The sequence below is a fragment of the Sus scrofa genome, chromosome 1 (assembly GCF_054392235.1).
Source record: "Sus scrofa isolate SSC_HxYL_T2T_F1_AM1 chromosome 1, Sscrofa_HxYL_maternal_Yorkshire_Landrace_v2.0, whole genome shotgun sequence".
Taxonomy (NCBI): domain Eukaryota; kingdom Metazoa; phylum Chordata; class Mammalia; order Artiodactyla; family Suidae; genus Sus; species Sus scrofa.
In genome coordinates this window covers 274,631,819-274,880,619 of record NC_139383.1, presented here as the reverse complement: position 1 = coordinate 274,880,619, position 248,801 = coordinate 274,631,819, and the positions used below count along the sequence as shown (strand labels likewise).

At 38.2% G+C, this 248,801-nt stretch overlaps 6 protein-coding genes and 9 pseudogenes across 9 annotated transcripts; 11 read left to right on the top strand and 4 right to left on the bottom strand.

The window, feature by feature from the left end:
- Positions 1 to 5,784: 5,784 nt before the first annotated feature.
- LOC110258956 (olfactory receptor 1J4-like) lies at positions 5,785 to 6,713 on the top strand (annotated as a pseudogene).
- Positions 6,714 to 15,562: 8,849 nt separating this feature from the next.
- On the top strand, positions 15,563 to 220,447 carry LOC146407216 (olfactory receptor 1N2-like). 4 transcript variants are annotated; one of them, XM_085019405.1, is made up of 4 exons: positions 16,446 to 16,601; positions 182,192 to 182,248; positions 203,524 to 203,709; positions 203,786 to 206,800. In XM_085019405.1, the coding sequence occupies exon 4, from the start codon at positions 205,241 to 205,243 to the stop codon at positions 206,207 to 206,209; it is 969 nt and encodes a 322-aa protein (XP_084875531.1). In that variant the 5' UTR covers positions 16,446 to 16,601; positions 182,192 to 182,248; positions 203,524 to 203,709; positions 203,786 to 205,240; the 3' UTR covers positions 206,210 to 206,800. The 4 variants fall into 4 exon arrangements, 2 of the variants coding, with proteins under 2 accessions (XP_084875531.1, XP_084875527.1); XM_085019401.1 differs by lacking the exon at positions 182,192 to 182,248 and adding an exon at positions 120,327 to 120,527; XR_014842046.1 differs by lacking the exons at positions 182,192 to 182,248; positions 203,524 to 203,709; positions 203,786 to 206,800 and adding exons at positions 15,563 to 15,700; positions 220,263 to 220,447 and having other exon boundaries at positions 16,441 to 16,601.
- Positions 18,691 to 39,047, bottom strand: LOC100152473 (olfactory receptor 1N1-like; annotated as a pseudogene).
- On the top strand, positions 60,808 to 62,389 carry LOC110258945 (olfactory receptor 1J4-like). The gene has a single exon (XM_085012598.1). The coding sequence runs from the start codon at positions 61,262 to 61,264 to the stop codon at positions 62,201 to 62,203; it is 942 nt and encodes a 313-aa protein (XP_084868724.1). The 5' UTR covers positions 60,808 to 61,261; the 3' UTR covers positions 62,204 to 62,389.
- LOC110258943 (olfactory receptor 1J4-like) lies at positions 87,056 to 88,065 on the top strand (annotated as a pseudogene).
- Positions 93,255 to 96,097, top strand: LOC146407220 (olfactory receptor 1J4-like; annotated as a pseudogene).
- LOC110258942 (olfactory receptor 1J4-like) lies at positions 97,137 to 98,698 on the top strand (annotated as a pseudogene).
- LOC146407219 (olfactory receptor 1J4-like) lies at positions 121,414 to 122,607 on the top strand (annotated as a pseudogene).
- Positions 128,424 to 131,969, top strand: LOC146407218 (olfactory receptor 1J4-like; annotated as a pseudogene).
- LOC110258976 (olfactory receptor 1J21-like) lies at positions 135,600 to 152,066 on the top strand. Its single transcript, XM_085019378.1, has one exon. It carries the CDS (start codon positions 147,574 to 147,576, stop codon positions 148,510 to 148,512), a length of 939 nt encoding a protein of 312 aa, XP_084875504.1. The 5' UTR covers positions 135,600 to 147,573; the 3' UTR covers positions 148,513 to 152,066.
- LOC146407217 (olfactory receptor 1J4-like) lies at positions 166,453 to 168,120 on the top strand (annotated as a pseudogene).
- Positions 175,042 to 176,251, top strand: LOC110258972 (olfactory receptor 1J4-like). Its single transcript, XM_085019386.1, has one exon. It carries the CDS (start codon positions 175,142 to 175,144, stop codon positions 176,249 to 176,251), a length of 1,110 nt encoding a protein of 369 aa, XP_084875512.1. The 5' UTR covers positions 175,042 to 175,141.
- LOC110258940 (olfactory receptor 1J4-like) lies at positions 215,951 to 216,613 on the bottom strand. The gene has a single exon (XM_085014436.1). The coding sequence runs from the start codon at positions 216,611 to 216,613 to the stop codon at positions 215,951 to 215,953; it is 663 nt and encodes a 220-aa protein (XP_084870562.1).
- Positions 220,448 to 224,329: 3,882 nt separating the features above from the next.
- On the bottom strand, positions 224,330 to 225,268 carry LOC100739679 (olfactory receptor 1J2-like). The gene has a single exon (XM_021082231.2). It carries the CDS (start codon positions 225,266 to 225,268, stop codon positions 224,330 to 224,332), a length of 939 nt encoding a protein of 312 aa, XP_020937890.2.
- Positions 225,269 to 248,577: 23,309 nt separating this feature from the next.
- Positions 248,578 to 248,801, bottom strand: part of LOC146407215 (olfactory receptor 1J4-like) — a 1,037-nt pseudogene continuing 813 nt past the window's right edge.

Sequence of the window (248,801 nt, the reverse complement as noted above, 5' to 3'; positions counted from 1 at the left end):
TAAGAAAGTTTATATATATATATATATATATATATATATATATATATATCCACACACACACACAGAATGTGTCACTTTGCTATACTACAGAAATTGGTACAGAATTGTAAATCAACTGTATTTTAATTTTAAATGCAGTTAAAAAATTACACCATTTAACCAAGTAACATATGTTTTGACATATATACACACCCATGAAATTATCACCACAGTCATCTAGATCAGCAATTTCCCTGATGTCTACTCTCCTGCCCTCTCTTTGCTCCTTCCAATGTCCTTAGTGGAACCACTATTCTGTTTCTGTCACATGGATTATTTTGCATGTCCTAGAAGCTTATTTCAATGGAATCATACAGTGTGTATTCTTTTATTGCTGTCTTCTTTCACTGAATGTAACATTTTGAGATGCATTCATGTTCTACTGTGTTCCAGTAGTTCATTCTTCATATTGCTGAGTAGTATTCCATTGTATGGATTTACCGGGGCTGTTGCATCCACATACATTAATTTTTTTTTAATTTTTTGTGTGTTTTTGCCTTTTCTAGGGCCGCTCCAATGGCATATGGAGGTTCCCAGGCTAGGGGTCTAATCGGAGCTGTAGCCACCAGCCTATGCCAGAGCCACAGCAATGCAGCATCTGAGCTGTGCCTGCGACCTACACCACAGCTCACAGCAAAACTGGATCCTTAACCCACTGAGCAAGGAATGGGATTGAACCCACAACCTCATGGTTCCTAGCTGGATTCATTAACCACTGAGCCACGGCGGTAACTCATTTTAAAATTTTTAATTATTTCATTTTTGTTTCTGTTTAACTTTTTAAAACTTTCATTAGACTTTATTTTTAATAAAAGTGTAGTTCAATTACAATGTTGTGTTAGTTTCAAATATACAACAGAGTGATACAGTTATGCACGCACACATGCATATACTTCTCAGATTCTTTTCCCTGATAGGTCATTACACTATTGAGTATAGTTTCCTGTGCTACATAGCAAGTCCATTCACTACTAAGAATAAATTCATTGGCAAATATTTGGTGTGTTTCCAACTTCTGGCTATTAAATACATTTCTTATGAACATTCTTGTATAAACCTAAGTATAATAATTTAAACTTTTACCTTAGAGAAATACTTACTCGCATGTTAGGAATATGCTTAACTTTTTTCAATTGTTCAAGATGTTTTGTATTCCCATGAGCATTGTATGAGTGTTGCAGTTGCATCACATCTTCAGTGACACTGAGAGTAATATTCTTTTCAATTTTAGCCAGTCTAATAGGTGAATAATGGTGCAAACTCATTTATATACCTGGAGCCAATTGATTGAAGTGGTATCTGTGATTCTTTGGAGAAGAATCCTATAGCCCTTGAGTATTTTTTTAACTCTTTCATTCTCCCCAGCACCATGCATGATTCTTATCATTCTGAAGCACACATCCCAATTTACCTGCCATTCATTTTGCCTTAATTTCTTTTCTGCATCACCTACCACTTGTATGTGTGTTGTGAGGGATTTCTGATTTTAGTATGTTTTATCTCTAGAAAATATATCAGTAGTACATTTGTGAGGCCTTAATGATTATTTCAGTCAATGAGTGAATAAATGAACAGATGAATACATTCAACATTTACCAAACACAATTGCATCTTGGGAGCCGTAGCTGATCTCTAGTGATACAAAGACATTGACAATAAACCTTAATATTTAGTAAGCTTTCATTGGGCTCTCATTTAATCATTCTTCCAATTCACACAGACTATGATTAGTATTTCCACTTTATAGAAATTGAGTCACAGTGGCCTTGGATAAATTGCTCAAGTATGCTCACTTAGTAGGGGATGAATACAGCACCTTTTTTCCAGAGTTTTATATTCAATCCCCCTTCTCCTGAACAAGGCATAGACAGTGCCCTACAACACCTTCCAGGGAAGTGGGGATATACGTACATTTTAAGGGGTTTTGTGTTCTAATAAAAGTCCTTGTAGGTGTTCGGAACCTGCACAAGCCCTTGCACTGCTGTTGGGAGAAGCTGTCCTCATTAGACAGAGGCCATAGCAAACTCCTCCTGCTTCTCATCTGGAGACCTGTCCAGAAGCCCAGAATACTACTGATATCAAGGACACTTTTTCCTGTGAATCATGGTGCAACTCAGCACTTGTGGTCCTTAATCATTCTGCTTCCCCAGGAGGTAGAAGAAGTTGGTCAGTTGTCCCAGTTGACTGCCTCTCTAGTTGGGGACTGGGATGGATCCCCTCCAGGGTCTCTTTAGGATAGAGAAAAGGAGATCTCTTTGTGCATCATTTTTAAGCTGGAGAACCAACATGAGATTCTGTAAGGTGCTCAGGCCACCAAGGTTTGCTTGTGTTCTTTGGATTCTGGGTCTTATTGATAGAAAGCGAGGATTCAGGTAACAGAATGAAGCAGAGGGTGTTTGAACTCATAGCACAGGTGTGGCTCAAAAGGAGCCCAGAAACCTCCATAGCTGTGCATGTGTGTCTGTGCATAAATCTGTGTGTGACCATCAGAGAAGTTATGTGTATTTTTGTGTGTGTGCGTTGTGTTGTTCAAGTCTATGTGTGTATGTATAACTGACAAAAACACTGAATGACAGACACTAGGATATACGGAGGTCAGAGAATCCTAGAAATTTCCCCAGTGTGTTCTTATTCTTCTTGAACCTGCTGCTGGTGTGCTATGTGTAAGACCTTGTGCATTGCTCATGATTCAAATATGAATTTCTTGTGTCAACAATGCCTCTGGCCTAGGATGTTTGACAATTCTGTGTGCATAACGGTGTTGTGCATGTGTATTTTCTTTGAGAACTTGTCATAGATTTGTGTGAAGCTGACTCACACCCTGACTGTATTTATCTACTGAAAGTATAAGCCAGATAAATCCATAAATAATTCTATAAATATATAAGTAAATCTATAAATATATAAATAAATCTCCACTTGACCATTCTGTGAAGACTTTTGTATAAATAACCCACATCTTGACTTCTTCACACCAAATATATAAGCATCTGTGTGTGTGAGATATTCTCATATTTTTACTCTTCACCTGCCTGAGACCAGAATCCACACAGGTAGCTCCACAGGAAATGTACTTTGTGGAGGTATTGGCATCCATTTTTCTTTGTTTGGATGACTCCTAAAGAGCCCAGTATTTTGAAACTCTGCTTCAATTTTCGTCAGTTTATTTAGAAATGAAATGCTCATTTCTGGAATCACATCCTTCGACACTCAGATATTTACCATTTCCCCACTTACTGTCTTGGTGGCCTTGGGTTTGGCAGTGCTGAGTCTCAGAATCCAGTGCTTTTACATGGAATCGTGCCTTTGCTGTAAGATCTTATCTGCAAGGTTCTTAGGAAGCTAGGCACATTTCAAGCACCTAGCAAATTGAAATCTGGTGGAGACCCAAACCCCTGACTCTCCGTGTCCTGATTGTGCAAGGGACGGTATTTGTTTTAAGAAAGGAAAATCAGCCCCATCCATACTCTCTCTCTCTCTTTCACTCCCAGAAGTCACACACTGTCTCCTCTTCACTACTGAGCAATTCCACAGCCACCTCTTTGCACACAGTGTTGATGGAACCAAGTTTTCCTGTCTGTATTCACTTCTTTTCACATTGCTGTTCCTGGGTGTCATTAGAAGCTATGGTTCTCCTGCAGGAGATCTGTGAGATCCTGGGCTAAGTCTGACCCAACAGCTTGCAGTAAGAAGCCTGTGTTTGGCAGGAGGGCCAAGTGCCTGGTCCCTCCTTGTGACCTGTGAACTGAGACAGTTATTAACTCTGAGAAACTCCCTGGTCTGGAGCCAGCATCTACTGACAGATTCTTACCCAGGGTTAATGTCATGTTCCTCCCCCAGGCATATTTTAACATTTACCTTTTCACTTTTAACATTCCCCCTTAACTTTTCCAGCCCCCTTAAAATGAGACGGGTGGATTCTCTGTAGTGAAACATGATCAGCAAATCAACATCTGAGACCAGGTTCCATTATGCAATATCTATGTGAGATTGTTAAGTAATTTCACTACTCCTGTTGGTAAAGTGCAGGAAAAAAACACATCATTCTCTGCTTCCCAGAAGGAAATAAAGGATGTTGGACTGAAGGATATTGAAGGTATATGAAAGCCATTGTCAAACTCAAGGGCTGCAGGAATATGAGTGTGGACAATTATCTGTACAGGAGGACTCCTTCAAATCCCAAAATATTTATTCTTAACTTATTGCCTATTCATCTAACTAAAGAGAGGGAGGAACAGTAGAGTCATAGAAGCAAAGATTGCAGCATATATTTAAAAGCTTGGGAGAGTAATGTGACTAGAGCTGTTACTAACTTTATGATCGTGTTCATTTCCTACTCCAAGTATGTTGATGGTGCAGTTGTATATTTTTTTCAATTTTTATTTTTTTAGATCTGTGCCTGCAACATATGGTAGTTCCCAGACTAGGGATCAAATCTGAGCTGCAGCTGCTGGCCTACACCACAGCCACAGCAATGCCAGACCTGAGTTCTGTCTTCAGCCTGCATTTCAGTTCTTGGCTATGCTGGATCCTTAACCAACTGAGTGAGGCCAGAGTTCAAACTGGTATCCTCATGGATAGTAGTTGGGTTCTTAACCTGCTGAGCTGCAATGGCAACTCCCAAAAGGGAAGTTTTAATTGCATCCCTCCTAGGACTAAGGAAAACTTTCAGTGAGGCAATGATGGAAAAATGTATTTGTCTGACATTGTGTTCATTAACTGCCAGTTATTATCAGTATGAAGATCAGTATTGGAGATAGTGCTGGTCAATAAGGAAACTGAATTCTAAGAGACACCCCAATCCTACAGTATCTCACAACTCTCAGACCTCATCTCAGATCTCAAGTATCTTCCTAATGATGAATATCCAGACCGGTGCAAACTTGGAGCATCAGATGGAGATGGAGATAGATTGAGGTCCATGCACTGAAGTAAGGTTTATTTCTTGGCAAGAAGATAAATATGCATTAAGACAAGTTCCAGAAAGGAACTTACCCCAGTGATAGGATATGAACTCAGAAACTCACCTGAAGAGTGTGAGAACTAAGATAAGTTAGTATATATTTTAGGTCAGCTTCTTTTTGCTTTATGGTGACCACCTCATAATAATGTTGTATTAAATTCTTAAACTTGATACTTTTGTGGGTTGTATACAGATATTCTATTAAAATAATATATGCAAATTTTGGTGTTTATTTTATGCAGGAAAATGTTCTTAGATATTAATGCCTAATGGATTAGAATCTTTTCTTTTTAAATCTTTGAAAGTGTGATATTGGTATCTTCACATTTTAGAGCGATAACATGAGGCCAAAGGAGAATTAGCATCCCAAGTCCTAGAGCAAGAAAGTGGTGGGAAGAAAATCAAACATAGCAAATTTGGCTTCAGTTCCTAACTTAGATAATCCATGGTCAGGTGTGCCCTTGAGGGTTAGTCTCCTGAGGGGAGAGGCTCTATATATCATATTTATTCTTCTATATCCAATTAGTAGCTTAGTGTCAGAAACATGGTTAAAAATAAGAAAAAAAATGAATTGAGTAGTTTTCATCCAAAGGGATCATGCTGAGTGTTGACAGTGTGTCAGTTGCTTTGGCAAAACTATGAAATAAAAAAATGCAGGCAGTTATTCTTTTCCCCATGACAAGATAAGAGACCTAGTGTGATGGCCACAATCATGAAAATTGTGACTTCAATATCAATGACATTTCCCACTCACCTCCTTCCCCAGCAGACAGGAGAGGAGCATGAGGTGGGAGAATCAGAGCAGCATGTCCAAGTTCCTCTTTCTGGGACTCGCCATCCAGCAAGGGCATTTTCCTTGCCCTGTTCCTGGACATGTACCTGACCATGGTGCTGGCCACCTGCTCATCATCCTGCTCATCAGGCTGGACCCTCACCTCCACACTCCCATGTACTTCTTCCTCAGCCTTTTGGCCCTCACATACATCTTCTTTTCATCTGTCATGGTCCCTAAAATCCTGTTGAACATGCAGACACAGGATCAATCCATTCCCTATGTGGGGTGTGTGACACAGATATATTTTTCATATTTTTGCTGGCCTTGATAACCTTCTTCTTGCAGTGATGGCCTATGACAGATATGCGGCCATTTGTCACCCTCTACACTACACCATCATCATGAGGGAGGAGCTGTGTCTATGTCTGTTGTCTGTATCCTGGCTCTTATCCTGTGCCTATGCCCTGACCCACACTGTCCTTCTGACTCAGGTGTCTTTCTGTGATGACAACATCATCCCCCACTTCTTCTGTGACCTTTCTGCCCTGCTAAAGCTGTCCTGCTCAGACACCTCTCTCAATGAGCTGGTCATATTCACTACAGGGGCTGCAGTTGTCATTTTTCCACTGAGTGACATCCATCTCTCTTATGGCCGCATTGGTGTCTCCATCCTGAGGGTCCCCTCTACTAAAGGGATCTGCAAAACCTTGTCCACCTGTGGCTCCCACCTCTCTGTGGTGTCTCTATTCTATGGGACAATGACGGCAGTGTACTTTTACTCCTCATCAGGGAGTCCCATGACAAAACATCATTGCTTCTGTGATGTACACAATGGACACCCCCATGCTGAACGCTTTCATCTACAGCCTGAGAAACAGACACATGACTTTGTCTCCTGGGGGTCTTTTCAGAAACAGTAAACTTTTAGCCAAGTGAGAATCACCTAAACTTGTGCTTATTTCACTCACTGACCTTGTTTGAAAATCCTTAAAAAGTTGAGTTTTGGTCAGCCATATCTGTAGCACTTTCCTGTCATTTAAATTATCATTTTTATTGGATTAATCTCTTTCCCTTTATTCCTATCTCTTGCCCATTTATTCCTCCATAACCCTAAATATAACTTTTCCCACAACACACATTGAATTTGTTGTCTTCAAAGCGTCAAACTTTTTTTGTGTTATATATATATATGTGTGGTTAAATTTTTTCAGTGTGTTATATTATCATTACATTTGCCTTTTTATATATTTATATATATATATATGTATGTATATTTGGTCTCCTTATGGTCACCTATTGGGCATTATTTTTTCAATTTTTAATTTAATTATTAATTTGAAGTATAGTTGAATTACAATATTGTTATAATTGCAGGTGTAGAGCAATGCAATTCATTTTTAACATATCATATAATATATATGTTTTTAAGGGTGTTTTCCTTTAAATATTATTACAAAATATTGGGTATATTTCCACGTTCTTTACAATTGGTTTGTGTTAGTTATCTATTTTATTTATAGCAGTGTGTATATTTTAACTCTAAATCCTAATTTTCACCTCCACCTTTCCCTTTTTCGTAACCACAATTTTGTTTTCTGTGTCTATGTGTCTGTTTCTGTTTTATGTTCAAGCTCATTTGTATCATTCTTTTTAGATACCATTTATAAGTTATATAATATGAGGTAAGTATTTTTCTATCTGGTTTACTTCATTTAGTAAGCTAATATCCAGCTCCATCCATGTTGTTACGCATGGCATATTTCTTTCTTTATATGGCTGAGTACCATTCTCTGAAATACATATACTATAACTTCTTTATCATTCATCCATTGATGGACACTTTGATTGCCACCATGTCTTTGCTCTGTGCCTTTCAGTGCTACAAACTTTCACTTAAGATTCTAATGTATACTTTTAGTAAAGTCTTAAATGCTTATCTTTTCAAGGTAGTGTCTGCTTTATAAAGTACTTTTGATGGTTTGCTATGTTGTGATTCTATCTGTTGCACTTAATTGTCTGTATCTTTGCATATTTAAATAATGTATACATTTGTCTTCTTATGGTTAAAATGTGTGAAAGAATATTTATTTGAGTAGTTCCCATCATGGCTCAGTGGTTATGGAGTTCCATTTGTGGTTCAATGGTTAACAAATATGACTAGTTTCCGTGAAGATCAGTGTTCAATCTCTGGCCCTGTTCAATAGGTTAGGGATGTGGCTTGCCATGAGCTGTGGTGTGGGTTGCAGATGTGACACGGATCCCACATTGCTCTGGCTGTGGTATAGGCTGGCAGCTGCAGCTCCAATTCAACCTCTAGCCTTGGAATCTCTTAAGCCACTGGTGTGGCCCTAAGAAGAAAAAACACATATACACAAAAAAGAATATTTATTTGGGCCAGTGTGAAGATTTAATTTGAAAGTGTCTATAAAAACCTTAGAACAGTGCCTGGAAACATTTAAGCTGGTTTCAAAGCTTGGATTGGACATTTTGAGTAACAGGGGATTTTAAATGATTAAAAACAGGTAGGGTGTAGAACACTGTACTGAAAGCCCATGATATAGTTTCAGTACATAGTTTGAGCAACTCTCTTAAAATGTAAGGAGTTTCACATCCATTTTAAGAGGAAAGGAAGGATCACTAACTCTTACCTGGTGCCTTTTCCCATTTGACATTTGGGCCAATAGCTGAGGAATAGCAGGCATCCAACAGAGAGAGGTTGCCCAGGAAGAGGTACATGGTTGTGTGGACCTGGGTGTCCATGCAGATCAGCAGCACCATCCCCATGTTTCCCAGAGGCTCACCACGTAGATGGGGCAGGAATACCAGGAAGGGAGTGACACTCATGTCCCAGTGATCTGTGATGCCCAGAAGGTTGAATTTCAGCAGGGGCCCCCTGGCCCAGGTGAAGTTCTCTGGCCTCATACTAAAGAACAGAAAGTGAGGAGGGAAAAAGCAAAAGGAGGTAAGGGAAAGGTCATGACCACCATGGGGGACAAAGCACTTTGTCTAGATATCAGGACTTGGGTGTTAGTCCTATTTGGTAACAAAATTGCTGTGTGATCTTGGACAAGCCATATCACCTCTCAAAATTGTTGTTTCCAATGTTGAGAAATCTCTGCCATTTAACATCATGAGGGAGGAAATCTTGCCTGTTTTAATCAATTTTGTATCCACAGTACTGAGAACATAGCCTGGTACATAGTAAGTACTCAATTGTTTTATTGCACTTTGTTGTATTAAATTTGCTTTATAATGCTTTATAGGTAGTGCATTTTTTTAGTAATTAAATGTTTGTGACACAATCTTTTTATATTTAAATAGTTTTTTAAAAGGTTTTATTGAAGTATAGGGAATTTCTGCTACACAACAAAGTGATTCAGTTGGACATATACACATATCCATTACTTTTCAGATTCTTTTCCCATATAGATTATCACAGAATACTGGGTAGAGTTCCCTGTGCTGTATAGGTCCCCATTGGCATGACACCATTGTTCCAAGAGCACTTGCTTACTTTGAGTCTCCTTGTCACATTTTGGTAATTCTCACACTATTTCAATATTATTATCTTTGTTATTGGTGATTTGTGATCGGTTATCTCTGATGAACCACCTTCAGTTTTTCCTGGCAGGCTTAGAGGATGGTTAGTATTGTTTTTTGGCAATAAAGAATTTTATTTTTTTATTAATTTGCATATGGATATTCCCAGGTTATGGGCTGAACTTGGAGCTACAGCTGCTGACCTATGCCACAGCCATAGCCACAGCCATAGCCACAGCCACATCAGATATGAGCCTTGCCTGTGACCTACCCTGCAGCTGTGGTGATGCTGGAACCTTAACACACAGTGTGATTCCAGGGTTCAAACCTGCATCCTCACAGAAACTATTTTGGGTCCTTAAGCTTCAAAGCTCAATGGGAACTCCCAAAGCTCATGATTCTATGTGCCTTCTCCTCTCCAGATTCCCAAGGAGGAAAAGAGGCAGGGAAATGGGCCGAGGTTCCTGATATAAAAAGTAACTAGGTATGGGTGTTGAAATATGCTTGGAAGTCATATTCCCACTGGAGTAAGAGGTGGGAAGGGATAGTGCAGCAGTGGATGGCATCTGGGGGAGATGGGCAGGAGGGGAAAGAATAGATTTGAAAGTATTCCAGGACTGGACTCTTCTTCTCTCCAAGCCTCAATTTTCTCATGTGTTTAATTAGGAAAAAAAGCTGTAAGGATTGGATGAGATAATGCATGTAAAGCATCTCACACAAAGCCTGGCACACAGCAGGGTTTTCATGGAGGATCAGTTAATTGAAGTGAATTGAGCTATATGTCTTGCCTTGATCCTGGAAGGAAGCAACTTGATGGCAACGAGAGGTACTCTAGTTTCCAGAAAACATAATGTTGCTTCACCCTCCTGTGCCTTTTTGCTTGTTCCTATTGCCTAGAACCCATTTCCTCTTTTTGTGTTTGACAAAAACTATCTTGGATGTAAAGCCTTCCTGCAAATGAATCAGAGGAAAGTAAACATCTCCCTTCAGTGTGCTGGCTGCACTGGAGTTTATGTCTATCACAGTGTTTCCTCATTCTATTGTACATATAACTTATATGACTTTGTGTCCTATGATCATTGAAGTATTTGGTTCAATATGGATTCAACAACTTTTTTGAGTCCTTGTATGTGCTACGTACGGCCCTGTGATTCATTTTTCTCCCTCCAGGGTCTGGTATGTAATCAGCACTCATAAATATTAGTTGAATATATGAAATTGAAAAGAATGTGAAAATTAATAGCATGCAGACTTGGCTGTAAGTCTTGTCCTCCACTTTAGGTGTGTAACTTGGGGCAGGTCACTTCACCTTCTCTAGGCTGTTTTCTCATGTCAAGTGCAAGATATAATATTTCTGAAGGAGGCAAGCAAAATGTGCAGCACCTGGAACTGAGTAAATTATCTTTCTCATTCATTTAAGAGGAGTTTAGGAGTTACTTGGCTCAATGGGTTAAGAATCTGGTGTTGTCACTGCTGTGGCTCAGGTCACTGCTATGGCACAGGTTGGATTCCCAGCCTGGGAACATCCACATGATGCAATTGTGGACAAACAAACAGACTAGTTTAAATGTTTGGGACCTTACCTGTGGCTAGTGAGAGTGATAAAGAGCTTCCAACAGAGGATAATTTGGATAAGAAATTTGATTATATTGACCTCCCATCATGGCTCAGAGATGACAAACCCAACTAGTATCCATGAGGACTTAGGTTTTATCCTTGTCATTGCTCAGTGGTTTAAGTGTCTGCTCTTTCCTTGAGCTGTGGTGTAAGTCACAGACATGGCTTGGATCCTACATAGATGTGGCTATGGTGTAGGCTGGCTGCTGTAGCTCTGATTCAACCCTTAGCCTGGGAACTTCCATACACTATTTGCGCACTTATAAAGATAGATAAAATATTGTTTATATCATATAGCAGTGAGGTTTTGCTGGTAGAATATAAAGTGAGAAATTTGGAGGAAAATTTGGCAATGAACTTCCCAAAACCATGCATACCATATGTCTTAGAATGCTTGGGATGCTGTCAGAAGTTTCCATAGACTGGTTGGCTTAGGAAACCAACATTTAGGAGTTCCTGTCATGGCTCAGGAACTAACAAATCTGACTAGGAACCATGAGGATGCGGGTTTGATCCCTGGTCTCGCTCAGTGCATTGAGGATCCAGCATTGCCAGGAGCTGTGGTGTAGGTTGCAGAGGCAACTTGGGTCTGGAGTTGCGGTGACTATGGCACAGCCTGGCACCTACAGCTATAATTATACCCCTAGCCTGGGAACCTCCATATGCCACAGGTGTTGCCAGAGAAAGACAAAAAGAAAAAAGAAAAAGAAAAAAAAAAAGGAAACAGACATTTATTGCTTGCAACTCTGGAGGCTTAGAAACCCAAGATCAGGGTGGCAGCATGGTGGGATTCTGGTGAGGTCTCAGTTACAGACTTGCTGATGGCTTCCTTCTGATTTTATCTCATATGGTGGAGAGAGACAGAGCAGGTTGTCTAGACTCTTCTTCTAAGGTCACTAGTTCCATCATGAGGACCCCATCCTTCTGACAGAATCTAAACCCAGTTGTCTCTCAAAGGCTCCTCTTCCAGATACCATTACATTGGGGGTTAAAGCTTCAGCATATGAATTTGGGGGTGGGAACACATGCAGTACATAATAGCTAGTAACTCCACTTCTTGGTGTTTTTAAAACTCTCCCACATGTACACAACTGGAAATATGCACAAGGGTGCCTGCAGTCTTTGACAGTTTGTAATGGCCAAACACTAGCCACACTTAAATATTTGTCTGCAGGATCATGGGAGTTAAATGTTGATTCAATATCTATGTATCAATGTGCAGAAATCTCATAAACATATTGAGATAAAAGCCTAATTTGTGGGAAAATATGTAGATTAAAGTAAAAGCACAAAATAATATATGGCTGTCTTTGTACATCTAATGTACTGCTGGTTGCTCCAACCAGAGATGGGGTTCCAGTTTAAAGGGCCTAAGGGCAGATCAAAGGATTGCACTAGCTTTGACTCATCCCTATATTCATAGCTGATCCTTCTTAACTGTTTTCCTTTTTATGGCCACATCTGTGGAATTCAGAAGTTCCCTCTTCAGGAGAACCATGCCACAGTAGTAACTTGAGTCACAGCAGTGACAACTCTGAATCCTTAACTGCTAGGCTACCAAGGAGCTCCCTTCTTGTCTTTTAAGAGTCAGCTCAGGGGTCATCATCTTTTCCCAGGAGACTTTATCTGAACATCCAACCACATAGCCACTCATTATGAAATCCCGCTCACTGGGTTCTCTCTTTATAACCCTGCTTTATCATTTTATATTTACTTATGTGATGTTCTCTCTCACCTAAATGAACATTTGTGACCATGCCCAATTCTTTCCTCTACTCTTCATGATACAGAATTTTAGAAAAAAAAATTTACGGGTCCTTCCCTCCACCTTGATGGGGATCACTGCTCGATGTGAGACAGTGTCTGGGGGTAGAAAGCTGTGGACCTTCATCTCCCCTCAACCTCACCTTCTCCATGAATGAAATCAGCTTGCTGGCTGAGGTCCTGCATCCAGAACCCAGCTGGTAGCAAAGCCCTTGTGTGTTTCCATCTATTCACATGGAAGCAAACACTACTTACTGTCACAAAATGAGGAGTAGGATTGCTTTAAGCACAGCTCGACTTCTTCATCTGGAAAATGGGGACCATGAGATTTCAAGGCTTTGAAATTGATTGGAAAGTTTGGGGTGCAAGGATCCCAAAACATTAGTTAAGCAGTTACTATGGAGTGTGTGTGTGTGTGTGTGTGTGCACAAAACGTAGTGATTTCTCCAGTAATTTCTCTCTGTTACCTAATGCCCATGAGGAGTAATCCTGACATTCAGGAACATAATTATTTTTTTCCTTGAAGGAAAGAAGATGGAATTCCAAAGAAGGAAGGAGATAAGATACCCAGCTATGAAGATGTGGAGTTGGGACTTGAACTCAGATCTGGCTTCAAACCCAATTTTCTTTGTCTCTAGGCAGAGACCCCAATTAGATCTGTTAAAAGATTACCAAGTTAGTGTTGCCACTCTCTTGCCTCAGTCCTCTCATCTTCAAATGAAGCAGACTGGGCCATATCAGTTATTTGTGGTCTACTCTGTGGACCTCTGTCACTGGAATTACTGGTGGAGCTTTGTGAAAAATTGTATGGGTCTACACACTGGTCAGAAACTGATCTAAGCTGCATCTGTGACCTACACTGCAGCTCACGGTAATGCCAGATCCTTAACCACTGAGTGAGGCCAGAGATCAAACTGACATGCTCATGAACCCCATGGTGGGTTCTTAACCTACCAAGCCACAGCAGGGACTAAACAGGATATTACATCTTAAGATTCTAGCTTGCTGGAGGGTTCTCAGCCTCCTCCTCATAGCTCCTTTCTCTCTACTTATGACTTTGTTTACACTCCTCCCCCCTTCCCAGGCCCTCCTAAACTCATGAACACTTTTTAGTGTAGTGAGGCTGGACTCCTAGTATTTATCAGGATGTGGCCTCCCCAATTCCTGAGGAGCCCCTGTTCTTAACTCATTCCCCCTCAGCACACAGACATTTGATATGTCTCAGGCTGCTGTTACCATGATGGTGAAGGATTAGGGGGTTTATAGGACATTCCTAGAAGGTGGAGGTGAGTATGGCATTCTTCCCACAGAGCAGCTTCAGTTCAGGCATGGGGTGATGATGGCAGGGGGAGGTGGAAGGGACATGCCCCACCCCAGATGTAAGAACTGGGGGCTTTGATTCTCCTGATGCAATTGTCTCTATTTTCCTGACAACCACTATTTCACCCTCTGCTTTCCTGAACTCCAGGGAGTCTCCCTCTCCACAGCCTTTGAGGACTCCATGATAGCTGGTGGCAGGGGAATGCCCTAGATAATGCATGCTTTGGAGCCTAGGAAGGTGGAAAAAGTGTGGCTGGGTGGATCCCCAGACTCTAAGTGGGGATAAGTGTAATGCTGCTGGTTTAGATGCATCCCAGGGCTCCTTTTCCCCACCTGAGCTCCCCATCCCACCCCCTCTCCAATCCATTCTTGGGACTCCATATTTTCTTATGTGTTATGACATTTTACCCAAGGAAAATTCTTCCTGGGGGGTGTGCTAACTCTTCACATTTTCCTCTTGTCTGGAATACCCAGCCTCTTTCTTCTTCTTTTTCCTTTTTTGTCTTTTTAGGACCACACCCATGACATATGTGGCATATGGGAGTTCCCAATCCAGGGCTCTTATCTAAGCTGTAGGTGTCAGATTACACCACAGCCACAGCAATGCCAGATCATTAAGCCACTGAGCAAGGCCAGGGATCGAACCTGAATCTTTATGGATACTAGTTGTGTTTATAACCTGCTGAGCTACAATGAGAACTCCAATGTTGTGTTCATTCCTAAGTACAGCAAAGTGATTCTGTTATACATATATACACATTCTTTTCCATTAGTTTATCACAGGATATTAAACATAGTTCCCTGTGGTATGCAGTAGGACCTTGTTATTTATCTATTCTATGTATAATTATTTGCATCTTCTAATCCCAAACTCCCAATCCATCTTTCCTCTGGCCACTTCCCCCTTGGCAGTCAAAAATCTGTTCTCTATGTCTATGAGTCTGTTTCTTGTTTGTAGACAAGTACATTTATGTCATATTTTAGGTTCCACATATAAGTGATATCACATGGTTTTTGCCATTCTCTTTAGGACTACTATTGATTCATTTGATATTACCAGTACTGATCCAGAAACCTGGCCGGGGGCACACACAATCAATAACTTTCTGCATGAATATTCTTTTTATGTCAATCCCAGTATACAGACAAACCCCCAAACTGCTGACTGGGAAAGTTCCATGGTGGTTCATCAGGTTAAGCAACTGGCTTTGCCACTGCTGTGGCATATCCCAGGCCTTTGCACCCCCCCATAGAAAATGATGGCCTGGACAACATTATCACTACCTTGCAAAGAGGCACTTGTGCTGTTATCCAGAGTGTTGTGTTTTTATACTTGATGAGTATATAAATGTATCAATTTATTAAATCACATGAGGGCACAAGTGACTATCCTGAGTCCCCAGGTTGTGGGACATGATATGTGATTCAGATCATGGGCTTGTGGTAGAAAAAATTGTTACTTATTTGGGAAATCATCATCCTAAATTGTGTTTTTTTCTTGCATGACCCTGCACTGTTGCTGTGAAACCTGCCTCCAATTGCAGCCAGATAACTACCAAACCAGCCACCTCCAAGCCAGTGACACCCCTTGCTGGCTACTCAGGAAACATTGCAGAAGAGGGAGACATGTGAGACCATAGGAGCTTGTCACTAGAGTTTTGGTGTAACCAAGTCAAATTTAGGTATGTTCACCTGCGTGCAGTAAACCATCTCCTGACACTGGGTTGTGGTGAAGGAAAGGGCAGCATTTTTTGCAGGGAGCCAAGGTGGCTAATGCTAGAAATACTTAATGGCTTTCATGGAATGGTTTTTAAAGACAGGGTGAGGGAGAGAGTTGCAGGTGCAGGATTAGATTGACCAGCTGGTGGACATTCCTCTGATTGTTTGGTAGGGAGGTAATCAGGAGTCAACATCATCAGTCCTTGGGTTCCACCCAGTCCATGTGCTTGTGGTTAGCAAGCAGTTAACACTTTCCACCTGGTAGGAGTTTCAGTTTCTTGCCAAACAGCTTAAAGTTTAAGGCTCAGAATATTACCCGCAGCCCTTGAGGAGGAATTAAAAGTCCTTGACTTTGTTTTGTGGCTAAATTATTCTTTATTTCTCAAACCAAAAGATTGGCTTGATTGCTTCTCTTTCTGCATTTTTTTTCACTTAAATATATTCTTTGTAACTCAGGGAAGCCCTAGGAGGCTAACATTTGTCTACAAACCAGCAGCAAGCCTAGGGCCTGGGGAGGAACAAGGGAGGTTGTGGCGTTTCCTGGGAAGACCCCTTGGGGTCCTGTTCAGTTACATCCAGAGAAGTTAGGGAGAGAACAGGGAAGAGGTAACTGCTGATTGACCTGCAAATTGGACTTGGCTGATTGGAGGAACCTTGACCTTTCCTGTGTCCTTGAAATGTACACTCTGCCCATGGTTCCCAGGCTGGGAGCCATTTTTGAGGAGGCAGCCTTGAAGGAACAGTGTGTTTCTGAGACTCTCTGGACAACATGCATGTCTGAACCCACTGAAGGCCTCTGTAAAAGCTTTCAAGACCCTGGCCAGCAGGGGTGGAGAGCTGCTTTTGGCTACCAAGACAAGCCTGGTAAGTAAGTTTGCTTGCTTATTAAAACTGCCTTCTATCCTTCAGGGGTGGGGGGATGGTGACTGGCTCTTTTTTCAGGGGCCAGTTTGTGAACAGACAGCTCAATTTTCTGCCCCCATCCTCCATGGCAAGTGATTTATGCTTTTTGTGAGTGGAGGGGCTTGTGTGTTGGTGTCTTTCCTATGCTTTTATCTTTCATAAGCATTTTCTGTAACATATTTTCCCCTAATTAGGCTTTGGCTTTTGTTTATTGTGGGCCTGAACTGATACTACAGTTAACAGAAAATTTTCAGCAATTGTCTGCTTTATTGCGTGGTTTTCCTCTCTTTGGTTATTAAGAATAATGCTTCTATGAACCTTCATGTACAGGCTTTTACATGGATGTAGATTTTCTTAGTTATATGCCTATGAATGGAATTGCTGGGTGGTTTGGTAAGTCTGTGTTTGACCATTTTGAGAATCTGCCCATGTTTTCCAAATTGGCTGTATTATTTTAAGTTCTTACTCCCAACACAGAACAGTTCACCCTCCCCTCATTCCTTTCTAACATTTTTATATTGTGTGGTAAATTTTAAAAAAAAATGTAACCACCCTAGTAGAAGTGAAATGGTATTTAATTGTAATTTTGATTTGTATTCTCTGATGATTAATGATGTTGAGTATCGTTCATGTGATCATTGGCCATTTGTATTTTTTAAATTTGGAAATATGTCTATTTAAATCCTTTGCACATTTTAAAATTTGTTTTTTTTTGTCTTTTGTTGAAGTGTAAGAATTCTTCATATATTCTTATACAAATATCTTATCAACTATATGATTTGCATAAATTTTCTACCTTTTTGTGTGTTGTCTATTCACTCTCCTGAATGGTATCTTCTGAAGTGCAAAATGGTGATCTTGATCAATTCCTGTTGATCCATTTTTTCTATTACTTCTTGTGCAGACAAGCGGTTTGGTGTCATATCTAAGAAAGCATTGCCTAATCTAAGGTCACAAATTCTCACTCCCATGCTTTTCTCTAAGTGTCTTATAATTTAAGTTTGCACACTGGTTTCTTTCAAGAAAGGATTTGAAAAAAAAATATTTATTTATTTATTTATTTATTTATTTATTTTTGTCTTTTTGCCTTTTCTAGGGCTGCTTCCCAGGGCATATGGAGATTCCCAGGCTTGGGGTCTAATCGGAGCCACAGCCACAAGCCTACACCAGAGCCACAGCAATGTGGGATCCAAGCCATGTCTACAACCTATACCATAGCTCAAGGCAATGCTGGATCCTCGACCCACTGAACAAGGCCAGGGATTGAACCCTCAAGCTCAAGGTCCCTAGTCAGATTCATTAACCACTGCAACACAATGAGATCTCTGAAAAAATTTTCTTTATATTTTAGACATTCATGATAATGACATGATTGATTTTTTAGTTGGAGGAAAAAAATGAACCAGTGTTTAAAAGAATAAAGACTAATCACAGCTCACAAAAACCAAATCACTTACCAGGGACAAAGATCTAAACACAGATATATGATCTTGAATACATCTCTTCATCTTTGTTTCCTTTTCTAGACTATTCTGGCCCTCCCAGGCCACACATAGATTCTATCACTCGGTGTGATATTCTCCATGTTGATGCTGGTCCTCATGAGTGAGTTTCTTCTGAGGCAGGGTCAGAATTTGTTTCAAGCCCAGTGAGTTGGCTGAGGTCCTGACATGCCTAGTCTTGCCAGAATTTGTGGTCTTGGGGAAGAATTTATAGTCCTACACTGTGCTTCTATTGGGCTTTCTTCTAGAAGCCAGCTGTTTGCTGTCATTTTGATGTTACCAACTCTGGGTTGAGTCTTCCTGGATACATATACCTAAGCATCAAGTCAGCTGGTAGGGACTGCTGTTCACTCCCTCTCTTCAGAATGCAATTCTGGCCTTGGTCAGTTGGCCCTATTTCAGTCCTGCAAAAGTCTAGGACTTCATTTACTTGCATTTCTTGGAAGGCAAAACATCTTGTCTTGAATGAACTTTTCACATTTATAGTGGACACATGGAGGAAAGAAAGCACATTGAAAGTCTTGGCCTCTCATTTAGGGAAGGACTTTTTATGGGGTGGAACATCTTCCACACCCATCAAATCTGCACAAGTCCTCCTTTATGTCCCTGTTGCTCAGGCTATAGATAAAGGGGTCAGCATGGGGGTGCCTGTCATGTATACCACAGAGGCCACCATTCCAGTGTCTGCAGAGTAGGAGGAGGAGGGTTGGAAGTACACCAGAAAGAGGGTCCCATAGAAGAGAGTGATGACTGTCAGGTGAGTGTCACAGGTAGAGAAGATTGTGTTTGTTCCCCCAGGAGAGGGGACCCTGAGGATAGGGTGGATGATGTGGGCATAAGAGACCAGGACACAGGTGAGAGGGACCATGCCTGAGAGTGATCCTGCTGCAAACATCATTACTTGAAAAATGTGGGTGTCTGTACAGGCAAGTTTGAGGAGTGGGTGAAGATCACAGAAGAAGTGTAGGATGGAATGAAAGGAACAGAAGGAGAACCAAGACATGAGAGTGAGTGAGCAGGCCATGAGATGGTTACAGAATCAAGATGTGGTGACTAGCAGCAGGCACCACTGGGTAAAATGATTAGGGTGTAGTGAAGAGAGAGGCAGATGGCCATGTAGTGGTCATATGCCATCACAGCCAGCAGGAAGTCATCCAGCAGGGCCAATGCTATGAAGAAGTACATTACATGAGGAACCCAGTGTAGGAGATGGTGTGGTGCTGTGTCTGGATGTTGACCAGCACCTTGGGGACAATGGTTCAGGAGAAGCCAGTGCCAACAAAGGATTGGATGGCCAGGAGTAAGTACATGGGGGTGTGGAGGTGAGGGTCATAGCCAATGGCCAGGATAATGATCAGGTTCCCCAGTACAGTGACCAGGTACATGGCCAGGAAGAGCCCAAACAGGAGAGGCTGCTGGTCTGGGTGTGGAGAGAAGTCCAGCAGCAGGAGGTGAGAGATGCTGGTTTCATTTCTATTTTTGTTCTAAATTAAAGAAATTAGAGCAGAATCTTTCTTAAATAAAAATAGGCTGTCAATGTTAGCATCCAAGGACATTGATCTATTTTTCTCTTACCCTTGAAAAGGTCACTGAGATTCACTAGTATGTATAACTTTTAATTTGCAAAATATACAAAGAGGACAGTGGACTCTGATAATAATTCATCAGGGTAGAGTGTAATTTGAGGTTTGGACTCCTGTAATATGGAAGGTTTTCCCCATGGATGTTCTGAATGAGACTGGCCTGGTGTTCATCTGGATAAATGTTTCCAAGTTCAGTTCCCTTAATAAAACCTATAGAAAACTCATTTAAATATCTTGACTTATTGCTATGCTTACTTGTATTTCATGTACATACTATGATTTGTTGGGCAAAATCAGAATCTGTGTGTATGTGAATGTGTGTTCACAAGCGCACACATCAAGGGAGATGGAAGAAAGAATAGTTTCTTCAGAGAGGAGCCAGCTGGGTCTCAGAGGTCTCTGGCTGTGCTGGGAACTCTCTGGGCCCCTTTGCTTTGAAGACCCTTCCCGTGAATATGTGTGGCTAGGAGAACAGTGCAAACTGAAAAGCACTTTATCATGAAAGGCACACCATTTTCATTTTTATCATCAACTTCCTCCTCCTCATATTTTGTTTGAATACCTAGGCTTTGGCCTCTGGAGATGGGGTGGGAATCATTTTTCTGTTCATTATATTCATTCTGTCTTTGGTTAATTACTTCTCACTGCATCTCTGATTCTGGATTTGTACCATATGTATCTACCTCATAGACTCACTAGCATCATTCCTGAGATAATGTATGTGGAGGGCAGGCTGTGAGCAAGGACAGTGATGTTACTGTCACTGTTAGTCACAGGTGATGAAATGTGAATGAGGGACACAGGATGTGGTGACAAAACTCTGGCTTACCTGCTCTACTGCTCTGTTCCTCATGTTCCTTTTCAATTGGAGGGAAGTTTTAGTCCCTTTGAAATTTGCTTTTCTCCTCTGTAAGATGTAGATAATATCCCTACCTGATAGGATTGCTGAAGAGACCAAAGGCTGAAACTCATGTCAGTTTCTTCATGAATCATGATTTGCAGTTAAGATGTGGAATTCAAATGACCTGTGTAATGGTGTGGGGGGATAATGTGATCAGTCAGTGGTAGCCGTGTAAGTTTAAGGTTGTGAGTAAAAATATAAGACATCTCTGGAGTCTGCAAGTTTCCATACTCTTTACACTTGAGATCTTGAGAAAGTTAGAAATTTTTCAGGTTTAGTTTCTTCATTGGCTCAATAGAATAATGCTGGTGTTCATTGTATAGAGTTATTATGAGGAGTAATTTGATAATGATATAATATTTAGATCAAGACTGACAGTGGTTAAGGAATCCAACTAGGAATGATGAGGTTGTGGGTTTGATCCTTGGCCTTGCTCAGTGGGTTAGTATCCAGCATTGCTGTGAGCTATGTTGTAGGTCATGGATGCAGCTCAGGTCTGGCATTGCTGTGGCTCTGGTGTAGGTCAATGTCTACAGCTCTGTTTAGATCCCTAGCCTGAAGCTCCATATGCCACAGTAGCGGTCCTAGAAAAGGCAAAAAGATTAAAAAGAAAAGACAAATACTAAGCACTCATTAAATATGATCTATTATTACTATTGATTATTGGAAAATATTTTTAATATTATTAAAATACTTAATAATTGAAATATTTAATTATTATTATTACTAAACTTTTTTTTTAAATTAAGCTCTTGTGTCATTTTTGTGGCCCTCGTCACTGCATCATCATCATCACCATTGTCATCAGCCCATCAACACCACACTGGAAAGCTTTAAACCCTACTTGGAACTATCCATCAAAAAGGATTATTTTGGCATCCAGAAACCAAGTCACATTTACTGGGTTGAATAACATAATTATGAGACTCCAACTTATTAAGTATATCATAGGAATAAATAACTCCATCTTAGATAGTTATTTGCTAGATCAAATTTTAAGAAAAAGAAAGGATGTGAATGAGTTTGATAAATGTTAAATATAAGTAGAGGCATAAGTTAGTGGTGTTGACTTGGTGTGGTGGCTGAGAGTGATACTGGAAAGCATGCTTTTTCCGCTGGACTGAGAGTGAATTATGCTCTGTTATTTCACAGGTGCCATGTCCTGTTCACTGATGGGACTCATGGAAGGGTGGTCTGAGACCCATTGTCCACAAAATTCAATTCATGTTGCTGAAAATGGAATTATTTTGTTCTTTTATGACTGAGTAGTATTGAATTGTGTATATATACCACATCTTCCTAATACAATCTGTCAGTGGACATTTGTATTGATTCCATGTATTGGCTATTGTGAATAGTGCTGCAATGAACATGCTGGTGCATGTGTTTTTTTAAGGAAAGTTTTGTCCAGATATATGCCCAAGAGTGGGACTTCTGGGTCATATGGTAGTTCTATGTATAGTTTTATAATGTACCTAAATACTGTTCTTTGTAGTGGTTGTACCAGCTTCCATTCCCACCAACAGTGGAGGAGGGTTCTGTTTTCTCCACACTCCCTCCAGCATGTTATTTGTGCACTTATTAATGATTCCCATTCTGATGGTGTCAGGTGGTATCTCATGGTAGTTTTGATTTAAATTTTTCACTGATTAGGGATGTTGAGCATTATTTCAAGTGCTTATTGGCCATCTGTATATCTTCCTTGGAGAAATGTGTATTTAGGATTTTGCCAATTTTTTAATTGGGTTGTTGGCTTTTTTGCTGTTTAGTTGTATAAATTGCTTGTATAATTTATAGATTAGGCCCTTGTCAGTTGCATCATTTGAAATTATTTTCTCCCATCCTGTACGTAGTCTTTTTGTTTTCTTTTTGGTTTCCTTTGCTGTGCAAAAACTTGTCATTTTGATGAGGTTCCATTGGTTTATTTTTGCTTTTATTTCTCTTGCTTTGGGAGACTGACCTGAGAAAACATTTGTGAGGTTGATGTCAGAGAATATTTTGCCTATGCTCTATTCCAGGAGTTTGATGGTGTCTTGTCTTATATTTAAGTCTTTCAGCTATTTGGAGTTTATTTTTGTGCATGGTGTGAGGGTGTGGTCTAATTTCATTGCTTTGCATGCAGCTATCCAGGTTTCCCAGCAATTCTTGCTGAAAAGACTGTCTTCCCATTTTATGCTATTGCCTCCTTTGTCAGAGATTAAGTGATCAAAGGTGTCTGGGTTTATTTCAGTGTTCTTTATTCTGTTCCATTTGTCTCTCTGTCTGTTTTGATACCAGTATCACACTCTCTTGATGACTGTGGTTTGTAATACCGCTTGAGGTCTGGGAGAGTTATACCTCCTACTTGGTTTTTGTTCCTCAGAAATGCTTTGGCAATTCTGGTTCTTTTGTGGTTGCATATAAATTTTTGGATTGTTTGATCTAGTTCTGTGCAAATTGTCCTGGGTAATTTCATAGGGGTTGCATTGAATGTGTAGATTGCTTTGAGTAGTATAGCCATTTTTAAAATACTAATTTTTCCAACTCAGAAGCATGGGATATCTTTCCATATCTTTACATCTTTTATTTCCTTGATTAATGTTTTATAGTTCATGGCATAGAGTCATTACCTCCTTGGTCAGGTGTATACCCAGGTATTTGATTTTTTGGGGTGCCATTTTAAAGGGTATTGTATTTTTGTATTCCTTTTCTAATATTTATTTTTAGTATTCAGAAATGTGACTGATTTCAGAATGTTAATCTTATATCCTGCTACATTGTTGAATTTGTTGATGAGTTAAAGTAGTTTTTGGGTTGAATTTTTAGAGTTTTATGTATATATTATCATGTCATCTGCACACAGTGACAGTTTTACCTGTTCTCTTCCTATTTGGATGCCTTTTATTTCTTTTGTTTGTCGGATTGCCATGGCCAGGTCTTCCAATATTGTGTTGAATAATAGTGCTGAGAGTGGGCATCTGCATCGTGTTCCATTTTTTACTGAGAAGCCTTTCAGGTTGTCTCCATTGAATACTATATTTACTGTAGGTTTGTCATAAATGTATTTGATTATATTAAGTTATATTCCTTCTATACCCACTTTGGAATGAGTTTTTTATAATGAAGGGATTTTGGACTTTGTCAAATTCTTTTGCTGCATCTATTGAGATTATCCTGTGGTTTTTGGCTTTTCTTTTGTTAATGTGGTGTATGATATTGATTGATTTGCATATGTTGAGCCATCCTTGTGCAGCTGGGATGAATCCCACCTGGTCATGATGTATGATCTTTTTGGTATGTTGTTGGATTCAGTTGGCTAAAGTTTCATTGAGAATTTTTGCATCTATATTTATCAAGGATATTGGCCGATAGTTTTCTTTTTTGGTGGCATCTTTGTCTGGTTTTGGAATTAGGGTATTGGTGGAGTCATGGAATGTCTTTGGGAGTGTTCTTTCTTCTTCAACATTTTGGAAAAGTTTAAGAAGAATGGGTAGAAGATTCTCTTTGTATGTTTGGTAGATTCACCTGTGAAGCCATCTGGTCCTGGACTTTTATTTGTAGGGAGTGTTTTTATGACATACTCAATTTCATTTATAGTGATGGGTGTGTTCAGTTGATCTATTTCCTCTTGATTCAGTTTTGGAAAGATGAAGTTCTCTAGAAAGTTGTCAATTTCTCCTAGGTTGTCAAATTTGTTGGAATATAATTGTTGATAGTATTCTCTTATGTGTTTTTTTTTTTTTTTTGTATTTCTGTGGTATCCATTTTGACTTCTCCTTTTTCATTTCTTATTTTTTTATTTAATTTTTTCCCTCTCTTCTTGGTGAATCTAGCCAGAGGTTTGTCAGTGTATTTTTACCTTTTCAAAGAACCATCTCTTGGTTTGATTGATTTTGTCTACTGTTTTTTGAATCTCTGTTTTATTGATTTCCTCATTGATCTTTATGATTTCTTTCCTTCTGCTGACTTAACTTTCCTTGTTCTTCTTTTTCTATGTCATTTAGGTGGTGGGTTAAGTTGTTGATTTGAGCTTTTTCTTCTTTTTTGAGGAAGGCATATATTGCTATGACTTCCATCTGAGCACTGCTTTTGTGCCCCCCATTGATTTTGATTGGTTATGTCTTCATTATCATTTGTCTAAAGGTATTTTTTAATTTCTTTCATGATTTCCTCATTGACCCATTGGATTTTTAGTAGCATGCTGTTTAGTCTCCATGTAGTAGGTTTTTTCTCACTTCTTGTCCTGTGGTTGATTTCTAGTTTTATGCCACTGTGATCAGAGAAGATACTAGAAACTCTTACATTTGCTGAGGTTCACTTTGTGCCCCAGGATGTGATCAGTTCTTGCGAATGTTCCATGTGCACTTGAGAAGAAAGTGTATTCTGATTTTTTTTTGATGTAATGTCCTGAAAATGTAGATTCAGTCTAACTTTTCTATTGTTTCCTTTAGGATCTTTTTTGCCTCATTGATTTTCTCCCTAGAGGATCTGTCCATTGATGTGAGTGGGCTATTAAAGTCTCCTAATATGATTGTATTCCCATAAATTTCTCCTTTGATGTCTGTTAGTATTTTTTGTAGGTATCTGGGTGCTCCTATATAGGCACATATATATTGACAATTGTAATAGCCTCTTCTTGAATGGATCCTTTAACCACTAAATAGTGTTTTTCTTTGTGTTTCTTTATGGCCTTTCTTTTAAAGTCTATTTTGTGTGATGTGAGTATTGCAACTCCTGGTTTCCTGTCTGGTCCATTGGCATGAAATACCTTTTCCCATCCCCTCACTTTCAGTCTGTAAGTGTCCTTCCCCTAAGGTGAGTCTCTTGTATGCAGAAGATTGAAGATTTTTGCTTTTTTATCCATTCTGCCACTCTGTGTCTTTTGTTTGGAGCGTTCAGTCCATTGACATATAAGGTGATTATTGATAGATATTTATTTATTGCCATTTTAAACCTTGTTTTCCAGTTTTGATTCTATGTTTCTCTTTTCTTACTTTCTGTTTTTTGTTGGATGATTTCCATTTATTTTATACTTGAGTACTTTTATTTTCAGCTTTGTGAATGTATGTTTGGTTTGATTTGTGGTTGCCCTGTTTTGTATGTATGTTAAACTCTTCCTATATCTGCTTGCTTTAGCCTCATAGTCATATAGGCTCAAATACATCATTAAAAAATTTTAAAAATCTATTTTTTCTTATTTCCTTGCTCAAAGTTTATGATTTTGATGTCTTTTTTTTTCTTAGCATCTGCATGTTCCAATCTGTATGCTGGCTTATTTAAGTGTCTGGTTTCCAATTGTGGTTTCCTCCATCCTAGATATTCCTTTTTTTTAGTGTTAATTATAAGGGAACACCAATAAGACTATCATATTATCTGATTTCTCTACAGAAACACTACAAGCCAGGAGGGAGTGGCAAGATATATTTAAAGCACTGAAAGGAAAATATCTGAAACCTAGAATACTCTATCTGGGTAGAATGGGATTTAAAATAGATGGGAAAATAAAGAATTTTTCCAACAAACAAAAACTAAAATAGTACAGCAATACATAACCCATTCTAAAAGAAATACTGAAAGGGCTTCTCTAAATACTTAGTTTAATTTATTTTTATTTTTTTGTCTTTTCTAAGGCCACACTCAGGGCATATGGAGGTTCACAGCCAGTCTATCATAGCTGTAGCCACTGGCCTATGACACAGACACATCAGAGCTCAATCCAAGCCTCATTTGTGAACTACACCACAGCTCACGGTAATGCCGGATCCTTAACCCACTGACCATACCAGGGATCAAACCCACAACCCCATGGTTCCTAGTCATGTTTGTTAACCACTGAGCCACGACAGGAACTCACAAAATTATTTAAATTATAGTTAATTTACAATGTTCTATTTCTGCTAAACAGAAAAGTGATCCAGTAATACATGTACGTATATATTATATTTCTTATGGTATCTTCCATCATGATTCATCACAAATGATTGATATATCACCCTGGGCTATAAAACAGGACCTCATTGCTTATCCATTCCAAAAGAAATAGTTTGCATGTACTAACCCCAAATTCCCAGTCCTTTCTCCTCTCTCCCCCTCCCCCTTTGCAACCACAAGTTTGTTCTCTATGTCCATGAGTTTGTTTCTTCTCTGTAGAAAGTTTAATTTATGCCATGTATTAGATTCCACATAAAAGTGATGTTATATGGTATTTGTCTTTTGCTTTTCTGACTTGTTTCACTTAGTATGGTCTAGTTCCATCCTTGTTGCTACAGATAGAATTATTTCATTCTTTTTATGGCTGAGTAATATTCCATAGTGTATATGTAATACATCTTAATCCATTCATCTGTTCATGGATGTTTATGTTGTTTCCATGACTTGGCTATTGTGAATAGTGCTTCAGTGAACATAGGAGAACATATATCTTTCTGAATGAAAGTTTTATTGGTTATATGCCCAGGAGTGTGATTTCTGTGTCATATTGTAGTTCCAAGTTTAGTTTTCTGAGGTACCTCCATGCTGTTTTCCTTAGTGGTTGTACCATTTACATTCCCGCCAACAGCGTAGGAGTTTTATTTTTTCTCTACAAGCTCTCCAGCTTTTGTTATTTATACATTTATTAATGATAGCCATTTTGATCATTGTGAGGCAGTACCTAGTTGTAAATTTTATTTGCGTTTATTTAATAATTAGTGATTTTGGACATTTTTTCCTGTGCCTATTGGCCATTGGAATGTCTTCTTTAGAGAAATATCTATTCAGGATCTCTGCCCATATAATAATTGTTTGTTTGTTTGTTTTCTGCTATTGAGTTGTATGAATTGTTTATATATTTTGGATATTAAACCCTTGTTTGTTGCATCATTTAAACTAAACTATTTTCTTCCATTCTGTAGGTTGTTTTTTTGGTGTTTTTAATGGTTTTTTTTTTTTTTTTTTTTTTTTTGCTGTGCAAAAGCTTGTAAGTTTGAGGAGGTCCCATTGGTTTATTTTTTGTTTTTGTTTCTGTTGCTTTTGGAGACTGACTTAAGAAAACATTTGTATGGTTCACATCAGAGAATGTTTTGCCTATGTTCTCTTCTAGGAGTTTTATGGTATCTTGTTTTATGTTTAAATCTTCCAGCCATTTATATTTGATTTTTGTGCATGGTGTGTAGATGTGTTCAAGTTTCATTGATTTACATGCAGCTGGCAGGAGACAGTCATTTCCCCATTTTATTCTTTTCACCTTTGTCAAAGATTAATTGACAATATATGTCTAGGTTTATTTCTGGGTTCTCTATTCTGTTCCATTGGTCTGTATGACTGTTCTGATAGCAGTAAAATACTGTGTGATTTCTGTAGCTTTGTTCCTCAAGATTGCTTTAACAATTTTTGGTCTTTTATCATTTCATAAGAAATTTTTTTAATTAACAAATTTTAATGGAATATTTAAAAGTTCCTTTCCATTTACAGTTATTACAAAATATTGGCTATATTCCCTGTGCTGTCCAGTACATCTTTTAGCCTATCTTACACCCCAAAATTTGTATCTCTCTTTCCACCACCTTGCCCATTCAACCCCTCCTTTTCAGTAACCACTAGTTAGCTATATCTGTGAGTCTGAATTTTTTTATTTATTTGTTTATTTTATTTTTAGATTCCACATAAAAGTTATATCATAGTGTTCTTTGTCCTCTGTATGTCATATTTGTCTTAGCAGAATGCCCCCCAAATTATTAGAAACCATTCACCTGTGTATTATTTCCCAGATTTAGAAGGAGAATATTACTACGAGCAACTGAATCTCCTTTTGTGTATCCGGATAGTCATTCCTCTTCTCTCCATCTCAAAGTAAAATAATCCTTACTGTCTTTACAAATATGTTATTTTATTTTTGCCTGTTTTGGAAGTTTATATTAATGCCCTCAGACCTGATATATTCTTTTTCTGGATCTTTTGTTCAGTCTTATATTTGCAAGGTCATCTAGGTAGTGGTATGGAGTGGTAGTTTGTTCATTTCTATTGCTGAGATTTACCTCATTGTACGATGGTCTCACTTAATACTTATGCAACCTATTCTTGATTGAATAATTTGGGGGGGTTATTAGGGATAATGCTGCCATGATAATTCCTATATATATTTCTTGGTGCACATGTGCATTCCCTTCCCTTTCCTACATATCTAGGAGTGGAATTCCTTGGTTTTAGAAGGTTCCCATCTTTGATTTCACTCCACACTGTGAAATTGACTTCCAAAGAGATTGTACCAAGTTGCACTTCCACCATCAATGTGTGAGGGTGTGGTTGTAGCTCATTCTGACCACACATGGTGGTGCCAGCCTTTTTCATTGTATTCATGTGGTGTGTGTATGCTGGGAGGAGCATTTCCTGGTGGTTTGACTTTGTATTTCAGTGAGTAATCATGAGATTGCATACCTTTTAAATACTTGCTAGCATTTTTATTTCCTAATTTTGAAACTACTTGTCTAAATTTTTATTTTTCCAAAGTTCCCATTGTCGTGCATCAGAAATTTCTTTCCAAATTTCATCTTGGTTTAGTCTAGAAAATTGTACATTTCTAAGAATTTGTCCATTTCTTCTGTGTTTTATAATTTTATTGGTGTATAGTTGCTTATAATAGCCTCTTATGATCTATTGTATTTCTGTGATGTCAATTGTAACTTCTCCTTTTCCATTTCTAATTTTATTGATTTGAGTCCTCTCTATTTTTTTCTTGATATGTCTGCCTAAGGGTTTATCAGCTTTGTTGATCTTTTCAAAGAACCAGCTTTTCATTTCATTGATCTTTTCCATGTTTTTTTTTTTCATTTCTATTTAATTGCTTTCTGCTCTGATCTTTATGATTTCTTTCCTTCCACTAACTTTAACTCTAGTCTGTTCTTCTCTCACTGGCTGCTTAAGATGTCAAGTTATATTTTTTTGAGCTTTTTCTTATTTATTGAGGTAGGCTGGTATTGCTACAATCCTCCCTCTTCGAACTGCTTTTACTGCATCCTGTAGGATTTGGAGTGACATATCATTTTTGTCATTTGCTTCTAGGTATTTTTTAACTTCTTCTTTGATTTCTTCAGTGACCCATTTGTTCTTCAGTAGCATGCTGTTCAGTCTCCATGTGTTTGTGGGGTTTTTTTGCAGTTTTTTTCTTGTTTTTGATGTCCAGTCATATAGCATTTTGGTCAGAAAAGATGCTTGATATGATTTCAATTTTCTTAAAGGTAATGAGCCTTGATTTCTAGCCCAGGATGTGATCAATCTTACAGAATGTTCCATGTGCACTTGAGAAGAATGTGTATTCTGTTGTTTCTGGATGGAATACCTATTATGTCCATCTGGTCTAATGCTTCATTCAGGGCCTGTGCTTCCTGTTGATTTTCTGTCTGGATGATCTGTCCATTGCTGTAAGTGGGGTGTTAAAGTCCCCCACTATTACTGCGTTATTGTCAATTTCTCCTTTTAAGGTTGTTAGCAGTTGCCTTGTATATTGTGATGATCCTATGTTGGGTGCATATATTTTTACAATTGTTATGTCTTCTTCTCAGATTAATCCCATGATCATTAGGCAGTGTTCTTCCTTGTCTCTTACATATTATTCATTTTAAAGTCTGTTTTGTCTGATATGAGTATTGCTACTCTAGCTTTCTTTTGATTACCATTTGCATGAAATATTTTCTTCCATCCTCTCACTTTCAACTTGTATGTGTCCCTAGAAGTGAAGTGAGTCCTTTGAAGACAACATATATATGGATCTTGTTTTTGTATCCATTCAGCCAGTCTATGTCTTTTGGTTGGGGAATTTAGTCCATTAACTTTTAAGGTAATTATTGATATGTATGTTCTTACTATCATTTTATTAATTCTTTTGGATATGTTTTGTTGCTCTTTTTCTTACCTTCTTCTCTCTTCTCTCCTCTTTTGGTTTGATGACTATCTTCACTGTTGTGTTTGAGTTGATTTTTCTTATTCGTCTGTATATCAATTGCAGACTTTGGTTTGCAGTTACTCTGAAGTTTTGATGTGAGTCCATATATATATATATATATATATATATATATATATATATATATATATATATGATTGCTTTAAGTTGTTGGTCTCTTAATTTCAATTGTATCACCAGTATCCTGCATTTGTTCCTCTTCTCATGATTTCTGATTTGGGTAGTATAATTGTTCATGGATGATATATCCTTACTGTATATATACCTTTACTGGTGAGGCTTGACATTTGTGGTATTTTTGTTTCAGGTTTCAGACTTTTATTTTATGCCTAGAGAAGTTCCTGTAGTATTTTTTTGTAAAGCTGGCTCAGTGTTGCTGAATTATCTTAGCTTTTGCTTATCTGTAAAGCTTCTGATTTCTCTTTCAAATCTGAAAGAGAGCATTTCTGGGTAAAGTAATCTTGGTTGGAGGATTTTTCCTTTCATCACGTTAAGCATATCAGGCCACTCCATTCTGACTTGCAGAGTTTCTGCTGAAAAACCTCCCAATAACCTTATCAGGGTTCCTTTGTTTGTTATTTGTTTCTTTTCCCTAGCTGCTTTCAATGTTTTCTATTTGTCTTTCATTTTGGTCAATTTGATTAATATGTGTCTTGGGGTACTCCTCCTTGGGTTTATTTTATATGGTACTCATGCTTCCTGGATTTGAGTGAGTGTTTCCTTTACCATATTAGGGAAGTTTTTGGCTATTATATCTTCAAATATTTTTTATGTCCCTTTCTCTCTCTCTTGTCCTTCTGGCACCCCTGTAATAAAGATGTCAGTGTGTTTAGTGTTGTCCCACAGTTCTCTGAGGCTCTCTTCATTTGTTTTCAATCTTTTTTCTCTTTTCTGTTCCACAACTGTGATTTCCACTAATCTGTCCTCTACATCATTTATTGGTTCTTCTGCTTCTTATATTCTGCTCTTGGCTGCTGCTGATGAAATTTTTTATTTCAGGTATTGTATTTTGCATATCTTCTTGCTTAAGTGTTTTATATTTCTTTGCTCAGTGTTTCCTTTAAATTATCCATCTTTGCCTCCAGTTTATTTACAATGTCTTGCATCATCTTCAGTATCCACAGTCTAAAATCTTTGTCCTGTAGGCTGAGAATCTCCTGATCACTTAGTTGTTTTTCTGTTTTTTTTTTTCTTTCTCCCTTACCTGAGTTATAGTTCCCTGTCTTTCCATTTTAAAAACGTTTTTGGTGTGGTGACCTTTTTTCAGAGAGTAGGGTTGGAACCTCTCTTACTTCTGTTATCTGATCCCTTGTGTCTGAAGTTGGTACAGGGGCTTGCTGATGGGAGGAACTGGTGCCTGCCCAACAGTAGGTGGGGCAGATTCTGATCCCACCTGGTGAGTGGGGATTTTCCTTTGGATGACATTAGAGGCTGCTCTGTGACTGGGGGGTCTTTAGGCAGCCTATTTACTGATGAATGTGGCTCTGATCCCACCTGGATTGTTGTTTGGCCTGGGGCTTCTCAGTTCTGATGGGTGGGTCCAGATTTTCCCAAAATGGCCACCTACAGAAAATGCATGGTGATGAATATTCCCTGGAGCTTTGTCTCCAATACCCTTCCCCCACAACAAGCCACATTCACCTCCTGTTTTCCCAGGAGATCCTCTATGAACTGCAGTCAGATCTTACCAGATTCCTATGGAGACATTGCATTGCCCTGGGAGCCAGTGCATGTGAAAATCTGTGTGTGCCTTTCAAAAAGGGAATCTCCATTTCTCCCAGTCCTGTAGCACTTCTGTGCACAAGCCCCACTGGTCTTCAATACTAGGTGCTCCAGGGTCTCTTTCTCCCAATGCCAGATCCTCAGGTGTGGAGATTTGACATGTGGCTCAGGACTTTCACTCATGTAGGTGAGTCTCTGTTTTAGAGATACTTTCCAGTCTTTGGGGCTTCTCACCCAGCCAGTGTGGGGTTGCTTATAGCAAATAATCAGCATATCCTACGTTTTGATGTGGCCTTCTCTTTATCTTCTGGAGTAGGATATTTTTTGAAAGTTCCAGTCCATTTGATTGAAGATTGCTCAGCATTTGCTTGTCTTTTTTTTTTTTGTTTTTGTGAGAGAAGTTGAGCTCCAGTCTTTCTATTCCCGACTTTTTAATACTATTGCATTTTGTGTAAGTTATACCTTCATACTCCTTAATTTACTGAAACCAAGTTAAAAAGATAAGAATTCTCTAATGTGATATGTTCCTTTTCTTTAGAATAGGATTCCTTACAGTTGAGTTAGTATCTAGGATGTTGGAATATTGTTTTAGATAAATAAACAGTCATCAATGTAATGAAGATGAAATTTAATGATAATCCATAGTGTATATCTATATGTAAATCAGATAGCAAGAAACATTTTTTTTGCTTTATTTGTCATCTTTTCTATCATTTTCTGTAGGTTTATAAAGTAAATGTTACTTAAAGTAATGAAGTTGAAAATGTTTGCATTAATGCAGTTGCTAGTAGTATATTGCGTCTGATTATTTCCTAAAATCTAAATGTATTGCAAAGATTTTGGCTTGATTTTTCATTCTTAAACTTTTTTTTCTGCCTGTGACAACAATCCAGTAGAGGAATATAGGGAATTGAACCCCATTTCCAAATTCGATATTGCAATGTGGGATGTATTCCTAATTGGTTCTCTCTTTCTGAGGACAGCCTACTTATGCCTGCTTAATTTTAGATTGTTAAATTGAGTTATTGTTTGCTTCACATACACCAAGAACTGATTTTCAGGTAAGACAAAGCTAAATGTATATATAGGTAATTCATTCTGACAAGCATTTTTATGTGTCTACTGTGTTTATGGAAATTTTTAGAAGTGAAAAAATCAGACAAAAATATTTCTACTTTATTGAGCTTATATATTAATGAGGAGAGAATAAACATAATATGTAAGTAAGTGTCATGGTATTTAAGTAGTATAAAAAGCAGCATTGTGAGGAAATCAAGAATGAGGGGGATAGGTTGCAATTTTAAGTAGCATGGTGAGGATTGGTATCATCAAGAGGGTGATATTTGAAAGAATTGAAGGCACCAAAGGAGAGCCATGGGGATATTTGCAAGAAAACTATTCCAGGGACAGAAAACAGCAACTACAAAAGTCTGAGATGTAACATTGTCAGTTAGGTTTTAGGAACTGAAAGGAGTGGGGGTGACAGGAGGGGAGGAGAGAAGAGTAGTGTGAGTCATTTCAACACCTATGTGTAACAAGGTCCCCTAATCTTTACAATTTGCAACTTACTGTGAATTATGCATGTATCACTTGGAAGCTCTTCAGAACAGGAGTAACATGATCCAGCTCTACAAGGTATCAGGGTGACTGACATAGAGAAGGGAGCTTTTTGGAAGCAGAAAGACTGTCTAGGAGCTCAAACAACTGTGCCAATAAGAGATTGATAGGCTAGCATAATAGCAGGAAAGAGTATTTGGAGAAGTGTATTTGGTTGTAAGTCTAAAGCAACAAGACTTCCTGATGTAGTGAGAGAAATGTGAGAGAAAAGATAGGAGTAAATGATTCCTATATTTTGATTTGAACAGATGGAAATTAACTACAGTGGTCATGAAATAAATGGTGTCTGCTTGTGATGAGTCTGTAAAGAATAATGAGAAAATAACCAGTGTTTTTGAAGACCTTCAAAATGTCAGGCAATGTTATAAGCATATTAGGTGTTTTAAACACAAAAGACCCAGAACATCCAAAGCCATCCAGAGAAAGAAAAATGGAGCTGGAGGATTCGGCCTCCCTGACTTCAGACTATAACAAAGCTACAGTCATAAAAACCATATGACAGCAGCACAAAAACAGAAATATAGATCAGGTGAACAGTGTAGAAAGCCTAGAATTAAACCCATGCACCTACAGTCAACTAATCTATGACAAAGGAGACAAGAACATACAAAGGAGAAAAGACAGACCCTTCAATAAGTGCTGCTGGGAACACTGGATATCTGCTAATAATTTTAAATTCCATGAGCTATAAATATTTATTTGAGAAAATTCAGACATTCCAGATATGTGTGAAGAAGTGGAAATTGTCTCCCTCTCTGTCCTCCTCTGTCTTTCCCCCATTAGAGTAAATATACAGCTATATATTCATAAAACCTAAAAATTAATCTTCATATTTTTATACTTTGTTCTACATCTTATTATTCTATTTAATGAATTTCTTAAAAAAATATCTGTTTGTGCTTTCAGCCTGCTTTAAATTTTTACATTCTATGTAATTAATCGAAATTAATTTATTTCTTTCCTCTTGGTAGGATTAGATTTTTTGCCAATTTTTATTTGTGATGAAGCTGGGAAATTCCAATTTTCATGCCATGGACATGAGTCTGACTAGTATCTATGAGGATACAGGTTCAGTGCCTGGCCTCATTCAGCGGGTCTGGGATCTCCATTTTTGGTGAGCTGTGGGGTAGTTTGCAGGGGTGGCTTGGATCCTGAATTGCTGTGGCTGTGTTGTAGACCAGCAGATTCCCCAGCTATGAGTAGACCCATACCTGGGAATGCCATATGCTGCAGGTATGGCCTTAAGAACAACAACAACAAAAAAGATGGGTTTGATTAAAGAAATTCTCAAACAAAAACCAAGCAGGAGGCATAACTCGCCCAGACTTCAAGAAATACTACAAAGCCACAGTCATCAAAACAGTGTGGTATTGGTACCAAAACAGACAGACAGACCAATGGAACAGAATAGAGAATCCAGAAATAAACCCTGACACCTAGGGTCAATTAATCTTTGACAAGGGAGGCAAGAACATAAAATGGGAAAAAGAAAGTCTATTCAGCAAGCATTGCTAGGAAACCTGGACAGCTGCATGCAAAGCAATGAAACGAGAACACACCCTCACACCATGCACAAAAATAAACTCCAAATGGCTGAAAGACTTAAATATACGACAGGACACCATCAAACTCCTAGAAGAAAACATAGGCAAAACACTCTCTGACATCAACATTATGAATATTTTCTCAGGTCAGTCTCCCAAAGCAATAGAAATTAGAGCAAAAATAAACCCATGGGACCTCATCAAATGGAAAAGCTTTTGCACAGCAAAGGAAACCAAAAAGAAAACAAAAAGACAACTTACAGAATGGGAGGAAATAGTTTCAAATGATGCAACTGAAGATATACAGATGGCCAACAAACACATGAAAAAATGCTCAACATCGTTGAGTATAAGAGAAATGCAAATCCAAACTACCATGAGATACCACCTCACACCAGTCAGAATGGCCATCATTCATAACTTCACAAATAACATGTGCTGGAGGGGCTGTGGAGAAAAGGGAACCTTCCTGCACTGCTGGTGGGAATGTAAACTGGTACAGCCACTATGGAGAACAGTTTGGAGATACCTTAGAAATCTATACATAGAACTTCCGTATGACCCTGCAATCCCACTCTTGGGCATCTATCCGGACAAAACTCTCCTTAAAAGAGACACGTGCACCCGCATGTTCATTGCACCACTATTCACAATAGCCAGGACATGGAAACAACCCAAATGTCCATCGACAGATGATTGGATTCGGAAGAGGTGGTATATATACACAATGGAATACTACTCAGCCATCAAAAAGAATGACATCATGCCATTTGCAGCAACATGGATGGAACTAGAGAATCTCATGATGAGTGAAATGAGCCAGAAAGACAAAGACAAATACCATGTGATATCACTTATACCTGGAATCTAATATCCAGCACAAATGAACATCTCCTCAGAAAAGAAAATCATGGACTTGGAGAAGAGACTTGTGGCTGCCTGATGGGAGAGGGAGGGAGTGGGAGGGATGGGGAGCTTGGGCTTATCAGACACAACTTAGAATAGACTTACACGGAGATCCTGCTGAATAGCATGGAGAACTATGTCTAGATACTCATGTTGCAACAGAAGAAAGGGTGGGGGAAAAACTGTAATTGTAATGTATACATGTAAGGATAACCTGATCCCCTTGCTGTACAGTGGGAAAATAAAAAAAAAAATTCTCAGTACTCAATGTACATGTATGTTCATATTTCTTCAGGTTAGACTCTTAAGAGTTGCAGAGCCTAGATGCTGGAGTCCAGCTCCAGAAGCCAGGGAGGGCACTTCCTGAAGGAGAGGTACCGTGTCAGCGATTGCACTCAGAGACAGTCTCTTTGTCCCTTCTTTCAGGGTGCTGAACTGCTCAAATTTAATGGCATAGATGAGTGTTTATACAGACAGTTGTTTAACTACAGATTACATCACAGTGTTAAAAGTACATTCATTATCTTTTACATGGTACAGCAGCTATACATCATGTTCTAAGATCTTTTCTTTTTTTTTTTTTTTGTCTTTTTGCTATTTCTTGGGCCACTCCCATGGCATATGGAGGTACCCAGGCTAGGGGTCGAATCGGAGCTGTAGCGACTGGTCTATGCCAGAGCCACTGCAACGCGGGGGATCCGAGCCACGTCTGCAACCTACACCACAGCTCATGGCACTGCTGGATCTTTAACCCACTGAACAAGGGCAGGGACCGAACCTGCAACCTCATGGTTCCTAGTCAGATACGTTAACCACTGCGCCACGATGGGAACTCCTAAGATCTTTATCTTAAGTAAATTTAGTGAGTAGAATTTAAGGGCAATTAGGTACAATATATCATGTGGAAAGGAGGAGACTCAGTACAAATCATCCCATGGCAAGCCAGTCTTTACCAGTTGAAGAGGTCACAGACATAGGAACCTGGCATTCATATATCTTGTTTTTAGACTACTGTTTATCTTTAAAGCATTATGGCAGGGAGACAGTATAAGAAAATATAAACCAACTTAACTAGTTGTCACTTAAAACCTTCTATAACTCATAGCTAGGTGTCTTTTGGTCATGAATAATATATGTCTAACTTCTATGAACCTCATTAAAATCCTAACTCTAAAGTTTACTGTATAACTAGTTAGTAGATAAACACTGTGTTTTAATTAAGTTGGATTTAAATAGGGGAAAGTCCTTCAGAATGAAATTCTTATTATCTTATTGTTGTAACTTTGTTAAATCACAAATCACCACAGGAAAATAAGAATGGAAAATAAGAATAATAAGCAAATAATCAGGAAAGACTGTGGAAAACTGAAGAACAAGTGAATAACAGAAAAGACTAAGTCATCCATGGGACAATTCCCACTCAGCAACGCAAAATGGAAATTGTTTCCCGGAAAATTCAGTTCTGCACCAATGTCAGTGGGTGAGCCTTATTGTCTTCTAGGGCCTGTCCTTGGAAGTTAACCATACAGGCAGACGTCTCCTTGTTTAGGAATCTGCCCTCGGAATTGCACCGTTCAGACAGTCTCCTCTTCCTGATTAGGAGCTTGCCCTCAGAATCAAACCATTCAGGCAAGCTCCCTTCCTTGGCTCTTTGTATCTTCTCAGATCCCTGCATCTAGAATAGTTTTAAGTGATATATTTTAATCACATAACTTCAGGGATAGATGGTAGGAAGAAAATATTTCAACATCTCCACTATGGGATGGATCATTTCTTAGTTCTTCTTCTCTCTGGTCTTTAGTGATTTTTAATTATATGGTTAAAAATGAGGAAATTGAAAATGAATAAAACCATAGAAATATAATAAGGGAGGAAGATAAAGTTAAGAGTACAAGTAAAAACTTAATTTTTAAACACACACAAAAAATTATTTTGGTCACGCCTGTGGCATGCAGTGTTTCCTGGGCCAGGGTTTGAATTTGAGTCAAAACCAAAAACACAATCTTGAAAACACTGGATACTTAACCTTCTAAGCCAACAGGGAATTCCCAAGGAAAAATATTTGAAGGAGATAAATGAGGAATTATAAAAATCATGTAGTGAAAATTAACTAAAATATACTCCTATTCCTCTTTCCCCTCTCAAATGTTTGCAAAGATATTCAACTGCTAAAAACTCAATAATTACTTTCAGTAATATACTGAAATGTGAGGGATTTTTGAGGATAAGTCTTCATAAAAGAAAGAAACTTGTTCAGGAATTGTCTTTGGGAAAAGGATTAAAGCAGTATCTGGAAGATGAGCAAGTGATGACACTTCCTAGAAAAGAGGAGGACTAGTAAGGGAGTCTATCATGATATAAGCAGAAGCAGAGCAAATTGATGAGTCCTCAGCCCTGGATGTAAGTGCCCACAGAAACCTTGTCTCACATGGGGCAACCTCCAAAACCTTGCTTGTTAGTCAAGAACATAGAAAACATATTCCTGTAGAAAACACTTCTTGGGTGTTAATCAAAAGGATACTGCCCGGAGTTTCCTCCTGCCCACCTGCTTCCTCAGGCCTTGTTTCATGTCTTTGTTTCTCAGGTTGTAGATAACAGGATTTAGTGTGAAGGTTAGAAGTGTGTAGACAATTTTTTCCATGTTGTCTGTGACAGTGTTGGAGGATACAGGCTGTAAATAAACATAGAAGATGATTCTGTAAAAGAGTGTTACCATAGTGACATGATGACCACAAGTAGAGAAAGCTTTGGGTTTGCCAGCAGCTGAGGGAATTTTGTGAACCACAGTGTCTATTCATATATAAGAGAAAGCAATGCATTGAAAGGGGGTACCCTGAAAAACAGATCATTTTTCATCATTAAAACTTCATTGACAGATATGGACAAACAAGACAATTCCACTAGAGGACTGAAGTCACAGAGGAAGAGATGGATAATGTTAGAGTCATAGAAAATGAGCTCATTCAGGATAAGTATAGGTAGGAGTGAGTGGAGGTGAGGCAATGAGCAGGAGAAGGCCACCATCAAGACACACATGTGGTGGCACATGATGGTGACATAGTGGAAGGTATGGACACATAGCGGTCAAAGGCAATGACTACTAGAAGGCAACTGTCATTGTAGACCAAGGCATATATAAAATATATCTGAGTCAAACACCCAACATAAGAGATGGTCTTATGGGACAGCAAATTCACCAGCATCCTGGGGACAATGGTTGTTGAGAAGCAAATGTCAATGAAAGACAGGAAACTCAGGAAGAAATACATGGGGGTGTGGAGCTGGGGTCTAAGCAGATGGCCAGAATGATGAGCAGGATCCCTGTGATGGTGAGCAGGTATATGGCAAGGAAGAGGATAAAGAGTGGCTTCTGGTCCTCGGGCCGGGAGGAGAGTCCCAGGAGGATGAACTCAGAGACACTGCTGATTCAGTTGATGCTTTCCATTGACATGGGTCTAGTTATATAGAGGAAGTTTTGTTTTTAAACATGCTCCAGTTCCACAGCCTAAATCATGGGAACTCAGCAAGTTTTTGTTTCCTCTATTTAGTCACAAATAGCAGGTGTGCAGGGAAATGTCAGCTTCCTGGTGCTTGATGTGGTCCTTCCTTCCCAAATCCATGGGTATCATGTGGTATGAAATCTGGAGAGACAGAAGAGGTGTTTTCCTATAGAAGCCATCATGGGTGGATCTCTCTGATTGAAGATTTTTAGTTCCTCTTCTGAGAAAACTCTGTGTCCTCCTGAGAACATAGCATAAAGCAGAGAAATATTTGCTTTTGTGTAGTTCAGGTTGTAGTTTTGGAGCTAGATCATAAGCAAACAAATATGTAATAGAATACCAGGTTGGGATACATTTTTTTAACAAAAGAAAGCAGTAAAAGAGGATGGAGGTGACTGGGGAGTGGAGATGGAAGTATTTTAGGTAGTGAAGTCATAGGACAGTCATTCTTTATCAAAGCAAATTCAGTTTTTATAATACCAAGGTTAATTTTTGCATTGTCTTGGATGGAAATCAGCATTGGCCAAAATAACCAGCAGGGCAAATCTAACAGGATTGTTGAATCTAGTTCAATAGTGTTTCTTTCCTCATCTGCAGAGAAAATGAGAGATTCATCTTCCTTCACTCATCTTCCTTCTCAATCTGCGCATGTCTTCCTTCTTTGGTAATTTTTTTCCTTTATCCCATGTCCTAAATCATATGTGTACTGTATGGGTGTCCATTGGTGACTATTCAAATCATGTTTTAAAAATTATTTTTTCATTTATATACTTATGATATATAGATGGGTATATTCATCACGTATATTTCATGTGTACATATACATACACACATATTTTTTCTGTCACTAGTTATCTAGTGTTTCTTGCCACCCTAAAAAATTATGTAATAAGGATCTTGTATTAGCTAAAGTGATTTAAATCAATTTTTAGAGACAGCATATTCACCCATACCTTGTGAATTACATATTACACAGAAATTTTCAAACATTTTGAGACATTGCTTATTTATATATTCTTGTGTACCATTAAAATCTACAGTAAAATATGTATATAAGCAAAGTGTTTGAAAATAATTTTTAGGGGGCAGCATGTTCTTTCATACATTTTATAAAGTATTTTTGTTTTTTTTTGTTATTTTTTTAATTTTTATTTTTAGGGCTGCACCTGTGGCATATGGAGGTTCCCAGGCTAGGGGATGAATTGGAGATGCAGCTGCTTGCCTAAGCCACAGCCACAGCAACACCAGATTTGAGCCATGTCTGTGACCTACACCACAGCTCCCTGCAAAGCTGAATCCTTAACCCACTGAGCAAGGCCAGGGATTGAACCTGCATCTTCATGGATACTAGTTGGGTTTCTTGCTGATGAGCCACAAGAGGAACTCCTCTTTCATACATTTTAAATGGACCTATTACATTGGAGTTTTTAATGGATTTAAAAAAAACTTTATATATATATATTAATTTATTAATTCATTTAATAAATACTTACATTTTACTTCAGAGTTAGTATACGTTTCGGACCTCAGTTTCCCCATGTGTAAAAATGGATACAAATATCCTCATTTTCATGAGGGTTTCATGAGATAACACAGTGAACATGCTTTGAAAAGAGATAGGCATTTTGTAAACACCAAGGAGAAGCCATTGATCCTCATCAGGCCCTGAGTTCCCTTCCCTTATCTGCTGTTTCTAGATATTCTCCAAATCAATTAATTCACATTCCTCACTGCCAAGTTGTCAGGCTAATTTTAGGATTTTGTTAAGGAACTTTTTTTTTTTATATTTTGAGCTCTGAGTGAATCAGTAATTAAAGTTTAATATAGTCAATATTTATTGAAAATTTATTACATGTCATGCTTATGCTAAGCATCTTACTAAATCACATACTAAGGAATTGTGAGGCATGAGTTTTAGGAGAATTATATTTACAGTGGTAAAGGGGTTTGCTTAAGGTCACTAAGGAAGTGAATCATGGGCAGGATTTGAAGCCCACTCTGATTTCAGTCTCACTCTAAACTTATGCTCTCAAGCATTACGCTAATCCTTCCTCTGGTTTTGGTATATTTACTGCCTGTCTCAATCATGCAAGGCACTGTTTTCCTCAATTTGATAATTTCCTGCATGAATTAACCTTCCATTCCCCTTAACTGACAAACTTTCTTCTCCCATATTCAGGATCACTCCTTGTAGTTGACTGAGAGGTGACATATCTCTCTTTGTCTTGGAGATGGTGGAATTTGAAATTTTGAATATACATGATTAACTGGCGCAAATCAGGCAGGAATAACTGGCCATGCATGTCCAGGGCATGTCTGGTGAGCAGAACCATGGTCATTAAGTAGACACTGCCTGGATTGAAGTTGAAAAGTAGGGGTTGGATTTGTCTTCCACCACCTGCTCTCATGCAGGTTCCTGATGTTTTATGAATAAGAAGGAAGATACCATGTCTGTAAAGCAGTTTATAACACAGAGATCAATACTCAAAGATGAATCATTTGTGAAAGGGTTGCTGGGGGAAAGTTGATTACAAAACTTAGTGGTGATTTGGTGAATTAATGAGATTGGATCCAGGTTGAAGATGTCAGGAATATCTGTGCTGACAAGGGGCAAAAAGCTGGAAGATTTTGTATCTGAGAATCAGGAAGAACAGTTCTAAAAGCACAGGGTGAGAGGCTGGAAATACCTTTATTTTTTTGTTTGTTTGTTTTTCTTTTCTACTGATGGGTTCTGCTTCCATCAAAACATATAGTATAGGTGGCCTAGAGTTTAAACTTGGTGGACCTAAAACCAAGTGTCAAATGGAAATTTTACTTGTACTTTATTTATGACTTATCAATCCATGAAATATTTGAAATTATCAAGGAAAAAAAGAGTAAGGTACCAATTTGATTTGGGGAGCCTCTGGGTGGCCAGTTCACTGAAGCTCACCTCCATGTCCAGATATTTTCTTTCCTTGCCAACCTCCCCAGAAGCTGATGGGCACCACATCTGATCAACAGGTACACATCTACTTCTCAGCCAAAGCTCAGCTTCCTCCTGTGTCTCCCATGGGATCCTGGGCTGATTGGAAAGAGAGAAGCAGGAAAGGAGGAAGGAGCTGATGTCCTCCTCCAAAGGAATGACATTTATCCTCCCCTGTCCTCAGTCCCCCATTAATTTCCTGCTGTCTGGTCTCCAGAAGACTGCTGCTTCTCCCAGATCCTGATCTCAGGAGGCAGAGATACTCTGACTGAGCAGGGAGGGTAATCCTGGTTCTGGAAGTCCTGCTGGCTTCCAAGGAGCTGGAGGTCGGCTCTGCTGTCCTCTTGGGGTATTTGTTAGGCTGAGGTTGTTGTGGTGTGATGACCTCTCAGAGGAGTTTGTCCTGGGATCTCTCCAGGCACAGGAAGCAAAATAGGAATCTAGGTTAGCATAGCAGACTCCAAGGGGGCAAGTGGATCCCCTAGGCTTCCTGCTTAGATGCTGGGATGAATCTCAGAGTGTCTCAACCCCATGGAAACATCTCATGTCACCAGGAAGCTGACATTTCCCCATGGCAACATCTCATGTGAATTGGCAAGTGTGAACCAATACTTACGTTGGTGAATATTTTCATTTTAGGGGATTCCAATGAGGACCAAGGTATATTGCAGAATCAGGAAGGTCCTAATTCAATATGGGGAGGTTGCAGTTTTCAGGGGATTCAGTGGGGGTTTATCAATGGTGAGTATGTGCTTTGCCATGTCTGGGGAGGTTTGTGCATAAGGTTTTTTGTATGTGGTGTGAGGTTAATACTATTCAATGTATGTTTAAAGCACAAGGTTAGGCAAAGTGTATTGTCATATATAGGAAAGGAGCTTTGGCATAAATAATGTATGTTTTTTCAGAGTTTAGGCTCAAACAGTGTTTTGCAGTTTAATGTGGATGAAATGAGATTCCCAATAGAAAGCTGACATCCTTACTTAGCAGTTGCTTTTATCAAGTTACTGAGCCTCCATGATCCTCAGTTTTTCATCAGCTAAATGAGGAATGCAACTCCTCTTTGCGCAAAAATCAAAAAGAAAATTTTGCTTTGATTTTATAGAGTTTATTTTATATTATGTTGAACATCATCCACAACATTATAGGAAATAAATCACATTCTGCTAGTGTCCTCAGAAGAAATCAGTGTCTTACACAACACACTTCTGCCTGTTTCCTTTCTACATATTAAGATGAAATACTATGGAGAGAGGAAAGTCCGGTGTTTGAGACCTGCCCCCTCCAATTACCCTTCACATGGCCTTGGTCTTTCCATTCATTTCTTCAACAATTTAAAAAAGAATTAGTTCCCAGCTGTACTGAGATGTAATCCTCATATAACATTGTTTAAGGTGTACAACCCAATTTTTTGAGAGATGTTTTTATTGCAAAATTATTACCACTATAATGTCAGTTAACACATGCATTTCTTCACATAGCTATAACATTTTTGTTGTAGTGACAAATTTTTAAATCTGTTGCAGAAGCTTTAAAACATACAACATAATCTTGTTAATCCTAGTCACCATGCAGTATGTTACAACCCCAGAATTTATGTACCATATGTCTGAAAATTTGTAACCCTTGACTACCTTCACCCATCTCTCCCACCCAGGACTCCTCTCTCATGGAATCCACTCCAAGTTCTTTTTTTTTTTTTCATTTGCACATATAAATGAGATCATACAGTATTTCTCTCTCTCTGACTTCTTTCGCTGACATAATGTTTTCAGGTTTCAATGCATTGGTATTAATGGCACAATTTCATTTTTATGGCTAAAGAGTATTCCAGTAATATTCACATTTTCTTTATCCACTCATCCATTGATGAACAATTAGATTATTTCCACTTCTTTGCTATTATAAAGTTGCAATCAGCATAGCAGTGCAGCTATCTCCTTGAAATACTGATTTCATTTCCTTATGATATATACCCAGAGGTAGGATTGCTAGATCATACAGTACCTCCATGTTGTTTTCTGTGTTGCCTTCCGTTTTCATTTTGTTGATACTATTTTGCTACTCAGAAGTTGTTTGGGGGAGTTCCTGTCAAGGCTCAATGGGTTACAAACCCAACTAGTATCCATGAGGACTTGGGTTCAATCCCTGGCCTTGCTCAGTGGGTTGAAGATCTTGCATTTCTATGAGATATGGTGTAGGTCGAAGATGTGGCTTGGATCCCTCATTGCTGTGGGTGTGGTGTAGGCCAGCAGCTGCAGCTCTGATTTGACCCCAGCCTGGGAATTTAATTCAGGTGTGACCCTGAAATGCAAGAGAAAAAAAAAGTGTGTGTGTGTGTGTGTGTGTGTGTGTGTGTGTGTGTATGTGTATGTGTTTGTTTTGCTTGTGTTCTGTTGTTATACTTGTCTGTCATATCCATAAAATCTTTGATAAAATCAATGCCAAGGGCTCTTTTCCTTATTTTCTTAGAGTTTTGTGATTTCTAACTTTACATTTGTCTTAATTTTTGTGAGTCATATAAGATAGAGGTCCAGTTTCATTGTTTAGCCTGTTATATCCAGTTTTCCCAGTACCATTTATTGAAAAGACTACCTTTCTCCACTGAGAATTCTTGGCTCCTATGTCAAATATTATCTGATTGTATATGTATGGGTTTATCTCTGAGCTCTTAAATCTGTTTCACGGGTCTGCATTTCTCTTTTTATAAAGGTACCATACTATTTTTATTACTATAGCTTTATAATATTTTGGAATCAGGAAGTGTGATATTTCCAGGTTTGTTCTTTCTCAGGATTGCTGTGGCTATTCAAAGTTGTATGTGGTTCTGTACATATTTTAGGATTTTTTTTCTATTTCTAAAAAAAAAATCCATTGCAATCTTCATAGAGTTTGTATTGAATCTATAGATTTCATTGGGTGGGTCTGACACTTCAACAACATTAATTCTTCCAACCCATGAAGAGGGTACAAGTTTTCATTTGTTTGTGTTGTCTCCAATTTCTTTCATCAATGTTTTCTAGTTTTCAGTGTATGGATAGATATTTTATCTTGTTAATTAAATTTAATTCTAGGTGGTTTATTGTTTTTGATGCTATTATAAATAGGATTTTTTCTTTGTTCCTTTACCCATTTCAGATAATTCACTGTTAGTATATATAAATGCAATTGATTTTGTATGTTGATTTGATCCTACAACTCTACTGAATTTGTTTATTAGTTCTAACAGTTTTCTGATGGAGTCTAAAATTTTCTTTCTATGCTATCATGTCCTCTGCCAACAAAGAGAGTTTCACTTCTTTTTGTATTTGTTTTCCTTTTATTACTTTTTCTTCCCTAATTGCTTTTGCTGTGACTTCCAGTACTGTATTAAGCAGGAGTATTAGAAGAATGGGCATCCTTTTACGTTCCTAATCTTAGAGGAGAATATTTCTATCTTTCACCACTGAGTATAACGTTAGCTGCAGGCTTGTCATATACAGACTTTACTATGTTGAGGTGTTTTTCTTTCCTCTGAGTCTGTTTCTGTTTGTTTGTTTGTATATTTTACCTCATTTCTTTTCTACCATACAGCACGGTGACCCAGTTACACATACATGTGTACATTTTTTTTCCTTACATTACATTTCATCATAAGTGACTAGACATAGTTGCCAGTAATACACAGCAGGATATCATTGCTAATCCATTCCAAAGGCAATAGTCTGCATCTGTTAACCCCAAGGTCCCAGTTCATCCCATTCCCTCCCCTTGTCCCTTGGCAACCACAAGTCTATTCTCCAAGTCCATGATTTTCTTTTCTGTGGAAAGTTTCCTTTGTGCTCTATATTAGATTCCAAATATAAGTGATATCATATGGTATTTGTCTTTCTCTTTCTGACTTACTTCACTCAGTATGAGAGTCTCTAGTTCCATCCATGTTGCTACAAATGGCATTACTGTGTTCTTATGGCTGTGTAGTAGTCCATTGTATATAATACCATATCTCACAAAACAGACATTTCTCCAAGGAAGATACACAGATGGCCATCAAGCACATGAAAATATGCTCAACATCCCTGATTATTAGAGAAATGTAAATCAAAACTACTATGAGATACCACCTCACACTAGTTGAAAAGCCATCATTCATAATTCCACAAATAAAAAATGCTGGAGAGGGTGTTCAGAAAAAGGAACCCTCCTTCCCTGTTGGTGGGAATGGAAGGTGGTACAACCACTATGGAGAACAGTATGGAGGTACCTTAGAAAACTATACATAGAACTACTATATGATACAGAAACTCATGGAAATATGTCCAGACAAAACTTTCCTTAAAAAAGAGGCATGCACCTGCATGTTTATTGCAGCATTATTCAGAATAGCCAAGACATATAAACAACCCAATGAGGAACTTTATTAATGTTTGTCTTTTCCTTCTTTCCTTCCTACCTTCCTTTTTTGTTGCCTTCCTTCCTCTCCTGTTTCTGTTTCCTTTGATTGCTCATTTCTCCCTCTTTCTCTTTTTTTTCCCTTTCTTTCTTTTACTTTTGTTCTTTTTTTCTTGCTTGCTTGATTGCTTGCTGGCTTCCTTACTTTCTTTTTTTTCTTAAAGTCATTCTAATGCTAAAATGTAACATTATGTGTTGAGCACTTTATTTTGACATGGTACATTAATCTTCCAAATAATGCTTTAAGTGGTATTTGTGTGTGGATGATAGACACAAACACTTATACAGTGTGACAGTAGAGCCATGAAAGGGGTATTGTTTTATTTTTTACTCTTTCCCTGCTGTCTATCATAATGTCTCCACCTTGTGAAAAAAGAGAATGAACAATTCCTTATTTCCACTGAAGGCTTTTATTGAAGTCATACACTTTCTCAAAGTGACTGTGTCAGTGTTCAGACAAATCAAGTTGCATTGCTTTCACCAGTATGGATGACGCATCAGTGTTTAAGTGCATTGCTGTTAGAAATGTCTGCACACTGACATGGTCATTCTGAGAAAGTATGTGACCATGTGATAACTGCTGTGCTTGTTACTTCTATTCCAAGAATTACCAATCTCTATTAATTTGCAGAAGATATAAAAACAGAGAATGAGGTGGGAGAACAAGACCCATTTATCCAAGTTCCTCCTCCTGGGACTCCCCATCTGGCCAGAGCAGCAGGGCATTTTCTTTGCCCTGTTTCTGGGCATGTACCTGACCATGGTGCTGGGGAACCTGCTCATCATCCTGCTCATCAGGCTGAATTTGCACCTCCACACCCTCATGTACTTCTTCCTCATATGCTCGGCCCTCACAGATGTCTCCTATTCATCTGTCACTGTCCCTAAAATGCTGATTAACATGCAGTCTCAGGATCAATCCATTCCCTATGCAAATGTTTAACACAGACATACTTTTTATAATTTTGATTGCATTGATATCCTTCTTGCAGTGATGGCTTATGACATGTATGTAGCTATATGTCACACTCTATGTTATGCCATCATCATGAGGGAGGAGCTGTCTTTCACTGTTGGCTGGATCCTGGCTCCTCTCCTGTGCCAGTGCCCTGACCCACACCCTCCTCCTGGCTCAACTGTCCTGTTCTGACAACATTGTTCCCCACCTCTTCTGTGACCTTGCTGCCCTATTAAGCTATCCTGATCAGACACCTTACTCAATGCACTGGTCATTCACTGTAGGGTTTCTGGTTCTCATTTTTCCAAGGGGACTCCTGCTCTCTTATAGCAGCATTGGGGTCTCAATCCTGATGGGCCCCTCTACTAAAGGGATCTGCAAAGACTTGTCCACCTGTGGCTACCACCTCTCTGTTGTGTCTCTGTTCTATGGGGCAAGTACATCAGTGTACATTTCCTCTTCATCAGTACATCATTGTTTCCATGATGTACACAGTGGTCTCCTGCATGCCGAACACTTTCATCTACAGCCTGAAAAACAGAGACATGACATTGGCTCTGGGGAGTTTTTCCAGAAACAGTAACCTTTTAGCCAAGAGAGAATCACTTAATCGTGTTCTTATTTCACTCACTTCCTTTGTTAGAAAAGCATTAAATAGTTCTGTGTAGAGCACCCATGTCTCTAGCACTTTTCTAATTGTCCTAAAAATGGTCATTGTTAATGGATCGATCTCTTTCACTTTAATCATATATCTTGCCCATTTGTTTTTCCATAATCCTACATATTATTACACTCAACACACATTCAATGTGTAGTAGTCAATGCACCAAACTTCTTTTGTATACGTATATATATGTATAAATTTTTTTCAATTTGTTTTATTATTACATTTGGCTATTTTAAAGTATTATTTTTAATATAATTTTTATTATTTTCCATTACAGATGGTTTAAAGTGTCCTGTCATTTTTCTCCTGTACAAAATGGTGACCCAGTTACCCATACATTTATACATTATTTTTTCTCATGTTACCATGCTCCATCAAAAGTGAACAGACATAGTTCCCAGTGCTACACAGCAGGATGTCATTGCCAATCCATTCCAAAGGCAAGAGTCTGCATATATTAACCCCTAGAACCCCATTAATCCCACTCCCTCCCACTCCCCCTAGGCAACCACAAATCTATTCTCCAAGTCCATGATTTTCTTTTCTGTGGAAAGGTTCCTTTGTGCCATATATTATATTCCAGATATAATTAATATCATATGGCATTTGTCTTTCTATTTCTGACTTATTTCACTCAGTATGAGAATCTCTAGTTCCATTCATGTTGCTGCAAATGGCATTACACTGTTAGTGGGAATGAAAGCTGGTGCAACCACTATGGAGAACAGTATGGAGGTACCTTAGAAAACTATAAATAGATCTACCATATGACCCAGAAGTCCCACACTTGAGCATATATCCAGACACACCTTCCTTGAAAAATACACATGCACCCACATATTCATTCCAGCAATATTAACAATAGCCAAGACAAGGAACCAATCCAAATGTCCACCGAGAGATGATTAGATTATGAAAAAGTGGTGTATATACACAATTTAATACTGCTCAGCCATAGAAAGAACATAATAATCCCACTTGCAGCAGTGTTTGGATTGCTTACATCTTTTTGAAGTATATATGTATTTTACGTTTTATTATGGTTTTATATTCTTGGGCATTTGCTTTTTGTTTTTGTTTTTTCTTTAGAGGCAGATTGCTTACTTCCTTTTATTTATTTATTTAATTTAATTTTATTTTATTTTCACACTGTACAACAAGGGGATCAAGTTATCCTTACATGTATACATTACATTTACATTTTTCCCCCACCCTTTGTTCTGTTGCAACATGAGTATTTAGACAAAGTTCTCAATGCTACTCAGCAGGGTCTCCTTGTAAATCTATCCTAAGTTGTGTCTGATAAGCCCAAGCTCCCGATCCCTCCCACTCCCATCCTCTCCCATCATGCAGCCACAAGTCTTTTTTCCAAGTCCATGATTTTCTTTTCTGAGGAGATGTTCATTTGTGCTGGATATTAGATTCCAGTTATAAGTGATATCACATGGTATTTGTCTTTGTCTTTCTGGCTCATTTCACTCAGGATGAGATTCTCTAGTTCCATCCATATTGCTGCAAATGGCATGATGTCATTCTTTTTTATGGCTGAGTAGTATTCCATTGTGTATATATACCACCTCTTCCGAATCCAGTCCTCTGTCGATGGACATTTGGGTTGTTTCCATATCCTGGCTATTGTGAATAGTGCTGCAATGAACATGCGGGTGCATGTGTCTCTTTTGAGTAAAGTTTTGTCCGGATTTATGCCCAAGAGTGGGATTGTGGGGTCATATGGAAATTCTATGTATAGCTTTCTAAGGTATCTCCAAACTGTTCTCCATAGTGGCTGTACCAGTTTACATTCCCACCAACAGTTCAGGAGGATTCCCTTTTCTCCACAGCCCCTCCAGCACTTGTTCTTTGTGAACTTCTTAATGATGGCCATTCTGACTGGTGTGAGGTGGTATCTCATGGTAGTTTGGATTTGCATTTCTCTTATAATCAACGATGTTGAGCATGTTTTCAAGTGTTGGCTGGCCATCTGTATATCTTCCTTGGGGAACAGTCTACTCAGGTCTTTTGCCCATTTTTCCATTGATTGATTGGCTTTTTTGCTGTTGGTTTGTATAAGTTGTTTATATATTCTAGAGATTACAGTCTTGTAAGTGGCTTCGTTTGAAACTATTTTCTCCCATTCTGTAAGTTGTCTTTTTGTTTTCTTTTGGGTTTCTTTTGCTGTGCAAAAGCTTTTCCGTTTGATGAGGTCCCATGGGTTTATTTTTGCTCTTATTTCTGTTGCTTTGGGAGACTGACCTGAGAAAATATTCATGATGTTGATGTCAGAGAGTGTTTCGCCTATGTTCTCTTCTAGGAGTTTGATGGTGTCCTGTCTTATGTTAAAGTCCTTCAGCCATTTGGAGTTTATCTGTGTGCATGGTGTGAGGGTGTGTTCTAATTTCATTGCTTTGCATGCAGCTGTCCAGGTTTCCCAGCAATGCTTGCTGAATAGACTTTCTTTTAAATTGTTTAATTGATTAATGATGTAATTCATTTGAAATATAGTTGACTAAAAATGTTGTGTTAGTTTTAAATGTAGTGCAAAGTGATTAGATCTTTTATATATTATGTAATATATGTTTATTTTCAGATTGTTTTTCCTTGTGTGTTATCACAAAATATTGAGTAGAATTCCATGTTCTATACAAACAATCCTTGTTAATTATCTATTTCATATACCGACTGTGTGTATGTTAAGCCCAAACTCATAATTTGTCCATCCCCCCTTTCCCCTTTGGTAACCATATGTTTGTTTCCTATGTCTGTATGTGTATTTCCATTTTGTGTATGATTTCATTTGTATTTATTTATTTTTTTTTTTGCATTTTAAGGGTTGCACCAGCAGCATATGGAAATTCCCAGGGTAGAAGTCAATGCAGAGCTATATTTGCTGACCTACTCCACAGCCACAGCAACGTGGAATCCAAGCCACTCCTGTGACCAATACCATAGCTCAGGGCAATGCTGGATACACAACTCACTAAGAAAGGCCATGGATTGAACACATATCCTCATGGATACTATTTGGATTCATTTCCCTTAAGCCACAAGAGGCACACCCTATATAATTTTTTTCAGATACCACATATAAGCAATGTCATATGATATATATTTGTCTGTCTCTGGTTTACTTCGATGAGTATAATAATCTCTACCACCATCCATGATACTACAAATAGAATTGTTTCATTTTTTTACAACTGAGAAATATTTTATTATATAGATGTATCACATCTTTTTTATCATTCATCTGTTGATGGGCTTTTGGATTGTTTTCATGTCTTGGCTTCTCACATTCCAAAGCTACAAACATTCAGTTAAGTTTCTAATGTTTCATTTTCATAAAGTTCACAATGCTTATCTTGTCAATGCTTGATCAAGTTAATAGAATAGTTTTGATGGTTGGCTGAAACTAAATGATCTTTAGTTTGATTGTGCTTTTGATAATAAGGGAGCTAGAATAGTCCATCCAATTACTGAATTTCCCCATTCCAGGAAGCCTATATTTTTCCCAATTAACTGGATGTTTGTGTTGAGACAAGTCTATAACTATTGGATTAATTTTAGTCTTGGAAATGAATGTCATGTTTCCCAACAGAGATGTCACTTCTAATATAAAAAAGTGCTAAATGCCTGAATTTATATATTTTTTGCACAAAAAAAACAGCTACTGCATGAATATTATGTGCAGGTAATTTTCTATATTCTGAGAATACAACTTTAAAAAAATATATCCCCTTGTAGAGTTTACATTCCAGCACTCCTGATCCAGCTCATCATGCTCCTTTTTGCCATATCAAGATTTAACCTTCTAACACACCATAAACTTAACTCTTTTTTAAAATATGTCATCATAGAACTGGGCTGAAATTTCTATGGTAGATAGGTTTATATGTCTGAAATAATTTCTAAGTTTTTGCTAGGTAAAAATCATCTATGAGTAAAGATGGTGTAAAACGGAGATCAAGAGTTTCCTGATGAGGCTCAGTGTAACAAATATGAGTAATATCAAATAGGACACAGGTTCAATCACTGACCTCAATTTGTGAATTAAGGATCCAGCATTGCTGTGAGATGCATTGTAGGTGTCAGTTGCAGCTGGGATCTGACTTTGCTGTGGCTGTGGTGTAGGCAGGAAGCTACAGCTCTGAATCTACCTCTGGCCTTGGAATTTCCATATTCTCCATGTGTGGCCCTAAAAAAAAAGGGGGGGAGGAAGGAGTGCTGGTATGGGGTTCATAATTTAACATCATGTGGTCTAGGTAGAGCTCATTGGGAGGGTAACATCCAAAGACATTAGTGAGGACAGAGAAGTGAGCCATGGCTGCCTGTGCAAAAGCATGGAGATCAGCACCTGCAAATACTCTGAGGGGAAGTGGTGCCTGGTTTATCCCAGGGACATTAATTGGGCCTCTGTTCCTGGGCATGACTAAGAGGGGGAGGATTGGCATAGGTAGCTACTGTGTGTCTGATCTGATCACTGGCCTTGGAACTTCCATATGCTACAAAAGAGAAGAAACAAAAATGAGAGTGAGAGTTTTATATCACAGAATTGTCTAACATAATTGTGGAGACTAGAAAGGGTAAATTCTGTAGGGTAAGTTGGCAGGCTGGAAACCCAGGGAATAGTTGCATTTGGAGACTGAAGGCAGGTTGCTGAGAGAAGTGCCTCGTCTTTGTGAGAGGCCACTCTTTTTCTTTAGGTCCTTAACTGACTGGATAATGGGCACCCTCATTATGGAGGACAGTCTGCTTTATTCAGAGTCTGCAGATTGAAATATTAATCTCATCCATAAAGATACTGGCATGGAAATATATTGTGTGTTTGACCAAATATATGGGTACTGTATCTAACCAAGTTGGCATATAAAACTAAGTATTATATTTAAGTTTTTTGCTGTCAGTCTGATTTGGGAACCAGCTGGAAGGGATTCAATAGAGGAATAATATGACCATACTTGATTTTGTTATTGTTTATTTAAAAACACCCAGAGTTTTAGAGTATAAATTGCATGCAATAAATTTCATATATGTAAAGTATACTCTTTGACTCAGAAAACTGAATATACAAATACCATATATCTAGCCATCCCACTCCTGGGCATATATACAGATAAAAGTACAATACAAAAAATACATGAACTCCCTGTAATCTTAGAAGCACCATTCACAATAGCCAAGACATGGAAATAACCTAGATGTCCATCAAGAGTTGAATGGATACAGAAGATGTTGTACACGTAGAGAATGGAATACTACTCATCCATAGAAAAGAATTCAGTAATGCCGTTTCTAGCAACAAGATGCAACTAGATATTCTCATACTAAGTGAAGTAAGTCAGAAAGACAAAAATCATATGATACACTTACATGTGGGATCTAAAATATGGCATAAAGGAACCTATCTACACAACAGAAGCAGATGCATATACATAGAGAAGAGACTTGTGGCCAAGTGGGAGAAGGGGGTGAGTGGAATGGATGGGGAGTTTGGGGTTAGTAAATGAAAACTACTGCATTTAGAATGGATAAACAATGAAGTCCTACTGTATAATACAGTGAACTATATACACTCTCTTGGGATAGACCATGATGGAAGATAATATAAGAAAGTTTATATATATACATATTTATCTGTGTGTATACATATACACACACACATGCAGACACATACACACACATGCTGTGTCAATTTTCTATACTTCAGAAATGGACACAACACTGAAAATCAAGTGTACTTTAATTTTTAATAAGGTAAAAAAATAAAGTATACCTTTTGACCAGCTTTGGCATATATACACACGCATGAAATTATCATCACAGTCATCAAGATGAGGAATTTACCTGATGTCTACCCTCCTGCGATCTCTTTTCTACTCCCATCTCTTTGCTCCTCCCATCTGTCCTCAGGGGAAACCACTATTCTGTTTCTGTCACATGGATTAGTTTGCATGTCCTGGAAGCTTACTTCAATGGAATAATACAGTTTGTGTTCTTTTCTTACTGTCTTCTTTCACTGAGTAGAATGTTTTGAGATGCATTCATGTTTTGCTGTTCCAGTAGTTCATTCTTATTGCTGAGTAGCATTCCATTGTATGGATATACCAGGGCTGTTGCATCCATACACTTTAAAAATATTTTTAATTATTCTATTATTGAAAAATTTTAAATTATTTTTAATTTTTAATGTTTGTGTTTGTCTTTTTAAACTTTCTTAGACTTTATTTTTAATCAAAGTGTTGATCATTTACAATGTTGTGTTAGTTTCAAATGTACAATAAATTGATACAGTTATGCAAACACACACATACACACATACATATAATCTTTTCAGATTCTTTTCCCTGATAGGTTATTACAAAATACTGACTATAGTTTCCTGTGCTACATATCACTTCCATTCATTACTAACAGTAAAACTATTGGTGAACATTTGAAGTGTTTCCATCTTCTGGCTATTAAATAAAGCTCTTATGAACATACTTGTATAAACCTATGTATAACTATATACATTCTTTTACCTTGGAAAAATTCATACTCATATGCTAGGTATATGTTTAATTTTTTAAATTGTTCCAACTATTTTGCATTCCCATGAGCAGTGTATGAGTGTTCCAGTTCCATCATATTTTCAGTGACACTGAGTGGAGCATTCTTTTCTATTTTAGTCAGTCTAATAGGGGTGTAGTGGTGAAACCAGTTTACAGACCTGGAGCCACCTGACTGAAGGGTTGTCTGTGTTCCTTTGGAAAAATAATTCTGTAACACTGGGGTATTTTTTTAACTTCTTGATTCTCCCTAATTCCATGCATGATTCTCATCATTCTGAAGCACTTGTCACCATTTATCTGCCATTCATTTTGCCTATTTTTTTTCTATGCCACCTCCATTATGGATGTGTGTTTGAAGAGAGGGATTTCTGTTTATTTATTATCTGTTATGTCTCTAGAGAACGTATCAGTATTAGATTTGTGGGAACCTTCATGAATATTTAAGTGAATGATTGAAAGAATGAACAAATGAATTCATTCAACAGTTAGCAACCACAGTTACCTGTTGTGAGCCATAACTGTAGTGATGCAAAAGCATTTACAGTAAGCCTTAACACTTAGTATGCTTTCATTATGTGCTCATTTAACCATCCTTCAAAGTCACAGAAAGACTGTGATTATTATTTCAGTTTTTAAGTAACTGAGTCTCAGTGGTCTTTGACAAATTGCTCAGGAATGCTTTCTTAGTAGGGGAAGAACACAGTCATTTTTTCCCCAGAGTTTTATATTCAACCCCCACTCCCCTGAACAAATCATAGAACTTACCCTACAAAACCTTCCAGGGGAGTGGGGATATGTGCACATTTTAAGGGGCTTTGTGTTCTAATGAACCTATGTCAGTGTTGGGGGTGGAAGTCCTTCCACTACTTGTGCCATACAGAGCCCTAGGGAGAAACTGCTATGATGCAGCAGAGGCCATGGGCAATGGGGTAACTGCTGCTTCTCATTGAAAACTTGATGAGAGTACCAAGAAATCACTGATATCAGGGATAATTTCTCCTGTGACACCAGATGCAGCTCAGGCCCTGTGGACCCTAATCATCCTCCTTCCTGAGGGCCCAGGAGGGAGTTGGGCAGTTGCCCCAGTGGACTCCTTCTCTAGTCAGGACCTGGGGTGGATTCCCTCCCAGGTCTCTTTAGGAATGAGAAAAGTAGATCTCCATGTGCATCATTTTGAAGCTGGAGAACTGACACGAGAGTCTGTACAAGTCCTCAGCAACCGAGATTTGCTCTTTTTCATTGGATCCTGGGTCTTCTGGACATAAAGTGAGGATTCAGGTAACAGAATTAAACAGAAGGTATTTGAACTCAGAGCATAGCTATAGCTCAAGGATCCCAGAAACCTCCAGCCAGGCATGCATGTTTGTGTGTGTGTGTGTATGTGTGGGTGTGACAATCAGAGACATTAGTTGTGTTTGTGTTGTGTTGTAAGAGTCTGTGTGTGTGTGTGTGTAACTGACAAACACCCTGAATGACACACACTATGATATATAGAGGTCAGAGAAGCCTGGACATTTCCTCAGTGTGTGCTTATTCTACATGCATCTGCTGCTTGGGCCCTGTTTGTAAGACCTTGTGCACTGATTGTGATTAGAATATGAAAGACTACTTGTGATAAGAAGGCATCTGGTCTAGGATGCTTGACAGTTCTGTGTGTGTAGCTGTGTTGTGCATGTGTATTTTGTTTGTGAGTTTTGCATAGATTTGTGTGAAGCTGACTCACACCCTGTATTTACTTAGAGCATAAGCCATAGAAATCCATAAATCTCCATTTGTGTCTGTGATAATGTGTGAGTTATTTTGTGTAAGAAACCCACACCCTGAGTCATACAGACAAGAAATAAATATTTGTTTACATATAAGTGTGTGACATTCTCTCATTTTTTACCATCCACCTGCCTGAAACCAGAAAGCACAGAGGCAGCCCATAGGAAACTGACTTTGCAGAGCTTTTAACATCCATTTTTCTGTGATTTAACTACCCCAGCAGGGCACTTGGAAGCTCAAGGCTTTTGACACTCTGCTTTACTTTAGTAAAATAGTTTAGAAATGAAATGCTCATTTCTGGAATCACATTCTTTGACACCCAGATCTTTTTATTTTCCCCAGTTAATAGCTTTGTGGCCTTGGATTTGGCACTGGTGATTCCTAGCTTCCAGCACTGTTACAAGGGATCATTCTAATTGTTGACAGATCCTGTCTGTAAGGCTCTTAAGAAGTGAGACACATCATAAGCACTTAGCAAATTGTAGCCCTTGGAGACACAAAGACTTGACGTTCCACATCCTATTGTGCTGGGGACAGTATTTTCTAAGAAAACAGGAAAATCAAGCCCATCCCTAGGGTCTCTATCAACACCACTCCCCAGGTCACACACTCTCTCCTCTTCAATATTGAGCAATTTTCCAGCCACCACTTTGCACATGGTGCTGATGGAATTAAAATATCACATTCATATTTTTCCCTTCTGATCACATTGGAGCTCCTGGGTGTCATTAGGAGCTTTGGATCTCATGCAGGAGATCTGTGAGATCGTGGGCTAGGTCTGATCCAGAAGTTTTCAGTGAGAAGCCTGTGCTTGGCAGGAGGATCAAGTGCCTGGTCTCTCCTTGTGCCCTGTTAACTGATTCAGTTAATAACCCCAAGCAAGTCCCTGGTCTGGAGCAAGGATCTACTGACAGATTCTTACACAATGTCAAGTTTCTATCCCAAGGATATTTTAACATTATCTTTAACTTCTCACATTTAATAATGACTTTAGCTTCTCCACCCCCCATAAAAAGAAATGGGTGGATTCTCTGTCTAGTGAAAAGTTGATTAGAAAATCAATCTTTGAGGGAATGCCTGTTTTAACTCAGAGGGTTATGAACCTGTACAGTATCCATGAGGTTGTGGTTTTGAGTCTTGGTCTCACTAAGTAGTTTAAGGATCCCATGTTACTGTGAGCTCTGGTGTAGGTCACAGATTCTGCTTGGAGCTGTTGTTGCTGTGGCTGTGCAGTAGGTGGGCATATGCATCACCAAATTGATGCCTAGCCTCTGAACTTTCATATGCCGAATGGGAAGCCCTAAAAAGCAAGCCAAAAGAAAGGAAATCAGGCTTTGAAACTGCCTCTTTTATGTAGTATCTATGTGAGATTCTTTAAGTGATTTCACTACTCCTGTTGGTAAAATGCAGGGAAAAAGCAATGTCTTCTTTACTTTCCAGACACAAATAAAGGTTGATGGATTGAATGAAATTGAAAGGATATGAAAGGCACTAGCAAACTAAAGGGCTGCATGTTGCTGGAGGCCAGCTCTGGCAGCCAGGGAATGTACCCTTTTTCCCAAAGGAGAGGGATGGACGTCGGCTTTTGCAATGGAGACAGCCTCTTTGTCCCTTCTTTCAGGGCTCTGGACTGCTCAAATTTTATTGGCATAAGTGGTTGATTATATAGACAGCTTTTCACTACAGATTACATCACAGTGTTAAAAGTACGTTGGTTAACTTTTACATGGTACAGCAGCTATACATCATGTTCTAACATCTTTGTCTTAACTAAATTTAGTGAGTACGATTTAAGGGCAATTAGGTACAATACATCATGTGCAAAAGAGGAAACTCAGTACAAATCATCCCATGGCCAGCAAGTCTCCACAAGTTGAAGAGGTCACAGACACAAGAATTGGGCATTCACAAATCTTGTTTTTAGATTGGTGCTTATCTTTAAAGTGTTATGGCAAGGAGACAGTATAAGAAATTATAAACCAACTTAACTAGCTATCACTTAAAAGCTACTATAACTCATAGCTAGGTGTCTTTTGGTCATGAATAATATATGTCTAACTTCTATGAACCTCATTAAAATCCTAACTCTAAAGTTTACTGTACAACTAATTAGTAGACAAACACTGTGTTTTAATTAATTTGGATATGAATAGGGAAAAGTCCTTCAGGATGAAATTCTTATTATATTATTGTTGTAACTTTGTTAAATCACAAATCACCACAGGAAAATAAGAATGGAAAATAAGAATAATAAGCAAATAATCAGGAAATACTGAGGAAAACTGAATAACAAATATAACAACAGGATAGACTAGGTCACCCAAGAAACATTCCATGTTCTCCAGCACAAACATGGAAATGGTTTTCCTAGGAAAGCCCCAATTTTTCCCCATCAACATCAAAATGAGAGCTGTGTAACCTGAGGCCTGCCCTCAGCTTGTACCATACAGGCAGGCTTTCAACCTGACCAGAAGCCCACCTTCGGCTTGTACTGTTCAGGTGAGCTCCCTTCCTTGATTAGGAACCTGCCTTTAGGTTTTTGTGCCATCAGGCAAGGTCCTTGTTTTGAGTCCCTGCATTTTCTTGGCTCCCCGCAGCTGCAGGAATATGTGTAGACAATTATATGATCAGGAGCACGCCTTTAAATCCTGAAATAGTTCTTCAGGTCCTGCCTATTGTCTAACTAAAGGGAGGGAGGAACTGTACAGTCATAGGAGCAAATATTTCAATATATTTTTAATAAAATGGGAGAAAATTGTGATTGTAGCAGTTACCAACTCTATAATCATCCAAGTTTTGTATTTGTTCTGAGTATGTTGTTGATAAACTTTTGTTTATTTATTTTTCTTTTTTAAAGCCACACCAGGAAGTTCTGAGGCTATGGGTCAAATCTGAGCTGCATCTGTAACCTATGCCATCACTTGCAGCATCACTGGATTCTTAACCCACTGAGGTCAATCCCATATCCTCAAAGTGACAAAGTCTAGGATCCTTATCATGCTGAGACATAACAAGAAATCCCAGCTCCTTTGATTATTGAAAAATGCAGTGAGGCAATCATGAAAAAATGTATTTGTCTGCCATTATGATCATTAACTCTTATATCAGTATGAAGATCAATATTTGAAATAGTGCTGGTCATTCAGTTCACTGATTTCTAAGAGAAACCCCAATCCTTCAGGATCCCTCAGCTTTCAGACCCCATCTCAGGTCTTAGGTGTCTTCCTACTGATGAATATCCAGATCTGAGCCATGTAGATGGAGATAGATGGAGGTCCATGCACTGAAGTAAGTTTTCATTCTTGGTAAGATGATAAACTTGCATTAAGACAAATTCCACCAGAGAACTTACCCCAGTGATAAGATATGAGCTCAGAAACTCACCTGGAGAGTGTGAGAGCTCAGAGAGGCTAACATGAATTTTAGGTCAGTTTCTTGATCCTTTAAGCAGACCACATCATAGTACTGCTTTATTATATTCCTGAACTTTATAATTTTGGGGGGGGAGGGTGTATGCAGATTCTTTCATTCAATTCAACTATGCTATTTTTAGTGTTTATTTTATGCAGGACAGTGTTCTTAAATATTAATGCCTAATGAATGAGAATTCTCTGTGTTAACTCTATGAATGTGCAATATTGGCATCTTCACATTATAGAGGAAAAACCTGAGGCCAAGAGAGATTTAGCATCCCAAGTCCAACAGCAAGAAAGTTGTGGGACCAAATTCATAAAGTAGAAAATCTTGTTTCAGGTTCATTTAGTTTGTCCTTTGTCAGATGTGTCCTCAATCATTTAATCATGAGAGAAGAGGTCCCATAGGCTCTATTTAATCTGTTATGTCCATTTAGTAGGGTAGTGTCAGAAACACAGTTGATTAAAAACAATAAAGAAAGAATATGCTCTGGTTTTCATCAAAAGGAATCATGTTGATGGCGTGTCACTTGCTTTGGCAACACTAGGTCATAAAAGAATTGTAGGCAGTTATTTATTTTCTCCATGAGAAAATGAGAGACACTGGTGTGGTGGCCATGATTGTGGCTTCAATGTCTCTGATATTTCCCACTCCCCTCCTTCACTAGCAGACAGGAGAGGAGCATGAGGAGGGAGAACCAGAGCCACATATCCAAGTTCCTCCTCCTGGGGCTCCCCATCTGGCCAGAGCAGCAGGGCATCTTCTTTGCCCTATTCCTGGGCATGTACCTGACCACTGTGCTGGGGAACCTGCTCATCGTCCTGCTCAACAGGCTGGACCCTCGCCTCCACACCCCCATGTACTTCTTCCTCAGCCACTTGGCCCTCACGGATGTCTCCTTTTCATCTGTCACTGTCCCTAAGATGCTGATGAACATGCAGACCCAGGATCAATCCATCCCCTATACAGCGTGTGTAACACAGGTGTATTTTTTCATATTTTTTGCCTCCATTGATAACTTACTTCTTGCAGTGATGGCCTATGACAGGTATGTGGCCATTTGTCACCCTTTACGCTACACCATCATCATGAGGGAAGATAGGTGTTTTCGTCTATTGGTTGGCTCCTGGCTCCTCTCCTGTGCCTATGCACTGACCCATACCCTCCTCCTGGCTCAACTGTCCTTCTGTGCTGACAACATCATCCCCCACTTCTTCTGTGACCTTTCTTCCCTGCTTAAGCTGTCCTGCTCAGACACTTCTCTCAATGAGCTGGCCATATTCACTCTAGGGTCTGCATTTCTCATTTTGCCATTGAGTGGCATCCTGGTCTCTTATGGCCACATTGGTGTCTCAATCCTGAAGATCCCCTCTACTAAAGGGATCTGCAAAGGCTTGTCCACCTGTGGCTCCCACCTCTCAGTTGTGTCTCTATTTTATGGGACAATTATGGCAGTGTACCTTCCCTCCTCATCAGGACAGTCCCATGACAAAAACATCATTGCTTCCATGATGTACACAGTGGTCACCCCCATGCTGAACCCTTTCATCTACAGCCTGAGAAACAGAGACATGATATTGGCTCTGGGGATTCTTTTCAGAAACAGTAACGTTTTTGTAAAGTGAGTATCACCTAACCAAGTTCTTATTTACTCACTGACATTGTTATAAATGCCTTAAAAATGGTGCCTTGGTCACCATGTCTCTATCACTTTCCTCACTGTCCTTTAAATTGTCATTGTTGGAGGATCAATCTCTTCCCCTTTAGTCATATCTCTTTTCCATTTATTTTTCCATACCCTAAATATGACATTACCCACAATATACATTCAACTTTGATGGTATTCAAAACACCAATATCTTTGTGTATACATGCTAGTATGTTTAAATTTTTTTCAATGTATTATGTTATAATTACATTTTACTTCTTACAAATTTTTTGAAGTATATATGTTTTTGATTTTATTGTGATAATCTATTCTTGGGCATTGCTTTTTAAATTGTTTAATTAATTATTTAGAAGTACATTTGTCTTACAATGTGGTGTTTCAGGTGTAGTGCAAAGTGATTAAGTTTTTTATATAATATATAGTATATATAAATATATTTTCAGGTTGTTTTCCCTTATATGTTATCACAAAATATTGAGTACTGTTCCATGGTTATACAATTGGTCCTGTTAGTTATCTATTATATATACAGCAGTGTGTATATGCTTATCCCAAACTCATAATTTGTTCATTCCCCCTTTCCCTTTAGGTAACCAATAAGTTTGTTTTCTATATCTGTTTTTCTATATCAGTTCTGTGTATAGGTTCATTTGTGCTTTTAGGGCAGCACCCAAGGCACGTGGAAATTCCCAGCCTAGGAGTTCAATCAGAACTACAGCTGCTGGCCTACACCACAGCCACAGCAAGGCCAAATCCAAGCTACATCAGTAACCTATACCACAGCTCAGGGCAATGCTGGATCCCTGAGCCAATGAACAAAGTCAAGGATTGAACCCACATCCTCATGGATACTAGTTGGATTAATTTCCATTGTGTCACAATGGAAACTCCCCACATCATTTTTTTAGAAAAAAAAATTAGCAATAAAATAAGCAATATCATATGATGTACATTTTTCACTGTCTGGTTTACTTCGTTTAGTATGATAATCTGTAGCTCCATCCATGTTGCTACAAATGGCATTATTTTATTCTTCTTATGGCTGAGTAGTATTCCATTATATATATGCACCACATCTTCTTTATCATTCCTCTGTTGATGGGCATTTGGGTTGATTCCATGTCTTGGCTTCTTGCCTTCCAACACTACAAACATTCAGTTAAGATTCTAATGTTTTGTTTTAGTAAAGTTCAAAATGCTTATCTTGTGATTGCAGTATCAAGTTAATAAAGTACTTTTGATGGTTTGCTAAACCTAATTAAACTTTAATTTGTGCTTTTGAAAATAGGGGAGCACAGAGTAGTCAATCCAATTATCCAATTTCCTCATTCCAGGAAGACTAAATCCCCCCCCCACTTAAATTGGATGTTTGTATTGAGAACAGTCTATAGCTATTGTATTAATTTTAGTCCAGGAAATGAGGGTTGTCTTTTCTCCAGATATATCACTTCTAATATGAAAAAGCTAAATGCATGAATTTATAATTTATGCACCCAAAAATATCTAGTGCATGACTACCATGTGCCAGGCAATGTTCTATGTTTTGAGTATACAAGTTAAAAAAAATGTATACCCTTGTAGAGGTTACTTTCAAGCACCTCTGATCCAGCTCATCCTTCCCCTTTTTTTCCATAGATGGTTTTAACCTTCTAAGACATCCTAAACTTAACTCATTTTAAAAATTGTCTTTGTTTCTTCCCTGGGATGAAAGTTCTATGGAAGATGGGTTTCTATGTCTAGGAAATATACAAATTCTATGTTTTTCATAAGTAAAAACTTCTGTGAATATAAGGAGGCATAAAAAGGGGGGAGCAGAAATTCCTGTCATGGCTCAGTGGTAATGAACCAGTTAAGTCTCCATGAGGACTAGGGATCAATACCTGGCCTCACTTAGCAGGTTAAGGATCCAACATTTCTGTGAGCTCTGGTTTAGGTCACAGACCCATCTCCATTCCTGCCTTGCTGTGGCTGTGGTATAGGCCAGAATCTACACTTGATTCCACTCCTAGCTTGGGATTACATATGCTGGGGATTTGCCCCTACAAAAACAAAAAAAAGGTGGAATAGGGGAGCAAGAATTCTGGGGTGGGGTTCATAATTTAACACATTGTAATCTAGGTAGAGCTCATTGGGAAGGTAACATCCAAAGACAGTTGCAAGGACTGGGAAGTGAGCCATGGGGCTGCCTGGGAAAAGCATGGAGATCAGCACCTAGAAACACTCTGAGGGGAGATGGTGACTGGCCTATCCCAGGGACAATAATGGAGCCTCTGTAGCTGTTCAGGACTAAGTGGTGGAGGGGTGGTGGGTGATTAGTTCAGAGATATCAGAGGGCTTGATTTATAGGGCACCTGATGTCATGGTAGGTATATTAGTCAAGATTACCCAGAGAAGTGAAAAAAAAATAGGGTGTGTTTGTGTGTGTAAAAAAGAGTTCCAGTTGTGGCATTAAGGGTTTTGTGTTGTCTCTGCAGTGGGTTAAAGGATCCCATTGCCACAGCAGTGGCATAGGTGGCTACTGTGGGTCTGATATGGTTCCTAGCCTGGGAATTTCCATATGATATAGGGTGTCCAAAAGAGAAGAAACAAGAGAGTGAGAGTTTTATTTTACAGAATTAGCTAACATAATTGTAGAAGCTAGCAAGTGTAAAGTCTGAAGGGTAGGTTGGCAGGCTGAAAACCCAGGGAAAATTTGCAGTTTTGAGACTGAAGGCAGGCTACTGACAGAAATGCCTCTTCTTTGTGGGAGGTCATTCTTTTTCTTAAGGTCCTTAAATGACTGTATAATGAGAAGCCTCATTATGGAGGACAGTTTGTTTTATTCAGAGTCTGCAGATTACAGTGTTAATCTCACCCACAAAGATACCTTCATGGAAACATCTAGAATTAAGTTTGATCAAATGTCTGGGTGCTGCAGCATCTCCAAGTTGAATAGCCAAGTTGTCTCACCAAGTTGACATATAAAATTAAGCATTATAGTTGATTTTATTGTTTCTTTAAGAATACCCTGATTTTTGGAGGTATAAATGACATAAAATAAACTTCATATGGCTAAAATATACCATTTGACCCATAAAACCAAATACAGAACCACCATATGATCCAGCCATCCCCCTCCTGGGCATATATCCAGATAAAACTACAATTCAAAAAGATACACCACTATGCCCACAGAAGCACTGCTCACAATAGCTAGGACTTGGTAATAACATACCTTTCCATCAAGACATGAAGAGATACAAAGATGTGTTATAGAGAGAGAATGAAATACTACTCAGCTATAGAAAAGAAAGAATACCCTTTGCAGCAACATGATATAACTAGGTAGTCTCATACTAAATGAAGTAAGACAGACAAAAATCATATGATACACTTATATGTGGAATCTAAAATATAGCACAAATGAACTATCTATACAACAGAAGCATGCTCATAGACTTGTGGTTGCCAAGGGCAAAAGGGAGTTGTAGGAAGAGTGGGAGTTTGGGGTTAGTAGATTAAAACTCTCACATTTAGAATGGATAATCAATGAGATCCTACAGTATCACACAGTGAACTATACCCAGTCTAGTATAGAACTATACCCATCCTGGGTAGACCAGGATGGAAGATAATATAAGAAAAGTTATGTGAATACACATACATATATATGACGGTGTCACTTTGCTATACTCCAGATACTTGCACAACATTATAAATAAACTATACTATTTATTTATTTATTTATTTAGTCTTTTTGTCTTTTCCAGGGCTGTACCCATGGAATATGGAGGTTCCCAGTCTAGGGGTCTAATCAGAGCTGTAGCCTCCAGCCTACATCAGAGCCACAGCAATGCCAGATCCGAGTCATGACTGTGACCTACACCACAGCTCACAGCCATGTTGGATCCTTAACCCACTGAGCGAGTCCAGGGATCTAACCTGCAACCTCATGGTTCCCAGTTGGATTTGTTAACCACTGAGCTATGACAGGTACTCCCCAACTATACTTTTTAAAACATTTAAAAAAAATAGTCTGCATCTATTTTTTTAAAAAAATTAAAATGTATAGTTGATTTATAATGTGCAAATTCCTGCAGTTTTAGCAATGTAAAGACATGTATATGTAACTGTTTCACCATGCTATACAGTGGAAAAAAATGAATTGGGTAAATAAACAATTTAAAAATTTTAAATAAAGTATATGCTTTGACTAGTTTTGACCTATATACACATCCATGAAATTACCACCACTGCTGTCAAGATTGTGATTCTCCCTGATGTCTACCCTCCTGTCATCCCTGTGCTCCTCCCACCTGTCCCCCAGGGAACCACAGACCTGTTTTTGTCACATGAATTAGTTTTCATCTCCTAGAAGCTTATTTTGATGGAATCATACAGTGTATAGTCTTTTCTTGCTGACGTCTTTCACTCAGCATAAGCATTTTTAGATGCACTCATGTTCTACTATGTATCAGTAGTTCATTCTTTGCATTGCTGAGTAGCATTCCATTGTATGGATATACCAGGGCCGTTCCATCAATGCACATGTACAATTTCTTTTAACTTTTTTATTACTGTAAAATTTTTAATTATTTTAAATTTTTAAAATGTTTCTGTTTATCTCTTTTAAACTTTCATTAGACTTTTAATCAAAATGCAGTTCATTTACAAGGTTGTGTTTGTTTCATGTGTACAACAAAGTGATAAGATATACATACACGAACAGACAAATATATTCTTATCAGATTTTTTTCCTGATATGTTACTACAAATTGTGGAGTATAGTTTCCTGTGCTATATAGTAAGTCTATGCATTACTAACAGTAAATCCATGGATGAACACTTGGGGTGTTTCCAGCTTATGGCTATTTCCTAAGGCTCTAATGAACATACTTGTGTAAACCTATGTATAAATATATACATTCTTTTTACTTAGACAAATACCTCGTCATGTGCTATGTAAATGTTTACCATTAAAAAAAATGTTCAAACTATGTTCGAGCAGTGTATGAGAGTTCCAGTTCAATCATATCTTTAATGACACTGAGAGCAGAAGTCCTTTCAATTTTAGCTGGTCTAATAGGTGTGCAGTGGTTAAACTAGTTTATAGACCCAGAGCCATTTGATTGAAGGGGTGTCTGTTTCTTTAGGAAGGAATCCTGTAACACTGGGGTATTTTTTTAACTTCTTTTTTTATTTTTTTCTATCATGTATTTATATATACATATATATATATTTTTCTACTCTACGGCATGGTGACCCAGTAACACATACATGTATACATTTTTTTCTCATGTTAAGTATTCAATTGTAAGTGACTAGGCAGAGTTCCCAGTGCTACATAGCAGGATCCCATCACTAATCCATCCCAAAGGCTAATGGAACAGAATAGAGAACCCAGAAATAAACCAAGACACCTTTTATCAATTAATCTTTGACAAAGGAGGCAAGAATATAAAATGGGAAAAATACAGTCTTTTTTAACTTCTTGAGTCTCCCTAGCTCCATGCATGATTCTCATCATTTTACAGCAGTTGTCACCATTTACCTGCCATTCATTTTGCCTGAATTACTTTCCTGCATTACCACCCACTTGGATGTGTGTTGTAAGATAGTATTCCTAATTATATTATTATCTATGTCTCTAGAGAATATATCAGTATTACATTTGTGGGAACCTTAATGATTACTTAAGGGAATGAGTGAATGAATGAAGAGAATAATTCATTCAACAGTTACCGATCAGAATTGCCTGTTGTGAGCCATAGCTGATCTCTAGTGATACAAAGACAGACAATAAACCTTAACATTTAGTAAGCTTTCATTAGGTGCTCATTTAATCATCCTTCAAAGTCACAGAAAGACTATGACTATTATTTCCTCTTTTTAGAAATTGAGTCCCAGTGGCCTTGGATATATTGCTCAAGTATGCTTTCTTAGTAGGGGAAGTACCCAGAGTCTTTTTTCCAGAGTTTTATATTCAAATCCCCTTCTCCTGAACAAGGCATAGACTGTGCCCTACAAATACTTTCAGGGGAATGGGGAGACATGCACATTTTAACAGCCTTTGTGTTCTAATGAAAACCTGTGTTGGGGAAATTGCAGAAGCCCTTCAACTGCCTGTGCCATTCACTGCTGTTGTGAGAAGCTGTGCTGATGACACAGAGGCCATGGGCAATGGGGACATTCCTACTTCTTATCAGAGACTTGTCCAGAAGCTTAAGGTACCACTGATATCAGGGACAGTTTCTCTTGTGAAACTGAGTACAGCTCAGCCCCTTTGGACCCCAATCATCCTCCTTCCCAAGAAGCCAGGAAGGAGTTGGGAAGTTGTCCCAGTGGACTGCTTCTCTCTTTGGGGCATAGGGGGTATTCCCTCTGGGGTTTCTTTAGGATGGAGAAAAGATCTCCTTGTGCATCATTTTGAAGCTGAATAACCAACATGAGAGTCTGTACAGTCCTCAGGCCTCCAAGGTTTGCTCTTTTTCTTTGGATCCTGGGTCTTCTGGACAAAAAGTGAAGATTCAGGTAATAGAAAGTAGGAGAAGCTATTTTTACTCAGAGCACAGGTATATCTCAGAGGGAGCCCAGGAACTTCCCCAGTCATGAATGTGTGTTTATGTGTAAGTGTGTGTGTGACCATCAGAGACGTTAGGCGTATTTATGTCTGTGTGTGTTGTGTTTTAAGAGTCTATGTGTGTATATGTAACTGACAAATACACTGACTGAGACACAATAGGATATACAGAGATAACAGACACCTGGACATTTCCTCAGTGGGTGTTTATTTTACATTAACCTGCTGCTTGTGTGCTGTGTATAAGACCTTGTGTACTGCTAGTGATGCATATATGTATGACTTCTTGTGTAAACAATGCATCTGGTCTAGGATGTTGACAGTTCTGTGTGTGTAACTGTGTTGTACATGTGTATTTTGTTTTTGAATTTCACATATATTTATGTAAAGCTGACTTACACTCTGACTGTATTTATCTAGTGAGAGTATAAGCCAGAGAAATCTAGCAAGTGTGTGTCTGTGATAGTATTGAGTACTTTTGTGTAGCAAACCCACACCTGAATTTCATCACAGAAGAGATATAATATCTGCTTGTGTGTGTGTGAGAGAGAGAGAGAGAGAGAGATTCTCTCATTTTTTACCTTCCACCTGTCTGAGACCAAAATCTACACAAGCAGCTCCATATGAACCTGACTTTGCAGAGTTGTTGACATCCATTTTTCTGTGATTTGACTACTCCAGCAGGGCCCCTGGAAGCCCAGGATTTTTGACATTCTGCTTCAATTTTGGTCAATCCATTTAGAAATGAAATCCTCAATTCCAGAATCATGTACTTTGACAATAAGATCTTTATAATTTCCCCTATTAGTAGCTTGGTGTCCTTGGGTTTGGATGTCATGATTCTCAGCATCCAGTGCTCTTACATGGGATCATACTAATTGCTGACAGATCTTGTCTGTAAGGTGCTTAAAAAGCTTGGAACATTGTAAGCACTTAGCAAATTGTAGCCTCATGGAGCCCCAAACCCATGACTCTCCATGTCTTATTTTGCAGGGGATGTGTTTTATATGAAGACAGGAAAACTAAGCTGATCCATAGTCTCTCTCAAGGCCCCAGCCCTAGGCCACACACTGTCTCCTCTTCACTACTGAGCTATTTCTCACCCACCTCTTTGCACACAGTGCTGATGGAATCATAGTACTAATTCTGTATTGTTCCTGTCTGATCACATTAGAGCTCATGGGTGTCATTAGGACCTCTGGTACTCCTGCAGGAGATTTGTGAGATCCTGGGCTAAGTTTGTCCCAGCAGCCTTCAAGGAGAAGCAAGCTCTTGACAGGATTTTCAAGTCCCTGCTCCTTCCTTATGTCCCATGAACTGAGTCAATTTATAACCGCTGGCAACTCCCTGGTCTGGAGTTAACATCTACTGACAGATTCCTACACAGTGTTAATATCATGTTCCTCTTCCAGGCATATTTTGTCCTTTACCTTTTCACTTTTAACATTTGAACTTAGCCTCTTTACCCCCCATAAATAGAAATGGGTGGAGTCTCTGCAGTGAAAAATGATTAGAAAATCAATGTCCATGACTAGGTTACACTGCTCAATAACTATGTGATATTGTCTAAGCATCTTCACTACTCCTGTTGGTAAAATGCAGGGGGAAACACTGTTCTCTGCTTCCCAGACAGAAATAAACATGATGGATTGAATGATATTGAAGACATAGGAAAGCCATTGGCAAACTGAAGGGCTGCAGGAATATGAGTGTGGATAATTATCTGAGCAGGAGTACTCCTTCAAATCCTGAAATAGTTATTTAAGTCCTGCCTTTTTGTCTAACTAAAAAAAATAATAACAATATATATAGTTGTATATACTAAAAAAAAAGAGAGAGAGGGAGAAACAGTAGTCATAGAAGCAAAACTTCCAGTATATATTTAAAAACATTGGAGAGAAATGTGACTAGAGCTGTTACTAATTCTCTGATCATGCTCATGTCCTAGTCCTTCTTAGAATGTTGATAGTGCAGTTTTATATTTTTTTCATTTTTTTAGGACCACACCTGCAACATGTGTCAGTTCCCTGGCTTGGGTTCAAATTGGAACTGCAGCTCCTGGCCTACACCACAGCCACAACAATGCCAAATTTGATCCCTGTCTTCAGCCTACACTGCAGTTCATGGCCACCCTCCTGGACCCTTAACACATGAGGGATTCCTGGGTTTCAACCACTATCCTCATGGATACTTGTTAGGTTCTTAACACACTGAGCTACAGCAAGCACTCCCAATAGTGACGTTTTTAATAGCATTCCTCCTAGGACTCTTGAAATGTTCAGTGAGGCAATCATGGAGAAAATATATTTGCCTGCCATTGTGTTCATTAACTGTCAGTTATTATCACTGTGAAGATCAATATTTGAAAATAGTGCTTATCAATCAGGTACTGACTTCTAAGAGACACCCCAATCCTTCAGGATCTCTCATCTCTCAGACCCCATCTCGGGTCTCAAGTATATTCCTAATGATGAATATCCAGATCTGAGACAACTTGTGTATCAGTTGTATATGGAAATGGATGGAGGTATAGGCGCTAAAGTAAGGTTTCTTTCTTGGCAAGAAGATTAACATGCACTAAGACAGGTTGGAGAATGGAACTTACCCCAGTGATAGGATATGAGCTCAGAAACTCACCTGAAGAGTGTGAGAGCTCAGATAAGTTAACACAAATTTTAGGTCAGCTTCTTTGTGCTTTATGAAGACCACCTCATAATACCATTTCATTAAATTCATGAACTTGATACATTTTGGGGGGTATGTAGATACTCATAAAAATAATGCATGCAAGCTTTGGTGTTTATTTTATGCATGAAAGTGTTCTTAGATATTAATGCCTAATGAATTACAATCATTTTGTTAACTCTTTGGCATCTTGAAATAATAGAAGCACAATCTGAGGCCATAGAAATTTAGCATCCGAAGGGCTACAGCAAGAAAGTGGTGGGACCAAAATCATAACACAGAAAATCTGGCTTCATGTTCCCAAATTAGTTAGTCCTAGGTCAGGTGTGCCCTTGAGGGATAGTCTCCTGAGGGAAGAGGTCCTGTATGTTTAATTTATTCTTCTATGTCCAATGAATAGCTTGGTGTCATAAACATGGTAGACTAAAAAGTAAAAAAATGAATTTGAAGTTTTTCATCAAAAGGAATCATGGTGAATGTTGAGGATACATCACTTGCTTTGGCAAAACTATTTCATAAAAGAAATGGAGGCATTCATTATTTTTCTCCATGAGAAAGTGGGTGACCTAGTGTGGTGGCCACAATCATGAATTCAGGGTCTCTGACACACCTGCATATCTTTCTTCCTCAGTCACATGGCCCTCACAGATGTCTCCCTTTCAATTGTCACTGTCCCTAACTTGCTGATGAACAGGCAAACTCAGCAGCAATCTGTCCCCTATGCAGGGTGCACTTCCCAGATATATTTTTCTCACTTTTTGGTTGTCTTCACAAGTTTCTTCTCTCAGTGATGGATCATGACAGGTATGTGGCCATTTGTCAACCTCTCCACTACAGCACCATCATGAGGCAGGAACCGTGTGTCTCCTTAGCAGCTGGGTCCTGGTTCCTTGGTTGTATCCATGCCATGTTGCACACCCTCATCTTGGTCCAACTGTCCTTCAGTGCATAAAATACCATCTCCCACTTCTTTTGTGACCCTGCTGCCCTCCTGAAGTTGAGCTGTTTAGATCCATCCCACAGTGAGCTGGTCGTCTCTACTATGGGAGGTACACTTTTCATCCTGCCATTGAGTAGTATCTTGTGATCATATATTCATATGTGAACCACAGTTCTGAGGGTCTCTTCCACCAAGAGACACTTAAAAGTTTGTTCCATCTGTGGCTTCCATCTCCTTGTGGTGTCTTTATACTACTGGACACTTGCTAGTGTTTACTTTTTCTCCTCATCCTGGGACTCAAATGACAAAGACATAATTGCTTCTGTTGTGAATGCAATAGTTAGTTACTCCCATGCAGAATCCCTTCATCTCCAGCCTCAAGAACAGAGACATAAAACAGGCCTTAGAGGTATTTGTCAATAGGGCTTACTTCTTGAAGTGACAATCACTAAAACCTCTTATTGCAGTCATGAGCACAGTGAGATGTTTCTCTTAAAATTACCATAAGTTTGGCAACTCTGTAACTTCAAGTGAATATGCATTCAGTGGTCATATATAGTTTTAATATGTTGATAAGGTCCACCTTGTTACCTGTAATGTTAATATCCCTTATCTTTAATTTTTTGTTTGCTTTTTAATCATCTCTCATATGATATGTAAAAAATCCTATGCTGAATATGTCACATAATTATGATTGTGGTTTTGTCTTTTTGATTTTAGATACATCAACTTTTGCTTATATATTTTTTATATTAGGTTATTGATAACACACTGATTTAGCATCATGTTCTGCTTCTTGTGAACTGATTCTTCTCTTTAAGATGTGCTGAAATTGGTTTGCATTGGCTGCAAGCTGATTGTTAACAACTGTTTGCAACTCCAAAATCAATGACACCATTGTTGTGGATTAAAATCAGCCATGATTGGCATAATTACACTGTGGAAATTGGCTAATGCTACAAGTAATTCTCTGCTATGATAGGGAGATTTCTTATTCATTAAACAGCACACCATTGCCTTTATAGTGAGGGCAGATGTCTTTTTAGCCATGGCTTCTACACTCACATCTCATTTACATCCTCTGATATTGTTTAGATATACCAGTTTTTTGTTTTTTTTACATGTTTTTCTTTTTCTCTTTTTTTATTTCCCAAATTTCTCTTAAGATCATATAAATCTTTCACATTTTACATGTATTTCTTTTCCATCACTTTAAACTTTCTTATGTCTTTATATCTGGAAATTGTTATTTCTTAACAGTGTAAAGTTGAGTTTTGCTCTTTTTATGTAGGTTAAAAATCATATTATTTCTGGAGAATTGAATCTATTAACATATAATATAATCAGAAAGTATTTGAATTATTTTCATGTTTCTATATGTATTCTAATTGAGACATCTGATTTCATATTTATTCTCACTTCTCTTATAATTTGTTATTCCATATACTCTCCATTCACTTATTATTCATACATTATTATTATTTTATTATTCTTCTCTGCTTATGTAGAGATTATGACTTGCTTTTTCTTAAAAAATTTATTGTATAATTTATGGCACAACATGAATTTACTACTTTAATCCTTTGAGTTATACAATTAGGTGGCATTTAGTAAATTCATTACTGATATTTTGTTATAGGGCTGCAAAAGGGAACTATGGAAGATCAGTGCAGTTGAGTACTTCACAGCTATGAAAAAAATACTGGCAAAGGTTCCTGTGAATCAATATGGAGGTATTTCCAAGATGCATTATTAAATGGAAAAAAGCAATGCATTAAAGAGCATCTATAGCATGCTACTTCCTATGTTAAAAAGGAGGGGAAATAATATATACACACATATTCCCATTCAGAAGACGAAACACATGAGGAATCAATCTGAAATTAATGAGACTGCTTACCTACAAGGGGTGGTGTGGGAATAAGAAAGAAAAAATGGGGCAATGACTATATTTATTTGTATAGTTTTGACTGTGTTATCTTTTACGTACTAAAAAATAAAAACAAAGTGATGGAACATAAAGCAAGACGGAATAAAATAAAAAATGAGGCTAAGTATATTTTGAGTTAATAATCTAAAGGGGAAAATAAAGTGATTAATAATTGAACAGTGAATTTCATCTATAAAATACTCTCACAGAAACAGAAGCACATTTTTTGTAAGCAAAATTTTTGAAGTGAAGTAAGTTTTTCCTTAACAGTGGTTTCAGATCTATATTCTGAAATTACATATATTTGAAGATTTAGCAAATAAATAAACTTGTCCTGAAAAAAGGACTGAGTCATCACTGGGGGAAAGGTGCAATGTACATGGAAAAAGAGAGGCTAGAAAGAACTCTATGGTGTAAAGCTAGAATTGAAGATACCAGTTTTAACTCATAGGTTGTAATATGCATAAACAGATTGAAATTATATATTAATATCTGTCTGGTCCCCATCTACCATTCTTTCTGTTCCACTGCTGACCCATCTCTTATGGGTAACCATGACTTTACTTGTTTTAGTTTATACATTCTGTGTTTCTTTTATGCTTCCTGGCTGTATACACTGAGATCATTTAGAAGCTTTATACGCAATGAAAATATATAATTCCAAATTTGATTTTCTTGATTTTTAATTATTATTTTTAAATAATTATTTCCTCAATTCACTTTTTCCTACTGTACAGCATGGTAACCCCGTTACACATACATGTACACAGTCTATTTTCTTACATTGTCAAGCTCCATCATAAGTGACTAGACATAGTTCCCAGTGCTACACAGCAGGATCCCATTGCTAATTTGATTTTTGAGTATTAATCTCCTCTGAGAGAAAGCAAAGTTACTTAGAAAAATGGCTGATTCTAGGGCTGGGGCCAGGACAGGATAAGGCCAGGGAGATTTTGCTGAGCCTGAAAATAAAAAGTGCTCAATGAACCATGGGAACACTGGAGCCAGCTGGAAGGGCTCCCCTTGGCCAAATATGGAATAATTAGAGCTTCAAAATGAATAACATCAGTAATGGGTTACAACTGAGAGAATAAATAAGAATTAATGGGTCTGTGATTATATAAATAAGTCAATGAAGAAACATGCAGAGTAAGGGGAAGTTCCTTTCTATAGAGAATACAGCTAATCAATATAGAAAATCTGCTCAAAATAGAAAAACCACCATTTGGCCACCACATCTGAAATAGTTTGTTCAATATAAGAATCATCAATGACTGTTAGATATACTGGGTGAAATTGTATTAAGAAAAGTGCTGTGGTTATACAACTCAAAGTATCTACCAAATGAAACTCAGGTTAATATAGTAACTTACTGTAGAGAACCTGGCAAAGACCACCTCAACAAATTGATCAAGGGTAAACTCAGTAAAAATTGGATTTTTTTTTTCCTTTTAAGGTCTGTACCAGTGGCATATGGAAGTTCCCAGGCTAGTGGTAGAATTGGAGCTGCAGAGGGCAGCCTACCCCACAGCCACAGGAACACAGGATCCGAGCCACATCTGCAGCCTACAATGCAGCTTGTGGCAATGCTGGATCCTTAACCCAATGAGTGAGGTCAGTGATATTAGCTGGGTTGGTAACCTGGTGAGAAACAAAGGGAACTCTGAAGAACACAAATTTTTAATGAAGATTCTGCAATTTTTGAAAGAAATCTGAGAATTTAAAGCCTATATTTGGTATTAATTAGGAAACACAGGTAAAGCCCTTATTCTAGGACCCAGATGTTCATAAAATTTTTCAGTGTTATGAATGACAGTTTCTGAATTCTAGCACCAAGCAGCTTTACTAAATTCTTTATTGAAATATAATTTTCAGGGCCTCTGGAATTCCCATGATGGCTCATTGGTTAAAAAAACCAACAAGCATCCATGAGGAAGCATGTTCAATCCTTGGGGTAGCCATTAGCATAAAGATCAGCATTACTCTGAGCTATGGTGTAGGTCACAGACGTGGTTCAGATCCTACATTGCAGTAGCTGTGGCATAGGCTGGCAGCTGTAGCTGAGATTTAACCTCAGCATGGGAACCTCCATAGGCTATGGGTGAAAACCTAAACACACACACACACACACACACACACATACACACACATACACAGAAAAACCCACAAAACCTAGAAATATAATTTGGAGGGCCTGAGTAGCTCAGTCAGTATAGAATCAGACTTTCAATCTGAGGGTCCAGGCTTCAAGTCTTGTCCACGTGCTGTGTGAAATATAGTTTACAAACAATATTATGTTAGTTTCTGGTGTGTTACATGGTGATTTGACATTTTCATACATTATGAAATGATCACAATTATTAATCTAGTAACTCTCTGTCCCAAAAAGTCTTTACAGTATTATTTATCATATTCTTTATGCTGTATATTACACCCCATAGTTTATTACTGGAGTTTTGTTTCTCTTCATCCACATCACCTATTTCATCCCCATCATCTATTTCATCCCTTTTCCCAAGATATTGTCCCCTCTGACAACCACGTGTTTCTTCTCTGCATTTATGAGTGTTTTCATTTTGTTTTGTTGATTTGTTGTTTTGATTTTTAGACTCCAGATATAAGTTAGGTATCATGATTTTATCATTGTCTCTCTGCTTTATTTCACAAAGCATAATACTTTCTGGAACCATCCATGTTGTTGGAACATGGCTGTGAACTATGAAATGCACCTGATTATGTCCCTTATGGCCATGTTTTTTCTAATGAAGGTGGCAAGCATTTTTAGTCCACAGGATGGGATGGCACAGACAGTTGTTTTCACTGTTGGAGATTCACCTTCATGTTTTTGTGTGTGGATATCCAGTTTCTCGGCACCATTTATTGAAAAGACTCTCATTACCCAAGGTGTATTTTTGGCTCCCATGTCAAAGTTGAGTTGAGCAAATATGTGTGGATTTATTTCAGGGCTCCATATTCTGTTCCTTTTTTTATGTGTCTGTTTTTATATCAGTAACATACTGTTGATTTCTAAAATTTGTAGTATAGTTTGCAATCAGGAAGTGTAATGTCTAAAATTTTGTCCCCTTTGCTTAAGATGATTTTGGCTTTTGTGGGTCTTTCATGGTTTCATATGGATGGAATAAATTATGGTGATGGGATATGAGCACCAACACATTTCAGGATCAGTGATGTGTGATCTCAAGTGCTGGTCGTACTCTGTTCCATTCTTCAGTGGATGGAGTGGACAATTCCATTGTAGTCTCTTCAAAGTTCAAGTGTGTTCATGGCCTCTCCTTCTCTTCATGTGCAGGCAGAGGGGAGGCCAAGGTGTCTTTGACATTAGAGAAATTTTCTAGAACTACTGTAGCTAGCCCCTTTGGTCCCTGCACTGGCTGAATCTCAAGAGGAAGGCAAGAAACTTGGCAATTAACTCAGTTGTCTTCTTCTTTAACCAGAAGCTTGGGGTGTGTTCCCAGTGGTCTCAATCCTATTGGTAAATGTGGATTTTCCTGGTCATTATTCTCCTTGCAAACAGACAGGGAAGTGGTAAATATCCTTAGCCTATGGAGGCACAAGAGATGAGTCTTCAGGCTGGGCCAGATCAGATTGGAACAATGTAGGGAAAAACAACTTGGCCTAGATGTGTGCATTGATGCGAGGAATAGGAAAAAGAGGTAGATAAAATGTGTGTTTACATTGCCCTTATAACTATGTGTTTTTATTGACTGATTCACACATGGACCTACATGGTGCCACCAGCCTTAGGTGGCCATAATAATAAAGTAAACTAAAATCCCCTAAAATTAAAATTTGTGTTCCTAAGTTGCACTAGCTATATTTCAAGTTTCCAGTAGCCATGGGATACTGGTGCAACTGTAATGTACAACACAGCTATAGAGTATTTCCATCCTTGTGGAAAGCCCTATTGTACAGTGCTAATAATAGACCATGGTGGCTGGAAATCTGCAATAGTGTTTGCATGTTGCTTCTTTTTATGTTATTTGTGTTTTGGGTTTGATCACATGTGATTCTTCATGTGTGTATTGGAGTTTCTGTGTGTGTGAGTGTGTATGGTTTGTGAGTTGTGTGGGCAAATGGATGTGATCTTTGCATATTTTTTTAAAAACAGCTTGTGAGGTGTATTTGTTATACACAAAACTGCACGTATTTAATGTATGTAATTTGAGGAGTTTGGACATGTGCACAAATGTGTGAAGCAACTACCCCACTCAATGTCATCAATATATCTGCCTCCTCTCAAAATGTACTTGTGTCCTTTTGTTGTGGTGAGAAATCTTAACATGAGATCTACTCTTTTAGGAAAGTTTTATGTGAACAGAATAGTATTTTTGACTTTAGTCATTATGCTGTAAACAGGTCTCAAGAACTAATTCATCTCACATAACTGACACTTTATTTCAATTGAATAACAACACTCCATTTCCTCTTCCCCCAGCCCTTGGCAACTGCCATTTATTCTATGAGTTTCTCAAAGTGAAATTATGCAATATTTACCTTTGTAGGACTGACTTATTTTACTTAGTATAATGTACTCCTGGTTCATTCTAGTCACAAATGTCAGGATTTTCTTTTTGTTTTTAAGGAAAAATTGTAATCCATTGTGTATATGCCACATTTATCCATTTATCTGTTGATGGACTTTCAGTTTGTTTCCATAGCTTATCTATTGTGCACAGAGCTGCAATGCACATGGGAGAGTAGGCACATCCCTGAGATCTTGACTCCAGTTCTTTCTGGTGTACACCCAGAATTGGGATTGCTGGATCATGTGGTAGTTCTATTTTGAATGTCTTGGGGGAACCTCCATACTCTTTTCCATAATGGCCACACCGTTTTTCATCTCCACCAGCAGTGTAGATGGGTTCTTATTTGCATGTTTTTTAAGTTGTGTGTGACAGAAGATTTCATTTTAAGGTTATAAGTTAGTTGGTATGAATCCATACCAACCATGCCACTTCTGAATAGGATGAGTATGGTTGAGAGAGAGTCAAAGAGCAGCACCTGGGGTTTGGTTTTGTGTCACTATGCATCATGCTGAGTGTATGTTTGTGTGTAAATCTTGTCTAGTTAATAAGATAGCTCTGAATTCTGATATAGGTCTCTGGTCCTACAGCACTTGTAATATCTCTGATCTTTGGTCACCTCTTCTGGCAAATTCTCATGTCCCTCACTTTGCATGTATGCTCAAAACTGAGCCATTTTAAAGCCCTGGTGATGGAAGGGGAGAGACAGAGAGACAATGGCATATATGAAGGAAGCTATTTATTGGCAAATTTATTAAAAATGCAATGAGTCCAGTGCTGTGAATCTAATCCTCAAGGGCCATCTGTTGGGGCCTGTACTGTTTCCTGGATGTGAGAGGGAGACCTCAAGATGTAAATACATATTTTTGGTGGGCTACTTGGTCTTGCTTGATGGCTTCCTGTATCTTTGTCATCTTTAGTTCCTGATGTCTGCTTACTCATCCTGCTCAAAGAATGAGCTGATTTATTTATTTTTTGTGTCATTCTCTTTTAGGTTGTTATTTGTAGTCAATGATTTATTAACTTTTGCATTTTTTTAAATTAAAACATTGTTATTGTGGTAAAATATATATAACCCAATTTAACATTTCAATAGTTTTGTGCACATTTCTCTGGCACTAAATATTTCATGGTATTATACAACCATGACCTCCATCCACCTACAGACCTTATTTTTTTAAAGGATTGTACCTATGGCATTTGGAAGTTACTAGGCTAGTGGTTGATTCACAGCTGCAACTGCTGGTCTATACCACAGCCATAGCAATTCAGGATCCCAGCTGTGTCTGCTACCTACACTGTAGCTCACCACAATGCTGGATCTTTAACCCACTGATCAGGGCCAGGGATCAAACCCACATCCTCATGGTTACTAGTTGATTTCATAACCACTGAGCCACAACTGGGAGTTCCAGAATGTTTTAATCATCCCAAATGGAATGTCTGTATCCATTGAACAGTAGATACCAATTTTCCTTCCTCCACAGCCTCCTGGCAGTCACCATTCCATTTTTTGTCTCTATTAATTTGACTCAATCCATCTCATATATATAATGGATTCTTATGGTATTTACCATTAGAAATACCATAAGACTGCATGATTTTACTTAGCATAACATCTTCAAGTTCATTCATATTGTGGCTGTGTCAGGATTTATTTCCTTTTTAAGGGTGATAATATTCCATTGTATGTATAGACTGCATTTTTTTATCCATTCATTTTTTAAAGAACGTGGGTTGTTTACATCTTTTGGCTGCTGTGAATAATGCTATTTTGAAAACGGCTGTATAAACAACTCTTAGCCTCTCATTTAAATTGCTTTGGTTATATAACCAGAAGTTAAATTTCTGAATCATATGGTAAGTCTATGTTTAGTTTTTTGAAGGACTGTCATAATGTTTCCCCTTTTCTTCCTTCCTCCCTCCTTTCATTCCATCCTTCCTCCCTTCCTTCCTTTTTCTTTCTTTTATTTTCTCTTCTTTCTTTTTATTTCTTCCTTCCTTCCCTTAGTCACCCTAATTATAAGTGAGTTATGTGTTGATAATTTTATTTTGTACATGGTACACTAATTTTCCCAATAATGATTTAAGTGGTGTGTTTGTGTACGTGTGTGTGTTTGTGTCCATGCATGAGTGGTTGTGTAAAACAGACAGAAGCACATAAGCAGTCTGAGAATAAACCATGAAAGGGATTGTCTATCATAACAATCCCGTATTACTCTCTCCCTACTGTCTATCATGGTGTCTCCACTATGTAAAACAAAGAATGAGCTGTTCCTTATTTCCACAGAAGGTTTTGATTAAAGTCATATACATTCTCCATGGGACCGTGTCAGTGTCCAGACAAATCATGTTGCATTTCTCTCACCAGACTGAATGAGGCATCAGTGTGTGAGTGAAATGTGATGAGATCTCTGAATGCTGAGACAGTCACTCTGAGAAATCATGTGACCTTGTGATAACTGCTAAGCTCAATACTTCTAAGTTCCTGGAATTTCCCAGTTATCCTCATTCCCAGAAGAGAGAAAAGGAACATGAGGAGGGAGAACCAGAGCCATGTGTCTGAGTTCCTCCTCCTGGGGCTCCCCATCTGTCCAGAGAAGCAGGGCATATTCTTTGCCCCGTTCCTGGGCATGTACCTGTCCACAGTGCCAGGGAATTTGCTTATCATACTGCTCCTCAGGCTTGACCTCACCCCCACACCCCCATGCACTTGTTCCTCAGCCACTTGGCCCTCACAGTTGTCTCCTTTTCATCTGTCACTGTCTCTAAGATGCTGATGAACATGCATAAACAGAACTTATCCATTTTTTAACCAGGGTGCATCTCAAAGGTGTATTTTATATGTTTTTTGGTTGTGTTGATAATGTCCTCCTCGTGTTGATGGCCTATGACAGTTACGTGGCCATCTGTCACCATCTCTACTACACCACCATTATGAGAGAAGGACTGAATGCTATGCTGTTGGCTGGCTCTGGAAGGCTCTCCTGTGGAAATGACCTTCCTCCTGCTGGCCCAGGGGTCCTTCTGTGTTGATAACACCATCCTCCATTTTTTTCTGCAGCCTCTCCAACCTAATCAAGCTGTCCTGCTCAGACACCTCTCTCAATAAGCTGGTCATGGGAGTTCCCGTCGTGGCGCAGTGGTTAAGGAATCCGACTAGAAACCATGAGGTTGCGGGTTCGGTCCCTGCCCTTGCTCAGTGGGTTAACGATCTGGCGTTGCCGTGAGCTGTGGTGTAGGTTGCAGACGCGGCTCGGATCCCGCGTTGCTGTGGCTCTGGCGTAGGCCGGTGGCTACAGCTCCGATTCAACCCCTAGCCTGGGAACCTCCATATGCCGTGGGAGCGGCCCAAGAAATAGCAACAACAGCAAAAAAGACAAAAGACAAAAAAAAAAAAAAAATAAGCTGGTCATATTCACTGAAGGGGCTGCAGTTGTCATTTTCCCATAGAGGGACATCCTCATCTTTTACAGGCACTTTGGTTTCTCCATTCTAAGGATCCCCTCTACTAAAGGGATCTGCAAAGCCTTGTTCACCTGCAGCTCCCACTTCTCTGTGGTGTCTCTGATCTATGGGACAATGATGGCAGTGTACCTTTCCTCCTCATCAGGCCAGTCTCATGACAAAGACATCATTGCTTCCATGATGTACACAGTGGTCACCCCCATGTTGAACCCTTTCATCTACAGCCTCAGAAACAGAGACATGGCATTGGCTCTGGGGAGTCTTTTCAAACAGAAACCTTTTATCCAAGTAAGAATCACCTAACCATGTTCTTATTTCACTCACTGACCTTGTCAGAAATCCCTTAAAAAAGTTATGTGTTGATCACCCATAAATCTGGCACTTTCTTACAGTCATTGACATTTAAATTGTCATTGTTTTTTGATCAATATCTTTCTGTTCGGTCATATCTCTTGTCCATTTATTCTTCCATAAACCTAAATATGAAATTATCTTCAACACACATTCAACTTGTGAAATTCAATTCACCAAACTCCTTTGTGTGTATGTCTTTGTTCAAATTTTGTTTTTTTCAATGTTTTATATTATTATTATATTCAGATTTTTACAGATCTTTTGAATTATACATATATATATACTCACATACATTAAATTTTATTATGGTCATCTTGTCTTAGGCATGTTTTTTTAATTTTTTTAAAACTTTATTTATTGAAGTATAGTTGACATACAATTTTGTCTTAGTTCCAAGTGTGTAGCAAAGATACTCAATTATAAACATATATATGTACATATATGCAGATTCTTTCTCCTTATATATTAGTAAAAATATTGATTATAGTTCCCTGGGCTATACACCCAATCCTTGTTAGTTATATATTTTACATATAGGAGTGTGTATTTGTTAATCCCAAACCCCTAATTTATCCCTCCCCCTTTTCCCTTTAGTAAGCAAACTTGTTTAATATGTTGGCAGGTTTATTTCTGATTTGTACATAAGTTCATTTCTGTCATTTTTTTTAAATAACACATATTAGTGATATCATATGATATTTGTCTTTCTCTGTCTGTCTTACTTTACTTAATATGATATCTCTAGGTCCATTCAGGGAGTTAAAAATGGCATTATTTTATGCTGTTTTATGTCAAGTAGTATTATATTACATATATGTACAACATCTTCCTTATTAAATCTTCTATTGATGGACGTTTAGGTTGCTTCCACATCTTTGATTCTTGCCTTCTGGAGCTACAAACATTAATTTCTAATGTTTGCTTTTAGTAAAATCCAGATTGTTTATCTTCTATATGCAGTATCTTGCTAATAAAGTACATTGGATGGTTTACTGAAACCTAAATAAACTTCAGTTTGATTGTGCCTGAGACAGTATGGGAGCAGAGAGCAGCCAATCAAATTACCAAGTTACTCTACTCTAGGAAGCCTGGTTTTTCCACCTAAATTGGATTTTGGTGTTGAGAAGAGTCTGTAGCTATCAGATTAATTTTAATCTTGGAAAATGAGTTTTGTCTCCCCCATAGATCTCACTTCTAATATGAAAAGTCTAAATGTGTGAATTTATAATTTATACACACAAAAATATTTACTGCATGACTATTATGTGCCAGGCAATTTTTTACATTCAGGGAATACAAGTTTAAGAAAGGTATCCCCTGTAGAGTTTACATTCCAGCATTTCTGATGCAGCACATCATGGTCCTTTTTTTCATAGCAGATTTTAACATTCTAACACACCATAAGCTTTACTTACATTTAAAATGCCATTGCTTCTTCACTGGGATGGAAGCTCTATGCAGGGTGGATCCCTATAACTGACATAAATAAATTATAATTTTTTTGTGGGTAAAAACTGTTATTAATATAGGAGGCATAAAAAATGGGAAGCAAGAGTACTCGGGGTGCGGTTCATAATTTAACATCATGTGGTCCAGATAGAGCTCATTGGGAAGGTAATATCCAAAAAAAAAAAAAAAAAACATTAGAGAGGATGCGTAAGCAAGTCATGGTGACACCTGGGCAAAAGCATGGAGATTGGCACCTAGAAATCCTCTGAGGTGAGATGGTGCCTGGCAATTAAGGAGGCCTCTGTAGCTGGACAGGGCTGAGTAGGAGGGGGATGGCATGATCCCTGGAAGCCCAATGTTTTTGACACTCCTTTAATTTTGATCAAATGTTTAGAAATTAAATGCTCATTTCTGGAATCATGTACTTCTACACTCAAATCATTATATTTTCCCTACTTAATAGCTTTGTGGCCTTGTGTTTGGCCATGGTGAATGTCAGCATCCACTGCTATTACATGGGATCACGTTAATTGCTGAAAAATCTTGCATGTAAAGTGCTTAAGCTAAGCACATCATAAGAACTTAGTTAATTTTAGCTTATTGGAGACACAAACACTTGACTCTCCATGTCTTGATTGTGGATGTGCCAATATTTGGAATGAAGACAGAATAATCAGCCCCACTCATATGCTATCTCAAAATTAGAGCCCTACCCCACCCCCAGATCACACACATCTTCCCCTCCTCACTACTAAGCAATATCTCAGCCACCTCTTTGCAGACACTGCTGATAGACTCAAAATTCCAAGTCTGTATTGTTTCCTTCTGATTGCATTGCAGCTTCTGGGTGTCATTAGGATCTCTGGTTCTCCTGCAAGAGATCTGTGAGATCCTGGGCTACATCTGACCTAGCAGCTTTCAGTTAGAGGACTGTGCTTAGCAGGAGGGTCAAGTGTCTGGTCCCTCTTGAGCCCCATGAACCCCGAGCAATTCCCTGGTCTTGAGCAAGCATGTGCTGACAGATTCTTAGAGAGTGTTAATGTTGGTTTCCTCTCCCAGGCATATTTTAACATTTACCTTTTCACTATTAATATTTCCCCTTAGCCTCTCTACAACCCATAAAGAAAAATGGGTGGACTCTCTCTGTAGTGAAATGATGATCAGAAAATCAATATTTAAGACCATGTTCCTCTATGCAATATCTATGTGAGATTGTTTAAGTGATTTCACTACTACTGTTGGTAAAATGCAGGGAAAGAAAACTCTTCTCTGCTTCACAGACTCAAATATATAATGATGGACTGAATGAAATTGAAGGTATATATAAGACATTGGCAAACTAGAATGATGCAAGTATATGGGTGTGGGCAGTTACCTGAGCAGGTGGACTCCTTCAAATCCTGAAATATTTATTCTTAAGGTCCTGCCTATTTGTGTAACTAAAGATAGGGAGGAACTAGGTCATATGAGCAAAGTTTCCAAGGTATTTTTAAATGCTTGGGAGATAAATGTGACCATAGTTGTTACCAAGTTCATGATCATGATCACTTCCTACTCCTGAGAATGTTTGATAGAGAAGATTTTTTTTTTAGTTTTTAAATTTTGAGGGTGCTGCTCCTGAGCATATGGCAGTTCCCAGGCTAGGAGTTGAGCTTTAGCTGCTGGCCTAAACCACAGCCACAGCAACAACACATCTGAGCCCTGTCTGGAGCCTAGCCTACACCACAGCTCACAGCAATGCCATATCCTTAATCCATCAAGTATGGCTAGGGATCAAACCTTTATCCTTATGGATACTCTTTGGGTTCTTAACCCAAGAGCTACAATGGGAACTCCCAAGAGTGACATTTTAAAAGCACTGCCCTCCTTGTACTATTGAGATGTTCCATGAGGCAATCATGGGAAAATATATTTGTCTGCCATTGTGTTCATTAATGGCCACTATCAGTGTCAAGATCAATATTAGGAAATAGTGCTAATCAATGAGGTCACTGAGTTCTAAGAGATATCCCAGTCCTTCAGGATCTCTCACCTCTCAGACCCCATCTCAGATCTCAAGTATCTTCCCACTGATGTATAACCATATCTAAGCCAACTTGGAGGAACAAGTTTAGATGAGATTGATGTAGGTACCTGCACTACACATGTCTAAATGCATGTTTATTTCCTGGCAAGAAGGTAAACATGCATTTAGACATGTTCAAGCAGGGAATTTACCTCAGTGATAGGATATGAGCTCAAATTCACCTGAAGAGTATGAGAGCTCAGATGATTTAACATAAATTTTAAGTGATCCTCTTGTTCCTTTATGCAAAAAACCTCAAAATACTGTTTTATGAAATTCCTTAACTTGATACTAGTTTTTTGGGGGATACAGATCCTCTCATCAAAATAATCTGTGGAATGTTTGGAGTTTATTTGATGTGTGATAGTGTTTTTAGATATTAATGTCTAATTAATTAGAATCCCTTATGTCATCCCTATACAAGTGTGATTATGTTCACATTTAGAGGAAAAACATAAGGCCAAGAGAGACTTAGAATCCCAAGTCCTAGAGTGAGAAAGTGGTGGGACCAAAATCATTACACCATGAATTGGGCTTCAGATTCAAACCTTTACTTAGTCCTTGGTCAGTTAAGCCCTCGAGAGTTAGTCTCCTGAGGGAAGAAGTTCTGTGTGTTGTATTTATTCTTCTATGTCCAAATAGTAACTTAGTGTCAGAAACATGGTTGATTAAAGAGAAAAAAAGAAAGAATTTTCACTGGTTTTCAGTGAGAGCAAACATGTTGATTGTGACGTGTGTCATGTGATTTGGCAACACTAGGTGATAAAAGAAATGCAGGAAGGTATTCTTTTTCTCCATGAAAATGGGAGAGAGGCTAGAGTGGTGGCCACAATAGTTTCAGTGTCTCTAACATTTCCCATTCACCTCCTTCCCTAGTAGACGGGAGAGGAGCATGAGGAGGGAGAACCAGAGCAGCATGTCTGAGTTCCTCCTCCTGGGTCTCCCCATCAGGCCAGAGCAGCAGGGCATGTTCTTTGCCCTGTTCCTGGGCATGTACCTGTCCACAGGGCTGGGAAACCTGCTCATCATCCTTCTCATCAGGCTGGACCCTCGCCTCCACACCCCCATGTACTTCTTCCTCAGCCACTTGGCCCTCACAGATGTCTCCTTTTCATCTGTCACTGTCCCTAAGATGCTGATGAATATGCAGTCTCAGGATCAATCAATTCCCTATTCAGGGTGTGTAACAGACATATTTTTTTCATATTTTTGCTTGCATTGATAACCTTCTTGCATTGGTGGCCTATGATAGGTATGTGGATATTTGTTACCCCCTATATTATGCTAACATCATGAAGGATAAGCTATGTATATGTCTGTTGGCTGCATCCTGGCTCCTCTCCTATGCTAATGCCCTGACCCACACCCTACTCCTGGCTCAAATGTCCTTCTGTGCTGACAGCATCATCCCCCACTTCTTTTGTGACCTCACTGCCCTCCTGAAGTTGAGTTGTTCAGACACCTCCTCAATGAGATGTTATCTTTACTGTGAGAAGAATGCTTTTCATCCTGCTTTTTAGTAGTATCCTGGGCTCATATATTTGTATAGGGACTGCAGTTCTGAGGGTATCTTCCACCAAAAGACTCGTTAAAGTTTGTTCCACCTGTGGCTCCCATCTCTTTGTAGTGTCTTTTTACTATGGGACACTTGCTAGTATTTACCTTTTCTCCTCATCCTGGGACTCCAATGACAAAGACATAATATCTCCCGTCATGTATGCTGTAGTTACTCCCATGCTGAACCCCTTCATCTATGGCCTCAGGAAAAGAGACATAAAACAGGCCTTAGAGATATTTGTCAGTAGGGCTAACTTTGTGAAGTAACAATCACTAAATCCTCTTACTGCAGTCCTGAGCACAGTGAGATTATCTCATAAAATTAGCATATGGTTGCCAACTCTCTAACTTCAAATGTATATGCATTCAGCTGTCATATATGGTGTTAATATATAAGTCAATAAGGTCCAGTTTGTGATTTGCATTATTAAACATTCTTTAACTTTTTTATGCGCCTTCATCTCTTATAAAATGTGAAAAATCCTATACAAAATATGTCACATAATTGTGATTTTGGTTTTGACTTTTTCTCCTTTTAGATATGTCAGTTTTTGCTTATATATTTTTTGTAATATGTTATTGAGAACACAATGTTTTACCATCTTGTTCTGCTCCTTGTGGATTAATTCTTCTCTGTAAGATGTGCTGAAATTGTCTTACATTGGCTTCAAGCTGATTGTGAACATCTCCTTTCAAATCCACACTCAATTACAATATTCTGGATGAAATCAACCACAATGGACATAAGTGAACTGTGGAAATTGTCGAGTGCTACAGTGTGATGCTCTCCTGTGATCAGGAGCCTTGACTCATTCACTCAGCAGCACACAATTGCAATTATAGTCAGAGGAGATTTCTCTTTATCACTGGCTCCTACCCTCACATCTCATTTAGATCCTCTGTTATAGGTATAGATATACCACCTATCAGTTGGTGTTTACATGGCATTTCTTTTCCATTATTTAAACATTTTATTGTCCTTATAGCTATAAAGTGTTAGGGTTAACAGTGTAAGGTGGGTTTTACTCTTTTATGTAGGCTGTCAGTCATTGCATTTCTAGGGAATTTGATCTGCTAACATCTGATAAAATAACATTGTTCTGAATTTATGTTTCCTGTGTTTCTCCATGTTTTCTAGTTGAGATGTATAATTTCATATTTATTGTCTCTTCTTTTTATACCTTTGGATTTCTTAAATACATATTCTGCTATTCCATATCCCCTTGATTCTAGGGCTGGCCCCAGGACACTACAAGATCAGGGAAATTTTGCTGAGCTTGAAAATTAAGTGTTCTATAATCATGAGCACACAGGAGTCAGCTTGATGGGGTCCCATTGGCCAAATATGTAATAATTAGAGCTTCAAAATTAATAACATCAGTAATGGGTTAAAACTCAGAGAATAAGAATTCATGGGTCCATGATGACATAAATAAATCAATGAAGAAACAAATGAATGTAGAGTAAGGGGAAATTCCTTCCTATAGGAGAATTCAGCTAATAAACATAGAGGAAATAATCAAATTAGAAAATCACCATTTGGCCACCACATTTGCAATTGTTTTTTTCAGTATGAGTCATCAATGGATGTTAGATACAGTGGGTTAAACTGTATTAATAAAAGTGTTGTGGTTATACATTTTCAAAGTATCTACCAAATGACAGTTAACTACAAGGTTTTAAATAGGTACTTGCTGTAGAGAGCCTGGAAGACACCACATTAATCAAATGATCAAGCAGAAAAATCACTAGTAATTGGAAAGAAATTATTTTTCTTTTTAGGGACACACCTGTGTCATGTGAAATTTCCCATGCTGGGGTAGAATTGGAGCTGCAGTTTCCAGCCTACTCCACAGCGACAGCAACAAGGGATATGAGCTACATCTGTCTCTTCCATTGCCACCTGCAGCAAAGCAGGATCCTTTACCCAATGAGTGAGGCTAGACATCAGACCTGCATCCTCAGGGATAGTAGTTGTGTTCTTAACCTACTGATCCAATAAGGTAACTCCAAAGAACACAGTTTTTTTTTTTTTTTTTGCCTTTTTGCCATTTCTAGGGCCTCTCCCATGGCATATGAAGTTTCCTAGGCTAGGGGTATAATGGGAGCTGTAGCCACCTTGCCTACACCAGAACCACAGAAACACAGGATCTGAGCCACATCTGCAACCTACACCACAGCTCATGGCAATGTTGGATCCTTAACCCACTGATCAAGGCCAGGGATAAAACCTGCAGCTTCATGGTTCCTAGTCAGATTCACTAACCACTGAGCCATGGTGAGAACTCCAAAAAACAGGTTCTTAGTTAAGCTCTGCCATTTTTGAAAAAATTCTGGGAATGTACAGCTGATGTGTAGTATTAATTAGGAAGCATGGGTAAAGTCCTTAGCCTAGAACCCAGATATTCATTAAAATGTTCAGCATTCTAGCACCAAGCAGCTTTACTTACATATTCATTGAAGTAATTTGCAAGGGCCTTGGTACCTCAGTCAGTAGAGCATCAGACTTGTAATCTGAGGGTCCAGAGTTCAAGTTCCTGTCCAGGGGCTGGGTGAAATATAGTTCATGAACAATATTACCTTAGCTTCAGCTGTATTACATGGTGATTTGACATTTTCATACATTATGAAATGATCACCACAATTATTAATCTAGCCACTATCTGTCCCCAAAAGTTTTGACAGTCTTATGGATCCTATTTTTTATGCTGTATATTAAATCCCCATGGTTATTTTATAACTGGAGGTTTGTTCCTCTTCATCCACATCACCCATTTCCTCCCTCTTCCCAGGACACTGTCCCCTCTGGCAACCACCAGTTGCTGCTCTGTACTTATGAGTCTGTTTTCATTCTGTTTTTTTGATTTGCTGTTTTGATTTTGGTATTTATCATTGTCTCTCTGTCTCATTTCACAGAGCATTATATGCTCTAGATCAATCCATGTCGTTTGAACATGGTTGTGAATTGTGAGATGCACTTAAATAGTTCCCTTATGGCCAAGTTTTTGCCAGCAAATTGGCAAACATTTTTAGTTCCCAGGATGGGATGGCACAGACAGTTGTTTTCACTGTTGGTGATTCACTTTTATGGTTTTCTGTGTGGATATCCAGTTTCCCAGCATGATTTATAGAAGAGACTAACCTTTCCCGATTGTGTGTTTTTGGTTCCTTTGTCAAAGATAAATTGAAAGTACATGTGTTGGTTTATTTCTGACCTCCATATTCTGTTCCATTATTTTATAAATGACTAAATATGTATTTGTACTAGTAAAAACCCATTTATAGAAACAGATTGACTAAAGAAGAAGCAGCAGATATGATTCCATTTTTATATGTCTACTTTTTATGTCAGTAACATACTGTGTTGACTTCTAATTGTTTGAAGTATAGTTTGAAATCAGGCAGTGTGATGCCTACAGTTCTGTCCATTTTGCTCAAAATGGCTTTGATTTTGTGGGTCTTTTGTGGTTTCATATGGATGGAATAAATGATGGTGATGGGATGTGAGCTCCAACAGACTTCAGGGTCAGTGGTGTGTGATCTCAAGAGCTGATCCTACTCTGGTACTTTCTTCAGTGGTTGGAGTGGCAGATTCCATTGTAGGTTCTTCAAAGTTCAAGGGTGTTCATGGCCTCTCCTTCTCCTCATAGGCAGGCAGAGGGAAGACTGATACGTCTCTGATATAAGAGACATCTTATGGGACTCCAGTTGTTCAAACACTTTTGTCATTTCACTGGATCCATCTCAAGAGGAAGGGGAGAAATTGGGCAATTAACTCAGTTGTCTTCTTCTTTAACCAGATGCTTGGGGTGTGATCTCTGGTGTCTCAGTCCTGTTGGAAGAGATCTCACTTATAATATGAAAAAACCACTAAATGCCTGAATTTATAATTTCTATACACACAAAAAAATCTACTGAATGACTACTATGTGCCAGGCAATATTCTACATTCTGAGAATACAAGTTAAATCAAAATGTATACCCTTATAGAGTTTAAATGCTAGCACTCCCGATACAGCTCATCATGCTCCTTTTTTTCCCATAGGTTTTAACCTTCTAGAACACTGTGAAATTTATTTTTTTAATTGTCATTATTTCTTTACTTGGGTGAATGTTCCATGGAAGACATGTTTCTATGTCTGAAATAAATAAATTCTAAATTTTCAGTAGGTAAAAACTTCTATGAATAAAGAAGTCATAAAAAGGGAGGAGCAAGAAGTTCCTGTCATGGCTCAACTGTTATAAACCTAATTTCCATGAGGACAAGGATTGGATCCCTGACCTTGCTTAGTGGGTTAAGGATCCAGCATTGCCGTGAACTGCAGTATAGGTCTCATTACTGTGATCTTCAGGATAGGTCTAAGATGTGGCTTAGATCCCAAGTTGCTGTGGCTGTGGTATATGCAGGAAGCTGCAGCTGTTATTCCACCCCTAGCCTGGGAATTTCTATATGCCATGTGTGTAGCTCTAAAAAAGTAAAATCAAAACAATGGTGGGGGACTAAGAGTGCTAGGGTGGGGTTCATAATTTCACACCACATGGTCTAGGTAGAGCTCATTGGGAAGGTAGCATCCAAGGATGTAGTTGTGGGACAAGAATGTGAGCCATGGCACTGGCTGGGCACAAGCGTGGATACATCACCTAGAAATACTCTGAGGGGAGATGTCTCCTGGCCTATCCCAGGGACATTAATGGAGCCTATGTTTCTGGACAGGATTAAGTCATGAGGGATGGTAGGTGATTAGTTCAGATATATCAGAGAAACAGATTGTTAGGGCACTTAAGGTCATGGTAGGTGTATTAGTCAAGATTTTCCAGAGAAGGATAACAAATAGGCTGCATGTGTGTGTGTTTATAAGAGAGATTTATGGTGTAACAATTGTGGCATTATGAGATTGGTGGCATCTTTGCCAAGGGTTAAATTATTCAGTTGCTGCAGCTGTGATGTAGGTTGCAACTGAGGATCTGATCTGATGCCTGGCCTAGGAATTTTGTATGTCATGGGATGGCCAAAAAAGAAGAAAAAAGAGAGAAATTTATTTTAAAATATTGGCTTGGAGTTCCTGTTTGGCTCAGTGGAATTGAATCTGAATTGTATCCATGAGGATATAGGTTCAATCCCTGGCCTTGCTTAGTGTATCAGGGATCTGGTGTTTCTGTGATCTGTGGTGTAGGACAAAGTCATAACTCAGATTGTGCATTGCTGTGACTGAGGCCTAGCCCAGCAGTGCAGCTAAATGTGATCCATAGCTTGGAAATTTCCATAGGTTGTGGGTGTGGTCATAAAAAGCAAAAGAAAAAAAAGGAAGGGAGGGAGGGAGGGAGAGAGGGAAGGAGGTATAGATAGAAAAAGAAAGAAAGAAAGAAAGAAAGAAAGAGGAAGGAGGGAGGGAGGGAAGGAAGGAAGGAAGGAAGGAAAGAAAGAAAAAGAAAGAAAGAAAGAAAGAAAGAAGGAAAGAAAGAAAGAAAGAAAGAAGGAAAGAAAGAAAGAAGGAAAGAAGGAAAGAAAGGGAAAAGAAATTGGCTATTACAATTGTGGAGGCCAGCAAATGTAAAGTCTGCTGGGTAGGTTGGCAGGCTGGAAACCCAGGGAAAAGTTGCAGTTTGAATCTGAAGGCAGGCTGCTGATGGGAGTGTTTCTTCTCTGTGGGAGATTGTTCTTTTTCTTAACAACCTTAACTTATTGATGAGGCCCACCTGCAGTATGGAGGCCAGTCTTAGCTTTATTCAGAGTCTTCAGATTACAGTATTAATCTTATCCACAAAGATACCTTCATGGAAACATCTAGAGTTTTGTTTGACCAAATATCTGTGTACAGTTTCCTAATCAAGTTGGCACATAAAATTAACCATTGCAGTTGAGTCCTTGGTTCTCGGTCTGATTTGGGAACCTGCTGGAAGGTATTTCATGGAGGAATAACATGGCCATACTTGATTTTTTTATTGATTCTTTAAAATCACATAGATTTTTGGAGCTATAGATGACATACAATAAACTTTGTATACCTAAAGTATACCATTTGACTCAGAAAACTGAATATAGGTCTACTGTGTGATCTAGCCATCCCTCTCCTGGACATATATCCAGATAAAACCACAATGCAAAAAGATACATGAACCATTATCTTCATAGCAGCACAGTTATGCAATAGGCAAGATTTACAAATAACCTATATGCCCATTAAGAGGTGAATGGATATAGAAGACGTGGTATAGTTAGAGAGTGGGATATTATTCAGCCATAGAAAGAATGCAGTAATGTCATTTGCAGTAATATGATGCAACTAGGTAGTCTCATACTAAGAGAAGTAAGTCAGAAGGACAAACATCATGTGATATCACTTACATGTGGAATCTAAAACATGGCACAAATGAAACTTCTAAGAGACACCACAGTCCTTCAGTATCTCTCAGCTCTCAGACGCCATCTTAGATATCAGGGATCATCCTAGCAATGAATATCCCAGATCTGAATCAACTTTGAGGGTAAGATGTAGATGTATATAGAAGGAATTACATTCACTGAAGTAAGGTTTCATTATTGGCAAGAAGATTAACATGCATGAAAACAAGTTCCAGTTGGGAACTTATCCCAGTGATAGGATATGAGCTCAGAAACTCACCTGAAGAGTGTGAGAGCTCAGATAAGTTAACATAAATTTTAGGTCATCTTCTTGGTGCTTTATGGTTACAGCCTCAATACTTTTATTTAAATTCCTGAACTTGATAATTTTGGGGGGCCATACATATATTTCCATAAAAAATGCATGCAATTTTTGGTGTTTATTTTATGCAGGAATGTGTTCTTAGACATTAATGCCTAATGAATTAGTATCCTTTTTTTACCTTTCTGAAATTGTGATATTTGCATCTTCACATTACAGAGGGACAACATGAGGCCAAGAGCCATTTAGCATCCCAAGCCCTACAGTGAGAAAGTAGTGAGACCAAAATCATAACACAGGGGATCTGGCATCAGTTTCCCACCTTAGTTAGTCTTTGGTCAAGTGTGTCCTTGAGGGATAGTCTCATGAAAGAAGAGGCCCTTTATGTCATATTTATCCTTCTATTAGAAACTTAGTGCCAGAAACAAAGTTGATTGCAAAGAAAAAAAATGAATTTCCTAGTTTTCATAGAAAGGAATCATGGTGAATGTTGAGGGTATGTCACTTGCCTTGGCAACACTAGGTGATAAAAGAAATGTAGTCAGGTATTCTTTTTCTCCATGAGAAGGCTAGAGGCATAGTATGGTGGCCACAGTCATGAATTCAATGTCTCTGGCATTACCCACTCACCTCCTTCCTCAGCAGACATGAGAGGAGCATGAGGAGGGAGAAACAGATCAGCATGTACCAGTTCCTCCTCCTGGCTCTCCCCATCCAGCCAGAGCAGCAGGGCATGTACTTTGCCCTGATCCTGGTCATGTACCTGACCACAGCACAGGAGAACCTGCCCATCATCCTGCTTATCAGGCTGGACCCTTGCCTCCACACCCCCATGTACTATTCTTCAGTCATCTGTCCCTCACAGATATCTCCTTTTCATCAGTCACTGTCTCTAAGATGTTGATGAACATGAAGACTCAGGATCAATCCATTCCCTATGCAGGGTGTGTAACACAGACATATTTTTTCTTATTTTTGTTTACATTGATAACCTTCTTTTTGCAGTAATGGCCTATGACAGGTATGTGGCCATTTGTCACCCTCTATACTACACAATAATCATGAGGGAGGAGCTGTGTCTGTGTCTGTTGGCTGTATCCTGGCTCCTCTCCTATGCTTATGCCCTGACCCACCCTTCTCCTGCCTGGACTGTCCTGTGCTGAAAACATCATCCCCCACTTCTTCTGTGACCTTGTTGCCCTGCTTATTAAGCTGTCCTACTCAGATACCTCTCTCAATGACCTGGTCATATTCACTGCAGGGTCTGTGGTTCTCATTTTTCCACTGAGTGGCATCATGGTCTCTTATGGACACATTGGGTTCTCCCTCCTGATGGTCCACTCTACTAAAAGGCTCTCCAAATCCTTGTCCACCTTTGGCTGCCACCTCTATGTGGTGTCTCTATTCTATGGACAAGTAAAGCAGTGTATTTTTCCTCCTCATCAGGCCAGTCCCATGACAGAGACATCATTGCTTCTGTGATGTACACAGTGGTCACCCCCATGCTGAACCCTTTCATCTACAGCCTGAGAAACAGAGACATGGCATTGGCTCTGGGGATTCTTTGCAAAAATATTAACCTTTTTGCCAAGTGAGAATCACCTAATCACAATTTTCTTTCACTCACTGCCCTTGCCTTAGAACTTGTGAGTTGTGAACCCATGTTTCTAGCACTTTTCATCAATGTACTTATAATTGTAATTTTTATTGGATCAATCTCTTTCACTTTATCTCATATCTCTTGTCCCTTTATTCCTCCATACCTCTAAGTAGGTCATTACCCACCATGCATATTCAAATTTTCATCTTCAAATCACCAAACTCCTTTGTGTATATATGCAAGTGTATTTAAATTTTGTTTTTTCAGTGTGTTATAATTATTACATTTGGCTTTTCATACAGCTTTTTTAAGTGTATATATATATATATATGTATTTAAGTCTTCTTTTAATCATCTATTTGGCCATGGTTTTCAAATATTTAATTAATTAATTAATTAATTTGAAGTATAGTTGACCAACAATGTTCTGTTAGTTTTAGGTGCAGAGCAAAGTTATTTCAGTTTTAAATATGTTATATAATATATATATATATATATATATATTTTTTTTTTTCAGTTTTTTCCCCTTATATGTTATTACAAAATATTGAGTATAGTTCCACATTCTATACAATTGGTACTTTTAGTTATCTATTTTATGTGTAGAAATATGTGTGTGTTAACTCCAAACTCCTGAGTTGTACCTCCCTCTTACTCCTTGTAACCATAAGCTTGTTTTCTATGTCTGTATGTTTATTTCTGTTTTGTGTGTAAATTCATTTGGAGAATTTTTTAGACACCACATATAAGCAATATCATATATTTTTTTTTCTGTCTTGTTTACTTCATTTACTATGATAATCTCTAGTTCCATCCATGTTGCTACAAATGGCATTATTTCATTCTTTATATGGTTGAGTGCCTATTCTATTAAATACATGTACCACTTCTTCTTTATAATTTATCTGTTGAAGGACATTAATATTGTTTCCAAGTCTTGGCTTCTTGGCCTACAAAGCTACAAACATTCAGTTATGACTGTATTGTTTACATTTAGGAAACTCCAAAATGCTTAATTTTTAAATGCAGTCTGAATTTAATAAAGTTGCAAAAAAAATAAAAAATAAAAAAAATAAAGTGCATTTGATGGTTTGCTATATTGTCATTCCACCTATTGCACTTAGCTGTATATTGGTATGTTTAAATAATATATAATTTTGTTTTCCTATGGTTAAAATTTGTATAAGAATATTTGTTTGAGCTGCTGAGAAGATTTAATTTGAAAGTGTGTGTAAAATTTCCCATCATGGCACAGAAGAAATGAATCTGACTAGGAACCATGATGTGGGTTCAATCCCTGGCCTCACTCAGTGGGTTAAGGATCCAGCATTGCCATGAGCTGTGATGAAGGTCACAGACATGGCTCAGATCTGGCATTGCTCAGGTGTAAGCCAGGAGCAACAGCTCCAATTAGACCTCTAGCCTGGGAACCACCATATTGCTGCAGGTGTGGGCCTAAAAGGACAAAAAAAAGACAAAAAAAGAAAGTGTGTGTAAAACCCTTGGGACAGTGCCTCAAATTATCAACATTGGCTTGGAAGCATGGATTGGACATTTTTGATAACAGGGGATTTTAAGTGACTCAAAACATGTAGGGTTCAGCAAACTACACTGAAAGCACATGACATAGGTTCAATAATTTTCTTCAAGTGTAAGGAATTTCATATCCTTTTTAAGAGGGGGCTCATACTTTGTGCCCTTTTCCAATTTTTATCCTAGCAAATTACAGAGTTTGAACCTGGCTTGATGCAAAGATAGGAACTTGAGCACAGAGTCTTCTCATTTCTTGTTGACTACTATGTACTAAGCATGGGACAAAGCAGTTGTTCAAAAACTGTTTATTGAATGAAGAATAAATGTCCTTGTGTTTCTTTGGGAAAAGACTTGCTTAATGCATTTGATGTATTATAGGATCCTTGACAATTTCCTTCTCACAGTGATGTCTTATGAAAGGTATGTGGCCATTTGTCAGCCTCTCCACTCCAGCACCATCATGAGGCAGGTACTGTGTGTCTCCTTAGTAGCTGGGTCCTGGTTCCTCTGTTGTATCCATGCCCTGTTGCACACCCTCCTCTTGGTCCAACTGTCATTCTGTGCTGACAGCATCATCCCCCACTTCTTCTGTGACCCTGCTGCCCTCCTGAAGTTGAGCTGTTTAGACAGATCCCTCAATGAGATTCTCATCTTTCCTGTGGGAGGAACACTTTTCATCCTGCCTTTGAGTAGTATCTTGTGCTCATCTATTCTTATAGGCACAACAGTTCTGAGGGTCTCTTCCCCCAAGAAACACTTTAATTCATTCCACCTGTAGCCTGCATGTCTTTGTGGTGTCTTTATACTATGGAACACTTGTTATTGTTTCCTTTTTCTCATTATGGGACTCCAGTGACCAAGACATAACTGCTTCCATCATGCATGCAGTAGTTACTCCCATGCTGAACCCCTTCATCTACAGCCTTGGGGACAAAAATATAAAACAGACCTTAGATATATTTATCAATAGGGCTAACTTCTTGAAGTGACAATCAGTAAACCCTCACATTGTAGTCATGAGCACAGTGAGATTATCTCCTAAAATTATCACAAGTTTGGCAACTCTGTAAATTTAAATGAAACACATTCAGCCATCATATATAGTGATAATACGTCAATAAGATCCAGTTTGTTACTTGCATTGTTAATATCCCTTATCTTTAATTTCTTCATCATCTCTTATTGACATGTGAATAATCCTATGCAAAATATTTCACATAATTATGATTGTGGTTTTGTCTTTTTCTCCTTTTTGATATGTCAGTTTTTGCTTGTATTTTTTTATACATTGTTATTGAGGACATACTGATTTAGCGTCATGTTCTGCTCCTTGTGGAGTGATTCTTCTCTGTAAGATGTGCTAAATTGTCTTACATTGGCTTCAGGCTGATTGTGAACCTCAATTTTCAACTCCATAGTAAATGACACCTTGCTGGTGGATCATAATCAGTCATGATGAGCCTAATTACAATATGTAGATTGGCAACAGCTAAAAAGTAATGCTCATTTGTGACAGGGAGCATTTTCTTATTCATTGAATATCACACCATTGTATTTATAGTTGAGGGGAGATTTCACTTTAGTCATGGTTCCTATCCTCACATTTCACTTACTTCCTCTGATATTAGATATACCAACTTTCTTTTAATGAGTGTTTTAGTTTAGATATACCAACTTTCTTTTAATGAGTGTTTACATGTATTTCTTTTCCAAAACTTTAAACTTTCTTATATCCGTATATCTGGAAAGTGTTAGTTCTTAGCAATGTAAAGTTGGGCTTTGCTTTTTTAAATGTAGGTTGACAATGATTGTATTTCTCAAGAATTTGATCTATTAACATCTCATATAATCAGAATGTATTTGAATTTATGTTTTCCATATTTCTATATGTTTCCTAATTGAGACAACTGATTTGTATTGGTTCTTGCTTCTCTTTATAATTTGTTATTACATAGCCCCTCCATTAACTTATTAATCAAACATTATTATTATTTTATTATTTTTCTCTGTGCTTTATGTAGAGATTATGACTTGCTTTTTCTTAAAAACTTTTATTGTGATATAATGTGCTACACAATATTAATTTTGCTATTTTAACCGATTGAGGTATACAGTTAGGTGGCATTTAGTACATGCATCACTGCTGTTTTATTCTAGGCCTTCAAAATTATGAAGATCAATGCATATGAGTATGTCACAGCTATGAATAAATAATGGCAAAGATACCTATGAATCAATGTGGAGGGATTTCCAAGTTATATTATTAAATGAAAAAAACAATGCATAAAAGAACATCTATAGCATGCTACTTCCTATGTGAAAAAGAAGGGAAAATAATATATGCCTGTATCTTCCCATTGAGAAGAAGTAACACATGAGGAATCAATTTGAAACTAATGAAACTGTTTTCCTACAGGGGCTAGGGTGGGAATAGGATAGAAAAGATTGTTAGATGAGTACATTTATTTGTATAATTTTGACTGTGTTATTTCTACCTACTGAAAAATAGAAAGAAGGAAATGGAAAATAAAGAAAAATAGAATAAAACCAGAAATGAGCCTAACTATATTTTGAGTTCATACCATAATCAGACTAAGGGGAAAATAAAATAATGAGGTTATTATTGAACACTTAAAGCCTTTCTCCTTTTGTTTATAAACTACTCTCACAATAACCAAAAAACTGTAAGCATTTTTTTGGAAGCAAAATTTTTGAGCTGGAGTTAGTGCATCATTAACAGTGTTTTGAGTTCAAGTTTCTGAAATTACATGTATTCAAAGATTTAGTAACTAAATAAACATCCTGGAAAAGGTGACTCACTTCTCACTCGTGAAGGGTGCAATGTACATGGACAGAGAGAAGCTAGAAAGAACTATATGGTTCAAACTAGAATTGAAGCTACCAACTTGAACTCCTGGGTTGTAATGGGTATTAACAGATTGAAATTATACATGATATCTCTCTGGTTCCCATCACCCATTCTTTCTGTCCCACTCCTGACCCATCTCCTATGGATAAGCATTCCTTTAGTTTGCTTGATTCTAGTTTCTACAACCTGTGTTTTTTTTATATATACATATATTTCCTGGATGTCTTCTGAGATCACTTAGAAGCCTTGTAATGAACAAACACACATAATGCCAAATTTTTTTGAATATAAGTTTCCTCTAAGGGAAACCAAAGTTACTCAAAAAAAAAAAAAAGGCTGGTTCTAGTGCTGGGGCCAACATGACAAGGCGAGCGAAATTTTTCTGAGTTTGAATATGAAAAGTGCTCAATGAATCATGGGGATACAGCAGCCATCTCGATGGGGTTCCCTTTGCCAAATCTGGAATAATTAGGTCTTAAAAATGAATAACATCTGTAATTGCTTACAACTCAGAATAAATTCAAAGTCATGAATCTGTAATGATATAAATAAGAAAATATAAAAAAATCTGGTGAAAGGGGGAGTTCCTTCCTATAGAGAATACAGCTAATAAACATAGAGGAAATGATCAAATTAGAAAATCATGTGGCCACCACATTTGCAATAGCACACTCAATATAGGAGTCATCAATGGATGTTAGATGTAGTGGGTGAAATTGCATTAAGTGTACTGGTTATATAGTCTCAAAATATCTACCAAATTATACTTAGTTTATTACAAAGGTTAAAATAGAAAGTTACTATAGAGAACTTGGCAAACACTACCTTTAGCAATTGATAAAGGACAAAATCATTAGTAATTGGAAATTTTGTTTTTCTTTTTATGGCACTACCTGTGGCATATGGAAGATCCCAGGCTAGGGGTAGAATGGGAGCTGTAGCTACCAGCCCACACCAAAGCGACAGCTGCAAGTGATCCTAACTTCATCTGTGGCTACAATGCAGTCTGTGGCAATGCTAGAACATTAACCCAATGAGGAGGGCAGGGACACTAGTCAGGGTTCATACTCTGCTGAGCCACAAATGCATCTCCAAAGAACACAAATTCCTAATGAAGCTTCTGTAATTTTTGAAAGAAATCTGGGAAGGTAAGGCTGATACTTGGTATTAATTAGGAAACATGGGCAAAGCCCTTACCCTAGGACCCAAAAGTTCTTACAAATATTCCACATTATGAATGATAGTTTGAGGATGATTCTAGCACCAGACATCTTTACTAACTTCTTTATGGAATTATAATTTGCAGGACCTGGACATTTCAGTCCATAGGGCATCAGACTTCCAATGTGATGGTCCAGTTTCAAGTCACTGTCCAGGGGCTGCAGGAAATATTGTTTGCACACAATATTACATTAATTTCAGGTGTATTATGTGATGATTTGTCATTTTCATACATTAAAATGATCACCACAATTTTGACTCTAGTAACTATCTGCCCCTATATGCTTTTACAATATTATTGATCATATTCTTTATGTTGTATATTAAATCATCATGGTTTATTTATTTTATAAATGAAGATTTGTCCTCTTCATCCACATTACCTATTTCATGCCTCTCCCCCAGGCACTGTCCCCTATAGCAACTACCAGTTTCTTCTCTGTATGTATATGAGTCTGTTTTCATTTGGTTTTGTTGATTTGTTGTGATTTTTAGACTCCATATATAAATGAGCTACCATGATATATACCATTCTCTCTCTGCCTTATTTCACAAAGCATAATAGCTTCTAGATCCATCCATGTTGTTGGAAAACAGCTGGGAACTGTGAGATACACTTGAATAGATCTCCTATGGCCACAGTGTTGTCAACAGAGGTGACAAACATTTTTAGTCCACAGGAAGGGATAGCACAAACAGTTGTTTTCACTGTTGGGGATTCACTTTTATTCTTTTTTTGTGTGGATATCCAGTTTCCCAGAACCATTTATTGAAGAGTCTCACCTTTCTCCATTGCGTGTTTTTAGCTCCATTGCCAAAGATCAGTTAATCATAAATGTGTGGGATTATTTCTAAGTTCTATATTCTGTTCCATTTTTTAAATGTCTATTTTTATGTCAGTAACATATTGTGTTGATTTATAAATGTTTGAAGTATAGTTTGCAATTAGGAAGTGTGATGCCCAAAGATTTGTCCATTTTTCTTAAGATGGCTTTGTCATTTGTGTGTCTTTTGTGGTCTCATATGGATGGAATAAATGATGGCAATAAATGATGGCAATGGGATGTGAACACAATTCAGGGTCAGTGGTGTGAGATCTCAGGGGCTGGTCCTACTCTGTTTGGTCCTTTCTTCAGTGGATGGAGGGGCAGATTCCATTGTAGGTTCTGCAAAGTTCATGATATTCATGTCCTCTCCTACTCCTCATGAGCAGGGAGAGGGAAGACCAACGTGTCACTGACATTAGAGATGTCTTCTGGGACTCCCTTTGTTCCCTGCACTGGATCCATCTCCAGAGGCAGGCAAGAAATTTGGCAGTTAAGTCAGTTGTCTTCTAACCAGAAGCTTTGGAGTGTATTCCCTTGAGTTTCAGTCCTGTTGGTAAATTTGGATCTTCCTGCTCATTTTTCTTCTTCTTGTAAACAGGCACGGAAGTGCTAAATATCCTCAGGCCATGGAGGCATAAGAGATGAGTCCTCAGGTATAGCCTGGAACAGCAGAGATAAGATCAATGTGGGGAAACATCCCTGGCCCAGATGTGTGCTTTGATATGAGGACTAGGAAGAAGAGATGGAGAAAATGTGTGTTTACATTGATCATATAACCATGGGTTTTTAGTAACTGATTCACACACTGACTTACATAGTGCCACCAGCCACAAGTGGCCATATCATGAAAATTAATTAAAATGACATAAAATTAAGATTTGGGTTCCTCAGTTGCACTAGCTATATTTCAAGTCACCAACCACAGGAGACTGGTGCTGCTGTATTGGACAACACAGCTACAGACTATTTCCATCCTTGTGGACAGCCCTATTGTACATTGGTTATAATAGACTATGGAGGTTGGAAATTTTCAATACATGTGTGTGTGTATTGCACACAGCTTCTTTTGCTGTGTGCATGTTTCCTCTTTTTTATGTTATTTTTGTATTGGGTTTTACCACATCTGATTCTTAATGTTTGTAGAGGAGTTTGTGTGTATGTGATTGTGTTTGTTTTGTGAGTTGTGTGAGTGACTGGATGTGGCCTTGCATTTTTTTAAGCAGCTTGCGAGGTACAGTTGATATACACAAAACTGCATATGTTTAATTTTCAAATTTTTGAGGATTTTAGATATGTGCACATACTTGTGAAGCTACCATCACAACCAAGGTCATTAACATATTCTTTCTCACCTCAAAGTGTCCTTGTGTCCTTTTTTTTGTGGTGAGAAAACCTAATATGAGATGTACTCTTTTAATAAATTTTTAGATGCACAGTATAGTATTTTTGACTCTAGGCATTATGCTGTATAGCAGGTCTCTAGAATGAACTCATTTTGTATAAATGCAACTTTCTTCCAACCAAATTACAACATTACCATTCCACTGCCCCCTCACCCTTTGTAACTGCCATTTATTCTCTGTTTCTATGAGTTTCTAAAAGTTAAATTATACAATATTTGTCCTTATAAGACTGGCTTATTTCACTTAGCATAACAACCTCCTGGTTCATCCATGTTGTCAGAAATGTCACGATTTCCTTTATTTAAGGCAAATTGATATAACATTGTGTGTATATGCCACATTTACGCATTCATCTTTGATGGACATGTGGCTTGTTTCTATAACTTATCTACTGTGCACAGAGCTGCAGTGCACATGGGAGAGTAGATACCTCTCTGAGCTCCCAATTCCAGTCCTTTCTGGTGTATACCCAGAAGTGGGATTGTTGGATCATGTAGTTCTATTTTTTATTTCTTGGGGAAGCTCCTTAGTGTTTTCCACATTGGCAGCACCATTTTACCTCCCCACAAAGAGTGTAGAAGTGTTCTTGTATGCAAGTTTTTTAAGCTGTGTGTGATGAAAGATTTCATTTTAAAATAGTAAATTGGTATGAATCCATACAAACCTCACTTCTGACTAGGATGAGTATGGGTTTTGTTTTTGTGTCACTATGTGTCATGCTGAGTGTCTGTTTCTGTCCATAACATGTTTACACACTACTTCTCCTTTTTTGATGGATGTAGAGCAGAGATGGTCTCATGAGGGTCTTGGAAATATATGTAAGCATTTGACCTAGCAATACAGCCACACAGCCTGAATCTTCCTTTGTCTAAGCTCTAGATATAAACAGGCAGCCAACCAAGTCCTCTTTATGCTAAGTTGGTGACAATTTGTCCAGAGGGTTTGAGGGCTACTGAGCTTCTTGCAGTATTCCTCATTGATGTTTAATGACTTCCACATTTCCACTCTGGGAATTAAGTGTTGTCAATTTAGCAACTTTGTCTAGTTAATGAAATGACTGTGAATTCTGAGATAGGTCTTTGGTCCTACATCATCTGTAATATATCAGCCCTCTGGTAACCTAACTGGGCAAATTCACATATCCCTCACTTTGCATGTATGCTCAGAATTGGGTGTCTTTAAAGCAATGGTGATGGAAGGGGAGAGAGAGACCTTGGAAGATATTAAGGAAGCTACTTTTGGCAAATTTATTAAAAAATAAAAAAGCAGTGAGTGAAGTTCTTTTGACCAACTAATCTTCAAAAGGTGTCCATGGTCTGGACCTGTACTGTTTCCTGGATGTGGGAGGCAGACCTCAGAAGTAAACACACATTTCAGGGAGTTGCTTGATCTTGTCTGATGGCCTCCTGTATCTTTGTCATCTTTAGTTCCTGATGCCTGCTTACACATCCTGCCCAAATAATGAGCTGATTTATTTATTTTTGGGGTCATTCTCATTTTGATTGCTATTTTAGTCAATATTTATTGACTTGTGATATATTTTCTAAACTGAAATTTTTGTTGTGATAAAATACATGTAACCAAATTTAACATTTCAATATTTTTGTGTACACTTCTGTGGAACTAAGTAATTCATGTTGTTGTACAACCATCACCACCATCCACCTCCAGAATTTTTTATCTTTTCAAATGGAAACTCTGTACCCACTGAACAGGAACTCCTCATTTTCCTACCCATACCAGGCCCTATCAGTCACCATTCAATTTTTTGTCTCTATTAATTTGACTCTTCTAGTAGTCTTATATGAATGGAATCTTACAGTATTTACACTTTTGTGACTGCATGATTTTACTTAGCATAATGTCCTAAAGGTCCATTCACATTGCAGCTGCATCAGTATTTCTTTCCTTTTTAAGGCTGAAGAGTCTTCCACTGTATGTATAGACCACATTTTATTTATCCAATCATTTGCTAAAGGACATGGGTTGTTTCCATCTTTTGGCTACTGTGAATAATGCTGTTTTAAATATGGGTGTATAAACCCCTCTTTGGCCCCTGCTTTCAGTTATTATGTGTATATAAGCAGAAGTAAAATTCCTTCATCAAATGGAAATTCTACTGAATTTTTGGAGGAACTTTCTTAATGTTTGACTTTTCCTCCCTCCCTCACTCCCTTCCTTCCTTTTTTTTGTCATTTGCTTCTTTCCTTCCTTCATTTCTTCCTCTTTCTTCCTTTCTTTTTTCCTTTCTTTATTCTTTTTTTGTAATTCTTATAGTTATTCTGATGATAAAAAGTAAGTTAATGTGTTGAGAAATTTATTTCCTACATGGTACATTAATCTTCCAAATAGTGCTTTCATTGGTGTGTGTTTGTGTAATACAGACAGAGCACATAGTCTGACAGTAGAGCCATGGAATCAATTGTGTCCCAATTATTACTCCCTCCCTATTGTCTATCATGATGTCTCCACTTTGTAAGAAAGAGAATGAGCTCTTCTATATTACCATTGAAGCTTTGATTAAAGCCATATACTTTCTCCATGTGACTGTGTCAGTGTTCAGACAATTCATGCTGTGTTGCTCTCACCAAACTGGATGAAGCATCAGTGTGTGAGTGCAGTGAAATCAGATCTGTTGGCACACTGACACAGGCACTCTGTGAAAACACGTGACCACGTGGTTACTGCTGTGTTTGGTACTTCTAATTTCCTGGAACTTCCCATTTCTCTTCAGTCCAAGAAGAGGGAAAATCAGCATAGGGAGGCACTTGTCTGAGTTCCTCCTCCTGGGGCTCCCCATCTGGCCAGAGCTGAGGGCGTGTTCTTTACTCTGTTCCTGGGTATGTACCTGAGCACAGTACTAGGAAACCTGCTCATTATCCTGCTCATCAGGCTGGACCCTTGCCTCCAAACCACCATGTACTTATTCCTCAGTCACCTGGCCCTCACAGACATCTCATTTTCATCTGTCACTGTCCCTAAGATGTTGACAAACATGCAGACTCAGGATCAATCCATTCCCTATGCAGGGTGTGTAACACCAACTTTTTTCATGTTTTTTGCTTGCATTGATAACCTTCTTCTTGCAGCGATGGCCTATGTCTGGTATGTGGCTATATGTCACCCTCTACACTACACCATAATCATGAAGGAGGAGCTGTGTCTATGTCTTTTGGCTTCACCCTGCCTCCTCTCCTGTGCTGATGCCTTGACCTACACCCTCCCCCTAGCTCAACTCTCCTCCTGTGCTGACAACATCATCCCCCACTTCTTCTGTGACCTTGCTGCCCTGCTTAAGCTGTCCTGCTCAGACACTACTCTCAATGAGCTGGTCATACTAATTGTAGGGCCTGCAGTTTTCACCTTTCCTTTGATTAGCCTTCTGGTCTCTTACAGTTGCATTGGGGTATCCATCCTGAGGAACCCTTCTACTAAAAGGATGTGCAAAGCCTTGTCCACCTGTGGCTCCCAGTTCTCTGTAGTGACTCTATGCTATGGGACAATGATGGCAGTGTACTTTTCCTCCTCATCCGACCAGTCCCATGACAAAGACATCATTGCTTCTGTGATGTACACAGTGGTCACTCCAATGCTGAACCCTTTCATCTACAGCCTGAGAAACAGAGATATTACATTGGCTCTGGGGAAACTTTTCAGAAACAATAATCTTTTTTTCCAAGTGAGAATCACCTAACCATGTTCTTATTTATTCACTTACCTCGTCAGAAATGCCTTAAAAATTTGTATGTTGATTACCCATGTCTCTAGCACTTTTCATCACTGTCCTTTAAATAGTCATTTTTATTGGATCAATCTCATTCCCTTTAGTCACATCTCTTGTCCCTTTATTCCTCCATAACTCTATATGTATCATTAGCAACAACACACTTTTAATTTTTTGGTTTTCCAAGCATCAACCTCCTCTGTTTGTATGTGTATGTGTTTTTAATTTTTTCCATGTGTTATATTATTATTAAATTTGGGTTTTTACAGTCTTTTAAATTAAATATATATATGTATTAATTCATATTATGGTCATCCATTGGCCATTATTTTTAAATTTTTTATTTTTTGAAGTTTATTTGGCTACAATATTGTGTGAATTTTAGGTGTAGAGCAAAGTGATTAACTTTTAAATATATATGATGTATTTTTTCAGATTGTTTTCCCTTATATGTTATTACAAAATATTGAGAATAGTTCCATGTGCTATACATTTGATCCTTGATCATTATCTACTTTATATACTGTAGTGTGTATATGTTAACCTCAAACTCCTACTATGTCACTCCCCACTTTCCTTTTGGAGATCATTTTCTATCTCTGTGCATCTATTTCCATTTTATGTATAAATTTATTTGTAACTTTTTTAGATACAGCATAAAAATGGTATCAAATGATATATGATTTTCTCTGCCAGGTTTATTTCATTTAGTTTTATAATCTCTAGGCACATCCATGTTGCCTCAAATGGCATTATTTTATTCTTTATATGGCTGAGTAATATTCTATTATACTGTGTACCACATCTTCTTTATCATTCGTCTGTTGATGGATATTGAGGTTGTTTCCATGTCTTAGATTCTCACCTTCCAAAGCTACATGTAATCAGATAAGTTTCTAATTTTTAGTTTTAGTAAATTCCAAAAATCTTATCATCTCAATGCAGTATCAAGTTAATAAAGTACTTTTGTTCATTTGCTAAACCTAAATAAACTTTAATTTGATTGTGATTTGACAATATGGGGGCACAGAGTAGTCAATCCAATTACCATATTTCCCCATTCCAGGAAGACTAATTTCCCCCCCTAAATTGGACATTTGTGTAGAGAACAGTCTATAGCTCCTGGATTAATTTTAGCCTTGGAAATGCTTGTTTTCATCTCTCCAGAGATCTCACTTCTAATATGAAAAAGCTAAATGAATGAATTTATAATTTATGCACCCACAAATATCTTCTGCATAACCACTATGTGCCAGACAATTTTCTACATTCTGGGAATACATGTTAAAAAAGATTTTACATTTAAGCCCTCCTGATCCAGCTCATCATGCTCCTTTATTTCCATAACAGGTTTTAACCTTCTAAAACACCATAAACTTTACTCATTTTTAAAATTGTCTTTTTTTTTACTGAGATGAAAATTATATGTAATATGGGTTTCTCTGTATGAAATAAATGAATTCTAAATTTTTGAAGCTAAAATAAACTATATTCATAGGAGCCATAAAAAGGGGTGGGGGAGAAGGAGTTTCTATCTTGGCTTAGTGGTAATGAACCTGACTATTATTCATGAGAACACAGGTTCCATCCTTGGCTTTGCTTAGTGAGTTAAGGATACAGCATTTCTATGAACTGTGGTGTAGGTTGACAATGTGGCTTAGAATCCATGTTGCTGTGGCTGTGGTGGAGGCCAGCTACTGCAGCTCTGGTTCAAACCCTAGCCTGAGAAATTCCATAAGCCAAAGTTGTGGCCAAAAACCCCCCAAAGTAAAGGGGGTTGATAAGCAAGAGAGCTGATGTGGGCTTCATAAATTAACACCATGTGGTGTAGGTAGAACTCATTAGGAAGGTAATATCCAAAGATATTAGTGAGGACAGGTAAGACAGCCATGGTGATACTTGGACAAAAGCATGGAGATCAGAACCTAAGAAATTTTTGAGGTGAGAAAGTTCCTGGCCAATTCCAGGGATATTCATTTGGCCTTGTAGCTGGATGGTATTAAGTGGGGGAGGGATATTGGGCTGTTAGTTCATTTCAGTGATGATAATACACAAATGAACCTATTTACAAAACAGAAGCTAACTCTTAGACATAGAGAAGAGACTCGTGGTTGCCAAGAAGGAGAGGAATGGACAGGGAATTTAGGTTTAGTAGATGCAAACTCTTGCATTTAGAATGGATAAGCAATGAGGTCCTACTGTATAGTCCAGGGAACTATATCAGTCTCTTGGGATATACCATGAGGGAGGAAAATATAAGAAAGGGAATATATATATATATATATATATATATATATGACTGGGTCACTGTGGTATATAGCAGAACTGGGCCCAACCATTATAAATTAACTTTACAGTAATAAAAAAGGTAAAAAATAGAAATATATCATTTGCCTTGTTTTGACGTGAAACTATCACCACAGCCATCAAGATTAGGAATTTCCCTGATGTCTACCCTCCTGCCCTCTTTGCTCCTCCCACTTGTCCTCAGGGAAACCACTGATCTGTTTTTGTCACATTGGGTAGTTAGCATCTACTAAAAGCATATTTCAGTGGAATCATACAGTGTGTAATCTTTTCTTGCTGCCTTCTTTCACTCAGCATGAGCATTTTGAGATTCATTCATGTTCTACTGTGTATCAATAGTTCTTTTTATTTATTATTGAGTAGTATTTGATTGTATGGATATACCACAGCTGTTGTGTCCACTCAACTTTCATAATTTTCACACATTTTTTATTATTGTTAAATTTTTAATTATTTATTTGTAATTAAAAATTTGTTTTATCTTTTTTTTAAAAATTTAATTTGACTTTATTTTTTATTGAAGTATGGTGCAATTACAATTTTATGTTAGTTTCAAGTGTGAAACAATGTGACTCAGTTATGCGCACTCACACACACACACACAGTTTATATATTCTTCTGAGATTATTTTCCCTGAAAGGTTATGACAAAATATTGAGTATAGATTCCTGTGCTATATAGTAAGTCCATTCACTTACTAACAGTAAGTCCACTGATGAACATCTGAGCTTTTCACATTTATGGCTGTTAAACAGATATGTTATGAACATTCTTATATGGTCTGTTTTTACCTATACACATTCTTTTTCTTTTTATAAATACCTAGTCATGTGCTAAGTATATGTTTAACTTTTTAAAAAATGTTCAGACTGTTTTGTATTCCCATGAGCAGTGTATAAGTGTTCTAGTTACATCATATCTTCAGTGACAGTGAGAGTAGCAGTCTTTTCAATTTCAGCCAGTCTAATAGGTATGTAATGGTGTAAAACATTTTACAGATATGGATCCACTTGATTGAAGGGGTGTCTGTGTTCTTGAAAAAGAATCCTGTAACACTGAGTATTTTATGCAATATCCACCTGCATGATTTTCATCATTATGCAGCACTTGTCACCATTTACATGCCATTCATTTTGCATAAATAATATTTTATGCACCCCCCACTTGGATGTGCAGGGATTTCGGTTTATATTATTAACTGTTATGTCTCTAGAGAATATATCAGTATTACATTTGTGGAAATCTTAATGTTAATTTAAAGGACTGTGGGAATGAATGAGCTGACAATTTTATTCAACAGTTACTAAACACAATTACCTGTTGTGAGCCATAGGTGACCTCTAGTGATACAAAGACTTTGACAATATAAACCTTAACATTTAGTAAGCTTTCTTTAAGTGCTCATTTAACCATCCTTGAAATTCAAGTGAATAGAACAATTATTATTTCCACTTTGAAGAAACTGAGTCTCAGTGGCCTTTGATAAATTGCTCAAGTATGCTCTCATAGTAGGCGAGGAATACAGAGTCTTTTTTCCAGAGTTTTAGATTAAATCTCCCTTCTCCCAAACAAGGCACTGATACTGCACTAAAGACCTTCCAATGGAGTGTGGAGATGGGCACATTTTAAGGGGCATTGTGTTGTAATGAAAGCCTGTGTCAGTGTTGGGGAAACTGCAGAAACCCTTCCACTGTCTCTGACGTACAGCACACTTTGGAGAAGTTGTGCTAATGAAACAGAGGACATGGGGAATGGGGGAATTCCCACCTCTCATTGGAGACTTAACCAGAAGCCCAAGTTGCCACTGATATTAGAGTCACTTTCTCCTGTGAATCCAGGTGCAGCTCAGCCCCTGTGGACCCTAACCATCCTCCTTCCACAGGGGGTAGGAGGAAGTTTGGCAGTTGCCCCAGTGGACTCCTTCTCTAGCCAGGGCTAATGCTGGATTCCCTCCAGGGTCTCTTTTGGATGGAGAAAAGGAGCTCTCCTTGAATATCATTTTGAAGCTGGAGAACCACCAGGAGAGACTGTAAAATGCGCAGGCCACCAATATTTACTCTTTTTCTTTGGAACCTGGGAATTCTGAACAGAAAATGAGGATAACGCTAACAGAATGGAGAAGATATTTGAACCCAGAACCCAGGTATAGCTGACAAGAAGCCCAAAAACCTCCATAGTCGTGCAGGGCTGAGAGGATAGTTAAGTTCCTCAGGGTCAGCTGTTAATGAGGCGCATAGCCCAGACCCAGTTCTTCTGAGTCGGAGCCCAAGGACTCAATCTATTTCATCTACCTTTTTTCTGGAAAAAGTTTCTGGAAAAACTTTGTGTTTACTGGATAATGTGTGTTTGCATGTATCAATCTCAATTTAGAGTCTGATCTGAGTTCATACATCTGATATGTGATTTTTAGGTGTTTCTGGTGGTTTTATGTTTGTTGAAATTACACGAGTTGTTTGTTCATAGTGATGTGGATTATTTTGTGTGTACAATCTTGTGTGTTATTTAGGAATTCACTATTGTGAATCTTTGGGTAACTGAGGCATGATCCATCATAAATTTCCTATAGATCACACTGATAAGAAATTACAAATCAGTAATTTAAGTGTGTATATTAGTGTGTGTTTCACATACAACTCTTAGTTGCTTATGTTTTAATGCCTATGAGCCCAAATAATCCTTTAACTGTCTGTCAACAGTGGCTGTATCATGGCATTGGCAGGCAGGTTCATGTACATTTCCACCCCTGAGTAGGTGCAGTGTACTAATGGATATGAGGTCAGTATCTGCACTGTGTCAGACTTAGGCTCAGTCCTCAGTCTGGTCCTAAAATGTTTTTGTGATCTTAGGAAGTGACTTCAATTCTCCAAGGGTCAAGAATACTCACAGGTTCAAAAGAAGGAAGTCTCCCTACATCCCTGTTTTACTTTGAGGATTAAGTGAGGAAAGCATGGAAATTATCCAAAATGAAGTCTGACACATCTTTGGTGCTCAGTATAAAGGAGGTATTTTTATTATCTTGCTCCAAACTCCATGTTTCTGTCATGGAGATTCCTCTTTCACTCTTGTCTGTGGCAGGACATGTAGAGGTCTGTGAAAACAGGTCCATCCAGTGGTTCCTTCTAAAACCTCAAAGTCACAGTCTTACCTACCTGCCAGGACTCATGGCCCGGCTGCCTCCTTCACAAGGTCATACCTGAATTAAGGTTCCTAGTTGCTTACACCCATCTTGTTCCCTTCTGGTTTCTCTGAGAGGACCAACACCATGCATGCCAGGGAGTAGTCATGCCTCTATAAAATGGTTGTCATTGTCCTCCTTTGTGGCCATGAAGTGAAATTGCCAGTGACTCAAGCAAGAACGTGGTCTGGTTACTAAGCCCAAACTTGCATTTCTTGCTGAATGATAGGCCAGTCGATTGAGAGACCATGTTTTGGGGCAAGGAATAGTGAATTTATTTGGAAAGCCAACAAATGGAGAAAATGGTGTCCCAAAGAACCATCTTCCCTGAGTTAGAATTCAGGTTTGTCTTATAATAAAGTATGTAAACATATGATTGGTGGCTTCAAATTTCTTGGTGTTCGAATCTTTTCTTCTTGCAGCTGTCCGCATAGGTCAGGTCATAGTTCTCCTGTAAACCCCCAAAGAGACAAATATTATTTTCTGATCTGCAGATTTTTAATCTCCATATGAATGGGAAAGTGCTACACCTTTAAAGATCAGAGGCTTGTGAATGGGCTCTTCTGTATGTTTCAGGCTAGAGGCAACATTCCTCACTTGTAGCAAAGCAATAGTATACAAAAGTTAAAGTAAAAGAAACAAGATTAATATGGAGTCAGATTTGTTCTTTTATTTCAGTCTCTGAGGGGGACTTGCTGTCCTGCCCCTATACTTGAGTGAGAATGTCTATCTTGAGTCCTTATTCAGGGCTCTGTGGTTGGTAATCCTTACCTCTAAACTAACTTCTAAAGCAATATTTTTAGTGGGGTTTATGTCCAGAGAAATGAGACACCAAAGATTTTTTTTTTTACCAGGCAGCAGCGTGTATTCAGGTTGGCACTGACTCAGAGGATTAATATCCAGAGGCTGAGCCCCAAACATGGAAGGATGCTACCTTACATACCCTGCTTGTTTTCCCACTACATCTAAGTTTCTTAGTCCCCCTTATAAGGTATACTATAAATTTTGTGCAGACAACTATAGATGCACCTGCACTAATGGATATAGGTTATGCCACATTACTAAAGAAGTCAGCATGAGCACAGATGCTGGCAGTGCTGCACCTTGCCTTCCCTTTTATCTATAAGGGCTTGGCCCCCTCCCCCTATATTCCCACCTTGATTCTCTGATTCTTTTCCAGGGTCAAAGTGAATCATCTTGGGATAGGGGTTTATATTTCCACAGCATCATCATGTGTGTGGCTGTTTTTCTCACAACTTCATTGAGTTCGGAGAGAGATCTTATAAGTAGAGAAGCCACAGGGTAAGATCAGGCAGCCTCTCAAGATCATAAGCACAACCTCTATGAGGGTTTTGAATACCCCAAAGATTGAAAAACATTCCCCAAACAGATCTCTGTGGTTCCAGCCCTTCCAAGTTTGTATGGGGACATGTGCCATTTTTCTGATGTTTGTGGCTATATTAGTTACAGCATAGCCATTGTCATCTATCTGGAGGCAGCAGTCAGATTGATGAAATTTTCCACATACTCCTCCTTGCTCTGCTAATAGATAGTCTGAGACTAGGTTGTTTTGGTAAATAGCTGCTTGCGTTTTTGACTGTTGTTTTGTCATGTGTTCCAGGGCCATGGCTGTTTGGTTAGTAATTATTTCCACTACTGCCTGCAATCTGATGATTTGATTGAGCATGTATATGGGGGTTCAGTAGCCCCAGCTTCCATCTTGAGCTCAGGTGGCTGGGCCATAAGTCTCAATAATTCTCTAGGGCATCCATTATTCTTCCCTTCATCTTTTTTGTCCCCCTACCTATAAGACTTCTTTTGATTTTAACATTTACACTCTGATAAAGTGACTCCCCTAATATTCCCCCCTCCTAGTTTGGCAGGAGGAAAAACCCTGGTTGGACTATTCTGATAGTGTTACTCCCTTTCTAGCAAGCAGGGAGTTGTGTATATGCTCTTTTTCCACATATCCAAAGCAGCCCGTCAGGTTCCCTCCAGTGCTTGAGTCACTAAGAGCTAGGCTATCCAAGTGTTTACTAATTTCAGTTATGCCATGGAATGGATTGGCTTCCTCCTTAGTATTTATAGTACAGTTGACTATGGCTTTATGGGGAGAGGATTTACACTGGGATATGTTAACCACAGAGGCCAGGGCCCAATGCCAGGTAGGAGTGTTTGGCCACCACTCAAAACTGGTAGCATCCCAAAAAAGTCTTTTGCATGGAGTTTCTCCTACCCATTGTGTATAAGCAGGTCCTGTTCTACTAATTTATTCCTCTCCAGTTACCCAAAACCCAACCTTGGGGCTGGTTGTTTTCTCTCTCCATTATGGAATGTTTCCACTGAAGTAAATGGAGTGCATTTAGACTGATTCCCCTCCAAGCCATTTTTCACTCACAAGGGCCCCTCCACAGACCCAATAGTCAGTGACATTGAACCTATGGGCAATCCTCTCAGCTGGGGCAGTGAAAAGTTTCTCTCCCAGGGTGGGGAAGTCATGCTCTGGACCTAGGTCCTCCCTGAGTTGGTCATAGACTTGGCTAGACCTTGATTGTGGGGACTTTGAACCTGCCTGTTGTTTTTGTTTTTGTTTTTTTGTATAATTTCTCTGAATACCTGGGCCCCAATTTCCTCCACTGGGCATGTCTTGACACTCGCTGTATGTCCAACAGGTCCAAGCTGCTTTTTCTTTTTGGTCCCCAACAAGTATGTCCCCCTAGATATTTGACCTTTATCCACCCCATCTGCTACTTACTACCATTATATGTGCAAAAGGTGGGTGTGTTATCCTAATAGCAAGAAGCTGGTTGGTTGCTATAGGAGGTAAAGTTCACTCTAATCTTTCACCAATACAAAATATTATGCATACACTTATGACAAGGGATAGAATTTATGTCTACTAAAGGGGCAAAAGGGACACAGATTAGAAGCAACCAATAGTAACAATGTATCCTACCCAGAAGATGAAGCAGAATGTGAGCAGGGACTTCTCACCACATTTCCAGTTTTCAGGAGCAGTCCCTTCCAACCCTATGGCAAAGATTAGAACAGTAACTGCAATAACAGACAGGTACAAGGGGTGGCAGTGCATCACATTTAGGGAACCAAAATGAGGAGCAGACACAGTCTATTTATTCTGTCTGGCAGCTGATTCCACAAGCTTTCACCATGCATAGACTAGTCAGCCTCTGGAATGACTAGAGTAAATCTGTTGTCCTCTCAGGTCCCTGAAGTTGCAGTTCAGATGGTCAGCTTGCACAGCGTCAACCAGTCAGGTATGCAGTCCCAGGTCTTGCGATGCTGGTCTTACTCTGCTGTGGTTAATCCAAGGAGCCATTGCTGCCACCTTTACTGCAGTAGGGTGGATAAAATGACAGTAAATGGGCCCCTCCAAAGAGTTTTTAATGGCTGGAAATTCCTTTTATTTTAACCCATACAGCATCCCCTGTTTTGAAAGTGTGGGGTCTGTCGTTAGGCTCACAGGTAACCATTCCTTAACCCACAAATGGAGGGTGACCAAGGTGCAACCTAGTGCCTGCACCTGCTTTCTCAGGATGAGGATCCCTAATTTCTTTAAGTCCCCCCTTCATAACCTTAATAAGATGAGGTTGGTGCCCATAGAAGATTTTGTAAGGAGAAGATACAGTCTGTTTAGTAGCTTTGGACCTAATCATTTATGAGGCTACTGGAAAGAGCTGGTCCCAATGCAGCTGTCTCCTGACACAGTTTACTTAATTGCAGCTTCATAGTCTGAATCATCTCTTCCACCTTCTTGAAGCTCTGGGGCCAATAAGCTGTGTGCAACTTCCAGGTCAATTTTAATCCCTTTGTCACCAGTTGCACTACTTCCGCCACAAATGCAGGTCCATTGTCTGACCCAGTGGTGATTGGAATCCCAAATCGGGGAATTACTTCCTTTAGGAGGAATCAAGCAACCTCCTGTGCCTTCTCTGTGCTAATGGGGAAGACCTCTACCAAACCGGAGAATATACACACAAACACTAACAAGAATTTATAGCCTTGGACACTGGGGATCTAAATGAAATCCATGACTATATTTTTGATGAGGGCCCCTCTGACACTGCACCCCAGGGGTGGCCCTAGGCCCCTGACATGGGTTATTTCATGCACATATTTCACACTGTTCACATATTACCAAGGCTATGCTGGCAAGCCTAGGGATGTAGAAGTGTCTGCCGAGTATAGTCTCAAGAGCCCTCTGGCCAATGTGAGTCTTCTGATGAATTTTCTTAACAAAGCCTGGGCTATGGCCTCAGGAATTGCAATTTCGACATCTTCAGATTCCCACCATCCAACTTGGAGGTAGTTTCCTTTTTCAGTTTGGAACCAAGTGCTCTCATGCTGTGAATAGTTAGAGTCCCATTCTGTCAGCAGGGTAGGGAACAGTGTGATGGTCAGGGCCACTGATTTTATTGTCCCCCTGGAGCAAGCAAGTTTTGCTTGCTGGTCTACTCTATGGTTTGGTTTCCCCAAGTGAAAGAGGTATCCCCCTTTTGATATCCCCCACAGTGCATGAATTTTAGCGGCCCATACAGCATCTAAAATTTCAAGAATCTCCTTGTCCTGCTTTATATCTTCCTTCCTGAGTCAATTAGCCCCTTTTCCTTATATAAAGTCCCATATACATGGAGGGTGGTGAAGGCATATTTGGAGTCATTGTATATGTTGACATGTATCCCTGTTGCCAGTAGGAGAGTTTGGGCTAGGGCAATGAGCTATGCCCTTTGCATGAAAGTTCCTTTTGGCAGAGCCTTTGCTTCAACTGTGAAATGTAAGGTCACCATGGAATACCCAGCAAGGCATTCACCCTCTTTTACAAAGCTGCTACCATCAGTGAAATATTCAGCATCTGGGACTTTAAGGGGCTGTTCTGTTAAATCCTGCAGCTGGAAAATGCCTCATCCATAACCTCTACACAGTCATGATCTGGCTGGCCTGGCCCGACAGGCAGCAGGGTTGTAAGGTTTAGGGTCCTCCCTAACTTCAGGCAAATTTATGGATTTTCACATAGCATTACCTGATTCTTGACCATCCAGGCAGTATTGTCCCTTATATTCCACTAACATAAGCACTGAATGTGGCACATGGACTGTTATTTCCTGTCCCATAGTCAATTTATTAGCTTCTATCACTAGAAGTGCTGTGGCTTCTAGTGCCCACAGGCAGGGCAGCCACCCCCGGGCAATAGAGTCAAGTTGTTTGGAAAGATATGCCACTGGAGGATGCCATGACCCAGGAATTTGTGTTAAAACCCCTACTGTGACCCTGGAGCACTCATGTACATACAAGAAGGGCTTGGAGATCTGGGAGTCTCAAGCCAGGTGTTTTGGTGAGGGCTTGCTTGATTTCTTCAAAGGCTTTTTGCTATTATTTCACACAACAAAGACTCCTGCTCTCCCCACTTTGTTTCCTGATCAATGAGTATTGTCAAAATGGAGAAGTTAGGTATCCAAATCTTCCAGAAACTTGTGGCCCAGAGAAATTTCTGAACCTGGCATTGGGTGGAGGGAAGCAGGGTTGACAAGACATCCTGCCTTTTCTCAGCGCTGAGTTGACATTATCCCTGGGGATATGAAATCCAAGGTATTTAACCTTTTTCCTCATGTTGTTTAAAAGAGCCCCTTTGTGGTGCTCCAGTATTTGAAATCCCCAGGCATTATTAGGGTCCCATTGGGGATTTTATTCTTTTCTCAAGGAGCTGGCTCTGGTCACATGCCTGTGCATTTTCTCTCCCCATTGACCCTACTTTTTGGTTGTTCTCCCACTGGTGTATATCAGGTAAACACTTGTGGCTCCAGAGAGGCAGCTACTGGTGATGTCATGGGTGAGTCAAGGGAGGGGCTGCTTGGATGAGACCCTCTGGGAGAGACAGCCTTTCCTAGTACAGCCTGGCTGTTGGGAGCACCTGAAGGCAGTAGAGGGTACAAAGGTAAATAAGGTGGGGGGATTTCCTCTGGTTCCCCAGATAAAGCAGACTTTTTGAGTTACTTTGGGCACTTTGGAGAAGCCCATATTTGAGCCAACATAACTTTGCAATTCTCTTCCAAACAGGCTCTCAGCCACAGTGGCCAGTAAAGGACTGTGTCTTGCCAGCAGTAAATATAAGGGAGTTGGTCCAGGTTCCCTGGGTCACCTGCAACAATCCTAAACACCCTAATAACCATTTCTCTATCTAGAGTCCCACCCCCAAAAGCAGGCCAATCTATTTCAAAGAATATCTGGAAGTTTGGGGGAGAGAGCTTTTTATCATAATTTCCTGAATATCCCTTCATAAAATTCTTTACCATGCACTCCAAGGGGGGTTTGTTTATTCTGGTTTCCACCTATTTCATCTCCTGAAAGACAAGGACTACACAATACAAGGATGGGAGGGAGGAGAAAAGGGAAGAAGTAAATAATCACTTCATCCATCTCTGGCGCTCTCCTTGCAGAAATATTTCAGGCTCCTCTTGGCATTCATGAGACTGTATAAACTCTTCATCAGGACCTCTCTGAAGACAGTCACCTTAAGCTATATGAGGTCACCATGGACTCTTGGCTGGGGACTCAACACTTGCTTAAGCATATCTGATTATGTTGGAACTCTCCAAATGTCTGTCTCATTCACTCATATTTACTTGCATTCACAGGACATCTCCAATCTGATGCCCATTTCCTTAGAGGTGCAGTTTCCTCTCATGTCTCCTCTAGATGAACTCCTGTGAGACTCTTAGGGCATGTCTAGGAGGATATCAGACTCCCCTTCTACCTCTTAGGGGCAGGCCCCCAAATTGAACCTGGGTTCTTACTATTCTGATGGGTGGTGCTCCCTAGGCAGGTTCCTGGGCCTCCCCAGGTTCTTTTGTGCTCCTGGGGTCCTTGTCCTGAGTGCTAGTCCCCTATGGATCAATTGGTCAGTGGGCACCAGGTGAGGTTACCTCTTCTGGCATTCCAGGCGTTGTATCCCAGCTACAAGGGAGGCAAAATCACTGGCTCCAAATCCCAGATGAACCCTCAGAATATATAGAGAGAAATCAGACACCAAAGCTTTTATTTTTCACCAGGAAGCAACATTTATTCATGCTGGTAGGCACTGGCTCAGGAATTAGTATCCATAGGCTGAGCCTGGAATGCAGTGGAGGGGTGGCTTATATACCCCGCTTGTTTTCCTGCTACATCTAAGTATCTTTGTCCCCCTTATCAGGTATACTATAAATTTGAGGCAGACAACTCTAGATGCAACTGTGCTCATGGATATCATTTATGCTGCATTGATACAGAACTACACGTGCACCCACAGATGCTGGCAGTGCTGCACTTCACTTCACTTTGATGTAGGAGTGCTTGGCCCCCTCCCACTATACATTAATCTGGAATTGACTGTCAAAACACTAAATCACCTGAGGTAAGTAATTTATCTCTTAGCTACACTTTCCACATTTATCAAATGAAGACATAAGATTTGCCTTGGGTACCAAGCAGTCCTAAAATATAACTAGTGTTTTGAGAGGTTAAAGCATGTGAAAATCCCTTGTATGATATATAAATAGGAGTCATAAATTTTTCTTAGAGCAAGTTAGGAAGATTTTGGAGAAAGATAGCTGACATAATGAAGCTTCTCTGTATATTTTAACTACTGAGGGTGTATTTTCCATTCTGAGTGGTTAAGAGAATGGATCTTGGTCAAACAGACCTGTGTTGTGATTCTGCCTGTTGCATTTAATTGTGTATTTTTGCACATTTAAATAATGTATGCTTTTGTTTTATTCTATTTAAAATATATTTAAGAGTATTTATTAGAGATACTGGGAACATTTAATTTGAAAGTATGTACAAAACACTTGGAACAGAGCTTGGAACTGTTGACATTGGTTTGGAAGCCTGGATTGGACATTTTTGATAAGAAGGGATTATAAGTGACTCAAAACAAATAGGATGCAGCAAACTATACTGAAAGCTCATGAAATAGCTTTAGTAATTCTATGCAAATGTAAGGAATTTAATTTTCTTAAGAGGAAATGAACGATTGATACATCTTCCCTGGTGCTCTTTTCACTTTTCATCTTGGCCAATTACAGAGATTTGAACACGGCTTGATGTAAAGATATAAACTTGAATACAGAGACTTCTCTGTTCTTATTAACTCCTAAGTACTCAATATGGGAGAAAGCAGTTTTTCAATAATTGTTTATTGAATGGAGAATAAATGTCCATTAGTTTCTTGGGAAAAAGACTCAGTTAATGTGAAGGTTTGATGTGTTATTGGAGCCAGAATTGGAGAGACTAATTCATTCACCAATAGTTAACATAAATGAAGGGAAATATAGCCTAAATTAAGACTTTTCATTGTACAAAGGACATGACTATAATATTTTGGCATGTTCAGTGACATTTCCCACTTTCACCAATTCCCAGCTGAGCCAAGAAAAGCATGAGGATGGAGAAACAGAGCACCATGTCTGAATTCCTCCTCCTGGGGCTCCCCATCTGGCCAGAGCAGCAGAGAGTGTTCTTTGCCCTGTTCCTGGGCATGTACCTGACCATGGTGCTGGGGAACCTGCACGTCATCCTGCTCATCAGGCTGAACCCTCACCTCCAGTCCCTCATGTACTTCTTCCTCAGCCACCTGGCTCTTACAGATATCTCCTTTTCATCTGTCACTGTCCCAAAGATTCTGATGGACATGAACACTGAGTACAAATCCATCCCCTATGCCAGGTGCATAGCACAGATGTATTTTTTCATACTTTTTACTGATCTAGACAATTTACTTCTCACCTCAATGACATATGACCAGTACATAGCCATCTTTCACCCTCTCCACTACACCACTATCATGAAAGAGGTGCTGTCCCTTACTTATAACTGTATCTTGGATTCTGTCCTGTGCCAGTGCCCTTGTCACACCCTTCTCCTGGCCCAGATGTCCTTTTGTGATGACAATACCATAACCCATTTCCTCTGTGATTCTGGTAAACTCTTCAGGCTCTCCTGATCATACACATCCCTCATTGAGCTGGTCATTTTCACAGTAGGACTGGCTGTCATTATCCCCCCCACTAATATGAATCTTGGCTCTTAAGGCTGCATTGGGGCCACCATCCTCAAAGTTCCTCCCACCACAGTGATCTGAAAATCCTTGTCCACATGTAGCTCCCTCCTCTCTGGTTTCTCTCTATTTTGGAACATTTATTGGGCTGTACTTTTTCGCCTCATCCAGCACCTCCATGAGAAGGACATAGTTGCCTCTGTGATGTATGCAGTGGTCACCTCATTGCTGAACCCTTTCATTTACATCTTGAGGAACAGGGACATGAAGGGGCCTTGGAGAAACTCTTCAACAAGAGTCTTGTCTCAATGACATTTGCTCATCTTTAGAACAGACAAATGTAGTTACATAACCGCATATCCTACATGTCTAATCTTGAGCCCAGCCTTGAATGAATACTCAGAAACTATTTGGTAACTTGAATTACAATTTTTTACATTCATCATTTATTTTCCTAATAATGCATTATATAAATTGTGAATTCTGAGTTGACATTATTGATTACTGCTCTTGTCTACAACATTGAGAAATTACATAACTGGTAGTACTTTGTCTCTCTTCTTATATCACAGAAATTTATTAGTTTGTTATAAAATGTCTTTATTGAAGTAAAATTGTTTTTAAATAGAGAATGTATTTAAAGTGTTCAGATTAGTATTTTGATATGTATACATTGTGAAATTAACTCATATATATATATATATATATATATATATATATATATCTAAGGCTACATTGGGACCACCCTATATATATATATATATATATATATATATATATATATATAATATATTCATCTCCACTTAATTACCATTTTAATTTATTTGTGTGTGTTGTGAGAGAACATAAGATCCACTGTACTACTGGATTAAATATCAAGTGTACAGTATAGTCTGGTTCACTGTAATCATTGTGCTGTACATTATACCTCAGAAGAACTCATTGGAAATTTGTCCATTATGCTAGTGAAATACGTCAAACCCAAAACAAGACAAATAATGTGTGATCTCACTTTTATGTGGAAACTGAAATAAGCAATTCATACAGCAGAGGATAGGATGGTGGTTGCCATGTGTTGGGAGGAGGAAATGTGTGTCCCTATGGATGGGTGGAAGCTCCATGCCAAGCAGGCTTTGGTGCCATAGAAAGGTGCAGTGCTAGGACTTGGCAAATTATGTCTTTTCCTATCCTTGCTTCACATTCATTTCATGTTTTGGGTTGCTGGTGGTGATGATGGTGGGTCAGGAGAAGAAACTGTAGAGCAGCCTGTATTTCTCCAGGAAGCAATCCACATCTATGAGTTCAGCTCCTCCACTTAGGGACTCAAGGCTTCTTCTGGATTTTAGAAACGATGATCACTCTAAGACACTGCTGTTCTCTACACTCAGCAGGTCACTCACAGACTAGTCATCTCTGGAGTGTTCTGACTGCATGTGTGATTTTGAACAAAAGGCCTGCTCAGTCCAGACTGGGAAAGAGTAAGACAAACGAAACACCCATGGTCTGGCGTCTTCTGTTGCCACCATTGAGTTTGGTGTTTGTCCTATTTAACATCTTCATTATGAATCTCTGTAAAAAATCATTTCTAATCAGCTTCATGATACCCGTTTTATGTTATAAGAGTAAGTATTAATCTCTTTTCTTCTATGTATATTGAAGGACCACCTATTTTTCTTCTTTGGGCTATACTTAATTAAAGATTAATATGATCAAAACTGCTTCTGCAGCTCAGCACCACATAGCATAAGAGAAGAGTATCTGGGAAAACGGATCTAAATTGCAGGCTGAACCTGCCAGTGTATGGCCTGGGGAAATTCCCTACACTCCACTGAATATTCCTTTCTTCTTCTACTGAAATTGAAAACATTCCAAAACATCTAAAATATGTTTGACTTGAAACAAATGCAATACTAAATAATGAACATTAACTTTCCCTTCTTGTGTATCAGTAAAACTTTTGTCCCAAATATATGTTCATGTTTATATCTCTCCATCTAACACTTTATGGGAAGAAGATTTTTATTTCTTTTGCTTAATTACATAGGAATGGAATTGCTGGGTCAAGTGTATGTTGAACTTTATGAGAAACTTACCAAAAATTTCCCATAAAGATTCTGAATTATACATTATTGCTGACCATGTATGAGAATTCCAACTTTTAATTACATCCTCACTGCCTCTGGTATTGCCAGTCATCTGATTTCAGCCATTCTGGTGATTTTGCTATGGTATCTCACTGTGGTTTTTGTTTCCATTTATCTAATGACTAATGATGTTAGGTCTCTTTATACAGGCTGATATTCTATCTTCTTCAGTGAAATATCTTTTCAAATCTTTTACGTTTAGTTTTAGAAAATAATTGGCTTGCTTGTCTCCTCTACACGTTTTGGATTCACGTCTTTATCAGAAATATGTTTTATAAGTATTTTCTGCCAGTCTGGAGTTAGTTGTTTTATTCTATTAAGAGTTTCTTTTGAAGCCTTAGTGAATCTTATATCTATGAAGTCCAAATAATTATGTTTTTCTTTACAAAGTCCATGACTTTTTCATCCTATTCAGTAAATTTTGATACCCCAAATTTTCCAACATTGTATCCAACGTTCTCTTCAAAATAGTTTTCTCATTATAATTCTTAACAGTTTGACCCATTTCTAGTTATACATTTTGCATATGGTGCAACACAAGACTCTATGTTCATTTAAGGCATATTGATATTGAATTATACTGTCCCCATTTATTGAAACAATATCCTTTCCACATTTATATGCCTTGGTGCATTTGTAAAACATTATTTATCCTTATGTATATTGTTCTGTTTCAAAATTATTCATTCTATTCAAATTATTCATTGATCTATATTCCTATCCTCATGCAATTATTGTTTTTTCCCTTGGTATGGATTAAGAAAGGGTTTTAAAATTTGGTAAAATATGTCTGGTGGTTTGTTTCCCATTTTTATGTTGTTTTGTCTATTTTGTTTCCCTTTCACTTCTATATAAAATCAAGAATTAACTTCTAAAGGTAGGCTGCTGCTATTTTGACTATATTACCTTGAGTCTATAGGTCAATTGTGGGGATAGCCACTTCTATAATTTCACTGAATTATCCAATCTATGTGCAAAATATATGTCTTTTATTTATGTCCTCATTAATTTTACCCATGAATGTTTTTGTGGTTTTTTATCTTGTTTTGCACTTGTTTTGTTAAATTTATCCATGCATATTTTTTGTTTTTCTATTGCTATAAAAGTATATAAAAATTCTCAAGTCACAATGCTCACTGTGAGGAAATAGACATACCATTGATTTTGGGGTTTTGTTCATTCACCTTGTTTTATATTACCTTGTTAAACTCATGCATTTAAAATAGATTTGGATTTTTTATTTTTATTTATTTTCCTCTTTTCCTGCCTTTCTTTAGATTAATTATTTTTGGCTTTTTGGGGCTATACCTGAGGTACATGTGTTCCCAGGCTAGGATTCCAATCAGAGCTGCAGCTGCAGGTCTACACCACAGCTACAGCAATGCAGGATCCCAGCCACATCTGTAATATACACTAGATCTTGGGGCAACACAGGATCCTTAACCATCTGTATGAGGCCAGGAATCAAACCAACATCTTCATTAATATGAGGCAGGTTCATTCCCGCTGAGCCACAACAGGAACTGCTGTATTATTCATTTTATCTCTATTATTTTCTTCATAGGTATATATCTTATTTTTGAGTCTCAGGTTTTTTCCTTCAGTCTTCTCAGATTTTGATTTTGTATTTGGGTGTGCATGTCTGGCCTATGCTAAATGCAAAAAATTTACAAATTTTATACATAAATATAAGATTAGATAGTTTATAACTAGCATTTGGAGTGACATTTAAGGCTGTGCTTATGTTCCCAACTCTGGTCTGTTTGGAGTGTGAAGATGGGAGTCAAAACACTATGAAGGAATTTGGCATTTGATACATGTGGAAAATTTATGATAGTGACTTTCCTTAATCATGCTTTTAGCTCACTCCATAAGCTCTGACTTAGGTGATCCCACAGGTGCATGAAGGTAATGTGGCTTTGTTGCTCTTTCCATGGTGTTCAACCTGGATTTCCATTTGTCATGTATTTTCCTGGACCTTTACAAAGATAGGTTCTTTTTGTAAAGGAGAAAACACCATATACCACATCTTCTCTATTATGCAGCCATTAAAAAAAGGGGAAGTAATGTCTTATGCAGTAACATGGAGAGATTATTATACTGAGTGAACTCAGGTAGGCAGAGAAGGAAAGATATCATATGACATCACTTACATATGGATTCTAATGAAAATGATACCAAAGAACTTATTTATAAAACAGAAAGGAACTCACAGATTTCAAAACCAATGTTATGGTTACCATAGGTGGAACCATTGTGGGGAGGGAAGAATCTTAAGGGTAGGATTAACATATACACACTACTGTATAAAATAGATTATTAACTAGAACCCACTGTATAGCACAGGAGAATGTACTCTATAGTTTGCAATAATCAATGGAGGAAAAATGGATATAGGTATATGTGTGACTGATTCCCTTTGCTGCACACCTAAAACTAAAACAACATTGTAAGTCAGCTATAGTCCATTAAAATAAATTTTAAAAAAAACAAGGAAATCCAGAGCAATCCAAAGGCAGTCAAGAACTAAGACAATGGAGCCTACTAAATGGATAATTTTATAGACATGAGTAAAGTTAGCATGAATAAAAGAATATATATATATATATAGGGGGTGTCACTATGCTTTACAGCAGAAATTGACACAACATTGTAAATTAATTAGTGCAATAAAAATGAAAAAATAAAATGAATACATTGAGGATGTTCATGTAACCTTCATTAGATAACTTACAAAAGAGATTTCAAGGCATAGTATGGTCTTTAATAAAATTTCATAGTGAATGTGTTCACAGAACAAATGCTCAGATAAAAAAATTAGGTAGATTGATGTAGGGTTATTTTATGTGCTCAATGTATTGATATGCATGAAGTAGAAATGCAAATATTATTATAATAAATTATGATAGAAAAATAAAGCTATATAATATGATATAAAGAGGATTTATGTAAACCTAAAATTTTCCAAATAAAACTCATTTTAGAAAGATAAAAAATGAACAATGGAAAGGTGTAGTACTTTGACCTTGTCCTTTATTTTCATTTCTGTTTCATTTGGATCTCCATCATGAAGCAGAATTGATTTAAAAGCAGCAAATCTAATATGAATGTCCACTGGGGAGAAAAATGCCTCTTCACCTCCCTGGCCATTACCTGTCAGGGGAAACATGAATCTGGTAGGAAGGGCCAGTATGGAGGTCTCCCCACATCTCCTTCTGGGCTCCCATGCACAGGGCATCTCCCTGGTGTTCTTTCTAAGGACAGTGTTGCCTCACAGCCCTGAGGACCATCTGCCTGAGAATCACCTGACCCCAGGTCTTGTGAATGAGCATAACTGGAGGTGGAGCTGGGCTCTGCATCTTTACTCAGCTCCCCAGACAATTCTAGAGAACATCCCAGTTTAGGGACCACTTCCCTAGGTCACCTGTTCTGGCGATAGGAGGAGGAAAAGTGAGCAATTAACACAGGTTTAGTGCATGTCTTGAACCCAGAGCTTGGTGCCCTGTCCCCTTGGGCCCTCTCCCTGGTTGGTAGAGCATAGTCTTTACCTCTCCACTTCTGAAGGGGGTGAACTCACTGAGCAGTAAGCTCCAGGCTCATGACTTTTCTCTCTGTTGCTGGTGAGAGGTTCAGGACCGTGTAAGTTGTGACTACATATGGTCTGAGGGTATCCTACAGAAAAGGTGAGAAAACAGTCCATACTCCTGGCAGTAGATCACTTGAGCATAAATTTCAGAGCAGAACAGCATATCTCTTATCAGAAGCAGGTGCGTGTGTGTGTGTGTGTATGTGCATGTGAATATAGGTGCTCCATACTTCTGTGAGCTCTTCCTTAAACCACTTCTTATTCCTAGTTCCTTAAAATGAATAGAGGAGACATTCTTGATTCTCTCTTTGACCTTTCTTAATAATACCTCTTTTCATTTTAGATTGTGCATGTTGAGGTCATGAAATGTTGTTTTTTTCTGTGTGTGTACATATATATATATATATATATATATATATATGTATATATATATATATATGTAAATATATAATTTTACTTTGTTAGAGTATAGTAGATTTACATTGTTGTGTCAATTTCTGCTGGACAGGGGAGTGACACAATCATAAATTTATATATATATATGATTTATGTACAGAGTTATATATTATATGTATTATATAACCATATATACACATTGCATATACATTCTTTTTTTCCTATTCCAACATGTTCTACCCAGTTATATTGAATAGAGAGGTTGTTGATTCAGAAGAGGTAGGGGAATGATAAATATGAGTACTAGTAAAAATATATATAACTAGCAGTAATATTTTTAGTTTTTCTACCAGTGGTATTTCAAGACTGAGCTCCAGGACCCTTTGAATCCAAGCAACAGGTATGCATCTTTTTTTCTTCAAATTTTATATAAAATGTACAATTCAACTATTTATTTCTGATTCAGTTTGAATTGAATATATGTCATTGAAACTTCCTCCAAATACAACTTATTAATGGGTTTTAGATTTCAAAAGTTCAATATTTTACAACTTGAAGATCAAGAATTGTGTTTGTTTCTAAATATACAGGAACAAAATGTAAAGTGTGTAGACTTAATTTTATATTCCTCTCCTAGGCCATTTTTTTCTTTACCAATTACACATTGCTGGAAATGATGCCTAATAGGTTGACTCTCTCCTAGATGATGAAAAATTTCCACTGAGCCAATGTCTCTTCTCTATCTGCTCTTATCTTTAGTAAGTTCTCTCATTTCACATGATGATCCCATACAATTTAAGGGATATTTGCAGGGTCCTAGCAAGGCAGACAAACCTTGAAATATTCACCAGTAGAAAAGCTTCCTTTTTATCTACCTGCCGTAAATCACAATGTGATGGTATTTGCTTCTCTGACACTCTACTCTGACACTATACTCATGCCAGGAGATAGGAGAGGAACATGAGGAGGGAGAACCAGAGATTTGTGTCTGAGTTCCTCCTCCTGGGGCTCCCCGTCTGGCCAGAGCAGCAAGGCATTTTCTTTACTCTGTTACTGGGTATGTACCTGACTATGGTGCTGGGGAAGTGCTTATCATCCTGCTCATCAGGCTGGACCCTTGTCTCCACACCCCTATGTACTTCTTCCTCAGCCACTTGGCCCTCCCAGATGTCTCCTTTTCATCTGTCACTGTCCCTAAGATGCTGATGGACATGCAAACTCAGGATCAATCTATACCCTATGCAGGGTGTGTAACACATATCATTTTTCATGTGTTATGGTTGCATTGATAACCTTCTTCTTGCAGTGATGGCCTATGACAGGTATGTGAACATTTGTCACCCTCTTTTCTAGGCCATCATAATGAGGGAGGAGCTGTGTCTCTCTCTGTTGGCTGGATCCTGGGAAATCTACTCTGCCTATGCCCTGACCCACACCATTATCCTGGCTCAACTGTCCTTCTGTTCTGACACTATCATCCCCATCTGTGACCTTGCTACCCTGGTCAAACTCTCCTGCTCAGACACATCCATAAATGAGCTGATCATATTCACTTGAGGGCCTAGGGACAGCAGTTGTCATTTTTCCTTTGAGTGGCATCCTATGGCCTTTGAGTGGCCATCCAATCTTATGGCCAAATTGGTTTCTCTATCCTGAGGTTCCCCTCTGCTAAAGGGATATTCAAAGCCTTGTCCAACTGTGGATACCACCTCTCAGTTGTGTCTCTATTCTATGGGACAATTATAGCAGTGTACTTTTCCTCCTCCTCAGGCCAGTCCCATGACAAGGACATCATTTCTTCCATGATGTACACAGTTGTCACTGCCAGGATGAACCCTTTCGTCTACAGCCTGAGAAACAAAGACATAACATTGTCTCTGGTGATTCTTTTCAGAAATAGTAAACTTTTAGCTAAATGAGTGTCACCTATCCATGTTCTTATTTACTCACTGATCTGGTTAGAAATGTCTTGAAAAGTTGTGTGTTGAGCACCATGTCTCTAGCACATTTCTGTCTTTTAAATGATCATTGTTATTGGGTCAATCTCTTTCCCTTTGGTCATATATCTTGCCCATTTAATCTTCTGTAACCCTAAATATTACATTATCCCAACCCACAATCAACATGTGGTTTTCTTTTAATTTAATTTAAATTTATTTTTTCCTGCTGTACAGCATGAGGATCAAGTTACACTTACATGTATACATGTATTTTCCCACCCTTTGTTCTGTTGCAATATGAGTATCTAGACATAGTTATCAATGCTACTCAGCAGGATCTCCATCTAAATCTATATTAAGTTGTATCCGATAACCCCAAGCTCAAAATCCCTCCCACTCCTCCCTCCCCATTGGGCAGCCACAAGTCTGTTCTCGAAGTCCATGATTTTCCTTTCTGTGGAGATGTTCATTTGTGCTGGATATTAGATTCCAGTTATAAGTGATATCATATAGTATTTATCATTGTCTTTCTGACTCATTTCACTCATTGTTGGAGACTCTCCTTCCATCTATGTTGCTGTAAATGGCATTATGTAATTCTTCTTTATGGATGAATAGTATTCCATTGTGTATATATTCCACCTCTTCCGAATCCACTCATCTGTTGATGGACATTTGGGTTGTTTCCATGTTCTGGCTATTGTGAATGGTGCTGCAATGAACATGTGGGTGCATGTGTCTCTTTTAAGTAGAGTTTTGTCTGCATATATGCCCAAGAGTGGGATTGCGGGGTCATATGGAAATTCTATGTATAGGTTTCTAAGGTATCTCCAAAAACTGTTCTCCATATTGGCTGTACAAGATTAGAGTCCCTCCAACAGTTCAGGAGGGTTCCCTTTTCTTCACAAACCCTCCAGCACTTGTTATTTGTGGACTTCTGAATGAAGGCCATTCTGACTGGTGTGAGGTGGTATTCCATGGTAGTTTTGATTTGCATTTCTCTAATAATCAGCGATGTTGAGCATGTTTTCCTGTGTTTGCTGGCCCTTTGCATGTCTGACTCGAAGAATAGTCTATTAAGGTCTTTTGCCCATTTTTCCATTGGTTGATTGGTTTTTTTGCTGTTGAGTTGTGTGAGTTGCTTATATATTCTAGATATTAAGCCCTTGTCCATGGCATCATTTGAAACTATTTTCTCCCATTCTGAAAGTTGTCTTTTTGTTTTCTTTTGGGTTTCCTTTGATGTGCAAAAACTTTTCAGTTGAATGTGGTCCCATTGGTTTATTTTTGCTCTAATTTCTCTTGCTTTGGGAGACTGACCTGAGAAAATATTCATGATGTTGATGTCAGCAAGTGTTTTTCCTATGTTCTCTTCTAGGAGTGTGATGGTGTCCTGTCATATATTTAAGTCTCTCAGCCATTTGGAGTTTATGTTTGTGCATGGTGTGAGGGTGTGTTCTAGTTTCATTGCTTTGCATGCAGCTGTCCAGGTTTCCCAGAAATGCTTGCTGAATAGACTTTCTTTGTCCCATTTTATGTTCCTGCCTTCCTTGTCAAAGATTAATTAAGCATAGGTGTCAGGGTTTATTTCTGGGTTCTCTCTTCTCTTCCATTGGTCTGTGTGTCTGTTTTGATACCAGTACCACACTGTTTTGATGACTGTGGCTTTGTAATATTTTTTGAAGTCTGGGAGAATTATGCCTCCTGCTTGGTTTTTGTTTCTCAGGAATGCTTTGGCAATTATAGGTATTTTATTATTCCATATAAAAGTTTGGATTGTTTTTTCTAATTCTGTAAAAAATGTCCTGGGTCATTGGATAGGGATTGCATGGAATGTGTAGATTGCTTTGGGTAGTATGGCCATTTTTACAATATTGATTTTTCCAATCCAGGAACATGGAATATCTTTCCATTTCTTTATATCTTCTTTGATTTCTTTGATTAAAGTTTTATAGTTCTCAGCATATAAGTCCTTTCCCTCTTTGGTCAGGTGTATTCTGAGGTATTTGATTTTGTGAGGTGCAATTTTAAAAGGTATCATATTTTTGTATTCCTTTTCTAATATTTCATTGCTGGTATATTAATATTTCATTGCTGAATATTAATCTTATATCCTGCTACTTTACTGAACTTATTAATCAGTTCAAGTAGTTTTTGGGTTGAGTCCTTAGGGTTTCCTATGTATAGTATCATGTCATCTGCATACAGTGACAGTTTTATCTCTTCTCTTCTTATATGGATGCCTTTTATTTCTTTGGTTTGTCTAAGTGCTGTGGCTAGGACTTCCAAAACTATGTTGAAGAGCAGTGGTGAGAGTGGGTATCCCTGTCTTCTTCCAGATTTGAGTGAGAAGGCTTTCAGATTTTGCCAATTGAGTCATATATTTGCTGTGGGTTTATCATAAATGGCTTTGATTATATTCAGGAATGTTCCCTCTATGCCCACTTTGGTGAAGGTCTTGAAAATTAATGGATATTGGACATTGCCAAATGCTTTTTCTGCGTCTATTTAGATGATCATATGATTTTTTACTTTTCTTTTGTTAATGTGGTATGGTGTTGATTGATTTGCATATGTTGAACCATCCTTGTGAACCTGCGATGAACACTACCTGGTCGTGGTGTATGATTTTTTTGATATGTTGTTTGATTCAGTAGGCTAAGATTTTGTTGAGAATTTTTGCATCTTTATTCATGAAAGATATTGGCCAATAGTTTTTTTGTTGGTGGTGGTGGTGGTATCTTTGTCTGGTTTTGGAATTAGGGTGATGGTGGCATCATAGAATGTCTCGGGAGTGTTCCCTCTTCCTCCACACTTTGAAAGAGTTTAAGGAGGATGGGTATAAGTTCCTCTTTGTATGTTTGGTGGAATTCACCTATGAAGCCTTCTGGTCCTGGACTTATATTTGTAGGGAGTGTTTTTATAACTTCTTCAATTTCCTTTCTAGTGATCAGTCTGTTAAGTTGGTCTCTTTCTTCTTGATTCAGTTTTAGCAGTCTATATGATTCTAGAAAATTGTCCATTTCTTCCAGATTGTCAAATTTGTTGGCATATAGTTGTTCATAGTATTCCCTTATTTTTTTTGTATTTATGCAGTATCCATTGTGATTTCTCCTTTTTCATTTATAACTTTGTTTATTTGGGTTCTTTCTCTCCTCTTCGTTGAGTCTAGCCAGGGGTTTGTCAATTTTGCTTACCTTTTCAAAGAAGAAGCTCTTAGTTTTATTAATTTTCTCTATTGTTTTTTGAAACTCTATTTTACTGCTTTCTTCTTTGATCTTTATAATTTCCTCGCTTCTGCTGACTTTAGGTCTTTTTTGTTCTTTTTCTAATTCGTTTAGGTGGAGGATTAAGTTGTCAATTTGGGATCTTCCTTCTTTTTTGAGAAAGGCCTGGATTGCTATAAATTTCCCTCTGAGCACTGCTTTTGTAGGATCCCATTGATTTTGAGAGGTTGTGTCTTCATTATAATTTGTCTCAAGTTATTTTTTAATTTCCTTCTTGATTTCCTCATTGACACATTAGTTTTTTAGTAGCATGTTGTTTAGTCTCCATGTAGTAGGTTTTGTATCATTTCTTTTCCCATGGTTGATTTCTAATTTCATGGCATTGTGGTCAGAGAAGATACTTGAGATAATTTATATGCTCCTAAATTTATTGAGGTTAGCTTTGTGTCCCAATATGTGGTTGATTCTTGAGAATGTTCCATGAGCATTTGAGAATAATGTGTATTCTGATTTTTTTGGATGTAGTGTCCTGAAGATATCAATTAAGTCTAACTTTTCTATTGTTTCCTTTAGGATCTCTGCTGCTTTATTGGTTTTCTGTCTAGAGGATCTGTCCATTGATGTGAGGGGGGTATTAAAGTCTCCTACTATGATTGTATTCCCATCCATTTCTCCTTTTTTGTCTGTTAACATTTGTTGTATGTATCTGGGTGCTCCTGTATTTGGGGCATATATGTTGACGATAGTAACATCCTCTCTTTGGTTGGATCCCTTAATCATTAAATAGTGACTTTATCAAGACCTGTGATAATCAAAATGACAAAATTTAGTGATAAAGAGAATATCCTAAAGGCAGCAGGAGAAAAGAATAATTTTACCCACAAGGGAACCCCCATAAGGATCTCAGTTGATTTCTCTACAGAACCTCTACAGACCAGGAGTTAGTGGCAAGGGATATTTAAAGTGCTAAAAGAAAAATATATGCAACCTAGAATACTATATCCAGCAATAATATCATTTAAAATAGAAGGGGAAATATTTTTTTTCCAACAAACAAAAGCTAAAAGAATACACCTATACAAAACTCAGGCTAAAAGAAATATTGAAAGGGCTTCTCTGAACCAAAAAAGAAAGGAAGGAAAGAAAGGGATGAAAAAGAAAAAAAAAGGAGGAAGAACGAGGATTGAGGAAAGCACAAAAAGATATCAGTCACTCAAATAAGCTAGCATAAAGATTTAATCACGAACATTTTTCAAACAAAATAAAATTAAAAAGAAAAAAAGAGTCATTGAAATCATAAAATGTGGGCAAGGGAAGTAAGGAAATAAAAAGACCCTTTTTGTTTGATTATCTACTTAATTTTAGTATAGTAATGAAGTGTTTGAACCTACAGGACCATCAGTCTAAAACACACCATTATAGGAAGGGGTTAGCATACTGAAAAAACAGGGCAACCACAAGCCAAAACCAAATATTGCATTCGCAAAAAATGAAGAAAAAAAAAACACTCAAACAGATAATAACTGGAGACCATCCAACCAAAAAAAAAAAAAAAAAAAAGGAAGAATGGAGAACCATAGAATCAACTGGAACACGAGGTTTAAAATGGCAATAAATACCCATGTATCAATTATTACCTTAAATGTCAATGGACTGAATGCTCTGATCAAAATACACAGAGTGGCTGAGTGGATAAAAAGGCAAAAACCTTCAATATGCTGCCTACAAGAAACTCACCTTAGGATAAAGGATACATATAGATGAAATCAAAGGGGTGGGAAAAATATTTCATGCCAATAGACATGACGGGAAAGCAGGAGTTGCAATACTCATATCAGACAAAACGGAGTTTAAAACAAAAGACATAAACATGGTTTTTAAAGCACCAAACTCCTTTGTGTGTATGTGTGTGTTTACATTTTGTTTTTTTCAATGTTTTATATTATTATAACATTTAGCTTTTTTTACAGATTTACTGAAGTAGTTATATATTGAGAATTTTATTATGGTCATCTATTGGGGATTGGTTTTTAAAATTTTAATTGATTAATTAATTTCAATTATAGTCAACTTACAATGTGTAAATTTCAGGTGTAGAGCAAAATGATTCAATTTTATATATATTATATAGCATATATATATAATATGTATATATTTCAGCTTGTTTTCCCCATATGTTATTAAAATACATTCAGAATAGTTCCATGTACTATACAATTGGTCCTTGTTACTTGTCTATTTTATATATAGCAGTGTGTATATGTGAAGCCCAAATTTCTAATTGTACCTCTACCCTTTCATCTTCTTCCACATAAGTGTGTTTTTCTATGTCTTTGGGTCTATTTCTTATTTGTTTATAAGTTCATTTTATCATTTTTTTAGATACCATGTATAAGCAATATCATATTTTTTATGTTTTACTCTGTCTGGTTTACTTCATTTAGTACGATAATCTCTAAGTCCATCCAGTTTGCTACAAATGGCATTATTTCATTCTTTATATGGATGAGTAATGTTCTATTAAATATATGTACCACATCTTCATTATCATTCATATATTGATGCAAATTTATGTTTATTCCATGTCTTCACTTCTCGCTTTCCAAAGCTACAAACTTTCGGTTACATTTCCAATATTTAATTTTAGTAAAGTCCAAAAATCTTATCTTCTCAATGCAGTATCCAGTTCATAAAGCACTTTTCTTCATTTGATAAACCTAAATAAACTTTAATTTGATTGTTATTTCAACAGTAGCAGAGCACAGAGTAGTCAATCCAGTTACCAAATTTCCCCATTCCAGGTTGACAGACTTTTCCACCTAAATTGGATGTTTGTGTTGAGACCAGTCTACAGCTATTGGATTAATTTAATCTTGGAAATGGGTGTTGTCTTTTCTCTAGAGATATCACTTATAATATGAAAAAGCTAAATTCATGAAATTAAAATTTATGCACCCTAAAATATCTATTGCATGACTACTATGTGCCAGGTAATTTTTCTATATTCTGAGAATCCAAGTTTAAAAAAATGCATCCTCTTGTAGAGTTTACATTCCAGCACACCTGATCCAGCTCATCATGCTCCTTTTTTTTATAGTTTCAACCTTCTAAGACACCAAAAACTTTACTTATTTTTAACATTTTGTCATCATTCTTTTTTTTAGTGCACAGAACTTATTTTTTATTTTATTTTATTTACATTTTTATTGAGGTATTGTTGATTTAGTGCTACATAAGTTTCAGGTATAAATACCCAGAAATTCTTTATGTGTACTTTCCATTTCATCTTACAGAAATACATGTACCTAACTACCCAGATATAATACAATGAATAATTTTTACTGATTCATCAAGGCATTCTTTTAAAAAATTTTTAAACCCTTTTTATTTTTAAATCATTTCAACCCTACAGAAGAATTATAAGACTAGAGCAAAGAATTCTTGCACACCTTTCAGCCTGTTAGCATTTAGCCACACTTGCTTCATTCTTCCCATCTCCCACTCATTCTCACACAATCTCCATGTATATACACACACACACACAAAATTTGCCCATAACAACTTGAGAGTAAGTTGAAGACATCATGACCCTTTATCCCTAGGACCAAATACATTCTTTTGTATAACCACAGTACAGTTGTGAAAATCAGAATGTTATCTTTGAAGTGACATTGTTATTTAATTTATTGACTGTGTGCAGCTTTTGCCTATTGTCCCAAGGAGATTCTCTGGAGCATTTTTTTCCTCATCCAGGATAGCCCTGGGTCCCATATTGCATTTAGTTGTTTTGTCGCCTTAGTCTCCATCACCTTGGAATGGTTCTTCAGCCTTTATGAGCTTTACATTGTCAAAGAGCTCAGGAAATTTTTTTTCAGCTCTGCTCTTCAGTTTGAGCCACTTGGCACTTTCCTCATGAATAAACTCAGCTTATAGATTTGGGGCAGGAATCCCATGGAAGGGATATTGGTTCCTTCTCAGTGCATCATATCAGGAGGCCATGATGTCAGGTTGTTTCATTACCTGTGAGAGTAACTTTGATCCCTGGATTAAGGTGGTATCCACAGGTTTCACTGGCTTTAAATTGTTCTTTTTCTCTCTGGAAAATCATAAAATGTAACTATTAGCAAATAGACTTCTCACACACACCTCCCATATTCTGGGTGGGCTATGTTCACTGTGTCTGGAGTCAAGTGGCTTTGTATAAAATAGTACTAGATTCCAAGATGTGGAAAAAAGGAAAAAAAGGACTTTGGGGTTCTTATTGGCCATAAAATCACATTCAGAAGCATGGCACCTCTCTCCCAAGAGTTATTCTTGCTTCTCTACTTACAGAGGTATTTTCTTCTATTTCCTACCAGTCATGGAACCTCCCTTAAATGGAGGTCTGAGGTTTGAGGCACCTGCCTTGGGCATCAGCAAGGCTTGTCTCTATCACCCCAGCAAAACTTGCAAATTCCCTTTGTTAGATTATCATTGAAAGTATTGAAATTTTGAAAATTAAAGTGAAAAAGTTATTTTGAAAAAACAGTATTAAGGATCAAATGACTTGGTAGCATAATTGTGCATGGATGATTTCATATCTTTATATATGTCTTTACTGGTGAGTCTTGTCATTTGTGGTGTTTCTGTTTCTGGTTGTGGCTTTTCCTTTTCAGCATAGAGAAGTTCCTTTAGTATTTGTTATAAAGTGTTGCTGAATTATCTTAGATTTTGCTTATCTGTAAAGCTTTTTATTTGTCCTTCAAATCTGAATGAGAGCTTTTCTAGGTAAAGTAATCTTAGTTGGAGGATATTTCCTTTTACTAGGTTAAGTATATTGTGCCACTCCCTTCTGGCCTGCATAGTTTATGCTGAAAAATCTGCTGAAATATGGGGTTCCCTTGTATGTTGTTTATTTTCTCCAGCTGCTTTCAATATTTTCTCTTTGACTTTTATTTTGGTCAGTTCGATTAATATGTGTCTTGGGGTGTTCCTCCTTGGGTTTTTCTTATATAGTACTCATCATGCTTCCTGGATTTGAGTGAGTGATTCTTTTCCCATGTTAGGGATGTTTTCAGCTATTATCTCTTCAAATATTTTTTTCTGTCCATTTCTCTCTCTTCTCCTTATGGCACCCCAATAATACAGATGTTCATGTGTTTAACATTGTCCATAATTCTCTGAGAGTGTCTTCATTTCTTTTCAATCTTTTTTTATCTTTTCTGTTCTGCATCAGTGATTTCCACTAGTCTGTCCTCTACCTCACATATTCACTCCTCTGCCTCCTGTAGTCTGCTTCTAATGAATTTTTATTAGAAAAATATCATATTTTGCATCTCAAGTTTTATATCTTTTATTTCTTTCCTCTTCATTTTCTGTACATTATCAATATTTTCCTCCAGTTTATTTACAATAACTTACATCATCTTCAGCATACACAGTCTAAAGTCATTTTTCCTAGAGGCTGTGGATCTCCTGATTGCTTAGCTGTTTATCTAGGTATCTTTCTTTCCCCCTTATCTGAGATGTAGTGCTCTGTCTTTTCATTTTAATATGTTTTTTTTAGTTTTTGGTGTAGTGACCTTTTTGCAAACAACAGAGTTGTAGCCTTCCTTACTTCTGATATCTGCCCTTGTAGCTGAAGGTGGTATGGGGACTTGCTGTAGGCTTCCTTATGGGAGCGGCTGGTGCCTGTCTGCTGGTAGATGGGGCTGATTCCTATCCATTTGGCAGATGTGGCTTTGTCTCTGTGTGAGATTAGAGGTGGCTGTGTGTCTGGGGTGTCTTTAGGTAGCATGTTTAGTGGTGGGTGGGGCTTTGATCCCACCTGCATTATTAGTTGGCCTGGAGCTTCACAGCACTGATGGATGGGGCCATATTTTCTTAAAATGGCCACCTCCAGAGAAACACACACTGATAAATATTCCCAAGAGCTTCATCGCCATTGCTCTTCCCCCACAAAAATGCACAGTCAGCCTCTGTTTTCCTAGAAGATCCTCCAATAACTGCAGTCAGGTCCAACCCAGATTCCTTTGGAGCCTTTGCTTTACCCTGGGACCCAGTGCACATGAATGTCTGTGTGCACCTTTCAAGAATGCAGTCACTGTTTCCCCCAGTCCCATGGAGCTCTTACACACAAGCCCCACTGGCCTTCAATGCCAGATGCTCAGGGGGTTCTTTCTCCCTGTGCCAGATCCCTAGGCATGGGCATTTGACATGGGGCTCAGAAATCTCACTCCTGTTGGTGATTCTCTGTGATACGGTTACTTTCCTGTCTGTGGGGCTTCCCACCTGGGAGGTATGGTGTTGCTTATATCATGTAATCACCCCTCCTACTTCTTGATATGGCCTTCTCTTTGTCTTCTGGAGTAGAATATCTTTTTTTAAAGTTTCCAGTCCATTTGGTTGAAAGTTGCTCAGCATTTGGTTGTAATTTTGTTGTTTTTATGAGAGAAGTTGAGCTCTAGTCCTTCTATTCTTCCATTTTCATCCCGTCTTAAAATTGTCATCATTTCTTTATTGGGATAAAGATGGGTTTCTACATCTTGAATAAATAAATTCTAAGTTTTTTTAGGTAAAAAAATCTGTGAATAAAGGAGGCATTAAAAGGGGAGAGCAAGGAGTTCCCATCGTAGTGCAGCTCTAATAAACCTGACTAATATCCATGAGGACATGGATTTTATCCCTGGCTTTGCTTAATGGGTTAAGGATCCAGCATTGCCATGAGCTGTGGAATAGGTTTCAGATGTGGCTCAGATCGCATCTTGCTGTGGCTGTGGTGTAGGCAGGAAGCTACAGCTCATAATTCATCCTGAACCTGTGGATTTCTCTATTCTGCATTTCTAGCCTTAAATATGTAAAATCAAAAGAATGGTGGGGGGGGCAAGAGTGCTGGGGTGAGGTTTGTAATTTCACACCATGTGGTCTAGGTAGAGCTCATTGGGAAGGTAACATCCAAAGATGTTAGTGAGGACAGGGAAGTGAGCCATGGGGCTGCCTGGGCAAAAGCATCGATATCAGCACCTAGAAATACTCTGAGGGGAGATGGTGCCAGTCCTATCCCAAGGATATTAATGGAGCCTCTGTACCTTAACAGAACTTAGTGGGGGAGTGATGGTGGATGATAGTTCAGAGATATCAGAGGACCAGATTTTTAGGGCACTTAAGGTCATGATGGGTGTATCAGTCAAGATTTCTCCAGAGAAGTGGAATCAATACAGTGGGTGTGTGTAAGAAAGATATATAGTGTACCTATTGTGGCATTATTGGATTGGTGGCATTGCTGCAGTGGTTTAAAGGATGCAATATCCTCAGAAGTGGTGTAGGTGGCTATTAAGACTCTGATCTGAGCCCTGGCCTAGGAACTTCCATATGCCACAGGGTGGCCAAAAAAGAAGAAAAAAAAAAAAAGATGAGTGAGAGATTTATTTTAAACTATCAGCTAATATAATTGTGGAAACTGGGAAGTATAGTCTGCAGGCTATGTTGGCAGGCCAGAAACCCAGGGAAGAGTTGTGGTTTGAGTCTGAAGGCAGGCTTCTGACAGACCTGTCTTTTCTTTGTTGGAGGACATTCTTTTTATTAAGGTCCTCAACTGATTGCAGGAGGCTCACCCTCATTATGGAAGACAGTCTGCTTTATAAGAGTGTTCATATTGTGATGTTAATCTCACCCACAAAAATAACTTCATGGAAATATCTGGACATGTGTTTGACCAAATATCTGTGTGTCATAGCCTAGCCAGTTTGACATATAAAATTAACCATTTTAGGCTTTCCTGTCATGACATAGCAGAAATGAATCTGAGTAGGAACCATGAGGTTGTGGGTTTGATCTCTGACCTCACTCAGTGGGTTTTCAGTCTGGCATTGCTGTGAGCTCTGGTGTAGGTTGCAGATGCAGCTCAGATCTAGAGTTGCTGTGGCTGCGGCATAGACTGGCAGTTGTAGCTCTGATTAGACCCCTATCCTGGGAATCACCATATGCAGTGGGAGTGGCACTAAAAAGAAAAAATGCAGAAAAAAATTAACCATTATAGTTTAGCTTTTGATTCTCAGTCTGATTTGGGATCCTGCTGGAAGGTATTCAATAGAGGAATAACATGGTCATACTTGATTTTGTTATTGTTTCTTTAAAAACACCAAGATTTTTGGAGATATAAATGACATACAATAAAATTCATGTAGCTAAATTATAGCATTTGATTCAGAAAAAAGCATATAGAACTACCATATAATCCAGCCATCCCAATCCTCAACATATATCCAGATAAAATTACAATTCAAAATATAAATGTGCCACTATGTTCATAGTAGCACGGTTTACAATAGCCAAAACTTGGAAATAACCTAGATGTCCATCAAAGGATGAATAAATGCAGATGATGCGGTACATATAGAGAATGGAATACTACTCAGTCATAGAAAAGAATGCAGCAAAGCCATTTGCAGCACCATGATGTGACTAGTCTCATACTAAGTGATGTAAGTCAGAAAGACAACAAAAATATGATATTGCTTACATGTGGAATCTAAAATATTGCATAAATTAACCTATGTACAAAAGAGAAGCAGACTCATAGACATAGAGAAGAGATTTGTTGTTGCCAAGTGGGAGGAGGGGTAAGTGGGATGGATGAGGATTTTGGGGATAGTAGATGCAAATTTTACATTCAGAATGCATAAGCACTGAGGTCCTACTGTATATCACAATGAACTATTTCCAGTCTTGGGATAGACCATGCTGGAAGAAAATTTAAGAAAGGTTATAAATAGATTGATACTGTGTCACTCTGCTAAACTGCAAAAATTCACGCAATATTTTAAATCAACTATAATTTTAAAAAGTTAAAAAAGTATACCATTTGACCAGTTTTTATCTGTGTACACCCCTATGAAATTGTCACCACAAGTCGATGTCTACCCTCCTGCCCTCCTCATGCTCCTCCCTTCTGTCCTCAGGGGATCCACTATTCTGTGTCTGTCACATGGATTAGTTTGCATTTCCTAGAAGCTTATTTCAATGGAATCATATTTGTATTTGTCAAAGGTAAAAGAATATATATAGTTATACCTATACTTATACAAGAATGTTCATAAGAGCTTTATTTAATAGCCATAAGCTAAAAACACCCCAAATATTCATCAATGGACTTACTCTTAGTAATGCATGAACTTACTGTATAGCACTGTGTTTATTCTTTTTTGCTGTCTTATTTCACATACCATAAGCATTATTTTATTGAATGAGTGAATGAATGAACAGATGATTTCAACACTTACTGGTCACAATTGTCTGTTGTGAGCCATAGCTGATCTCTAGTGATACAAATATATTGACAATAAAACAACATTTAGTAAGCTTTCATTAGGTGCTCATTTAACCATCCTTCCAACTCACACAAAGACTATGGTTATTATTTCTACTTTATAGAAAGTAAGTCTCAGTGGCCTTGTATAAATTGCTCAAGTGTGCCTCCTTAGCAGGGGAATAACCCAGAGTCTTGTTTCCAGAGTTTTATATTTAATCCCCTTTCTCCTGAAAAAGGCTAGACTGTGCCCTACAACACCTTCCAGGGCAGTGGGAAGATGTGCACATTTTAAGGACTTTATATTCTGATGAAAACCTGTGTCAGTGTCGGGGAAACTGCAGAAACACTTGCTCTTTCTGTGCCATACACTGCATTTGAGAGAAGCTGTGCTCATGATTCAGAGGCCACAGACATTGGGGAAACTGCTTCTTCTTATCAGAGACATGACCAGAAGCACAAGTTACCACTGATATCTTATGTGAAACCAGGTGCGGATCAGCCCCTGTGGACCCTAATAATCCTCCTTCCCAAGGGGTCTGGATGGAGTTGTGCAGTTGTCCCAGTGGACTGCTTCTCTAGTAGGGACCTGGGGGGATTCTTTCTGGGGCCTCTTTTGAATGGAGTAAAGGAGATCTCCTTGTGCATTGTTTTGAAGCTGGAGAACTTACATGAGAGTCTGTAAGTTCCTCAGGCCACCAAGGTTTGCTCTTTTTCTTTGGACTCCGAGCTTTATGGACAGAAAGTGAGTTTTCAGGTAACAGAATGAAACAGAAGGTATTTGAACTCAGAGCACAGGTATAGCTTAGAAGGAGCCCAGAAACCTCCATAGTCGGGCATGTGTGTCTGTGTGTAAGTGTGTCCATGACCATCAGAGAAGTTAATGTATTTGTGTGTGTGTTGTGGTGTGTTGTTTGAGTCTATGTGTGTATGTGTAAGTGACAAAAACACTGAATGGCACACACTAGGATACACAGAGGTCAGAGAAGCTTGGACATTTCCTCAGGGTGTGCTTATTCTATGTGCATCGGCTGCTTGTGTTCTGTGTGTAAGACCTAGTGCACCACTTATGATTCAAATATGAACGACTTCTTATGACAACATCAACTTTGGTCTATAATACTTAACAGTTCTGAGTGTGTATCTGTGTTGTACATAGGTATTTTGTTATTGAATTTTCCATAGATTTATGTGAAGCTGATTTACACTCTGACTGTATTTATGTAGTGAGGGTATAAGCCAGCAAAATCTATAAATCTCTACTTGGTAAGTGTGTGTCTGTGATGGTGTGTGAATTGTTTTGTGTATCAAATCCACACATCGATTTCTTTCACACAGAAAATTTAAATATCTCTGTGTGTGTGTGGCAGTCTCACATCTCTGGTATCCACCTGCCTGAGACCAGAGTCCACATGGGAAACTGACTTTGCAGAGCTATTGACCTCAAATTTTCTGTGATTTGACTCCTCCAGCAGGGCCCCTGGAGGCCCAAAGTTTTTGACACTCTGCTTCAATTTTGGTCAGTCCATTTAGAAATGAAAGGCTTATTTTGAAAGCACATACTTTGACAGTCAGATCTTTATCATTCCTCACTTAATAGCTTGGTAGCCTTGTTTGTGGCCATGGTGATTCTCAGCATCCACTGTTATTACAAGAGATCATGCTAGCTGCTAAAAGATCTTGTTTGTAAGGTGATTAAGAAGCTAGGCACAAAAAAAAAGAAGCTAGGCACACCATAACCCCGTAACACATTGTAGCCTTGTGAAGATCCAGACACCTGACTCTCTGTTTCTTTTGTGCAGGGGACAATATTTGGTATGAAGCAGGAAAATCAGCCCCATCCATAGTCTCTCTCTCTCAATGCCCCACCCCTATGTCACACACTGTCTCCTCTTCACTATTAAGCAGTTTTGCAGCTACCTCTTTGCACATGGTGCTGAAGGAATCAAAGTAGCACATCTGTATGGTTCCCTTCTGATCACATTGTAACTCCTGGGTGTCAGTAGGAGCTCTGGTTCTCCTGCAGGAGATCTGTGAGATCCTGGGCTATGTCTGATCCAGCTGCTTTCAGTGAGAAGCCTGATTGGCAGGAGGGTCAAGTGCCTGGTCCTTCCATGTGCTCCATGAACTGAGTCAGTTAATAACCCCAAGCAAGTCCCTGGTCTGGAGCAAGCATCTACTGACAGATTCTTACACAGTGTTAATGTACTTTCCTCTGTCAGGCATATTTTAACACTTAACTTTTCACTTTTAGCATTTGACTTTAGCCTCACTACCCCCCATAAAAAGAAATGTGTGGATTATCTCTCCAGTGAAATGATGAACAGAAAAATCAATATTTGAGACCATGTTCCACTATGCAATATCTATGTGAGATTGTTTAAATGATTTCACTACTCCTGTTGGTAAAAAGCAGGGATAAAACACTGTCTTCTCTGCTTCCCAGGAACAAATAAATGTTGATCAATTCAATGAAATTGAAGGCATATTAAAGCCATTGGCAGTATAAAGGTCTGCATGAATATGAGTGTGGACATTTATCTTAGCAGGTGGATGCCTTCAAATCCTGAAATTGTTCTTCATAAGGTCCTGCCTATTTTGTCTAAATAAAGAGAGGGAGGAACAGTAGGGTTATAGTAGCCAAGATTCCAATATCATTTCCTACTCCTTCTGAGTATGTTGATAATGAAGTTTATTTTTTTTAATTCTTACCTTTTTTTTTTTTTTAAGGTCCATACCTGCTGCATATGGCCTTTCCCAGTTTAGCTGTCAAATCAGAATATCAGCTGTAGGGTGTAAACCACAGCCACAAAAATGCCAAATCTCATCCCAGTTTGCAACCTACACCACAGCTCTCAGCAATGCTGGATCCTTAACACACTCAGTGAGGCCAGGGATTGAACTGGCATCCTGATGGATACTAGTTGGGTCCTTAACCCACTGAGCTACAATGAGAATTCCCAATAGTGAAGTTTTAATCGCACCTCCCTCCTAAGACTATTGAAATATTCAGTGATGCAATCATGCAAAAACCTATTTCTCCGCCATTGTGTGAAGATCAGTATTTGAAATAGTTCTGGTCAATCAGGTAACTGACTTCTAAGAGACACCCCAATTCTTCAGTATCCCTCAGCCTCAGACCCCATCTCAGATCTCAAATGTCTTTCTAATGATGAATATCCAGATATGAGCCAAATTGGTGGATCAGACATAGATGGAAATAGAGGTCCATGCACTGAAGTAAGCTTTATTTCTTGGCAGGAATATAAACATGCAATGAGACAAGTTCCAGAAAGGAACTTAACCCAGTGATAGGATATGAGCTCAGAAACACACCTGAAGAGTGTGAGAGTTCATATAAGTTAACATAAATTTTAGGTCATCTTCTTGGTGCTTTATGGTGACCACCTCATAATACTTTTTTATTAATTTCCTAAACTTGACATTGGTTTATTTTGGATATTTATCCTATAAAAAAGTGATCAGTACAATTTTTGGTGTTTGATGCAGGACAGTGTTCTTAGGTATGAAGGCATAGTGAATTAGAATCCTTTTTGTTAAATCTATGAATGTGTGATATTGACATCTTCAAGGTATAGAGGGACAGCATGAGTAACAGATATAGACAGATATAGATGGAAATAATTTTTACCTTGCTTTTTTTATATGTGATTTTTATTTTTCTCATTATAGCTGATTTACAGTGTTCTAAATAAGGTTTACTTCTTGGCAAGAAAATAAACTTGCATTAAGATAAATTCCACCAGGGAACTAACCCCAGTGATAGGATATGATCTCAGAAACTGACCTTAAGAGTGTGAGAACTCAGGTAGGTTGACATAAATTTTAGGTTAACTTCATGGTCCTTTATAAACCAGCTCATAATAGGTTAGCTTCATGGTCCTTTATAAGCCAGCTCAAAATATTGAATTTTATTAAATTCATGAACTTGATAGTAGTATTTTGGGGATGCAGGTCCTCTCACAAAAGATAATTTATGCAATTTTTGGTGTTTATTTGATGCAGGACAGTGTTCTTAGATATTCACAAATAATGAATTAGAATCCTCTTTATTAACTCTATGAAGGTGTGATATTGGCATATTCATGTTTTATAGGCACAACCTGAGCCCAAGAGAGATTGAGCGTCCCAAGTCCTACAGCAAGAATTTTGTGGGACCAAAATCACAATACAGGGAATCTGACTTCAGGCTCACACCTTTAGTCAGTCCTTGGTCATGTGTGCCCTTCAGGGTCAGCATCTTGAGGGAAGGGATCCTGTATGTCATATTTATTCTTGTATGTCCACTTAGTAGCATAGTGCCAGAAACATGGTTGATTACAAAGAAAAAAGAAGTTCTCTATGAGGCTCCATGGTAATGAGCTGAGCTAGCATCTGGGAGGATGCAGTTTTTATCACTGGCCCGCTCAGTGGGTTGGTGGTCTGTCATTGCCTTCTGCTCTGGTGGAGTTCAAAGATAAGGTTTGATTCTGGTGTTATTATAGCTGTGGTGTAGCCTGGCAGGTGCAGCTTTGATTTGACCCCTAGCTGGGAATTTCCACATGCCACAGGTGCAGCCCCCCTCAAATAAAATAAATGAAAAGAAAAATATAAATGAATGTGCTGGTTTTCATTGAAAGGAATCATGTTGAGTGTTGAGGATGTGTCACTTGCTCTGGAAACACTAGGTGATAAAGAAACGCAGGCAGTTATTCTGTTTCTCCACTAGGAAATGAGAGACACTAGGGTGGTGGCCACAATCATGACTTCAACGTCTCTGACATTTCCCACTCCCATCCTTCCCCAGAAGACAGGAGAGGAGCATGAGGAGAGAGAACCAGAGCTGTGTGTCTGAGTTCCTCCTCCTGGGGCTCCCCATCTGGCCAGAGCAGCAGGGAGTGTTCTTTGCCCTGTTCCTGGGCATGTACCTGACCACATTGCTGGGGAACCTGCTCATCATCCTGCTCATCAGGCTGGACCCTCACCTCCACACCCCCATGTACTTCTTCCTCAGTCACCTGGCCTTCACCGACATCATGTTTTCATCAGTCACTGCTCCAAAAATGCTCCTGAACATGCAAACGCAGAGTCACTCCATCTCCTATGCTGGGTGCATTTCCCAGGTGTATTTTTTCTTATTGCTTGGGTGTCTCGACAGCTTTCTTCTCACCTCAATGGCCTATGACAGGTATGTGGCCATCTGTCACCCCCTACACTATATCACAATTATGAATCAGAGTCTGTGCCTCCTGTTAGTAATCATGTCCTGGACCATATCCTCTGCCAGTGCTATTTTGCACACACTCCTCCTAGCTCATCTCTCTTTCTGTGGAAATAACACACTGCCCCACTTCTTTTGTGACCTCTCCACCTTACTTAAGTTGTCCAGCTCAGATACCACAGTCAATGAGCTGTTCATCCTCACTGTGGGAGTGGTGATCATTACCCTGCCATTCGTATGCATCTTGGTCTCTTATGGGCACATCGGGGCCAGCATCCTTAGGGTCCCCTCCACCAAGTGCATCTGCAAAGCCCTGTCCACCTGTGGCTCTCACCTCTCCGTGGTCTCTCTGTACTATGGAACAATTATCGGACTGTACTTTTTTCCCTCATCCAGCAACTCCAATGACAAGGATACCATTGTGGCTATATTGTACACGCTGGTCACACCCATGCTCAATCCTTTCATCTACAGTCTGAGAAATCAGGATATGAAAGGAGCCCTGGTAAATATACTCAGCAGAAGAACCTCATGCTCATAATGATGGGCGTTGTTTTCCCTACTAATTTTATATAAGACCTGTTCCAACACCCATCCCTGTTCCATGTAAGCAAGCATCCTTTCCTCTATCTTTAGCTCTTTCTATTGAACTTTGATGTGGTACACTTTTTTCAGTCTCAGTTTCAGTTGAACATTGTTTTCTTCTCTGTTTAATTTTTTGTTCATTATAGAGAAGGAAAGATTTTACAAACACACCAGACAGATAAATACAAATGCTCTGTCATGTCATTTACATGTGGAATCTTTCAAAAATGCCAATTTCATGGAAATGGAGAATAGAATGTGGTTGTGAGTGGCTAGGGTTAGAAGGAGGTGTGTGATGCTGGTCAGATATTTTGGATTTTTTGTTTTAAGATTAAGTATTGAGGATCTAATATAGAGTGGTGACTGTTGTTACTAACATAGTATTACATGCTTAAAATTTTCTGAGGGTAGATCCTAAGAATTATCACCACACACACACAAAACTTAACTGAGTTGATAGATATGTTGTCTTGATCTTGGTAATTATACCACAATGTATATGTAATAAAATCATCACACTGTACACTTTCATCTATAATTTCGTATCCACATGTGGGGTCAAATCCTGAGTCCTTTAAATCACTTGAATATATTTCAAGCTTGAACAATAAATATCTTTACCCATTTTACTGGAAATTTTATTTAAACTTTAAAAACATAGTAATAGCATAAAAACATGAAAGCTTATACAACATGTTTAGAGTTTCTATATGTGTGTATACATATACAGTATGTTGTTTATGTGTATATTGATGTGTCTGGTTGTAAACGTGGCATATTGCACTTTAAAGAATGACATTAAAGGAAATACTAATTTCATAATTTAGACTTAACTAGTGGAAAACTAGCAATATTGTAGAAGCCTCTTGCATGTCCTCTTGAAAGTACCCCGTATCTTTAATATTTTCAATGTTCCTTCACATATCTTAAAGTTTTAACAGTTCTATGTTTTTTTTCTTCAATTTTGATGGCTCTAGAATTGCATATAAATGCAATTACACTATATTTTTTCTTCTAGGTTTTGCAATTGTTGTCTAATACTGTCCTTGTGAAATTTATCTATATTTCACTGTGACACCATAGCACACTTATCTTTTCTATTTTTTATGGTCATTTTGCTTATTTTCAGCATTATGTTCTTATGAACACTGTTGCTACAAACATTTCACACATTGCCTATTTTTTAATTTTTTTATCTTTTATTTCTATTTTTTTTCCAGTGTACAGCATGGTGACCCAGTTACATTTACTCGTATACATTCTTTTTTTCTCACATTATGTGTTCCATCATTAGTGACTAGACAGTGTTCCCAGTGCTACACAGCAGGATACAATTGCAAATCAACCCCAATGTGCCCAGGCAGATGATTGGATGAGGAAGATGTGGTCTGTATGCATTACCTATTGTGTATAAGCAATAGATTCTCTAAATAATATATCCCAGAAGAAGGATTATTGGATGAAGGCACATATGTTGAACTTAACTCTCACTGCTAAAGCTTTTGGAATAGTTGTACCAAAAAGCCAGTTTTGAAAAGGCTACATACTGCATGATTCCAAATATATAACATTCTGGAAAAGGCAAACTAGGGAGAAGGCAAAAAGTTCAGTGATTGCCAAGGGTCCAGGGTTCGAGAGGGGAGAAGGATAAATAGGTAGAGTAGAGGGGATTTTTAGGTCAGTAAAACTATTCTGTACAATACTAGAACAGTGCATGCATGCCATTATGTATTTGTCAAAAAAAAATTAAAACTGAACAACACAAAATGAATTATAATGTTAATAATGGACTTTAGTTAATAAAATGTATCAATAATAGTTCAGTTGTAAGAAATGTACCACATGGATGCAAGATGTTAATAATTAATGGGGAAACTGGGTAAGGGTGAAGGAAAAGTGTACAGTAACTTTCTGTTTCCATGTAAACCTAAAACTGCTCTAAGAAATACAGTCTATTAAGTTTTTAAAAGTTGTATTAATTTAAATCTTCATTACCTGAGTATGAGAGTTCCTATCACTTTACTTCTTCAACAACACTTGGCATTAACAAATTTTTAATTTTTACAATTATGGCAAATATATAATTATATCTCATCATGGTTTTATGTTCTCTTTCCCTATTAATTTATGACATAGAGCATCTTAGCTTATGCTTATTGGCTCTTTGTGCAAGAGCTGTATGGTTGTCCATCCACATTTCAGGACTTCTTCCCATGTGTGAATTTGTCTCTTGGAGGCAGCTGCCATATTTCCAACTACTCTAGGTGTGGCTACATGGCATGTTCTACCCAGTGGAAAAGAATGTGCATTATTTCTTGGCCAGAATTTTAAAGAAGCACATGTTTCTTCCCATTTACTGTCTGGAAAAAAATTACCTGCTGTTCTTAGAGGTCATTGAACTTTGGCCCTGAATAACCACATAGTGCCATGCCATCTACCCTCCAGAAAACCCACACTGGACCATTTGAGCAGCCATCATTATCCTTACTGGCACAAATTTTTCCTCTTCAAAATCCATGATTATGTCTTTTCAGCTTTTCTATTGAGCTGTTTCTCTTTTATCTATTGCATTGTAGGCAGACGTCATAGAATCTAAAAAAAATCCTTTGTAAGTTGTCTGTATTGCAAATGCCAACCATTATTGGAAGCTTCTTACTTTTTTTTTTTACTATCTATAAATGTCTTCATTTTAGTGCAATTAAAGTTCTTAATGCACTATTTTGCCTTTGTGCCTTTATAGTGCATGCTGGAGAAATTCACCCAAAAAATGCAACCACTCTATTATACAGACAACAAGGAAGGGGTATGGCATCAGGAAAAGTGCAGAGGCTGAGATAGGGTGGCCTCAGATGTCTTATCAGGAAGAGAATCTCAAGATTGCAGAAAGAGAAGGAGGAATAACCCAGTGCAATCCTCTCGAACACAATTTGCTGTAGAAAATTCAGCATTAGGTGGATCAACCTTGTACTCTTGCTCAAAGGCTAGAGGTGTTTAGGAAAACAATCTAAGAGAAGACTGAAATGGCACTGCAGTTACAGAGTAAATGTCTTTCAAATTGAGAGTGTTAATATTGATTAAACACACACACAAACATCCTATGAATAACAGCTCTTATGTGCAAGGCATTGTCCAGACTTCAGGGGAAGTTTGTGACCTTGGAAAATAGGAACCAGTTGAATGTCTTGTGTAAAACCCATGACCCTGACCTAATTAATACAGTGTAAGCACCTGAGCTAGGTGTTATCAGAATAGGATAATAGAACATCAGTTGTGTATCCTTTCTAACAGTTCAATAGGGTCTGGTTTTTATAGCACTGTGGACATTTCCATGCCCCAAAGGATTTTGAATTAGCATTGGCCAGTGAATTGTGTGCTTTTCAATGTGGTTTAAGCAGAATATAACTGAAATTTTAAAAAGATAAAAGGGACTTTGCTGTCTCATGTGCATAGAAATACTGTGCTATATTCTTATGTAAAATTTAAAAATATTTCTTTAGTTTCTTGAAATACATGGAGTAATTTTAATGCAGTACAAGCTAGAGATTTATTTTAATGTTATTTCATATTAATAATAAAGTTTTAAAATTTAATTGATTTTTAAAGTGTTCATTATTTCTTCACTACTCTGCCATAGATATCCATGTCTAAACATGAAAAGCATCAAGCAGGCAATTTCACCTGTAGTCCAAAAGATAGATGCAGGTAAATGGTGGGTAATTTTGAAGGGGAAGTACATCAGTAAGGATTTGTTCAGAAGACTAAAACAAAAGTGCTTGTTTTTCCAGTTGTTGCAAAAGCTGGGGAACAGAGGTCAGGGAAATAGTCCTTGAGGATTAAAATTGTTACTGGAGTTCCTGTCATGGCTCAGTGGTTAATGAATCTGACTAGGAACCATGAGGTTGCAGGTTTAATCCCTGGCCTTGCTCAGTGGGTTAAGTATCCAGCATTGTCTTGAGCTGTGGTGTAGGCTGCAGACACGGCTCAGATCCCTCATTGCTATAGCTCTGGTGTAGGCCAGTGGCTGAAGCTCTGATTAGACCCCTAGCCTGGGAACCTCCATATGCCACAGGTGTGGCCCTAGAAAAGAGAAAAATAAAATAAAAACAATTGTTATAGCTAAAAATTTCAGCCTAAAACATAAAATAATTGGTTTTAAAAGGTTGATGGGTAGTAGCTGCAAATCTCAAGAGAATGGAAAAACTCCCCCTATTGTCTCAGTCTCAGCAGTAACACAGGTGAATCTGAGAAGCCCATTGGGAAACATTGCTGAACCTCACTCCAGCTTATGTATCTGACTGTAATATAATTATCTCCAGAGAATAATGGTTTCTCCTCTTCCACCTTCTAAATCTCAAATGAGTTCCACTCATTGGAAAACATTAAACATGAGCAATCCAGAAAAGAAAAAATATGGAAAATGTAGTTTCTGGTCTCACCACTACAAGGAGGAGAAGCCTTAAAAATGGGTGATAATGGGAATTTCCCACTGTGGCACGGCGGGTTAAGTACCCAGCTTTGCTGCAGCTGTGATGTAGGTCTTGGATCCAGCTTAGATTTGATCCCTGGCCTGAAAACTTAAACATGCCATGGGTGCAGCAAAAAAGTGGGTTTTAATTATGCTAAATTAACAATAGACAATCTGATAGTGCATATGGTTGAGGAAGGAGGATTGGGTAGGATGCTGTGAGTCTCAGGAACAGGATGCAGAATGTGTGATGCAGAACCACACCAAATGAGCCCATTTTAGATCAGCTGAAATTCAGCTGGCCACAGAAGCATGAGCAAGAACAGCCAAGTTCAGAAAAACCACCATCCCAGGCTAGATCATCTAAGCCTCAACTAACCCTCAGATTCATAAGTAACAAATGCTTTCTCTGAAAGACATATCTTTATAAGAACCTCTCATCTCCAACACAGCATGTTTTAGATCAATATCTGGGTTGAGAACCTCAAGATTTATGGCATTAATTATTGGGCATTTCCTATAAATATCTTCACTTTGTGTCATGCAACTCACTTTGGCATCTAATGTCTCTCATGCCTTGGTGACTCAGTTGAATCTTCCAGTTTGACTGAAACACTGTTCCCTTTGCCCTTGATCATTAAGACTATCTAGAACATAATGCATCAGGATAATTCAGATTTGTTAATTCTCAAGGAATGTAACGTCTTCTCTAGGAAGTTCTTCAATATACCCTCTGCCACTAGGCTGAGATAATGAGTCCTCCCTAGGACACAGTGTTGTGTATCAGTGATTCTGGTCCTTGGCTAAGTCATTCTGGGGTCAGATATCAAAGATTCAAGTCTTCCTTTCACTAATCATGAAACTAAAGTCTTTTTCGCCTATTTATGCCTGAGTTTCCCAACATATCTCTGAGGGTTTTAGTCAAGATTAAACTAGATGGTTTGAATATAAGTGGATATATATGACATAATAGCCACTGGAAAAAAGCAGATGGTTTTTAATAAGCTCTTTGAGGAGTTCCTGCTGTGGTACAGCAGAAATGAATCTGACTAGGAACCATGAGGTTGTGGGTTTGATCCCTGGTCTCGCTCAATGGTTAAGGATCTGGCATTGCTGTGAGCTGTGGTGTAGGTTGCTGACACAGCTTGAATCCTGTTTTGCTGTGGCTGTGGTATAGACTGGCAGCTGTAGCTCCAATTAGATCCCTAGCCTGGGAACCTCCATATGCTGCAGGTGAAGCCCTAAAAGACAAAAATAATTATAATAAGCTTTTTTACAATAATTGAATCAGTGGAGATGACATTTATTTTGTTGTCGAATATTTGCAAGTGTTGGGGGAGAAAATAAATGTGAGATATATTCCTGAAGGACAATAAAACAATCCATTTTTATGTAAGGAGAGTAAAATTTAATATGTTTTCCCTGTAAATTCTGGCAGGATTTGGGGTTCCTTGATGCCTGGGTACATGGGGGCAGGGAGAAGCCACATTCTCACTGAAATGGAAAATTCTTCAGAAATGGAGATGTGAAGTACAGACAGGTTTTATAAAACTTTAAAATTTGGGGGAAGGCCAACCCTGGCAACTTCCATTTAATGATACCAGCCAAAGAGACATAGCATCCTCAAAGTATTTCACCATTATCTGAGAAAAGAGCAAAGTAAGTGCTATGATGCATATTCCCCTTTACTATTCCCCTTAACATGTGTAAGAATAAGATAAGCAGAGATTTCTGAGGGGCAGCTGAGGAAGGAAGACAAGTGAGCTATATTTTTAACAACTTATATTTACAGGTAAATGAAGAAATAAAATCACAGGGATGTTTTAAAAGAAAGTTTAAGTATCAATTGGCAGAGTAGCTTTTCTTACTCCTGAGTTTTCTCCAGGCCATTTTCATGCCCATGTTGAATGTTGGGGTTCAACATGGGCATGACCACTGTGTACATCAGTAAAGCAATTATGTTACTGTCATTGGTGTTGTTGGATAAGGGAAGAAAATATAGACTGATAATTGCCCCATAGTAGAATCACTGCTGAGATATGTGATCCACACATGGACAAGGCTTTGCAGATGCCCTTGGTAGAGGGAACCCAGAGGACAGTGGCCCCAATATGGCCTTAAGAAACCAGATTGCATAAGAATGGAAGCATGATGGATGTTAATCCTGCAGTGAAGATTACCAATTGGTTGAGGTATGTGTCTGAGCAGGACAATCTGAGCAGGGCAGCAAGGTCACAGAAGAAGTGGGGGATGGTGTTGTCAGCACAGAAGGAGAGTCAAGCTAGGAGAATGGGTGTGCAAAAGAGCACAAGCACAAGAAATGATACAGAATCCAGCCACCAGCATGACACACATACTCTGACTCATGATGATGGCATAATTCAGATGGTCACATACCTGTCATAGGTCATTGAAGTGATCAGTAAACTGTCTAGATCAACAAAGAGTATGAAACAATAAATCTGTTGTATGTACCTGGCATAAGGGATGGATTGATCCAGAGTCTGCATTTCCATCAGCATCTTTGGGACAGTGACCAATGAAAAGGAGATGTCCGTGAGGGCCAAGTGGCTGAGGAAGAAGTACATGGGGGTGTGGAGGTGAGGTTCCAGCCTGATGAGCAGGATGATGAGCAGGTTCCCCAGCACCATGGTCAGGTACATGCTCAGGATCAGGGCAAAGAGCATGCCCTGCTGCTCTGGCCTTATGGGGAGCTCCAGGAAGAAGAAATTGGAAATATGGCTCTGGTTCTCCCTCCTCATGCTGGTGCATCAGTTAGAGGGGACTACTGGAGAAAGTTGAATGGAAAAGGTGGAATGGCCTGGGATAGAAAAATGATCAGTATACCATAGTGTAATAGAGATGTTCTCTTGATTTATGGAAGGTCTTCATTCATATTTTCATACATTTACTGTATTTTGCTGGATAAATGAAAAAAGTGTAGGTTTCTTTCTCAGTCTAGTGTTAATCTCTAATAAATGACAATGATAACAGTTAATGTTTATTAAGTGCTGTCCTTATATATTATTCTAAAAGCTTGCATTTATTAAATGATGAGAATGTCTTGAGAATATGAGTTAGGTAGGTATAGTTATTATTTCTACCTTCTGCATGGGATACCTGAGTCAGGCATTCTCATAGTCACTGTGGTAAGAAGAGAAACTGGGATTTGGACACAAGCATTTTCATGCAGAATTGATTATCTGGAAGCAAAACAAATTCTTTGACATCAGAAATCTCTTTGCCCTTTGTAATTTTGTGTGTGATGATCTATTAAATCCTGCATTCTCTGTTTCTCTTCATATTCCATGATTATTTCTAATTTGTTCATTGCGTGTAGACTCAGAGTCTATCAAAGGTGATTCATGAACACAAAATATAAATTTGTAAATCAAATACAATATGTCACATCCAATTCAATTCATCATGACAACCTCTTTAAGAAACTTACATTAGGTCTTGTTCAAGATCCAGGTTTAATCTTAGTAATCCTGAGGCACCATGTCACTTGTCTGCACATTCAAAGTACAACCTAAAAGCCAAATGTAACCCCTTTTAAAAGGAATTCTAATCTTTCAGAGTCTCTAGTGTAGCCCATGAGAGATTTATTTCCTAATACAAAACAATATTTATTAAAATTTCTATGTAGATTTTAAATTTTTTATTTTTATTTTTATTTATTTTTTGTAATTTATTTTTTTCCCACTGTACAGCAATGGGATCAAGTTATCCTTACATATATACATTTTTCCCCCACCCTTTGTTCTGTTGCCATATGAGCATCTAAACATAGTTCTCAATGCTACTCAGCAGGAAGTTTTTAAAAATGTTTTATTGAAGTATAGGTGGTCTACAATATTGTGATAATTTCTGTTGTACAACAACATGATTTAGTTATACATATATTTATACCATTATTTTTCACATTCTTTTCCCACATAGTCATCATATAACATTGTGTAGAGTTCTCTATGCTATACAATTCCCCTTTAGCCAATGATTCCATGTACCACTGTATGCATATGACACACTGTTAAACTATATCTTTTGTAAAGAAGGTGGAGATTCACTATAACCTATCAAAGTTTATTATAAAATTATGTTGGCTACAACAAATAATGTATTATCATGAGTTCCCATTGTTACTCAGCAGTAATGACCTGACTGGTATCCATAAAGATTCAGGTTCAATACCTGTCACAATTCAATGCTGGTTAAGGATATGTCATTGCAATGAGGTGAAGTGTAGGTTACAGATGCTTCTGGGGTCTGGCATTGCTGTGGCTGTGGCTGTAGCCAGCAGCTGCAGCTCTTATTTGACACCTTGCCTGGGAATTTCCATATGCCAGGAGTGCAGCCCTAAAAAAGCAAAAAAAAAAAAAAAATACAAAATTAAGCCCGTAGGTGAAAATTCATGTAAATGAGTACAGCGAAGTAACCGTCTCCTGATGTCAGAACTCGATATCAAATTAAGGTATGTATGACTTCTTTACCAACATATCTCCCAGAAACAAGTGAAAGATAGTTTGCTACTTAATCCTAAAGTCAAAGTCTTGCTGGACAGTTTCAAGCACCCTGGACCAAACTCTAATCCCACAACAGATTGTATAAAATGAGAATTGGAATACTCCATCTCATTTTTAATGATTCTTTAGATTATTTGGGTCAATTTTTCTTGGAAAGGGCATGCAGAATTGTGCCTATATAGTGTGATTTTCAGATCAGTATTGATTTTTCCATATCTCTACTCAAAACAAAAACACCAATAGGCTGCTGGATTCTTTCAGCAAGAAAAAAAAATCTTTAAGGTCCCAACTATAGATTAAGCTTAAAAGTAAATATTCCTGGGAGAGCCCTATGGCCAACTCATGGAGATAGAATGGCTGGGAAAAGTTCACTATTTAGGGACCAGGTTTGGATGGCCAAACAAGGGCATTGACCACTTCAGTCAAAGTGAGAATGGTAGGAGATTGGGGATTACAGGATTAAGGACCAAGGCTGTGGACACTGATAATAAAAGTGCTGTCTGTCCAATTTGGCTAAATGACTGCTATAGGGCTAGAAATAGTCACACTGTTAATAAAATCTGATTTAGCACCTAACTTTTGCTTTTCAGATACTATTTACTTCTTCCCAAAACCTTTCAACATAGACATTCTGCTCCTCATTTTAGAAATGACAGCATTGGGAGGTAGTGATAAAACTTGCCCAATGTTATAGCACTAGTTTGTGCTGGCCCTAGGATTTGATCACATGTCTATCTGGCTTCAAAAACTATATTCATCCCACTATATTTCATGCCTTCATTAGCTATGTCCTCAAGTTAAATTGTATTTGCTGCCTAAGAACATTCAAGAAATTTGGAATGCATTCCTACTGTTCCAGTCAGGTTAAGGATCTGGCATTTTCTCTGCAGTAGCTTGGGTCACTGCTGAGGTGCAGGCTTGATCCCTGGGCAAGCTCAGTAGGTCTAAAATCCAGTATTGCTGCAGCTGTGAAATAAGTCATACCTGCATCTTGGATTTGATCCCTATTCTGGGAACTTCATACGTTGCAAGTGTAGTCCCCCCAAAATAAGAATTTTGGGAGGTAAATAAGAAAGTTTGAGGATGAGTGAAAAATCTGTGTTTTCAAGATATGGGCATAGAAGGTAATATCAATAATATCAATAACAATATTGTAATAATCATTCATTAATAATGTTTATTGTGTGAATAATAGAGGCCAATTTCAGTAATATGCACTTTATATCAGCCTAACAGTGCCACAATAAAGGCATTATTCTCACTAAACCCTTTGGAAACTCAGCCTTAAGAGCAAAAATAATTTGCTATAGATCATTCATCATGAAAATGATGGACAGGTCATTCAATCCCATGTTTCTAACCACCATGATACATTGATTCCCTTAGAGCAAGTTTTAACAGAAAAGAGTCATCTGAATATGAACTTCTCATTAAAGAGAAGACGGGGTCTGTTATTTTCCCAAAGATTTTGGGTGGATGTATTGCCTCAGTCCTTAATCAGATGATCAGAAGACCATCTAATAGGAGACCAGCTACTGTATTTACAAAGACAGCTGCTCATAAAATGAATTTCTCTGGGCTCCAAGACACAATCCTAGTTGATGTTTTTCAAAGACTAGTTAATGTCTATTGGTAGGTGAAAGGTTAAGGCAATTATGATAATCATCCCCTGGAAGTAATAGAGTTATATAGCTAGTAAAATGAATTCATGAAGTTTATGATGTAATTTTTGAAGGAACATAATTGAAAATTTTAGGTAGGCAAGTTTACAACTCTTTGTAAAAACAATGCAGATTTTATCATAAACATTATGTTTATTATTTTTAAACCTGGAAGGTTTTTAATTCTTAGTTTTTGTCTTTTTAGGGCCGCAGCCATGGCATATGGAGGTTCCCAAGCTAGGGGTCCCATTGGAGCTGTAGATTCCAGCCTAAACCACCACCACAGCAATGAGCGATCAGAGCCATGTCTGCAAACTACATCATAGCTCATGTCAACACCAGATCCTTAACCCACTGAGCGAGGCCAGGGATTGAACCCACAAGCTCATGGTTCCCATTTGGATTCATTTACACTACATCGTGATGGGAACTCCTAAACCTGGAAGGTGTTGTTCACAGCTCGCATATGTGCCAGACATTCAGCATCTTCTTAAAGGGGAAAGTATGAAAGCCAAGGAGTTGCAATCATTTTCTACCTACGTTATTTGAGATGATACAACAAAATTATAAAAGTTCTTGGCAGAACTTTAATTATCTGCAAGATTTTGTAACAGACCATTCATGCACACACACACACTGCTGAGTGAAGTATAAAGGCATCTTCCTTCACTATCTCAGGAGTGACAAATTAAAAAAATTTAGCTCCAGGGTATGAGGTAATTTTTCATTTTCTCCACAAAAAAAACTTAGATCTAGAATGGGGAGAGGCCACAAGCTCAAACTTTAAGTGAGGAGGTGGTACACTCTTTTTAACCAGAACCAAAGCAATGACAAAAGTACTCATTTTATCAGCCAGGACAGAACCTAGGGGACTGAGGTCAATACATTCTGTTGAGAGACAATTTGGGAGTGATAAATGCACTTCCCTTAACTATTCCCCATGGAGGTGTGCCTTTGTCAGATACTAAAGATAGTCAACTCTTTTGTGTATATAAATGAGGATGCATCATTTGCAGACTCATTTAGAGAATGTTCACATTGATAATCTCATTTAATGCTCCCAATCATTCCTGAGGGAGATAGTATTTTTCTTATTTCATTGCAATGAGAGTGGCTCAAAAGAAAATGGGAAAAGGAGGATGTTTCAAACCCAAACACATTAACTTCAAATCTAAAGCCTTTTTCCATTGCATCCCAATGGCTCTCCTGCAGCAGTGGGCTCTGTATCCTGTGGACTTCTTCCTTCTACATTCAGTCCAGATGTGGGAGGAGTGTTGATATTCATCCCTGTGGAATAAAAACATTTAGCCAGGAGTAATTGGGCTTCTGTTTCTCAGAAATAGAGTTTTGTTTCTTCTTACAGACATACCTGAATGCATATAGGGATTTTTAAATTATGGCACAAAATAAAAGTTGTAATAGGGCTCAAAATATATTCTTTAACCATAAGAATGGGTGTGAGAAGCCTTCAGAAATCTACTCCATTCAGACTGGCAGCAATAAAGACACAGAATCAAATGACAGAGATAGTATTTTATTCTTCTTTTCAACAATTTATTTACTTATTCATAAAAATATTTTATACCTATGAGGTGTTAAGAAACTTGTGCAGTGCTGTGAATAAATATTTTGAAACACTTTTTTTTTCTTTAAAAGAGCTCCCAATCTAGTGAGCAGAATAGACAAAACAGTGTGTGTCAAATGATGTAATGAAGGTGAGTGCTGAGTTGTATGGGAGAACTGAGGAAGGGCTATCAAATCCAAATTTACAGGGTCAAGAAAAGTAGGTTTCAGGAAGGAAGTCTCAAGTAAACACAGACCAAAGACAACTGAAACAATAAAAGGTGATGTGGGCAGTTTAGAGACAGAGCATTTAGAAGGGAGCAAAACAGGAACAGGAAAACACATGGAGAAGAGAAAAGGTGACAAATTCAGGAAGCAGTTATCAGGAAAATTAGAATGGCTGAAATGTACACTTCAAGAGGTTTAGGATGAGGTCAGATAAACTAGCATAAATGAATCATGCAGAACCTTGGAGGCCATGTCTTTATCTTTATGACTTACTTCAGTCAGGATGAGAGTCTCTAGTTCCATCAGCTTTGCTTCAAATGGCAATATTTTGTTACTTTATGGCTAAGTCATAGTCCAGTGTGTATATATACCACATCTTCCTAATCCAGTCATCTGTCAATGGACATTTGTTCCATGTCTTGGCTATTGTGAATAGAGCTGCATTGAACATGTGGGTGCATGAGTCTTTTTCAAGGAAAATCTTGTCTTAATATGTGCCCAAGAGTGTGATTGCTGGGTCCAATGGTAGTTCTATGTATAGTATTCTAAGGTACCCCCATACTGTTTCTATAGTGGTTGTACAAGCTTCCATTCCCACCTAGAGTTCAGAAGGATCTCTTTTCTCAACACGCCATCCAGCAATTGTTATTTGTGGACTTATTAATTATGGCCATTCTGACTGGTCTGAGGTGGTATCTCATGGGAGATTTGATTTACATTTCTCTAATAATCAGGTAAGTTGAGCATTTTTTCATGTGCTGCTTGGCCGTCTGTATATCTTCCTTGGAGAAATGTCTATTCAGGTCATTTGCCCATTTTTACATTAGGTTGTTGGCTTTTTTTCTGTTGAGTTGTATAAGTTGTAAAATTTATATTGAACCACAAAATACCCTGAATTGTCAAAGCATTTCTTATGATCAAAAACCTAGCAGAAGGCATAACTCTCCCAGAGTTCAGGTGATATTACAGAGCAACAGTAATCAAGACAGTGTAGTACTGGTTCAAAACAGACATACAGACCAATAGAACAGAACAGAGAACCAAGAAATAAACCCAAACACCTATGGTCAATTAATCTTTGACAAATAAAGCAAGAACATAAAAATGGGGAAAAGACTGTCATTTCAGCAAATATTGCTGGGAAACATGGACAGCTGCATGAAAGTCCATGAAATTAGGACACACCCTCATACCATGCACCAAAATAAACTCAAAATGTCTTAAAGACATAAATATAAGACAAGACACCATCAAACTCCTGGAAGAAAACATAGGCAAAATATTCTCTGACATCAATCTTACATATGGTTTCTCAGGTCAGTCTTCCAAAGCAGCAGAAATAAGAACAAAAATAAACAAGTGGGACCTAATCAAACTGACAAGCTTTTGCACAGCAAAGGAAAAATAAAGGAAACAAAGAGACAACTTACAGAGTGGTAGAAAATAGCTTCAAATGATGCAACTGACAAGGTCTTAATCTCTAAAATATACAAATAACTGATACAGCTCAACATCAAAAATGCCAAAACCAATGGGAAAAAAATGGGCAAAAGACCTGAATAGACATTTCTTCAAGGAAGATATACAGATGGCCAGTAAGCACATGAAAAAATGCTCAACATCACTAATCATTAGAGAAATGCAAATCAAAACTACATGAAAAACCACCTTTTTTTGGGAACATTGCTTATATTGCAACTCACTCACTCCTCCTATAGTGTTTTTTTTTTTCCTTTTTTTTTTTTGTATTTCCACAAAGCCTCAACCAAAACCAATCAGAACAATAAAATGTTAAAATGTGAGGCCCAGGTAGGAAATGGTGAATACCTGCACTCAAATCTTGGCCTCAGCCCTTGACATCCATCACTGTGTGCCCTTGAGCATGATTGTTGATCCTTCTCTGCCTCTGTCTCCTAATCTGGCTTAGCACAGTGTCTAGCATATAGGAGGTTCTCCATGTGTCAGTTTATCTGGAATTGCATTCTTGCAGATGCAAAATTCATTTTGTACATCAAAACCTATGCTTTTAAAAACATAAACTAGATAGAACATAACATAAAATGCAAGAATATATAGCACCATCTAGGTATTATCCTAAAGCAGCACTAAAATTTTACTTTTAAAAGTGCTTCCTGAGTCATAGTGAAGATAGAAATGTTGATTCCTAACAGTCAATGATAAAAATCACTAAGTCATAGAAAATTAACTTGCATTCCTCCAGGAGCCAACGCTGAACCAAGAATTAAGTACAAATAGTATATTTGGGGATTGAAGAAAGCAGCAAGAGGGGAGTGGGAAAGGAAGATGTGGAAAGTAAGGCTATAGACAAAGGACAAATAGCAGACAATCATCACCCAGGTAACTGAAGCTAATTCCACTGTGGAGACACTAGAATCCAGCACACCTCAGATTTGTGCACTTTGATTTTACAAAGATTCTACTGGCCAATATTCTAGAAACTTTATTTGGCTTGTACCTAAAATGTAGGACTTCAGAAGTCTGAGTTGAGGGTCTCTCCGGTCCTTCTGATCTGATATACACAACATTGTGGCAGTAACACAGGGTCACCACAGCTAGAAAGAAGCTTCCGAGATCAAGTTTTGCTCTACCTATCTGTTAACCTCAAATATCAAAAAGGACAAAATAAACCTTCAAAGATGATCTCAAGCTGGAAATATTTCTTTGTTCTCGATATCTCACTCCTAAGACTCATTAATGCCACAACAAATTATCCTGTTATTCCAAAGGTTAATTTTAAAGAACATGAAGTTTTTAAATTTAAGTTAACTTTTCTGGGAAGTTTAAACATCAGTATTTTTTCCCATAGTGCAAGATTGTTTCCTGTATGGGTTATTTTTCATCTATTTTTTATTCATTCATTTATTCTTGCTGTCTTGTTCTTCCTTTAAACCACTTTTATTCAATGGACTTTAATTATTTATTTTATTTGATGTAACCAAACTTAATACAAAAAATAAAGTGACTATGCTTTTCTCTTGTCACTTTGCAATTCCTAATGATTTCCTTTGGGTCAACTGTGAGTATGGCCCAATAAGATCCTTTTGAGTAGGATATTGTTCTACCAAATTCTCAGAAGCCACTCAGTCCTTTGGCTATTTGGATCTCATTGTAGCTAGTAATTCTTCTTTTTTAAACTCCCTGCAGCTTATCATCTGCGAAATGATGATTAAGGCTTGGAAACAGAGCCTGGAACAGAAGGAGAAGTGATGATGCTTGAGGTCTTTCCTCCATGGGCTCATTCTCTAAGGTCCCCAGCACAAACCTCTCTCCAGTGGGACACATTTCCTAGAGGAACCAAAGGGGAAATTGGGCAATTAATCTAGGTCTGAGGGATGTCTTTAACTGTAAATTACAAGTTCATCTCCCGGTACCTTAGGGCTTTCTCCTCGGTTAAGTATACCCTGAAATTCATAGTTCTGGGGCTGGTAGACAGGGATGAGAGCATGAGCTTGTTGCTTTTCTTTTTGATGCTCAAGAGATGTTGAGAACCTTCGAAGCTAATATTAAGGTCCCTTAAAGAGATACTTGGGGCATATTTAGCCACGACACATGGGATTATAAATGCAAACAAGGTCAGTATTGGGGATAGTATTGATAATGTTTTCTCAGCAGGATTTGGGCTTATATGTGGATCTAGGAGAGGAAATATCAGAAAGCTGAGTTTTATATGGAATAGAAGAGAGAATACAAAAGACAGAAAATGAGAGAGGTGGGGAGCATATTTAAAATCATGGAGTGACAAAGAATGAAGATGGAGTGGCTGAGAGAATGAGAACTGGGAAAGGAGGAAGGAGAAAATGAGAAGGAAAGACAAAGCAAAGGGATAAACCAAAAGAAAGAAAAAAGAAAAAAGAGATAAAATAGAGACACAGGGAAGAACTTTCTTATAGGAGGAATTTCACTTGCTTTAGATCCTGACATAGTCCAGTTCCTGAGTATAGGATAGGGTGTTTTTGAGTCACATTTTTGATCAGTGGCAAATGCTTCTAATGAGAAGAATATCCTCATTTCTTTACTTGTTAGGTAGGAGTTAGCTCTGTGAAGCCCTGCTATTTTGTTGTATACAAGGCAGAAAATGGGGAAGGAAATAGGGAATTTTGTTGTATACTTGTTCCCAGATAACAGGAGTATTTTATTATACCTGAAATCTTCCCATTACTGGTGTAGCAATTTCTTATTGCTGCTTTAACAAATTGTCACAAATGTAATGGCTTAAAACCCCACAGATTTATTATCTATAGTTCTGAATGTCAGAAGTCTGATATTTGGCTTTTCTTCTTAACGCTCTGAAATAAAATTGTATCTGTTCCTTTTCCTGCTTCTAGAGGCCACCTGAGACCCCATACATTCATTATTTTTGTCCCTTCTCTGTCTTCTATGCCAGGATCATAACATCTTAAAATACCTCTCTGATTGACTCTTCTGCTTCCTCCTTCTACATTTCAGGACACCTGTGATTACATTAGGTCCACCCAGATAATCTAGGATAATCATGTATTAAATTCAGCCTTAGTATATAAACCATAATTCCACCTGCACCTTAGTTCTCCCTTGCCAGATAGCAGATCAGATCCACAGGTTCTAGGCATTAGGATGTGAACATCTTCCAAGGTTATTATTTCTGCTTACTGAAACTAACCAGGAAGTGTTGTGTAAATGGTGGAGCCATTTGATAGGGACATGAAACTTGGGATACAGCTAAAATCTCAATTATTTTGGCATCTTTAGATAATCATCTTTATTTTCATTATGGGTAGTTGCATAGGAAGGAATGGAAATGTATTAAACATATACTTTTCATAGATAGATTGAGCTGTTGTTATCATTTAACCTCCTCTGTGTTGACAGTAGAAAATAAGCCACAAATAAATTCTCATAGAATATTTGCTGGGAGTCAGACTGGCCTTTGCTTTCCCAACATGACATGGGACCTCAGGGAACCCAACCACCAAAAGAGAGGCTAAATGACATCAAATTTAAATGGACTTGTCCAGGGAAGTTGGAATGGAGACATCAGCAAGAGTCAGTGTGGTGGGGGTGAGGAGGAAAAGATTGTAAATGAAGTAGAGACACAGATTTCTCAGGGTCTTTAAGCCATATTAAGGCTTTTACATTTCATCTTAAGATCAGTGGAAATCTGTTGAGAGTTTTTAAACAGAAGAAGTTGTTTGGGCTTTTCAAAGAGGAATATTTTTAAAAATCCCTCTTATTCTGCAGTATGGAGAATGGGTTAATACAATTCAGAGTTTCTTAAAGACCCTCTCTGAATTGGAAACAACAAAATGGATGTACATCAATTGGTGTTCTTTATCAAATATGATATCATACTTTATATTCTTTTCTTTCAAAAGTATGCCTCCCATCTGAAATTTATTTTTTATTTTTTAAGTTTTTATTTATTTATATTTATTTCCCCAATGCATTATTTTTTTTCCTACTGTACAGCATGGTGACCCAGTTTCACATCAACAGATGATGGATTAGGAGGATGTGCAATATATAGACAATGGAATACTACTCAGCCATAAAAAGGTATGAAATAATGCCACTGGCAGCAACATGGGTGGAACTAGAGACTGTCATACTGAGTGAAATAAGTCAGAAAGAGAAAGACAAATACCACATGATATCACTTAAATCTGGAATCTAATATATGGCACAAATGAAACTTTCCACAGAAAAGAAAACCATCTGAAATTTAACAGTGGTTGTTGAGGTCACATCTTCTACAGGATTCTGTGCATTGGTTGATGAGTTGGACTACAAACCACAAAACATTGTTGGGGCAATAACCAGCCTGATGTATCATTTCCATGCACTAGTCCTAAGTAACACAGATGTGCAAATTCTATTTTGTCATTGAACCAAGAAAAAGAGGCTCTCTTTAACATTTCCTCATTGATAATTCTTCTAATTCCCTTATGTGTCAGTGTAAAAGGAATATATGAGAAACAGCCTAAGTTTCCCACTTTGCAAAATAAAACATGTAATTTTCATCTGTTATAATCAATTAATTCAGAGACCTTAATATTTGAAAGCATTCTTAATTCCCAGCAGAGAATAGCAGCATGAGGAAGGAGGAAACAGAGCCACATGTCTCAGTTATTCCTCCTGGGTCTCCCCATCTGGCCAGAGCAGCAGGGCAGGTTTTTTACCCTGTTCCTGGGCTTGTACCTGACCATGGTGCTTGGGAACCTGTTCAACATCCTGCTTATCAGGCTGAACCCTCACCTCCACACCCCCATGTACTTCTTCCTAAGCCATTTGGACCTCATAGATGTCTCCTTTTCATCATGCTGATGAACATGCAGACAAAAAAACCTATCCATCTCTTACCCAGAGTGCATCACACAGGTGTATTTCTATATACTTTTCAGTTGTCTTGATAATAACCTCCTTGTGATGGACTATGACAGGTATGTGGCAATCTGTCACCCTCTCCACTACACCACCATTATGAGAGAGGAACCCTGTGCTCTGCTGGTGGCTGGCTCCTGGAAGCTCTCTTGTGCCAGTGCTCTTTTTCACACCCTCCTGCTGGACCAGGGCTCCTTCTGTGCTGACAACGTCATTCCCCATTTTTTCTGTAGCTTCCCCAACCTACACAAGCTCTCCTTCTCAGACACCTCTCTGAATGATCTGGTCATATTGACTGGAGGGGCTAGGGTTGTGATTTTTCCACTGAGTGGCATCCTGGTCTCTTATGGCCACATTGGGCTCTCCATCCTGAGGATCCCCTCTACTAAAGGGATCTGCAACCTGTGGTGTCTCTGTTCTATGGGACAATTATGGCACTGTACCTTTCCTCCTCATTGGGCCAGTCCCATGAAAAAGATATCATTGCTTCTGTGATGTACACAGTGGTCACACCCATGCTGAATCCTTTCATCTACAGCCTGAGAAACAGAGACATGACATTGGCTCTGGGGATTCTTTTCAGAAGCAGTAACCTGTTAGCCAAGTGAGAATCACTAAACCATGTGTTTATTTACTCACTGACCATGTAAGAAATGCTTGAAAATTGTGTGTTGAGCACCCATGTCTAGTATTTTATAACTGTACTTTAAATGGTCATTGTTATTAGATCAATATATATCACTTTAGTCATATCTCATCCATTTATTATTTGATAATACTAAATATGACATTACCCACATTGCACTTTCAACTTATGGTGTCAAAGCACCAAAATCATGTGTGTGTATGTGTGTGTGTGTGTTTACATTTTGGGTTTTTTTTTTGTGTTGTATTATTATATTTGTTTTTTTACAGATTTTTTAAGTGTGTGTGTCTGTATACATATAATATTTTGTCATCTATCTTGGGCATTTATTTTCTGATTATTTATTTATTTATTTTTATTGTTATTTCCCCGACACATTTTTTTCCACTGTACAACATGGGGACCCAATTACACATATATTTATACATTCTTTTTTCTCCCATTGTCATGCTCCTTTGTAAGAGTCTAGACCTTGTCCTCAGTGCTATACAGCAGGATCTCATTGTTCATCCATTCCAAATGCAATATTTTGCATCTGTTAACCCCAAGCTCAAATCCATCCCACTCCCTTCCCCTCCCCCCAGGCAACTACAAGTCTATTTTCCAAGTCCACAATTTTCTTTTCTGTAGAAAGATTCCTTTGTCCTGTATATTAGATACCAAATATTAGTGATATCATATGGTATATGTCTTTTTCTTTCTGACTTACTTCACTCAGGATGAGGGTCTCCAGTTCTGTCCATGTTGATGCAAATGGCATTATTTCATTCCCCTTTATGGCTGCGTAGTATTCCTTTGTGTATATATACAACATCTTCCTAATCCATTCATCTGTTGATGGATATTTGTGTTGCTTCCATGTTTTGGCTATTGAGCTACAATAAACATACAGGCACATGTGTCTTTTTTAAGGAAAGCTTTGTTTGGATATATGCCCAAGAGTGGGATTTCTGGGTCATTAGGTATTTCTTTGTATAGATTTCTAAGGTACCTCCATAATGTTCTCCATATTGGTTATACCCACTAACATTCCCACCAACAGTGCAGGAGGGTACCCTTTTCCCCACACTCCCTCCAGCATTTGTTATTTGTGGACTTATTAATGATGGCCATTCTGACTGGTGTGAAGTCTTATCTAATATTTATTTTGATTTGCATTTCTCTAATAATCAGGGATATTGAAAATTGTTTCATGTGATTGTTGGCTGTCTATATATCTTTGGAAAAATGTCTATTCAGGTCTTTTGCCCATTTTTCAATTGGGTTGTTGGCTTTTTTGTTGTTGAGTTGCATAAGTTGTTTGTATATTTTAGAGATTAAGCCCTTGTCAGTTGCATCACTTGAAACTATTTTCTCCCATTCTGTAAGGTGTCTCTTTGCTTTATTTTTGGTTTCCTTTGCTATGCAAAAGCTTGTCAGTGTGATGAGGTCCCATTGGTTTATTTTTGCTTTTACATCTGTTGCTCTGGGAGACTGACCTGAGAAATTGTCAGGTTGATGCAAGAGAATGTTTTGCCTATGTTATACCCGAGGTGTTTGAATTTTGTCTTATTGCATATTTAAGTCTTTAAGCCATTTTAAGTTTATTTTTGTGCATGTTGTGAGGGTATGTTCTAGTTTCATTGATTTGTATGCATCTGTCCAGGTATCCCAACAATACTTGCTGAAAAGTTTGTCTTTTTCCCATTTTATGTTCTTGCCTCCTTTGCCAAATTTAATTGACCATAGGCGTCTGGGTTTATTTCTGGGTTCTCTATTCTTTTCCATTGGTTTCTATGTCTGTTTTGGTATGAGTACCACATTGTCTTGATGATTGTGCGTTTGTAATAGTGCCTGAAGTCGGGGAGAGTTATGCCTCCTGCTTTCTTTTTGTTCTTCAGAATTGCTATAGCAACTCTGGGTCTTTTGTGGTTCCATATAAATTTTTGGACTGTTTGTTCTATTTCTGTGAAGAATGTAATGGATAATTTTATAGGGATTGCATTGAACCTGTAGTTTGATTAGGTGAGTATGGCCATTTTTACAGTATTAATTTTTCCAACCCAAGAGCATGGAATATCCTTTCATTTATTTACATCTACTTTAATTTCTTTGATGAATGTTTTATAGTTCTCAGCATATAATTCCTTTACCTCCTTGGTCAGTTGTATTCCCAGGTATTTGATTTTTTAGGGTACAATGTTAAAAGGTATTGCATTTTGTATTCCTTTTCTAAAATTTCATTGTTAGTGCACAGAAATGTGACTGATTTCTGAATGTTAATATTATATCCTGCTACTTTGCTGAATTTGTTGATCAGTTCAAGTAGTTTTTTGGTTGAGTCTCTAGGGTTTTCTATATACAGTATCATGTCATCTGTATACAGGGACAGTTTTACCTCTTCTCTTCCTATTTGGATGTATTTTATTTCTGTTGTTTGTCTGATTGCTGTGGCTAGGATTTCCAATACTATGTTGCTAAGAGAGGGGAGAGTGGGCATCCTTGTCTTGTTCCATATTTTAGTGGGAAGACTTTAAGCTCTTCTCCATTGAGTGTTATATTTGCTGTGGGTTTGTCATAAAGGGTTTTTATTATGTTAAGGTTTTTACTCTCTGTACCCACTTTGGTAAGTGTTTTGATCATGAATGTATGTTGAACTTTTTCAAATGCTCAATCATCTATTGAGATGATCATGTGGTTTTTGACTCTTCTTCTGTTAATTAAACATTTTGCATTATGTTGAATCATCCTTGTGAACCTGGGATGAATCCTACCTGGTCATGCTGTATGATTTTTTGATATGTTGTTGGATTCAGTTGGCTAAGATTTTTTTGAGAATTTTTACAATTCTTGAAATTGTTCCATGTGCACTTGAGAATGTATATTCTCATTTTTTTTTTGGATTTTATGTCCTGAAAATGTTTATTAAGTCTAACTTTTCCATTGTGTCCTTTAGGATCTCTGTTTCTTTGTTGATTTTCCATCTAGAGGAACTGTCCATTGATGTGGGTGGTGTGTTAAACTCTCCTGCTATTATTGTAATCCCATCAATTTTCCTTTTATCTGTGATAGTATTTGTTGGATGTATCTGGGTGCTCCTATATTAGGGGCGTATGTATTGACAATTGTAATATCCTCTTCTTGTATTGATCCTTTAACCATTATGTAGTGTCCTTCTTTGTCTTTCTTTATGGCCTTTGTTTTAAAGTCTATTTTGTCTGATATGAGTATTGCAACTCCTGCTTTCCTGTCTTTCCCATTGGAATGAAATATTTTTTCCCATCCCCTCACTTTCAACCTGTGTGTGTCCTTTCCCTAGAGTGAGTTTCTCATAGACAGCAGATTGAGGGTTTTTGCTTTTTTATCCAATCTGCCACTCTGTGTCTTTTGATTGGAGCATTCAGTCCATTGACATTTAAGGTGATTATTGATAGATATGTGTTTATTGCCATTTTAAACCTTGTTTTCCAGTTGATGCTATGTTTCTCTTTTCTTCCTTTCTTTCCTTAGTTGGATGGTTTCCATTTATTTTATACTTGAGTACTCTTCTTTTCAGTTTTGTGAATGTAATGGTCAGTTTTGTTTTGTGGTTGCCCTGTTTTTTAAGTATGTAAATCCCTGCCTATATCTGCTTTCTTTAGCCTGATAGTCATATAGGCTCAATCATATCATTAAAATAAAAAAGTATCTCTATTTTTTTTTTTTTTTTGCTTTCCTTCCCCACATTGTATGGTTTTGATGTTGGTTTGTTTGTTTTTACATCTTCATGTTTAGATCTATATGCTGGCTTATTTAACTGACTGCTTTCCAATTGTGGTTTCCTCCATCAAAATTCTTTTTCCTTCTTTCTCTCTCTCTCTCTCTTTCTCCCTCTCTCTCTCTCCCTCTTTTTAATTTAGAGAAGCCCTTTCGGTATTTTTTTTTTTAGAATGGGTTTAGTTTTGCTGTACTCTTTTAGCTTTTTTTTTGTTGTTGTTGGATAATTTTTTTTCTCTGACAAACAATTCTTTATTTTCCATTCCATTTGAAATGATATTCTTGCTGAGTAGATATTGTATGTTGCAGATTTTTTTCTTTCAACAGTTTAAGTATATCTTGCCACTCCCTCTGGCCTGCAGTGGTTCTGTAAAGAAATCAGTGGATAGCCTTATGAGTGTTTGCTTATAATTAATGCTCTTCTTTTATCTTGCTGCCTTTGGAATCCTCTCTTTAACTTTTGCCATTTTTATTATAATATGTCTTGATGTGGGCCTGTTTGGGTTCAATTTGTTTGGGGACCTCTGTGCTCCCTGTATCTTGATGTCAGTATCCTTTAGATTTGGAACATTTTCAGTCATATTTTTTTCAAACATATTTTCAAGAAATCCCCTTTTCTTTCTCCTCTCCTTCTGGGATTCTTATTGTGCGTAGATTGTCCAGCATTATATTATCCACAGGTCTCTTGCTTTCATGTTTTTTCCTTTCTTTTTCTGTCTGCTGTCCTGTTTGGGTGATTTCCATTATTCTGTCCTCCACGTCACTAATTCATTCCTCTGCATTATTCATTCTGTTCTTTATTACCATTATACAGTTTGTGTCTCTGCAAATGAATTTTCTCATTTTTCTTGGCTCCTCCTTATATTTTCTAGTTCCTTTCTAAATGAACCTGCATTACTGTTCATATCATATTTTAATTCCTTCCATATTTTCACTATCTCACTTTTGAACTCCCAAGTATGTCAGACTGTAGAGTTCAATTTCGTTGTTGACTGCTTTAGGTGAATTCTCCTGTTCCTTTAACTGGGAATGGTTTCTGAGCTTCTTCATCTTGCTTGTGTGTTTTTTTTTTCTTTTTCTTTGAATTTGGGGAAGCCAAACTGTAGTCTTTTAATGCTATTTCTATGCAAGAATACCTCTTTGAATTTTTTTTGGGGGGTACTATTTATTTTTGGTGTGGGAATTTGAATATTTGCTGTATCTTTCTTTGGTGTGAGGAGGGTGTTAGCGTCAGGATGCTTAATGTGTTTTCAAGGAGAAGGAGACAATGTATAGGGGTAGCAGTCAGTGCCTGGTCATTGGGTTCTCAATAGAAGCAAAGATCTGCAGGAAAGTTTTAATTAATAGAAACCATTGTAGGAAGATAAAAAATGAACAATGGAAGGGTGAAGTAGTTTGACTTTGTCATTTGTTTCATGTTTGTTTTATTTGGATTCCCATCAGGAAGTGGAATTCATTTTAAAAGTAGCAAATCAAATAGGAACATCCACTGGGGAGAAAAATCCTTCTTCACACCCCAGAGTATGACCTGTCAGGGGAATCATGAATCTTTTAGGAAGGACAAGTCAGGAGTTCTGCCCACATCTCAGTCTGGGCTCCTGCACAAATGGCATCTCCCTGATGTTCTTACTAAGGACAGTGTTGCCTCACATTCTGCCCTGAGAACCATCTGCCTGAGAATCACCTGGACCCAGGTCTCATGAATGAGCATCATTGGATGTGGAGCTGGGATCTGCATCTTTCACAAGCTCCCCATGCGATTCTACAGAACATCCTGGTTTAGGGACCACTGTCCTAGGGCATCTGTCCTGGAGGCAGGTGGAGGAAAAGTGAGCAATTAACACAGGTTTAATGCATGTCTCTTATTAAGAACTTGGTGCCCTATGCCCTTCAGTTCTCTCCCTCATGGGTATAACACAGTCTTCACCTCTCCATTTCTGAAAGTGGTGAAATAACTGATGAGTAAGCTGTAAACTTATGACTCTTCTCTCTGATGCTGGTGAGAAGTTCAGGACCACAGAAGTTGTGGCTATATATGGTCCCAATGTCCTACAGAAAATGTAAGAAACTAACCCATAGTCTTTGCAGCTAAATCACTTGAGCATATAGTTCAGAGAAGAACTGGATATCTTTCACTGGAAGCAGGTGTGTGTGTATTTGTCTCTGTGTCTCTTCACAGGTGCCCAGTATTTCTCTGTGCTCTTGCTTAATCCACTTCTTATTACTAGTTCCTTAAAGGGGAGGGCGAACATAATTTGATTCTGACTTCTCTTGACAAGAGCACTTTTCATTAGTGATTGTGGATGTTGACAGGCTCATGAGAGGTTGTTGAATTAGGAGGAGATTGATAATCATGAATAGTAGTAAAATAATACATAACTGCCAGTAAAATTTTTAGCTTTTCAAGCAGTTATACTGCATGACTAAACTCAAAAACACTTTGGTTTAATCAACAGATATATTTCTTTTTTTTTTTTTTTTTTTTTTTTTTGCTATTTCTTTGGGCCGCTTCTGCGGCATATGGAGGTTCCCAGGCTAGGGGTCGAATCGGAGCTGTAGCCGCCGGCCCACGCCAGAGCCACAGCAACGCCTGATCCGAGCCGCATCTGCAACCCACACCACAGCTCACGGCAACGCCGGATCGTTAACCCACTGAGCAAGCACAGGGACCGAACCCGCAACCTCATGGTTCCTAGTCGGATTCGTTAACCACTGCGCCACGACGGGAACTCCTATTTCTTTTTAATCTTTATACATAGTGGACATTTTGACTATTTTTGATCCACTTTGCTTTCAGTATATGTTGTTGAATTTTTCTCTATATACTTTGATTATGAGTTTCAGATTTAAATGTTCAGTATTTTACAACATGAAGCTGAACTCTCATGACTGTTTTTTACTTTTAATATTTTTATGTTTTGGTAATTTTAGGGCCACAACCACAGTGTACGGAAGTTCACAGGCTAGGAGTTGAATCATAGCTCTAGCTGCCAGCCTAAACCACAGCCACAACAATGGGTGATCCAGGAGGTATCTGCAAGCTATACCACCCCACAAGGCAATGCCAGATCATTAACCCACTGAGCAAGGCCAGTGATGAAACCTGTGTCCTCATGGATACTAGTCAGTTTCAGTACCACTGAGCCATGATGGGAACTCCTTATGATTGTTTTTAAGTATACAAACAGAATAGAAATTAGGACACTTGAATTTACTATCCCTATGCTAAGACAGTGTGACACTTTCTCTTTACTAACAAGACACAGGTGCAAGTCATGACTTAGAGGCTGCCTCTCCCATAGATGATGGAAAAATGCCACTGAGCTAGTTTCTCTTCTGTATCAAACTCTCTTCTTTGTTTGTAAATTTGCTTATTTCATGTGATGATACAATCCACTTTAAAGGATTTTTTCAGGGACAGGTCAGTGTACTCAGATGCTGGCATATTCACCAGTAGAAATGCTTCTTCTTTTCCTGGCTTCTATAAATCAAATTATGTTGATTTATGCTTCTCTTACTCCCCATCCTTCCCCAGCAGACAGGAGAGGAGCATGAGGATGGACAACCAAAGCAGTGTGTCCGAATTCCTCCTCCTGGGGCTCCCCATCCAACCAGAGCAGCAGGGCTTGTTCTTTGCCCTGTTCCTGGGCATGTACCTGACAACAGTGCTGGGGAACCTGCTCATCATCCTGCTCATCAGGCTGGACCCTCGCCTCCACACCCCCATGTACTTCTTCCTCAGCCACTTGGCCCTCACGGACATCTCCTTTTCATCTGTTACTGTCCCAAAGATGCTGATGAACATGCAGACTAAATATCCATTCATTCCTTATGCAGAATGTGTAACACAGATGTATTTTTTCCTACTTTTTACTGATGTAGACAATTTCCTTCTCACCTCGATGGCATATGATCGGTACATTGCCATTTGTCATCCTCTCCATTATACCACCATCATGAGAGAGGGAGTGTGTACCTTGCTAATATCTGCATCTTGGATTTTATCTTGTGTCAATGCCCTTTGTCACACCCTCCTCCTGACCCAGCTGTCATTTTGTGCTGACAACACCATTCCCCATTTCTTCTGTGACCTTGATGTCCTCCTTAAGCTCTCCTGCTCAGACACATCCATCAATGAGCTGGTTATTTTCATAGCAGGAGTGGCCATCATTATCCTCCCATTAAATTGCATCTTGGTCTCTTATGGCTGCATTGGGATCACCATCCTCAAGGTTCCATCCACCAAGGGCTTCTTCAAAGCCTTGTCCACCTGTGGATCCCACCTCTCAGTGGTTTCCCTCTATTATGGAACAATCATTGGGCTATATTTTGTCCCCTCATCCAAAACCTCCAGTGACAAGGACATAGTTGCCTCTGTGATGTACACAGTGGTCACCCCTTTGCTGAACCCCTTCATTTACAGCCTGAGGAACAGGGACATGAAGGGGGCCCTTGAGAAACTCTTCCACAAGGTATCAGTCTTGTCTCAGTAATGTTTGCTCATCTTTATAACAGACACATATAGTCACATAACCCCAGATCTTACACTCCTTATCTCAAGCCCACGTTGGTATAAATGCTCACTATTTCATAACATGAACTGCATTCTATTCTATTTATTTTCTGTTTTCTTAGGAATTTCTTAATGTGAATTGTGACATCTAAATTGATATTATTGATTGTCACTCTTGTGTGTTAGATTGAGCAATAACATTGCTAGTAGTAAGACTTATGTATTTCTTCTTCTTTCCCAAGAGAGAATATATTAGTTATTTTTATAATTGGTCTATTGAGGTATAGTTGTCACATAAATGTAGATTTAATGTGTACAGTACATTGTTATTGATACATGTTCATTGTGAATTAGCTACCACAATCAAGCTTATTAATGAATTCCCCACCTCTTTGTAGTTATTATTTTATTTTGTATGTGTCTGTTGAAAAGACTTAATTTAATATCCTTCCTCCTAGCAAATACCAAGTACACAATTCAGTATTGTTAACTGTACTCATTTTGCTGTACATTCAATGTCAATAACTCTTGCTTAATTGAACTTCATACATCATGCTAGGTGAAATAATTCAGACTCAGAAAGCAAATATTCTGTGATACCTCTTATGTGTGGAATCTAAAATTCTATTCTCAGAGAAGCAGAGAAGAGAATGGCAGTTGCCATAAACTGGTGGGAAGGGGTATGTGCCAATATTGGAATTTATTTATGAATTGTTGGAAATCTTGGCTAACAAGGCCCCCTTGGCAGAAAAGTCTGCAGAATTGGACATTTGTAAAGCGTCTCCTTTCCTTTCCCCACTTCTCATTCAGTTCTCTTCTATATTATTTTGTTAGTAGAAACAGTGGTGGATAAGGAGAATAAACTCTTTAGTTGCCTTTTTTAGCTCCAGGAAACTATACACAGATATGAGTTCAGTTCCTCCACTTACCAGAGAAGGACTTGAAATTTCATCTTGGTTTGGGGAACACTGATCACTCTTATGGACTGAAGTGCCCTTCTCTCAGTTGTTTACTCTCAGCCCAGTTGTCCATGGAATTTTATGCCTGCAGATGTGAGTTTGAAGAAGACACTGGCTGTGTCCAGACAGAGAATGAGAAAGCCAATGAAAGCATCCATGGTCTGGATTCTTCTGTTATTCCCACTGAATTTTAACCTATCTCATACATTTTCTTCATTATATGTCTTTGTGGAAGTCATTTCTACTCAGCTTAGTGACAAAAGGTTTGTGTGATGAGCCTAAGTAATCCACCTTTTTAGTCTCAGGTGAACCACCTAATTCTATTACTTCAGGCTGTGGTTAGCTAAGGATGAACAGTATCAAAGATGCTTCTGAGGAGTTCCTTGATGGCATAGATGTTAAGGATTCAGTGCTGTCACTGCTGTGGCTCTGATTCAATCCCTGGCCTGGGAATTTCCACATGTCATGGGTGTGGCCATAAAAAGAAATTGTTTAAAAACATGCTCCTGAGACTCAGCACCATAGAGCTGTAAGGGAAGAGTATTTGGGAAAGACAGATCTCAGTTGCAGGCTGTAACTATCAAAGTGTGTCACCTCACACAATCAACTTAACTCTTCTGAATTTCCATTTCCTCTTCTGTGTATGCAGAAAAATCATAAAAACATCTAATATATTTTTGATTTGAAAGAAATAAAATACCAAATTTGGCTTAGGATGACAACTGACTTAGAATAAAAATCACTGGCTTTCCCTCCCTATGAATCAGAGTTGAGTTTTGGAGCAGACCTTGCACAGATCCTCCTGAATTATCATAACTATGGGACCATGGCAGATAGATTATCCTCCCCAAATAAAAGTGAAACAGTGGTCCTAGGATACAGCAGCACATCTTTCTGACTGAGCTAGAACCAAATTACTAATCAGAAATGGATGAGTAAGGTGTTGGGTGAGTAGATGGGAAGAGACAGATCAGAAGAGCATATTACTCTCTACATTTTTAATATTCGCTCAGAGTGACCCTTGGTGAGGTTCTGATGAAGTTTCCATTTAACATCCTAGATTTCTTTGTAGAAGGACAAGGGCATCTTCCACCACCATCCCACCTGATTAAGCTGCAGACATGGAGCCACTCAGTCTGATCAGGTTCCAGAGCCAAAACCTGAACCGGGCTTTGACCTTTTTGCTGGTCTAGAGAAAGGATGCCTCCTTTGGCCAGACACACCCATGGGTGCCTGGCCCAGTTTCCCCACTGTCACTGGACATCTGTCTCTTGGATCCTTGACCATTTGCCTGCCCCTGTAAGACCCATTCCCTAAAGTGGTCAACACTGTTGTTCACATCTTCATCCATGGGCTGTTGATACTGCTCTGCATGGGTTTTTCTCAAGAAATATGTCTGATGGGAAGTGCTTTATTACCACCTGTCATGCTATATTGGCTTTCCTTAGTTGTAGGCATCCAAGTCATATTGATATGAATATGTATATAAAATTTTGGAACTCTCTAAGTATGAGTTTTATTTGAAGCATCCTAGGTCTGACTCATGACCTTCTACAGTAAAGCATCTCATTGGGCTTAAAACAAAGTTTGCTACATTTTTGAAAATCATGAATGGGTAATGAGATCACCAGTTAATAAATACTTCTGGAAGGGAGTCATTATTGACACTTCAACTACTAGTTTACATCCTCCTTAAAACCTAAAAATAGGGAGTTCCCATCGTGACTCATTGGTTAACGAACCCTACTAGCATCCATGAGGATGTGGGTTCAACACCTGGCTTTGCTCAAAGAGTTAAGGATCTGGCACTGCTGTGAGATGTGAGATGCGGATCAGATCTGATGTTACTGTGGCTGTGGCCAGAGGCCACAGCTCTGATTGGGCCCCTAGCCTGGGAACCTTCAAATGCCACAGATGCAGCCAAAAGAAGACCAAAAAAGTTAAAAATAACACTAAGTCGTTTCCCCAATAAAATCCTTTTTTTTCTACTGTACAGCATAGTGACCCAGTTACACATATATGTATACATTATTTTTTCTCCCATTATCATGCTCCATCAAAGTAAATAGACATAGTTCTTGGTGCTAAAGAACAGGATCTCCTTGCTAATCCATTCCAAAGGCAAACGTTTACATCCATTAACCCCAAGCTCCCAATCCATCCCAATCCCTCCCCTTTACCCTTGGCAACCACATGTCTATTCTGCAAGACCATGATTTTCTTTTCTGTGGAAAGCTTCCTTTGTGCCATATATTAGATTCCAGATATAAGTGATATCTTATGGTATTTTTCTTTCTCTGTCTGATTTACTTCACTCAGGATGAGAGTCTCTATTTCCATCCATGTTGCTGCAAATGACATTGTTTTGTTGTTGTTTATGGCTGAGTAGTATTCAATTGTGTATATATACCACTTCTTCCTAATCCAATCATCTGTCAATGGACATTTGGATTGTTTCCATGTCTTGGCTGTTGTGAATAGTGCTACAATGGACATGATGGAGCATGTGTCTTTTTCAAGGAAGGTTTTGTATGGTTATATGCCCAAGAGTAGGATTGCTGAGTCATATGGTAGTTCTGTGTATAGCTTTCTAAGGTACCTCCAGACTGTTTCTATAGTGGTTGTACCACCCATTCCCACGAAGATTTCAGAAGGTTCGATTTTATCCACACCCCCCAGCAATTGTTATTTGTGGATTATTAATGATGGCCATTCTGCCTGGTGTGAGATGGTATCTCATGGTCATTTTGATTTGTAGCTAATAATCAGGGACATTGAGCATTGTTTCAAGTGTTTATTGGCCATCTGTATATCTTCTTTAGAGAAATGTTTCTTCATGTCCTTTACCCATATTTCCCTTGGGTTGTTGGCTTTATTGCTGTTGAGTTGTGCAAGTTGTTTGCATATTTTAGAGATTAGGCCCTTGTCAGTTGCATTGCTTGAAACTATTTTCTCCCATTCTGTAAGGTGTCTTTGTTTTCTTTTTGGTTGCTTTGCTGTGCAAAACCTTGTAAGTTTTATGAGGTCCTATTGGTTTATTTTTCTTTTATTTCTGTTATTTTGGGAGACTGACCTGAAAAAACTTTTTAAGGTTGATGTTAGAGAATGTTTTGCCTATTTTCTCTTACAGGAGTTTGATAGTATCTTGTCTTATATTTAAATCTTTCAGCCAATTTGTGTTTATTTTGGTGCGTGGTATGAGGGTGTGTTCTAGTTTCATTGATTTGCATGCAACTGTCCAGGTTTCCCAGCAATGCGTGCTGAAAAGACTGTCTTTTTCCCATTTTATGTTCTTGCCTCCTTTGTCAAAGGTTAATTGACTAAAGGTGTCAGGGTTTATTTCTGGGTTCTCTGTTTCATTGGTCTATATGTATATTTTGGTACCAGTACCACACTTGTTTGATAACTGTGGCTTTGTAATATTGCCTGGAGTCTGGGAGAAGCCTCTGCTTAAAAAAAAATCAAGAACAAGGCAATTACCCTAAAGAGTTAAGGGGTCCCAAGAAACTCATCACCCTACCCCTGCACAGATCCCAAATAAAACATCTTATATACATTAAACTACCAAAATGCAAAGACTTACAAATAATTTTTAATTCACCATGAATGATCTTAATGTCAACATCATACTAACCTTAGTTGACATGGGTGACCTGTTTTAATTGAAGCTTAAATTTATGAATTGGGGGGTGGGTTTGACAGGACATTTCAAGAGATGAAGAAGTTGGGAAATGTTAATACAGTGGGGAGGATTCTGGTTGGATGGGACCCAGTCTCATTTCCTTGTCTGCTTGGGGCCTGTGGGAATAGCCTAAGTCTAGCCCCAGATAGGGCTCAAACATGTAATTCACAGTCTGTGGTTTATGATTTGTTGGGGGTCAGAATGAGTAATGAAGGTGAGCTGATTGGGCCAGTTTGAGCAGCAGGTCCAGGATATCAGAGGGGTCATGGATGGCCGGGTAATTTCATACCTTAGCCTCCCTCATGTCCATGAACTCTGTCATCAGGAGCCTGAGACTCTGCCAGGAGACTCCCTCCTGTAAAAGCTGACCATGAGGAGGAGATTATATCGTATAGACATTTCAGAGGACATAAGATAGGTAGAGGTCAATGGCTTTGGGAGACTCTCAGTGGCCCATAATTTGGGACAGTCAATGTCAATTGAATGAGAGTAGTAGATAAGGAGATGAGAGCCCCATCTCTGATTATATGGGAAAGCTCTCCTCACACAATCAAGGACCCCTAGAGAGACTACATGGAAGGGAGACCTTGGGAGAACACAAGTTCAAGTCCTGTTTCAGATCGTATACAAATGGAATCCTCAATTACTGGGACACAGCAAACAGCTTGAAATTATACACACATGTACTTTATACTGTTGAAGCCTGGGAGGTTTTGATTCTTTGAAAGATGCTCAGTAATTATTTATGGAGAAATATAGGAATTAAGAAACATTTTAAGATATACTGAGTCTGAGAAACAAACTGCATTTTGGAGGGGTTTGAGGAAGCCAGTGGACTCGTCCATCCAGAGGGATATGAGGAAGTCAAAATGATATGGTCTTTATTTTTAAACAATATTTTTTTTAAAAAAATATATATATAGTTGATTTACAATGTTCCTTCAATTTCTGCTGTACAGCAAAGTGACCCAGTCATACACACACACATTCTTTTTTCTCATACTATCTTCCATTATGTTCTATCCCAAGAGATGAGATTGGACATGGTTACTTGTGCTGTGCAGTAGGACCCCATGCTTACCCATTCCAAATGCAATGGTTTGTATCTACCAACCTCAAACTTCCCACACCCTCCCCACCTCCCATGGCAAACCCAAGTCTGCTCTCCATGACTGTGATCAACAATAACATTTTTTAATGTTTCTAACATTCCTTAGATGCCCATAGATAATTTTTTTCTATCTCTGCAATTAATTTAAGATGCTGGTGTCTCTTTTAGCTCTGAAGCCAAACCTGAAGGCAAATAAGGAAAATGGTGCTTTGTTCACACCTACAGGTAACAAAAACTGATCTTTGTATTGAATACTTATGAGCAGTAGGGTGAAGAGGCAACATAAGGAACTCAACCATTCTTATTGACGAGATTGTGGAAAATCATGGCACTTTGAGTAACCAGCATGGAAATCTGAACTTTGAATTTCAATCTTCTTATGGGAAACTCTTCACCTATTCTACATCTCCTGGAATATGATATCCTGTCTTTCTTTCTTTTGTCTTAACCTCTGCTTATTTCTATAAACAAGAGAGATGACCTCTAATTTTTTAAAACTGACAAATTAACAATATGCAATGAAAGTGTTATGAAAGCTGGGCCCATACCTTGCTCAGTGTTCTATCCCTAGCACTTATAGCAGCTCTCATCACCTAGGAAGCATCAGGTGTTTAGTTATCTAGTAAAGGAATCTCAGAGAAAAAAATTAATATTTTTTAGGGCTATACATATGGCATATGGAGGTTCCCAGGATAGGGGTCCAATCAGAGTTAGAGCTGCTGGCCTATGCCACAGCTACAGCAATGCCAGATTCAAGCCACATCTGTGACCTGCACCATAGCTCATGGGAACGCTGGATCCTCAACCCACTGAGAGAGGTCAGGGGTCAAACCCAAATCCTCATGGATCCTAGTTGAGTTCATTAACCACTGAGCCATGACAAGACCTCCTCAGAGAAAATGTTTTATATTTCTGAGCAGAGGAGGTATGCAGAGTAACAACAGTATTGATGATAATAGCTCTCATCTATTGAAAATGTACTAGTAGAAGCCACTCTACTAGATGCATTTCATAGTTAATCTCAGTTAATTCTCCAGATCCCCCATTTAGATAGAGGTTATATGCACCATCTTATAGATGAGAAGCTAAGGCTCAGAATGGTTAGGTAACAGGATTATATTTTCATGACTAGTGTGTGGCAGACCCCAATCTGGAGCCAAGTTTGTCTGATTATAAGCCTCTGTCTTTTCAAAGAAAGTTTCTCTCGGTCTATATAAGTAGAAATAATTCTCCTATGACTAAGGAGCCTCCTAAGGGTGCCCTTCATGTCCTTGTTCCATAGGCTGTAGATAAAGGGGTTCAACATGGGGGTCACCACTGTATACATTACAGCTGCTACAAAGTCTTTCCCTTCAGAAGCAACAGAGGGAAGGCACAAGTAGGCACTGAAGAGGATCCCATAGAACACAGAGATGACACAGAGATGGGAACTGAAGGTGTAAAAGACTGCCCCCCACACCAGGAGTTTGGACTCTCAGCATGGCAGATACAATGTGTATGTAGGAGATGACAATGCACAGAAAGTGGACAGTGAGCTCTGTGCCTCCTAAGGCAAAAACCATCAATTTGTTGATGTGGGTATCAGAACAGGACAGCCTCAGGACAGGAATTATGTCACAGAAAAAGTAGGATTTTTCCCCAACAACACAGGAGTACAGCTGAGCCATGAGGAGGGTGTGAGTGAGGGCAACAATGTGGGTGAAGACCCAGCATGAGGCAAGCAGCAGGGCACTAACTCACAGACTCATTATTGTGGAGTAGCAGATAGAGTGGCAGATGGCCATGTAGCTGTCATATGCCATCACTGCTAGAAAGAAGCTGTCCAGGTCACCAAACATCAGAAAGAAATACATTTTGTGAGATGTTATGACGCTGAAATGTGTACAATTACCAGCATCTTGGTTACTGTGGAGGATGTTAAACTCAGGTTGACAAAGGGCAGGTTGGCCAAAAAGAAGTACATGGGCATGTGGAGGTGGGAGTCAGAGCCGATGGCCAGGATGATGTGTAGGTTCCCAGTCAAAGTGACAAGATACATGCTCAGGAAGATTCCAAAAAATAACTGCTGTTGCTGGTGACCCATATAAGACTTGAAGGAAAAATTCAGAGTTGCTGGATTGGTTTTCTAAGGATCTGCAGCATCGGGGAGGTAGGAAGGACATTTAGAATGTGAGATTTCTTCTAGAATTCTACATGTGCTGCCTCCCAAATCTTCCAACTCTCAAATCTCCCTTTAAATTCATTTTAATCCCCAGTCCTGACTTCACCTCTGAGCTGATGCTATTTCCTTCCTTTCTCTTTATTATGAATATTATAGCTTTTTATTTACTCTCTCTTTCCATCTGGTCAACCTTTAATATGGAGAGCATTCCCCCAAGTTGTCTTTGCATGTTCACCTCTGGTATTACCAAGACATGGACTTGGTCCATAGCCCTAATCAGTCTCATCCTCACAGCACCCTGGAGACACAAGTGGACAGAGATGTGTGATACCCTTCATTCTCTCCATAGCCCCCAGTCCATACAAAATTCATTTTAAAACCTTCACCATATCTCATTTTAGAGTGAAGGGCATATGAAGGACTCATATACATTTATTTCCTCATCTTTTCTTCTGAATTAGATGTTCTGAGTCCCCCCCCCCCACCACTTTTGAGTTTTTGTCATGGACATAATCATCTTATACCTAATATTTACTAGCTACTTGTTGTATGATAGGCACTCAACTAAGCATTGCTTACAGGCTGTCTATTTTAATCCTTAAACAGAACTAGGAGGTAGAGAGAATTAGGCTTAAGATTGTATATTGAAGTAAATTGAGGCTGAGGTTAATTAAATCACTTGCATCCACAGCTTGTAAATATTTCAGAGAGAATTCAAACTCATAGCATTGGAAGGCAGAAATTGCATCACCAATCAATACAGAGAGAAGGTGATTTTCTATCACCAGATTTACATTTTATTTCTCAATATTCCCATTTTTGCATCTTTCATCTCCCTGCCTTCCTCTCTTGGATACTCATCTTTTATAGAAGAACAATGAGGTTCAAGAACTAGATAGAAGCTGTAACTTCATAAGGTCTAGAGATCCCAAAACATTGGTCATAATGATAACAAATTGAAATGCTTTTTAAAAATACAGACTCCTCAGACTTACTCAGGTTTTATGGATTAAACATTCTAGGGTACCCAATTTAAGTATTGAGTATTATTTAAAAACTAAAATGAAATCCTCCCCCAAGTATTTCAATGCTTAGTAGACATTAAGAATAAATTGTTTAGTTTAACGCTTCCATTTGATTCACAGATGAATAAGCTAAGATTTAGAAGTGAAGTGATTGGAATGCATTTATGCTATGCTTTAGAGGAAGACATGGAACAAGACCCAGTGTATCCAGGCTCTCCAACTAGTGCTTTTTTTTAAAGCCACACTCATGACATATGGAAGTTCCCAGGTTAGAGGTCAAATTGGAGCTACAGCTTCTGGCCTATGCCAAAGCCACAGCAATGTGGGATCTGAGCTGCGTCCACAGCTCATGGAAGTGCTGTATCCCTGACCCACTAAGCAAGGCCAGGGATTGAACCCGCATCCTCACAGATATTAGTCAGATTTGTTTCCACTGAACCACAATAGGAGCTCCCAGTTATCTTTTTAAATTATATTTTTGTTATCAGTATCTTGCAGATCTAAATATTTGTCAAATCCTGATTTTTATTTTATTTTATTTTATTTTTTTGTCTTTTTGCCACTTCTTGGGCTGCTCCCATGGCATATGGAGGTTCCCAGGCTAGGGCTCTAATTGGAGCTGTAGCTGCCAGCCTACGCCAGAACCACAGCAATGTGGGATCTGAGCCACGTCTGCAACCTACACCACAGCTCACAACAACACCGGATAGTTAACCCACTGAGCAAGGCCAGGGATCGAACACACAACCTCATGGTTCCTAGTCGGATTCGTTAACCACTGCACCATGATGGGAACTCCAAATCCTGATTTTTATTGAAATTCCACAACTAAAGAAAAGTTTGCCTACATAGGATAGAAGATTTACTGAAACATTGAGTTCCTATTTTGAAATTAATACTTCAACCGTTAGCAGGAGGAAAATCTCAACAATGTTACATGTTTTTCTACCCTGAACCCTACCATAATTCAGAAACATTTCTCAGAACTATATAATTTCTTCCAAGAGATCATAAAAACGCAAGTTATTTTTCCCTTCATCATTCCATGGAGAATATAATGCCTCACAAATATTAGTCTCTTCTGACTGGGTACATTCTAATAACCATGTCCTACAGGATAATAGACACTTAAGACCAAATGATTGTGTACTTCATCAAGAGAAGAGTGACACAGATCATCAGATGATTCTGTTATTTCCTAAAATAATATCCTGCCATCAGTGACAAAGTCTACTCACTCCCATTGAGCCTCTCGAGGGCACTGTAAGTTATTTTAAGGCAGAGCTGCTTCTCTTTCATTACCTCTGCCAGCATGTGCTGCCTTGATCAGACTATTCCTGTAACAGCCCCTCAGTCTATGGCACCAGTTAACATCAGAAAGTTTCACAGATCCTCAGAAAAAGGTTCAGAATTCTCTATCATAAGCTCAGCTTTTAACCTTTTGTCATTTTTTTTCCACTCAAGGGCCTTGTGTTATTTTTATCTTGCCATATCCATTGTGTTTTTCCTTTCCCTGAGTTTCTCATCCTTATTCCTGACAATAACCTCAGAAAACCCTCATCTTAGAGACAACAATGAGCTGCTCCAGAGACTCAGGGAAACCTCTGCCTGTCAGGCCAGGGTAATGAGATGAGATCCCTTTACTTACTACTTTTGCTTCTTCACCTGCTGCATCTGCAAACAGGTAAGAGATGGCCTGGACATGATGGAGAGATTATTCCAAAGGCAGGAGTTGCTAGCTCATAATTTTTGTCTCAAGTTTCTCGTCTTACTGCTGCCCTCGTTGCTGGATAGAAGGTACTGTCTATGTCCTTAACTCAGGAAGAAGGAGGGAAGGGCTCAGGTTCTTCCTGGCAACCATTGTAAAGGGGTTACACGGAATCAGGTTCAGGGTCAAGATTAATGCATACAGATGGCATGTAGGCAGAAGCATAGGTCAGATTGCTAAACTGCTGTTAAATACACATGTAGGGTGTGGAAGGGAGAGTGAGAAGCAGAGGCTAGGGTTCCTGAGGAAGATCCAAGGAGCTCATCAAAGGTCTGCAAAGCCAAGCCATAGCCAGGCCTGAAGGGGAAGTCAGAGTAATCAGAGTTACCTGTATCACCTGGAGCAAAGAAGACCAGAAAGAAGAGTGTTTAAGATTACCTGAGGCACATGGTCCTCTAACGCCACTCAACCTAGGTCTTCAGGAATTTTGAGGTATTTTATGTTCATATTTTGAAACCTGAACAAGAGACTCTGAACAGGGAACAGGATCATCAGGATAATAGCAGGAGGGGCTGATCAGGGCTTTCCTTTGGCCGCATATAGACGGGGCATCATGGAAAGGAGCTTCCTGGATCCTTGTTAGAGCCAACAGTCATAATTGCCCAATTTCCTCTCTGCAGTTAATGTAACAGACCATATTAGCCAAGTTCTGGCCTCATTAAAACAAATCAGAAGCTTTACTTATTTCTTTTCTTAAATGGTAGCATTAAGGGTTGATGCTATTTGTACTGATTTGTAACTAAAGTCCATGACCAAAATGCACTATCTTTGTAAATAAATAGTCTCATAGCTGACCCCTTGCAACAAGATTCCTGTTGTTTTCTCCACAACCCCTCCAGCCTGCACTGCTGGTGGGAATGTAAACTGGTACAGCCACTATGGAGAACAGTTTGGAGATACCTTAGAAATCTATACATAGAACTTCCATATGACCACGCAATCCCACTCTTGGTCATCTATCCGGACAAAACTCTACTTAAAAGAGACACGTGCACCCACATGTTCATTGCACCACTATTCACAATAGCCAGGACATGAAGACAACACAAATGTCCATCGACAGATGACTGGATTCGGAAGATGTGGTATATATACACAATGGAATACTACTCAGCCTTCAAAAAGAATGACATAATGCCATTTACAGCAACATGGATGGAACTAGAGAATCTCATCCTGAGTGAAATGAGCCAGAAAGACAAAGACAAATACCATATGATATCACTTATAACTGGAATCTAATATCCAGCACAAATGAACATCTCCTCAGAAAAGAAAATCATGGACTTGGAGAAGAGACTTGTGGCTGCCTGATGGGAGGGGGAGGGAGTGGGAAGGATTGGGAGCTGGGGCTTATCAGACAGAACTTAGAATAGATTTACAAGGAGATCCTGCTGAGTAGCATTGAGAACTATGTCTAGATACTCATGTTGCAACAGAAAAAAGGGTGGGGGAAAATGTAATTGTAATGTATACATGTAAGGATAACTTGATCCCCTTGCTGTACAGTGGAAAAATAAAAAAAAAAAGATTCCTGTCCTACGTTCCTCCTTTAAAGAAATTCAGAAACTTCCCATATCCACAGGTATAGTTTAGTGGAATATGACAGAATTTTCTTAAAGAATGCTTGAGCTTCTAGTTAAAAAGTTTATGTTAATGTCATGTATCTAATTTTACTGTCCCCAAAAGTTAACTTTTATCCATATCCCAACCAATCCCCCCTCCCACTCACAGTCTCCTGCAGCCAGAAACTTGTACTCTGCAATTGTAGGTTATGTTTGCCTTTTTCAGAGTCAAATAAATGGCATCTTAGAATATGTTCTCTTGTATCTGACTCCTTTTGTTCAGCACAAACAGTGTTTGAGATTCATCTGTGTTGTGGGATATATCAATAATTTATCCCTTTTTTATTACTGGGTAGTATTCTGTTGTACTAATATACTATAATTTGTTTCTGCTTCTACTAGTGATGGATATTTGGGCTGTAACTAGTTTTTGGCTATTATGCATAATGCAGTTATGAACATCTATGTATGAGTCTCTGGATGGATATATGCTTTACATGATAAATGTATGTTTTACTTTATAAGAAGCTTGCAAGAAGTTTTTTAAGTGGTCATACCATTTTACATCCCCAACAGGAATATATGAGTTGCCCGTATTCTTGCTAGTACTTGGTATTGCCAGTTTCTTAAAAAATTAGCCATTCAAGGAGGAATGTATTAATATTACAAATTTGCATTGTCCTGATGATGAACAATGTGGAACATCTGGAACCTTGACTTTGGTATCTGGCCATTACCTTGTGAGAGAGCCTAGACTACTTGGAGAGATGATATATAGGTGTTCTAGCCAACAGGCCCAGATAAATTCCCAGCCAACATTCAGCATCAACCAAAAGATATTTGAGTGAGCATCCTAAAGTTGGTCCAGGCCAGAGTCTCCTATCCACCAAGCTGACTAGGAGCAGGAATGAGCTATTCAAACCAAGCCCTATCCAAACTGGAGATGAGCAAAACACATGTAGTTGTTTAGAAGTCATTAATTTTGGGGTGGTTTGTTACACAAAGATAGATAATTGGAAAAGATTTGGGTTATTAAAACGGTAATTTTCTTTTTGTCAATTTTTTCTATCTTCATAAAATGAATTAACTGCTCCTTTTTGTCTATTTTCTATAGACAAAAAGTTAATTTTTTCTTTAAAACATTGAGAAAATTAAACACTGAAACTATATAAGCAAGAATTATATTTCTGGATAGGTGTTGAAATTAATTTAATAGATAAATATAAAGGAGTTCCTATCATGGCATGGCAGAAACAAATTTGACTAAAAATGATGAGGTGTGGGTTCAATCCCTGGCCTCACTCAGTGGGTTAAGGATCTGGCATTGCCATGAGCTGTGATGTAGGTTGCAGATGTAGATTGGATCCTGCACTGCTGTGGCTGTGATATAGGCTGGCAGCTGTATCTCTGGTTGTACACCTCGCCTGGGAACCTCCATATGCTGCAGGTGTGGTCCTAAAAAGCAAAATAAAATAAATACATAAATACTGTTTACCATTGAGGTATTATTGAGGAAAACAGGGGTGATGGAAATGTCCTAGATTTTTATCTGTACAATGACTACATGAATATATACATAATTAAATATTCATTACTTTTTGTTATTTGTGGTTTTCACAGCCCCTCTTTTTAAACATAAATACAAGGTCAAGGCTATTAGTAGCAACTTAAAGCTAATACATTTCAAAATTTTAGTAAAAGGGACAAATGTATCAAAAATAAAACTATATTAAAGCTCACAACTGAAAATATGAATAGCTTGATATCTACTAAAGAAATGGAATCCATTATCAGATATTCCTCCAATGGGACTGTCAACTCACAGAAGATTTCACTGACGTATTCTTCCAAACAGTTAAGGAAGAAATAACTGCAGTCTTATACAAACACTTCACCAGAACAGTAAAAGAGGAAACAGTTTGTAACTCTTTTTATAAGGCAAGCATACTCCTAATACCAAAATCTGAGAGTTATATGACGGGAAAAGAAAATCAAAGTCCAGTCCATAAAGTTTCAAAATTCCAAAGAGAACATTTGAAATTTAGATCAGGAGCAAGACGGCAGAAGAGTAAGAGGTCACACTCATCTTCTCCTACAAACACATCAAAAAACACATCTACGTGTAAAACAACTTACACAGAACATCAGCTGAATGATGGAAGAACTTAAACCTACAAAAAAGGGCAAGAAACTCTTGACATAACTGGATAGAATGAAAGAAAGAGAAAGAAAAAAAAGGAATCAGGATAGGTCTGGCATTCCCAAGAAGGAGCTGTGAAGGAGAAAAGGGACCCACATCCTGGGAAGCCACCTAACTGATGAAAAGATCAGCCAAATCAGAGGGACCGCAAAGTCGCTGAGAAAAGTGCATCAGCTGGACTAAGAACAACAAAGCAGAATGAGAGCTTCAAAGATCATCTGTACCACCAGCCTGGACACCACAGCCTGAGATACTGGGGCAGGGGCTGGGCCCTGAGACTTAGGCTCTGGAGGTCAGTACCAGGTAGAGGACTGGGGCTGGCTGTGTGGGGACAGCACGAGGGGCTAAGGAGCAGAGAACCATGGGCAGGGGTATGGTATGCCACAGGCTGAGGAGGGGAATGACAGGGCAGAGGGAACCCAGGGGAAGGTCCCGACCATCAGGAGAGGCAAGTCACCATTGTTGGGGAGGGTGAGAGGAGGAGGGGCAGATGCCATAGGAAACTCCCTGCACCACTGTGTGCACATGCCCCTGTGCTCTCAGAGTGCAAAGTGACTTTTGTGCAGGCTATGGGCAGACAGAAGCCTCTTACTCCATTAGGAGAGATTGGGCACTTCTTGTGTAGGTTACTGGAAGCCAAGATACCTCTTGTGTGGGCTAAGCGCATCGGGGGCTAAGTGTGATATAGTGCCTTTTGCACAATGTACAGGTGGCAGGGACAAAATGCTTCAGCATCTCAGAGTAAAGAGAGAGGCAAGAATTGCCACTACTGGGGCCTGTCAGTGGGCTCCACCTGCAAGCCCAGTCACCTCATTCATTGGCAAAAAAAAATAAAAAAGAGGGCGCTGCAATCAAGCATCATACACTATTGCTCTCACTCCCATGGAACATACCCGCCCTGCAGCAGCCACTGTCAAATGCTCTGAGTGGTGCCCAGGCACTTGGGCATTGTCCCTTCCTGAGACCCTACATCCAGGAGCAGATTGTGCAGCACCTTCTGTGTGGGCTAAGTGCGACAGGGTGCTTCCTGTGTGGTCTACAGGTGACGGGAGCAAACCACCATAGTTATCTCTGATTATAAAAGTAGACATGGCCCACCACCACTGGGGATACCTAAACAAAAATCACTTGCTAGCCCCGACCACCTCAGAGGGCACCACAGAGAAGGACAATGTGACAGAACACCACCTGTTTTTGCTCTCATTCCCCTGTGAGCATAACCACCCTGCATTTGCCACTGCCAAATGCTCTGGGCAGTGCCCAGATGCTTAATTACTATCAGTTCCCGGGAAACTGCAACTAGGAGCAGCTTGTGCAGCAAATCCTGTGGGGGCTAAGCAGAACAAGGTGCTTCTGGCATGGTCTACAGGAGGCAGTGACAAACCACCACAGTGATCTCTGGCTCCAGAGGTGGGAGTGGTTTGCCACCACTAGGGATCCATGAACAGACACCACTTGCATACCATTCACTTCAATGGCACCAAAGAGGAGGGCATTGTGACCAAACACCGCCTATGGGTGCTCTCGCACCATTAGGAACACACTGGCCCTGCTACAAATGCTCCAGGAAGTACCCACATGGCTGATGTCCATCGCTTCCCAGGATCCTGAAAATAGGAGCAGCCTATATAGCACCTTCTATGTGGGCTAAGTGAGAAGAGATGCTTCATGACAGGTCTACAGGCGGTAGGGGGAAAGCCACCATAGTTATCACTGACTCCAGAGGTGGTCATGGCCAACTACCACCAGGGTCCCTGAACAGGCACCACCTGTGGTTACAGTCACCTCAGAGGGGGGCATTGCAATCAAACACAAGCTGTTTTTGCTCTCACTTCCCTGGGAACTCAAGCACACTGCTGCTGCTACTGCCAAATATTCTGATCACATTGCAGATCATCCTAGATGGCATTACCACTTCCCAGGGCCCTGCAACTAGGAGTAGCCTGTGCCATCTTATTCCAGCTCCTTGCTGCTGTTGGGAGCCCAACAACCAGGCACTGACTGCTGGCCCTACCCACTGCCTCCTTCTCCCTGAAAACACACTGAGCATCCTGGGGATAACAAACTGCTCACATTGAAGAAACAAACAGCGAATGTTCAAACTCCCACACCAAAATAAATAGTAACCCCCCCCAAAATACAAAGGAGTACTCTTACATAGAAGTACCCTTACAATACTACATTTTGGCTTCCCCAAACACACAATAAAGCAAAACATAAGCAGGAAGAAAAAGCTCAGAAACCATTCCAAGTTAAAATAACAGGAGAATTCACCTAAAGCAGTCAAAAATAAAACAGACCTCTGCAGTCTGACAGACTTTGAGTTCAAAAGGAATATAGTAAAACTACTGAAGGAATTAAGAGAGGATATGAACATAATGCAGATTCCTTTGAAAGGAACTAGAAAATATAAGGAGGAGCCAAGAAAAACTAGAAAATTCATTTGCAGAGATGCAAACTGAGGTAAAGTAATAAAGAACAGAATGAATAATGCAGAGGAACAAAATAGTGATGTGGGAGATAAAACATTGGCAATCAACCAATCAGGACAGCAGACAGAAAACCAAACAAAAAAACATGAAAGCAATATGAGACCTATGGGATAATATAATGCAGGCCAATCTACACATAATATGAATCCCAGAAGGAGAAGAAAAATAAAAGGACATTGAAAATATATTTGAAGACATTATGGTGAAAAATTTTCCACATCAAAGATGCTGATATCAAGATACTGGAAGCACAGAGGGCTCCAAACAAGTTGAACCCAAAGAGGCCCATACCAAGGCATATAATAAAAATGGCAAAAGTTAAAGATAAAGAGAGGATTCTAAAGGCAGCAAGAGAAAAGCAAAACATTACTTATAAGGGATCTCTCACAAGGCTATGAGCTAATTTCTGTATGGAAACACTACAGGACAGAAGAGAGTGGTAAGATATATTTAAAGTGCTGAAAGGAAAAAAAAATGCAACCTAGAACACTCTATCCAACAAGGATATCTTTTAAAACAGAAGGGGAAATAAAGAATTTGTCCAACAAACAAAAACTAAAAGAATTCAGCAATACTAAACCCATTCTAATAGAAATACTGAAAGGGCTTCTCTAAATAAATTTTTTAAAAAAGGTAAGAATAAATAGGATGGAGGAAACTACGATTGGAAAGAAATCATTTCAAGAAGCCATCATACAGAAGTAAAAATGAAGATGTTAAAAAAATCAAAACTATACAATGTGGGGAGAGAAAGTAAGAAAATATAGATTCATTTTTCATTTTACTGTTGCATTTGAGCCTATTGACTATCAGGGTAAAGCAAGCAGTTATAGGAAGGGGTTAACATAATTAAAAACAGGGCAACCACAAATCAAAACTGAACATTACATTAACAAAACTGAAAAGAAAATCACTCAAGCAGAAAATAAATGGAAACCAGCCAAACAAAAAAAGCAGAAATCAGAAACATAGAATTAACTGGAAAACAAGGTTTAAAATGGCAGTAAATACATATCTATCAATAATCACCTTAAATGTCAATGGACTGAATGTCCCAATCAAAATACAGAGTGGCAGATTGGATAAAAGAGCAAAAACCCTCAATCTGCTGTCTACAAGAAACTCACCTTAGGGCAAAAGACACATACAAATTGAAAGTAAGGGGATTGGAAAAGATATTTCATACCAATTGACAATACAAGAAAGAAGGAGTTGCAATATTCATATCAGACAAAATAGACTTTAAAACAGGCCATACAGAAAGACAAAGAAGGACACTACATAATGGTTAAAGGATCCATTCAAGAAGAGAATATTACAATCATCAATATATATGCCCCTAATATAGGAGCACCCAGATACCTCCAATGGATACTAACAGACATAAAAGGAGAAAGTGATGGCAATACAATCATAGCAGGAGACTTTAACACTCCACTCACATCAATGTACAGATCCTCTAGATAGAAAATCAATAAGGCAACAGAGATCCTAAAAGTCACAATAGAAAAATTAGACTTATTGATATTTTCAAGACATTACATTAAAAAATCAGAATATACTTTTTTCAAGTGCACATAGAACATTCTCAAGAACTGATAACATACTGAGGCAAAAAACTAACCTCAGCAGATTTAAGAGTATAGAAATTATTTCAGGTATCTTCTCTGACCATAATGGCATGAAACTAGAAATCAAACACAGGAAATGAAAGGAGAAAAAAATTGACTACATGGAGACTACACAATATGCTACTAAAATAATGAATGGTTCAATGAGTAAATCAAGAAGAAATTTAAAAAATACCTCAAGACAAATGATAATGAAGATGCAGCCACACAAAATCTATGGGAAGCCACAAAAGCAGTTCTCAGACAGAAATTCATAGCGATACAGGTCTTTCTCAAAAAAGAAAAATCTCAAATCGACAACTTAACCCAACAAGTAAATGAAATATAAAAAGAAGAACAAACAAAACCTAAAGCCAGCAGAAGGAAGGAAATCATACAGATCAAAGAGGAAAACAATAAAATAGATACAAAAAAAAAACAACAGAAAAATAAAAAAAATGCTGGTTCATTGAAAAGGTAAACAAATTTGACAAACCTCTGGCTAAACACCAAGAAGAGAGAAAAAACCCAAATAAACAAAATAAGAAATGAAATATGAGATGTCACAATGGATACTACGGAAATACACACAAAAAACATGAGAGAATACTATGAACAATTGTATGCCAATGAATTTGACAACCTAAAAGTAATGGACAACTTTCTAGAGACTTAAGGCCTGCCAATACTTAATCAAGAAGAAATAGATCAACTGATCAGACCAATCACTAGAAATGAAATTGAATATGTCATGAAAACACTCTAAGACCACATGGCTTCACATGAATCCCACCAAACATAAAAAGAGGAACTTACACCATCCTCCTTAAACTTTTCCAAAAGGTTGAAGAAGTAACACTCCCAAAGATATTCTACAAGGCCACCATTACCCTAAATCCAAAACCAGACAAAGATATTACCAAAAAAATTATAGGCCAATATCTTTCATGAATATAGACTCAAAAATTCTCAGCAAAATTTTAACCGAATGAATCCAAAAAAAAAAAAATTAAAAAAACCATACACCACAACCAGTTTGGGATTCATACAAGCTTTGCAAGAATGGTTCAACATATGAAAATCAATCAACATCATACATCACATTAAAAAGTAGTCAAAAACCACGTGAGCATCTCAATAGACACAGGAAAGGCTTTTGACTAAGTCCAACATCCATTCATGGGTCAAACTCTTACCAAAGTGGGTATAGAGGGAACATAGCTTAACATAATCAAAGCCATTTATGACAAATGCACAGAAAATATAATACTCAAGTTACAAAAGCTGAAAGTATTCCCACTAGAATCTGGTACAAGTCAAGGATGCCCACACTCACCGCTGCTCTTCAATGTAGTACTGGAAGACCTAGTCACAGCAATCAGACCAACCAAAGAAATAAAAGGCATCCAAATAGGAAGAGAAGAGGTAAAACAGTCACTGTATTCACTGTATACTATATATAGAAAACCATAAGGACTCAACCCAAAAACTACTTGAACTGATGAACAAATTTAGCAAAATAGCAGGATATAAGATTAACATTCAGAAATCAGTCACATTTCTGTATACTAACAAGGGAATATTAGAAATGGAATATAGCTATTTTGAGTTTATTTTCATGCATGGCGTGAGGGTGCGTTCTAGTTTCATTGATTTACAATAAGATATAACATATTTGGAATCTAATATATGGGACAAATGAACCATTTCACAGAAAAGAAAATCATCTCCTTAGAGAATAGGCTTGTGTTTGCCAGGGTGGGGGGAAGGAATGGAATGGATTGGGAGCTTGGAGTTACAAGATTCAAACTACAGCATTTAGAATGGATTATCAGTGAGATCCTGCTGTGTCTCACTGAGAACTATGTCTAGCCACTTATCATGGAGCATGATAATGGGAGAAAAAAGAATGCATACATGCATGTGTAACTGGGTCACCATGATGTAGCTTAGGGAAAAAAATTGTATTGGGAAATAACAATACATTTTTATTAAATAATAAAAAAGAATGAATACAAGAAATACAATAACTTTTAAAATTGCACAGCAAAAAATCAAATACCTGGAAATATACCTGACCAAGGAGGTGAATGATTTATGCCGACAACTACAAAACACTAATCCAAGAAAATAAAGAAGATGTAAAGAAATGCAAGGAAATTTCATGCTCCTGGTTTGGAAAAATTAATATTATAAAAATGTTCATACTACTCAATGCAATCATCAGATTCACTGCAATCCCTATCAAATTGCCCATGACATTTTATGCAGAACTAGAACAAACAATCCAAACATTTATATGGAAACATAAAAGACCCAGAATTGCCAAAGCAATTCTGAGGATCAAAAACCAAGCAGGAGGCATAACTCTCCCCAGCTTCCAACACTATTACAAAGCCACAGTTATCAAGACAGTGTGGTACTGGTACCAAAAGAGACATGCAGACAAATGGAACAGAATAGAGAACCCAGAAATAAACCCAGACACCTATGGCCCATCAACCTTTGACAAGAGGCAACAACATAAAATGGGAAAAGACATTCTTTTCAGCAAGTATCTCTGGGAAATGTGGACAGCTAGTTGCAAATCAATGAAACTAGAACACACCTTCATGCCATGCAAACAAAAAATAAACTCTAAATGGCACAAAAATTAATAAATATAAGACAAGACACCATGAAACTCCTGGAAAAGAACATAGGCAAAGCATTCTCTGACATAAAACTTGTGAATATTTCCTCAGGTCAGTCCCCCAAAGCAAAAAAAAATGAACAAAAACAAACAAACAAAAAAACAAAAAACCCAGTGGGACCTAGTCAAACTGACAAGTTTTTCCACAGAAAAGGAAACCATAAAGAAAACAAAAAGACAGCTTACAGCATGGGAGAAAATAGTTTCAAAGGATGCAATAGACAAGGGCTTAATCTCTACAATATACAAACAAGTTATACAACTCAACAGCATAAAAGCCAACAACCCAATGGAAAAATGGGCAAAAGACATGAAGAGACATTTCTACAAGGAAGATATACAGATGGCCAATAAGCACATGCAACAATGCTCAAGATCCCTGATTATTAGGTAAATGCAAATCAAAACTACCATGAGATACCACCTCACACCAGTCAGAATGGCCATCATGAACAAGTCCACACATAACAAATGCTGGAGGGAGTGTGGAATAAAGGAAACCCTTCAGCATTGTTGGTGGGAATGGAAGCTGGTACAACCACTATGGAGAATACTATGGAGGTACCTTTGAAAACTATACATAGGACTACCATATGACCCCACAATCCCACTCTTGGGCATATATCCAGACAAAACTTTCCTTAAAAAAGACACATGCACCCGCATGTTCACTGCAGCACTATTCACAATAACCAGGACATGGAGAAAACCTAAATGTCCATTGACAAATGATTGGATTAGGAAGATGTGGTATATATACAGCCATAAAAGATGAAAATAGGGAGTTCCCGTCATGGCTCAGTGATTAACGAATCCGACTAGGAACCATGAGATTGCAGGTTCGATCCCTGGACTTGCTCAGTGGGTTAAGGATCTGGCATTGCCCTGACCTGTGGTGTAGGTTACAGACATGGCTCAGATCCTGCACTGCTGTAGCTCTGGCATAGGTCAGTGGCTCTAGCTCCGAATAGACCCCTAGCCTGGGAACCTCCATATGCCACAGAAGCAGCCCCAGAAAAGGCAAAAAGACCAAAAAAAAAAAAAAAAGAAAGAAAATTATGCCATTTGCAGCAACATGGATGGAACTAGAGCCTCATACTGAGTGAAGTAAGTCAGAAAGAGCAAGACAAATACCATATCTCTCATATCTGGAATCTAATATATGTCACAAATGATCCTTTACACAGAAAAGAAAATAATGGACTTGGAGAATAGACTTGTGGTTGTCAAGAATGAGGGGGAGAGAGTGATTTGATTTGGCAGCTTGGGGTTAATATATGCAGACCATTGCCTTTGGAATGCATTAGCAATGAGTTCCTGCTGTGTAGCACTGGAGCTATGTCTAGTCACTTATGATAGAGCATGATAATATGAGAAAAAACTATGTTATACATGTAGGTGTAACTGGATCACCATGCTATATAGTAGAAAAATAAATTAATTTAAAAAATAAAATTTCCATATGACAGCCCATCCATCAGAAGATAGGGTGCCTTATGCCAGATTCAGAAAGTATTTCCCTGAAGCAGGGGAGTCTTAAAAATATTAACATCTTGTTAATATGACTTCAGCAGTCCACTCATGCCTAGTCCATCCAAAACCAGAAGCCTGGACATAATTATTGCAGAGATACATTGGTGGGTACTATCTCTGTGCCAGCATGGATTTATTTCTATTTCTTTTTCAAGAATGAAAATCACTAAGCACCTGCTAATCAGTGGGAAAGGATTCTGGGTCCTGGAAGCTATAGTTCATGCAAAATCCACATAATTTTTAGTCCATAAATGTATAAACCCATCACTTTGTCAGAAAGAGAAACACAAAAAGATGAGCACACTTGAAATGTATTTTTCATTTTTTCTGTGAGGCCTTTAAAGAAGCTTGGAAATGAGAAGAAAACATGCCCTTTAGGAATAAAATAATGCCATTTACAGCAGCATTGATGGATATAGAGACAATCATACTAAAAGAAATGTCAGAAAGAGAATATGCCATATGATATCACTTATATGTGTAAACTAAAACGTGGCACAAAAGAACCTATTTACAAAACTAAGAGGCTCACTGACGTAGAGAACATACTAATGGTTGCCCAGGGGGAAGGGAGGGAGGGGGATGGACCAGGAATTTGGGGTTAGTAGATGCAAACAGTTACATTGAGAATGGAAAAGCAATGAGATCTGACTCTACAGCGCAGGCAACTATATCCAATCTCTTGGGATAGAACATGATGGAAGATTGTATAAGAAAAAGAATATATATATATATATATATATATTTATATATTTATATAAATATATATATATACACATACACACACACACATACACACACACACACACATATATACAGATATATACATACATATATATGTGTGTGTGTTTGTGACTGGGTCACTTTGCTGTACAGCACTAATTGGTGCCACAGTGTAAATCAAATGTAATAAAAATTAGTTTAAAATAAAACAAACAATATATTACTGGTATAAAAACAGAAATATGGATCAATGGAACAGGATAGAAAGCCCATAAATAAGCACCTATGGCAAACTCATATATGTCAAAGGGAACAAGAACATACTGTGGAAGAAAGTCTCTTCAAAAAGTAATGGTGGAAAAACTGGAAAGCTACATGTAAAAGAATGAAATTAGAACTCTAATACCATACACAAAAAATGAACTCAAAATGGATTTAAGACCTAAAAATAAGGCCAGATACTGTAAAACTCTAAAGGAAACAGAATGCTCTTTGACGTAAATCACAGGAACATCTTGTTTGATCCACTTCCTAGAATGAGGTTCTTTTTCTTTTCTTTTTTTTTTTCTTTTTTTAAGGCTGCACCTGTAGTGTATTGAAGTTCTCAGGCTAGAAATCATATCAAAGCTGCAGCTGCTGGCCTATCCTCAGCCACAGCAAGGCGGGATAGGAGCTGTGTCTGTGATCTACACCACAGCTCCTGGCAATGCGAGATCCTTAACCCTCAGAATGAGGCAAGGGATTGAACCCACATCCTCATGGATACTAGTTGGGTTTCCTGCTGAGCCACAATGGGAAATCCAGTAGGTTTTTGTTAATCAACTATTTTATAGAGTAGTTTGTGTATAGTATTCCCACCCTCCCAATCCCCTCAGGGGTTTTCCCTATGGTAACTATAAAATTGATTTTAAATCTGAGAGTTTCTTTCTGTTTTATAAATAAGTTCTTTTGTATCATTTTTATTAGATTCCATATATACATGATATCATGCCATTTGTCTTTGTATGAATGAACTCATTCATTATGATAATCTCTAGATCCATTCATGTTGCTGCAAATGGCATTATTTCATGCTTTTTAATGGCTGAATTCTATTCCATTGAGTATATGTACCACATCTTGTTTATCCATTCCTCTGTTAATGGTCATTTAGATTGCTTCCATGTCTTAGCTATTGTAAACAGTGCTGTGATGAACATTGGGGTGCATGTATATTTTCAAACTATGGATTTCTCTGTATAGATGCCCAGGAGTGGGATCATATGGTAGTTTTAGATTTCTTTTTTTAAGGAACATCCATACTATCCTGTATAGTACTTGCACCAATTTTCCCTCCCACCAATAGTGTAGGAGTGTTCCCATTTCTCCACATCCTCTCCAGCATTTATTGTTTGTAGACTTTTTGATGATGACCATTCTAACTTATGTGAGGTGGTACCTCATTGTAGTTTTGACTTACATTTCTCTAAAAATTAGTGATGTTGAGCATCTTTTCATGTGTTTTTTGGCCACCTGTCTGTCTTCTTTGGAGAAATGTCTATTTCTGCCCATTTTTTGGATTGGATTTTTTTTTGCCATAAAGCTGCTTGAATTTTTTTAATATATTTTGGAGATTAATCCTTTGTCAGTTGCATCATTTGCAAAGATTTTTCACCCATTCTGTGTGTTGTATCTTGATTCTATTTATGGTTTCCTTTGCTGTGGAAAAGCATTTAAGTTTACTTAGATCCCATTGGTATATTTATTTTTAAAATTCATTATTCTAATAGGTGTATAAAATAAGATATTTCTATGATTTATGTCAAAAGAGTGTTCTGCCTATATTTTCCTCTAGGAGACTTATGGTATCTTGCCTTATGTTTAGATATTTCATCCATTTTGAGTTTATTTCTGTGCATGATGTTATAGAATGTTCTAATTTCATTTTTAGAATTTCCTGTGGTGGCTCAGCAGTTAACACATGTAACTATCATCCATGAGGATGAGGGTTTGATCCCTGGCCTCACTCAGTGGGTTAACAATCAAACCTCACTGTGAGCTCTGAAGTAGGTCACAGAAGTGGCTCAGATCCCATGCTGCTGTGTCCTTGGTGGAGGCCAGTGTCTAAAGCTCCAATTGGACCCCTAGTTTGGGAACCTGCATATGCTGCAGGTGTGGCTCTCAAAAGACAAAAAGACAAAAAAATTCATAATTTCATTTTTTTACATGTAACTGTCCAGTTTTCCCAAAACTATTTATTGAAGAGACTATCTTTCATAATCTGTATGTTCTTGCCTCTTCTATCATAGATTAGTTGACCACAGGTGCTTGGGTTTGTTTATGGCTATTTTGTTCCACAGATCTATATTTCAATTTTTGTGTCAGTATTATAATATTTTGATTACTGTAGTTTTGTAGTATAATCTGAAGTCAGGGACCCTGATTCATCCAGGTCCATTTTTCTTCTCGGAATTGCTTTGGCTACTCAGGGCCTTTGTGTTCCCATACAAATATAATATATATATTTTGTCTTTTTAGGACTACATTCATGGCATATGGAGGTTCCCAGACTAGTGATCAAATCAGACTTCTAGCCACTGGCCTATGCTACAGCCACAGCAACGTGAGATCTGAGCCATGTCTGCAACATACCCCACAGCTCACAGCAATGCTGGATCCTTAGCCCATGAGTGTGGCCAGGGATTGAACCTGTGTCTTCATGGATGCCAGTCAGATTTGTTTCTGCTGAGCCACAATGGGAACTCTTGCAATGCCAGATCCCTAACGCAATGAGCAAGGCCAGGGATAGAACCTGCGTCCTCACGGATGCTAGTCAGATTCGTTTCCACTAATCTACAGTGGTAACTCACAGATATTAAATATTTTGCTCTAGTTTGGTGAAGAATGTCCTTGGTCGCTTGATAGGGATTGCATTGAATCTGTAGATTGCCTTGGGTACTACTGTAATTTTGACAATACTGATTCTTCCAGTCCAAGAGCATAGTATATCTTTCCATCTGTTTTTGTCATCTTTGATTTCTTTCATTAGTGTCTTATAGTTTTCAGAGTATAGGTCTTTTGTCTCTTTAGGTAGGTTTCTTCCTAAGTATTTCTTCTTTTGATGCTATGGTAAATTTGGTTGTTTCCTTAATTTCTCTTTCTGATCTTTCATTACTTGTACGTAGAAATACAATAGATTCCTGTGTACTAATTTTGTATCCTGCAACTTTATCAAATTCACTGATGAGCTCTAATAGTTTTCTGATAACATCTTTAGGACATTCTCTGTATAGTATCATATCATCTGCAAAGAGTAATAGTTTTACTTTTTCTTTTCCAAATTAGATTCCTTTTATTTCTTGTTTATTTTCTGATTGTTGTAGCTATGATTTCCAAAGCTATAAAATCTATACATAGTGGCAAGAGAAAAATATGCAAAAATCGCCAAAATATTTTTTTTTAAATTTTGGTTTATGGCCTTTAATATTTATTTAAAACAGGCAAAACATCCTACTATAAAAAGAAACATATATTAACAGGATATGTCAAGGAATAATTATTGTGTTTAAAAGCCAGATGAACCTAATCTTCAATCTTACTGGTGACCAAAGACATCCATAACAAGGGGGTTATTTTGTACCTGTGAAATTGTTAATGATTTAAACCAACATGGTACTGGGACAAAATATGATGGTTAAATGCATGGACTCTAGCTGTACTACCCTTTCTTCTTCCTTTCTTCCACTGTGCAGTTCACAGGAAGGAGATCTCTGGAGGCTTACTGGTCAGGCTGAAGTGCACTGCATCATAGCAAGAGGCTTCAGAATTACACTCCTGAGACTCACATCTGAGAGCTTAACCCCATGGAAAGAGCTCCCCCCATTCCCCCAGGATCCAGGCAGAGCCACCTGAAGAGCAGGCTGCACAGCAACTCTGAGGTTAGCTGTAATGAGCACTTTGGGGGATGGTGTCCTAGGAATATTTAAAACCCTAATAATACTTCTGTATTGCCAGGCCTAATGAAGCTGGGAAAAAAATGTCATGCACTCTAGGTGTTCCATTATCCCTGGACTCAACAGACACCAAATTTACTGAGTCAGAAAATCCAGGGAGTTCCTCACTCTGAGTTTGCCTTCCACTGAAGAGCCCTGGAGAATTTGAAGATGCCCCAAACTGATCCATACTCCAACAAATGAGAATCTGGAAAGGTAGCATACACACACACACACATACAGACACAGAGACACACACAGACACCCACCCACAGACACACACACACACACACACACACACACACTGCTCCCTTCCAATCCCAAGGACTAGACAAAATTTTCTGGGGTATATGATCTTAGTGTATGCCTATAATCAGAAGTTTCTCTATGATCCAAAGAACAAATATGTACAGTACCAAAATACTCACAAAATCTTCTAAGATCAGAGTCAAAATGAAATGACCTCTCACACCAGCTTGCTCTTAGTACAGGGAGAACAGAAAAGAATGGCTATTTTCAAGCTGAGAGAAACAGAACTTTATTACTTTTCCATTTTTTTTTACTCTGGTGATAAGTAAAATCAAAAAGTTATAGTACAAGTTTAGGTTGAAGCCATAGACTTTGGATCAGACACACCTGCATTTAGATCTCATTCATTAGCTTCTCTTGAATACATTAAATATCTCTAAGGCTCAGTTTCAACACTTGCAGAATTGTGGAGGACAATAATACATACTTCATTGTTCTGGGAAGAACAAAACAGTGCCATCAAGGTATCTAGAATATAGCAAGTGTCTACAAACCAGTACAGATAATGAGTAGGTCCAGGAGACAAGATGGATTGAACTAGTTCAGTGTGAATGCAGGTAGAGGAGAAAAATGAGAAAGAGATAGGGATAAGAGACCAAGCATGATGTAGGGTTAGAGATAGCAACTCTGCCCTGTTTTTAGAGGGGAGATTCTAAGAGGATGGGGAGGAGCAGACATCACAGATACTCCCTGACCTCAGCACACATACCCAATGTCCCCAGTTAGAGAAAAGTACAGGGACTGTCACTTAATGAGTGGGGTGAAGTTCTAGGGATTGGGGAGGCACTTAGAAATGAGAAGGTCTGTTCCTATTGTGTGTAGGGGTGTTTTGGAGGAGAGGCAGTAGGGAGACCATACATCTCCTTTTAAATTGGTAAGCATATAAGATCTTCTCATACTTTCCTTCAAGGATATGCTCAATTCTCAACTCCAGTTACCTACATGATTTTTGTGGTAGAACTGACTTTTTTTCCAGCATCCTATTACAGCATAGAAAGCACTGTTCTTTTTGCATGGGTATTATTTTGCCTGTTCACCAGATGTCCCAATTATATTTTCTCACATACCTAATGAAATCTAGGGATTCTCATCAGCAAAGTCCATTCATTCTTTTTTTTTTTTGTCTGTGGGTGCAGAGATGCTATCTATGAATAGATCTAATATTTAAATGGTGACACAAAGAAGGGTTTTATCTGAACACATAGAGAGAACTACAAGGGATGGGAAAACAAATCAGATGAACCAAACCACTGTTTCAGACTTCCTCCTTCTAGGATTCTCTGAGAACCTAGAAGAACAACCTTTCCTATTTGTCACCTTCCTGGGCATATACCTGGTCACTATCATGGGGAACTTGCTCATCATCCTGGCCATCATCTCTGACCCCCACCTCCATACACCCATGTACTTCTTTCTGGCCAACCTATCATTAACAGATGTCTGCTTCACTTCTGCCTCAATCCCAAAGATGCTGGCCAACATTCATACTCAGAGTCAGACCATCTCCTATTCTGGATGCTTTGCACAGCTATACTTCCTCCTGATGTTTGGTGGCTTTGACAACTTACTTCTGGCTGTGATGGCTTATGACCGCTATGTGGCCATCTGCCAGCCACTTTGTTACAACACAGCTATGAGTCCCCAAGTCTGCGCACTAATGCTGGGCACATGCTGGGCACTGACCAACTGTCCTGCACTGGTGCACACACTGTTGCTGACTCGTGTGACCTTCTGTGCCCGCAAGGCCATTGCCCACTTCTATTGTGATCCCAATGCTCTGCTGAAGCTCGCCTGCTCAGAGACCCGCATTAATGAGCTGATGATCATCATCCTGGGCCTGATGTTCCTCACTGCTCCCCTCACACTGATCGTCCTCTCCTATGTCCGCATTTCCTGGGCTGTGTTTGGCATCTCATCTCCTGGAGGGCGGTGGAAGGCTTTCTCCACCTGTGGGTCTCACCTCACTGTGGTACTGCTCTTCTATGGATCTCTTGTGGGTGTGTATTTACTTGCTCCATCAACTCACTTTGCAGAGCGGGGAAGCAGGGCTTGCCATGCTCTATATGGTGGTTATTTCCATGCTAAACCCATTCATCTACAGCTTAAGGAACAAAGGCATGAAGGAGGCTTTGGATAAACTCTTTGGCAGTTGGCAAGCATTCCTTTAGAGAGATTACTTAACCTGGTATCTTAAGAAACCCCTTCCCTCAATAAATTCAATGATGTATCTACTCTGAGATTGATTTTAAAGGAAGGTTACCAGGTAACACAGATGGGGTGTAGCAAAAAGGGTATTTACATTTCTCTGCTCAGTTGTGAAATGAGATGTTATAACCAAGACTCTCTCCTGATCACAGTGAATTAATCATTACTAAGAACAGGACACCATTCACCAGTCCTTATTTCTAATCCAGAATATTAGCCAGAGTGAACTAAGGTATTCCATGTACACTCCAGAGTTATGTCATTCTTCCTCAGGGGCCATGGGACAAGGTAAAGGATGAGAATATGAACACATATTGAGCATCTTTGTTCCTCATTGTTATTCATATCAGTTCTTCAAGATAGGCTTGTGGAAAACTATGACTCAGAATGCAAAATAACTTTCCCAAACCTGGAAAATTCAATTACAATCCCCATTCTATTTCTATTATATCGTATTGTAAAAATCATGAGATGTATTGAATAATCACAATAGGAGAATAGAATTAAAGCAATACATACTTTATGGTAGTTCCTTAATATTTCATTTCTTTAACTTAAAAACACTACTTTTGTTACTGCAATAGGTAGATGAAAAGAATCAATATTTATGTTGGCTGCTGTGTGCCAATTTTGACTAAGTATATGACTCACTCTCTTAATTCTTTTACAAAATATATACAAAATGATAAAGTATGATGGAACTTTTAGGACAATAATTTGATGAAAAGTATTCTGGTAGAAATTGTTGTTCTAAGGAGTCGCAAAACTTAATAGGGGGTTGTTTTGGCAGTATTATTACAGGTTATTATTTTATTTTTATCTCTAGCTGTTTCAAAACTTGTAGATATCTTTAGAACCCAAATGATATTTGGGAATTGGCACAGAAAACATTCCAAGGTAGTAAGTCAGCACAGAATGATAATGAAACATTTAAACAGAGCTCTTTGAAGTTTCAAGATCAAATTCATCCTAAACCAAGTTTTCCAAAAAGTAGGGTGTGACACTTTGATGCATTATTGTACAAAAAATCTTGTTGTTAATGGAAGAGGGTTGCACATGCCCACATTTCCCTTTACCATCCTCCCTTTCACCATCTGTCCCTTCTCCTTGGATATAAAGGTTAGGAATAAGAGACAACCAGGGAGGCCAGACTAGACCACCTGGACTTGAACTCAGTTACATGACCCTAACCATGGCAATCTCCTACTGTGATTTCCAGCTCAGAAGCAAAGGGATAAAATATTGTGTTTGTCAGTAATATTATTCTTGTTCTGAATGCATTTTATTCTTATAAGTAGATCCTTGCCCTACAGTCACCCAAGTACAACATGATAGTCACTGTCTATTCAGTCATTTTTTAATCTTTAACAGTACACTCTTCTAAAGATCCCTATTTAAACACTCATTTCTGGAGAACTTAGATAAAAGTGATTATATCCCTTTTAAGACCTGCACCTGACTTTGTGAATAAGGTTTATTTTTCTATTGGACCATTTGCACTTTAAAAGATTAACTTTTATGATTAAATGAATTTCAAATGGATAAGATATTTCTGAGTCAAAAAAATTTTAGGTGCAGGAATATTGCTGAATATAGTATGGTTATACACTATCCATTTCTCTTTTTTATCATATTCTCAACCTCCTCTGCCCCTTTTGAGACTTAGAAAATAAAGGGTATATGGTTTCAGCAGAGGGAATGGATTGGAAGAGGAAAATATATGTGTATTCTAAATACAGACTTGATAAATAAAAAAGCCACTGGTGCTTTTCTTTTTTCCCAGAAGTTATATGTGCTTCATTTCACATTTTAAAACCTGTGATCAATGCTTAGCATGTTTTAATTATATAAAGTGTTTCTTTTATAAATGAAAATTTAGAGACTTTATGTCATATCTAAGAATCCCACTATATTCTATGGGATATATACCAATGAATAAATTCTGAGAATGTAAATAGTAATTTACATAGTACAGAATCATAATGTAAAGACTTTTGGAAATAACACTATCTCAAATTTATATTTGAGAATACTGTTAGATATATAATTGCATTGAAATGATAATAGTTGATGCTGTACAGAGGTAGGTAAGGGAGGTACTCTCAAATACTACTGGAGATGGGAGCATAAATTTACTTCCAGGAAATAAGTTGGTGATTCACTGAACATATTCATACCCCATGACCTACTCTTTCACTACCTGGAACCTGATCAATGAAAGAGAAAAAAAAAAACATTGTCAAGATTTTATGTATAATGATATTATAGAAACCACCCAAATTTTAGTCACTGGGGGTTGGTTAATTAGATAATGGTATGCTGATACTATGGACTATTGTGTGTGGGCTTTCCAATTGTTTGATAATATTATTTATTTACTTTTCCTGAAGTACAGTATTTGACTATGTATTTTTAGCTCACTCTAATGTTAACAGGAAACTCATTATTGCTGAACTCATTATAATTTCATTATTCCTAATACTAGGGTTAAAAATAAACTTGAATAAAGTACAACAAAATATAAAGGGTGACTCTCCCAAGATGATGGAATTGTGCATGATCATTGTGTTCTTTCTCCATGATCCATTGTCAACTTGTATTTTTCATAATAAATATTATTTTGATAATCATGGGTTTAAGCATATTTAACATGTTTATATCACCTTATTTTAGCCTATAAATATGCTGTCTTTATCTGGAGTTTTCTCTGGAGAGAAAATCAATCTTTCTCTTCTTTCTGAGAAAATTACTAGAAAATTCCATGCTGTCAACAAATAAATGCTAAATGAGGTTATTATATATTCTGCCACAAGGAAGAGAGGCAGATAACTTTTTAAACTTAAGTATTTCAAAAATAAAAGTAGTTCTTCCTTCAGTATAAGTAATCAGTTGTAATGTCTTCACTTGAGACTAAAGGATTTTTCCATCAACCCACACAAACATAATGGCCCTGGCATTATAATTATTTCATCAATGAGTCTGTACTTTATTATCTGTTGTATTAATTAATGATATGGATAGGGAAAATAAACAGCCTTGGTATTCTAATCAGAAATGAAGTTAAATCAGGGAATTGGGTACTTACAAAGTCAGTGAAAGTGTTATAGAATCACAACCTCTAGGATGAGTTTCCCAAGGTTACTTTAAGAAAAATAATAATCCTATCTCTTATCCAATTAGCAAGGATGGTGATCAGAAGGCTGCAATTGGAGGAGCTCTCATTGTGGCTCAGTGATAGTGAACCCATGTAATATCCACGAGGATGCGTGTTTGATACCTGACCTTGTTCAGTCCCTTACCTTAAGGATCCTGCATTGCTATGGCTGTGGTGTAAACTTGTGGCTGCAGCTCTAATTTGACCCCTTAGACTGAGAACTTCCATATGCCTCAGGTGCAGCCCTAAAAAGACAAAAAAGAAGGTTGCCACTGGAAATATCAGATGCAACCCAAGTAACAGGAATCAACATCAAGACTATATTTTGATTCCCACCAAATCTGATTATTGTACACAGAAAAGGTAATTCCAGCTGCTACTTCCAAATCAACTACCAGTCAGTATCTATGTACCTAGTGACTGGACACACTGAAATTCTGCTACAGAAAAAAAAAAATGCTCTATGAATAGATCTGACAGACAGTGAAAGACAAACATTGTATGATATCACTTATATGTGGAATATACAAAAAAGTATAGAGATGAACTTATTTGTGGAACAGAATCAGACTCACAGACTTTGAAAGGAAAATTAATGGTTACCAAAGGGGACAGGTGGTGGGGGGAGGGATGGACTGTGGTTTGGGATTAGCATATGCACACTGAGATATATGGACTGATTGATGAATGGGGACCTGTGTATAGCATAGAGAACTCTACTAAATATTTTGTGATAATATATGTGTGAAAAGAATCTGAAAGACAATGGATGTGTGTCTATGTATAACTGAATCACTTTGCTGTACAGCAGAAATTATCACAACATTGTAAACCAATTATACTTCAATAAAATTTTTAAAAATAAAAATATGACAACCCAATTTAAAAAAGGAATGAAATCTTAATGCCAATTGTGCATAAATGAAACAATTGAATAATAACTTTCTATTTCCATAAGTTGATACATCTGATGTAGAGTAACTTTTCATATAATCCGATTAAGAGTAGTGCTAAAATAGTTGGTACAGGCAAGATTTTTCAGGGCATATGGATTAATTCAGAAGATCATAAAGTGTCAAAACACTCTAGAACAATATAGGAACGTAGTTACCAGAAAAAGGTAAAGATATAAACTACCAAGTTAGTGTCCATGCTTTGAGTCTGCTGATCGTAAGTACATGAAAAAATGCCCAAGATCTATTAGTCATTAGGGAAATGCAAATCAAAACAACAGTGAGATATCACTCCACATCCACTAAGATGAGTAAAATAAAAAGGACAGACAATAATAATGTTTGGTGGGAATGTGGAGAAATTGGAACCCTAATACATTGCTGGTGAGAATGTCAAATGGCACAAGCATATTTATTCCAAATCAAAAATATATTAGACGTTTTCTAACATTTTCATTTACACAGAAGAAGAAATGGATATTAAGAGTAGTTAAATGAATGCCCTGAGGCCACATACTGTCAGATACAGTCCGCAATTTAGATCTGTTTTCCCAAATACCCTTCCATTACAGCAACCTGGTGTTGAGCCTCAGAATCAGTTCTGATCCTATTCATCCTTACCTAAGTACAGCCTGAAGAAAGATAATTATGCATCCCTTCACTTGATGTAGAAGATGAAAAATTACATGACACAAGCCTGTGGTCACTAAGCTGAGCAGAAATGTCTTTTGGGAGACAGATAATGAATTGATTGAATGATACAGACACCAAATGCAGTGGGGGCAACAGAAGACCTCAGACTTCAAAAGCTTTCTTTGTCTCTTTCATTCCCAGTCAGTACTGAGCCAATGTCTTCACTGAAACTCACACATGCTGACTGAGAACCTCATGTACAACTGGTTTGAGAGTAAACCACTGAGTGAACCACAGTGAAGAGTGATCAGTGTTCCTAAAATTAAGAACAAGCTTCAATTTTATTTCTCAGCACTACTTTGGCTATTCATAGTCTTTTGTGTTTCCACACACTTTAAAAACTTTTGTTCTAGTTCTGTGAAAAAATGCCATTTGTACTTTAATAGGGATTGCACTGAATCTGTAGATTGCATTGAGTAGTAAAATAATTTTGACAATATAATTTCTTCCAATGGATTTCTTTCTTCAATGTCTTTGCGTCAAGGTGTTTTCAAAATGTCAATGTGTTTTCAGCACACAGGTATTTTGCCTCCTTGAGTAGGTTTACTTCTAGGTATCTTATTCTTTTTCAAGTGATGGTAACTGAATTTTTTTCCTTAATTTCTCTTTCTTTTTAAAAAAAATATTGGGATATAGTTGATTTGTAATGTTGTGCTAGCTTCAGATTTACATAAAAGTCAATAAGTTATACATATATATAAATCCATTCTTTTTTCCCATATGTGTTATTACAAAACATTGAGTAGAACTCCCTGTGCTATACAATAAATCCCTGCTAGTTACTTTATTTCTCTTTCTGGCCTTTCATTGTTAGTGTATAAGAATGCAAGATATTTCTGATAATTAATTGTTGTATCCTGCAACTTTACCAAATTCATTGATGAGCTCTAGTAGTTTTCTGGTAGCATCTTTAGGATTTATTTTCTTTCTGTCTGTCTTTTTAGGGCCGCACTAGTGACATATGGAGGTTCCAAGGCTAGGGGTCAAATTGGAGCTGTATCTGCCAGCCTATACCACAGCCACTGCAACACAGGTTCTGAGCTGTGTCTGCAACCTACACCACAGCTCACAACAACATTGGATTCTTAACCCTCTGAGCAAGGCCAGGAATTGAACCTGCCTCCTCATGGATGCTAATCAGATTTGTTCTGCTGAGCCACCAGGGGAACACCAAAATATTCTATGTGTAGTATCATGTCATCTACAAACAGTGATAGTTTTACTTCTTTTCCAATTTGGATTCATTTTATTTACTTGTCTTCTCTGATTGCTGTGACTAGGACTTCCATAACTATGTTGAATAAAAGTGGGGGGAGTAGATATCCTTGTCTTGTTCCTGATTTTAGAGGAAATGCTTTCATTTTTCACTGTTGAGAATGATTTTAGCTCTGGGTTGTCATATATGGCCTTTATTATATTGAGGTTCCCTTCATGCTCACTTTCTGGAGAGTTTTTATCAAAAATGATGTTAAGCTTCATCAAAATATTTTTATGCATCTATTGAAATGACTATCTGGCTTTTATTCTTCAATTTGCTAATGTGGTGTATAAAAAGGATTGATTTGTTGACATTGAAGAGTCCTTGCATCACTGGGATAAATTCCACTTGATCATGGGTTATGATCCTTTTAATGTATTGTTGGATTTGGTTTGCTACTATTTTGTTGAGGATTTTTTTTATCTCTGTTCATCAGTGGATATTGGCCTGTAATTTTCTTTATGTTGTATCTTTGTCTGGTTTTGGTATCAATGTGATGGTGGCCTCATAGAATGAACTTGGGAGTATTCCTTCCACTGCAAATTTTTGGAAGAGTTTCAGAAGGATAGGTGTTAACTTGTCTCTAAATTTTTGATAAAATTCACCTGTGAAGCCATCTGGTCCCAGACATTTTTGCTGGAAGTATTTAAATCACAGTTTCTATTTCAATACCAGTCTGTTCATATTTTCTATTTATTCTTGATTCAGTCTTGGAAGGTCATACCTTTCTAAGAATTTGTCCATTTCTTCTAAGTTGTCCATTTTATTGGCATATAGTTGTTTGCAGTAGTCTCTTATAATCCTTAGCATTTCTGCGCTGTCAGCTATAACATCTCCTTTTTAACTTTTAATTTTATTGATTTGAGCCCTCTTTTTTTCTTGGTGAATCTGGATAAATGTTTATCAATTTTGTTGATCTTTTCAAAAAATAATTTTTTAGTTTCATTGACCTTTTCTATCATTTTTTCTTCCTCATCTTTATTATTTCTTTCCATCTATTAACTTCAGATTTTGTTTGTTATTCTTTCTCTAGTTGCTTTAAGAATAAGGATACATTTTCTATTTGAGCCTATGCTATAAAACTATAGTCAACAAAACAGTATGATGTTGGCACAAAAACAAAAACATAGATCAATTGGACAGGATAGAAAGCCTAGAAATAAAACCATGTGTCTATGGTCAGTCAATCTATGACAAAGAAGGCAAGAATATACAATGGAGAAAGGATAGTCTATTCTATGAATGGTGCTGGGAACACTGGACAGCTACATGTAAAACAATAAAATTAGAAAACTCTCTAACACCATACACAAAAATAAACTCAAAATGGATTAGAGACCTCAAGGTAAGACTGGATACTACAAAACACTTAGAGGAAAACATAGGCAGAACACTCTTTGACATAAATCATAGCAATGTCTTTTTGTATCCACCTCCTAGAGTAATGAAAATAAAAACAAAAATAAATGAATTCGACCTAATTAAACTTAAAATCGTTTAAACAGCAAAGGAAACCATAAAGAAAAGAAAACGTCAGTCCATAGAATCAGAGAAAATATTTGCAAACAAAGTGACCAACTGAGATTAATCTCTAAAATATACAAAGGACACATGCAGCTCAATATTAAAAAAAGAAACAAAATCAAAGAATGAGTAGAAATTCTAAAGAGACATTTCTCCAAAGAAGATAAATGGATGTCCAAAAAGCACATGGAAATATGATTGATATTGGTAATTGTTATATAAATACAATTTAAAACTACAATGATGTATCACTTAACTCTGGTCAGAATGACCACCATCAAAAAGTCTACAAACAGGAGTTCCCATTGTGGTATAGCGGAAATGAATCTGACTAGTATCCATGAGGATGTGGGTTTGATCCCTTCCCTCGGTCAGTGGGTTAGGGATCTGGCATTGCTATGATTTGTGGTATAGGTCACAGACACAGCTCAGATGCTGCATTGCTGTGGCTGTGGTGTAGGTCAGCATGGGCTACAGCTCTTGATTCAACCCCCAGGCTGGGAACTTCCATATGCCACAGATTTGGCCCTTAAAAAAGTCTACCTCCAATAAATGCCAGAGAAGATGTGAAGAAAAGGGAACCCTCCTACACTGTTGTGTAGATGTCCATGGACAGATGTGGTACAAATATACAATGGAATATTACTCAGGTATAAAAACAATGAAATAATGCCATTTGCAGCAACATGGGTAGACCTAGAGATTATCGTACTAAGTCATTCAGACAAAGACAAATATCATATGATATCACTTATATATACAATCTAAAAATGAAACAAAGGAACTTGTTTACAAAACAGGAAAACTCATAGACTTTGAAAACCAACATATGGTTGTCAAAGGAAAAGGTGGGGAGGGAAGGACTGAGAGTTTGGGATTAGCAATATGCACACTATTGTGTTTGAAATGGATGGTCAATGGGAACCTTCTTATAGCACAGAGAACTCTACTCAATATTCTGTCATAACCTATAAAGGAATGAATTTGAAAAAGAATGGATATGTGTATATGTATAACTGAACCACTTTGCTGTACAGCAGAAATTAACACATTGTAAATCAGCTATACTTCAATAGTATTTTTAAATGAAAAAAAAAAGGGAGTAAGAAGCTTTGAGTCCTTCTCTATTAAGTTAGGCAGCTAAACTCATATCTGTATATAATTTCCTGGATATATAAAGGCTACTATACAATTTATTCTCCTGATGAACTTCTCTTACTACCAATAACAAAAAATAGGTGAAGAGAACTGAATGAGAAGTGGGGAAAGGAAAGGAGACACTTTACAAATTCCCAATTCTGCAGCCTTCTGTGCCAATGGAGCCTTGTTAGCCAAGATTTTCCAACAATTCGTAAGAATTAATTGATTCCCAACATCAGCATATCTCTGCCTCCCAACAGCCCTTGGCAACTGTCATTCTATTTTCTTCTCTAATCTTACAGCTTTGTATTCCACCCCTAAGTGGGATCATGCAGTATTTGGCTTTCTGAACCCAACTTCTTTCACCTGGCATAATGTACAAAGTTCAATTAAGCAGGAGTTTTTTGAGATCTTATGTACAGCAAGATGACTGCAGTTAACAATACTGAATTGTGTACTTGATATTTGATAGGAAGGAGGTCTTAGATAAAATCTCAACACACACACACAAATAAAATAGTAACTATAAAGATGTGGGGAATTCATAAATTAGCATGATTGTGGTGACAATTTCACAATGAATATGTATCAATAATAAATTTACCTTTTAAATATATATAGCATTTATGTGTCAACTAAACCTCAATAAGGCTATAAGAAAAAGAACTAAGATTCTCTCTTGGGAGAGAAGAAGAGAGACCTAAGACCTACTACTAGCAATGTTACTGCTCAATTTAACACACAAGAGTTATAATAATATTAACAGAATTCACATTTTATACTAAGGAATTCCTAGGAAAAGAGAAAATAATGAAAATAGACTGTATTTCAAGTTATAAAATATTTACTGAGCATTATACCACACTGGGTTCAAGATAAGGATCTGGGGTTATGTGACTACATGTGTCTGTTATAAAGATGAACAAAAATTATTAATACAAGACTGCTACCTTATTGAAGATTTTCTCCAGCCCCCCCCCCCCACTTCATGTCCCTATTCCTCAGGCTATAAATGAAGGGGTTCAGCAGTTGAATGACAAGTGTGTACATCACAGAGGAAATTATGACCTTGTCACTGGATGAGGGGACCAAATACAGCCCAATAATTGTTCTGTAATAGAGAGAAACCCCAGAGATGTGGGAGCCACATGTGGACAAGGCTTTGCAGATGAACTTAGTGGATGGAACCTTGAGGTTGGTGATCCCAATGCAGCCATAAGAGAGCAAGATGCAGATTAATGGGAGAATAATGACTGACAATCCTACTGTGACAATGACCAGGTCGTTGATGGATGTGTCTGAACAGGACAGCTTGAGCAGGGCACCTAGATCACAGAAGAAATGGGGGATCATGTGAATACAAAAGGGCAGCTGGGTAAGAAGGAGGGTGTGGCATGAGGCATTGGCACAAGACAGAATCCAAGATACAGTTACTAGTAAGGTACATTGTCCCTCTCTCATGAAGGTGGTATAGTGAAGAGGGTGGCAGATGGGCATGTACTGATCATATGCCATTGAGGTGAGAATGAAGTTGTCCACGACAGTAAAAAATATGAAAAAACGTATCTGTGCTATGCACCTGGCATAGGGGATGGATTCCTTCTCAGTATACATGTCCATCAGCATCTTATGGACAGTGACAGATGAAAAGGAGAGGTCAATGAGGCAAAAGTGGCTGTGGTGTGGAGGAGAGGATCCAGCCTGATGAGCAGGATGATGTGTAGGTTTCCCAGCACTGTGGTCATGTACATGCCCAGGAACAGGGCAAAGAACATGCCCTGATGCTATGGCTGGATGGGGAGCCCTGGGAGGAGGAACTTGGACATGCTTCTATGATTCTCCCTCCTCATACTCCCCTCCTGTCTGCTGGCATGAATGAACAGTGAAAGAAGCAGACACCAAAACATTTTGTTTTATAGTAGCCAGACAAACAGGAATCCTTTCCACTGTTGGATATGCTATTATCTGTCTGCATTGCCATGACCCTACAAAAATCCTTTAAAGTGGATGGTATCATTATGTGAAATGAGAAAACTTACTATCAGATAAGAGATTTTGATTTAGTAGATAAACTGGCTCAGTGTCCCTTTTCCACCATCTAGGAGAGAGACAGCCTCTAAGTCATGACTTGCAGCTGTGTCTAGTCAGTAAATAGAAAGTGTCACACTATCTTAGCAGAGAGATAGTAAATTAAAATCTCCCTCATTTCTATTCTATCTCTGTATATTTAGAAACAATCATAGGATTTGACCATAAAATTGTAACATGTTGAACTTTTTAAATCAGACTTCAAAATCATTCATTAGTAAATTGTAGGGGAGATGTTTCACAACATATACACAAAGGATAGTGGATCAAAAATAGTCATAGTTTCCAACATGAGTAAAGTTTGAGGAGAAAAGAAACATATCTGTTGACTGAACTCAAGGTGTTCATTAGTATACATTATCATTCTCAAATCCCCTCCTGATTTAACAAGCTTCATTGACTCCATAAAAATCCACAATTCATAAAGGAAAGAGCTGTTATCAAGACAGGTCAAAGCCATTATATATTCCCTCTGCCATTTTTAGCTTCCTCCTTTGGGCTCCTGGCATCTTGAACTACATCTGCTAACCAGCCCCATAAAATGCCAAGTCCCCTTGGTCCTCAAAATTTTACATCTTACAAATCTCTATGTGTCTTCCTCCAAAAGCCACCATCTACCCTTTAAAATATTATAAAGCCTAAATTACCAAAGCCATCAAGGAAGAAGTCCACAATCTCACTGTATCAATTAAGACGTTGCCTTTAAGCCATAAATAAATGTCAAATGCCTACATATGCCTACATATAGTAAGTAAATGTAGGATGTTAAGATTTCAATTGAGCAGCTCTTAATTGGAATTAAAATTTGTAAGAACTTTCTACAGATTAGTGGTAATTTAGAATCCTTTGTTTATTTAATCTGGTGAAATGAGCCCACTCTTACTCCATATGGATATAACCATCCTCATTTTTAAACTTACTTAAAAGCAGCCAACTCAGCAGAGTTATGGATGGGTCAGAAAAGAAAATGCACAAGAAATCCTGGCCTGGGTTCCCAGTATATGTCTCCTCACTCCAGCATTTTGGGGATCCTAGCTGTGACCTGAAGGATAGAGCCCCATATCTGCAGGCTGTTTGGTACATTGCAGAAAGCAATGCAATTACAACTAGATTCAAAGTTGAGCCATACCACTTTATAATTGTGAGTTATATGCAAGTGAACCACCTTTACTGAATCTCAATTTTCTCATCTCCAAACTGGAGATGAGACCATGAGCCTCAGTCACAAGGAAATTGTGACTATTAATAAGGTAACATTAGTGAAACACTACTGTAGAGAGTTGGCACAAATTCATGTTTGTTTCCTGCCCTCCATTTAATGAGCTTCTTTTAATTTTCTCTCCTGACAGTCAACTCTCCTTTTATATGTTTTTTTTATTTACCCAAGACATTATTTTTTGTACTGTATGGCATGTTGACCAGTCACATGCACCTACATGTTCATTGCAGCACTATTCACAATAGCCAAGACATGGAAACAACCCAAATGTCCATCAACAGATGATTGGATTAGGAAGATGTGATATATGTATATATATATATATATACACACACAATGGGATATTATATATATATATATATATATATATATATATATATACATACACACAATGGGATACTACTTATCCATAAAAAGAACAAAATAATGTCATTTGCAGCAACATGGATGGAACTGGAGACTCTCATGCTGAGTGAAGTAAGTCAGAAAGAGAAAGACATATACCACTCCTCTTTTTGGACAGATACTGAGAAGAATCCAGGTGCCACAAATCCACTTCATTGTGGGATTATGACCTATTTCAGGTAGAGGCCATAGAGAGAATGATGCAGTTGAGACTTCTCTGACAGAATCCAATCACATCCTGCCTGGTAGAGAATGAGGATTCCAACATCCCACTGTCCTGGAATATTCTCCGTATTTCTTCATCCTCCCTGGATTCATGAATGCTTCATATGTACAATTATTCTTTCCTAAACTTGTAAATTTATCTAGTCTATGGCATTTTTGATTTTAATATAAATTCCTGAATCCCTTTTTGCAATACCTTTTTCTGCATAAGTTTTTCATAAAGATGATATACAGACACTAACTCCTCCACTTCAGAATTCTGGTCAAAAATACTTCAACTACTGCTTAATGATAACTCTTATTTCCTTGACATTGAGGTGATGGGCTTAAAAAGGGACTGCTTAGGCTTTAAATTTAGACAGAATGGATTTAAATCACCTCACTATCATTTGTCAGATCTATGGCTTTTGGCAAGTTTTACACCTCTCGGAGTCTCAGGCTTTCCTCTCTAACATTGGAATCCTGATCCCTGAATCACAGTAAGAATTAAATAATAAAATGTGGGTAATGTGCCTCACTTATGTGAGATGTCCTGCATTAGGTTACATTTCTGCCATTAAAAACAAGATACAAAGATATTTAGGGAAGAAACTCAAGTGTTGTATATTCCATCAAGCCTAGGAAATCAAAACTGAGGCCCACGTTTGATGCCCAAGGTTTGATACCTTTGATAAAAGTATGGGACTATACTAAAGACTACATGCAGGAAATCATCAATCAGTTCTAACAAGTAACTCCAATATAGGTGCTACATAAATGAAAAAAAGATGTAACCAAATCTGTCTAGATGGCTTTCAAACACAATTTCAGGTGAAAGCAAAAGTGCTGCCTAAAGAGAAGGGAATGATCAAGACTTTGGAGAAAAGAATCAGAGAAGGCTGGGATAACACCACATGCACTCAACTAGCCCACGTTATGACATCTAGAATGTGAATTAAAAGATGAGGTCACCAGCCTGGGTTTGGGGATGTGTCCACTAATATACACAGCCAGATGCCTCTATTTCTCACCTTCCTCAAGGCTTAAAGGTTTAAGAGTCCGTGGATGATATGCTTGTCTTTAGGTACTAGTAATAAGAAGTCACTTAAGCAAGAGCACAGAGAAGTGATAAACACCTCTACGCACATACACATGCAATAAAAGAGTTCTCTTTTTACTACAAATAGTAGTAATGTTAAATACACATACACACACACACAAACACACCTACTATTTTTGAAGGATACTCACTTCTGCTCTGAAATTTATGCTCAAGTGATACAGCTGCCAGGAGTATGAACTATTTCCTCAGTTTTTTTTTTTTTTTTTTTTTTTTTTTTACTCTAGAACACCTAGAGACCAAATGTAGCCAGAACTGCTGTGGTCCTGAACTTCTAACCAGCATCAGAGAGAAAAATCATGAGCCTGGAGCTTACTCTTGAGTTAGTTAACCCCCTTCAGAAATGGAGAGGTAAAGACTACTCTCTACCCACCAGGGAGAGGACACAAGGAGGCAAGACTCCAAGCTCTTGGTAAGAAACATGCTTTAAACCTGTGTTAATTGCTCAGTTTTCCTCCTCATGCCTCCAGGACAGATGCAGTGCCCTAAACTGGGATGTTCTGAAGAATCACCTTGGGAGCATGTTAAACATGCAGATCCCACCTCCAGATCCAGTGATGAACACTCATGAGACCTGGGGCCAGGTGATTCTCAGGCAGATGGTTCCCAGGGCAGACTGTGAGGCAACACTGTCCTTAGGAAGAATATCAGGGAGATGCCCTGTGCATGGGATCCCAGAAGAGGTGGGGAGACCTTCTTCCTGGCCCTTCCTACCAGATGCATGTTTCCCTGACAGGTCATAACTTTGGATGTGAAGAGGGATTTTTTTTTTCTCTGAAGTGGGAATTCCTTTTTGAATTGCTGATTTTATTTTTTTTATTATTTTTTAATTTCCCCAATACATTATTTTTTTTTTCTGCTGTACAGCATGGTGACCCAATCAATAACAAATGCTGGAGAAAAGGGAACACTCCTGCACTGTTGGTGAGAATGTATCCTGTTGCAACCAATATGGAGAATAGTATGGAAGGACTTTAGAAAACTATACACAGAACTACCATATGACCAATCCATCCCATTTTGGGGCATATATCTGGACAAGACTTTCCTTGATTTGCTGATTTTAAATTTAATTCTGCTTCATAATGGAAATCCAAATAACAGAGACATAAAAACAAAGGATAAATTCAAAGTATTTCACAGCAGGATCTCATTGCTAGTACATTCCAAAGGCAATAGTTTGCATGTATTAACCCCAAGATCCCAATCCACCCCACTCCCTTCACCCCCCCTTTGGAAACCACATGTCTTTTCTCCAAGTCCATGATTTTATTTTCTGTGGAAAGGGTCATTTGTGCCATATATTAGATTCCAGGTATAAGTGATATCATATGGTATTTGTCTTTCTTCCTTACTTCACTCAGTATGAGATTCTCTAGTCACTTGTGAAGAAGCATGGTAATGTGAGAAAATAGAATGTGTACATGTATGTATAACCATGCTGTATAGTAGAAAAAAAATCATATTGGGGAAATAACAATTTAAAAAATTCAAAGTATTTCACTCTTTGATTATTCATTTTTTTTATCCTTCTACAATTGTTTTTTATTCAGAAAAGTTTATATTTACATATATGGAATTTATTTTATATAGTATTTTATAGCTTTCTTTTCCTATGATAATATTTGCATTTCCCTTCTATACATATTAATACGCAGAATACATACAACATTAATACATCAATCTACTTAAAATTTTTAATTGATCTCATGTCAAATTAACACAGAGATTCACTATGAAACTTTATTAAAGATTGTACCATGCCTCGAAATCTCTTTTGTCAGTTTTCTAATAAGGTTACTTGAGTATCTCCAAAGCATCCATTCTAATGGGCTCAATTGTTTAGTTCCCTGGTGCCTGGGGCTTGCTCCTTTGAAAACAGAAGAGCTTAACTTTGAAAAGTCCCAGGAAAGTACATGAAGAATAAAAGTCCAGGTTGAACCCTCTGAAGAGAGAGGCAACAAAGCCAGATGTCTTCATTCACCTATGGGACCACCTACGTCAGAGCATATGGAATGAAATAAATGCATAATAAAGGAAGATGCTATCATAATATTCTAGACATGTATTGAGTATCAAACTACGTCAAAATATGTTCATTTCATCTTCACATCCCAAATAGAGTTGGGGACATCACTAGTCTTAAATGTAACTCTGGATGCTGGTCACAGAATAATTAGTCTCATATTTGTGTGTAAAATTAGGTAAATGTATTTTGTACAGAGTAGGTACACATACACAAAGAGAAGATAAAAAGACTGAGGTAATGTAGCCTCAGTTCCCATAATAACAATAATATGGTTTGGATTCAAGACAAATGCTAGTTTATGGGCTGTGTCAAGAAACATGGCAAGTTAAATAAGGAGTTTTAGTAAAGAGTAACATTAGAGAACAAAAGTTTTTCAATGTCCTATCAAGAATTCAAGTGTTCTTTTGTAGGTAAAGCTGCTCTGAAATCACCTAGCACTGTATAACAAATGCATGATTTTTTTTAGGTCCTTTACCAAGTATTTGCATACCTTACCTATTTTATTTTTAAAATTTTATTGGAGTATATTTGACTTACAAAATTGTATTAGTTTCAGTGTATAGCAAGGTAAATCACTTATACGTACACATATATACCTTCAATAAATGTACTTTTTAGGCAGCATATATGAAAAAAATATGAGTTGAAAAATATTAAAATAGGTTTTATAGTGACATTAGCAATGTTATAAGTCACGCTGAAATTCTACTTGTCTTAATGTAAAAAAGAAGCCATCGAAGGACTTAAGGTATATTTTTTTCAAAGCTTTGGGAATTTTCTCCATTGAACATATAGTCTGGTGTGATGAAATGAAGCATGATATGTAGTATCTAATATATCTATATTATATACAAAAGAGAAAAGAAAATCTGATAGTTGAAGAAATATCCTCTTATATTAGAGATTGCTAAAATGAACTTCCTACAGCCAGAATTAATCTGAAAATATCAACATGAACTTTTGATGCTCTATTATCAAAATAGTTTTAGCATTCTCTTGTTTCATTCTACTCACTACCAGAATTCATAGAAGGTATAAATGTGTGTCCTATAGCTTCCAAGCTTTAATTATTCATTCCATAATTCACACACCTGCAGCATCAGCATTACATGGGAACTTGTTAGAAATGCAAATTCTTGGGCCTCAATAAGATCTATGGAATTGAAATTCATGGAGGTTTATTCCAGGAATCTCTGTTTTAACAAACTGTTCCAGAATTCTTGTGTAAGTTAAAGTTTAAGAAGCCCTTCATTATTCATTTTCTTCATTTGGGAAGGCAAGAAGTCCATGAAGAATAGTCAATGCTGAATCTGCAGTGGCATGCGTAGGAAAGCAATCACTTTTTAGATACTATGCACTATAATTTCATTATATGTACAAAGGATGCCAGCATGAAGTGAGCTTTCATACTGACTATGCCTGGAGGCTAAGTAATGTCAACCACACAGAGCTGGCAAAGGGAAAATCCCTGGTGAGTCTTTATCTTCTACAGGGACCTCCATCTTAAGAGTTGTTTTTGCAACATTATATACCATGGGAAAAGAGTAAAAAAATTCCTCTTGGAGTTCCTGTTTGTGGTTCAGGAAACAAATGCAACTAGTATGAAGACGAGGGTTTGATCCCTGGCCCTGCCCAGAGGGTTAAAGATCTGGCATTGCTGTGGTGTAGGCTGGCAGCTGCAGCTCATATTCAGCCCCTATCTTGGGAACTTTCATGTGCCACAAGTGTGGCCCTAAAATAAGCAAAAAAAAATTCCTCTTATTCAAGTGACAACTTAATAAGACTCATAAAGATGGAAAGGAAGCCCTGCATTGTCTGCATAAAAGTATATTATAATAATATAGCTAATTCTTTAGTTTCTGGGGTTAAACCCTGAGATACAGGCCTAGAATATTTGGCTTTCCAAATGTTTCCTCAAATAAAGAATAACCAAGTGTACATTATTGTATTATCTATATCCCCAATTTGCAAAAATAAGTAATAAAATTAATTTAGGATTTGCTTCAAGGTACAGTAGAAAAAAATAATGTATTTGGAAAATAAAAAAATAAAAAAAATTCACTTGCTGATGAAAAGTTATTTATGAAAGAGAAAATTGTTAATAAGGGAATGAAATTCTGATCAACAGACATTTACCAAGTACATTCATCATGCCAGCATTTGTCCTAGGGCTTGGAGACACAAAATTTTGAGATATATTCAAATGGAAACTCAAATATATGAGATGAATCCAAATGAAGTCCTGATTTAAGTACAAGCTGGATGTCATGGTAAGAAAAATGTTGCTCTACTGAAGAGTTTCTCAAAGGCCTCTTTTATGTCCCTGTTCCTAAGGCTGTAGATAAAGGGGTTCAACATGGGTGTGACCACTGTGTACATGAGAGCCACAATGATGTCCTTGTCAATGAAATTGCCTAACGTTGGGAAGAGGTACTGCCCAAATATTGACCCATAATACAGAGACACTACAGAGAGATGGGAGCCACATGTGGAAAAGGCTTTATAGATACCCTTGGTTGAAGGGATCCTCAGGATGGTGGCCCCAATGTACCCATAAGACACAAGGATACATATGAATGGCAGAGTAATGACCACCACTCCTGCAGTGAACATGACCAGCTCATTTAGGAAGATGTCTGAACAGGACAATCTGAGCAGGGCACCAAGGTCACAGAAGAAATGAGGGATGATGTCAGCACAAAAGGATAACTGGGTCAGGAGAAGGGTGTGGGAAAGGGAGCTGGCCCCAGACAGGAACCAGGATACAGCCACTAGGAAGGCACACAGCTCCTCTCTCATGATTGATGTGTAGTGAAGGGGGTGACATATGGCAACATAGCGGTCATATGCCATTGATGCAATAAGGAAGCTGTCCAGATCCGTAAAAAATATGAAAAAATACATCTGTGTTACACACCCTGCATAGGGAATGGATCGATTCTGAGTTTGCATGTTCACCAGCATCTTAGGGACAGTGACCGATGAAAAGGATACATCCGTTAGGGCCAAGTGGCTGAGGAAGAAGTACATGGGGGTGTGAAGGTGAGGGTCCAGCCTGATGAGCAGGATGATGAGTAGGTTCCCCAGCACTGTGGTCAGATACATTCCCAGGAACAGAGCAAAAAAAATGCCTTGCTGCTCCGGCTGGATTGGGATCCCCAGGAGGAGGAACTTGGACACGCTGCTCTGGTTTTCCCTCCTCATGCTGCTGTTTTTTGCTCAGATGAAGAATGCTTGAGAATATTAAGGTCTGAATTAATTGATTTTAGCAGTCAGATGAAAAATATATATGTTCTATTTAGTAAAGTGGGAAGCAACATTTGTCTCATATATTCCTTTTACAGTGACACATAAAGGAATTAGAAAAATTATCAATGAGGGAATGTTTGAGAGAGCCACCTTCTCTTGGTTCATTGACAAAATAGAACTTATGAATTTGTGTTTCTGAGGCCTAGTGCATGGAAAATGATGTCTCAGCCATGTTATTGGCCCAAGAATATTTTGTGGTAACTATTCCAAATTATCAACCATTGCACAGAAACCTGTAGAAGATTTGACTTCAACAGTCACTGTTAAAGATCAGAAGCAGACTTTTTGAATAACAGGATGCAAAGAATGGTATTGTATTTGTTAAAGAACACTCATCAATATGCATACATTATATTGTTTACTGTTCAGAGAGGGTCCTTCAGATATGGTAGTGTCCTTCTCCCTTGAAGCCAAAGGATTTTTAAAATATTCCTTTTTAAAAACCTTAACAAATCCCCCTGTTTAAAAACTCTCAAAGGATTCCCACTGATCTTACAATGAAGTGTAACAGCCTTAATATGGCTTAAAGACACTGAGCAGTCTGTGTCTCTGCTACATTTCCAATCGTTTCCTCTGCATTCCCACCACACTGCCTCTGGCTGATGTCTCCATTCCAACTTCCCTGGAAAAGTATGTTTCCATTTGATGTCATTTAGACTCCCTCTCCTTTGGCAGCTGTGGGTTCCCTGAGGTCTCAGGTCATGTTGGGAAAGCAAAGACCAATCTGACTCCCAGTGAATGTTTATGTGATTTTGGTTTTGGGTTATTTTCTATTTTCAACACAGAAAAGGTTAAATGATACAACATCTTTATCTACACAAAGTATATAATTTTTAGTACATTTTCCTTCCTCCCTATGCAACATAATAATACCCTGTAACAAAAATGAAGACTATGATCAAAATTGACAAAATAAGTGAGATTTTAGTTTTATCTCAAGTTTTTATCTCCCCATCAGGTGGTCCTGCCCTTTAACACAACACTTGCTGGTTAGTTATGGTAAGAACAAGTAATAAGCACCAATGTTATGTCCAGATACCCCAAAGTCCAGAACTTGTGGATCCCTTCTAGTACCTGGGAAGGGAGAATTAAGGTGCAGGTGGAATTTAGGCTGCTTTATTAAGGCTGGCTTCAATATGAGATTATCCTAGATTATCTGGTTGGGTCTAATGTAATCACAGGTGTCCTTAAATGTAGAAGAAGGAAGCAGAAGAATCAGTCAGAGAGAGATTTTAAGATGTTATGCTTCTGACACAGAAGATGGAGAAAAGAACACAAACAATGAATGAAGGTGGGCTCAGGTGGCCTCTAGAAGCTGGAAAGGTACAGACATTTCTCCCTGAGAGCTCTCAGAGGAAATGCCAACAATTAAACTTTTGACCTCTAGAAGAGTAAACTAATAAATTTGTGGGTTTTAAAGCCATTACATTTGTGCCAATTTGTTAGAGTATCAATAAGAAACTTATATGCTAGTAATGGGAAGATTTCATTTATAGTAAAATACTCTGATTATCTTGGCAAGTATGCAACAAAATCCTTGTTTCCTTCCTCAACTTCCGCCTTGTATACAATAAAACATCAGTAGCTTCACAGAGCTAACTCCTACCTAACATGGAAGGAAACAAGATTCCTATCTCATTAGAAGTGTTTGCCATTGGTCAGAAAGGAGACTCAAAACCACCCTCTCTCCTATATTCAGTAAGTGGACTATGTCAGAATCTAAAGCAAGTTAAATTACTCCTGAAAAAAATCTGCTTCCCTGTATCTGTGTTTCATCTGTTGGTTCACTTTTATCTCTTTTTTTCTTTTCCTGTTTATTCCTTCACTTTGTCATTCCTTCTCTCATTTTCTCCTTCCTCCTCTCTCAGTTCTCATTCTCCCTGCCACTGCACCTTCATTCTTTGTCACTCCATGTCTTTAAATCTGCTCTGCATACTCTCTCATTTTTTTCTCTTTTACTTTCTCTTCTCTTCCATGTCAAATTCAGCTTTCTTATATTTCCACTTCTAGACTAACATATAAGCCCAAATGCTGCCGAGAAAACAATATCCATTTCATCCCCAATACTGACCTTGCTTGCATTTGTAATCCAGTGTGTGGTGGGTAAATGTGCCCTGAGAGTCTGTTTAAGGGACCTGAATAATATTGTCCAAGATCCTCGATACCACTTGAGCGTCAAAAAGAAAAGCAAAAAGCTCAGACTCTCACTCCTGTCTACCAGTCCCAGACCTATGAATTTTGGGGTATACATAGCCAAGGAGAAAGCCCAGGTGGGCAAAGAGATGAAGTTGCTATTTCCAGTTAAAGACATCCATCAGACCTGGGTTAATTGCCCCATTTCCCCCTCGATTCCTCTAGGAAAAGTGTCCCATGGGAGAGAGGTATGTGCTGGGGACCTTAGAGAAGGAGCCCATGGAGGAAGGACCAGAGCCATCATCAGTTTTCCATCTTTTTCAGACTATGTTTCCCACCCTTAAGCACCCTTTCGCATATGATAAGCTCCAGAGAGTTTAAAAAATAATTACTAGCTCTACTGAGATCCAAATAGCCAAAGGACCAAATGGCTTCTTAGAACTAGATAGAGCAGTGTCCCACTCAAAAAGTTCTTATTGGGCCATACCCACCAGGTGACCTAAAGAACATTGTCTTGTGTTTATTCCCTTTAGAGATCATTATGAAATGCAAAGTGAAAAGAGACAGAGATAATTACTTTTTTCCTTTTTTCTTTAGACAAACATGTTTGGTTACATCAAATAAAATGAACAAATAATCAAAATATATCAAATAAAAATAGTTTCAAGGAAGGAAGACTAAAGGAGTGAAGGAAAAATAGGAGAAACATAAAGCACAAAGAAACAAACATGCACATAGGGAAAAAAATTGTTGAAACACACAATCCAGGAAAGTTGACCCCAAATTTAAAAGCTTCAGTTTCTTTAAAACCGACCTTTTGACGAAAATGATCGTTAATGCAGCACTAGTGATTCTTAGGATTGAGATATACAGGACAAAGAAAGAAATATGTATAGCTTCAAATAATCTTTAAGGGTTTATTTTGCCCTTTTTGAAATCTGAGGTTAAAAGACAGTAGACACAGCAAAGCTTTATCTAGGCAGCTTATTTCTAGCTGTGATGACCTTGCATTTCTGCCACAATTTCATGTATATCAGAGGAGAAGGACTGGGGAGACTCTCAACTCAGACCTGTTGAAGTCCAACAACATTTTAGATACAAGCCAGAGAAGAAAGTCACCTGAATAGTGACCAATGGCAGCTTTGCAAAATCAAAGTGGACAAATCTGAGGTGTGCTGGATGCTAGTGTTTCCTCTGAGGAATTAGCTTAATTTCCCCAAGCGATGGTTGTGCTAATATTTGTCTTTTGGCTATAGCTTTCCTCTCCCTATCTTCCTTTCCCACCCTCCTATTGGTATTTACTTTGACCCCCAAATAAACTACTTATCCTTCATTCTTGGTTCAGGATTGGCTTCTGGAGGAATGCAAGTTAATCAATCTTCTATGACTTAGTGATTTTTATAATTGACTCTTTGGTAGGAAACAGCATTCCTATCTTCAGTATGATTCAGAGAGAACTTTGAAAAGTGTATCTCTATGTTCCTGATACTAGTGGATAACAATTCAGAAATAAATCAAAGATCTTGATTTCTTATCTCTCTGCTCATGTATTTAGAAAGGCTGAGGACCCCTATGATGGTAGAATACAAGTTGTTTGCTAGAGGAAATAAGCATTTGCTAATTGACTACAAGATATTTTTAGAAGAGGACTGCTTCCTGAGACTCAAGGAACTTTTTCTTTGATGGTTTCATGCCTTGATGTTCAGGTTCCAATGTGAGTGGATACGGGTGAGAAGCAGAGTGGATACTGGTGTTGCAGTGGGTGAGCAATCAGACACAGCAATTGCACCTGTTGGGGTCAGCCACCTTCCTCTTCTTCCAGTTTGTCAACCCATGGACTTCTCTTCCTGGACCATCACTTTCCTATGAAATTCAGCCTTTGTTCACAAAGCTACATAATATTTTCATTCCTCATGAAAGAAAGACATGATTATATAAATATTATGGTTGGGAAATTTTGATATATAAATGTCTCCACTCTGAGCAACAGAATACCTTCTTTAACATTTTGGAGCACATCTTTCCAGGTTTTAAGAAAACAATTGGCATTTTTGAAAATAGATATAAACATGCCTTTATACCCATTTTCTATTATGTCCTACAAAGATTACATCAAGGAATTCCCATCATGGTGCAGTGGAAATGAATCTGACTAGGAATCATGAGGTTGCGGGTTCAATCCCTGGCCTCACTCAGTGGTTTAAGGATCCAGAATTGCCATTAGCTGTGATGTAGTTAACAGAAATGGGTCAGATCTGGTGTTGCAGTGGGTGTGGCATAGGCCAACAGCTATAGGTCCGAACATACCCATAGACTGGGAAACTCCATACGCCATGGGTGCAGAATTAATAAGACAAAGAGCAAAAAAAAAAATACATCATAAGCTTCTCATAAATATCAATTTAAGAGTGGTGTAATATTCCAAAGGCTGTGTACCACAATTAAGTTAACCCTTCTTTCATTAATGGAAAATAGGCTATAATTATTTACTCCTTTTTAAAATTATACCACAGTGATACCATCAAATTCTGGAAGAGAACATAAGCAGAACATTCTCTGACATCATCCTTAAAAACGTTTTCTCAGGTCAGTCTCCCAAGCAACAGATAAAAGCAAAAATAAACCAATGGGACCTAATCAAACTGATAAGTTTTGCACAGCAAAGGAAATCATAAAGAAAACAAAGAGACAACTTACAGAATGGGAGAAAACAGTTTCAAATGATGCAAATGACAAGGGCTTAATCTCTACAATATACAAACAACTTAAACAACTCAACAGCAAAAAAAAAAAAAAAAAAAAAAAAAAAAGGAAAAATGGGTAAATGACCTGAATAGACACATCTCCAAGGAAGATATTCAGAGGGCTAATAAGCACATGAAATGATGTTCAACACCCCTGATTACTAGAGAAATGCAAGTCAAAACTTCCATGAGGCACCACCTCACACCAGTCAGAATGGCCATCATTAATAAGTCCACAAACAACAAATGCTGGAAGGAGTGTTGAGAAAAAGGAACCCACCTGCATTTTTGGTGGGAAAGGAAGCTTGTACAACCACTATGGAGAACAGTATGGAGGTACCTTAGGAAATTCTATGTAGAATGACCATATGACCAAGCAATCCCACTCTTGGGCATATATCCAGACAAAACTCACCTTAAAAAAGAGACATGCACATGCATGTTCATTGCAGCACTATTCACAATAGCCAAGACATATAAACAACCCTAATGTCCACTGACAGATGATTGGGTTAGGAAGATGTGGTATATATATACAATGGCATAATACTTGGCCATATGAAAGAACGACATAATCCTATTTGCAGTAAAATGGATGGTACTAGAGACTCTCAAACTGAGTGAAATAAGTCAGAAAGAAAAAAGAAAAATACCATATGATATCACTTATATCTGGAATCTAATATATGGCACAAATGAACCTTTCCACAGAAAAGAAAATGATGAAATTGGAGAACAGACTTGGGGTTGTCAAGGGGGAGGGGGAGGGTATGCGTTGGATGGGTGCTTGGGCTTAACAGATGCAGACTATTGCCTTTGGAATGGACTATCAATGAGATTCACAGTGTAGTACTGGGAACTGTTTCTGGTCACATACGATGGAGCATGATAATGTGAGTAAAAAGAATGTATACATGTATGTGTAACTGGGTAACCATGCTGTATAGTAGAAAACTGACAGAATGCTGCAAACCAGCTACAATGGAAAAAATCATTACATAAAAAATAAAATGAAATTATACCACAATGAAACAATTCAAATTCTAGAGAAAGTTTTTTTCAGTACTGGGCAAACAGTAGAAACTGTCCTAGATCCTGTAGCCTCACCTCCAAACTCTAGTGGCTCTTATTTTGTTACAGTTGTTGGCACCTAGATCAGTTTACTTCTCTACAATTTAACTATCATCTGGGGTTTGCATCTGCGTGATTGAACCATTCAACATGTGGCATATTTATCCTTTCATCTCATCTTCAGTCATTTCAACCTCCATTGCACTTTAGCCATCTATTCCCTTGGTTATATTAGGAAGACTGAGATTGATTTAGCTATCAAATTAAACTTTCCATAACTTTTCTGGCTTTCCCCTCTACTCGTTCATTACACAGAATCTTTGGCCTCATAAATCTATCCAGTCTCTGATCCTGTCCATTTTCCCCCAAATTCATTTTCCTCTCCCCTACAGATCTCATGGTTTCTCACTCTCTTACTTACTGCCAGTGTCTTTACTCCAGTGACCTTCCACCCCATCCGTCTAGCAAAGCTTCCATGTTGGATCAATCCAATTATTCACCTTCTATGCTTCCTTACTTTCCATTTAGTCTTCTGTCCACCATGGTCTAGAGTCTGTTCCCACCACTCACTGACAGTGCTCCTGGTTACATCACCAAAATTCTCCTTATTACCAAATTCAGTGCATCATTTTCATCACTTAACTTTCCCTTTCCTTTGCTCCCATGGTCCCATCTTTTTCATTTTCTATGTCTCTCAGTCTTTGATGCCCTTTGGGGAAAATCTCTTTCTGTCATTTCCTTAATTGTCAATGTTCTCTCTGGTCTGTGTTCAGATCTGTTCACCTCCCTTTCTCTTTGTTCTTTCTTTACCTCCGTTCTTCCCCTCTTTTACTTCTCTCCAGTCTTGCCTTCTTTTCTCAGTATTTCTTATTCTTTTCATTTCTTTTTACAATCTCACCCTCTGCTATATTGACAGGCCATAAATATCTATCTGGATCCAAAATATATTCACTTGCCTCCTCAATGTCTTCTTGTGAATAACCCACAGGTACTTCATACTTGGCATATTAAAATCTTCTCAAATCTATTTCTCCTTCTAGGTCCCCTATCTCAGTAAATGGCACAAACATACACTCAGCTGTTCAAGCCATAAATTTAGAGTTTTTAATGCCTTTGTTTTTCAGAATCTCATCAAATTCGGTTAGCTCCCAAATTACTGCATCCTTTAATTTTTTTTTCTTTTTTTAAATTGCTATTTCCCCAATACAATTTTTCTCTACTGTACACCATGGTGACCCAGTTACATGTACATGTATACAATCTTTAGATTCTGATTGTGAAGGAGACGTAAATCCATAGCGTTCTAACTCCACTGCCTCAGACAGACTTCCATAACCTCTTACCCGAGCATCTCTGATTACTTCCAAACTCGACTCCCAGCTGCTGGTCTTACATCCCATAACTCCATCCTTGCCCTGCCAACATTATCTCCATCTACTGCAAACACCTGCTCATTATCCATTCTTCACTTATAGACATAAGTTTTAACAAGACACTATCAGTCTTTGAGCAAATACTTCCAGAGTTTTCTCTTTCCTTTGGGAAAAAGTGCAAATTGTTCAACATGGTCTTCATGGTTCTGCACTGTTCATTCCTGATAGTTTCTCTGGCCTCATCCTGAACCTCTTCCCCTGATGAAGTGTATATTTCAGCCTCTCTAATTTTTCTGATAATTGTTTTCTGAATTTGTCACCTTTTCTCTTCTCCATGTGTTTTCCTGTTCCTCTGTTTTTCTCCCTTCCATATGTCTCTACACAGCCCACATCAACTTTTACTTCTTTGGATTACCTTGAGTCTCTGCTTACTTGTAACTTCCTTCAGCCATAACCCCTTAAATTTGGGTTTAACACTCCTCTGTTCTCACAGGACTCAGGCCTCACCTTTAGTACATTATTTGACACATCCTATTTTGTCTATTCCACTCACTAGGTTGGGAGCCCTTTTAGAGGAACAAAACCCTTTTCAAATCTTTATAAAAGTTTTATTGAAATAAATTGATTCACAAAGTTGTGATAATTTCTGCTATACAACAATGTGATTCAGTTATACATATACACACATCCATTCTCTTTCAGATTCTTTCCCACCATTGATTAGCACAGAATACTGGGTAGATTTCTCCATGCCATACAGCAGGTCCTGTTAGGCCAGTCATTCCATATACCTCAGTGTGCATATGGGAGTCCCAAGACTCCAGTCCATCTCTCCTCCCACCCTCAACTTGTTTCTTTTGGTAATCTAAGCTTTTCAAATCTGTGAATCTGTTTCTGTTCCAAAAATAAGTTCATTTGCATCCTTTTTTTTTGTCTTTTGTCTTTTGAGAGCAGCAACCGTGGCATATGGAGGTTCCCAGGCTAGAGGTCTAGTCAGAACTACAGCTGCTGGCCAACCCTACAGCTACAGCAATGACAGATCCAAGCCATGTCTGTGACCTACACCACAGCTCATGGCAACACCAGATCCTTAACCCACTGAGTGAGGCCAGGGATCAAACCTGCAACCTCATGCTTCCTAGTCAAATTCATCTGCTGTGCCACAACAGGAACTCCAATATCCTTTTTTAGATTCCACATATAAATGATATATGTTGTTTCTTGCAAAAACTTCATTTAGTATGATAATTTCTAAATCCATCAATGTTGCTGCAAATGCATTATTACATACTGTTAAAAATGTGTTTTCAAATCTTTATACAGAGGAACCTCACAAAAAGGCACATAGATATTATAAAATAATTTTATGAAAGAGTAAATAAACAATTTATTGGAAAAGATAAAATGCTATATTCCACTTGATTCCATGTCTTTACTTTTGCCAATCTGAACTGAAGGCTTCTCACACCCATTCTTAGGATTAAAGAATATATTTTGAGCCCTGACTATGTGCCAACTATTATTATGTGCATTAACCAAGAAAAAAAATCCCTTTAGGCATTTGTGTATTTCTATAAGAAGAAGAAAAATCTCTATGTCTGAGAAACAGATGCCCAATTATTCATGGATAAATGTTTTTATTCCCCAGGGATGAGTAGCAATTATCCACCCATGTCTGGACTGAATGTAGAAGGACAGGTTCCACAGGATACAGAGCCCACTGCTGCAGGAGAGCCACTGTGATGCAACAGAACACAGCTTTAGATTTGAAGTTAATGGGTTTGAAACCCCCTCCTTTGCCCATTTTCTTTTGAGCCACCCTCTTTGCAATGAAATAGGAAAAGGACTATCTACTGCTGGAATGATTGGAAGATTAAATGAGCTTATGGACATGAACTTTCTTTAAATGAATGTGCAAATAATGAATCCTAATGTATATTACCAAAGGAGTTGAATATCTTCAGTATCTGACAAAGGCACAACTCTATGGGGAATAGTTAAGAGAAGTGCATTTATCACTCCCAAATTGTCCCCTCAACAGAAATTATTGGCCTTGGTCCCCTGGGTCCCATTCTGGCTGGTAAAAATAGATACATTGTTGTTGCCCTGGATTGGTTAAAAAGAGAGTGTACCACCTCCCCACTTCCAGGTTGAGCTTATGGCTTCTCCCCATTCTATAACTAAGACTTCTGGAGATAAAATGTAAAATTTGCTCACATTATGGAGCTGACAGAATTTGAAATGATCACTCCTGAGCTAGATAATGGCAGAGCTTTTATACTTCACTCAGTAGTGTGTGTGTGTGTGTGTGTGTGTGTGTGTGTGTGTGTGTGTGTTTGTGTGTGTGTGTGAATGGTCTGTTATGAAATCTTGCAGATAATTATACTTGTGCCTCATACTTTTATAATTTTTATGTATAATCTCAAATAAATTAGGGAGGCATAGTAAATTACGATTCCTTGGGTTTTGTTCTTTCCCCTGTAAGAAGCTGTTCTCTCACAATTTTCTAAATGTCTGGCATGTGTGTGAGCTGTAAGCAAAGACTTCTAGGTTTAATAATGATAAGGATGATGATGTGATGCAATGGCATCTGGACTGTTTTTGCACACAGTTAAAAACATGCCCTATATGCAATTTTCTATTATGTTTCTTCATAAATGAATTCATAAGGTTTAAGAATTCATTTTTTTTTCTTTTACGTTATTTTATTTTCCCACTGTATAGCAAGGGGATCAAGTTATCCTTACGTGTATACATTACAATTACATTTTCCCCACCCTTTGTTCTGTTGCAACATGAGTATCTAGACAGTTCTCAATGCTACTCAGCAGGATCTCCTTGTAAATCTGTTCTAAGTTGTGTCTGATAAGCCCAAGCTCCCGATCCCTCCCACTCCCTCCCCCTCCCATCAGGCAGCCACAAGTCTCTTCTCCAAGTCCATGATTTTCCTTTCAGTGGAGATGTTCATTTGTGCTGGATATTAGATTCCAGTTATAAGTGATATCATACGGTATTTGTCTTTGTCTTTCTGGCTCACTTCACTCAGTATGAGATTCTCTAGTTCCATCCATGTTGCTACAAATGGCATGATGTCATTCTTTTTGATGGCTGAGTAGTATTCCATTGTGTATATATACCAACTATTCCTAATCCAATCCCCTGTCGATGGACATTTGGGTTGTTTCCATGTCCTGGCTATTGTGAATAGTGCTGCAATGAATATTCAGGGGCATATGTCTCTTTTAAGTAGAGTTTTGTCCGGATATATGCCCAAGAGTGGGATTGCGGGGTCATATGGAAGTTCTATGTATAGATTTCTAAGGTATCCCCAAACTCAGTCTCCAAAGCAGTATAAATAAGAGCAAAAATAAACCCATGGGACCTCATCCAACTGAAAAGCTTTTGCACAGCAAAGGAAACCCAAAAGAAAACAAAAACACAACTTTCAGAATGGGAGAAAATAGTTTCAAATGATGCAACTGACAAGGGCTTAATCTCTAGAATATATAAGCAACTTATACAACCCAACAGCAAAAAAGCCAATCAATCAATGGAAAAATTGGCAAAATACCTGAATAGACTGTTCTCCAAGGATGACATACAGATGGCCAGCAAACACATGAAAACATGCTCAACATCGCTGATTATAAGGGAAATGAAAATCAAAACTACCATGAGATACCACCTCACACCAGTCAGAATGGCCATCATTAAGAAATCCACAAATAACAAGTGCTGGAGGGGGTGTGGAGAAAAGAGAACCCTCCTCCTCTGCTGGTGGGAATGTAAACTTGTACAGCCACTATGAAGAATTCATTTTATTAGCTGCATGATATTACTTCCAATGGATATGTACCATACTTGTCTTAACTTTCCAAGTATTTTTTTTTCCTTTGAAAAACGTTATCTAGGCTTTTTGTCCTGGAGACCTGAGAAATTATTTTATGAGTAGCTGTCTTGTAAATCCAGTAGCTGTTCTCCTAGTCTCTCTATTCATGTCTGCATCATATGATTAAGGACAGAGGCAACACATCCACCAAAGGCTTTGTGGAAATGACAGACCCATCTTCTCTTGAATGAGGAGCATAAATGCAGGTGTATCTTTTCCATCAAATCATATACTACAGGAGTCAATATAGCATGGTGGTTAGAAACATGGGTTCAAAATCAGATAAATATGGGATTGGATGACTTGTCCATCATTTTCATAAGTGATCTATGGCAAATTTCTTAAACTCTTAAGTCCTGGTATCCAAAAAGTTAAGCCTTTATTGTGGGGCTGTTAGGTTGATATAAAATACATGTCACAGCAACTGGCCTACAGTAGTCACACAATAAACACATGATTAGTGAATGATTGTTATCATATTGTTGTTGTTATTACTGATATTACCATCTATGCCCATATCTTGAAATCATAGGTTTTTCACTCATCATCAAATTTCCCAGTTTACTTCCTGAAATTCTTGAATGCTCTCAGGCAGCATAGTTAATTAAGGCATGCAATATAGTGGGAAGAATGTGGTCTCTGAAGCCAGAGACATGTGGGATCAAATCCCAGGGCCACTATATACTAGTGCTATAAAACATTAGCAAAGTTTTATCACTGCCTCCCAATGCTTTCATCTTTAAAATGAGGAGCAGAATGTCTATGTTGCAATATTTGGGGAAGATGTGAGTGGTATATGAAAAGCACCTTTTGCAAACTAGGTAGGTACTCAGATTTTATTAACAATGTGACTATTTTTAGCCATATACCATTCATTCAGCCAAATTGGAAAGACAGTGCATCTATTTCCAGTGTGTCTATAGCCTCTGCCCTTATTCTGCCTGTAATCCCCAATCTGCTTTCATCCTCACTTTGACTGGAGTGGTCAATGCCCTTGTTTGGCCATTCAAAACTGGCCCCTAAATACTGAACTCTTCCCAGCTATTCTACCTCCATGACTTGGCCATAGTGCTCTTTCTCCCAGGAATATTTACTTTTAAACATAATCTATAGTTTGGACCTCAGAGTTTTTTTCTCTTGCTGAAAGAATCCAGCAGCCTTTTGAGAGTGATGTTTGTGTAGAGATATGGAAGACTCTATGCTGATCTGAAAATCAAACTACACAAACATAATTCTGCAAGTTCTCTCCCAAGAAAAATTGACCCAAATTATCTTAAAAAATCTTAAGAAAATTAGAGACAGTATTCTGGTTCTCATTTTGTACAATCCATGAAGATTGTGGTGTCAGCCTTGGGTCCAAAGTACTAGACTCTGCCCATAAAGGCTTCTTCCTTAAGGACTAAGTAGCAAACTATCTTTCACCTCTTTCTGGGAGGTGGCATGGTAAAGAATTCATAGATGTTGTAGTCTGTTACCTGGTTCTGATGTTATCAGGAGACAGATGGTTTTTTTGCTCTAGTCACTGAAAGTCACCCTTTGACATGAATGTTCATATACTGCATTAATTCTATTGATAATACATTCATCCCTTCACTCTGATCAGAGTTGGGGGGAAAAAGACTGATGATTCATGGCCTTCTGAATCTAGTTGACACAGTGATGGTGAGGTCAAGTCCTCATTACAACCAGACTGTTTCTAGGCTATTTTCTTTGACTGTTGTAGTTGTTTATGTTTCTGACAGTACACTATTTGTTGTAAAGAATTCAGTTTTATAATAAGGTTGGATAGGCTATGGTGTATCCCTACCTTCTCCTTTAAAAACTTATAGAAATTTTTAGAAATATTGATTTGGATTAGTAAATAAATTTCTCCTAGGTTGTACTAGAGACCCTGAAAATATTAGAATTCCTTTTAAAAATTGCATTTGGCTTTTAGGCTGTACTTCTCTGAATGTGTTGTCATGGAGCAAGTAACATGGAGCCTTGGGATTATTAGGGTTAAACTTGGGTGTTGAACAAGACATGATGTAAGTCTCAAAGAGGCTGTCTTTGGAGTAAGTAGTTCATTACCTCTAAGCCACAATGGGAACGCCTTTCTTATCTTTGTAATCAATCATGTTTCTGGCACTAAGGTACTAACTGGACATACAAGAATAAAACAACATACAGAATGCCTTCCCTCAGGATACTGTCCCTCAAGAGCACAACAGACCAAGGACTAACTAAAGGTGTGAACCTAAAACCAGGTTCCCTGTGTTATGATTTTGGTCCCACCAATTTCTCACTGTAGCACTTGGGATATTAAATCTCTCTTGGCCTCATGTTGTCCCTCTATAGCATGAAGATCATGATAGAGTTAATAAAGAGGATTCTATTTCATCATGCATGTATACCAAGGACACAGTCCTGCATCGAATAAACACCAAAATTCCATATTTTTTTTTAAGAGAGGACCTGTATCACCCAAAAACCAATATCATATTCAGGAGTTTAATAAACCAATACTATGAGGTGGTTTATAAAGGACCAAGAGGCTAACCTAAAATTTATGTTGTTAACCTACCTGAGCTTTCAAACAGTTAAAGTGAGTTTCTTAGCTTATATGCTATCACTGGGGTAAGTTTCCTGGTAGAATTTCTCTTTATACAAATTTATCCTCTTGACAAAGAAAAAACATTATTTACAACACTGTAAATCAACTCTAATGTAAAAAAATAAAAATTATACATAAAAAATAAACCTTACTTCAGTGCATATATCTCCATCTCCATCTGACCCTCCAAGTTGCCTGAGATGTGGTTATTCATCTGTAGGAAGACACCTGAGATCTGAGATGGGGTCTAAGACCTGAGATATCCTAAAGGATTGGGGTGTCTCTTAGAATTTAGTGCCCTGATTGATCAGCACTATTTCCCAATACTGATCTTCGGACTAATAATTGATAGTTAATGAACACTATGTCAGACAAATATATTTTTGCATTATTGCCTCACTAAATTTTTCCATAGTCCTAGGAGAGGGGCATTCCCATTGTTGCTCTGTGGGTTAAGGATCCAACATTGTCTCTGGAAGGATGTTGGTTAAATCCCTGTCCTTGCTCATTGCTTTAAGGATCTGGCATTGCCACAAGAAATAGGACACAAATACAGCTCGGATTTGAACCCTAGCCCAGGAACTTACATATGCCAATGCAGCAGCCATAAAAAAATAAAAATAAAAAACACTTCATTTTCAATATACTCAAAGGAGTTGAAAACTAGCATGATCATAGAGTTATTAACTGCTATAGTCACAACTCTCTCCATGTCATTAAGAAAAATATATGGAAATATTTATTCCTATGACACTACTGTTCCTCACTCTCTTTAGTTAGACAAGCAGGCAGGAACTTAAGAAGAACTATTTCAGGATTTGAGTCCACCCACTCAGATAATGGTCCACACTCATATTACTGAAACCCTTTAGTTTCCAAATCACTTTCATATGCCTTCAATTTCTTTCAATCCATCAATATTTATTTGTGTCTGGGAAGTAGCAAATGTGATTTTTTTTCTTTCATTTTACTAACAGGAGTATTGAAATGGCTTAAACAATCTCAAATGGAAATTGCATAGTGGAACCTGGTCTCAAACACTGATATTCTGATCATCTTTAGGCTAAAGATAGAAACAACCCATTTCATGTTATGGGGGTAGAGAGGCTAACATCAAATGTCAAATGTGAAAATTTAAAGTTAAATATTTAAATAAGCTTGGGAGAGGAACTTGACATTGTGAAAGAATCTGTCAGTAGATGGGTGCCTCAGACCATGGAGTTGCTTGGGGTTATTAACTGACTCAGTTCACGGGGGATAAGGAGGTACCAGGCACTTGACCCTCTTGCCGAGCACAGGCCTTTCATTAAAAGCTGCTAGGTCAGACATAGCCCAGGATCTCACATATCTCCTCCAGGAGAACCAGAGCTCCTAATTACACCCAGGAGCTACAGTGTGAACCAAAGGAAAAAATACAGATGTGGTTATTTGATTCCATCACCACCATGTGCAAAGAGGTAGCTGTGAAATTTCTTCCTAGTGAGGAAGGGAAGATGTGTGTGACCTGGGGGGTGGGACATTCAGAGAGACAGAGCCTATGGATGGGCCTGATTTTCCTATCTTCATACCAAATAGTGTCCCCTGCACAATCAGGACATAGAAAGTCAGGTGTTTGGGTCTCCATGACACAATTTACTACGATTTGCTAAGTGCTAACAATGTGCCTAGCTTCGTAAGCACCTTACAGACAAGATCTGTCAGAAATTAGCATGACCCCATTGAACAGTAATGGATACTGAGATTCACCATGGCCAAACCCAAGGCCGCCAAGATATAAAGTGGGGAAAAGACAAAGATCTGAGTGTCAAAGTATGTGATTCCAGAAATGAGTATTTCATTTCTAAAACGTTTTACTAAAAGTGAAGCAGGGTGTCAAAAACCTTGAGCTTCCAGGGCCCATGCTGGAGTAGTCAAATCATAGAAAAATGGATGCCAATAGCTAGGCAAAGTTGGTTTCCTGCAGAGGTGCCTGTGTGGACTCTGGTCTCAGACAAGTTGGGACTAAAAAATGTGAGAAGGTCTCTGACACAAACACACATGCACATTTATTTCTTCTGTGTGAAATAAGTCAAGGTGTGGGTTTGTTACACAAAAGTACTCACACACTATCATGGAAACACACTTGCCAAATGGAGATTTATAGACTTCCTTGGTTTATACTTTCACTAGATAAATACAGTCAGGGTGTGAGTAAGCCTCACACAAATCTATGCAAAACTCACAAACAAAATACACATGTACAACACAGCTACACACACAGAACTATCAATAATCCTAGAACAGAGGCATGATTGACACAAGAACTCATGTATATTTGCATCACAAGCAGTGAACAAGGTCTTATACATACCACACAAGCAGCAGGTGCAAGTAGAATAAGCACACACAGAGGAAATGTCCAGGCTTCCGTGACCTCTGCATATCCTAGTGTGGGTCATTCAGTGTGTTTTTCAGTTACACATACACACATTGACTTGAACAACACAACACACACACAAATAGATGTAACTTCTCTGATAATCATATATACACACACAGACACACATGCATGACTAGGGAGGTTCCTGGGCTCCTTCTGAGCTATACCTGTGCTCTGAGTTCAAATACCTTCTGCTTCATTCTCTAACCTGAATCCTCTCTTTCTGTCAAGAAGACAGATCCAAAGAAAAAGAGCAAACCTCAGTGGCCTGAGAACCTTACAGACTCTCATGTCAGTTCTACAGCTTCAAAAAATGCACAAGGAGATCTGCTTTTCTCCATCCTAAATGGACCCTGGAGGGAATCCACCCCCAGTCCCCTACTAGAGAATCAGTCCATTGACAATTTCTCCACTTCCTCCTAGACCCTTGGGAAACAGGATTATGGTCCATAGGAGCTGATCTCTACCTGGTTTCACAGGAGAAAGTATCCCTGATATGAATGGTACCTTGCACTTTTGGTCCAATGAGAAGCAGGAGTTCCCCCATTGCCCATGGCCTCTTTGTCATGACTACAACATTCTCACAACATCAGTGTGTGGCACAGACAGTGTAAGGACCTTTGCAAGTATCTATAGCCTCCTTAACACTGACACAGAATTTCATTAGAACACAAAGCCCATTAAATTGCACAGGTCTCAGAGTTCCCATTGTGGCTTAGCAGGTTAATAGTATATTTGAGGATGAAGGTTCAATCCCTGGCCTTTCTCAGTGACTTAAGGATCCCAAGTTGCTGCAACCTGCAGCATAGTTGGCAGATTTGGCCCAGATCCAGTGTTGCTGTGGCTGTGGCATATGCCTTCCACTGCAGCTCCAATTCAACCCCTAGCCCAAGAACTCCCTTATTTATGCCACAGGTGTGGCCATAAAAATATATGCATGTCTCCCTACTCCCCAGAAAGATTTTGTAGGGTACAGTCTGTGCCTGATTCAGGAGAGTGTTGAATGAATCTATAACTCTGGAAAAAAGACTCTGGGTTCTTCCCCTACTAAGAAAGCATACCTGAGCAAATTTATCAAAGACCACTGAGACTCAGTTTCCTCAAAGTGGAAATAATAATCGTTATCTTCAAGTGAATATGAAGGATGGGTCAATGGACACCTAATGAAAGTTTACTAAATGTTAATGCTTATTATCAATATCTTTGTATCACTAGAGATCAGCTATGGCTCAAACAGGCAATTGTAACTGGTAACTGTTGAGCAAATTCATCTGTTTATTCAAACATTGATTAACTTAAGTAATAACTAAGGCTCCCACTAAAGTAATACTGATATACTGTAGAGACATAATAGAGAACAATGTAAAGAGAAATCTCTCTCCTGGAACACACATCCAATTGGAGGTTGCTGCAGATAAAAAAAAAACTTAAGGCAAAATGAGTGGTAGGTAAATGGTGAAAAGTGCTGTGGTATGATAAAAATAAGGCATGGAGCTAAGGAGACTCAAGAAGTTCAGGGAGATCTCTGGTGCCCTAGTGGTTATGGATCACTGCTGTGTTGCAGGTTGCATCCCTGGCCTGAGAATTTCTGCATGCCTTGGGTGTAGGCAATTTTTTTTTCAAAAAATATCCAGTGTTACAGGATTCTTAAACAAGAAAGCCAGGGTCTGCAAACTGGTTTACACTACTACACACTTATTAGACTGGCAAAAATTGAAAGGACTCCTGCTCTCCAGTATTAATGAAGATATGGTAGAACTGGAACTCCCATACCATATACCTAGCATATGACTAGGTATTTGTACAAAGGGAAAGAAAGTATATAATTATACATAGACTTACACAAGAATGTTCATAACAGCCTTATTTAAGATGCAAAAACTGGAAACAGCCCAGATGTTCCTCAATGAACTTACTCTATAGTGCAAGGAACTACACTCAGTATTTTCTAAAAATCAATCAGGGAAAAGAACCTGAGAATATATAGGTATGTGTGTGTGTGTGTATGTGTGTGTGTGTTTGTAACTGAATCACTTTGCTGTACACTTGAAACTAACATAACATTGTAAATTAACTACACTTCAATAAAAATAAAATCCAATGAAATCATAAAAATAAAAAATAGGAAAATTTTAAAAGTGAAAATAAAATTAATATTGTAAATATGGCCATAGTACCCAAACAAATCCACAGATTCAATACAATCCCTATCAAATTACCAATGACATTTTTCACAGTATAAGAGCAAAAAATCCAAAAATTTGCATAACTCCCTCAGATTTCAAGCAATATTAAAAGCCACAGTCATCAAGAAAGTGTGGTACTGGTACCAAAACAGACAGACAAATGGAACAGAATAGAGAACCCAGAAATAAACTCTGACACCTATGGTCAATTAAACATTGACAAAGGCAGCAAGAACATAAAATGGGAAAAAGACAGTCTTTTCAGCAAGAATTGCTGGGAAGCCTGGACAGCTGCATGCAAAACAACGAAACTAGAACACACCATCATACCATGCACAAAAATAAACTCTAAATGGCTGAAAGACCTAAATATAAGACAAGACACCATCAAACTCCTAGAAGAGAACATAGGCAAAACATTCTCTGACATTAACCTTACCAATGCTTTCTCAGGTCATTCTCCCAAAGCAACAGAAATAAAGGCAAAAATAAACCAATGGGACCTAATCAAACTGACAAGTTTTGCAGCAAAGGAAACCAAAAAGAAAACAATAAGACAACTTACAGAATGGGAGAAAGTAGTTTCAAATGATGCAATGGACAAGGGCTTAACCTCTACAATATACAAACAACTTAAACAAGTCAACAGCAAAAAAAACCAACAACCCAGTGGAAAAAATGGACAAAAGACCTAAATAGATATTTTTCCAAAGAAGATGTACAGATGCCCAACAAGAACCTGAAAGAATGTTCAACATCCATGATTTTTAGAGAAAAGCAAATAAAAACTAGCATGATCTACCATCTCACACAAGTCAGAATGGCCACCGCTCATAAGTCCACAAATAACAAATGCTGGAGGGGTTGTGGAGTAAAGAGAACCCTCCTGCACTATTGGTGGGAATGGAAGCTGGTACAACAGCTTTGGAGAATAGTATGGAGGTAACTTAGAAAGGTATACACAGAACTATCATATGACCCAGCAATCCCACTCTTGGGCATATATCCAGACAAAACTTCCCTTATAAAAGACACCTGCACCTGCATGTTCATTGAAGAACTATTCACAATAGCCAAGACATGAGAACAACCCAATGTCCATTAACAGACAATTAAATTAGGAAGATGTGTTAGATATACACAATGGAATACTACTCAACCATAACAAATAACAAAGTAATGACATTTGCAGCAACATGGATGGAACTAGAGACTCTCATTCTGAGTGAAGTAAGCCAGAAAGTAAAAGATATATACCATATGATATCACTCATATATGGTATCTAATATACAGCAAAAATGAAACTTTCCACAGAAAAGAAAATCATAGACTTGGCGAATAGACTTTTGGTTGCCCAAGGTGAGGGGGAGGAAGTAGGATGGATTTGAGCCTTGGGTTAATGGATGCAAACTATTGCTTTTGGCTGTGTAAATAATTTTATATTTTAAAATAATCTAAAAAATGTATTGGGGAAATAACAATTAAAAAAATTAACATCACACTAACAAAGGGGGTGTGGAGCAGAAAAGGGATTCACCAGGGGAGGGTGTTATAACAATCTACTACATACACCTGCTAAATTCCACTACTAACTTATATAATAAAAAACCTACTTAAATAAAAAATAAAAACTTTAGATTATTATAACCAATAGCAGTGGTATATCCACACAATGGAATACTACTCAGCAATGAAAGAATGAACTACTGATACACACTATAACATGAGTGAAGCTCAAAATGCTTCTTCTGAGTAAAAGAAGGCAGCATTAAAATGATAGAGACTGTATAGTTACACTGAAATAAGATTCTAGGAGACGCAAACATATTAGTGTTTCTACTGAGGACAAATGGGAGGAGCAAAGAGAGGCCAGGAGTGTAGACATCAGGGAAATTCACAATCTTGATGGCTGTGGTGAGTGCTTTATTGGTGTATACTTATGTCAAAAGAAGTCATATGGTATAATTTAGTTATTTGAAGTTGATTGTATGTCATGTACACCTCAAAAAATCTGAGTATTTTTAGAGAACAATAGCAAAATCAAGTATGGCCATGTTATTCCTCTACTGAATCCCTTCCAGTGGGTTCCCAAATGAGAAAGAAAACTAGAAATTCAATTATAATGGTTAATTTTATGTGTCAACTTGGCTAAGCTACAGTCTCCAGATATTTGGTAAAACAAAATTCTAGATGTTTCCATGAAGGTATTTCTATGGATGAGAATAACACTGTAATCACCAGAATGTGAATAAAGCAGATTATTCTCCATAATGTTGGTAGGCTTCATCTAATCAGTTGAAGGTCTTAAGAAAATGAATGATCTCCCACAAAGAAGCACTTCTGTCACCAGCCTGAATTCAGAGTCAAATGCTGCAAATTCACATTTTCCTTGTGCTTCCACCTGCCAACCTACCCTACAGACTATAGTTGCCAGCCTCCACAATTATATTAGCCAATTCTTTAAAATATCTCTCTCTCAATCTATGTTTTCCTTCTTTTTGTCCACCTGTGGCTTATGGAAGTTCCCAGGTCTGGGGTCAGATCCAAGCCACATTTTCAAACTACACCTCAGCTGTGGCAATGCTGGAACCCTTAAACAACTGCAGAAATACCACCAATCCTTTTGTGTCACAGCAGTAACTCCATAATCTCTCTCTTTTATTCCCCCCCACACACATCCTATTAGTTCTATTTCTCTGGAGAACCTTGATTAATACACCTTCTATGACCTTGAGTGATCTAAAAATCTGCTCCTCTGACATTTCTAAAGCTTATTACCTACCATCCATCTCCTACTCAGCCCTGTCCAGCTACTGAGGCCCCCTTAATGTCCCTGAAATAACCAGGCACCGTCTCACCTCAGAGTACTTCTAGGTGCCAATCTCCAAGCTTCTGCCCAGGTATCACCATGACTCGCTTACCTGTCCTCACTAATGTCTTTGGATGTTCCTTCCCAGTGGGCCATAACTGGATCACATGATTTTTAAATTATGAATATAACCCCAGCATACTTGCCCCCCCTTTTTTATGCCTCCTTTATTCATAATGGTTTTTACCTGCAAAAATCTTACAATTATTTATTTCCAGCATAGAAACCCACCTTCCATAAAACTTTCATCCCAGTAAAGAAATAATGACATTTTAAAAATAAGTAAAGTTTATGATGTGTTAGAATGTTAAAACCTGCTATGAAAATAAAAATGAGCATGATGAGCTGGATCAGGACTGCTGGAGTGTAAATGATACAGATGATACATTTTTTAACTTTTGTTCCAAGAATGTGGAAAATTGCCTGGCACATAATAGTCATGCAATAAATATTTTTGTGTGCATAAATTCTACATTCACATATTTAGACTCTTCATATTAGAAGTGATTTCTCTGGGGGATAACACTCATTTTCCAAGATTAAAATTAATCTGATAGCTATAGACTCTTCTCAACACCAAAATACAATTTAGGGGGATACATCAGTCTTTCTAGAATAGGGAAACTTTGTAATTGGACTGACTGCTCTCTGTTCCCCTACTGTCTCAGGCACAATCACATTAAAGTTTATTTAGGTTTGAGCAAACTATCCAAAGTAGATTAATAATGAGATACTGCATTGATAAGATAAGCATTCTGAACTTTGCTAAAACTAAAAATTAGAAATTAATGTTTGTAGCTCTGGAAGGCAAGAAACTACAACTTGGAAGCCACCTAAATGTTCATCGATAGAGGACTGAATAAAGAAGATTTGGTACATATGTAATGTAATACTACTCAATATAAAAAATAATAAAATAATGTCATTTGCACAAACCTGGATGGACACAGAGATTATCATATTAAGTAAAGTAAGCCAGACAAAGACAAATATCATATGATATCACTCATATGTGTGACCTAAAAAACATGATAGAAATGAACTTATGTACAAATGAGAAACAGACCTGCAGACATGGAAAACAAATATGCCTACAAAAGGGGAAAGGGAGTGGGATAAATTAGGAGTTTGGGTTTAACATGTACACAGTGCTATATATAAAGTAGATAACTAACAAGTACCAACTGTATAGCACAGGGAAATATATTCAATATTTTGTAATAACTACAAGGAGATAGAATCTGAAAAATACATATATACATACATACATATATATGTATAATTGAATATCTTTTCTATACACTTTGACTAACACAACATTCTAGGTCAAATATACTTCAAATAAATAAATAAATAAATAATGTTTTAAATTTTTTTTTAAATGGAGTTCCCATCATGGTGCAGCAGAAATGAATCTGACTAAGAACCATGAGGTTTCAGGTTTGATCCTGGCCTTTCTCAGTGGGTTAAGGAACCAGCATAGCTGTGAGCTGTGGTGTAGGTCTCAGTCAAGGCTCAGATATGGAATTGCTGTAGCTGTGGTGTAGGTCAGCAGCTACACCTCTCATTCAACCCCTAGCCTGGTAACCTCCCTATGCCACAAGTGCAGCCCTAAAAAGAAAAAAAAACACGCCAATGCCCAAGAATAGATGTACACAAGAAAATATTATATATATATATATATATATATATATATATATATATATATATATATATTTCAAAAAATGTAAAAATCCAAATATAATAATAATATAAAACATTGCAAAAAGTGCAAAATTTAAACAAATGCATGCACACAAAGGAGTTTGGTGCTTGAAAGTTTGCTGTGGGTAATGTCACATTTAGGGTTATGGAGGAATAAATGAACAAGAAATATGACTAAAGGGAATGATATTGAGCCAATAGCAATGACCAAATAAGGCACACTTAGGAAAATGCTAGAGAAATGGCTGACCAACACAAAATTTTTAAGGCATTTCTGAAAAAGTCAGTGAGTGAAATGAGAACATGGTTAGGTGATTCTCTCTTGGCTACAAGGTTACTGCTTCTGGAAAGAATCCCCAGAGCCATTGTCATGTTCCTGTTTCTCAGTCTGTAGATGAAAGGTTTCAGCATGGGGGTGACCACTGTATATATCGCAGAAGCAATTA

What these genes read in the sequence shown, in the direction of transcription:
- LOC100739679 (XM_021082231.2), bottom strand. Translation starts at nt 225,268, where the DNA reads ATGAGGAGGGAAAACCAGAGCAGCGTGTCCAAGTTCCTCCTCCTGGGG.
- LOC110258976 (XM_085019378.1), top strand. Translation starts at nt 147,574, where the DNA reads ATGAGGAGAGAGAACCAGAGCTGTGTGTCTGAGTTCCTCCTCCTGGGG.
- LOC110258940 (XM_085014436.1), bottom strand. Translation starts at nt 216,613, where the DNA reads ATGTATACTGAGAAGGAATCCATCCCCTATGCCAGGTGCATAGCACAG.
- LOC110258945 (XM_085012598.1), top strand. Translation starts at nt 61,262, where the DNA reads ATGAGGAGGGAGAACCAGAGCCACATATCCAAGTTCCTCCTCCTGGGG.
- LOC146407216 (XM_085019405.1), top strand. Translation starts at nt 205,241, where the DNA reads ATGGTGACACAAAGAAGGGTTTTATCTGAACACATAGAGAGAACTACA.
- LOC110258972 (XM_085019386.1), top strand. Translation starts at nt 175,142, where the DNA reads ATGATACAATCCACTTTAAAGGATTTTTTCAGGGACAGGTCAGTGTAC.